Source organism: Perissodus microlepis, chromosome 14 (assembly GCF_051167445.1).
Source record: "Perissodus microlepis isolate ML-2025 ecotype Zambia chromosome 14, ASM5116744v1, whole genome shotgun sequence".
NCBI classification, from domain to species: domain Eukaryota; kingdom Metazoa; phylum Chordata; class Actinopteri; order Cichliformes; family Cichlidae; genus Perissodus; species Perissodus microlepis.
In genome coordinates, this window is record NC_140474.1 from 6,309,063 (window position 1) to 6,588,006 (window position 278,944).

Here is a 278,944-nt window from a genome sequence, read left to right on the forward strand (position 1 = left end):
TCCCATTACACATCAGAAGCAAAGTTACAAATGAAAGCAAAAACATAAAAGCAAACTGTTACATGAGCAAGACAGCCAAGGAGGTGAAGGCTTGCAGACTTAGCAGTCTGGATGTTGGATGAGAGGTTGCGGGTTTGGTGGTTGGAGATAGATGTGGATGAGATGATAAACTTTGCCTGTTCTATTTTTAAAATAATTACTTAAAATGTGTTTCTTAAAGCTTTCAGCTTTGAGGTCGGTTTCACAGTGAGCGCTCTGTTTCTATACAGTCTTAAATTTAGCGCAACTAATCCCACAAGTTATCCACTTTTTATAACTTTTTTCCATAAAAATGTAATTATTTAAAGCTGTTAGTTTTGGTGTTCATGAAAAAAACTGAAACAATCAAACAATCAAAGAGTGAATGTAATAAAAGCCAATACTAAGATGCTAGTTTTGAAGCAACGTCTCACACAGGAGAGCAATTTTAAATGAATTTACTTTGAAGTCCGTGTTAGACTTAATTAATGTATTTTTTTTTCTGTACAGTTTTAACAACAATGATGAGACTGTTTACATAAAAGCTTTTACAATTTGTTGATTGATAGGTTTGTAGCATAAACCTATTCGCTGGAACGTTAAGGACAATTCAACTACACAGCAAAAAGCATTAAACACCAAGTAGGCAAAGTTCTTTGTGTTACTCATGCATGAGGGAGAGAACCCCAGTCACTCTCGTCCGCTCCCCCATAACACTGCTCTTTTATTGAGGTTACATGAATATACATAGGTTCATTAACATATGACGTCTACATACAAACAAAGAGTACCTTGCCTGTGCGTTGTGTAAGTATGTGTGTGTGTGTGTGTGGGGGGGCGGGGTCAGAGTGTGACCCCATAAATGACTTCCCTAAACCTGCTAGTCTGGAAGTCCAGCAGTTCATCTAAACAAAAGGCACTTAGCCTAAAACAGATATAGATACGTTTATCCTACCATAAAACAATAAGACAAGGTACGACCTCTCCCATGCTCCCAGAATGTGGGTGTGAAAGCCAGAGCACTCTGGAATGCACACAAAGCCTTTGCAGACTATTAAGGATCACACATCCTATCACTACACAAGCGATTGTACACCTCTAAGCATATATGGTTAAATATTTCTAAGCATAAATGACAATAAACAATACAAATCTAACATTGATAGGTGTGTAGTTTTTTTTTAAGTAATTATTGGTTAAAATCAGTAGTAATCTTTATTGGATAGAGAAAAAAAATCAAATTAATACAAGAAAAAATAACTCACTAAAGAAAAGGAATACATGACCGAAAAAACACAAATTGCAATTGTGTTGAGGTAAAAGATTTACATGTGATGGTCTTGTGTTCTACATCAGTGAGGTACTAGCAAACTAACTGTAAAATAAACATCTAATCACTGTTTCACAAGAAGCTGATGAAGACATCCTTGTTCGAGTGCTTCAACCAGACTATAACTCTGTCTGAACAAATTCATTTTTTTTAACGAGGTGTGGCCATGATATGGTATCTGCGGGGCACATTAGTAAAACTGCTTTTTTCAGTAATGAGGTTTATACTGTCAGGGCCTCCAGCACAGGAAAAAGTGAAATCCTGCAGCAATGATACTATAAAGATAAAAAGCTCCGTACGGGCCAGAGACTCGCCAACACAGTTTCTCTTCCCTGTAGAGATACACAAAGGACTCTGATTAAAAATAATTGCTTTTCACTGTAAATATCAAGATATTTGGAAAAAAATTATTCTTTTGCATGATTGAACATGCAAAAGAACTGGATGATCAATAACTGTGTGTTGACTCTTTACCTGCAGAGAATGGCATGAATGCAGGACTTTTCTTAAAGTTGCCATTATTGTCCAAGAAGTGCTGGGGATTGAAGGACCTGGGAGTGGCCCATTGCTTTTCCTCTTTTAGCACAGAGTGCAACAGCGGAATAATTACAGTGTCCTATTCAAAACATATATCTTGTTAGTGTTGCTGCTTTCAACATTATTCTCTGACTTGATATACAATAGATTCTGTAATACACATGAGATCTTGGAATTGAAAATACCTTTGGGATTGTATAACCCCTGAAGGATATGTCATTCAGTGTGTAGTGAGGGATGCTGAGAGGGAGATGGTCAAAAAAACGTTGCACTTCATGGATGACAGCAAGTGAAAAAGGGAGGGACTTCCTGTCCTCCATCCTGGGACAACGGCCTTTTCCAATAACAGTGTCAATCTCTTGCTGCATTTTCTCTGGACACAGCAAAGCAGAAACTATTACCACTCTGATCTGTTTTTACGTCGACCAAGGGACGTATTCCTAACCATAATGTATTAGTATTGAATGTATTATAAAGTAAATTCACAGTCTTACCTTGTTTTGGGGGGTATTTAATAAGCACGCTAAGAGCATATCTCAGGGTGGAGCTGGTGGTCTGTGTTCCAGCCAGAAACAGAGTCATTATTGTAGAGACCAAATTGTCATAGTGGAACTCAGTTGTGGAAATCTCCTTTTCCTGAGAGAAGAAAGTTGTCATTGTTTTTCTGTGCTTCTCTGTACTTCAATCTGTCTCTCTTTATATTTTTTCTCTTTCTGTCTGTGTGAGTGTATATTTGTGTGTGCATCTAGATCCGTTCTGGCTTCTAGCCCTTTGTTTCTGCACACCTGAGGTGAATAATCTCATCTGTTTGTCATCAGTTATTATCTTACCGTGATATCTTACTTTAATAGACTTGACCCGTGTTCAGTGTCAATGTTCCCTCTAAGCAGCGCACGTGCGCAATTGCGCACTGCTGGCACGGTCTCTGCGCACAGAAATTCTGCGTTGCGCACAAAAAAATCTAACCTGAATTGAAATTAAAATTAATACTTTAACAATTCTGTTTTGCAGTGTTAGTCAGTAAGTGACTGGCTGCTCCCATATGGGAACGATGCCACCTTATCCCATAGTCCAGCCAATAATGCGTATATGCGCAGCCAATCAACGTTGTTGACAGGCTATGACAGCGTCCTTATGTGCCGACCCCGGTGTTTTAGCTGGCAAAGCGGCGTGGCTGATGTGGAGTGAAGCCACGTTAATGACAACGTGTACAACCATTGGAGATGTGAGTGTGGCAGGATGAATGTTATTCCTCGGTTCAACCCACTTTCAGCCTGGCGCATTAGGGGCGCTAGTATAAATAGTGGCCATTTGTGTTACGGCCCGGGGCCTTGGAGGGAGTGAGACTGCCTTTTTGTTTATGCAAATCCAAGTGTGCTAGGACTCGTGGAGGATTGGCTGCTGGGAGTGCTGTGCCAGCCTTCTTTTATGCAGATCTCAGTGTGCCAGACCTCGCGGACGATTGGCTGCCTGGAGATCCCATGACCACTCCAAGACCAATTGACTGGCTGATTGTCTGCACCTGGGAGTATAAAAGGCTGAAGATCCTTCACACTATGGGGAACTGCTGCTCTGAAGTGACATGCAGTGGCCTCCTCATTTCCTCACACTTGAATGTTGTTTGTTGAAACTGTTTGCTGTGTTGCTCTTTGTTTGCTAAACCAGCTGAACTTAGTTTCATTAGAGTTTTGTGATGCTGGCTTGCCTTAGTTAACCCTTAGCTTTTATTTTGTGTGCTGCCAGCTTGCCTTAGTTAACCCTTAGCTTTTATTTTGTGTGCTGCCAGCTTGCCTTAGTTAACCTTTAGCTTTTACTCTTGACTGTTTTTTCTTTATGTAATAATTGTTTGCCCAGTGGTCTGTTGAACAGCCCTGTTGGTTTTCTGTTCAAAGTTTGAGATTAAAACCTTTTTCTTTACTCAGTTTTGTGTTGGGGGCTTGTGTATGTTACTCCTTCCCTGACGCCTAGCAGAGGGGGTCGTAACTTTTGAGGTTTGTTTCCCCTTTGTCTGGTTATACAATACAATACAATCTTTATTTATAGAGCACATTTAAAAACCAGCAGTATACCAAAGTGCTTAACATAAAAGACAGAAAAGTAACATGTGTATTATAAGGCCTCAGCAAAGTAGCAAATATACTCACAGGTCATTGCCACTAATACACAGGGGTAGCATAAAATGCATATCAAGTAAAAACATTGTAAAAGCACAAGCCATAAAAGATATGTATAAAGACAAATAGAGTAAATCTAAGAGTCAAGTACAGGCATTGACAAGCAGGAAAAGCGAGATTAAACAAATAGGTTTTTAACCGTGATTTAAAAGATTAGATAGAATCGGACGCCCGGATCGCAATAGGAAGGTTATTCCACAACTCTGGTGCAGTCAAGGCAAATGCACAGTCACCTCTAGATTTTAGCCGAGATCTAGGCTGCACCAAGAGTAACTGAGTAGATGATCTTAGTGCTCTGGCGGGAACATACGATTTAAGGAGTTTGCTAAAGTAGCTCGGTGCTGTGTTGTTGGTAATTTTAAACGTAAGCAACAGTATTTTAAATTGGATGCGGTATTTAATGGGTAGCCAATGCAGGTCAGCTAGAACATGGTTATATGTGATTATTCCCAGCTCTGCTCTCCTCCTGTGTATCATTCCCTCATTATCCCTGTCTTTTTAAGCCCTGTGTCTTCCTCTGTTTGTTGCTGGTTTGTCTGTGTTTCTTCCTCTGCATTTTCTGTGTTCCAGAGTCCATGTCCATTGCCTCTGATTTTTAAGTTCAGGCTCTGATCTCAGGATCACAAGGTTTAAAACTAGTAATAAACACTATTAAATTTCAGTTCTTTGTATTCTTTTAACAGCAAAGAAAGACTAGGCTCAAAGTGGTCAAAGCTCAAAAAATGATCTTTATTTTACATTCCCGGGAACGGAGACTGAGCAGAGAGACATCAGCTCAAGTCTGAAGCAGCAGCAGGCAGTCTGGTTATTTATATACTTCCTCTAGACGTCACGCACACTTTAAGTTTCAATCAAACACTCTACTTAGTTTCACTTTCTGTCTGCCACGCTTCCTGTTCTCTGCACAACGCGTGCAGTCTCTTGTCATTACTCTGTGACTTTTGGCACACATTCTAACTCACAGGGGCGTTTTCCTACACTGGCCTCTATAAAACAATATAAACAGAAAATAAGCACTAACAATATATATTTATTTCATAACAGTTTCCCCCTTTTCATTTCTCTCCTGAGAAATGAACTAATTCCTGATTTATTCCATTAACTTTACTTCCATGTGAGAATAATAGCTAAAGTATAACAAAAGAAATCATGCCAAAAAATAAAACCTTTCCATTGCCCAAGCATGTATGTCATCCATCCCCTCAACGGGTTGTATATTTTCAATGTTCCCTTATTATTGTGGCATAATTACTTCTATTCACAACAAATAAATCAAACAAATAAATCAAGCTCTACGACAACACCTCGCATTTACGCCGGGCTGTGAGCTGTCCTTCCTTTAGGTACTACACCCCCTTTTGACCCATTGTTTGAATCCCACTTTAAACCCACTCCTGACTTCCCTCAATCCTCACTGTAAAATCTAATCAGACATAATTAGCTTTTCCTAATAAAAAGTCCTAAAACACACACACACAAAGTAACTCCACCAGAGTGCCTATTTCGAGTCACTTTTGCCGGTCCAAGCCCGGTGTAACAACAGAACCCAGGGCCCCTCTCGATAGGGTGTTACAAATGAGTACTCTGAGTTTCTCCAAAATTACCAGTTTCCTCCCTCTATCTCGAAAAGGAGAAACCAGCCACCCTTTGAAGAAATGTCATTTTTGGTGCTTGTTTCCACAATGTTTTTTTTTTTCAGTCACTACCCAGAGCTCATGACATCACATGAGCTCTGGGTAGTGGTCTATGGTTAATCTGGTTAATCTATGTCCCTCGCATGATGTGAGGGACATAGATTAACCAGTAAATCAAGTAAATCAAAGGCCTTACTTTTATGCTCGGCTCTCTTCACCATCTGGATATCATTTACATTACTGCAACTATCACCAATCCATCTGTCAATCTCCCATGTCCCTCTCCTCTCACTTGGGAATAAAACTGAGATACTTAAAGCTAACCACTAGCAGCACTTGGGTGCACTTTTCCAGCTGAGAACCTTGACCTTAAACTTGGAAGCGCTAATTCTCATTTCCACTACTTCACACTTGGCTACAAACCATCGCAGTTCAAGTTGAAGGTCACCACTTGATGTAACCAACAGAACCACATAATCTGTAAAGGTCAGGGAGATCGTGAGACCCCCAAAGTGGAATCCTTCCATCACTTTGCTACACCTAGAAATTCTGTCCATAAAAAACCTAAAAACAAAAAAAACCCAGAATCAGTCACCTCATGATCCCTAAGTAATTCTCGCACAATCTACCAAGGGACTTGGCTGAATGTCTTTTCCAAGTCTACAAAGCACTGCTCAGTGGTTGGGAAAAATCACATGCACCCTCAAATAACATTGGTAGGGTAAAGAGGCGGTACAGTTTTCCATGACGAGGACAAAAGCTGCATCGTTCCTCCTGAATCCAAGGTTCAACTTACAGACACTCTCCTCTCCAGTACCCTTCCGAGAGAGACTGAGAATCCCCTTATAGTTGGAACATACTAACCAGCTCCCCTCCTCTCAGAGGAGAAACATCTACCTCGTTTGCCACTTTAGCCTAGATCTCGATTAGGCTTTACATCCAGTACCTGAAGGAACTCGGGCTGAATTCCTGAGGGGCCTTGCCGCGGAATTGTTGAAATACCCCCTTAAAGCTTCTGTTTCCTCAAGAGAAGACATGTCAGTGAGATTGAGGAGATCCTCGAAGTATGCCTGCCTCAACCACTCAATATTTTTGGTTACCGTCTGCAACAATCTACTATGTATACTATATTAGTATAGCACCACTCAGTGTTGCCAACTTAGCGACTTTTTTTCTACAAAGCAACTAGCAACAAATCTGGCAACTTTTTGTGGTGTTATTGGAGACTTATGACGACTTTTTGACGTGAAAGCACGTATCGCTCTTGCACTCAACAAGCAGCGGGTGCTGTTGTGGGCACCTCACCCGTGCCAAAATGCTTACAGGCGGCACATAGTCCTCACGCAGCAGTCGCCCCCAGCTGATGTCAGAGCTGGCGATATTCACCGCAATGCGTGCAAACTGCAAATGAGCGAAGCAGCTGCTGCACCCCCCCTGGACTGTAACGCAGGGCAGGAGCAGCGGTAAATGTACATTTTTCTTTGTCTAAAATAAATCAATGCACTAAAATTCATCATTCCCATCGTTGTAATGAGGTTTGCAATGCTTCCACGATGTTATTTTTCTCTCCTACAGCGTCTGTTACAATTACATACGCAGAACCAATTATGCAAATTAGGCAATGATGATATTTAGCTACTTCTACTGTACTTTTAGGACAGCCAATAGCGATTTTCCTTACTGGGGAGTTGGCAACACTGGCACCACTTTCCTCTCCTTAGTGAGCTGATGATGTGTGAGAATTGCTTTGTGGCTGACTGAAAGTCTTGCACCATGATCTCACTTAACTCCCACACAAGTTTTTTCTTCAGCTACTGCTGGTGCTATACTCTGCGAGCAGCCAAAGGTCAACACAATGGCTGTGTCCCAATTCAGGGTCTGCATCCTTCGGAGGCCACATTTAAAGGCCGATTACATCACAGTGACGCAACAAAGGCTGTCCCAATTCAAAAGTTGCTCCAAATGCGGCCGACAAATGCGTCTTTCATTTTTCCGAATTTGAAGGATGGGTCAGGTGTATCCTTCGTGGCCCAACCTATCCCAGAATTCATAGCGTGTATGTGGGTGTGGATAATTTTTTCGGAAAAAAAAAACAGTGGATGGCTGAAGCGGGGCAGCAGAAGAGTAAACTTTTAAAAGTAAGTACTGAATATTATGTCACTTATTTATGTGCAAATGTTTGATAACAAAGAACATTAAAACATTACTTTTGGCCACATGCAAAGTTCTGTGATATTAGTGATGTTAGTACTTTCAGTGTCAACTTGGTTTTGAAGCCTTTACTTTAAAGCCTTTACTTTGGTGGTGCTTGGGCTCCCTGTAGTGGTACGCGGGAATTAATATAAATAATAATAAATAATATACCATCATGGAGGTATGTAAAGACGACACAAGAGCTCCTGAGGGTATTCTGGGAGCCGGAGTCAACCAGAAAACTGCTCCCCAAGCGTGAGTCCTCAATGAAGAACAGCCTTTAGTTATCGCCATCAGTCACGCTACAGAGCACTGGTGGGCTCGTTTCCCTGGGCCTTAAAACTGCAAGGTGACAGACAGCGCCGTACTACGGGGCCAAACACTGATGGTAAAAACACAGCACTTTACCGCGGTGCCATGATCCCAGCCACCATCGATGAGTCGCAGGCCACCGGGAGAATTGGTGCAGGCGGGGGAGATGCCGTCGGTGAGTTGGGAACTATCTATGCCGAAGCTCCTGGTAGACAGGAGAATGCGATCCACTTCTGCAAGTGAGCAGTAATCCTTCGCAGCCAGCAGCGGAGAGTTGGCAAGGCCAGCTCGCACTGTTGGAAGAAGACGTGAGTGAAGAGGAATCCGCCATCATCTGTTCCTAGCAAGGACAGCGTGCTCTCCGTGAGCTCAAGAGCGGTACCATCACCCAGGCCCCAGAGAGAGAGGAGTTTCTTGGCCCACTCTGCGTCGGAGGGGGAGTAGTTCAGCTCAGCACCTTGAGAGCGGTGTGTTTCCCTTGGGTGGGGGGATCCCAGAGGATGGTCATCACACGGCGGGTGGACAGCAGATCCAGTGAGGTCACCACATGATGGTATTTTGAGTTGTCGGCTGAACCGCCACGAAGAGCAAACTGAGCTTCGACGTGCACGAAGCATGAAGGAGGGTCGTGAAGCCAAAGATCCGGCAGCTTAACCACCACAGCAAAAATAAAAACGTACAGCTCTGCTATCACTTCTGACATAAATGAAGACAGAAAACTACACAGCAGTGGCGTTTATAGGGTTACTGAAGTTGGGCTAGCTGGTATATAATGATGAGCTGTGTGATGGCTAGCTACACAGCTATGGGTAGCATAACATAAACACATTGAAGCTGGAGGATGAACGCTAACTTTTTTTCCACTCGATAAAAGTTAATGTGAGGGTTAGATGGCAGGATCCTGTAAACGGACCAAACTTCAGTGAGGAGAACAACTGAGATAATCCATCCACAATGCGAGGTTAGTCATTAATATACTGCTGCGTGGGCTGGGTTGTAGTTACATCATAAGGTTTTAAAAACTTAGCTTTAAAATGAATAGTGGTGATCAGAGATGGGCAGTAATGCATTACTTGTAACGCGTTACTGTAATCTGATTACTTAAAGTAAGGAGATTACTATCGCAAAAACGGTAATTCGATTACTGTTACTTTCCCGTAGGAACGCTGCGTTACTGCGTTACTAAAACCGTGATTTTTTGCGAGAATGTCTCATGACAGTGACGTAAGCGAGTGCGACGTTCGTGACAACAGCTGTGTGCAGACAACAATGGATAATATATCAAGTGTGGGAGAGAGTATGAGCGTGCAGCGTTTAAAGCGTGGAAGTACTGACCTTACTTTGAGTTTGATTCCATAAAAAGTGACAAAAATATTAGCGTCCGTTGTGCGTGGGAAGAAAACGCAACGACGTAATGGGAAATTCACAGAGAATTTCGCGGATTCTTCAACTGACTGCTGCGGCACACCTGCACCAGGGTAAACCTCCGCCTACCCCACTCCTGCTTTACAGGTGAAAATAGAGCAACAGGACTGCTAGTCTTTGATTTTATTTATTTTCTGCTGTGTTTTACTTGCATCTATTTGAAAGACTGAATGTAAACACATGTGCTGGAATGTGCAGAAAATAGGTTTAAATGTTAAACTAATTTCTTCAAGTCAGAGAATGTTGCATATAATTTAATTTTTGCTTGATGCATAAAGTTAAAAGATTAAAACTGATAACACAAGTTTTAAAAAAAGAGACTTTTCCATTTGATTACATTTTGTATGATGGATTATGCAGAAAAAGTAGAATTGGGCTGAAAGATCTATCGCTTTATCACCTATTCAGGTTGTAAATCGTGTTTTTAAAAAGTAACTAAGTAACTAAGTAATTAATTACTTTTGAAAATAAGTAATTAGTAAAGTAACGGGATTACTTTTTTGGGGAAGTAATCAGTAATTAGTTACTGATTACTTTTTTCAAGTAACTTGACCAACACTGGTGGTGATAAAAACCGAGAGAGGCCGACAGTGATCACTGACTTTTTGGGAGGTCTTGTTCAGACTAAATAGAACAAGATGCACAAGAATTAAAACATCTTAAAAGCACAAAGCTTTAATAAATGCAGAGTATTTTGGACCCGGAAGCAGGATTCACCACGTCATCACTTAAAGACCGGATATCCCACCTGCTGTGAATGTTTTAATCCAGCACAGTTGTTATTATTATGACTCGTCACATTCTGTTTATGACAGTTAAAATAAATAACATTCATATAAGAATTCAAATTGTCTTGTGTAAACTGTATATGGTGTTAAATAGGCATATACTACTGTACTACAGTACTTCAAGAGCCATATATTTTATGAGATGGTCATTTTTATGGAAAGTTTGAGAACCACTGCTTTAAAATATATATCAATAGTTGATCTTAATCGTACAGTGAATTTGATGATTTAATGGATAGTTAAAGCCAGTAAACCCAGTAATATACAGTAATATACCAACAAACACAACAAGAAACACACAACAAACACTTCACCAAGATGCCGCACTCATTGTTATGGGAGATTTTAACAGAGTGAATCTCAAACGGACATTTCACAACCTTCACCAGCACATCAACTGCCCCACCTGGGGCACTAGGACATTAGACCACTGCTACACCCCGTTCAAGAACTGTTACAAGGCTCAGCCCCTGCCGGCATTTGGAAAATTGGACCATGCCGCCATCCTCCTCATGCCTGCTTACAAACAAAGGCTAAAGCAACAACCACCAATCAGGAGGGAGGTTGCTCGCTGGACGGACCAATCAGTGACCACGCTGCAGGACGCACTGGATGACGCAGACTGGGACATGTTTCGGCGCAGCTCTGATGACATCAACATGTTTACGGAAGTGGTTGTGGGATTTATCGGGAAACTAGCGGACGACACAGCAGAAAGATCCATCATCCGAAAGTTTCCCAACCAGAAGCCGTGGGTGGATAAAAACATCCGCGACGCTCTGAGATCATGCACCGCTGCCTACAATGAAGGGCTCGTCTCCGGTAATATGGACCTATACAAGGCTGCGTCTTACAACGTGCGCAGTGCGGTCAGAAAGGCATAGCGGAGCTACGGGGAAAAACTAGAGTCACAGCTACGACAGTGTGACTCTAGGAGCCTGTGGAAAGGACTGCGGACAATAACGGACTATAAACGACCAGCTTCTTCAATGATGAATGCCGACGCTTCACTGGCTGATGAGCTGAACACATTTTACACTCGCTTTGACACCGCAGCAATTAAAACAACAAACGGCTGCGCGTGCTTGGAGTGCACCAGTGAAGACAATGCATTCATCATCACAGAGCATGCCGTGAGGAACACCTTCAGGAGGGTGAACACCAGGAAGGCAGCAGGACCAGATGCAATCCCTGGCCGGGTCCTGAGAGCCTGCGCTGACCAGCTAGCACCGGTGTTCACGGAGATCTTCAACCTTTCACTGGCCCAAGCAGTGGTTCCCACGTGCTTCAAACAGTCCATCATTGTCCCTGTTCCAAAGAAACAACATCCCGCTTGCCACAATGACTACCGTCCAGTAGCACTGACTTCAATTGTAATGAAGTGTTTTGAAAGACTGATGAGAGATCACATCACTTCTTCACTTCTTGCCACCATCGACTCACTTCAGTTTGCTTACCGGACTAATCGTTCCACAGACGATCCCATATCTCACCTGCTCCACACATCCCTGAGTCACCTGGACACTGGCAAAGGGAATTATGTTAGGATGCTGTTCGTGGACTACAGTTCAGCATTCAACACAATAATTCCCTCTAAGCTTTTCACCAAGTTGACGGATCTAGGACTCAGCTCATCACTGTGTCAGTGGATCCTCAACTTCCTCACAGACAGACCCCAATCAGTGAGGGTGGGAAAACAAGTCTCCCCCTCCATCTCACTCAGCACTGGAGTGCCTCAGGGCTGTGTTTTAAGCCCCCTGCTGTACTCACTGTACACTTATGACTGTGTAGCCACATCAGACACCACCTCCATTGTCAAGTTTGCTGACGACACTGTTGTTGTGGGCCTGATCTCCAACAACATCGAGACGGCCTACCTGGAGGAGATTAGGAACCTGGAGACCTGGTGCCAGGAGAATAATCTCCTCCTAAACATCAGCAAGACTTAGGAGCTGATTGTGGACTTCACTACAAAGCAGGCGAGGAATTACAAGCCCCTCATCATCAGTGGCACGCCAGTGGAGAGAGTGGACAGTTTCCGATACCTGGGTGTCCACATCACTCAGGACCTGTCATGGTCCTGTCACATCAACACCCTGGTTAAGAAAGCCCGTCAGCATCTCTTCTTCCTCAGAAGACTTAGAGACTTCCATCTGCCACTGAAGGTGCTCAAGAACTTCTACTCCTGCACCATCGAGAGCATCCTGACGGGAAACATCTGCACCTGGTTTGGGAACACCACCAAGCAGGACAGACGAGATCTGCAAAGCATGGTGCGCTCAGCCGAACGCAACATTCAATCAGAGCTCCCTGACCTGCTGTCCATCTACACCAAGCGGTGCAAGACCAAAGCTAGGAAGATTATGATGGACCTCTCCCATCCCAACAATGGACTCTTCTCACTGTTGAGGTCTGGGAAGCGCTTCCGCTCCCTTAAGGCCAAAACAGAGAGAATGAGGAGGAGCTTCTTCCCCCAGGCTATTCGGGCCCTGAACCAGGTGTAGGACTGGACTCTCCCACACACATCACGTCACTATAAAACTGGACTCTCACACACATCACATCACCACACGCACTCTGGTTTTTCTTCATGCACACTTCCTATAATTTATAATCTCTTTCTGCTATTTGCACATTTTTTTACTGTAAATTTCTAAGTTAAATCTGTAAATTTTGTATAACCTGTAAATTGTAAATACTGTAAAACCACTGTAATTTTATGGTCGGGCATTGCATTGCACAGCTACAAGCATTTCACCTCATGTCATACTGTGTATGGTTGTGTGTGTGACAAATAAAATTTGAATTTGAATTTGAACTCTGAACTGTTGTTAAGCACATAAGTGCAAACAACTGTAAGTGCACAGTCCCCAACCGGAAGGGGCAGGGAAACAACTCACTTGTCCACCAGTGAAACTTCCAATGTGCAGGCGAAAAACTGAGAAGATACAAGTATACTGATTGGAACTCCAGATTGAAACCGAGTCCAGACCCTCAAAAGGAGTTTGGTTCCAGAGCCTGTGCAATGTGTTGAAATAAGCCTAACCACATCTAGCTGGGGGTCTTTTAATTTAACATCATGCTCCTTACCCACTAGAAAGATAATGTTCCTTGTCCCAAAACCCTTCTTCATAGGGATTATCTGAATCAGTTTTCATTTGGTCCCTTACCCAGGACAAGTTTGCCTTAGGAGACCCTGTCACAAACAAATTCCTCCAACAACATACAAACCTTTCCATCACAAGAAAGTGACAATTCACAGAGGAGTGTTTAAAATCATTCATAGCAAGATTAGGAAATTTTTCCTATATGGAAAAGAAATAGTAAAAACTTATATGTGATTACTCATGAAAGTGGCCACTTTCATGAGTAAATCATATAAGGCTTACATGATTTACTCATGAAAGTGGCCACTTTCTCATTACTTTCATATATTGTTTTAGTAAGTATCCAAAACATACAAGTTTCATTATATAATTTTTCAAGGGATCTTATATCTGTTTTCACTCTTATATGCTTTTCATACAAGTTTCACACAGGACAGATACAAACTATAAGATTTATATATATCTTTTCCATATGGGTTAGCACTTTAGATTATATTAATTGCCTAGATTAATAAACACAGTATTTGTAGTTTTGAGCTTTCTTTGATAAATTATGCTTAAGTTTTCCAACCTGGTTCATTTGAATAAGGAAGGAGTCTATGTAGTCTCGTGGGGAGCTGAGGTCCAATGTGTCTTTGTGTTCTTGGATCTTCATCTTGATAAACTTTCTCACTTCTTCATACTCTGCAAAACTTTTTTGATGGGGGCCTGGAAGATGGTCCATGAGTTTCGGAAAGAGGTTGTACATCTGTTGTAAAGAAACATAGCAACATACATTCTTGTGAAGAGACAATGATACATCTACTGTGTTTGGATCATTTTTACAGTATGATTTTCAAAAGACGTATATACTCTTATACAAAATATGAAAACCAAATTAAAAAGCATTTCTATTTAATTTTTAATTTACCTGACCCACAGGGCTGCTGTTAACGTTTTCTATTTGAAAAAATATGGTAAGAAGGCGTAAGAACTGCTTGTCTTCATAGCTGAACCGTTGACCAAAAACCAGGCAGCAGATCACGTTAGACACAGTACAGCTCAATAAGAATGTGGGGTCAAATGGTGCACCTGCAAGAGAAGGGGAATCATCTGTCTAATTAACTAAGGACTTCAGTTTAGTTATGACATGCCCACACTTCCAACTTTCCCACTGTTTAGTCAGTTTTTTAAAGAGATTTGAAGAGTATGTTTGTTGGCACATGGCTTTCCCAAATAACAGTTTTCATGCATTTGAATGTGTTTTCTGAGATCAGTTGTTGTGCATCCTGATGTGTTAACAACCGGAAGCTCACAAAAACGCTGTTTTAGTAGATCATATTGTGTTTTTTGGGTGGCTGTGGTGGGTGTCAATTCAGTACTGGAAAATAATAGGTTAGTGGCATTAGCCCACTGTGGTATGCTTCTATCTTGCTAAACTTAAGACTGATTATTTTCAATTAGTGTTATAGTGTCCTGTAATGTTTAGGGCATGTGAAATGACCTTTCAGCACCTGAAACTATACCTTTTAATTTATGTATGTGAGCCCTCATATGTTCACTCTCTTCTTGGATCCATTCTTCCATCCCCTTGCGTCCCATCCCAAAGTCTCTTAGAGTGGTCAGTGTGAAGCGTCGCAGCTGACGCCAGCGTTCCCTGTTACTGCTCCCTAAACCTGAAAGATTAAACCACTTACCAAAGTAATGGAAGAGAAGCCATGCTGATTCATGAAAGAATTAAAGCACTCGGAAACAAAATCACTTGTGCCTTGACAAAGACAACATATTTGAGTGATCACGCTTTACCATATTTCTTGTTAGGGTTGTGTAGAAATGGAGTTGGTGCTCTGCCTGTGAAGTCATCTGCTTGATCCACCAAGGCTTCTTTCACAGCATCATATCCTACCAGAACTACTGTCCGCTGCCAGCCTAGGTATACTGTCATCACTGGCCCATAGGTTTCACTGAACTAAAGATATGTAAAATGATTTATAATAAACTAATAATAATAAACTTTATTTATAAAGCACACTAAAAAACCAAGGGTATACCGAGGTGCTTGATAAAAAATAAAATAGGAAAAATGAGATGGGAGGGAAAAGAGAAAGGACCTGGCACGCATATATTATAAAACCTTGACAATTATAATATATAAAATAGTTAACAAGCATAACGGATAAAAATGTACCAACGCACACCAAATGTTAACTAGGTGAAAAAGCAAGATTAAATAAATAAGTCTTCAGCCGTGATTTAAACAGTGGCATAGAGTCAGATGCCCGGATATCAACAGGAAGATTGTTCCATAAGACTGGGGCAGCTACAGCACGACAGCACGGTCACCGCGAGATTTATTTGAATCATTTAAATTAAATGAATCATTTATTTAAATGAACATTCAGCTTAAGTTTTGTCAAAATGCCAACATGCTGTTAAAGTTAAATTTGGTGTGTTTATAAAAAGTGTGAATTGTCCCCTGAATTTACGAGAAAAAATATTGTACAACTTAAAAAACCGCACAAATACTTAAAAAAGTGAACTCTTACCTTAACAAAGCTTTTAAAAGGTGCTTTTTTGTCTATCTGTAGAAGGTTTCCTATGAGAGGAAGTGCAGTGGGTCCTGGAGGCAAATGCCAGTTCCTTTTGTGTTTTATATTAAACATCCACAGCAGAACTAAGATTAAACCTGCCAAGATCACAGTTGCACAAGATTCCATCCTCCTCTATATAATATAAAAACTATAAAATAATGAAAAAAATACAAGACAGCAGCAAGTCAAGGAAGTAGAAGCAATAAGAAATTTCAATAAGACTCAGGGTTATGAGAACTATGAAGTTCACACTACAGCTACACAAATAAAGCAACAGAGAGCCCTGTTGGAAGAAGAACTCAAAGACAATATAAATTGGGATTAAGACTGCAAAGTCTAACTAAGAGCAAAACTATACTAATAGAACAGGATAAATCAAATTGTAATAAAAACAGAACTTAATATGCCAGCAACCCAAAAGCCTGGCTCCAAGACCCAGGACAGTCACACACATATATATATAGGAGATCTGTTTATATTTAACAGGGAGTTTGCGTAAGCATGGAATAGGACACTGGTGAGCTTACTGATTAACCACTCTTCTTAGTTAACCTTTAATTTATTATGTTTTTTAGAATTTTTTTAAAACTGTCAAATGTTTTATTGCGGCTCCAAAACCAACAGCAGCGGCAGGCTAGACGACACACAACAATAAACACATTAAATGCACTTCTGAGCTATTTGTTCTTGCAATTATTTTTGATAGGTCTTTATCAATTGAGTTCTGTCTTGCTGGGGGTCACAGACTTCTGCAAAAACTGTCTAATAGGGGGCGACCGTGGCTCAGGGAGTTGGGAAGCGCATCTATAACCGGTTCGATCCCCGGGCTCTCTGTCCAGGTCGTTGTGTCCTTGGGCAAGACACTTTACCCTACCGCCTACTGGCGGCGCGATATGGCAGCCTCGCTTCTGTCAGTCTGCCCCAGGGCACCTGTGGCTACAACTGTAGCTTGCCTCCACCAGTGTGTGAATGTGAGAGTGAATGAATAGTGGCATTGTAAAGCGCTTTAGGTGCCTTGAAAAGCGCTATATAAATCCAATCCATTATTATTATTGTTATAATAGAGCTCTGGGTTGGTTTAGGGTGGTATACTGCAAGAAAAATGCGCAGCGAGAAGCTCCATAGCTCTGACTATGTGTGTGCATAATAACTAATATGAGCAAATGTGTGCACATCTGAGTGTGTGTGTCCTATATCTGTGTGCGCTGTGAGGCTGTTGTAAATGTGTTGTCTTTAAACGCATGTGTGTGCGTGATCATGCAGATTGAGCATGTAGAAATAGAGGGTGTTGTTTGTGGATAGGGTAGGGAAGCAGGTGATCGACGCAGTGATAGAAAACAGAAGCAAAGAAACCAAAGAGCAGGGTGAGCGACAAGAGAGAGAGAGGAAAAAAGGAATAAAAACGGAAACATTCAAATTAAGGCATTGGCGGAGAGTGATGGTGAAGTTACACTGAATTAGCAAACTGATATTACAAAGTTAAACAAAAGTTGATACAAGAGAGTGTGAGTGAAGAAAATAGTGTAGCGGATTGTTATCTGGTGTGCGGTCAATACAGCCACGGAGTGGTGCCGGGGTCGCGGTAGAGCTGTCCGTCCACATAGAGCCAGTCCACGTGCTCTGGGCCTTCTTCATTACTAGGTCGTGGAAGCACCGGTCGATGAAATCTTGGAATAAGTGTACTTGGAATACTTTAAGTTTTTTTTTTTTAATTTAGGAATACTTTAACTTTTAAAGCGTTTTTTATATTCTATGCTACCATTTGCTTTTTTTTCCTCCAAATCTCCGGCGTCTGACGTCACCTACAGCATAATTCGCTTAGCTTCTCCCGTCACTTCCATCACTTACCGTCTCACTTCCCCCCTCCTCTCACTTCCCTCCTCTATATTATTTTGAGCACAATGTTTCCTTGTTTATCTAAAAACAAATGAATTAAACTGTGTTTATATTGATATCCAATGAGTTCAACCCTTTGTGCATTGTGCAACTGAAAGAGACGTAAATACTAATTTAGTTTTTCTAAAGTGGGTTTGACCTGCAGCTCAGTAAAGCACCCCTCCAACAGCCAAACCCATCTGTTCTCTGATTGGATAGTGAAATTTGTGATTGACATGACATTGACCAATCAGCTGAAAGGAAGAAAAATCAGGTCAAAATTCGTACTCGTAAGTTGAAACTTGAGTGCAGAGTTTCACTCTTATTTTTTTGCTTTGTATCTGCAACCAGACCTTAACAAAAAGAATTTGTAATTTGTGTAAATATTTTTACACACGCAAATCTTCTTTACACACACAAATCTTTTTTACGCACACACAAATTCTTTTTACACACACAAATCTTTTTTATGCACACACAAAGTCTTATCTACAGATGCACAAACATACGCATTCTGACTTACAACAACAACAAGATTAGGGATGGTGTACATGAGAATCGGACGTCCACTTGGAGCAACTGCATTTCTGCTTCTGCGCATTATGTGGGTGTTCCACAAATGTGCAACTTGCTGCAGCTCTTCCTGTTAAATATTAACAATTTTAAAAAAAATCTCACGAGAGCACATTTATAGAAAGTGTGCGAGTCTCCTCAAATTATGAGAAAAAATATTGTACAACTTAAAAAACAGCACAATATTTAAAAAAGTGAACTCTTACCTTAACAAAGCTTTTAAAAGGTGCTTTTTTGTCTATCTGTAGAAGGTTTCCTATGAGAGGAAGTGCAGTGGGTCCTGGAGGCAAATGCCAGTTCCTTTTGTGTTTTATATTAAACATCCACAGCAGAACTAAGATTAAACCTGCAGAGATCACAGTTGCACAAGATTCCATCCTGCTCTATATAATATAAAAACTATAAAATAATACACAAAAATACAGCAGCAAGTCAAGGAACTAGAAGCAAAAAGAAATTTCAACAAGACTCAGGGTTATGAGAACTATGAAGTTCACACTACAGCTACACAAATAAAGCAACAGAGAGCCCTGTTGGAAGAAGAACTCAAAGACAATATAAATTGGGATTAAGACTGCAAAGTCTAACTAAGAGCAAAACTATACTAATAGCACAGGATAAATCAAACTGTAATAAAAACAGAACTTAATATGCCAGCAACCCAAAAGCCTGGCTCCAAGACCCAGGACAGTCACACATATATATATAGGAGATCTGTTTATATTTAACAGGGAGTTTGTGTAAGCATGGAATATGACACTGGTGAGCTTACTGATTAACCACTCTTCTTAGTTAACCTTTAATATATTATGTTTTTTAGAATTTTTTTAAAACTGTCAAATGTTTTATTGTGGCTCCAAAACCAACAGCAGCGGCAGGCTAGACGACACACAACAATAAACACATTAAATGCACTTCTGAGCTATTTGTTCTTGCAATCATTTTTGATAGGTCTTTATCAATTGAGTTCTGTCTTGCTGGGGGTCACAGACTTCTGCAAAAACTGTCTAATAGAGCTCTGGGTTGGTTTAGGGTGGTATACTGCAAGAAAAATGCGCAGCGAGAAGCTCCATAGCTCTGACTATGTGTGTGCATAATAACTAATATGAGCAAATGTGTGCACATCTGAGTGTGTGTGTCCTATATCTGTGTGCGCTGTGAGGCTGTTGTAAATGTGTTGTCTTTAAACGCATGTGTGTGCGTGATCATGCAGATTGAGCATGTAGAAATAGAGGGTGTTGTTTGTGGATAGGGTAGGGAAGCAGGTGATCGACGCAGTGATAGAAAACAGAAGCAAAGAAACCAAAGAGCAGGGTGAGCGACAAGAGAGAGAGAGGAAAAAAGGAATAAAAACGGAAACATTCAAATTAAGGCATTGGCGGAGAGTGACGGTGAAGTTACACTGAATTAGCAAACTGATATTACAAAGTTAAACAAAAGTTGATACAAGAGAGTGTGAGTGAAGAAAATAGTGTAGCGGATTGTTATCTGGTGTGCGGTCAATACAGCCACGGAGTGGTGCCGGGGTCGCGGTAGAGCTGTCCGTCCACATAGAGCCAGTCCACGTGCTCTGGGCCTTCTTCATTACTAGGTCGTGGAAGCACCGGTCGATGAAATCTTGGAATAAGTGTACTTGGAATACTTTAAGTTTTTTTTTTTTAATTTAGGAATACTTTAACTTTTAAAGCGTTTTTTATATTCTATGCTACCATTTGCTTTTTTTTCCTCCAAATCTCCGGCGTCTGACGTCACCTACAGCATAATTCGCTTAGCTTCTCCCGTCACTTCCATCACTTACCGTCTCACTTCCCTCCTCCTCTCACTTCCCTCCTCCTCTCACTTCCCTCCTCCTCTCACTTCCCTCCTCTATATTATTTTGAGCACAATGTTTCCTTGTTTATCTAAAAACAAATGGATTAAACTGTGTTTATATTGATATCCAATGAGTTCAACCCTTTGTGCATTGTGCAACTGAAAGAGACGTAAATACTAATTTAGTTTTTCTAAAGTGGGTTTGACCTGCAGCTCAGTAAAGCACCCCTCCGACAGCCAAACCCATCTGTTCTCTGATTGGATAGTGAAATTTGTGATTGACATGACATTGACCAATCAGCTGAAAGGAAGAAAAATCAGGTCAAAATTCGTACTCGTAAGTTGAAACTTGAGTGCAGAGTTTCACTCTTATTTTTTTGCTTTGTATCTGTAACCAGACCTTAACAAAAAGAATTTGTAATTTGTGTAAATATTTTTACACACGCAAATCTTCTTTACACACACAAATCTTTTTTACGCACACACAAATTCTTTTTACACACACAAATCTTTTTTATGCACACACAAATTCTTATCTACAGATGCACAAACATACGCATTCTAACTTACAACAACAACAAGATTAGGGATGGTGTACATGAGAATCGGACGTCCACTTGGAGCAACTGCATTTCTGCTTCTGCGCATTATGTGGGTGTTCCACAAATGTGCAACTTGCTGCAGCTCTTCCTGTTAAATATTAACAATTTTAAAAAAAATCTCACGAGAGCACATTTATAGAAAGTGTGCGAGTCTCCTCAAAATATGAGAAAAAATATTGTACAACTTAAAAAACAGCACAATATTTAAAAAAGTGAACTCTTACCTTAACAAAGCTTTTAAAAGGTGCTTTTTTGTCTATCTGTAGAAGGTTTCCTATGAGAGGAAGTGCAGTGGGTCCTGGAGGCAAATGCCAGTTCCTTTTGTGTTTTATATTAAACATCCACAGCAGAACTAAGATTAAACCTGCAGAGATCACAGTTGCACAAGATTCCATCCTGCTCTATATAATATAAAAACTATAAAATAATACACAAAAATACAGCAGCAAGTCAAGGAACTAGAAGCAAAAAGAAATTTCAACAAGACTCAGGGTTATGAGAACTATGAAGTTCACACTACAGCTACACAAATAAAGCAACAGAGAGCCCTGTTGGAAGAAGAACTCAAAGACAATATAAATTGGGATTAAGACTGCAAAGTCTAACTAAGAGTAAAACTATACTAATAGCACAGGATAAATCAAACTGTAATAAAAACAGAACTTAATATGCCAGCAACCCAAAAGCCTGGCTCCAAGACCCAGGACAGTCACACACATATATATATAGGAGATCTGTTTATATTTAACAGGGAGTTTGTGTAAGCATGGAATATGACACTGGTGAGCTTACTGATTAACCACTCTTCTTAGTTAACCTTTAATATATTATGTTTTTTAGAATTTTTTTAAAACTGTCAAATGTTTTATTGTGGCTCCAAAACCAACAGCAGCGGCAGGCTAGACGACACACAACAATAAACACATTAAATGCACTTCTGAGCTATTTGTTCTTGCAATCATTTTTGATAGGTCTTTATCAATTGAGTTCTGTCTTGCTGGGGGTCACAGACTTCTGCAAAAACTGTCTAATAGAGCTCTGGGTTGGTTTAGGGTGGTATACTGCAAGAAAATTCTTATCTACAGATGCTGATACTGATACTTTTCCAATAACAGTGTCAATCTCTTGCTGCATTTTCTCTGGACACAGCAAAGCAGAAACTATTACCACTCTGATCTGTTTTTACGTCCACCAAGGGACGTATTCCTAACCATAATGTTTTAATATTGTATGTATTGTAAAGTAAATTCACAGTCTTACCTTGTTTTGGGGGGTATTTAATAAGCACGCTAAGAGCATATCTCAGGGTGGAGCTGGTGCTTTGTGTTCCAGCCAGAAACAGGGTCATTATTGTAGAGACCAAATTGTCATAGTGGAACTCAGTTGTGGAAATCTCCTTTTCCTGAAAGAAGAAAGTTGTCATTGTTTTTCTGTGCTTCTCTGTACTTCGATGTGTCTCTCTTTATATTTTTTCTCTTTCTGTCTGTGTGAGTGTATATTTGTGTGTAGATGCGTTCTGGCTTCTAGCCAAAGGTTCCTGCACACCTGAGGTGAATAATCTCATCTGTTTGTCATCAGTTATTATCTTACCATTACATCTTACTTTAATAGACTCAAATTTGTTCATATAAATGGAGAGTCCTCTTCGCACATTAAGGTTAATTATGGAGTTCCACTGGGTTCAGTGCTAGGCCCAACTCTGTTTACATTATACATGCTTCCCTTAGGGAGTATCATCAAAAGGCATAGCATACAGTTTCACTGCTATGCAGATGACACCCAGCTTTATCTATCCATGAGCCCAGATAACACACACCAATTAGTTAAACTGCTGGAATGTCTTAAAAACATAAAGACCTGGACGACCTCGAATTTTCTGCTTGAAAATTAAGATAAAACTGAGGTTATTGTATTTGGCCCTGAAAATCTTAAGAAATATGGTAACGACATTCTTACTCTGCTTGCATTACCTTGGCCTCCAGTAACATTGTGAAGAACATTGGAGTGATTTTTGACCAGGATATATCCTTCAATGCATATATTAAACACATTTGTAGGACTGCTTTCTTCCTGTCAGGGTTCCTGGGTCGTTGACCCAGTGATTTCAGTTTGTTCATGTTAAGTTTAGTTCGCCACATTAATGTTCTCACTTCCTGTTTTTTCCCCATGTCAGCTTGTCTCTTGTGTCATTAGTCAGATTATGTTCAGCCCTGTACTCACCTGTTTCCAATCATTGTCATCATTCAACCTGTGTATTTAAGTTCCTCGGTTTCACCAGTTCTTTGTCGTGTCATTGATGTTAATGTCGTCTCTCCGTATGTATGTTCAGTTAGTCAGCCAGCCATTCATCCAGTCTTTCAGCCAGCCAGCCAACCAGTCAGTCCTTCGTTCCTGCCCTGTTCATCCACGATTCATAATAAACCATCTTCAGTTCTTCACTATCCACGAGTCCTGCGTTTGGGTCACTTCCTCGCCTCCACACACGACACTCCTGACACTTCCATTTGCACAGTATCTCTAAAATTAGAAATATCTTGCCCCAGACTGATACCAGACTAGAAAGAGAGCATTTTCTCTAGTGATGGTAAATTTGATTCTTTTTACTGAATCGAGCTTGAATGAGTCACTCACCAAAGTGAATCGGGTTTTTTGAGTCATTTGAGTCACTGAGTCAGTTGACCAGAGAGTGCAAAAAATGTACATTTTCACTCAAACTTAATTTGTTTCTCTTTTCATGTAAATCCTACTGCTAAGATGAATGATTCTAAAAAAAAACCAACTATTTTATAGAGCAAAAAAGAGCAAAAACATTTCTAAAATTAAGCAATTTCCTATCAAAATTGCTTAATAAACATTTATTTTGTTTATTTGTCTTTTATTAGTATTTTCCTTAAATGGGTCAAATATATATTTTCTCATCTAAATGTACACTGAGCTGTGAGGCAGGGGGCGGTAATGCGCCTTAACATTGGTTGCCAACCAAGAAGAAGAAGAAGCTGTGAGCCAGGAGGGAGGGGGTGAGCGAGTCCTGAGTGATTCGCTTACATTTAGGATTCAGCACAGGAGGGAGGGGGTTAGTGAGTGAGTGAGTGATTCGTTCGCTCTATGATTCAGCACAGGAGGGAGGGGATGAGCAAGTCCTAAGTGATTCGCTTACGCTTATGATTCAGCACAGGAGGGAGGGGGTTAGTGAGTGAGTGAGTGATTCGTTCGCTCTATGATTCAGCACAGGAGGGAGGGGGTGAGCAAGTCCTAAGTGACTCGCTTATGCTTACGATTCAGCACAGGAAGGGAGGGGGTGAGTAGCTCAAATGTGCTGTTAGCATGTTAGCAGAGCGATGCTACTGTGAACCGAGGAGCTATTTTCTTGATGTGAGCTTCTACTCAGGGTTTTTTCTTCCAGTTCAGAGCAGAAATGCTTTTGTTAAGAAACTGGCTGTTGTTTCCCCCCCCCCCAATTTTAATTATAAGCTAGATATATTTCTACTAATGGAATTAGTTTGCTAACAGCAACAGGGATGAGTCAGTGAGTCAGTTGGGCTTGTGAATCATGATTCACGAGTCAGTAAAGTGATTCTCAAGTATTGAACGATTCGTTCACGAATCGAACATCACTAATTTTCTCCTACCATATTATTTATTTGGTTTCAGTTGATGTTGGATAGTTTGTCATTGCTCAACAAACTTTATTAATGTCACTTATTTTTCTTTTGTGTTATTGGAACTAATCGTCACTAAAGTGGAGTCAAATTTATAATTGGCCTGCTTGCATGTGGTTTATTGTCATATAGTCAATTTTAATACACATTTCAGATCACAAGCATCAAAAAGGGAGTATCAATAGTAAGTAACAACAGGAACTCAGGGCCCCTTTCAATAGAACGTGGGACGGGTGTTACAAATGAGTACTCTGAGTTTCTCCAAAATTACCGGATTCCTCCCTCTATCTCGAAAAGGAGAAACCAGCCACCCTTTGAAGAAATGTCATTTTTGGTGCTTGTTTCCACAATGTTTTTTTTTTTCAGTCACTACCCAGAGCTCATGACGTCACATGAGCTCTGGGTAGTGGTCTATGGTTAATCTGGTTAATCTATGTCCCTCGCATGATGTGAGGGACATAGATTAACCAGTAAATCAAGTAAATCAAAGGCCTTACTTTTATGCTCAGCTCTCTCTTCACCATCTGGATATCATTTACATTACTGCAACTATCACCAATCCATCTGTCAATCTCCCATGTCCCTCTCCTCTCACTTGGGAATAAAACCCTGAGATACTTAAAGCTAACCACTAGCAGCACTTGGGTGCACTTTTCCAGCTGAGAACCTTGACCTTAAACTTGGAAGCGCTAATTCTCATTTCCACCACTTCACACTTGGCTACAAACCATTCCAGTTCAAGTTGAAGGTCACCACTTGATGTAACCAACAGAACCACATAATCTGCAAAAGACAGGGAGATCGTGACACCCCCAAAGTGGAATCCTTCCACCACTTTGCTACACCTAGAAATTCTGTCCATTAAAAAAAACAAAAAAAACAAAACAGAATCAGTCACCTTATGATCCCTAAGCAATTCTCGCACAATCTACCAAGGGACTTGGCTGAATGTCTTTTCCAAGTCTACAAAGCACTGCTCAGTGGTTGGGCAAAATCACATGCACCCTCAAATATCCTTGGTAGGATAAAGAAGCGGTCCAGTTTTCCATGACGAGGACAAAAGCTGCATCGTTCCTCCTGAATCCAAGGTTCAACTTACAGACACTCTCCTCTCCAGTACCCTTCCGAGAGAGACTGAGAATCCCCTTATAGTTGGAACATACTAACCAGCTCCCCTCCTCTCAGAGGAGAAACATCTACCTCGTTTGCCATTGGATCTCGATTAGGCTTTACATCCAGTACCTGAAGGAACTCGGGCTGAATTCCTGAGGGGCCTTGCCGAGGAATTGTTGAAATACCCCCTTAAAGCTTCTGTTTCCTCAAGAGAAGACATGTCAGTGAGATTGAGGAGATCCTCGAAGTATGCCTGCCTCAACCACTCAATATTTTTGGTTACCGTCTGCAACAATCTACTATGTATACTATATTAGTATAGCACCACTCAGTGTTGCCAACTTAGCGACTTTGTCGCTATATTTAGCGAGTTTTCAGACCCCCTTTAGCGCCTTTTTTTCTAAAAAGCAACTAGCAACAAATCCGGCGACTTTTTGTGGTGTTATTGGAGACTTATGATGACTTTTTGACGTGAAAGCACGTATCGCTCTTGCACTCAACAAGCAGTGGGTGCTGTCGTGGGCACCTCATCCGTGCCAAAATGCTTACAGGCGGCACATAGTCCTCACGCAGCAGTCGCCCCCAGCTGATGTCAGAGCAGGCGATATTCACCCCAATGCGTGCAAACTGCAAACGAGCGAAGCAGCTGCTGCACCCCCCCGGACTGTAACGCAAGGCGGGAGCAGCGGTAAATGTACATTTTTCTTTGTCTAAAATAAATCAGTGCACTAAAATTCATCATTCCCATCGTTGTAACGAGGTTTGCAATGCTGGGAGGCTCTGTCCATTTTGATTGTTAATAGTTATTTAAAAAATATTCTTCTTTTACTGTTACTTTTAAAAACAGTTAAAAACACACAAACCAAAAAAGTAACTCCGCCAGAGTGCCTATTTCAGGTCACTTTTGCCGGTCCAAAGTCCAGATAAAGGAGGAGGGTTGGAATTACTGAAAACTATAATTAGTAAGAGAAATTGAATTTGTAGTTCTAAATATATTCTAAATGCTTTTAGGGTGTTTTTTATGCCTCTACCACGATGTTATTTTTCTCTCCTACAGCGTCTGTTACAATTACATACGCAGGACCAATTATGCAAATTAGGCAATGATGATATTTAGCTACTTCTACTGTACTTTTAGGACAGCCAATAGCGATTTTCCTTACTGGGGAGTTGGCAACACTGGCACCACTTTCCTCTCCTTAGTGAGCTGATGATGTGTGAGAATTGCTTTGTGGCTGACTGAAAGTCTTGCACCATGATCTCACTTAACTCCCACACAAGTTTTTTCTTCAGCTACTGTTGGTGCTATACTCTGCGTGCAGCCGAAGGTCAACACAATGGCTGTGTCCCAATTCAGGGTCTGCATCCTTCGGAGGCCACATTTAAAGGCCGATTACATCACAGTGACGCAACAAAGGCTGTCCCAATTCAAAAGTTGCTCCAAATGCGGCCGACAAATGCGTCTTTCATTTTTCCGAATTTGAAGGATGGGTCAGGTGTATCCTTCGTGGCCCAACCTATCCCAGAATTCATAGCGTGTATGTGGGTGTGGATAATTTTTTCGGAAAAAAAAAACCAGTGGATGGCTGAAGCGGGGCAGCAGAAGAGTAAACTTTTAAAAGTAAGTACTGAATATTATGTCACTTATTTATGTGCAAATGTTTGATAACAAAGAACATTAAAATATTACTTTTGGCCACATGCAAAGTTCTGTGATATTAGTGATGTTAGTACTTTCAGTGTCAACTTGGTTTTGAAGCCTTTACTTTAAAGCCTTTACTTTGGTGGTGCTTGGGCTCCCTGTAGTGGTACGCGGGAATTAACATAAATAATAATAAATAATATACCATCATGGAGGTATGTAAAGACGACACAATTCAATTCAATTCAATTCAATTTTATTTATATAGCGCCAAATCACAACAAAAGTCGCCTCAAGGCGCTTCATAGATACAGAGAAGAACCCAACAATCATATGACCCCCTATGAGCAAGCACTTTGGCGACAGTGGGAAGGAAAAACTCCCTTTTAACAGGAAGAAACCTCCGGCAGAACCAGGCTCAGGGAGGGGCGGCCATCTGCTGCGACCGGTTGGGGTGAGAGAAGGAAGACAGGATAAAAGACATGCTGTGGAAGAGAGACAGAGGTTAATAACAGATATGATTCAATGCAGAGAGGTCTATTAATGCATAGTGAGTGAGAAAGGTGACTGGAAAGGAAAAACTCAATGCATCATGGGAATCCCCCGGCAGCCTACGTCTATTGCAGCATAACTAAGGGAGGATTCAGGGTCACCTGGTCCAGCCCTAACTATATGCTATAGCAAAAAGGAAAGTTTTAAGCCTAATCTTAAAAGTAGAGATAGTGTCTGTCTCCCAAATCCAAACTGGAAGCTGGTTCCACAGAAGAGGGGCCTGAAAACTGAAGGCTCTGCCTCCCATTCTACTTTTAAATACTCTAGGAACAACAAGTAGGCCTGCAGAGCGAGAGCGAAGTGCTCTAATAGGGTGATATGGTACTACAAGGTCATTAAGATAAGATGGGGCCTGATTATTTAAGACCTTGTATGTGAGGAGCAGGATTTTGAATTCAATTCTGGACTTAACAGGAAGCCAATGAAGGGAAGCCAAAACAGGAGAAATATGCTCTCTCTTTCTAGTCCCTGTCAGTACTCTTGCTGCAGCATTTTGGATTAGCTGAAGGCTTTTCAGTGAGTTTTTTGGACATCCTGATAATAATGAATTACAGTAGTCCAACCTGGAAGTAATAAATGCATGAACTAGTTTTTCAGCGTCACTCTGAGACAGGATATTTCTAATTTTAGAGATGTTGCGCAAATGGAAGAAAGCAGTCTTACATATTTGTTTAATATGTGCGTTGAAGGACATGTCCTGGTCAAAAATGACTCCAAGGTTCCTCACAGCGTTACTGGAGGCCAAGGTAATGCCATCCAGAGTATGAATCTGGTTAGATACCATATTTCTAAGATTTTCAGGGCCGAGTACAATAACCTCAGTTTTACCTGAATTAAGAAGCAGAAAGTTAGCGGCCATCCAGGTCTTTATGTCTTTAAGACATTCCTGCAGTTTAACTAATTGGTGTGTGTTATCTGGCTTCATGGACAGATAGAGCTGGGTGTCATCTGCATAGCAGTGAAAATGTATGCTATGTCTTCTAATGATGCTGCCTAAGGGAAGCATGTATAATGTAAACAGAATTGGTCCTAGCACTGAACCCTGTGGAACTCCATAATTAACCTCAGTGCGTGAAGAGGACTCTCCATTTACATGCACAAATTGGAGTCTATTAGATAGATATGATACAAACCACTGCAGTGCAGTACCTGTAATACCTACAGCATGTTCTAATCGCTCTAATAGGATATTATGGTCAACAGTATTGAACGCTGCACTGAGGTCTAGCAGGACAAGCACAGAGATGAGTCCACTGTCAGAGGCCATAAGAAGATCATTTGTAACCTTCACTAAAGCTGTTTCTGTGCTGTGATGAGCTCTGAAACCTGACTGAAACTCATCAAATAAACCATTCCTCTGCAGATGATCTGTTAGCTGTTTGACAACTACTCTTTCAAGGATTTTTGATATGAAAGGAAGGTTAGAGATTGGCCTATAATTAGCTAAGACTGCTGGGTCTAGAGATGGCTTTTTGAGTAAAGGTTTAACTACAGCCAGCTTGAAGGCCTGTGGTACATAGCCGATTATTAGAGATAGGTTGATCATATTTAAGATCGAAGAATTAATTAATAGCAGGACTTCTTTGAGCAGTTTTGTAGGAATGGGGTCTAAAAGACACGTTGATGGTTTGGAGGAAGTAATTATTGAAGTTAACTCAGAAAGATCAATTGGAGAAAAAGAGTCTAACTTAACATCAATGGTACTAAGAGTAGCTGTAGATAATATTACATCTGTGGGATGATTACTGGTAATTTTTTCTCTAATGATAAAAATTTTATTTGTGAAGAAGTTCATGAAGTCATTACTAGTTAACGTTAAAGGGATGGTTGGCTCAACAGAGCTCTGACTGTTTGTCAGCCTGGCTACAGTGCTGAAGAGAAACCTGGGGTTGTTCTTATTTTCTTCAATCAGTGATGAATAGTAAGATGTTCTGGCTTTGCGGAGGGCTTTCTTATAAAGCAGCAAACTATTTCTCCAGGCTAAATGATGATCCTCTAAATTTGTGACACGCCATTTCCTCTCCAGATTACGAGTCATCTGCTTTAGGGTACGTGTTTGAGAATTATACCACGGAGTCAGGTACTTCTGATTAGAGACCTTAGTTTTCACTGGAGCTACAGTATCCAGAGTCGTACGTAGTGAGGAGGTGAAATTATTAACAAGATAATCGACCTCTGTTGGGGTAGCGTTCAGATAGCTGCTCTGCTCTGTGTTTATACAGGGCATTGAAGATGATAACAGTGGGTGGATTATATTCTTAAACTTAGTTACAGCGCTTTCAGAAAGACATCTACTTTGATAAAATCTACTCTCCACCGCTGTGTAATCAATTATTGTAAATGTAAATGTTATCAGGAAATGATCAGACAGGAGAGGGTTTTCAGGAAACACTGTTAAATGTTCAGTTTCTATGCCATATGTTAAAACAAGATCTAGAGTGTGATTAAAGTGGTGGGTGGGTTCTTTTACATTTTGAGAGAAGCCAATTGAGTCTAATAACAGACTAAATGCCATGTTGAGGCTGTCATTTTTAGCATCTACATGGATGTTAAAATCACCCACAATAATTATTTTATTTGAGCTCAGAACTAAATTAGATATAAAGTCTGAGAAATCAGACAGAAACTCTGTGTAAGGCCCAGGTGGACGATAGATGATAACAAGTAAAACTGGTTTCTGAGTTTCACAGCTGGGGTGGACAATGTTAAGCATCAGGCTTTCAAATGAATTAAAAGTCTGTCTTGGTCTTTCATTAATTAATAGGCTGGTGTGAAAAATTGCTGCCACACCGCCCCCTCGGCCTGTGCTTCAAGGTTTCTGGTAGTTAGAATGACTCGGGGGTGTTGATTCATTTAAACTAACATAATCATCCTGCTGCAACCAGGTTTCTGTAAGGCAGAGTAAATCAATTTGTTGATCAATTATTAAATCATGTACTAACAGAGACTTGGAGGAGAGAGACCTAATATTTAATAATCCACATTTCACTGTTTTACTCTTTGGTTCAGATGTGGATACTGTACTGTTCTTTCTTTGTAATTGTTTATGTTTAAGTTGTTTGTTGCTGGTTTTTAGTTTGTTTTTTGTCTTTTTGGAAGCTGACACAGTCTCTATGGAGATGGGTTTTTGGGGGGGTAGCAGGAGGAGAGAAGCTGCAGAGAGGCGTGTAAGACTGCAACTCTGCTTCCTGGTCCCAACTCTGGATAGTCATATTTTGGGGGGTTTAATAAATTTGTCCATATTTCTAGAAATGAGAGCTGCTCCATCCAAAGTGGGATGGATGCCGTCTCTCCTAACAAGACCAGGTTTCCTCCAGAAGGTTTGCCAATTATCTATGAAGCCCACATCGTTTCTGGGACACCACTCAGACAGCCAGCAATTTAAGGAGAACATGCGGCTAAACATGTCACTCCTGGTCTGATTGGGGAGGGGACCAGAGAAAACTACAGAGTCCGACATTGTTTTAGCAAAGTTGCACATCGATTCAATATTGATTTTAGTGACCTCCGATTGGCGTAACCGGGTGTCATTACTGCCGACGTGAATTATGATTTTACTGAATTTACGTTTACCCTTAGCCAGCAGTTTTAAATTTCCTTCAATGTCGCCTGCTCTGGCCCCTGGAAGACAATTGACTATGGTTGCCGGTGTCTCTAGCTTCACATGTCTGAGAACAGAATCACCAATTACCAGAGTTTGACCCCCGGCGGGTGTGTCACTGAGTGGGGAAAAACGGTTAGACACATGAACGGGTTGGTGGTGTACCTGGGGCTTCTGTTTAGGACTATGCTTCCTCCTCACCGTGACCCAGCCGCCCTCTTTCCCCAGCTGCTTGGGGTCTGCCGGGGAACAGCTAGCGGGGCCTACGCTATCTTCGGCTGCACCAGCTACAGGGGCCTGGCTAGCTACGGGTGAACGAAGGGTGCGAAGCCGAGTCTCCAATTCAGTAATCCTGGCCTCCAGAGCTGCAAATATGCTACATTTGTTACAGATATCATTACTGCTAAAGGAGGCCGAGGAGTAACTAAACATCTGACACAATGAGCAAGAAAGTGCAGGAGGGACAGGTGAAGTAGCCATGGTGCTAACGAGTCGGCTACGAGCTAAGCTAAGCTACCGAAACAGTACAGAGACAGTGAGTGAATACTTTGGCTATAAATTAGGTAGTGAGTACACAGAAAGTGTGCTTCGGATGAAGCACGTGAAGATTATACTATGAAAGAAGAATGTATTTAAAAGTTGTTAATTAAATTGCTAAGCAAATAAGCTACTCAGAAACACCACTGTGTTTGAGCAGGAACAGGAAGTGATACTCTACCGCAGAGCGAGCGAACACCAAGAACAGCCTTTCCTTATCGCCAGCGATCACGGCCGCTACAGAGCACTGGTGGGCTCGTTTCCCTGGGCCTTAAAACTGCAAGGTGGCAGACAGCGCCGTACTACGGGGCCAAACACTGATGGTAAAAACACAGCACTTTACCGTGGTGCCGTGATCCCAGCCACCATCGATGAGTCGCAGGCCACCGGGAGAATTGGTGCAGGCGGGGGAGATGCCGTCGGTGAGTTGGGAACTATCTATGTCGAAGCTCCTGGTAGACAGGAGAATGCGATCCGCTTCTGCCAGTGAGCAGTAATCCTTCGCAGCCAGCAGTGGAGAGTTGGCAAGGCCAGCTCGCACTGTTGGAGGAAGACGTGAGTGAAGAGGAATCCGCCATCATCTGTTCCTAGCAAGGACAGCGTGCTCTCCGTGAGCTCAAGAGCGGTACCATCACCCAGGCCTGAGAGAGAGAGGAGTTTCTTGGCCCACTCTGCGTCGGAGAGGGAGTAGCTCAGCTCAGCACCTCGAGAACGGTGTATTTCCCTTGGGTGGGGGGATCCCGGAGGATGGTCATCACACGGCGGGTGGACAGCAGATCCAGTGAGGTCACCACATGATGGTATTTCGTGTTGTCGGCTGAAACGCCACGAAGAGCAAACTGAGCTTCGACGTGCACGAAGCATGAAGGAGGGTCGTGAAGCCAAAAATCCGGCAGCTTAACCACCACAGCAAAAATAAAAACGTACAGCTCTGCTATCACTTCTGACATAAATGAAGACAGAAAACTACACAGCAGTGGCGTTTATAGGGTTACTGAAGTTGGGCTAGCTGGTATATAATGATGTGCTGTGTGATGGCTAGCTACACAGCTATGGGTAGCATAACATTGAAGCTGGAGGACGAACGCTAACTTTCTTTCCACTCGATAAAAGTTAATGTGAGGGTTAGATGGCAGGATCCTGTAAACGGACCAAACTTCAGTGAGGAGAACAACTGAGATAATCCATCCACAATGCGAGGTTAGTCATTAATATACTGCTGCGTGGGCTGGGTTGTAGTTACATCATAAGGTTTTAAAAACTTAGCTTTAAAATGAATAGTGGTGATAAAAACCGAGAGAGGCCGACAGTGATCACTGACTTTTTGGGAGGTCTTGTTCAGACTAAATAGAACAAGATGCACAAGAATTAAAACATCTTAAAAGCACAAAGCTTTAATAAATGCAGAGTATTTTGGACCCGGAAGCAGGATTCACCACGTCATCACTTAAAGACCAGATATCCCACCAGCTGTGAATGTTTTAATGCAGCACAGTTGTTATTATTATGACTCGTCACATTCTGTTTATGACAGTTAAAATAAATAACATTCATATAAGAATTCAAATTGTCTTGTGTAAACTGTATATGGTGTTAAATAGGCATATACTACTGTACTACGGTACTTCAAGAGCCATATATTTTATGAGATGGTCATTTTTATGGAAAGTTTGAGAACCACTGCTTTAAAATATATGCCATTCAATAGTTGATCTTAATCTTACAGTGAATTTGATGATTTAATGGATAGTTAAAGTCAGTAATATACCAACAAACACAACAAGCTGAAAGTGTGTGAATGTTCCTCGGTTTTCAGTCCCGAATATCGCAGCACAAGCAGGATTCACTGCTTATTATCTGAATCAGTTTTCATTTGGTCCCTTAGCCAGGACAAGTTTGCCTTAGGAGACCCTGTCACAAACAAATTCCTCCAACAACATGCAAACCTTTCCATCACAAGAAGGTGACAATTCACAGAGGAGTGTTTAAAATCATTCATAGCAAGATAAGAAAACGATTTTTAGCACTTTAGATTATATTAATTGCCTACATCAATAAACACAGTATTTGTAGTTTTGAGCTTTCTTTGATAAATTATGCTTAAGTTTTCCAACCTGGTTGATTCGAATAAGGAAGGAGTCTATGTAGTCTCGTGGGGAGCTGGGGTCCAATGTGTCTTTGTGTTCTTGGATCTTCATCTTGATAAACTTTCTCACTTCTTCATACTCTGCAAAAATTTTTTGATGGGGGCCAGGAAGATGGTCCATGAGTTTCGGAAAGAGGTTGTACATCTGTTGTAAAGAAGCATAGCAACATACATTCTTGTGAAGAGACAATGATACATCTACTGTGTTTGGATCATTTTTACAGTATGGTTTTCAAAAGACGTATATACTCTTATACAAAATATGAAAACCAAATTAAAAAGCATTTCTATTTAATCTTTAATTTTGCTCCCACTTTCAGTTACCTGACCCACGGGGCTGCTGTTAACCTTTTCTATATGAGAAAGTATGGTAAGGAGGCGCAAGAACTGCTTGTCTTCATAGATGAACCGTTGACCAAAAACCAGGCAGCAGATCACGTTAGACACAGTACAGCTCAATAAGAATGTGGGGTTAAATGGTGCACCTGCAAGAGAAGGGGAATCATCTGTCAAATTAACTAAGGACTTCACTTTAGTTATGACATGCCCACACTTCCAACTTTCCCACTGGTAGGTCAGTTTTTTAAAGAGATTTAAAGAGTATGTTTGTTGGCACATGGCTTTCCCAAATAACAGTTTTCATTAGTGATGCGCGAATCATAAACGAATCATTCAATACTCGAGAATCACTTTACTGACTCGTGAATCATGATTCACAAGCCCAACTGACTCACTGACTCATCGCTGTTGCTCTTAGCAAACTAATTTCATTAGTAGAAATATATCTAGCTTATAATTAAAATTGTGGGGGAAAACAACAGCCAGCTTCTTAACAAAAACATTTCTGCTCTGAACAGGAAGAAAAAACCCTGAGTAGAAGCTCACATCAAGACAATAGGGCTTTGGAGCGTGATGTCACGAGGGTGGGCGTGGAAAGGATTTTGGCCTGATGCTCCAAGCGAAAAAGGAGCGAAGGCACACACAACAGCCATGGTTTGTACTTGCTGTGTGGTCGGCTGCAATGTTCAATCGCACGACCGGCAAGGGAATAAGCTTAAAAAGGGTTTGTCTTTTTATTCTTTCCCAAACTGGAAGCAACAGGAGGGAGCTTATATGGCGGACCTTACAAAACGAAGGCGTCTAGCCTGAATAGCAGCCGTGAGACGAGCTGTCTTGTCATCGTCGTTCCAACACAGTGTGTCTGTTTTGATTTGTGGACCCGGAAAAGGGCTCCAAAGCCCTATAGCTCCTGGGTTCACAGTAGCATCGCTCTGCTAACATGCTAACAGCACATTTTAGCTACTCACCCCCTCCTTCCTGTGGTGAATCGTAGTGTAAGCGAATCACTCAGGACTCACTAATCCCCTCCCTCCGGTGCTGAATCATAGCATGAACGAATCACTCAGGACTCACTAACCCCCTCCCTCCTGTGCTGAATTATAGCGCGAACGAATCACTCAGGACTCACTAACCCCCTCCCTCCTGTGCTGAATCATAGCGCGAACGAATCACTCAGGACTCACTAACCCCCTCCTTCCTGTGCTGAATTATAGCGCAAACAAATCACTCAGGACTCACTAACCCCCTCCCTCCTGTGCTGAATCGTAGCATAAACGAATCACTCACTCACTCGCCCCCTCCCTCCTGGCTCACAGCTTCTTCTTCTTGGTTGGCAACCAATGTTAAGGCGCATTACGGTTCCCTGGCTCACAGCTCAGTGGACATTTAGATGAGAAAATATATATTTGACACATTTGAGGAAAATACTAATAAAATAAAATAAAAATAAATAAAATAAATGTTCCCTTTAGAAATTTTTTTTTCTTTTTTGCTCCATAAAAATAGTTGTTTTTCTTTTTCAATCACTCATCTTAACAGTAGGATATACATGAAAAGAGAAACAAATTAAGTTTGAGTGAAAATGTAACTTTTTTGCACTCTCTGGTCAACTGACTCAGTGACTCAAATGACTCAAAAAACCCGATTCACTTTGGTGAGTGACTCATTCAAACTCGATTCAGTAGAATCAAATTTACCATCACTAGTTTTCATGCATTTGAATGTGTTTTCTGAGATCCGTTGTTGTGCATCCTGTTGTGTTAACAACCCGAAGCTCACAAAAACACCATTTTAGTAGATCATATTGGGTTTTTTGGGTGGCTGTGGTGGGTGTCAATTCAGTATTGGAAAATAATGGGTTAGTGGGATTAGCCCACTGTGGTATGCTTCTATCTTGCTAAACTTAAGACTGATTATTTTCCATTAGTGTTATAATGTCCTGTAATGTTTAGGGCACTTGATAGTCTAGGATGATGTGTCAGTGAGTTTCTTTCTTTAGGACATTCTATCGGCAGAGAGTGTTTACACTTGGGGTACCCAGAGTTGCAGTTAAATATAGGTATATGGGTGTGGTCACCAGGGGTGATAGTGCTCCATATAGTGATGTATTTATTTTCACATATCAGCATTTAAATTTTTTATGTAATATAAATTTAGGTAGATAGGCTGTGCATAGTAAACTTATTTTCATTTATCAGCATTTTTTTTTAATGTTACATAAATATAGGTATACAGCTTCATGTGAAATGGCCTTTCATCAACTATACCTTTTAATTTATGTATGTGAGCCCTCATATGTTCACTCTCTTCTTGGATCCATTCTTCCATCCCCTTGCGTCCCATCCCAAAGTCTCTTAGAGTGGTCTGTGTGAAGCGTCGCAGCTGACGCCAGCGTTCCCCGTTACCGCTCCCTATACCTGAAAGGTTAAACCACTTACCAAAGTAATGGAAGAGAAGCCATGCTGATTCATGAAATAATTAAACACTAGGAAACAAAATAACTTGTGCCTTGACAAAGCCAACATATTTAAGTGATCACGCTTTACCATATTTCTTGTTAGGGTTGTGTAGAAATGGAGTTGGGGCTCTGCCTGTGAAGTCATCTGCTTGATCCACCAAGGCTTCTTTCACAGCATCATATCCTACCAGAACTACTGTCCGCTGCCAGCCTAGGTATACTGTCATCACTGGCCCATAGGTTTCACTGAACTAAAGATAGGTAAAATGATTTATTTAAATCATTTAAATTAAATAAATCATTTATTTAAATGCGCATTCATCTTAAGTTTTGTCTAAATGCCAACATGCTGTTAAAGTTAAATTTGGTGTGTTTATAGAAAGTGTGCGAGTGTCCTCAAATTATGAGAAAAAATATTGTACAACTTAAAAAACAGCACAATATTTAAAAAAGTGAACTCTTACCTTAACAAAGCTTTTAAAAGGTGCTTTTTTGTCTATCTGTAGAAGGTTTCCTATGAGAGGAAGTGCAGTGGGTCCTGGAGGCAAATGCCAGTTCCTTCTGTGTTTTATATTAAACATCCACAGCAGAACTAAGATTAAACCTGCAGAGATCACAGTTGCACAAGATTCCATCCTGCTCTATATAATATAAAAACTATAAAATAATACACAAAAATACAGCAGCAAGTCAAGGAACTAGAAGCAAAAAGAAATTTCAACAAGACTCAGGGTTATGAGAACTATGAAGTTCACACTACAGCTACACAAATAAAGCAACAGAGAGCCCTGTTGGAAGAAGAACTCAAAGACAATATAAATTGGGATTAAGACTGCAAAGTCTAACTAAGAGTAAAACTATACTAATAGCACAGGATAAATCAAACTGTAATAAAAACAGAACTTAATATGCCAGCAACCCAAAAGCCTGGCTCCAAGACCCAGGACAGTCACACACATATATATATAGGAGATCTGTTTATATTTAACAGGGAGTTTGTGTAAGCATGGAATATGACACTGGTGAGCTTACTGATTAACCACTCTTCTTAGTTAACCTTTAATATATTATGTTTTTTAGAATTTTTTTAAAACTGTCAAATGTTTTATTGTGGCTCCAAAACCAACAGCAGCGGCAGGCTAGACGACACACAACAATAAACACATTAAATGCACTTCTGAGCTATTTGTTCTTGCAATCATTTTTGATAGGTCTTTATCAATTGAGTTCTGTCTTGCTGGGGGTCACAGACTTCTGCAAAAACTGTCTAATAGAGCTCTGGGTTGGTTTAGGGTGGTATACTGCAAGAAAAATGCGCAGCGAGAAGCTCCATAGCTCTGACTATGTGTGTGCATAATAACTAATATGAGCAAATGTGTGCACATCTGAGTGTGTGTGTCCTATATCTGTGTGCGCTGTGAGGCTGTTGTAAATGTGTTGTCTTTAAACGCATGTGTGTGCGTGATCATGCAGATTGAGCATGTAGAAATAGAGGGTGTTGTTTGTGGATAGGGTAGGGAAGCAGGTGATCGACGCAGTGATAGAAAACAGAAGCAAAGAAACCAAAGAGCAGGGTGAGCGACAAGAGAGAGAGAGGAAAAAAGGAATAAAAACGGAAACATTCAAATTAAGGCATTGGCGGAGAGTGACGGTGACGTTACACTGAATTAGCAAACTGATATTACAAAGTTAAACAAAAGTTGATACAAGAGAGTGTGAGTGAAGAAAATAGTGTAGCGGATTGTTATCTGGTGTGCGGTCAATACAGCCACGGAGTGGTGCCGGGGTCGCGGTAGAGCTGTCCGTCCACATAGAGCCAGTCCACGTGCTCTGGGCCTTCTTCATTACTAGGTCGTGGAAGCACCGGTCGATGAAATCTTGGAATAAGTGTACTTGGAATACTTTAAGTTTTTTTTTTTAAATTTAGGAATACTTTAACTTTTAAAGCGTTTTTTATATTCTATGCTACCATTTGCTTTTTTTTCCTCCAAATCTCCAGCGTCTGATGTCACCTACAGCATAATTCGCTTAGCTTCTCCCGTCACTTCCATCACTTACCGTCTCATTTCCCTCCTCCTCTCACTTCCCTCCTCTATATTATTTTGAGCACGTTTCCTTGTTTATCTAAAAACAAATGAATTAAACTGTGTTTATATTGATATCCAATGAGTTCAACCCTTTGTGCATTGTGCAACTGAAAGAGACGTAAATACTAATTTAGTTTTTCTAAAGTGGGTTTGACCTGCAGCTCAGTAAAGCACCCCTCCGACAGCCAAACCCATCTGTTCTCTGATTGGATAGTGAAATTTGTGATTGACATGACATTGACCAATCAGCTGAAAGGAAGAAAAATCAGGTCAAAATTCGTACTCGTAAGTTGAAACTTGAGTGCAGAGTTTCACTCTTATTTTTTTGCTTTGTATCTGTAACCAGACCTTAACAAAAAGAATTTGTAATTTGTGTAAATATTTTTACACACGCAAATCTTTTTTACACACACAAATCTTTTTTATGCACACACAAATTCTTATCTACAGATGCACAAACATACGCATTCTGATTTACAACAACAACAAGATTAGGGATGGTGTACATGAGAATCGGACGTCCACTTGGAGCAACTGCATTTCTGCTTCTGCGCATTATGTGGGTGTTCCACAAATGTGCAACTTGCTGCAGCTCTTCCTGTTAAATATTAACAATTTTAAAAAAAATCTCACGAGAGCACATTTCTTTTGGCTCAACATGTTGACCAAAAGCACCACACAGTATCAGTCAGAAAAACAGAGTTTATCAAAAATACTCAACAACAAGTATAACAGTATATTGTGGAAAACTGAAAGTAATTACTGAACGTGACTTTTTAAAAAAAGTGTGATTTTATGTTTCTGGCCAGTGAAATATGCATTTTTTTCATATCCTGAACATAATGGTAATAAGCCTGGTTTATGTGCATGGTGGGTGTTAAAGCGAACTTTTTCTCTCTCTGTGTCTCTCTTTCTCTCTAACACACAGACACACACACACACTGACTCAATAAAAGAATGTAAATGTGGTTACATACCTCGATGACGTTCAGGCATGTGAACAATATGAGTTGTCCAAAAAACATCCAGAAAAACAGTCATTGTCTTTTAGTTCCTGGAAACGATTTATCCAGTGCTGACTCTCATAAAGGCTCACCAGCCTTGAATATGCTGATTGTGATTGCTGGACCCAGTAATAAAACCGTTTCGATCCATAATCCAATGCAAGAATCTTTGCATCTCTGCCATTATGACCCAAAACAGAGCGAATCCTGGCAGGTGTGCCCATCTTCTTTTCTACTTTTGCTATGAAATATCCAGCAATGACTTTGGGATCATTGTTTGTTGAATAGGCTTGAAGCCAAATCGTGTTTTGGCTTCATGTTTGGCTTAATGTTTTAAGACAAACGAATATATCATGTTCAAACAATAAAAGATATGTTGTAATGTGAAAACTTTATTGTTCAAACAATATAATGATAATGATTTGTTGATAGGTGTAAAGCCATTTAGAGTAGTTATTGATTAATAATAGTAGTAATATTTATTGCCTGTAGAGGAAAAACTAATTAATAATAATTATTAATTAATACAATTAATACAAGAAACAATAACTCATTTTTTTTTAAAAAGAAACAAAAAAACAATACATGACAAAAAACAGAAAGCACAGTTATGATGAGATGAAAGATTTACATGTAATGGTCTTGTGTTCTACATCAGTGAGGTACTAGCAAACTACTGACCCTGAACGCATCAGAAACACACTGTGATCATTTAGGTAGTCTGCATGGAATTGACTTGGCCTCAAGCAAGTTAGAGACATAGTTGGTGCTTCCAACCGTCCACTTTCCTTTCCACTTAGCGTTACAAGGTGCTGGGTCCTTACCAGCTGTCAAAGGGAAAGAGAGAGGATAACCTCAGACTCTCTTTGCAGGGTTCACGTGTTTTCACCCCAAAGAATTTTGTGGCGTAGTTAAAAATGTGCTATATTGTCCCAAAAGAGGTCAAAATAATCTCTGCAGAAAACCAGCTGCGTTAACACTGTGCTACACTTGTGGAAACTGAATACATCATTGGAGTGAATGTTATTAAAGCAAATACTAAGATTTTAATTTTGAAACTACATTTCAGACAGGAGAGCAATTTTTAATTCATTCACGTTAATCCTTGTATTTTTTTTGTTTTCTACAGTTTCAACAGTGATGATGAGTATTTATATAAAAGTCTTTATGATTTGTTGAGAGGTGTAAAGCCATTTATAGCAGTTATTTGTTCAAGATAGTAGTAATATTTATTGCCTGTAGAGAAAAACAGTCCATTAAACAACTCATAAAAAAAAAGAATAAATGACAAAAAACAGAAAACACAGTTATGATGAGATGAAAGATTTACATGAAATGGTTGTGTGTTCTACATCAGTGAGGTACTAGCAAACTAACTGTAAAATAAACATCAAATCACTGTTTCACAAGAAGCTGATGAAGACATCCTTGTTCGAGTGCTTGAAAACAGACTATAACTCTGTCTGAACAAATCATCTTTTTAACGAGGTGTGGCCATGATATGGTATCTGCAGGGCACATTAATAAAACTGCTGTTTTCAGGAATGAGGTTTATACTGTCAGGGCCTCCAGCACAGGAAAAAGTGAAATCCTGCAGCAATGATACTATAAAGATAAAAAGCTCCATACGGGCCAGAGACTCGCCAACACAGTTTCTCTTCCCTGTAGAGATACACAAAGGACTCTGATTAAAAATAATTGCTTTTCACTGTAAATATCAAGATATTTGGAAAAAAATTATGTCAACATGCAAAAGAACTGGATGATCAATAACTGTGTGTTGACTCTTTACCTGCAGAGAATGGCATGAATGCAGGACTTTTCTTAAAGTTGCCATTATTGTCCAAGAAGTGCTGGGGATTGAAGGACCTGGGAGTGGCCCATTGCTTTTCCTCTTTTAGCACAGAGTGCAACAGCGGAATAATTACAGTGTCCTATTCAAAACACATATCTTGTTAGTGTTGCTGCTTTCAACATTATTCTCTGACTTGATATACAATAGATTCTGTAATACACATGAGATCTTGGAATTGAAAATACCTTTGGGATTGTATAACCCCTGAAGGATATGTCATTCAGTGTGTAGTGAGGGAGGCTGAGAGGCACAATGTCAAGAAAACGCTGCACTTCATGGATGACAGCAAGTGAAAAAGGGAGGGACTTCCTGTCCTCCATCCTGGGACAACGGCCTTTTCCAATAACAGTGTCAATCTCTTGCTGCATTTTCTCTGGACACAGCAAAGCAGAAACTATTACCACTCTGATCTGTTTTTACATCCACCAAGGGACGTATTCCTAACTACAATCTTTTAATATTGTATGTATTGTAAAGTAAATTCACAGTCTTACCTTGTTTTGGGGGGTATTTAATCAGCACGCTAAGAGCATATCTCAGGGTGGAGCTGGTGCTTTGTGTTCCAGCCAGAAACAGAGTCATTATTGTAGAGACCAAATTGTCATAGTGGAACTCAGTTGTGGAAATCTCCTTTTCCTGAAAGAAGAAAGTTGTCATTGTTTTTCTGTGCTTCTCTGTACTTCGATGTGTCTCTCTTTATATTTTTTCTCTTTCTGTCTGTGTGAGTGTATATTTGTGTGTAGATCCGTTCTGGCTTCTAGCCAAAGGTTCCTGCACACCTGAGGTGAATAATCTCATCTGTTTGTCATCAGTTATTATCTTACCATTACATCTTACTTTAATAGACTCAAATTTGTTCATATAAATGGAGAGTCCTCTTCGCACATTAAGGTTAATTATGGAGTTCCACTGGGTTCAGTGCTAGGCCCAACTCTGTTTACATTATACATGCTTCCCTTAGGGAGTATCATCAAAAGGCATAGCATACAGTTTCACTGCTATGCAGATGACACCCAGCTTTATCTATCCATGAGCCCAGATAACACACACCAATTAGTTAAACTGCTGGAATGTCTTAAAAACATAAAGACCTGGACGACCTCGAATTTTCTGCTTGAAAATTAAGATAAAACTGAGGTTATTGTATTTGGCCCTGAAAATCTTAAGAAATATGGTAACAACATTCTTACTCTGCTTGCATTACCTTGGCCTCCAGTAACACTGTGAAGAACATTGGAGTCATTTTTGACCAGGATATATCCTTCAATGCATATATTAAACACATTTGTAGGACTGCTTTCTTCCTGTCAGGGTTCCTGGGTTGTTGACCCAGTGATTTCAGTTTGTTCATGTTAAGTTTAGTTCGCCACATTAATGTTCTCACTTCCTGTTTTTTCCCTGTGTCAGCTTGTCTCTTGTGTCATTAGTCAGATTATGTTCAGCCCTGTACTCACCTGTTTCCAATCATTGTCATCATTCAACCTGTGTATTTAAGTTCCTCGGTTTCACCAGTTCTTTGTCGTGTCATTGATGTTAATGTCGTCTCTCCATATGTATGTTCAGTTAGTCAGCCAGCCTGCCCTGTTCATCCACGATTCATAATAAACCATCTTCAGTTCTTCACTATCCACGAGTCCTGCGTTTGGGTCACTTCCTCGCCTCCACACACGACACTCCTGACACTTCCATTTGCGCAGTATCTCTAAAATTAGAAATATCTTGCCCCAGACTGATACCAGACTAGAAAGAGAGAGCATTTTCTCTAGTGATGGTAAATTTGATTCTTTTTACTGAATCGAGTTTGAATGAGTCACTCACCAAAGTGAATCGGGTTTTTTGAGTCATTTGAGTCACTGAGTCAGTTGACCAGAGAGTGCAAAAAATGTACATTTTCACTCAAACTTAATTTGTTTCTCTTTTCATGTAAATCCTACTGCTAAGATGAATGATTCTAAAAAAAAAAACAACTATTTTATAGAGCAAAAAAGAGCAAAAACATTTCTAAAATTAAGCAATTTCCTATCAAAATTGCTTAATAAACATTTATTTTGTTTATTTGTCTTTTATTAGTATTTTCCTTAAATGGGTCAAATATATATTTTCTCATCTAAATGTACACTGAGCTGTGAGGCAGGGGGCGGTAATGCGCCTTAACATTGGTTGCCAACCAAGAAGAAGAAGAAGCTGTGAGCCAGGAGGGAGGGGGTGAGCGAGTCCTGAGTGATTCCCTTACGTTTAGGATTCAGCACAGGAGGGAGGGGGTTAGTGAGTCCTGAGTGATTCGTTTGCTCTATGATTCAGCACAGGAGGGAGGGGGTTAGTGAGTCCTGAGTGATTCGCTTACGCTTACGATTCAGCACAGGAGGGAGGGGGTTAGTGAGTGAGTGAGTGAGTGAGTGAGTGATTCGTTCGCTCTATGATTCAGCACAGGAGGGAGGGGGTGAGCAAGTCCTAAGTGATTCGCTTATGCTTACGATTCAGCACAGGAAGGGAGGGGGTGAGTAGCTCAAATGTGCTGTTAGCATGTTAGCAGAGCGATGCTACTGTGAACCGAGGAGCTATTTTCTTGATGTGAGCTTCTACTCAGGGTTTTTTCTTCCAGTTCAGAGCAGAAATGCTTTTGTTAAGAAACTGGCTGTTGTCCCCCCCCCCCCAATTTTAATTATAAGCTAGATATATTTCTACTAATGGAATTAGTTTGCTAACAGCAACAGGGATGAGTCAGTGAGTCAGTTGGGCTTGTGAATCATGATTCACGAGTCAGTAAAGTGATTCTTGAGTATTGAACGATTCGTTCACGAATTGAACATCACTAATTTTCTCCTACCATATTATTTATTTGGTTTCAGTTGATGTTGGATAGTTTGTCATTGCTCAACAAACTTTATTAATGTCACTTATTTTTCTTTTGTGTTATTGGAACTAATCGTCACTAAAGTGGAGTCAAATTTATAATTGGCCTGCTTGCATGTGGTTTATTGTCATATAGTCAATTTTAATACACATTTCAGATCACAAGCATCAAAAAGGGAGTATCAATAGTAAGTAACAACAGGAACTCAGGGCCCCTTTCAATAGAACGTGGGACGGGTGTTACAAATGAGTACTCTGAGTTTCTCCAAAATTACCGGATTCCTCCCTCTATCTCGAAAAGGAGAAACCAGCCACCCTTTGAAGAAATGTCATTTTTGGTGCTTGTTTCCACAATGTTTTTTTTTTTCAGTCACTACCCAGAGCTCATGAGCTCTGGGCAGTGGTCTATGGTTAATCTGGTTAATCTATGTCCCTCGCATGATGTGAGGGACATAGATTAACCAGTAAATCAAGTAAATCAAAGGCCTTACTTTTATGCTCAGCTCTCTCTTCACCATCTGGATATCATTTACATTACTGCAACTATCACCAATCCATCTGTCAATCTCCCATGTCCCTCTCCTCTCACTTGGGAATAAAACCCTGAGATACTTAAAGCTAACCACTAGCAGCATTTGGGTGCACTTTTCCAGCTGAGAACCTTGACCTTAAACTTGGAAGCGCTAATTCTCATTTCCACCACTTCACACTTGGCTACAAACCATTCCAGTTCAAGTTGAAGGTCACCACTTGATGTAACCAACAGAACCACATAATCTGCAAAAGACAGGGAGATCGTGACACCCCCAAAGTGGAATCCTTCCACCACTTTGCTACACCTAGAAATTCTGTCCATAAAAAAAACAAAAAAAACAAAACAGAATCAGTCACCTTATGATCCCTAAGCAATTCTCGCACAATCTACCAAGGGACTTGGCTGAATGTCTTTTCCAAGTCTACAAAGCACTGCTCAGTGGTTGGGCAAAATCACATGCACCCTCAAATATCCTTGGTAGGATAAAGAAGCGGTCCAGTTTTCCATGACGAGGACAAAAGCTGCATCGTTCCTCCTGAATCCAAGGTTCAACTTACAGACACTCTCCTCTCCAGTACCCTTCCGAGAGAGACTGAGAATCCCCTTATAGTTGGAACATACTAACCAGCTCCCCTCCTCTCAGAGGAGAAACATCTACCTCGTTTGCCACTGGATCTCGATTAGGCTTTACATCCAGTACCTGAAGGAACTCGGGCTGAATTCCTGAGGGGCCTTGCCGAGGAATTGTTGAAATACCCCCTTAAAGCTTCTGTTTCCTCAAGAGAAGACATGTCAGTGAGATTGAGGAGATCCTAGTAAAAGTATGCCTGCCTCAACCACTCAATATTTTTGGTTACCGTCTGCAACAATCTACTATGTATACTATATTAGTATAGCACCACTCAGTGTTGCCAACTTAGCGACTTTGTCGCTATATTTAGCGAGTTTTCAGACCCCCTTTAGCGCCTTTTTTTCTAAAAAGCAACTAGCAACAAATCCGGCGACTTTTTGTGGTGTTATTGGAGACTTATGATGACTTTTTGACGTGAAAGCACGTATCGCTTTTGCACTCAACAAGCAGCGGGTGCTGTGGTGGGCACCTCATCCGTGCCAAAATGCTTACAGGCGGCACATAGTCCTCACGCAGCAGTCGCCCCCCAGCTGATGTCAGAGCAGGCGATATTCACCCCAATGCGTGCAAACTGCAAACGAGCGAAGCAGCTGCTGCACCCCCCCCCGGACTGTAACGCAAGGCGGGAGCAGCGGTAAATGTACATTTTTCTTTGTCTAAAATAAATCAGTGCACTAAAATTCATCATTCCCATCGTTGTAACGAGGTTTGCAATGCTGGGAGGCTCTGTCCATTTTGATTGTTAATAGTTATTTAAAAAATATTCTTCTTTTACTGTTACTTTTAAAAACAGTTAAAAACACACAAACCAAAAAAGTAACTCCGCCAGAGTGCCTATTTCAGGTCACTTTTGCCGGTCCAAAGTCCAGATAAAGGAGGAGGGTTGGAATTACTGAAAACTATAATTAGTAAGAGAAATTGAATTTGTAGTTCTAAATATATTCTAAATACTTTTAGGGTGTTTTTTTATGCCTCTACCACGATGTTATTTTTCTCTCCTACAGCGTCTGTTACAATTACATACGCAGGACCAATTATGCAAATTAGGCAATGATGATATTTAGCTACTTCTACTGTACTTTTAGGACAGCCAATAGCAATTTTCCTTACTGGGGAGTTGGCAACACTGGCACCACTTTCCTCTCCTTAGTGAGCTGATGATGTGTGAGAATTGCTTTGTGGCTGACTGAAAGTCTTGCACCATGATCTCACTTAACTCCCACACAAGTTTTTTCTTCAGCTACTGTTGGTGCTATACTCTGCGTGCAGCCGAAGGTCAACACAATGGCTGTGTCCCAATTCAGGGTCTGCATCCTTCGGAGGCCACATTTAAAGGCCGATTACATCACAGTGACGCAACAAAGGCTGTCCCAATTCAAAAGTTGCTCCAAATGCGGCCGACAAATGCGTCTTTCATTTTTCCGAATTTGAAGGATGGGTCAGGTGTATCCTTCGTGGCCCAACCTATCCCAGAATTCATAGCGTGTATGTGGGTGTGGATAATTTTTTCGGAAAAAAAAAACAGTGGATGGCTGAAGCGGGGCAGCAGAAGAGTAAACTTTTAAAAGTAAGTACTGAATATTATGTCACTTATTTATGTGCAAATGTTTGATAACAAAGAACATTAAAACATTACTTTTGGCCACATGCAAAGTTCTGTGATATTAGTGATGTTAGTACTTTCAGTGTCAACTTGGTTTTGAAGCCTTTACTTTAAAGCCTTTACTTTGGTGGTGCTTGGGCTCCCTGTAGTGGTACGCGGGAATTAACATAAATAATAATAAATAATATACCATCATGGAGGTATGTAAAGACGACACAAGAACAGCCTTTCCTTATCGCCAGCAGTCACGGCCGCTACAGAGCACTGGTGGGCTCGTTTCCCTGGGCCTTAAAACTGCAAGGTGGCAGACAGCGCCGTACTACGGGGCCAAACACTGATGGTAAAAACACAGCACTTTACCGTGGTGCCGTGATCCCAGCCACCATCGATGAGTCGCAGGCCACCGGGAGAATTGGTGCAGGCGGGGGAGATGCCGTCGGTGAGTTGGGAACTATCTATGTCGAAGCTCCTGGTAGACAGGAGAATGCGATCCGCTTCTGCCAGTGAGCAGTAATCCTTCGCAGCCAGCAGTGGAGAGTTGGCAAGGCCAGCTCGCACTGTTGGAGGAAGACGTGAGTGAAGAGGAATCCGCCATCATCTGTTCCTAGCAAGGACAGCGTGCTCTCCGTGAGCTCAAGAGCGGTACCATCACCCAGGCCTGAGAGAGAGAGGAGTTTCTTGGCCCACTCTGCGTCGGAGAGGGAGTAGCTCAGCTCAGCACCTTGAGAGCGGTGTATTTCCCTTGGGTGGGGGGATCCCGGAGGATGGTCATCACACGGCGGGTGGACAGCAGATCCAGTGAGGTCACCACATGATGGTATTTCGTGTTGTCGGCTGAAACGCCACGAAGAGCAAACTGAGCTTCGACGTGCACGAAGCATGAAGGAGGGTCGTGAAGCCAAAAATCCGGCAGCTTAACCACCACAGCAAAAATAAAAACGTACAGCTCTGCTATCACTTCTGACATAAATGAAGACAGAAAACTACACAGCAGTGGCGTTTATAGGGTTACTGAAGTTGGGCTAGCTGGTATATAATGATGTGCTGTGTGATGGCTAGCTCCACAGCTATGGGTAGCATAACATTGAAGCTGGAGGATGAACGCTAACTTTCTTTCCACTCGATAAAAGTTAATGTGAGGGTTAGATGGCAGGATCCTGTAAACGGACCAAACTTCAGTGAGGAGAACAACTGAGATAATCCATCCACAATGCGAGGTTAGTCATTAATATACTGCTGCGTGGGCTGGGTTGTAGTTACATCATAAGGTTTTAAAAACTTAGCTTTAAAATGAATAGTGGTGATAAAAACCGAGAGAGGCCGACAGTGATCACTGACTTTTTGGGAGGTCTTGTTCAGACTAAATAGAACAAGATGCACAAGAATTAAAACATCTTAAAAGCACAAAGCTTTAATAAATGCAGAGTATTTTGGACCCGGAAGCAGGATTCACCACGTCATCACTTAAAGACCAGATATCCCACCAGCTGTGAATGTTTTAATGCAGCACAGTTGTTATTATTATGACTCGTCACATTCTGTTTATGACAGTTAAAATAAATAACATTCATATAAGAATTCAAATTGTCTTGTGTAAACTGTATATGGTGTTAAATAGGCCTATACTACTGTACTACGGTACTTCAAGAGCCATATATTTTATGAGATGGTCATTTTTATGGAAAGTTTGAGAACCACGCTTTAAAATATATGGCCTGCATTTGTATAGTAAATGGCCTGCATTTGTATAGCGCTTTTCTAGTCCCTAAGGACCCCAAAGCGCTTCACACTACATTCAGTCATTCACCCATTCACACACAGGCAATGGCAAGCTACATTGTAGCCACAGCTGCCCTGGGGCGCACTGACAGAGGCCAGGCTGCCGGACACTGGCGCCACCGGGCCCTCTGACCACCACCAGTAGGCAAACATGGGGTTAGATGCCATTCAATAGTTGATCTTAATCTTACGGTGAATTTGATGATTTAATGGATAGTTAAAGTCAGTAATATACCAACAAACACAACAAGCTGAAAGTGTGTGAATGTTCCTCGGTTTTCAGTCCCGAATATCGCAGCACAAGCAGGATTCACTGCTTATTATCTGAATCAGTTTTTATTTGGTCCCTTAGCCAGGACAAGTTTGCCTTAGGAGACCCTGTCACAAACAAATTCCTCCAACAACATGCAAACCTTTCCATCACAAGAAGGTGACAATTCACAGAGGAGTGTTTAAAATCATTCATAGCAAGATAAGAAAACGATTTTTAGCACTTTAGATTATATTAATTGCCTACATCAATAAACACAGTATTTGTAGTTTTGAGCTTTCTTTGATAAATTATGCTTAAGTTTTCCAACCTGGTTGATTCGAATAAGGAAGGAGTCTATGTAGTCTCGTGGGGAGCTGGGGTCCAATGTGTCTTTGTGTTCTTGGATCTTCATCTTGATAAACTTTCTCACTTCTTCATACTCTGCAAAAATTTTTTGATGGGGGCCTGGAAGATGGTCCATGAGTTTCGGAAAGATGTTGTACATCTGTTGTAAAGAAGCATAGCAACATACATTCTTGTGAAGAGACAATGATACATCTACTGTGTTTGGATCATTTTTACAGTATGGTTTTCAAAAGACGTATATACTCTTATACAAAATATGAAAATCAAATTAAAAAGCATTTCTATTTAATCTTTAATTTTGCTCCCACTTTCAGTTACCTGACCCACGGGGCTGCTGTTAACCTTTTCTATATGAGAAAGTATGGTAAGGAGGCGCAAGAACTGCTTGTCTTCATAGATGAACCGTTGACCAAAAACCAGGCAGCAGATCACGTTAGACACAGTACAGCTCAATAAGAATGTGGGGTCAAATGGTGCACCTGCAAGAGAAGGGGAATCATCTGTCAAATTAACTAAGGACTTCACTTTAGTTATGACATGCCCACACTTCCAACTTTCCCACTGGTAGGTCAGTTTTTTAAAGAGATTTAAAGAGTATGTTTGTTGGCACATGGCTTTCCCAAATAACAGTTTTCATTAGTGATGCGCGAATCATAAACGAATCATTCAATACTCGAGAATCACTTTACTGACTCGTGAATCATGATTCACAAGCCCAACTGACTCACTGACTCATCGCTGTTGCTCTTAGCAAACTAATTTCATTAGTAGAAATATATCTAGCTTATAATTAAAATTGTGGGGGAAAACAACAGCCAGCTTCTTAACAAAAACATTTCTGCTCTGAACAGGAAGAAAAAACCCTGAGTAGAAGCTCACATCAAGACAATAGGGCTTTGGAGCGTGATGTCACGAGGGTGGGCGTGGAAAGGATTTTGGCCTGATGCTCCAAGCGAAAAAGGAGCGAAGGCACACACAACAGCCATGGTTTGTACTTGCTGTGTGGTCGGCTGCAATGTTCAATCGCACGACCGGCAAGGGAATAAGCTTAAAAAGGGTTTGTCTTTTTATTCTTTCCCAACCTGGAAGCAACATGAGGGAGCTTATATGGCGGACCTTACAAAACGAAGGCATCTAGCCTGAATAGCAGCCGTGAGACGAGCTGATATCCAGTTCACTTCCATCTCCAGATATCTGTTGGTGTGCTCCAGACATTTTCACTCCGGTAAGTTTTATATATGTTTATATCACTCTTTATAGCTTAATAATATTATCGTTGGTGTCCTCGGAGGTTATAGAAATTGCGATCAAACATAGAATTGAGTGACTGTGCAGACATGCGTACTATGTAACGATTCGCTAATTCTTTCACACAACTGTGGGGAAGCCTGCCTATGAAATGGATCAAACAAATCCAGACTGGGTGCCAACGTTACACATGGGGCACTCCGAAATCCGAACGTGAGGGTTAGAGTTAGGGTTAACAAGATGCGTGAAGATATCGGGTAAGGACAGTGGTGGTAAGTCGCCTGGGTCTTTTCTCCACTGCCGTATTTCATATGGGTCCACATCTCCGATGCACTCTATTTTTTTCAAGTACCGCTGCTTCGCCTCTGGACGCAATCGGTCTCTATACCGTCCGTTTTCTTTTGAGCTGCTTTTAAGCATGTTTCTTGTCGTTGTCGTTCCAAGACAGTGTGTCTGTTTTGATTTGTAGACCCAGAAAATGGTGCCGCGCTCCCACAATACATTGCGGCGTGACGTCCGCTCCAAAGCCCTATAGCTCCTGGGTTCACAGTAGCATCGCTCTGCTAACATGCTAACAGCACATTTTAGCTACTCACCCCCTCCCTTCCTGTGCTGAATCGTAGCGTAAGCGAATCACTCAGGACTCACTAACCCCCTCCCTCCTGTACTGAATCATAGCGCGAACGAATCACTCAGGACTCACTAACCCCCTCCCTCCTGTGCTGAATTATAGCGCGAACGAATCACTCAGGACTCACTAACCCCCTCCCTCCTGTGCTGAATTATAGCGCGAACGAATCACTCAGGACTCACTAACCCCCTCCCTCCTGTGCTGAATCATAGCATGAACGAATCACTCAGGACTCACTAACCCCCTCCTTCCTGTGCTGAATTATAGCGCAAACAAATCACTCAGGACTCACTAACCCCCTCCCTCCTGTGCTGAATCGTAGCATAAACGAATCACTCACTCCCTCGCCCCCTCCCTCCTGGCTCACAGCTTCTTCTTCTTGGTTGGCAACCAATGTTAAGGCGCATTACGGTTCCCTGGCTCACAGCTCAGTGGACATTTAGATGAGAAAATATATATTTGACACATTTGAGGAAAATACTAATAAAATAAAATAAAAATAAATAAAATAAATGTTCCCTTTAGAAATTTTTTTTGTTCTTTTTTGCTCCATAAAAATAGTTGTTTTTCTTTTTCAATCACTCATCTTAACAGTAGGATATACATGAAAAGAGAAACAAATTAAGTTTGAGTGAAAATGTAAATTTTTTGCACTCTCTGGTCAACTGACTCAGTGACTCAAATGACTCAAAAAACCCGATTCACTTGTGTGAGTGACTCATTCAAACTCGATTCAGTAGAATCAAATTTACCATCACTAGTTTTCATGCATTTGAATGTGTTTTCTGAGATCCGTTGTTGTGCATCCTGTTGTGTTAACAACCTGAAGCTCACAAAAACACCATTTTAGTAGATCATATTGGGTTTTTTGGGTGGCTGTGGTGGGTGTCAATTCAGTATTGGAAAATAATGGGTTAGTGGGATTAGCCCACTGTGGTATGCTTCTATCTTGCTAAACTTAAGACTGATTATTTTTCCATTAGTGTTATAATGTCCTGTAATGTTCAGGGCACTTGATAGTCTAGGATGATGTGTCAGTGAGTTTCTTTCTTTAGGACATTCTCACGGCAGAGAGTGTGTACACTTGGGGTACCCAGAGTTGCAGTTAAATATAGGTATATGGGTGTGGTCACTAGGGGTGATAGTGCTCCATATAGTGATGTATTTATTTTCACGTATCAGCATTTAAATATTTTATGAAATATAAATTTAGGTAGATAGGCTGTGCATAGTAAACTTATTTTCATTTATCAGCATTTTTTTTAATATGTTATATAAATACATGTATACAGCTTCATGTGAAATGACCTTTCAGCAACTATACCTTTTAATTTATGTATGTGAGCCCTCATATGTTCACTCTCTTCTTGGATCCATTCTTCCATCCCCTTGCGTCCCATCCCAAAGTCTCTTAGAGTGGTCAGTGTGAAGCGTCGCAGCTGACGCCAGCGTTCCCCGTTACCGCTCCCTATACCTGAAAGGTTAAACCACTTACCAATGTAATGGAAGAGAAGCCATGCTGATTCATGAAAGAATTAAACACTAGGAAACAAAATCACTTCGCCTTGACAAAGACAACATATTTGAGTGATCATGCTTTACCATATTTCTTGTTAGGGTTGTGTAGAAATGGAGTTGGGGCTCTGCCTGTGAAGTCATCTGCTTGATCCACCAAGGCTTCTTTCACAGCATCATATCCTACCAGAACTACTGTCCGCTGCCAGCCTAGGTATACTGTCATCACTGGCCCATAGGTTTCACTGAACTAAAGATAGGTAAAATGATTTATTTAAATCATTTAAATTAAATGAATCATTTATTTAAATGAGCATTCATCTGAAGTTTTGTCTAAATGCCAACATGCTGTTAAAGTTTGGTGTGTTTATAGAAAGTGTGCGAGTCTCCTCAAATTACGAGAAAAAATATTGTACAACTTAAAAAACAGCACAATATTTTAAAAAGTGAACTCTTACCTTAACAAAGCTTTTAAAAGGTGCTTTTTTGTCTATCTGTAGAAGGTTTCCTATGAGAGGAAGTGCAGTGGGTCCTGGAGGCAAATGCCAGTTCCTTTTGTGTTTTATATTAAACATCCACAGCAGAACTAAGATTAAACCTGCCAAGATCACAGTTGCACAAGATTCCATCCTGCTCTATATAATATAAAAAGTATAAAATAATGAAAAAAATACAAGACAGCAGCAAGTCAAGGAACTAGAAGCAAAAAGAAATTTCAACAAGACTCAGTGTTATGAGAACTATGAAGTTCACACTACAGCTACACAAATAAAGCTACAGAGAGCCCTGTTGAAAGAAGAACTCAAAGACAATATAACATTGGGATTAAGACTGCAAAGTCTAACTAAGAGTAAAACTAGCTGCACGGCCCAAGGCTGGAGCAGAACAAATACTCCCTGATAACGACTGTGTGATGACTATTCTTCCCATCCCATGCAAGGCCACCTGGGTTGGCTGGAAGACTGTTTACTTAGCCTGATAGGTGAAGGACACTGTCTCAGCTGAACTATGGACACGCACACACATACACTTACACTGATAAGCACTCACACATCCCCCCTCCCCTTCCAACGCCTTCGATGCTTGTTGCCTCCTGGGAACACGAGGCGGGTCTGGGCCCGCGCTGGTGAGTCGACGCAGTGGCAGGATGGCTGCTGTGTTGCCTGGGATTACTCCTTTCCCCTACCCAACCCTGTTGCTGGTCACGTGCTCTATAATGTTGTACTGTGGACATTTATGTGCTTTTTTGTGCAGAGGAGTTTTTTTGTTTCCTGTTCTCATGCTGTCCTCCTGTAGCCCAGCATGAGTAGAGGTCTCTTTTTTTCCTCTTGTACTTTTCCCATTGTAGTGTACATTTCAGTGTTTTTTTCTGTAATGCAACCGTTCTCTGACTTGTATCCCCATGTGATGTCTGTGTTGTGTGTGTAAGGTCGGGGGGCGGGTTCATTTCACTGCAGTTTACTGCATGTGGCGAATAAAAGTTGATTGATTGATTGATTGATTGATTGATTGATTGAACTATACTAACAGAACAGGATAAATCAAACTGTAATAAAAACAGAACTTAATATGCCAGCAATCCAAAAGCCTGGCTCCAAGACCCAGGACAGTCACACATATATATATAGTCACTGTTCTTTAGGAGATCTGTTTATATTTAACAGGGAGTGTGCATAAGCATGGAATATGACACTGGTGAGCTTCCTGATTAACCATTCTTCTTACTTAACCTTCAATTTATTATGTTTTTTAGAATTTTTTTTAAAACTGTGAAACATTTTATTGCGGCTCCAAAACCAACAGCAGCGGCAGGCTAGATGACACACAACAATAAACACATTAAATGCACTTCTGAGCTATTTGTTCTTGCAATCATTTTTGATAGGTCTTTATCAATTGAGTTCTGTCTTGCTCGGGGTCACAGACTTCTGCAAAAGCTGTCTAATAGAGCTCTGGGTTGGTTTAGAGTGGTATACTGCAAGATGCTATAGATGCAGCAGCAGCAAAAGTTACAGTGGACACACTGGTATCTTTATTAATATCACACTCAAGTGACTGCGTTTTATCTTCCCATTGCACTGATGGGTGGACAGTTCTCAAGTGCCTGTGCAAGTTGTTTGTGGAGGCCCAGAGGCCTGAGGGCACCCCACCCCACCCCCCGGAAGGGGCCAAGATGGGCCACAGGCGCCAGGCCCCGCCAATCGGCCACCAGGAGTGACTCAGTACATACATAAGCGTCCAGCCCGAGCCCCAGACGCCAAGAACCACCAACACACCAACGTCTGAGGGCATCAGCCACTGGCAGGGAGTGTGATGAGGGGAGATAGGTCTCCATACCTCGGAGAGCCTGAGATATTCCCAGAGAGGTGGAGTCTAAGACCCAAGCTGACATACAGACATAGACGAACAGGCGCACGCAGACACAAACGTGCATACCCACCCCCATATACACAACCAAATACTCGGCACTCACCCGACGTGGAGACAGACACAAACAGACACTGTACACACATTCACACTCCCCAAACATACTCTATATCCCAGGTCCGGGTACCCCTGCCCCCAGAGGGGCAAACCATACCCGGACCCAGGAGATGTAACCCTTCTCTCTGGGGTGGAGGAAAGCAGACCGCCTCCTTATCTGCAGTAGCTGGGAGGCCCCGCATCCCAGACCCCAATCCGACGGCCAGCACCTCCTCCCAGTCCCCCTGCCCCGACGGTTAACAGAACGGGGGTGAGTGAAGACCCCAAACCCTCCCTCCGCCTGCTCATATGTAGTGTTGCTGTGTGTTGTTCTAAAGTGCATTTAAAACACAGGAGGACATGGTGCTTCCTGCCAGAGAGCAGCACGGCTCCTCCCGAAAACTCAGTGTCTAAATGCATTTAAAATTGAGGGTAGGGCACCAGCGCCCAGTCCGGGGCAGCCCACCTGACCCCACCGCAGAGAAAACTGCACCCACCCCATCATCCAATCTTCTCCCAGACTACACAAGACAAAAGACACCCAGGCTGAGTCATTCTCCACCTCTCCAATATCTCTCCCCCACCTGCAGAGTGTGCTCCTGTAGAGAGGAGACCTCCTGCAAAGATGTAACAGCCTCCCCACCAGTTAGAGAGCCCTCCAGTTGGGCCGATGCACTAGAGGTCCCCCGTTCCGGGGCTGAGCCCCCATGCACTCACCCGCCCACCACCCCGGCGACACAACAACCGGTACCCAAGGCCCAGCCAGAGCCCCAGCCCGGGGGCGGAGCACCCCCAGACCCCCAAGCCTCCACGCCCGTCCCGGACCCACCCAGGGGCAGCCAGACTACCAGGCCAGTAACCAACGTCTGCCAGCACAGACCCTCCCCCATCTCTGCTGTACGCAGCCACAAGGAAAACACCATCTAAGAGCCACCAGAGCCCCTAACCAGGTCATGGCCACAACCCCCGCATTAGGCCCTCCAGGGAAAACATCCCTAGGGAATCCCTAGACGCCCTAAGGCCGTCCCTACCCCCATATCAACCACAATAGTGAAGGCAGGACCAAACCATGACCCCCCCCACCCCCACTAGGTGATGAAGCCGATCAAAGGAGCCCAGAGGGATTGATCAAATGTGATGGCAGAGGCTGTATCAAGACTAATGTGATCTATTAGATAGTTTTTATATTGGTTAGAATTAAGATTATTTTTTATTTTTCCAGTTAATGAGGACCGTTTTCTTGGCAATGCATAGGGCCGTAAAAACAATGTGGGCTGTGTTTATTTCTGTAATGACCTCATCCAAGTTGCCCAGCAAGCATACTAAAGGGGAGGCTGGAATGTTACATTTCAGACACTTTGATAAGTCTTCACATATCTCGCCCCAAAGCTTCTGAACTGGTGGTCAGAACCAAAGAGCGTGGATATAATTGTCCGGTGTATTTGCTGTGCAGTGTGAGCAGTTGTTGGAAGACGTATAGCCCATCTTGAACATCCTATGACCAGTATAGTGCACTCTGTGTAATATTTTGTATTGTATTAATTGCAAACTGGGATTTCTGATCCATTGAAAGGTTTTTAAGAATATCTGAGACCAAAGGTTTTGGTCTAAGCTGATCGATAAATCCACTTCCCATTTTGCAATAAGAAGGGATATTGATTCATCTATATTGGAAAGTGTTCTGTATATTTTAGACAGGTAATTTGGGGGGTTTTAGATTAAAAAATTGTACCACAATTGGTGGTGTTTGTAATTCAGCTTCACTGGGATTAAATTTCTTTTTTACTATGGATTTAATTTGTTGATATTCCGAAAATCTTTTCTTGTTGATCCCATATTGTATAACTAGTCTGTCAAACGAAATAAAGTCTGTTCCTTCCAATATATGTTAGTAGTAATATACCTATACTTTTTTTTGCCCCCCCCCCCCCCCCCCCCCCCCCACACACACACATCCCTTTCCCCCCGCCCCGAGGGCATTTTCCCCCCTCCCCTATCCCCCTCCGCGTCCATGTGCGGGTGCACGTGCGCGAGAACGGACTTTTTGCTCGTGCATGGGGGTCCTGGGATCATATGAGTTTACATGTGTTTAATAGCGTGTTATTTAATGGAACCATTATGTGTTTTAATTAAACTCTTTTTAAAGGATTGTATAGGTCTCAGAGTTCTGTTATTTAGACATAGATGATTTAATTTAACTACTTTAGGGGTATTTTAACTAGTTAGGAGCCTTTTGCATTTTCTTCAGTGCTATTTAGGAGCAAACAGAGGGCCGAAAAATAACAGGCATCCCTTTAGAAATAAACAGTGATACTTCTAAAAACCGTGTATTCCCACACAGCATTTAATTTAGCTAGTTTAGGAAGATCAAATAACAGGTATCGCTTTAGAAATAAACTGTGATACTTCTAAAAGCAGTGTATTCCCACACAGCATTTAATTTAGATAGTTTAGGAAGATTTCACTTTTCTAATAGTTTCACAGGCCAATAGTTTTAAATAGAGCACCACAAACAACATGTATTCTTTTAGAAATAAACTGTGATACTTCTAAAAAACACATATTCACACATAGTCACACTCTGTAACAGTTAGACAGAGGGGGTGCAGTTAGGCTCCCAACAGTCTGTAAAAAAGGTATGACCCAACAAAGAAGCTCCCTTATCAAGAGCATCCCAGCCCAAAGGTGTTTCTTCACAAACAGTTAATTCCCACACTCTGTAACAGTTAGACAGAGGGGGTTGCAGTTAGCCCCCATCAGTCAGTGAGTTCTGTTATTTAGACATAGATGATTTAATTTAACTACTTTAGGAGTATTTTAACTAGTTAGGAGCCTTTTGCATTTTCTTCAGTGCTATTTAGGAGCAAACAGAGGGCCGCAAATAACAGGTATCCCTTTAGAAATAAACAGTGATACTTCTAAAAGCAGTGTATTCCCACACAGCATTTAATTTAGCTAGTTTAGGAAGATTTCACATTTCTAATAGTTTCACAGGCTAATAGTTTTTAAATAGAGCACCACAAACAACATGTATCCCTTTAGAAATAAACGGTGATACTTCTAAAAGTACATATTCACACTAGCGCTGTATCAACCCCAATGCAGCTTTAATGCAACTAGTCTTATAATTATCTACTAGTCTGCAACAGTTAGACTCGATGATCACACATAGATGATTTAACTATTTTAGGGGCATTTCACTTTTCTAAAAGTTTCACAGGCCAATAGTTTTAAATAGAGCACCGCAAACAACATGTATTCTTTTAGAAATAAACTGTGATACTTCTAAAAAACACATATTCACACCTAGTCACACTCTGTAACAGTTAGACAGAGGGGGTGCAGTTAGGCTCCCAACAGTCTGTAAAAAGGTATTACGCAACAAAAGAGGCTCCCTTATCAAGAGCATCCCAGCCCAAAGGTGTTTCTTCACAAACAGTTAATTCCCACACTCTGTAACAGTTAGACAGAGGGGGTTGCAGTTAGGCTCCCAACAGTCATGAAGAAAACAAAAGAGGCTCCCTTATCAAGAGTATCCCAGCACCCATCCCAACTGTAGTGCCATACATTCCACATTTTTAATTACAAACAGTTCCATTATCTTATCTTATCATGTCAGAGGTCAACAGAAACCATGTCCAACAGAGTCTCCAAAGGCTTTCCACCTTTCTTCCTTACATCGTGCTCTTTTATCTCTACATCTCAGAAGTCAACTGAAAGTAGCCCCACCTATATAAAAACACCCTAATCAGACACCTTGTATTCTTCCACACTACTTCACAACTGCCGCAAGGTATATCGTTTTAACTTTTTATTTTTTCACCTGAATGTGCGTTGGAGCCGACTTTGCTACCCGCACAGAGCGTTTCTGACAGTCAGGCTCTGCTTATACAATAGAGAAAAGCAACAATACAGAGTGTTTCTCTGCTCCAAGAAATCCGAGGGCCTTTCACAAGGTAAGCATGTCTGTTATACCCAGGGCATAAATGTCTGTATGGCGGTGTTGATTATTCAAACCCTGTTTAAAATGTGACACATATGTTGTCCGAAAACAATTCCTCTAAATTTGCAAAGTTACTGATTTAAAAAATATATATTTTCGAATTTTTAGTTGCATGTCAAACATATGATAGACTCTTGAGCATATTTATATAGCTAAATTCACAATGGTATAACCGTGCTAAATAAAAGAGGCCCAAGCACCAAAGCACTCTAATCCACTCCGCTAAACTGTATGTTGATAAGTACATGAAGCGTACCTCTACAGCTGAAAACAGTTTGTATCCGCACTCTGAGGGTCTGCTGAATTGTTTTTAATACGGCACTTTTTGACAAACAGCAGATGATGAAATCCTCTTTATTGTAGAAACTGTCCCTAAGCTATTGTTGCTCATACTTACTGAGGTCCCTAGCTACTTCCTTACTATGTCAGTAAACTTTTTTGAAAAGGAAGCTGTTGTAGATTTAAAGAAACGTCTTAATTGAAGCAAAGGCAAAAAAAACTGGAATGAATTTTATGTGACCGTTCATATTAAAGCCAACAACAAGTGAAAATCCAAAAACGGCTCCAATCCTTTGTATTAATGATCTCCCCCCTCTCTCTCTCTCTCTCTCTCTCTGTGTGTGAGTGTGTGTGTGTGTGTGTGTGTGTGTGTGTGTGTGTGTGTGTGAGTGCCCTCACAGAAGGAAGGTCACAGCAGGAGCTTTTCTCAAACGCATTACCAATCAGTTTTTTACAAGAAGTGTAGCTCATACAATGGTATAAATGTATTCTTTGCGATACTTTATAAATATGAAACTAAAGATTTTGAGTTCGTGCACATTGTGAAGCAAGAATCTAAATATTTGTGTCACAATGATTTCTATAAAAGCATGTTGTTTATGGGGATAATGCAACAAATCTTTTGCGCGTCCTATTAATGATCAATGATAATTGAAGAGGAACCCTGGCTCAGGACATTTTCATGACAAGTGACAGCGCAGACAACTACTAATGAGAGAACCTGTTTTATCATCATAAAGACTGTGATATGAAGCATCGTTAAAGTGTCACTTCAGTAATGTTGACTCATGTTTTTAATAACGACTTTAAAACACTAAACTCTAATTTCTGTGGTTATTTTAAGTTTACAGAATATAACATGTGGTAAGACGACGAGTTTTACTTCTCACTGTCCGTGTTATGTGTATCTATTTATCATGTATGCTACTTTGCTCTGTGGACTGTAAAATGTTTCATTGTGTTCATGAAATAAACCAGACTTTCACTGTGTGCATCTTTTACTGTTTTTCTGCTTTTGTTCACTCCAAGTTTGACAAAACCTACAGATATCCAGAGTTAACTCACTAACAATGTGGAGCAGTCACAGTGTATTTAGCTGCTTTTTCCCTGAACACAACCAACTGAGAGAAACGCCTGTAGTCCTCACTTTGGTCATTTGAACGCTGAAGGAGATTTGTTCCATAGACACCTTATACTAGTGTTTCCTGCACTACTATGTTCTATTTAAATCCAGATTCCTTTTATAGTTTGCAGTGAAATTTGTTAAACCATTGCTTAATGGGACAGAAGTACAAGTCACTCTTTACTAACACATTTGTAGATGAGTTTATTGCTGAACAACACAGCTAGCAGTCTCACACACTCTTTAGGTTTTTCAAGTTATGTGTGTAAGGGTTTAGTCTATCAAACCTTACCCTTTTCTCCCCAGTATCACAACAGTATGACTCCCAAAGTACGGCTCAGTAAACAACCAATGATTCTAAAGTCAGAACAGAAAGATACAGTTGGAAGATGAATGATTGCGTTTTTATGATGCGTAGTAAAATGACCCCCTCTTCTTCTTCTCTGTGTTGTTGTTGTTGTTCTTCGTGTGTGTGTGTGTGTGTGTGTGTGCCTTAGAAGTCAAATAATACATTAGCCATACTTAAAAAAACATCTGAATTTCATTTAGAACTGAGATTCTAAGTTGTAAGCAGAAATCTTATGCACAGCCAGAAACATGTTTCCCCACTTTCACAATGCTGAGGTGACAAATCCACAACCCCCAACAAATGGTTTGTTACACGCGGGTGTGAAGGGCAAGCTTTACTTACACAGCCTCACACACAGTAGATTTTTAAAGTTTTTGGGTACAGGGTTTAGCCACAGATGTAACTTCTACTTTTGATAAAGATCACTCCATCTGTTTATTTCTTAAGAAATTAAGCATCTTTATTAAGCTCTTATTTATAAATGTCTACACAATAATAGACACCGTGTGCTCTGTGACATTATAGTCTTCTACTTCTGCTTCCATTGGTTTGCATTTTAAACTCCCAGCCTTTCAGTTTGTTATGAACGACTTATATTTCTAACATTTTGTGATATAAAAGTGAACCATGCGACTTTTTTTATTTTCTGTTTGATGGAATGACTTAAGACACGAGTTATTTAAACAATTCTAAATGACAGTGTGATGGCCATAGTACTTTATGTGGGCCAAATGTGTTAAGGATAATGTTTATCAATGTAAAATTGCAAAGAACTTGTGGATAGAATATAACATTTTGTAAACGGGTACCTCAGAAGCTGTACTGGCAGATCTATGTATGTAAGGTAAAACTTTCCAAAGTACTTCCACTTAAGTAACTAAACACATAAAGTCACCCTTACCAATAATCCACTGCTCCTTGAAAAAGTAGCACAAACAGACAACTGACTGAGCGATGATAAGTAGAGCTACCCGAGGCCGATACTCAAGCAGAAGAAAATAAAAGTTGTTGTTTTTGTGGCTCGAAAATTAAAGAAAGTATGTTTAATAATTCAACAAGACCCGCACCTTCAACACATGTACATTCAATTTTGGAACAGGCTCAACATTGCTGTTGTTCAATAGTTTTTACCCGTTCGAAAAAGTCATTTTACGGCTTTAATGTTTCCAGCTGATAAGGAGAATGAGTGCATTTCAAGTGAGCGTCCAAAGGCTTTAAACATCTGCTTTGTCTGTAACGACAGTATCAAACTACAGAGTATTGTTTTTACTAAAATTCAACATTTTCAGATGAAAATTTGGCTGCTTTTTGTTTTTTTCACTGTAACACCCACCTCAATGCCATTTTTAGGATATTCTTGGTGATCCCACCTTTTTCATATTTATGCTTTTGGCACTGAGGGTATCTAATACGCATGTTGTCACTGTGTTTTTGTACTACCAGCTGTGAGGGCTCTGCTTTTGCTTTGAGCAGTCTGTTTTTATTTTGTCTCGTGACTGTGTGTTTTTTTTCAAACGAGATCCTCGTCAGTTTGATTTTGTTACCACAAACTTTGTGTGAAGTTCACAACAGAGGTAAAGAGATTTAAACACCCCAGTTTAAGGAGGCTGGCAGGGGTTGGACCACCTGCACAGGACAGGTGAAGCAGAGAGTGTCCGGGGAGATGTGCAACAGAAGCAGAGGGAACATTTTACAAGATGATAAATGGCAGATTTAGGTGATTAAGGATTTGTTGACAAGATTAAAAGACACGTCCGTCAGAGTTCAACAACATTACAGTTTGATTAAATAAAAAGTTTTTAAACTACACAAGGGTCATTTTCTCCTCTGATAGTAAGCATATTAAACATGTCAAGAAAGAAAGAGTATAAAGAAAAATAGTAAATGTGTGTCTAATTAAACTCTTCCTGTGAACCTTATATCATCCTTTAATATGTTTGGTGTTACAAACTTGAAGAAGCACAGAAAAGATCATCAGACATTAATCTAATCAGTTTTCATTCATTCATATTGAAAAGTTGAAATCTTCCCTGCTAGACCCAAGTGCAGCGTTTAACACCGTTGGCCATAACATTTTATTACAGCTATTATTAAATGGAGAGTCCTCTTCACACACTGAGGTTAATTATGAAGTTCCACAGGCTTCTGTGCAAAGAGCAGTTTTGTTTACATTATACGTGCTTTAGAAGGCATAGCATAGCATACATTTTCACTGCTATGCATATGATACCCACCTTTATTGGTTAAACTGCCGGGATGTCTTAGACACATAATGAGCTTTAATTTTCTGCTTCTAAGTTCAGATAGAACTGAGGTTATTGTAACGGGGCGTAAAAATCTTAGAAACACTGTGGCTAACAAGATCCTTACTCTGGATGGCATCGTCTTGAGCCGCCTGTTGTAGTGATTTGGTACATTATAAGTAAAATTGAAACATACAATCCCATAGCACAACATCAACATTTATTTATATACGAAAATAAAAATGCTTTTTCAGAAAAGAATTGTAACTTGTAACAATTCATCACCGATTACGTGGGTACATTTTTTTTTTAATGCACTAAATGTAGAATACATTGTTTGGTAAAATGCTGGTTACACGTTCTAAGAATGAAAAAATCAGTCTTTCAGAGAAAGAATTAGCAGCCACCTTTGTAACACTCTGCGACCAACCGTAGCTGTCTGATTTTCACCATGTCCAACCCTACCAGTTTGGTGTATGCCTCGGCGATGGCGTCAAAGACTTTCCTTTCCGATTTCAGTTCGTGCAAGAGTTTCCGCCACCATGCAGACTTTGACGTCGTCCATTTTGATGTGGCGAGCAATCAGCAGCCGTTGAATGGATGGAATGAAACGAGGGGTGAGGAGTCTTTTTCTGATGCCGTAATAATTTTCAGCGTAAAAGTCATCCTCCAACACTCGCGCACACTCGTGCTGTTTCTGGCGGGGTTGATCGGACATACAACCGTTGCATTTGTCAGTGAGGTACTTGTTGATTACTAGGTTGACAAGATGATACACCGCGGTTTTCACGGTATCGATGAACAAAGAAGATGCCCAACCGTCAAGCTCGTCCGCTTGCTGCTGCTTTTCCAAGGGGCGATAGTAACCGGGCGTGTCAGGTAATATTGTACCCTCGTCCGCAGAACTTTCCCCCTCCTCCGCAGGGTGGCGCAGGGCTGTAGAGGCCATACTTCTCTCTGTTTTTGAGCTAAAAAAAAAAGGTTTGAAGGAATGAGACGGCGGTCTTCTTTTTAAAATAACAGAAGGGGGCGTGATCTGGAAGTGGGTTGATCTTAAAGGGTGCGGGTAGGAGTGGCAGCAATTTTCAAAAACCGTAGAGTTGGCCACTGTGTCTCTAGCAGCTGCAACTTTGGAAAAGAACAGTAATTCCCATCTGTTGGGCTTGAAATTCTCCATGAAAATGGCATCTTCCAGCCCTTCTGCTCAATCAACCATCAGAGTGACAGAACTTGGTACATATTTGGTACTTGGTACCAGGGATACTGAGCAATCTTTAGTCTCTGAAGATCCAGCCACGAACCCTACATTTGAAGATTGGAGTGAAGACGCACCGTATTCACCAGTGTCAGAGTGGAGCACACCCCCCTCACCACCACAACTGTGGACTATGGACACTGACAACGAGGAAGATTTTTTGTATTTCGGCGACTCTCCCGACATTGATGAGGTAGACCGGACATGGCCACCCTTCCAAGGCCCTGAGGGATTACCGGAACCGCTATGGGATAATGATGAGGACTTACCCTCGTAGAGTTGGCCACTGTGTCTCTAGCAGCTGCAACTTTGGAAAAGAACGGTAATTCCCATCTGTTGGGCTTGAAATTCTCCATGAAAATGGTATCTTCCAGCCCTTCTGCTCAATCAACCATCAGAGTGACAGAACTTGGTACATATTTGGTACTTGGTACCAGGGATACTGAGCAATCTTTAGTCTCTGAAGATCCAGCCACGAACCCTACATTTGAAGATTGGAGTGAAGACGCACCGTATTCACCAGTGTCAGAGTGGAGCACACCCCCCTCATCACCACAACTGTGGACTATGGACACTGACAACGAGGAAGATTTTTTGTATTTCGGCGACTCTCCCGACATTGATGAGGTAGACCGGGCATCGCCACCCTTCCAAGGCCCTGAGAGATTACCGGAACCGCTATGGGTTAATGATGAGGACTTACCCTATGTACCCACGTAATCGGTGATGAATTGTTACAAGTTACAATTCTTTTCTGAAAAAGCATTTTTATTTTCGTATATAAATAAATGTTGATGTTGTGCTATGGGATTGTATGTTTCAATTTTACTTATAATGTACCAAATCACTACAACAGGCGGCTCAAGACGATGCCATCCAGAGTAAGGATCTTGTTAGCCACAGTGTTTCTAAGATTTTTACGCCCCGTTACAATAACCTCAGTTCTATCTGAACTTAGAAGCAGAAAATTAAAGCTCATTATGTGTCTAAGACATCCCGGCAGTTTAACCAATAAAGGTGGGTATCATATGCATAGCAGTGAAAATGTATGCTATGCTATGCCTTCTAAAGCACGTATAATGTAAACAAAACTGCTCTTTGCACAGAAGCCTGTGGAACTTCATAATTAACCTCAGTGTGTGAAGAGGACTCTCCATTTAATAATAGCTGTAATAAAATGTTATGGCCAACGGTGTTAAACGCTGCACTTGGGTCTAGCAGGGAAGATTTCAACTTTTCAATATGAATGAATGAAAACTGATTAGATTAATGTCTGATGATCTTTTCTGTGCTTCTTCAAGTTTGTAACACCAAACATATTAAAGGATGATATAAGGTTCACAGGAAGAGTTTAATTAGACACACATTTACTATTTTTCTTTATACTCTTTCTTTCTTGACATGTTTAATATGCTTACTATCAGAGGAGAAAATGACCCTTGTGTAGTTTAAAAACTTTTTATTTAATCAAACTGTAATGTTGTTGAACTCTGACGGACGTGTCTTTTAATCTTGTCAACAAATCCTTAATCACCTAAATCTGCCATTTATCATCTTGTAAAATGTTCCCTCTGCTTCTGTTGCACATCTCCCCGGACACTCTCTGCTTCACCTGTCCTGTGCAGGTGGTCCAACCCCTGCCAGCCTCCTTAAACTGGGGTGTTTAAATCTCTTTACCTCTGTTGTGAACTTCACACAAAGTTTGTGGTAACAAAATCAAACTGACGAGGATCTCGTTTGAAAAAAAACACACAGTCACGAGACAAAATAAAAACAGACTGCTCAAAGCAAAAGCAGAGCCCTCACAGCTGGTAGTACAAAAACACAGTGACAACATGCGTATTAGATACCCTCAGTGCCAAAAGCATAAATATGAAAAAGGTGGGATCACCAAGAATATCCTAAAAATGGCATTGAGGTGGGTGTTACAGTGAAAAAAACAAAAAGCAGCCAAATTTTCATCTGAAAATGTTGAATTTTAGTAAAAATAATACTCTGTAGTTTGATACTGTCGTTACAGACAAAGCAGATGTTTAAAGCCTTTGGACGCTCACTTGAAATGCACTCATTCTCCTTATCAGCTGGAAACATTAAAGCCGTAAAATGACTTTTTCGAACGGGTAAAAACTATTGAACAACAGCAATGTTGAGCCTGTTCCAAAATTGAATGTACATGTGTTGAAGGTGCGGGTCTTGTTGAATTATTAAACATACTTTCTTTAATTTTCGAGCCACAAAAACAACAACTTTTATTTTCTTCTGCTTGAGTATCGGCCTCGGGTAGCTCTACTTATCATCGCTCAGTCAGTTGTCTGTTTGTGCTACTTTTTCAAGGAGCAGTGGATTATTGGTAAGGGTGACTTTATGTGTTTAGTTACTTAAGTGGAAGTACTTTGGAAAGTTTTACCTTACATACATAGATCTGCCAGTACAGCTTCTGAGGTACCCGTTTACAAAATGTTATATTCTATCCACAAGTTCTTTGCAATTTTACATTGATAAACATTATCCTTAACACATTTGGCCCACATAAAGTACTATGGCCATCACACTGTCATTTAGAATTGTTTAAATAACTCGTGTCTTAAGTCATTCCATCAAACAGAAAATAAAAAAAGTCGCATGGTTCACTTTTATATCACAAAATGTTAGAAATATAAGTCGTTCATAACAAACTGAAAGGCTGGGAGTTTAAAATGCAAACCAATGGAAGCAGAAGTAGAAGACTATAATGTCACAGAGCACACGGTGTCTATTATTGTGTAGACATTTATAAATAAGAGCTTAATAAAGATGCTTAATTTCTTAAGAAATAAACAGATGGAGTGATCTTTATCAAAAGTAGAAGTTACATCTGTGGCTAAACCCTGTACCCAAAAACTTTAAAAATCTACTGTGTGTGAGGCTGTGTAAGTAAAGCTTGCCCTTCACACCCGCGTGTAACAAACCATTTGTTGGGGGTTGTGGATTTGTCACCTCAGCATTGTGAAAGTGGGGAAACATGTTTCTGGCTGTGCATAAGATTTCTGCTTACAACTTAGAATCTCAGTTCTAAATGAAATTCAGATGTTTTTTTAAGTATGGCTAATGTATTATTTGACTTCTAAGGCACACACACACACACACACACACACGAAGAACAACAACAACAACACAGAGAAGAAGAAGAGGGGGTCATTTTACTACGCATCATAAAAACGCAATCATTCATCTTCCAACTGTATCTTTCTGTTCTGACTTTAGAATCATTGGTTGTTTACTGAGCCGTACTTTGGGAGTCATACTGTTGTGATACTGGGGAGAAAAGGGTAAGGTTTGATAGACTAAACCCTTACACACATAACTTGAAAAACCTAAAGAGTGTGTGAGACTGCTAGCTGTGTTGTTCAGCAATAAACTCATCTACAAATGTGTTAGTAAAGAGTGACTTGTACTTCTGTCCCATTAAGCAATGGTTTAACAAATTTCACTGCAAACTATAAAAGGAATCTGGATTTAAATAGAACATAGTAGTGCAGGAAACACTAGTATAAGGTGTCTATGGAACAAATCTCCTTCAGCGTTCAAATGACCAAAGTGAGGACTACAGGCGTTTCTCTCAGTTGGTTGTGTTCAGGGAAAAAGCAGCTAAATACACTGTGACTGCTCCACATTGTTAGTGAGTTAACTCTGGATATCTGTAGGTTTTGTCAAACTTGGAGTGAACAAAAGCAGAAAAACAGTAAAAGATGCACACAGTGAAAGTCTGGTTTATTTCATGAACACAATGAAACATTTTACAGTCCACAGAGCAAAGTAGCATACATGATAAATAGATACACATAACACGGACAGTGAGAAGTAAAACTCGTCGTCTTACCACATGTTATATTCTGTAAACTTAAAATAACCACAGAAATTAGAGTTTAGTGTTTTAAAGTCGTTATTAAAAACATGAGTCAACATTACTGAAGTGACACTTTAACGATGCTTCATATCACAGTCTTTATGATGATAAAACAGGTTCTCTCATTAGTAGTTGTCTGCGCTGTCACTTGTCATGAAAATGTCCTGAGCCAGGGTTCCTCTTCAATTATCATTGATCATTAATAGGACGCGCAAAAGATTTGTTGCATTATCCCCATAAACAACATGCTTTTATAGAAATCATTGTGACACAAATATTTAGATTCTTGCTTCACAATGTGCACAAACTCAAAATCTTTAGTTTCATATTTATAAAGTATCGCAAAGAATACATTTATACCATTGTATGAGCTACACTTCTTGTAAAAAACTGATTGGTAATGCGTTTGAGAAAAGCTCCTGCTGTGACCTTCCTTCTGTGAGGGCACTCACACACACACACACACACACACACACACACACTCACACACAGAGAGAGAGAGAGAGAGAGAGAGGGGGGAGATCATTAATACAAAGGATTGGAGCCGTTTTTGGATTTTCACTTGTTGTTGGCTTTAATATGAACGGTCACATAAAATTCATTCCAGTTTTTTTTGCCTTTGCTTCAATTAAGATGTTTCTTTAAATCTACAACAGCTTCCTTTTCAAAAAAGTTTACTGACATAGTAAGGAAGTAGCTAGGGACCTCAGTAAGTATGAGCAACAATAGCTTAGGGACAGTTTCTACAATAAAGAGGATTTCATCATCTGCTGTTTGTCAAAAAGTGCCGTATTAAAAACAATTCAGCAGACCCTCAGAGTGCGGATACAAACTGTTTTCAGCTGTAGAGGTACGCTTCATGTACTTATCAACATACAGTTTAGCGGAGTGGATTAGAGTGCTTTGGTGCTTGGGCCTCTTTTATTTAGCACGGTTATACCATTGTGAATTTAGCTATATAAATATGCTCAAGAGTCTATCATATGTTTGACATGCAACTAAAAATTCGAAAATATATATTTTTTAAATCAGTAACTTTGCAAATTTAGAGGAATTGTTTTCGGACAACATATGTGTCACATTTTAAACAGGGTTTGAATAATCAACACCGCCATACAGACATTTATGCCCTGGGTATAACAGACATGCTTACCTTGTGAAAGGCCCTCGGATTTCTTGGAGCAGAGAAACACTCTGTATTGTTGCTTTTCTCTATTGTATAAGCAGAGCCTGACTGTCAGAAACGCTCTGTGCGGGTAGCAAAGTCGGCTCCAACGCACATTCAGGTGAAAAAATAAAAAGTTAAAACGATATACCTTGCGGCAGTTGTGAAGTAGTGTGGAAGAATACAAGGTGTCTGATTAGGGTGTTTTTATATAGGTGGGGCTACTTTCAGTTGACTTCTGAGATGTAGAGATAAAAGAGCACGATGTAAGGAAGAAAGGTGGAAAGCCTTTGGAGACTCTGTTGGACATGGTTTCTGTTGACCTCTGACATGATAAGATAAGATAATGGAACTGTTTGTAATTAAAAATGTGGAATGTATGGCACTACAGTTGGGATGGGTGCTGGGATACTCTTGATAAGGGAGCCTCTTTTGTTTTCTTCATGACTGTTGGGAGCCTAACTGCAACCCCCTCTGTCTAACTGTTACAGAGTGTGGGAATTAACTGTTTGTGAAGAAACACCTTTGGGCTGGGATGCTCTTGATAAGGGAGCCTCTTTTGTTGCGTAATACCTTTTTACAGACTGTTGGGAGCCTAACTGCACCCCCTCTGTCTAACTGTTACAGAGTGTGACTAGGTGTGAATATGTGTTTTTTAGAAGTATCACAGTTTATTTCTAAAAGAATACATGTTGTTTGCGGTGCTCTATTTAAAACTATTGGCCTGTGAAACTTTTAGAAAAGTGAAATGCCCCTAAAATAGTTAAATCATCTATGTGTGATCATCGAGTCTAACTGTTGCAGACTAGTAGATAATTATAAGACTAGTTGCATTAAAGCTGCATTGGGGTTGATACAGCGCTAGTGTGAATATGTACTTTTAGAAGTATCACCGTTTATTTCTAAAGGGATACATGTTGTTTGTGGTGCTCTATTTAAAAACTATTAGCCTGTGAAACTATTAGAAATGTGAAATCTTCCTAAACTAGCTAAATTAAATGCTGTGTGGGAATACACTGCTTTGAGAAGTATCACTGTTTATTTCTAAAGGGATACCTGTTATTTGCGGCCCTCTGTTTGCTCCTAAATAGCACTGAAGAAAATGCAAAAGGCTCCTAACTAGTTAAAATACTCCTAAAGTAGTTAAATTAAATCATCTATGTCTAAATAACAGAACTCACTGACTGATGGGGGCTAACTGCAACCCCCTCTGTCTAACTGTTACAGAGTGTGGGAATTAACTGTTTGTGAAGAAACACCTTTGGGCTGGGATGCTCTTGATAAGGGAGCTTCTTTGTTGGGTCATACCTTTTTTACAGACTGTTGGGAGCCTAACTGCACCCCCCTCTGTCTAACTGTTACAGAGTGTGACTATGAGTGAATATGTGTTTTTTAGAAGTATCACAGTTTATTTCTAAAAGAATACATGTTGTTTGCGGTGCTCTATTTAAAACTATTGGCCTGTGAAACTATTAGAAAAGTGAAATCTTCCTAAACTATCTAAATTAAATGCTGTGTGGGAATACACTGCTTTTAGAAGTATCACAGTTTATTTCTAAAGCGATACCTGTTATTTGATCTTCCTAAACTAGCTAAATTAAATGCTGTGTGGGAATACACAGTTTTTAGAAGTATCACTGTTTATTTCTAAAGGGATACCTGTTATTTGCGGCCCTCTGTTTGCTCCTAAATAGCACTGAAGAAAATGCAAAAGGCTCCTAACTAGTTAAAATACCCCTGAAGTAGTTAAATTAAATCATCTATGTCTAAATAACAGAACTCTGAGACCTATACAATCCTTTAAAAAGAGTTTAATTAAAACACATAATGGTTTCATTAAATAACACGCTATTAAACACATGTAAACTCATATGACCCCAGGACCCCCATGCACGAGCAAAAAGTCCGTTCTCGCGCACGTGCACCCGCACATGGACGCGGAGGGGGATAGGGGAGGGGGGAAAATGCCCTCGGGGTGGGGGGAGAGGGATGTGTGTGTGTGTGTGTGTGTGTGTGTGTGTGTGTGTGTGGGTGGGGGGGGGGGCAAAAAAAAGTATAGGTATATTACTACTTATGTTCCAAGTATTTAATTCCTTTATAACTCCAATCTGGCAAGTTGATCATATTATTGTTTTGTAATATGTCCGGATTGTTCCAGATAGGTGTACGTTTGCATGGGATTAATGAAGACTGTTATTTTTAGAAACTCCCACCATGCTGTTAGAGAAGAGCTGATGTTGACGCTTTTAAAGCATTCATGTTGTTTGATGTTTGAGCTGATAAATGGTAGGTCTGAAATTTCTAGATTATTACATAGTGCCTGTTCTACATCTATCCAGGGTTCATCTAAGAAGGTGTGTTTTAACCATCTAGAGATGAACTATTGGCTAAAAAGTAGTGATTAAAGTTAGGCAGATCTAGTCCTCCTTTATCCTTGGTCCTTTGTAATGTTTTTAAGCTGATACGCGGGGGGTTATCTTTCCAAAGGAATTTAGAAATATACGAGTCTAGAGATCTGAACCAATCTTGTTATGGCTTACTTGGGATCATTGAAAATAAATAGGTTTTTTTTGGCAAGACCATCATTTTTATAGCGGCAACCCTTCCCATGAGTGATATGGGTAGAGATTTCCATCTAGCCAGATTGCCTTCTACTGTCTTTAAAAGTGGGATGTGGTTTAATTGAGTTAATTCTGCAAGCTTAGGAGAGATATTGATATCTAAATATTTAATATTTCCAGATTGCAATAGGGCAGATGAAGAATTATGGAAGTAGCAATTAATCGGAAGAACTGTAGGTTGTGACCAGTTAATTGAATAATCTCAGACTCTTGAGAAAGAGTTTATCAATGCAATTACCCCAGAGAGATTGGTTTGTGAGTTTTGGAGAAAAAGTAACACATCATCCGCATAAAGGCTGATTTTATGTTCTACTTTTATGCCCTTAATTGTTGTAGCCTGTCTAATTGCTGCTGCTAGAGGCTCAATAAAAATTGCAAACAGTGAAGGGGAGAGTGGGCATCCCTGCCCGGTGCCCCTTAGGTGACAGAAGTTGGTGGATGTTTGGTCATTTGTTCTGACACAAGCTGTTGGGGAATTATATAATATTTTTAACCAGCTCACGAAAGAGTTTCTAAAACCAAATTTGTGTAAAGTTGCAAATAGAAATTTCCAGTTAACTCTGTCAAACGCCTTTTCTGCATCAAGAGACAATATTATGGTTTCAATATTTTTACTGCATGAGTAGTCTATTAAATTAAGTAGTCTACGTGTATTTGTTGATGAGTGCCTACCTTTTATGAAACCAGTTTGGTCAGGATGAATTAAAAGGGTTTTTTTTTTCTAATCTAATCTCTTTGAGAGAGCTTTGCAGATTATTTTAAGGTCTACATTAATAAAGGATATTGGATGATAGCTTGAAGGAAATACAGGGTCTTTGCCTGGTTTTAGTAGGAGACTAATAATTGCAGAGTTCATATTTGGTGGTAGTCTGCCATTTTCTTTGATTTCCTGCAACATTCTGTGAAAAATAGGTGCTAGAATCGTCCAGAATTCTTTGTAAAATTCTGCTGGAAAGCCGTCTGGACCTGGAGCCTTATTATTGGGCATACTTATCAGGGCTTCCAGGAGTTCACCTGGCATCAGTGGCGAATCCAGTGCCATTGCTTGGGTATCTAATAATTTTGGAAGACTTATGTTGTTGAGAAACTGATCAAATTCATTTTTAGATGGGTTTATTTGTGGTGTATATAAAGTTTCATAGAAATCCCTAAAAATTTTGTTTATTTTTTAAGGTCATATATTGTATTCCCAGATAAATCTTTAACAGCACATATGGTTGTTTTTTCTTTATTGATTTTTAACTGGTTAGCTAGAAATTGTCCGGATCTGTTACCATGTTCAAAATGTTGGAGGCGAAGTCTTTGTACTAAGAATTGAGTCGTTTTATTAATAATTTCATTTAATTCTAGTTTTGTTTTGCGTATTTTGTTCAATATTTCTTGATCTTGGTGGGACATATAGGCTTTTTCTAAGGATTTGATGTTTTTTTCTAATTCCTGAATATTTTTGTTTTCTTCTTTCTTCTTATGTGATGAGAAAGAAATTATTTTACCTCTCATCACAGCTTTCCCTGCTTCCCAGAGGACAGATGCTGATGTTCCAGGAATCATTATAGCCTAAATAAAGAGTCCATTCTTTTTTAAAGTATTTGATAAACTCTTCATCTTTGAGTAGTGATGTATTAAATCTCCAGTTTTTACTTGGCGTAGTGTTATTCTTGTGTATTAGTGTTAAAGATACAGGAGCATGATCGCTGACAGTTATAGGGTGAATCTCAGTGTCTGAGATGTCACTCAGCAGTGAGCTGCTGACTAGGAGATAATACAGACAAGAGTAGGAGTGATGAATGTGAAAAGAAAGTATATTCCTTACTGTTGGGGTGAAGGGAGCGCCATGTATCGCAAAGACCAAAGTCGCTCATATACTGTTTGATTATATTTGTGGACTGCCAGTTGCGCTGAGTTCCTGCTGTACTGAGCCTATCCATTTCTTCATTTAGCCCCAGGTTGAGGTCGCCTCCAAGAACAAGTGTGCAACCTAGGTGTTCAGAGAGTGCACTGAAAAATCCGTAGAAAAATGAGAGGTCATCAACATTTGGACCATAAAAACTTACAATACATAGCTTTTGATTAAGTATAGATAGTTTAACGATTAGGAATCTGCCCTCTGGATCTATAACTGTGTCGAATATTGTGAAATTAATATTTTTATGTATTAAAATTGCTACTCCTCATTGTCTAGACCAGGGGTCGGCAACCTGCGGCTCCGGAGCCGCATGCGGCTTTTTAGTCCTTTTACCTCCACGTGGTTTGGGAAAATAAATTATTTTTTTAAGTAATTAGCTGAAGTGTATTTTATTTATGTTAGTTCTTTTTTAACTTGTAGTTCTAAATTGGAAGATTACTGTGATATTGAAATATAAATATAAAATTATATTCTATTAGTTTTTGATCGCTCAAAATAAGCGTCACACTTGCAGAAGCCGATATACCCGTGGAAACGCCATGCATTTATCGAGACTTTCAACCCCAGGTAGGCTAATTATGGATCTTCGGATCCACATTATGTCAGCAGCTATTCTCCACCGTGAACCACGTTAAAAACAAACACCGCTCACGCCTCACAGATGAAAGCTTACAGTCCTGCATAAAGATGACAGATCCGATTTGCAGACGCTGTGCGCAGAGGTTCAGGAGCAGAAGTCCCATTGTAAACATATCACGGCAGACCCGACGATGTTTGCATGAACATGCTTTTCAGCATCTCTTTATTGAGCACTTTTCACACACGGTTGCTGTACGTATACAGCCGGTGTTAAAGCTCACAGCCCGACACACCAACACAACAGCATAGATAGCACAGACGTTAAGGCGGCGAGGCGTGATTGCGGGTGCCGCTCAGGTGCGCTGCAGGCCACGCCCCGCCACACACATTAACCAGGTAAAATACATATTTAGGCAGAATTTTGCAAATATCTATTTTTCATTTTTCAGCAGCATAGTGCTTTTTTTCCAATTATTTTTTTAAAAGTCAGGTCAAGGCTCCAAAAGCCCAAAGGCGATATAAGGGTGGCGGCTCACAACAGTTTTTGTTTGCTACATGCGGGTCGAGTATCCAAAAATTGTACTCAAGTAAGGGTAACATTACTTTAAAATATTATTACTCAAGTAAAAGTTAAAAGTAGTTGTCAAAAAAGTTACTCAAGTAAGAGTAAAAAAGTACTTGGCGAAAAGACTACTCAAGTAGCGAGTAACTGTTTGAAATGTCCGATTTATTTTTTAAATAAATGTTATCAGACAAACAAAAATAAATAAATATACAAATTTTTGTATTTTCAAAAGGAATATATGTAAAAACATCAACAAAATAAGGCACAACAATTCTAATTTCCAGATTTCAGTTTTTCACAACATAAAGCTTTTTTCACCAATACCTACAGTAAATAATATAAATATATAAACAGTGCAAACAATTTCCAGTGACAAGATATGCTGTAAACTTTATATTCATTTTTGCTCCAAATGGCACAGCAGCCTCAGAGAAAACATTAGAACGAGGCATCTTCAACATATGTACATACAAGGGAGCTCAGTTTACCATAAATTGTATGGGTGTGCATTTATTTCTGCATATTTAGCAAAAATGTGCCCTTTCTTCACTCAGTGAGGTGATGGTTAAGCTTCAGCAGCAGTTTGCTCTAAAGGTTCTTTCTGTGAAGCTGTAACTGTTTGGCAGTGAACAGGAGTCCTGCATGACTAAGAAGTCCTTCACAAGCTCCAGATGCAGGAAGAGCTGTATTGACTTTGATCGACAGCTTCTTGATGTGAGGAAAGCCATGCAATAGATCCACACCTCCAGTGAATGGACATGAAAGGTACCTCTCCAGCTCCCCTGCTTCTGGCTTTCCTGACCCAATGGATCCATCATCTTCGTCAAATAGGCCGCTGTTTGTGCTGGCCTCATCGAGCACTGAGTCTAGGTGATGTCTGATGAAGTGGAGACCTGTGGAAAGATGTAAGGTTTTCAAAAGAATTAGGTCTGGTCATTATAGCGCTGTATACACTGCCAAGCTGCAGATGTTTGTTTGGAGCTAGCCTCCAAAAGCTGGGCATACACTGTGCAATTTTTGGCCCATTTTGAGCCGATTTTTCAGTCGCACAACCGTTTTGGGGATCGGCCCGTGTTTTGCCTTAATCGCATGTGCATCGTGTAGTATACATGGGGAAACGAAAAGCAGTTAACACCTCACGACCAGCTCCCAATCATCAATCGTATGGTCGCAAGATAATCAAACCTGTTTGAAATCCTGTCACCCCGCAACGCAGCCTCTCACACTGTGCACACACAAACACAGAAATTAAAGTGAAAAGGTGGAGCAGCACGGCAGTGCATGATCTGGACACAAGAGATGGAGGCACAACTTGTAGGATGAGGCATGCTCATCCGAATACGTAAGCATGGAGCTGCCACCCAGGCAAAAGAAAAATAGAGCTATATCATGTTAGAACGTGAAAAGTTTATTGTTCTACCAATATACTTTTCTCGTTCGTACAATATAATATTTATATTACAATAACGTGATATTATATTGTTCAAATGTGAAAGGTATATTGTTAGAACAATATACTTTTCATGTTATGACGTGATATAGCTTACCGTTTCCTCAGGTTACACGAATTGAGTTGTTTCACGCTGAAAAGTTGGTTTGTTTTGGCTCTCACTGAAGACACCGACACTGAAGACATAGCTGTTCTTTTGTACTGCTTTTAAGCTAAACATTCTTTGTATGTGAGGAAAATGCTGATCATCCTCTTCAGCTCTAGAGTAGACTCTGCCATGTTTTCATGTTTCTTCTTTCCGTGTGTCCACTACTTTGAAACGCTTGGGCTGCTCTGCCCGCCACAGTTTCAAACTGGTCATGTGACTGCATGGCCACATCTCATTGGTAAAAAAGTACCGGAAACTCCACTGGCGGCATGTTATCTAATGTGTTAAACTTTTTTTTTTTTTTTAAAGTAACGAGTTGAATTTTGCAAATGTAGCAGAGTAAAAGTAGTCAAAGGAGCTTGCAAAGAAAAGCGTCTGGACTTCTTTAAGTTACTTGAAGACGTTTCACCTCTCATCCGAGAAGCTTCTTCAGTTCTAAGGTCAAATGGTGGAGAGTCCCAGATATAAACCTAGTGGGAGTATCCCCCCACAGAGGGACAAAAGGACCCCCTGATGATCCTCTAATCGCCTGAGCCAAGGTGTGAAACTGGGTGTGGGTCCCAATCAGCCAGAGTTTCGGGTGTGTTCATTGTGAAACCTGGCCCCACGTTATCATGCGAATTCCTGAGGTCAGATGGCCCAGGATGTGAGTGGGCGTTAAGGCGTCTGGGAAGGGATCTCAAAACTGGATTATAGATGGCAGAGAGTTGGTGTCGTAAACCCCCGCCTCTGTTCAAAGATGGTCGCTCACAGTGGACATAGATGGCTTCTTTCACTCCTCTTTCAAACCATCTGTCCTCTCTGTCCAAAATGTGAGCCACCTCCACAGGACAAGACTCAGCAGTCCATCTGCATCTTAAGGATAAAGGACACTCTTTCGAGGATGCCAATGTTCACATTTTGGACAGAGAGGACAGATGGTTTGAAAGAGGAGTGAAAGAAGCCATCTATGTCCACTGTGAGCGACCATCTTTGAACAGAGGCGGGGGTTTACGACACCAACTCTCTGCCATCTATAATCCAGTTTTGAGATCCTTTCCCAGACGCCTTAACGCCCACTCACATCCTGGACCATCTGACCTCAGGAATTCGCATGATAAGGTGGGGCCAGGTTTCACAATGAACACACCTGAAACTCTGGCTGATTGGGACCCACACCCAGTTTCACACCTTGGCTCAGGCGATTAGAGGATCATCAGGGGGTCCTTTTGTCCCTCTGTGGGGGGATACTCCCACTAGGTTTATATCTGGGACTCTCCACCATTTGACCTTAGAACTGAAGAAGCTTCTCGGATGAGAGGTGAAACTTCTTCAAGTAACTTAAAGAAGTCCAGACGCTTTTCTTTGCAAGCTCCTTTGACTACGATGACCTGGATGACTGAGAACCTTCACAGACACAGAGTAAAAGTACCGTTTCTTCTTCATAAATGTACTCAAGTAAAAGTAAAAAGTATCGTGCAAAAAAGGTACTTTAAAAGTACATTTTTTTCAAAAACTTACTCAAGTAAATGTAACGGAGTAAATGTAACTCGTTACTACCCACCTCTGGCTACATGGATCATTTTAGTTCAGCTGGGTGTCTTTCCTTTTGTTATATTTCTTTAAGAGTTCAAAATGTGTTAATTACATAAATAAAATGCAATTTTCTCTGTAGCACTTCATGGATTTAAGCAACACACCTTAGTTGTTTACACAAAGCATAAAGGTAAAAAAAAAAACAACAAACAATATATACACAGTGTTATCTTCATTTTAGATGTCAAAAAGTTTTTGCGGCTCCCAGTGATTTATTTTGCGTGTAAATCGCGTCCAAATGGCTCTTTGGGTGCTAAAGGTTGCTGACCCCTGGTCTAGACTTATAACAGGCTGAAAACACATTAGGAAACTCAGGTGTTTTAAGTTCAATCAAACCTGTGACAGGCCTGTGAGTCTCTTGTAATAAAACAACGTCTGCCTGTAGGTTTTTAAGTTGGTTAAATATTTTTAACCTTTTTCTCTGGAGCCAGCTCCATGCACATTCCATGTGACAAACCTTAGTGCGCCCATAGTTCTGTGTGTATGGCGAATGATGTACGCTGTGTGTCTCGCTTAGACGGGTGAGGAAAATGGAAACACATCATTTGTTTGTAAATAAAGACAAGAAAAATGCGCGGCGAAAAGCTCCATAGCTCTGACTATGTGTGTGCATAATAACTAATATGAGCAAATGTGTGCACATCTGAGTGTGTGTTTCCTATATCTGTGTGCGCTGTGAGGCTGTTGTAAATGTGTTGCCTTTAAACGCATGTGTGTGCGTGATCATGCAGAGTGAGCATGTAGAAATAGAGGGTGTTGTTTGTGGATAGGGTAGGGAAGCAGGTGATCGACGCAGTGATAGAAAAGAGAAGCAAAGAAACCAAAGAGCAGGGTGAGCGACAAGAGAGAGAGAGGAAAAAAGGAATAAAAACGGAAACATTCAAATTAAGGCATTTTGTTTACAAAGTTAAACAAAAGTTAATACAAGAGAGTGTGAGTGAAGAAAATAGTGTAGCAGATTGTTATCTGGTGTGCGGTCAACACAGCCACGGAGTGGTGTCAGGGTCGCGGTAGAGCTGTCCGTCCACGTAGAGCCAGTCCACAGCGATGACAGCCCGGCAGCCTTTCTGGATAAAGCTACGTCAGACTGGGAACAGGACCTTGCGTCGTTCCAGCATCTCTCTGGGGAACTGGTCGTTCGCGCTGAAATCCGTTCCTTTCAGCTCTCTGCCGCGACTCTTCACCTGCTCCTTCTGCTTGAAGTGGCCGAATTTGTCCACAATAGGCCGTGGTCTCCCGCTTCCTGTCTTCAGAACCCCGATGCAATGCACCCTTTCAAACCCTATGTTTTTCACTGTGTCCTCCGGCAGCTTCAGGTGGGGTTCAATGAAGCTTCTCATGGTTGTTTCCGGGTCCTCTCCGGCAGACTCTGGAATACCAGAAAACACAAGATTATCTCTCATGCTAGGGGCTTGTAGATCGATAATGGTCTCTTTTATTTTTTTATTTTCTATGTTTAACTGGGTCACATTATCGGTTAGAGATTTGACCAAGTCCCGTAACGTGGCGTTTTCCGCAGCAAGTGTTTCCACCTGCTGCTGGCTGAACTCCAGGGATTCCTTCAGAGATTTAAACTCCCGGTGTAAGATCTCCACCAGGGACAACCTCGCATCAAAACTGGGCAATCGCTTATCGATTGACTCCAGGATGTCCATAATGTCTTTGCCGGCAGGCAATGTTGTGCCGGGGGAGTATGCCGGGCGACATCTTTAATATGACGGCGTCTCAACTTTGACCGGGGAAGACGCGCTCTGGGCCTTCTTCATTACTAGGTCGTGGAAGCACCGGTCGATGAAATCTTGGAGAGCGTCTAAACACTCCTCGTTGTCCTCAGGGTGTTGGAGATAGTTGGACAAATGTGGTTAGTTAAATGACAATTGATTAGTGTATTTGGAATACTTTAAGTTTTTTTTTTTAATTTAGGAATGCTTTAACTTTTAAAGCGTTTTTTATATTCTATGCTACCATTTGCTTTTTTTTCCTCCAAATCTCCGGCGTCTGATGTCACCTACAGCATAATTCGCTTAGCTTCTCCCATCACTTCCATCACTTACCGTCTCACTTCCCTCCTCCTCTCACTTCCCTCCTCTATATTATTTTGAGCACAATGTTTCCTTATTTATCTAAAAACAAATGAATTAAACTGTGTTTATAGTATAAGTATTTATTGTCATTGTCAGAGAACAATGAAATTGCGTTTGGAGCTTCCGTACAACCCATAAATACAATAATGAAGAAAATAATAAATACCCCTTAAAACCCAAGTGTAAATATTGATATCCAATGAGTTCAACCCTTTGTGCATTGTGCAACTGAAAGAGACGTAAATACTAATTTAGTTTTTCTAAAGTGGGTTTGAACTGCAGCTCAGTAAAGCACCCCTCCGACAGCCAAACCCATCTGTTCTCTGATTGGATAGTGAAATTTGTGATTGACATTGACCAATCAGCTGAAAGGAAGAAAAATCAGGTCAAAATTCGTACTCGTAAGTTGAAACTTGAGTGCAGAGTTTCACTCTTATTTTTTTGCTTTGTATCTGTAACCAGACCTTAACAAAAAGAATTTGTAATTTGTGTAAATATTTTTACACACGCAAATCTTCTTTACACACACAAATCTTTTTTACGCACACACAAATTCTTTTTACACACACAAATCTTTTTTATGCACACACAAATTCTTATCTACAGATGCACAAACATACGCATTCTGACTTACAACAACAACAAGATTAGGGATGGTGTACATGAGAATCGGACGTCCACTTGGAGCAACTGCATTTCTGCTTCTGCGCATTATGTGGGTGTTCCACAAATGTGCAACTTGCTGCAGCTCTTCCTGTTAAATATTAACAATTTTAAAAAAATCTCACGAGAGCACATTTCTTTTGGCTCAACATGTTGACCAAAAGCACCACACAGTATCAGTCAGAAAAACAGAGTTTATCAAAAATACTCAACAAGTATAACAGTATATTGTGGAAAATTGAAAGTAATTACTGAACGTGACTTTTTTTAAACAGTGTGATTTTATGTTTCTGGCCAGTGAAATATGCATTTTTTTCATATCCTGAACATAATGGTAATAAGCCTGGTTTATGTGCATGGTGGGTGTTAAAGCGAACTTTTTCTCTCTCTGTGTCTCTCTTTCTCTCTAACACACAGACACACACACACACTGACTCAATAAAAGAATGTAAATGTGGTTACATACCTCGATGACGTTCAGGCATGTGAACAATATGAGTTGCTTGTCCAAAAAACATCCAGAAAAACAGTCATTGTCTTTTAATTCCTGGAAACGATTTATCCAGTGCTGACTCTCATAAAGGCTCACCAGCCTTGAATACGCTGATTGTGATTGCTGGACCCAGTAATAAAACTGTTTCGATCCATAATCCAATGCAAGAATCTTTACATCTCTGCCATTATGACCCAAAACAGAGCGAATCCTGGCAGGTGTGCCCATCTTCTTTTCTACTTTTGCTATGAAATATCCAGCAATGACTTTGGGATCATTGTTTGTTGAATAGGCTTGAAGCCAAATCGTGTTTTGGCTTCATGTTTGGCTTAATGTTTTAAGGCAAGCGAATATATCATGTTCAAACAATAAAAGATATGTTGTAATGTGAAAAGTTTATTGTTCAAACAATATAATGATAATGATAATGATGATAATGATTTGTTGATAGGTGTAAAGCCATTTACAGTAGTTATTGATTAATAATAGTAGTAATATTTATTGCCTGTAGAGGAAAAATTAATTAATAATAATTATTAATTAATTCAATTAATACAAGAAACAATAACTCATTTAAAAAAAAAAAAAAAAAAAAAAAAAAAAACAATACATGACAAAAAACAGAAAGCACAGTTATGACGAGATGAAAGATTTACATGTAATGGTCTTGTGTTCTACATCAGTGAGGTACTAGCAAACTACTGACCCTGAACGCATCAGAAACACACTGTGATCATTTAGGTAGTCTGCATGGAATTGACTTGGCCTCAAGCAAGTTAGAGACATAGTTGGTGCTTCCAACCGTCCACTTTCCTTTCCACTTAGCGTTACAAGATGCTGGGTCCTTACCAGCTGTCAAAGGGAAAGAGAGAGGATAACCTCGGGCTCTCTTTGCAGGGTTCACGTGTGTTCACCCCAAAGAATTTTGTGGCGTAGTTAAAAATGTGCTATATTGTCCCAAAAGAAGTCAAAATAATCTCTGCAGAAAACCAGCTGCGTTAACACAGTGCTACACTTGTGAAAACTGAATACATCATTGGAGTGAATGTTATTAAAGAAATACTAAGATTTTGAAGCAACATTTCAGACAGGAGAGCAATTTCTAATTACTTCATGTTGAAGACCTTGTATTTTTTTGTTTTCTACAGTTTTAACAGCGATGATGAGACTGAGTGTTTACATAAAAGACTTTATGGTTTGTTGATAGGTGTAAAGCCATTTTGGTAGTTATTTGTTCAAGATAGTAGTAATATTTATTGCATATAGAAAAAAAACAGACCAATTAATATGAGAAACAATAACTCATTAAAAAAAGAGTTACAGAAAACACAGTCATGACGAGATGAAAGATTTGCATGTAATGGTTGTGTGTTCTACATCAGCAAGGTACGAGCAAACTAACTGTTAAATAAACATCAAATCACTGTTGCACAAGAAGCTGATGAAGACTTCATCATCTTGTTCAACGAGGTGTGGCCATGATATGGTATCTACAGGGCACATTAAGAAAACTGCTGTATTCGGGAATGAGATTTATACTGTCAGGGCCTCCAGGACAGGAAAAAGTGAAATCCTGCAGCAATGATACTATGAAAATAAAAAGTTCCATACGGGCCAGAGACTCGCCAACACAGTTTCTCTTCCCTGTAGAGATACACAAAGGACTCTGATTAAAAATAATTGCAGGGCTCTAGACTAACTTTTTGTCACGGTTGCACTTGTTTTCTAAGGTGCGCCAGCACAAAAGTTAGGTGCACCCAAATTTTTCAACCACATTGCTTACCACCACAATTTTACATATTCACTTTTTTTTCGGGGGGGGGGGCAGCTGTCCATACAGACAGTATTGATTTGTAAATGACAATCTTGTCAACACAAAGTTCTTTATTTGGAACACAGTTCTACAAGAAACATAAGTGACTGAAAAAGTGCTTGTGCTTTAAGTGCCTCACTGGGCTGAAATTGAAACTTAATACATCTCAAGATATATTAAAGAAAAGGAAATCTTAATTAAAAGGACCTCAAAGTGTCTGATAAGGCTTCAAACTGAACATCTCAATATCTGAACATCTAAACAGCTTGATATCTTATAGACTATCCTCCACTGCAGTCACATGCCCCTCAGATGGCCAACTCCTGTAATTTGGCCTTTTTCCCCATTTTTTTCTTGTGTGTTCGGGATGGCACCTATAAACTTCACATACGCGACATCATTACTGTATGTAGGGTTTACATTCAAGCCATTTTTCTTGTGAAGAATTATTTCGGACTTACAATAGGCATATTGTAACATTACATGGGCAATGTTAAACTTAATCATCATCTCGGCCTCCTCTGGTGACCTGTTTGCTGCAAACGTATATGGCTCATTATCTTATGCCATCTCCAGACCAGTGTTAGACACAACCTGAGAGCTTGATGGCTCCGTGTCATAGCTCTGGCTACGGACGGATCAGGCCTTAAGGAAAAAGTTATCAATCGTTCTTTTCATCTTTTATCATTACCCACAGCTATATCTACTTCTATCGGGCCTAGGCTACTCACACCTCTTTATTCGCCTGCACTTTCAAAGGTACACACACGCAGGCCTACAGAAATATGTGGACCATGGCTAATCAGAGAGGTCTCTAAACGGTTTAGACCATGATATGGGCATAGTGTGTGTCTGTTGTTGACCACACGGAGACTTTCAGAGTTGTAGGGACATTTTCTTTTACTCGAATGGCTGGTCACACCGGTGCGACCTAGGATTTTTTTAGTCACACCATTGAGAAATTAGGTTGCATGTGTGTCCAAACTGGTCACATTCTAGAGCCCTGAATTGCTTTTCACTGTAAATATCAAGATATTTGGAAAAAAAAAAAAAATTACGTCAACATGCAAAAGAACTGGATGATCAATAACTGTGTGTTGACTCTTTACCTGCAGAGAATGGCATGAATGCAGGACTTTTCTTAAAGTTGCCATTATTGTCCAAGAAGTGCTGGGGATTGAAGGACCTGGGAGTGGCCCATTGCTTTTCCTCTTTTAGCACAGAGTGCAACAGTGGAATAATTACAGTGTCCTATTCAAAACATATATCTTGTTAGTGTTGCTGCTTTCAACATTATTCTCTGACTTGATATACAATAGATTCTGTAATACACATGAGATCTTGGAATTGAAAATACCTTTGGGATTGTATAACCCCTGAAGGATATGTCATTCAGTGTGTAGTGAGGGAGGCTGAGAGGGATAAGGTCAAGAAAACGCTGCACTTCATGGATGACAGCAAGTGAAAAATGGAGGGACTTCCTGTCCTCCATCCTGGGACAACGGCCTTTTCCAATAACAGTGTCAATTTCTTGCTGCATTTTCTCTGGACACAGCAAAGCAGAAATGATTACCACTCTGATCTGTTTTTACGCCCACCAAGGGACGTATTCCTAACCATAATGTATTAGGGCTCGTAAAGTAAATTCAAGGTCTTGTTTTGTAAACTTACCCTGTATTTTGGGGTATTTAATCAGCACGCTAAGAGCATATCTCAGGGTGGAGCTGGTGCTTTGTGTTCCAGCCAGAAACAGAGTCATTATTGTAGAGACCAAATTGTCATAGTGGAACTCAGTTGTGGAAATCTCCTTTTCCTGAGAGAAGAAAGTTGCCATTGTTCTTAGAATCAGAGAATCAGAATATCTTTATCGTCATTTTAACAAGTACAACAAAATAAATGCAGTCCCTGCCTTGTCAAGCAAAGTTTAAAATATAATTACAAATGAAATATAAAAAAAGAGGCAGAAGACTGTATTCAGTAATAATTAATAGAACCTTATTGCACATAAGCACTGTTGCACAGGATGTCACAGGATGTCATCCATTGCACAGTATTTGTCAGGCTAATTGTAGGTGATTACCTGTAATTCAGTACCCTAACAGCTGCAGGGTAGATGTTGCTATTTAGTCTATTAGTCTTTGTTCTGATGCTTTTATATCTATTGCCTGATGGGAGCAGTTCAAACAGGTTATGACAACTGAACAACTGAACATCTCACTGGTTAAGCTAGATCCACCCATTCCTGCCAAAGCCTTAAACGATGAAGGTTTTGCCCACATCAATCATTGCACTGCGCCCGTCGCATTACTAATTTTACACGGAGAGACTCTCAACTTTTTCACATTTCATTCTCCAGATACACCACTCATCCTAGGTTTTCCTTGTTTGGAGGTTCACAATCCTCTCTTAGATTGGTCCAGCCAATCATTCAGCCATCTTCCTCCCCGATAGGGGCCAGGTTCTTTTTCGTTGGCAAAAAGGATGGCTGTCTCCGGCCATGTATTGATTTTTGCAGCTTAAATCACATTACAGTTAAGAATAAATAACCTTTACACCTCATCAGCTCCGCGGTTGAACCACTCCAAAGTGCCACGGTCTTCACCAAACTCAACCTTCTAAACCCATATCATCTGGTTCAGATCAAACATGGGGACAAATGGAAGACAGCTTTTGAACACACACCTGGGACACTTCAAATATCTGGTCATGCCATTTGGTTTAACTAATGCTCCAACATTATGTCCCCACAGCATGTTGCTTTGAGGCTGGCTGAAAATCTGCTCCATGGTCTCCCTAAACTCCCGCACGTTTTTTCTTTAGCTACTGCTGGTGCTACACTCTGCTGGTAGCCAAAAGTCCATACAGTTGCTTAGGCAATGTAGGTGCAGGACACAGCTAAATTAAGAATATAATTTTTAGCACTTTAGATTTTATTAATTACCTACATTAATAAACACAGTAGTTGTAGTTTTGAGCTTTCTTTTATATGTTATGCTTAAGTTTTCCAACCTGGTTGATTCGAATAAGGAAGGAGTCTATGTAGTCTCGTGGGGAGCTGGGGTCCAATGTGTCTTTGTGTTCTTGGATCTTCATCTTGATAAACTTTCTCACCTCTTCATACTCTGCAAAAACTTTGTGGTGGGGGCCAGGAAGATGGTCCATGAGTTTCGGAAAGAGGTTGTACATCTGTTGTAAGGAAGCATAGCACCATACATTCTTGTAAAGCATGTACTGTGTTTGGATAATTTTTCCAGTATGATTTTCAAAAGATGCAGGACAGGTTCTGATGTATATATTCTTAATCAAACTATGAAAACCAAATTTAAAAGCATTTAATTTTTAATTCTGCTCCCACTTTCAGTTACCTGACCCACAGGGCTGCTATTAAGCTTTCCTATATGAGAAAGTATGGTAAGGAGGCGCAAGAACTGCTTGTCTTCATGGCTGAAACGTTGACCAAAAACCAGGCAGCAGATCACGTTAGACACAGTACGGCCCAATGAGAATGTGGGGTCAAATGGTGCACCTGCAAGAGAAGAGGAATCATCTGTCAAATTAACTAAGGACTTCACTTTAGTTATGACATGCCCACACTTCCGACTTTCCCACTGTTTAGTCTGCGCTTCTCCGTTTCAAACTATTACAAGTTTGAATCTTTTTAAAAGTTGATTAGCCAGGACCAAAGCATATGTTTGTTGGCACACGGCTTTCCAGAAAATGGTGTTTTCATGCATTTGACTATGATTTCTGATATCAGTTGTGCATCCTGATGTGTTAACAACCTGAAGCTCACAAAAACTCTCTGTTTTAGCAGGTCATATTGTTTTTTTGGTGGTGGTGGTAGTGGATGTCAATTCAGTAGTGGAGAATATTGGGTTAGTGGGATTAGCCTACTGTAATATGCTTCTGTTTTTCCAAAGTGAAGACTGATTATTTTCCGTTAGTATTGTAGTGTCCTGTTATGTTCATGGACAGCTTATTGTGTTTCCTTTTTGGTTATCTGGCATGATGTGTCAGTGACTTTAACACTGGTCCTTGTCTCTTTCTTTAGAGCGTTCTCATGGCAAAGAGTGTGCATATTTGGGACAACCAGAGTTGTAGATGAAAATCGGTTCATGGGTGTGGTCACTAGGGATGATAGTGTTCCATATAGTGTTTTATATATCAAAATATATATGTATTTGTTAGGGGTGCAACGATACACAAAATTCATGGTTCGGTTCGGTTCAATACTTTGGTGTCACAGTTCGATATTTTTTCGATACAAAAAAATGTTCATGCTTTTTTAATTTGTCATTTATTAAAATTATAAATATATATTTTAACTCAAACGTACAGTTTTTAAATTTAATGTTGCTGAAACAACAAAGGGATAAAATAATAAATCTATCTGATCGAGAAATCACTCATCTTTGGAAAAGAGAGTTTATTACAGAGAAATGGCTCTTTCCAAAATAAAAGCTATACTATACGCCAGCGGTCCCCAACCTTTTTTGCGCAAGGGACCGGTTCATGCCCGACAATATTTTCACGGACCGGCCTTTAAGGTGTCGCGGATAAATACAACAAAATAAAACTAGTACCGGTACCGACAAAAAGAAGATTTATTCATAACACATGTGAAAAGAGCAAGGAAAACCGAGTTAACGATAAAAACGATAACAAAATAACGCTGAAAACCGATAAAAACCCTGAAAACCATACATTTCACACCTGAGCCTCAACTCTCGCGGCCCGGTACCAAACGACTCACGGACCGGTACCGGTCCGAGGCCCGGGGGTTGGGGACCGCTGCTATACGCTTCTTCTGGGGTATACTCTCAGCAGCACATTAAACATATCAGGTCCCCATAAGGAGAATCATGTGCTAACGGCTATCTAAATGACTCGGGTAAAGTTTGTAGCATGCGTGCTTGTTGTTTTTGTCTGCTTCCACTTGTCTTTGCACTAGGGTGATGTCGGCGTAAATGTGCAGTCATATTCATTTTGTTCCCACTAGTGCTGTCAGCATTAATATGAAATGACGTTAACGCCACAACACGGCAAATCTCCGTTAACGAACTACCGTGAATCGCCCCGTGCGTGGGGCTGGACGGCGTCAACACGTTAACGAGCAAACTGCGCTAACGCAGTAGTTCCCACCCATGTAATTGAGCATTGCGTGGCACATCCGACATACTGTTTTACTTTTGTCCATGACGCGCTTACCTTCAGGGTCATACTTCACATGAAGACCAAAATAGTTCCAAAGGCCAGATCTGAATGAGGGTGGGGGAGGTTCAATTTGCCATGTTGCAACGAGCTTAGCTTCTGTCTTGCTAGCTTGCGCTGCGCTCAGTGGATCTGCGCTCCACAGTGCAGCCTAGGCGGAGTAGTCGAACGCAGATCCACTGAGCTCTCAACACAGACAGCATCATCAGAAGAAAAGTTGATAAAATAAATTAAAAATTTTGTATTGTTCGATACATATGCGTACTGAACCGAAAGCACTGTATCGAACGGTTCAATATCGATACGAGTATCGTTGCACCCCTAGTATTTGTTTTCACTTATCAGCATTTTAAGTTTTTTAATATGTTATATAAATATAGGTACTATGCTGTGCATAGTAAACATAGCTTGGCATATTGCACAGTAGCCCTTTTCACATCAGCTGAAACTATACCTTTTAATTTATGTATGTGAGCCCTCATATGTTCACTCTCTTCTTGGATCCATTCTTCCATCCCCTTGCGTCCCATCCCAAAGTCTCTTAGAGTGGTCAGCGTGAAGCGTCGCAGCTGACGCCAGCGTTCCCCGTTACTGCTCCCTAAACCTGAAAGATTAAACCACTTACCAAAGTAATGGAAGAGAAGCCATGCTGATTCATGAAAGAATTAAAGCACTCGGAAACAAAATCACTTGTGCCTTGACAAAGACAACATATTTGAGTGATCACGCTTTACCATATTTCTTGTTAGGGTTGTGTAGAAATGGAGTCGGTGCTCTGCCTGTGAAGTCATCTGCTTGATCCACCAAGCCTTCTTTCACAGCATCATATCCTACCAGAACTACTGTCCGCTGCCAGCCTAGGTATACTGTCATCACTGGCCCATAGGTTTCACTGAACTAAAGATATGTGAATTGTTTAAATGATAAACATTCATCTGAAGTTTGAAAAGTTTGAAAAATTATTGTACAACTTAAAAAGCCGCACAAATATTTAAAAAAGTGAACTCTTACCTTAACAAAGCTTTTAAAAGGTGCTTTTTTGTCTATCTGTAGAAGGTTTCCTATGAGAGGAAGTGCAGTGGGTCCTGGAGGCAAATGCCAGTTCCTTTTGTGTTTTATATTAAACATCCACAGCAGAGCTAAGATTAAACCTGCCAAGATGACAGTTGCACAAGATTCCATCCTGATCTATATAATCTAAAAACTATAAAATAATACACAAAAATACAGCAGCAAGTCAAGGAACTAGAAGCAAAAATAAATTTCAACAAGACTCAGTGTTATGAGAACTATGAAGTTCACACTACAACTACACAAATAAAGCAACATAGAACCCTGTTGGAAGAAGAACTCAAAGACAATATAATTTGGGATTAAGACTGCAAAGTCTAACTAAGAGTAAAACTATACTAACAGAAAAGGATAAATCAAAATGAAACGGTAATAAAAATAGAAATTAGATGTCAACAACCCAAAAGCTTGGCTTCAAGACCCAGGACAGTCACATATATATATAGTCACTGTTCTTTAAAAGATGTGTTTATGTTTAACCGGGAGTTTGCGTAAGCATGGAATATGATACTGGTGGGCTTACTGATTAACCACTCTTCTTAGTTAACCTTCAATTTATTATGTTTTTTTGTTGTGAAACATTTTTTTTATTCGGCTTGGACATTATGGACAAAAACATTAAATATACTTTATGTTTTCTGACGGTTGATGTACTAGAACAGCCAAGTGGGTGACCCCTTGCCATTTTAAAACCCCTTCATCTCATACTTCATGACTTTTCTCAAAATGAGCTTATTCATCAAAAGCTGAATTTTAGAGTGTGTGGCATCAAAAGAAAAAACTACATTTCATTTCTACCCCATATATTATTAGTTTATTATAGTTATTTGTTCAAGATAGTAGTAATATTTATTGCATATAGAAAAAAAAACAGACCAATTAATATGAGAAACAATAACTCATTAAAAAAAAGAGTTACAGAAAACACAGTCATGACGAGATGAAAGATTTGCATGTAATGGTTGTGTGTTCTACATCAGCAAGGTACGAGCAAACTAACTGTTAAATAAACATCAAATCACTGTTGCACAAGAAGCTGATGAAGACTTCATCATCTTGTTCAACGAGGTGTGGCCATGATATGGTATCTACAGGGCACATTAAGAAAACTGCTGTATTCGGGAATGAGATTTATACTGTCAGGGCCTCCAGGACAGGAAAAAGTGAAATCCTGCAGCAATGATACTATGAAAATAAAAAGTTCCATACGGGCCAGAGACTCGCCAACACAGTTTCTCTTCCCTGTAGAGATACACAAAGGACTCTGATTAAAAATAATTGCAGGGCTCTAGACTAACTTTTTGTCACGGTTGCACTTGTTTTCTAAGGTGCGCCAGCACAAAAGTTAGGTGCACCCAAATTTTTCAACCACATTGCTTACCACCACAATTTTACATATTCACTTTTTTTCGGGGGGGGGGGGGGCAGCTGTCCATACAGACAGTATTGATTTGTAAATGACAATCTTGTCAACACAAAGTTCTTTATTTGGAGCACAGTTCTACAAGAAACATAAGTGACTGAAAAAGTGCTTGTGCTTTAAGTGCCTCACTGGGCTGAAATTGAAACTTAATACATCTCAAGATATATTAAAGAAAAGGAAATCTTAATTAAAAGGACCTCAAAGTGTCTGATAAGGCTTCAAACTGAACATCTCAATATCTGAACATCTAAACAGCTTGATATCTTATAGACTATCCTCCACTGCAGTCACATGCCCCTCAGATGGCCAACTCCTCTAATTTGGCCTTTTTCCTGTTTTTTTCTTGTGTGTTCGGGATGGCACCTATAAACTTCACATACGCGACATCATTACTGTATGTAGGGTTTACATTCAAGCCATTTTTCTTGTGAAGAATTATTTCGGACTTACAATAGGCATATTGTAACATTACATAGGCAATGTTAAACTTAATCATCATCTCAGCCTCCTCTGGTGACCTGTTTGCTGCAAACGTATATGGCTCATTATCTTATGCCATCTCCAGACCAGTGTTAGACACAACCTGAGAGGTTGATGGCTCCGTGTCATAGCTCTGGCTACGGACGGATCAGGCCTTAAGGAAAAAGTTATCAATCGTTCTTTTCATCTTTTGTCATTACCCACAGCTATATCTACTTCTATCGGGCCTAGGCTACTCACACCTCTCTATTCGCCTGCACTTTCAAAGGTACACACACGCAGGCCTACAGAAATATGTGGACCACGGCTAATCAGAGAGGTCTCTAAATGGTTTAGACCATGATATGAGCATAGTGTGTGTCTGTTGTTGACCACACGGAGACTTTCAGAGTTGTAGGGACATTTTCTTTTACTCGAATGGCTGGTCACACCGGTGCGACCTAGGATTTTTTTAGTCACACCATTGAGAAATTAGGTTGCATGTGTGTCCAAACTGGTCACATTCTAGAGCCCTGAATTGCTTTTCACTGTAAATATCAAGATATTTGGAAAAAAAAAAAATTACGTCAACATGCAAAAGAACTGGATGATCAATAACTGTGTGTTCACTCTTTACCTGCAGAGAATGGCATGAATGCAGGACTTTTCTTAAAGTTGCCATTATTGTCCAAGAAGTGCTGGGGATTGAAGGACCTGGGAGTGGCCCATTGCTTTTCCTCTTTTAGCACAGAGTGCAACAGTGGAATAATTACAGTGTCCTATTCAAAACATATATCTTGTTAGTGTTGCTGCTTTCAACATTATTCTCTGACTTGATATACAATAGATTCTGTAATACACATGAGATCTTGGAATTGAAAATACCTTTGGGATTGTATAACCCCTGAAGGATATGTCATTCAGTGTGTAGTGAGGGAGGCTGAGAGGGATAAGGTCAAGAAAACGCTGCACTTCATGGATGACAGCAAGTGAAAAATGGAGGGACTTCCTGTCCTCCATCCTGGGACAACGGCCTTTTCCAATAACAGTGTCAATTTCTTGCTGCATTTTCTCTGGACACAGCAAAGCAGAAACTATTACCACTCTGATCTGTTTTTACGCCCACCAAGGGACGTATTCCTAACTATAATGTATTAGGGCTCGTAAAGTAAATTCAAGGTCTTGTTTTGTAAACTTACCCTGTATTTTGGGGTATTTAATCAGCACGCTAAGAGCATATCTCAGGGTGGAGCTGGTGCTTTGTGTTCCAGCCAGAAACAGAGTCATTATTGTAGAGACCAAATTGTCATAGTGGAACTCAGTTGTGGAAATCTCCTTTTCCTGAGAGAAGAAAGTTGCCATTGTTCTTAGAATCAGAGAATCAGAATATCTTTATCGTCATTTTAACAAGTACAACAAAATAAATGCAGTCCCTGCCTTGTCAAGCAAAGTTTAAAATATAATTACAAATGAAATATAAAAAAAGAGGCAGAAGACTGTATTCAGTAATAATTAATAGAACCTTATTGCACATAAGCACTGTTGCACAGGATGTCACAGGATGTCATCCATTGCACAGTATTTGTCAGGCTAATTGTAGGTGATTACCTGTAATTCAGTACCCTAACAGCTGCAGGGTAGATGTTGCTATTTAGTCTATTAGTCTTTGTTCTGATGCTTTTATATCTATTGCCTGATGGGAGCAGTTCAAACAGGTTATGACAACTGAACAACTGAACATCTCACTGGTTAAGCTAGATCCACCCATTCCTGCCAAAGCCTTAAACGATGAAGGTTTTGCCCACATCAATCATTGCACTGCGCCCGTCGCATTACTAATTTTACACGGAGAGACTCTCAACTTTTTCACATTTCATTCTCCAGATACACCACTCATCCTAGGTTTTCCTTGTTTGGAGGTTCACAATCCTCTCTTAGATTGGTCCAGCCAATCATTCAGCCATCTTCCTCCCCGATAGGGGCCAGGTTCTTTTTCGTTGGCAAAAAGGATGGCTGTCTCCGGCCATGTATTGATTTTTGCAGCTTAAATCACATTACAGTTAAGAATAAATAACCTTTACACCTCATCAGCTCCGCGGTTGAACCACTCCAAAGTGCCACGGTCTTCACCAAACTCAACCTTCTAAACCCATATCATCTGGTTCAGATCAAACATGGGGACAAGTGGAAGACAGCTTTTGAACACACACCTGGGACACTTCAAATATCTGGTCATGCCATTTGGTTTAACTAATGCTCCAACATTATGTCCCCACAGCATGTTGCTTTGAGGCTGGCTGAAAATCTGCTCCATGGTCTCCCTAAACTCCCGCACGTTTTTTCTTTAGCTACTGCTGGTGCTACACTCTGCTGGTAGCCAAAAGTCCATACAGTTGCTTAGGCAATGTAGGTGCAGGACACAGCTAAATTAAGAATATAATTTTTAGCACTTTAGATTTTATTAATTACCTACATTAATAAACACAGTAGTTGTAGTTTTGAGCTTTCTTTTATATGTTATGCTTAAGTTTTCCAACCTGGTTGATTCGAATAAGGAAGGAGTCTATGTAGTCTCGTGGGGAGCTGGGGTCCAATGTGTCTTTGTGTTCTTGGATCTTCATCTTGATAAACTTTCTCACCTCTTCATACTCTGCAAAAACTTTGTGGTGGGGGCCAGGAAGATGGTCCATGAGTTTCGGAAAGAGGTTGTACATCTGTTGTAAGGAAGCATAGCACCATACATTCTTGTAAAGCATGTACTGTGTTTGGATAATTTTTCCAGTATGATTTTCAAAAGATCCAGGACAGGTTCTGATGTATATATTCTTAATCAAACTATGAAAACCAAATTTAAAAGCATTTAATTTTTAATTCTGCTCCCACTTTCAGTTACCTGACCCACAGGGCTGCTATTAAGCTTTCCTATATGAGAAAGTATGGTAAGGAGGCGCAAGAACTGCTTGTCTTCATGGCTGAAACGTTGACCAAAAACCAGGCAGCAGATCACGTTAGACACAGTACGGCCCAATGAGAATGTGGGGTCAAATGGTGCACCTGCAAGAGAAGAGGAATCATCTGTCAAATTAACTAAGGACTTCACTTTAGTTATGACATGCCCACACTTCCGACTTTCCCACTGTTTAGTCTGCGCTTCTCCGTTTCAAACTATTACAAGTTTGAATCTTTTTAAAAGTTGATTAGCCAGGACCAAAGCATATGTTTGTTGGCACACGGCTTTCCAGAAAATGGTGTTTTCATGCATTTGACTATGATTTCTGATATCAGTTGTGCATCCTGATGTGTTAACAACCTGAAGCTCACAAAAACTCTCTGTTTTAGCAGGTCATATTGTTTTTTTGGTGGTGGTGGTAGTGGATGTCAATTCAGTAGTGGAGAATATTGGGTTAGTGGGATTAGCCTACTGTAATATGCTTCTGTTTTTCCAAAGTGAAGACTGATTATTTTCCGTTAGTATTGTAGTGTCCTGTTATGTTCATGGACAGCTTATTGTGTTTCCGTTTTGGTTATCTGGCATGATGTGTCAGTGACTTTAACACTGGTCCTTGTCTCTTTCTTTAGAGCATTCTCATGGCAAACGACTCACGGACCGGTACCGGTCCGAGGCCCGGGGGTTGGGGACCGCTGCTATACGCTTCTTCTGGGGTATACTCTCAGCAGCACATTAAACATATCAGGTCCCCATAAGGAGAGTCATGTGCTAACAGCTGTCTAAATGACTCGGGTAAAGTTTGTAGCATGCGTGCTTGTTGTTTTTGTCTGCTTCCACTTGTCTTTGCACTAGGGTGATGTCGGTGTAAATGTGCAGTCATATTCATTTTGTTCCCACTAGCGCTGTCAGCATTAATATGAAATTACGTTAACACCACAACACGGCAAATCTCCGTTAACGAGCTACCGCGAATCGCCCCGTGCGTGGGGCTGGACAGCGTCAACACGTTAACGAGCAAACTGCGCTAACGCAGTAGTTCCCACCCATGTAATTGAGCATTGCGTGGCACATCCGACATACTGTTTTACTTTTGTCCATGACGCGCTTACCTTCAGGGTCATACTTCACATGAAGACCAAAATAGTTCCAAAGGCCAGATCTGAATGAGGGTGGGGGAGGTTCAATTTGCCATGTTGCAACGAGCTTAGCTTCTGTCTTGCTAGCTTGCGCTGCGCACAGTGGATCTGCGCTCGACAGTGCAGCCTAGGCGGAGTAGTCGAACGCAGATCCACTGAGCTCTCAACACAGACAGCATCGTCAGAAGAAAAGTTGATAAAATAAATAAAAAATGTTGTATTGTTCGATAGACATGCACCCCTAGTATTTGTTTTCACTTACCAGCATTTCAATTTTTTAATATGTTATATACATATAGGTACCATGCTGTGCATAGTAAACATAGCTTGGCATATTGCACAGTAGCCCTTTTCACATCAGCTGAAACTATACCTTTTAATTTATGTATGTGAGCCCTCATATGTTCACTCTCTTCTTGGATCCATTCTTCCATCCCCTTGCATCCCATCCCAAAGTCTCTTAGAGTGGTCAGTGTGAAGCGTCGCAGCTGACGCCAGCGTTCCCCGTTACTGCTCCCTAAACCTGAAAGATTAAACCACTTACCAAAGTAATGGAAGAGAAGCCATGCTGATTCATGAAAGAATTAAAGCACTCGGAAACAAAATCACTTGTGCCTTGACAAAGACAACATATTTGAGTGATCACGCTTTACCATATTTCTTGTTAGGGTTGTGTAGAAATGGAGTCGGTGCTCTGCCTGTGAAGTCATCTGCTTGATCCACCAAGGCTTCTTTCACAGCATCATATCCTACCAGAACTACTGTCCGCTGCCAGCCTAGGTATACTGTCATCACTGGCCCATAGGTTTCACTGAACTAATAAAAATTATTTGTTTTAATGATAAGCATTGAGCTTTTTATGAGTTTTATGCAAAAACACACTGCAGTAATTGCACACCCTTAAAAAAGTATTCTGATTCTGAAATGTTAAGATGCTGTTAAATTTAGTCTGTTTGAAGACAGTTATTACTCTCCTCATATTACAAAATATACTATTGTAAACTTACCTTTAAAAGGCTTTTAAAGGGTGCTTTTTTGTCTATCTGTATAAGGTTTCCTATGAAAGAAAGTGCAGTGGGTCCTGGAGGTAGACGCCTGTTTGTTTTGTTTTTTACATTAAATATCCACAGTAGAGCTAAGATTAGCCCTGCCAAGATCAAAGTTGTAGAAAATTCCATGATGCTCTATAAACTTTCTTATCTTAACTGTTATTATGTTGTCACTTGACAAGAAATAGTTTCAAATGCCAGACTCAAAGGCAAACAACTGAACTAACCCAGAAAATACGTCAGTCTAGATGCAAAAGTAAACAGAAAATGAACACTAACAGGGCACACACAAGGTAAATAAACAGACACTCTGACAAAGTTTGTAAAGACAATGACTTTCTTAACAATAATAATACATTTTAATTTAAAAAAAGCACCTTTCAAAACACTCAAGGACACTGTACACAGCAGAATAGAGACAAGAAAAACAACAACAGGCATAACAATTTACAAAATTATAAACATAAAACAGAGCAAATTTAAAATAGCAGAATGGAGAAGCTCATGTCGAGTAGGCTATTGTGAACGGGTGAGTTTTGAGTCTAGATTTAAAAAGAGAGAGGGAGGTGATATTTCTTATATGAGGGGAAAGGGAATTGCAGAGTTGAGGAGCAGAGCAGCAAAAAGCCCTTTGCCCCATGGTGGCTAGCTGGGGGGAAGGGACAGATAATAAGCTCTGTAATAGGAGACTGTGAGCTATGTGATGTAAGGATTCCCAACTTCCTCTCTTTTCTGAAGATTGGTATTTTTTTTAAAAAAACTGTTAAGATTAGCTAAATGTCATTTTTTGCTTATTAACATAAATGTTTGTAAACCAGTTTTGCTGAAACTGTTTTTGTGTGAGAACACAATGCAAACCGTATGTAAGGTTCTAGAATGATTATAGGAACAAAATACCTGATCCCTGTGAAGCAAGAGAAGTTAGCAAAGCAAGTTTGCCTAGGAAATAGCAGCTGCCTGGGTGATGTGTAAGTAAGATCAAGAAAACTTTCTGAGAAAACTTGCTAAAAATGCAAATCAAACACAAATCCCCAAAAAGCCTTCAGTTGATCCAAGATGCTCTTGGAATCATCCCTTAGTTATGCCGCAATACGCATAGTCTAATGGGGGCTTCCCATGATCCACTGAGCATTTCTTCTTCACTCACCTTTTTTACTCACTTTGTGTTTACACACCACTCTGCATTTAATCATTAGTCATTATTAATCCCCGGCTTTCTTCCACAGTGTGTCTTTCATCCTGCCTGCCTCCTTCAACCTCAGCCTTCAACCTGGCTGTTCCTTGATTAGCCTGTTTTTTTTTTTCCTGTCAAAAGGTAGTTTTTCCTTCCACTGTCAATTGCTTGCTCATAGAGAATCTTTTGATTGTGGGGGTTTTCTCTGTATTATTGTAGGGTCTTTAGCCTTACAACATAAAGGACCTTGAGGTGATTGTTGTTTTGATTTGTCATCCATCCATCCATCCATCCATCCATTCGCTTCCGTTTATCCTTTCCAGGGTTGCGGGGACGCTGGAGCCTATCCCAGCTGTCATAGGGCGAGAGGCGGGGTACACCCTGGACAGGTTGCCAGTCTGTCGCAGGGCTAACACATAGAGGCACAGACAACCATTCGCACTCACATTCACGCACAGATTCACACCTATGGGCAATTTAGATTAATCAATTAACCTGTCCCCACTAACTGCATGTTTTTGGACTGTGGGGGGAAGCCGGAGTACCCAGAGGGAACTTCAATGATAGAAATGTAATGACATTGCTATTTTAGCTGTTACTCAAACTGTTTTTGTCTTTTCAGTCAGATTTATATCTACAAGAAATGGTACAACTTGTTCCTTTCAGTGTGGGTAACTCTAACAGGAAAAAGTTGTACTTTACTGTTTGTCCTGGCTGTCAAACAGTAAAGTAATGCCAAGCAGTAAGACTTTGGGTATTTTAAAGCAGTCATAATATAATTTTAAAAAAGTGATGTTATGATAAAAAAAATGAATGGATGTCTTGACTATAATAATCTGCTTGATACACACATTAAGCATGTGCATTTTCAGGTTATGCATATCCCCTCTTGTACAGATTTGCTTCAAAATCCCTCCTCCCCAGACCTTGGCCTATGTCTTCACTGCTGCAGTTTGTTTGTTCTAGAGAGACAAACACAAAGTCATGTTGACAAAAGGATTTAATGTGTTAACCTTTAAACTGCATTCCATGTATGATTACACTGTGCACACAGGTGAAAGGGTAATTTCCAAAAGCAGGGCAGAAGACACTGAGAGAAATGTGGACGAGAAAGAAAACATTCAGTGAGATCATCTTTTCTCAAATTTATGACACAAATCCAAATCTGAAAAAAAAAAGAAAAGAAAAAAAATACCCAATTTCCTTCTGGATCAACCTTCAGGATCAATAAAGTTTATTGAATTGAACTGAAATCTGAGACTAATATGTTCTTATAAATGTCTGTGTGACTGGAATCAGACTGCTGACCCAGTTAATATCAAGTCATCATGGCATGGAAAAAGTGATACAACACAGACAGTGTTTACAGGAGTCGGGCTTATTTATGATTAACCTGAGGAGCATTGGCATAAAGCCAGGAAGCACACCTTTATTAATTGCTAAATTAGTCCTACAGATTACCCAACAGCTGATTAGTAAATAACAACATACTTATATTACAAACATCAATATAAGGAATTTGAAAGCCCTGTCAACTAAAAAGCAAATCCTCCACAGTCAAATGCATCAAAGTCGGAGTCTCCTTCGAAGTCGAAGCTGTTAAAGTGTGGGGAATCGACATCCTGGCTGCAGGCATGGAAGGAGCCCCCAGCAGAAAGCTCAGAGAAGCCCCCTGTGCCGTGGGCAATTTCTGGGGGTCTTGTGGCAAGGGGAGAGGAAGGGGAGCAGGAATTGAGGTAGCCCAAAGCAGAGGAGGCTGCTGCCCCTCCCATCAGTAAGCATACTGCCCTCACTGCCCGGGCATCACTGCTGTTGCCATGGCGAAGACAGTCGGACACACGGTGAGGTGGTGCCACAGAAACACTACGCAGAGGCTGCCGTGACACATTTGCTGTAAAAGATGTAAATGTTGTTAAATTCACAAATTTATGTGTAGTTTGGCTTATTTACCAGCCAGACAGCATATATTATACTAACTGGCTACTATAATACTATTATACTACTACTGGCAATAGTGTATATGTGTGTACTAGACTTAGTATTCATAAACTACTTAAATTAAATGGGACACAGTAGAAATACAATTAAGCTATATTTTTCATTACTCAAAATTAGATCAAAACACGATTAACCCCAACTCTGCCTCTGTGTGCTCTTTGTTATGGCTTTGGATGTGCTTTAGGACACCATCTGTCATGCTCAAAACAACGGAGCACTAAATTATAAAGGAAAAAAGAGAAACATGAATTGTCCAAATGCATCACATTTAGCAAATTAAATTAGTCAGAGCTTCAGTAATTAAGATGCAGTTGTAACTGTAATAAAGCAACAGGTGTGTAATGTGATAATGTGTAGTTTTAGGCATAAATGCTTCAGAAATGTGTATTGTCAAATTTCTGAATGTGCTTCCCATTTGTTTTATTCACAAATCATTTTATATCCATTAGTTCATTAATTAACCAGATTAGAGTTTTTGCTCATTTGTCTTGTTTTTTCTGTTTTGTGAAATTAATCAGCACCCTTCTTCAATCTACTGTCAAGTAATTACAAATGGCCTAAGAGCTGACCTTGGTTTTGCCCTCTCTCTCTGAAGGAGCCTCCCCGTTCAGTGACCCTAGTCAAAGGAGGGGTGCCCTCACCAACCCTTGGTGACCCGGGGTCTTTATCACTGGCAGAGTCGGGCAGGGGGTCTCTATCTGTGATGCAGGGAGTGAGGCTGCGTTGTCTCTGGAGTGTCAGGGGTGACATGACACCCTAGCAAATTGGAAAAAGTAAACGTTATTATATGACAGAAATAAACAGTCTACAATTGGAACAGGAATCTAACAAATTAGCAGTGAGAAACATAGAGAACACAATTTGTTTTAATATTAAATAAAACAGTGCTACCTAACTCACCTCTCTCACTTTCCTGATGACCTTCAGCCAGAGCCTGTGAGAGATAATGACATGTCATGATGTTTGAAACAGATCCAAAGTTTTATTTTTTATTTTTTCAACAGCACAGGAGAGGGTTTACTGTCAGCCTGATAATCACGTGCAGTAAAATTATTTGGTACCAAGTAGAGCAAAGGAAACCTAGATTTCAGAATGTATGTGTGTGTAAATATGCCACCATGTGCAAAACAACTGATAGTGAATGGGTAAAGGACATCTGAACTCCAGAGGGAAGGAGATAAAGAGAGAGCGAGAGACCTACGTGCAGTCGTCTGGGTTGTCTGAGAGCAGCAGCAGGAACTTGTTCTGTGGCAGGATAAGAGCAAAGCAGCAGTCCCTCCTGCCCCCTGGAGGCAACTTGGGCAGGTCAAGTATTTCTCGTCCCTCTGCAATTGACTCACAGCTGCTATGTAGTGCTACCACTTGGTCTGGAGGGGACTCTGCATCCCGGCACACCAGCAGGTTACCCTCTATGGTCAGCACAAGGTACTTCTCCTTCCACTGCTTAAACATGAAGCCGCCTCCAGAAAGAAGAAAAAGAAAACAGTACAAGTAGGCTCATAAATAGGAGATGAATCAAAAAGTGCCAGAACAGCCAAAACAAGCTGAACAGGAGGTCCTTCTGACTAATCAGACAAACAAGTCCCAGAAAAACAACTGTAAAAAAATAACTGTAGCAAAAGCACAGAGAAAATGTTATGTTATGTTCTGCCATTCATCATATCATCTGATGTTGTTTTTTCTGAGGCTTTTCAGTCTGGTGCTGTTTAGTCAGAATGGATGAGTGACGTGTTGTTTGTTTGGTTGTATGCTTTTACTTTCACTAACTTAACTGAAAGTTTCACAAACAAATAACACAACTGTTTAATGAGCAGGTTCTTTGAGAGAAATGTTCTATTTTTGTCAGTTTCAGTGATATAATTGGATACTTATTGTAGTGACATAAACACAACTATAACAATGTCCAATAAATTGTTTGGGGGGGTTTTAAGAGCACAAACAGCAGCCTCAAAATCACACTGATCAAAAATTACAACAGTCAGAGAAAGTCACAGGATCAACTTATGAAAACAACAACAACAATACCAATAATAATACAAAAATAATGATACCTTGTCCTTGAAACAAGGCAGATCCATAATATCAAAAATCAATAGAAACAGCTTGAGTCAAATGTAATGCGTTTTTGTATTAAAAAGAAACTGAAATATTCTCATTTTTGGAACAATGAGTTTTCAGGACAGGACACACACGACGGTGTTAGACTGCAGACAGTAGAAGGTGAGCACATGTTGACAGACAAGATCTGCTTTATTTCTCCATACAGCGGATTAAAGCAGGTGGATTTGCAAGCGAGCAAGAGAGGGGGGATATAGGAATTTTTGATTGATTGTTTGTTATTATGGCGTCTACTATACCTGGGAATACTAATATGACAAGAACTACATTAATTTGACTGCAGATTTCAACCTTTAGATTAATATCCCTAAATTTTATTAGCGCTATTAGTCTGCATAAGTCAAGAGAGGAAGAAAAACATTTGAAGTACCAAAATAGCTACTTAACTGTTATCAACTGTGACGCCACTCTGAAATGAAAACAAGGGCAATAAAAAACAGATGTAATATAAGTAAAGAGAGGCGCTGGCCAAGAGCCGGTTCATGACTTGGCTTGAAAATCATACTGGCTGGCTCTTAGGCTGACATTGCTCATGTAAGAGTTGGATTGGTGTTCTGAGACAGTGTTGTTTTCCACCGATTGTGAAGTCAGCAGCCATATAAGCTATACTGGCTTTAAAAGAATAAACACTAAGAATTTATTACACCTTGGAGAAAATAAGCATAAGACAATCAGAAAATCTAAATTAAAGACATAGTTTGGTTATATTTGACAGCAAAGCAACTGAGATCTTCAAAAGGCCTATATAGTTACTAACTTTGGCCTAATTTGCAGAATGAGCACAAAAGGATGCAGTAAACAAAATCAGACCAAAGCATTCACATAAAACTTTACATGACGACTGCAGAGGGGTTACTGTGGATAAAAGGATAGAAGCAGGCCTACCATATTTTTTGAGGAAGCCTCGATGAACACCTGCTGTGCTCATGTCTGTGGTCATCACAGCAACAGGAACTGAAATGAAAGGCAGAGCACTGATGCTGAAAAATAGGGTAAGAGAAAGAGGGAGAGGGAGAAGCGGGAGAGAGAATAATCCCCACTATTTAGGCCTTCCCTCTTTAAACCCATGCTGTTGTGAGTGGAATTGGAGCCATGCCTGGTTATGCACATATAAACATCATATGAGCATAAGAGGCCCAAATAATCATCACAGCAAAGCATAAATCCCACCAAAAAGATGATTTATGGTTTATACTGCAACCATTACCAGATGTCATGTTGGACACCCTCCCTGAGCAACACACACACACACACGCTTCAATTACCAGTTCCACACAGAAAATATGAGAGGTGCATAATTGCTTATCATTAAACTGGTAAACCTGTCAAACCTGTATCTTAGCGCATCCCTGCGCCCTTGGATGGCTTCTGAACAAGGGCTCGGATCACCTCCTGCTCAGAGAGATTAAAACAGAGGGATTATTATTCTTGCACAGCTGGAAGCCTGTTGTTGCACTGCTGTGGATAGGCCCAACCAAGATTTTAATCTGTTCAAACCTGGGATATGTGGCCCCATCCAAGTAACCACCTCTAAGATATTACATGTCTTTCATCATCATATATCCAAGTGAGATTAAATGCTATTCACTGTGACATTCTGGGTTTGCTAATCGCTGTTAGAATGACGTTACGTAACAGGAGGGATCTTAGAGAGACGCTCTCATGCTTTGATGAAACTGGTCTTCAATAAATGGGTTGTAAGGTGGTGGTAGTTTGAAAGATGTGGGGGCTAAATACAGGAAGCAGATTTCAGCAAGCAATTTGAAAATAAATGGGCAAAAATATTTACACACCTTCAGTGTACATTGTATATTCATATATTGCACCTTTAACACCTTGAATACATGAGGCTTAAATCTTTGACCTCTGGTTTAGTGTTCTGCCTACAGTAATGTGTAACATGCCACATGGGATCACCAACATGCCAAAGCATTTGTTTGAAATTGTTACTGCAGCCCTTGATGGGTGTCTCTAGGTTTTTGTTCACAGACATATCTGTCTCTGTTTAAAGTTTATGACAAGCAGAGCTATTGAGGAGTTAGTCAAAGCCAGGAGATGACATAAAATCAGATAATCCCACTGGAAATTTTATTTTCCCATCAGACAGATCAGTCCTCCCTTTGAACTCTATGTGTGACAGAAAAACAGGATCTTACACTGTAGCACATAGATATCATTTGCTTTGCTGTCTGTTGCTAATTCAGTGTTTCTATCACTGGCTAATTTCACCAGTGAGCTGAAAATAAAACAGCAGAAAGCTCTCATTGCAAGGTTTAATCTTGTTGCACATCTCTCCAAGCAAAGAACAAACATGAAGTAATAATATCTGGTGTTTTTGGCCTGGTTTAGTCAACTTTACAATAAAAACTGACATCAGTACTGATAGAAGAATGTTAATTAAACTGTGCTTTCAAATTATTTGGGAGTGTAGAAAAAAAATCATCATATTAAGTATTGAGTTTAAAATCTTTTACACTCTATGGCTGAAGTAAACTTTCACCGTCTGCTTTTTGTTGAGTCCGTCTGTCTTCAGTCTGATGGAATGCAGCTCAATTTGATTTAAATCAGGGGATTGACTCTACTATTTGAGGACATCGCCTTTTCACCCTGTTAAGCTTTTGTGTTGTTTTTGCACTATGTTAGGCATTGCTGCCCTGCTCAAATTAAATGTTTTCCCAATAGGTTTTGTACATTTGGCTGAATCTGAGCTCACACTCTTGTATAGCTCAGATTTATCAGCAAATGCCGGTGTTAGATCCATTGGCAGCTATACTCAAGTCATAACAAAAACACCAACGTGTTTGACCGATGAGGAGGTCAGTTTGGGTCAGGAGCCTAAGCTGACCACCTTTAAATGATCTTCAGTTAGGTTTATTCAGAGAATTTCTCAAGACTGATTGTTCTTCCATGAATTCAGTTGCAGTTTGAACAAAATCACCAGCAGGGGGCATAAGAGCCTTCAACTTCAGGCAGTCAGTCACTACAGTCTATTTTAATGAATCATCAGGGTTGAGTGGAGCAGTTTGGCTGTCAAGTCTGCAGTAAGGAGAAGGAAAAAGAAGAGGCCCTCAGCTCATTATCCGCACCACCGGGGGGATGTGTAGCTGGGAGAGTAGCAGGAAGGTGTTTCTCATGTCTTCCAGCCAATAGACACTCTTCTTCGAGACAAGTTGTTTTGTTAATAAGCATTTGAGATCATCAGGGATATGAGCCCAGCACTAGCCTACTACTCTGTGAGTAGCTGGGGCCCATATAGTTTGTTTTGCCGGTTAAAGTGTTTTATAACCTAGACCATTCGCTTTTAATTCTGTTAATCCACTTGAGCTTCGTGTAAAGGTCTTTAAATCTTTGGGTCTTGGTGTGTAATGAATCAGATTTTAGCGTGACTTGAACCTAAACACTCCTTGAGTCCTAGACCTGATGCCCCTCCCCCTTTATATCCAAACATTCACTCCTTCCAGGTCCAACTAGCCACGAAACTTTGTGTTTTGGAGTTGAACACCCCGCTTTCTTATGCAGGACCACCCTCTGCGACCCTCTTCCCTCCCTCCACTTTGTGCTTCTATCAGGGAGCAGTGAGAGCACCATTGCTCAGGCCCCGATTGAAAGGAGAGCATATACAATGGGGTCTTTCTCAGTGGCTCTCTGTCTCCATTAAAAACCCTGGGAACACAACTGTCCGCAGAGCTACTCTTAAAGGGGCAGTCGGACTGAGTTCTTCAGAACCTGAGTTCCAGCCCCTCTCATTGTTTTCAGAGAAGAAGAAAAAAACAGAAATATACACAGCAGATCAATTCATTCATGAATGATATGAGAACCCTGCAGGGACTTCTCTCACGCAGCAAGAAGCATTTCCTCACGCACACACAGAACACACTTCAGACATCGCGATCTACAACAGTAACTTAGATGTAAATCAAGGAAAGCCGCAGTTATTTAGACTACAGCTGAGAGTGCTTCAAATTGTTATGACTGAATCCGGATTTTCAAACAAATTCCCAGACATCGTGATGGTGACTCTGTTTGTGTAGAATGGAGGAAATGCAAACAAAAATAGTTTGAATATTTTTCTGTAATGCGTTAATGCATTTTTGCTGACATCACGTTTGCTTTTGACTGGTTGGAATAACAAATCGACATGTTCAAATGTTTTAAACAGCAGCAAGATAATGAAGAATTAATAACAAAACCTGCTAAACCTGGATATGGTATTTTAATAGTAGTACTTTTAAACATTTATATGTTTTAATTATTATAAAACAGTATACAGAAAAACAATAGATGTGGATAAGCAATTAACTTTGACAGCGCGATTAAAAAATATATTTTTTTCTTAGGAAAAAAAGAAAAAAGTTTATTATTAAAAAGGCAGGTCTGTAACATTATGTTTTCTTATTATATGTACATGATGCTGTCATGTTGCACACACTGAAATGCACAGGCTTGTGTTTTAAACAGTGTTTCAAGCGCGAAACGGTTGATTTACGGAGACATTTACAACTTCTGGGCATCCCTGTGTAATTAAAAAGCGAATGGGAGATTGGGCCGAGACAATCAGCATGCCGCAGAGTTTCTCACATCCTTTGAGAAAAGGAGGGAGACTGTGGAGAAGGAGGAGGAGGATGAGGAGGAGGGTGGAAAGAACTTGAGTTGAGGAATTTGAATCGTGTTTGAAAGGGGGAGAGGGATAAGAAAGCCAGGGGAATGTCTGGAGTCGCAGGGAACCCGTAGGCAGGATAGAGACTTTGGACAACCGGCTGCAGGAAAGACTGGTTTAAAAATACGCTCTTGGTCGCTAGAAATATACTCTCGTTTGGACAGGGAAAGTTTAGAGCGTCGTTTGCTGTGCGGTTTTTCATGGTAGATGAAAGTTTTTGATGGAGACAGCCCTGCTCCGTTTGAAACCAACCAAAGCAACAGGATAAGGGAAACTCAAGAGTTTGTGGCAATTCAGAGACTTTTTTAACCGCATGTTTCATAAAATGGGGAACTGAAACGCGAGGATTCGCTTTGTTTGGGTCTTGATTTGTGGATACTCAACATTTTCAGCACCTGCCAAGTCAGAGAAATTTTTTCTTTTTCTTTAGAGCAAAACGTAACTTTGAATCTCTGAGCTGCTGCGATGCGGTAATGGAGTCTGGTGATGTTTCCAGGATGACTCTTCTCCTCATGAAGCTCTTTTTCCGAGGTCATTTGTTTTCGAGAGAAAGTATGAATTTGTCTAAATGGTCGTTTGTGATTCTCACCGTCATGTTTTCGGTTTGGATACCAACATCTGCAGATTCGCTGACAGGTAAGGTTTAACTGAAACGGGGCGCTTTTTTATTTACCCAATATGCCTGTTAGTTGTGTGCAGGGGGAAACATCGTAAAGAGCAATTAGCACAGTCAGCTCTCTGCCTCGTTAACTCAATTTGTTTTTCGCTAACCACAGCAGCAGGGGCGTTCAACATCTGGCCAACATAAAAAAAACGTTATCAAAAGCAATAAAGAATAACTGCTCAAGAGCAATGTTTCTGAAATCAGGTGATCAATGTTTATTCATGCTGGGAGTTCAAGCGAACAAGATTTGGAATTTGATAGATGTGAAAGGTGGGCATTTAATGTAAATATCTTGAGACAAGGGTGAATCGTAATCAGCAAAGAGAATGTTTGCTGAACGCCAAAGATGAAAGATGAAAGCCAAATTTCTGCTTTCTTAAGAAAATAGTCTTTCTACACTATACAGAATCATTTCAAAAGTATGTTAATGATCTTTTAAAACAAACTTTACTGACAAAAAAAAGACTGTTTGGGAACTTTCAATTGCACCCAGTTGATGAAAACAGTATCCCTACAGGGACGTCCACCTGTCAGCTTATGTGTTTTGACAATTGCAGTCACTCTGTCTCTTGGGCAGCTGCCCTCAGTATATGTATGACTAGCAGGCAGGGAGATTACTAGACACTGAAGGTGAAGAATGGAGAATTTTATTCGGATGTCTCAGTTCCTATTTGGATGTGAGAATGTGAAGGATGAGGAGGGGTTCAGGGGGCCAAATGCTTTGATTTGTGAGTCAGAGCTTGTCTGACTCAGACTCCAATCCAATGATGGATGGGGTACGAGGGCAAGAGTAGAGAGTTTGGAGGGGAGGTGGCAAAATGTGTAGTGATGAATCCAATGAATGGCATGAAAAGGAGAAAGGGCAAAGGCGCGGCAGTGAATGGATTCCACACTGTTAAAAATGCAGGAGGATAAAGCAGGGAGTGAGAGGAGGATAAATGCTTAAGACTGTGTCAGACATTTTTGGTATGTGCACAACCAATGACATTTAACATCTGAGCATTCTCACAGAGTGGAGAGTAGGAGTAGAGGCAGGGTGGAAAGAAAAGATCAGGGAAAAAGTGGGGGACCTGAAGGGAATTCGGGGAACAATAGGGAGGCGATGAAGTAGTTAGGCACCAATGAATCAGTGGAGACAGGCCACACACAAACAGAGACACACAGTTTGTCTGTAGCCTCCCCTCTCTGTCTGTCTGCAATCTTGTAAAATGTTTACAAGGTTATTATTATATGAATTCAGCAAAAAAGATACAGAGAGAGAAAATGAGGCTTTTTTGGTTCAATGCACTGGAGGGGGAGGAGGGCAAAGCCAGGGTCATGTAGAATATTGAAAGAGCTCAGCCAAGCTTAAAAAATAAAGGGATGAATGACTTTTAATGCCAGAAAACACACAGAGACAAAGAGGTGGGGAAGCACACACTCTGTTAAGACATGTTATAGTTAGAGTAAAATAAGTACTGCAAAAAGGTGCATTTTAAATCTGTTTTTGGTTGTTGAATTATGAGCATTTATGTGTTATAGTGAAATGGGTCTTTGGGGTCTTTGTAAAGGGTCAAAGGTTGAAAGGTGACCATGAAATAGACGAGGAGGGCGTGTTGACAAGCTTGAGAAAATCTTGCTTTTTCATTCTTGCTCTGAAAACCAAGTTTGCTCATCCTCAAATGATTTATGTTTTCTTTATCTACAAGGAGTTGCCTTGGCTTGGTTGGTTGAGTGGATGCTTTGCATTTTTATGTGATGCTGCGAAAGAAAGAAAAGAATTCTTGTATCACAAATCTGTGCACATCTTATGTGCACTTGCCAGTTTGATGGTTTAAAGAAAATCTGGGTTTTTAAGTTACGTATTCTAATTCATTATCATTGAAAGTTTCAGAAGGTAAAAAAAAAAAGAATGATCCTCCGTTTTCAACATTTTTCTGACATCAGACATCTATAGGCTGCAGGTCTGTGAATACTGTTATGAAGAAGCTGTGATTATAATTACGTTTAGTTTGTGTTGGGCTCTCAGTTCTCAGACATTGTTTAAGCAACATAGGCAACCTTCCTCTAACAAGAAGCCTTTGTCTCAGTATCAGTGCTGCCCTTCTCAGGTCAGCCTCACTATCAGTAGGAGCACAAGATAACCAGAGTCTTTCAAAAGCTCGGGTTATCATATCCTGGCAACTGCAAAAGTAAGCCTGTCACAAGCAATAAATATTTATCAGACAGAACCAAATGAAGACTTTAGTGCTGGACATATTAGCTGATTGATTAATAGGACAACGGCAATTCTGTTTATGATTTAATGTTCCAGACATTTATTAAACCAAAATTTGCTACTTGCTGCTTGTGGATTGTGGAGATTTACTACTTTTCTGTGTTTTGTGTCACTGTGATTTAAATATCTTTGGGTTTTGAATTGTTGTTTGGACTATTTCACCTTAATCTATGGGAGTTTGTCTTAGGCATTTTCTTTATTTTTGTTTTATATTGGATAGATGACATGATTAATGTAGTTAATCTAATTATGTGAATTAAACTACTGAAAGGTGTCATGCGTATGCATGCAGAACAATCACAGTTGAGTCAGGACCACTTTAGCCCAAAAAAGAGTGAACCTTTCATTTCTAGTAATGACTGTTTGTGATAGAAAAATTATGTCCTATGAAAGAAACAGCAAGACAAACATGTACAGCTCAAAGCAAGCATCAACAAAGTGACAACATACATCACATTAAGGTCAAGCAAAAGATGAAATGAAGGCACTTGGGGTCACGGTGGGTTGCAAAGCAGCTTGCAGGAGCAGGACATGGTGTTGCCTGTATGATATCTGCCTGAAGAATGCACAGAAGGGTACCATCTGAGCCAGCAGTAGGTTTTTTGGGCTGGACTGAGATCAGCTGTTATCAGTTGATGTAACAAGACTGCAGACAAAGCTAAACATTGTCTGAAGTAATGCTACGCTCAGTTTGTAGCTGCACAGATTCTATAGAAAAGAGAAGAGCGGGAAAATCTTGTTCTTTGAAGATACATTTTCAGTTTTTGGACTGCAAAAAATTTGCATTTGAAAAATGCTAACCTGTTCTTCTGCTTCTTTCCTCTCTCAAAGATTTGGAGTTTGTAAAGAGTCCCACTACTGTCATCTCTTCACTGGGCAAACCTGTTACATTGCAGTGCAAATTGAATGGTAAAGGGAGTGAGGACGTGGAGTCCCCTGATGTGATCTGGCTGAAAGATGGTGTGCCACTGGAGCATGCAGAAAATAATCAATACCAAGTTCTCACTGGCAGCAACAGTAGGACTATCATAAGCACACTCAGGTAGGATGCAGTTTTGACTGCTAACATGTGGAAGTTTCTTTTCGTTTTAAGATTTAAGGATTATGTATTGTGAAGCAGTCACACCTGGTCTAAAAATGTGTTTATTTCCTGTTCTTCCACCCCGTCTTGTTTCTAGCTCAAACAGGGCTGTTGCTGGATTATGTCACCATGTTGGCTTCCACTCTCAGTAGAGAAACAGAGAAATCAATTCTCAAAGAAATTATGCAATCTGAGCTAGTTGTTGAAATTATCCAAGGAAAATCACATTTGTCTAATCTGCTGTAACTTGAAATATTTTATTCAGGCATGACTGAATGTTAAATTTAGAAAGAAAGTAAACATCAGCTCCCTGTATTACCAGTTTGCTTTGACATTTTCTGCTCTTTACAAAACCTTTGAAAATATTCCTCTTTATATACATAACAGAATTGAGAAAGTCCAGCTCCCTGACATGGGCTACTACAAATGCGCTGTTCTATCAGGAAGCAATGAGACCTTTTCTGGTGAGGGTGGTATTCAGCTGGAAGGTGAGTTATTAAACAACCACAGCTACAGAAGTCTATAGATTTGGATTGTTTAAAGGAGTGGAGACCCTGACTCAGCTAAGTCTTTCTCAGGCCTTCCTCATTTTTCTTTGGAGCCCTACCACATGACTGTCGTGGCGAATGTCTCCTTCAGCCTTCACTGTGCAGCCCACGGGCCTCCTGAACCAGTCAGGGTCATCTGGCTACAGGATGGCCATCCTCTGAATTTTTTGACGGATCCAGTGGCCCTCTCACCCTCAACCCTCAACCTCACAGGTATCATGTTTTACTCAGTCAAGCACAGCAACCTAGTTAGTCCAGTTTAAACAAACAGATTTCTCAAATCCTCATTTTGCACTGACAGTGAAATGGACAGGAGAAAATAAAAACAATAACAAATGATCAAGTTACAAAAAGTTTTTAAAAAAAGAAAGAAAAAAAATTCTCCCCAAACTTGACATGTTGGCAAGAGAAGTGGGTCCTCACATTTTAAAAACTGAGAAGATTAATTACTTAAATGATTAATGAGTTACAAATGTTAATTTCTGCAGGTAAAAAAATAATAATATGGGAATTAAATATTAGACGAGTAAAAAGTCCTCCTTCAAGAGGTTGTGGTTCAGAGTTGAGTTCTTGAATCTAATCTATTTAGACTGGTTATTATGACCTGCTTCAAAAACTGCATAGCAACTATCTCCTGTGTTTGAAAGACTTTCAAATCCTCCTTTCATGGCCAAAACAATGCTACCGAATAACCACCCTCCCCAGAGAGAGCCAGGCTGGCACATTGCCAGTGAATCCATTGAGGACATGCCTTGTGGTTTTGTGGGTAAAAAGGAGCAGCAAGCACAGAAAGGACAATTGGGAAATTGGGAGATGGAAAATTGATGTGCAGAGGACATAAGGAGATAAAAGAAAGAAGGAGATAAAGGAGGGGGATTCTGTTGCTGCTTGAATGCAAACTACAGATGCCTGCCAGCTAGCCTACCAGTGGTAGGCTGAAAAACAGAGGAGGCTGAGTCAGAAGGAAAAAGGGAGGAGTAAGCAGCGGTTGAAGTTCAGTTGAAGGCTCTGGTTTGACTCATCGGAGCAGGCTGCATGGTGTTGACTAGGACCCGATTGATGGTAACCTACACTCACAACTCTGGTATGGACAGCTGGCCTGGCAGACCACAGATCCAAACCAAGGCAAACACAAATAATCTTTCAAGGAGCCCATAAAGAGAAATGGAATGAAGTACATTCCAACCAGCAAGAAACCAAGAGCCATACATGTGTGGCTTCATGATTTGAGAAGTCCTCATAAACTGTTCTTCTTTCTTCTTTTTCTTTTTTTATTGTGTCTTGGGCAAAAAAATCTATTCATCAAAATAAATTTCTGTTGCATATTTGGTTTACTCCCCTGCTAAAGTCAACGCTTTCAACTTCATTATCAGTTTCATTTCTCCTTCAGTTCTAAACCATTTTGGTTATTCATGGACCATTAAAGTATTCACAATCCCAGTTCCTTTTAAGAAAGTTGAGAAATCTAATACTATTACTTTGTTCACAGAAAATGTTAGTCTAGCAAAAAAAAAAGTACCAAAGCCACGCACTGCCTTTCCCAGCTGACACTGTTGGTCAATACTGCACGGATCATGAGGTTCCTCCTAGTAACAGATAATGACATTTCCAGCTGTTAAAGGATGTTGTTTTGTGGTTTTCTGATGAGGAAGGAAGGAGACACGAGCAAGTGGCGCAATCTGGCTTGATGAGCAGTTCACTGTCGCACACAGCCAGTGGTCAGCCCACGCTCCCCTCCCTCCTTTTCCCCTCTCACAACCCCTCACTACAGCCAGCGAGGATCGTACCCCCTGTTCTTTTTCCGGCCACGGCACAATGGGGGCATGGTGCCGTCGGCGCAGGACAAACACACTGCATGATTCTGTCACTCTCAGCTTGTGGCTTATTGACAATGTTGGGGTGTTAGATAACAGTGATAAACTTGAATGTCACATGTTTCACTGTCTGTCTGTGTGTGTAGGCCTGTGTTGCATTACAAAATGCTCAATGTGTGAGCACGCTGTGAGTCACTTTGTCAGAGGACTCATTCTCTGCTGAATGTCAGTGTGTCATACTTGTTTTCCCCCTTCACGGGAGCCCCAGCTCCTCTTGAAGGCAGCAGCTCAGCATATTACACCTAGACTTCAGCTAGGCTGCACTCTTTGTTCTCCAGCCTACAAAGCAAAAAGCATTCGCAACTCCTGAAACTTTTGCTTTATCATGAAGCTGCAGTTTTGAAAAAACCAAACCTCAAATTACGTCAAATAGCAGTTAAAACCAGAATGTTTTTTGTTTTTTTTTTTGATGATCGTGTGGAAAATAATAATGGTTATAGTAGCCAATTGAGAAAAAAATTATTTAATCAAAACTACATCCAAGTCCTAAAAATATTATGATTTATACCAGAATAAGCACATTTTTGATGCCTTTCAACCTGAATATCAGCAAATCTCCACCTACGCTTTATATGGCTTTTTATTGGCTTGATCAAACTTAATATTATAGTAACTGATATTCTATCATTGAAATTCATACTACACTTTTTTTATCCTGCTCTTTCTTCCTCTCTTTTATTTGTGTTAGTACACAGCTTTGGTCAGCTCTCGTTGCTTAAACATGTGCAACAAGTAAACCTGATTTCTGCATGTATTTACTCACATTAAGATTCATTGTTCACAATGGAATAAAGTTAATTTCTTGAAATGTTTAGATAAGGTATAAAAGTTTAACACTGTCTTGTCTTGCCAAAGCTGAAGCAGCTGCACATTTTTTCACTTTTTTACACCACAAATCAAAATGTAAAATCTGTAAGTCTTTCCTGGATTAACAACCATTACACTCTCAGGAAGAAGCACCCTACTACCTAATACTACTGACAAACAGAGGATGTTACTGAATGGAAACTTTTACCCTCGTGCTATTCTCACTCTAGTTATATTTTTCTCACATTGACATCACATGCAACTCAGCATACTGAAGTGTTTCCTCCTCACAGCTGCATGTTTCATTTCTCTGTCCAGGCCTGAACAGGACCAGCACCTTCTCTTGTGAGGCCCAAAACCGTAAGGGTGTGGCCAGCTCCCGATCTGGTACCATCACTGGTAGGTGTCAGCCCATGCAAGCAGTGTCACTTCAGCCATTGCTAGTTTATCTGCATATGATTATGTTTACATCTTTAATTTTGGGGGTTGTTTTTGTTGTTTAGTTCTCCCCAACAAACCTCAGGATGTGAGAGCTGTAGAGATCACTCAGTCCGCACTTCATTTATCGTGGGAACCTGGTTTCGGAGGTACCTACCAGATAGTCAACTGTTCTGTTCAGGTGAGAAAAACTAGACGTAAATGTGGGAGATGTGAATAGCACAACTAGCTCAGAACCCTAGCTGGAATAACCACAGCAGCTGTTTGTTGTTTCTACCTGTTAACAATTGATCGTTGACTCCTCTGTTTGCTAATTCTCTAGTTCAGAGCCTTTTGCTAGCCTAGTTTTAAAGAAAAGAGATTTTGCTTTTCTTTTCTTGCCATAACTCATCCTCTACCCCTCCCTGCTTTATTCATGTACCAGTGGGTCATGTTTCACTCTGGGGAAGTGGCCTCTTGGACTTATGTAGGGACGCTCCCTCCCTCTCTTTCTTTCTGTAAGTGTCTCTCTGCCACTATCATGCTTTGAGGCCGTTATAGCTCATAGCTGAGAGGAGGAAAATTTTCTCCTGGAGAAGGGAACACTGCAGCACCACCCCTAAACGTCTGGTTCTAATAAAGCTGCCCCTCATACCTCTTGATACTATTGCCCCCTCCCTTCCTCCATCTCTCTCTAACCCATTTACCCTTGTAGGGGAAAAAGAAAAGGGGCCTACTTCAGGAGAATGGGGCAAAAAGCTGAATTTAACGGTAGTTTGTGTAGTGAAGAGAAACATGAAAAGGCAGTGGTTTAGAGAGGTGAAAGAAGGGAAGAAAGAAGGAAAGAAAGGCGTGGAGAAAGTTGTTAAAAGAAAACAGGAAAAGTCAGTGACAGCAGGTATTGTGGGTCTGAGCCATACAAGGGGGAATGCATGCTGGAGTGTGACTCAGGGCTGAGTTGTACTATTAGATTAAACACACTTGTTTTGCAGGCTGGACGGTGATTCATCGAGCTTTTACAAACCCACACACATTCATACAGTTCTCCTCATTCATGCAACTGAAGACATCCTCAGATGTCTAACTCATGCCATAAGGAAAAAGACTTAAGCTTCCTATAGCACATGACCTCTGACTGCTCATGTTTTTTTTTTTGTGCTAATTCTCTAGTTCAGAGCCTTTTGCTAGCCTAGTTTTAAATGAAAAAGATTTTGCTTTTCTTTTCTTGCCATAACTCATCTTCTACCCCTTTCTGCTTTATATGGTAAAACAGTACACATCAGCACCTGCTACAAACATCTGTTTGTGTGGCTGCTCATTTTTAGGCATATTATTTATGTTTTTAACTCTACCTGTGAACTCCACCCATCTCAAGCAAGTTTGTTGATAATGAACAATGCTGCAGAATAATGACCTAGACCAGCAACTTTAATGTGGTTATAAAATTGCTGCAGAGAAGCTTTTGTTTTCTAGTGTTCCTCTTTAAATGTGTTTACCATAAAGACTTTGCAGAGACAGCAGGTTTCTGCCTGTGATGTCTGGTTGGCGGGTTCTGCTTTTAGCCTACCTTGCTGAGTTTGGCTTTTGTTCAGAGCAGCAAAGGAACATTTTACAGCATTGTTAAAAATTAACACTTAATGACCCCTCCACCAGCAGCAGCAACAAATAATAGCTTAAGAAACTGCAGACAAGAATTCAGTTTTTTCCATTTTGTCTGCACAACCAATTCGCCTGTCTGTGAAGAAATTTAAACAAACAAGCAAAGCACAGAGATGCATACAGAAATTCCTTGATTTGTTAAAGAGATTGGCATGGCTCAAAGGGATTTTCTATTTTCTCCTTATATCGTTTTCAGTCATTGTTTGGACTCAAAAACAGCACATCATCTTCTTGTTTGCACGTAAACCAGTAAATCTGATTAATAGGAACCACTGTTTACAAAGTATACAAAGTATAATGTTTATCATCTTAATGTTCCAGGCAAAACATTCAGGAGAGTCCATCATAGCAGGCCCACATCAGCTGATCCATAATCAGACTGTGTCCATGCCACGATCCTCACACATCATCAAAGACCTGGAGCCTCACACCCTCTATGCTGTCAGAGTGGCCTGCCATAGCAGCCAAGGCCCATCTGATTGGTCTCCCTGGGTGGAGCTACGTACCAAAGAAGGAGGTTAGTTTTGCAGAGTTGTTTGTTTTCACCAAGGATGTCTTGTCCGGATGTGCGCATCTTTTTATGTCGCTGTGTGTGAGATTATTTCTTCATAAGTATTTCAAGGTCAAGGCTCTGTGAACTGTAACCAGACCAGGACAGAATCTACACAGTAACAAAAACACCACTGAGTTGCTTTTTATGGTGTTTTTGTTCTGTAGTAAGGGTCATTTTTCTATAAGTGCATTTCAAACAAATGCCAGCGGGATACTTTTACTGCTAAATGTGCAAGTGCATGAAGCAAGTATATGCTAACAGAATGATGCCCTCAGTCACACTGAACATGTGTTAGTGTTGTTTTCTCAGCTAAGCCTATTCAATGGGACTAAAACAGTAATAATAAAGATGATGGCTTCACAGGGCCTAGCTGTTCTGTTCCAGGATGACAAAGTAGATTAAAGCCCAATTCATAGGTCTGGAACTCTGACTTAAGTCTAATTCACTTATTAGGTCTGCATATCTGATACTATGTTATGTTTAAGATGTAGTTAATATACTCCAGCTGTGTTTCATTGCTGTCTTATGCTTTGGGCATAAGTCACTTTGACTGTTTTCTGTCTTGTCTAGAATTCAAGCTGGCAAAAGTTCCTCAGCAGCACTGCACTTACATTTTTACTGACTGAGTGTTTTAGCCCCACGACCCCTTTTTTCTGGATCTATTTTAAGGTGGATGTAATTCCCTGCAGAATCTTTTGAATTATTTTCAACTTGGATCATTATAAGTCAAGACTTTCTGAACTCTGAATTCTGAACTCTGATAACATGGAGTTAGGGAATTAGTTTACAGTGCACCATTAGTCATAATATTCCTTACTGTGCCCCTTTTCCTTAGTCTGTGTTTATGAAGGTTACCAGATGTGAGTGACTGTACCCTTGTGAACCCAGCTTTAAATATAAACTCTTGAAGTAGAAGGCTGACTGGCGCTGAAGGGACAGAAAAGGCTGTGATGGGGAAAAGGAAGGTAGATGCTAAATTCTCCTGAAAGGCTTCAGTTAGGATTGCAGCACTCTGTCCAAACTCTAATGCTAGCCTGTGTTTGAGTTTAGACTGAGGTGGGATTTTCCATGCCAGCTCATGCTTTCTGTATCCCTGGATAAATAGGAATGGAGAGAGGAGACATGCCACAGGAGCAGTGATTGGGGGTTTCCATGAGGGAAGCTGCTTGTAATCTGTAAACACAGTATTTCTCATTTTCTCATAAATGGAAGACGCAAAAGGGAAGCAGTCCTCGAACTAGCAGAATTTTCAATTCTTTTTTTTGAGCTAAAGCAATCTTCATTTCGTTTCACAGGAAAAAAAATGACAACATATGAAACATAACATTTAGCTTTTGAGAAAAATAGTTCAAGAGGCATTAAGGGTAAACTGAGTTAGAGAATAATAGAGAGAGTTTGGCTGTTTACAGCACAGCAATATTTTCCACATTTTCCATGTGCTTCATTGCTGAAGTCTCTGACAAACTCCCACAAGGTTTTTCTCTTGAGCCTGAAGTCTTCTGTAGCTTTCTGCCTCCTTAAATCCTTCATAAATTGTGTATATATGCTGAACTCTCTCTCCCTTTATGTCTCGTGTCCTTCATCTGGTTCCTCCAGATGAACTGGGCTTGCTTTTACTCATTTATCTTTCAGCCAGTGTTTTCTACCTCATCCAACAAACATTGCTGAGGATGTGATTTCCTGCATCCCTGAACAAGCTGAACAAGTTTTTCTGAATCCAGTTTTTCAGCTTGACTCCTTCATCTTTCATTTCTCCCCCCCTTTTTTTAACCTCAGTTGACTTATGATTTTCCTTTCCAGAACACAGAGCGAGGCACTGTGGGAAAAAGGGGAAAAGTGGTGGTGGTGGTGAGAGTAGGGAAGGACTGGATGGAAGAGCAGAAAAAAAATGGGAGAAGGGGGTGCTTTGAGTAAACACTCATCTAGCTATTTTCCCAGTCTACTTTTTTCCCAGGAGGACAAGGGGGTAGGGCTGGTCAGAGGGAGAGGAAGCGAGTCGACCCATGTCACCCCGCTAATCCTAACGCTGCGATGAGATGAGATTTTACATTTATTGCATTTCTTTACATACCACAAGTCTATTTTATTTGTCTGAAAAGAACCCCAGAATAAAAAAAAATCACAAACACACAGACAGAATAAACAAAGAATCAGTTACTAAGAAACTAAATGGCTGTTAATGGAGTCCTGATTCTCTGTACACACCTTGCATAACGTCAGTCTGTACCCCCAAAGAGACGTAATAAACAGTCACAGAACAGCCCGATTCACTGTCCCAATGGAAGTGAGTCATGATGACATACCCCAATGTGCACACGTGTCACGTTTAATCCTGCTTAATACTATTGCCAACAAAAATGCATTCTCAAGCATTAAGTGACTCTTTTTCCCAGACAGACAGCAGTCGGTTGTGCTGTTAAATTGAAAGAAGGTGGATAGCCTTAAAAGTTAAGACATTTTTGATGACACTAACATTTGTGTTGCACATGTTTCCTGTGTAGAGCTTTCCTAGTTCTCATGCATGGGAACCAGTCAGTTTCTGGCTTAAGGATGACCTTTTTCCATACATATGTTCAACCACATAAAGGGCCTACAACCTGTAAGAATGGAAAAAAGAATAAAGAATGAGGAAAGAGTCACATCCCTGCTTTCAAACAACTTTTCAAAATCTTCCAAATCTGATCATTTGACACTTTCTTCACCCCAACAGGATGTGAAACAGTAAGTCTGCTGTGGATTCAAATCTGAACCTTTGCTGTAGTGAACTAATTGTGGCTCAAGAGTTTCTTTCTCAATCTCTTGCCAAGTCAGGGCTTGCTTTCCATTCTTTCAGAAGAATAAAAAACATGAGGCATTTTTGAAAAAGCACAAATAAACATCTCATTTCCTTTTTTGAAGTTTGCAAATCTAATTATTTTTGTCCAAGGGAAACGCTTTTTTTTTTCATCCTACATTTTACATCAACATGTCTGTTCACTTGAACTCGCCACTCCATGAACAAAGAACGGCATTAAAACAGGGCGAGCAATGAAGGAGAAGAAAACTTGGAAAGAAGACGATGGAATTGTGTTGGATAGAAGTCAGGGAAAGAGAGAAAATGAGAAGGAGAGTAAAAGAGTATGGGCAACAAAGAGGTGGAGAACGCAGAGAGAGAAAGTCCGACAGATGATTAAGCAAATGCGGAGCCGAACTGCTGGAACAAACTTGACTTGCTTTTGTTGCCGCTGGCAGGAAGAATAAGGACCACATGTGGAAACAATCACCCGCCAAATGCTTCCTGATAACATCATCCATAGGGCTGGGCTGTGTTTCCCAAACGCACGGTGACTTAGCTCATGCGTGGGTGTGTGTGGGTGTCCAGCTTGTTTGTGTGACTTTGGGAGCATACCAAGAGTGAGAAGCAAACACAAAGTAAGCTTAAAACACTAACACAGGAAATAAGCCTTCACTTCTTCTTATTGAAAGTTTTCTTGGTTTTCTGTCCTAAACAGTGCATCAGTCACATATGCGCGCGCACACACACACTAGACACACAGTGCATAAATTCCTCACACTATTTCTAGCATGTTATTCAGCTAGATTTTCTCTCCAGTGGGTATTTTGGTAGCCAGATGCCTTTTTTCCCCTCTCTTCTCCTGAATGCCAAAAACAAAGCCAGATAAATATGAATAAAACAATAACAGGAATGGCCAACAGAAAGGGAACTGCATTAAGTGAAGTAGACACAGGACTTTACTGAACCATAATGACAAAGAAAGACCCGAGCAGCTTCTGAACTTGACTAATCACCCCTGTCTGCGGTGCCCTCAGATGCCTTTTTGTCCTAATAAAGCCAAATTCTCCACATTCTTTGACATCTTCTCCCTCCAGCTGCTAGAGTTATCCACACCCTAGAGGCTCTAAGCTGTCAAAACAACACATGCCTGGCTAACTCCAGTCCGCCGGACACAGGCCACTTAGCACACAGTTAAAGTACTGATGGTACACTTACAATAATTATAAATAAAAATTGTTATGATTGTTTCCATGAGTCATTACAGGTTGTGTGAAAGACACAAGTTAAGTGGACAGGTGCTCCCAGATGCACTGATTAATTCCACCTACCAGTGGGCAAGGTAACACAGAGGGATAAACAGGAAAACTGAGCAATCCTAGTCTGCAGGAGGGAGAGAGAAAACTGAGATGCTTCAGAGCTTTGTTGTTGTTTTTCTTTTTCAGTGCCTGAAAATCCACCAGCTAATGTGACTGCTAAGTTAAATGGGACAGAGGTACTAGTAATGTGGGAGGAGCCACCAGGAAAACTAAATGGGCAGCTGCAGGGTTACATGGTGGAGTACAGCACACCTGCTACTCAGCAGGTGAGGAACACATTCACAGTCAACAAAGTTGCTAAATTTACAAATGCATGGAGAAAATGTCCATTTTTCTTAATAATGACAGACCGATTTTTTCTTTCAGGTTGTCGTCGTCGATACTGGATTGGGCACTGAGTTCGCAATCAATCTGTCTGTCCCCCTGTCCAATGTCTCTTTCCGAGTGTGTGCCTATACAGGGGCGGGTCAAGGACCCTGGGCACCCATTCAGACTCTGACACTCAACGTTCCTGGTGAGTAACAAAATCGTAATTTATTGCAACAGGTGTGATTAACGTATTATTCTTATAAAGCAATGATTTCGTTTGATGAAATTGTGGTTGCTAAAATATACTTGATATGATCTGTTATAAAAAGTCAAAATATTAACACGTGCTCTCTATTTATTACACCAGCAGAAATGGGTGAATTTAGAGGTGAGCAATGACTGGATTTATGTACACATACAAACATTCTTCTGTCACCTCTCTGAGTAGCACACAATGACAGTGATAGTGGAAGTGAGCTCATGTTTTTTTTCTCCATAACTGGACTACTTCTTCTTAGTCTGTTTCACTGTGTATTTTGAGAAAAAAGGGAACGAAGAGAAAAAAAAGAGAAGATGATCTCACAGAGAAGGGAAAGGGGAAGAGGGGTATGGGGCTGAATGAGGAGAAGAATCATAAATATTTATAACTGGCAGGAGCAGTGAGCATCTCTGTTTGCTTTGTCTAACAGAGCTAGACAGACAGTTCAAACAACAAAATGGCAAATGAAAGGAGAAAAACAAGCAAGCAAAGTCGTGGAGGATGAGTATGAAAAGAAAGAGAAGTTGTAAACACTGGGTACAGATTGTGAGTGTTCAGCAGTAGATTGTGGCAGTGACTGGAGAGTAAATTTCAGTGTGGGAAACGGCACAGCAAAGTATTTCTAGAGTGAAGAAAATGACTATATTTTTAGGAAAAGAAGGACTTTTTGATTTAGCTTAAAGAGTTTGCTTTGTCACTTTCTTCACTTGATTCATACCATTATTCCCAACAATTCAGCATGTATATTTTAGCATGCTTTTTGTCATCTAGCTGATATAACTTACAAAAATCATGTCTTCTTTCTTCTTTGATAAAATAACTTAATTACTGCTTTAAACTCCTAAATCCCCACTCCAAATTACAAGACCTACACTACTAAACGCTCATCTGTCTCCATCCACACCCTTTCCTTCAGGTCCATCATCGCCCCCAGCCTTTTCCTGGCACTGGTTTTATGTGGTGATGGCCATTACCGGTGCTGTGTCCATAGCTGTGTTCCTGGCTGTTTACGTGGCCAAGCTGCGGCGCAAGGAGACGCGCTTTGGGTGCGTAGGGTGTTACTGCTCCTTGTGGCTGGAAGGGAGGGACTCAGTGACTGTGCCAAACCAAAAAGTTTCAATTTTTTCTGGGTCTCAGCCTGCTTGCCTCACTTGCACACTTCTAAAGCATTTATATAAAGCAATAACATTTGTTTTGAAAGACTAAAAATAGCTTCATGAAATGTAGCCCAAATCCATCTTTTCACTTTTGTTCACTGGTGTGACCTGACTTTGTGTTTTGCTCTGTTTCTTGTGATGTATCCTTTCACAGAGAGGCGTTTGAACCCATGATGGAGAGTGGAGAGCTGGTGGTCAGGTACCGAGCTCGCCGCTCGTACAGCCGTAGGACTACAGAAGCAACATGTGAGTTCCTCTGTAGCCTGCCATGTTTGGCAGAAAGCTGATACTCTGTATTTGCATCCAACTGTCCTTTTGGCAGAAATAGGTACTCTTTATTAACAGCATGCCCAAACATGCCCTTAAAGAAAGAGACATAATAGGAACCAGCAGTTCTGTGGAAGAAAAGCGTCACACAATTACAGCTCTATTCTCATTATTTCAAAGCAAGAAAAACATCTTTAGTTTGTTTTGGTTGATCAAAGCCAGAAATGCACTGACAGTTAATTCATTTCCCACAGTAATAATAGCCCTGGAGAGTTCAGTCAGCTGACATATACCATAGCAACAGTGAGCATGTTATATTACATAAGACAGTCTTTTAATAGGCCTATTAATTAGATGTGCAGAAAATGTAGTAATGAAGTTATGGCCTGTGCAATGAAGCATGAACATCAAAATTAAACTAGACTCTTCAGATAAGCAAATTAAAGTTACATTTAACGTGATACTGGAGATGTTAAAAACAAGTTAAAATAACCACTCCACATTTCCAAATTGGGAAAAGGCATGTGGTGTTGGGAAATAAAGTAACAGTGCCATTTAACTCAAACTGGTAGTATCATAGAAGCAGTAGTTTGTGTGCTTTCCCAGCCAGCAGTCCCTGCGAGTCCTCGTGATTTGATATACCTGTCTTGCCACTGTAACCAGTACACACAGTATTTTAGTCCTCGTGTTCAAGTCTCAGCTTGCAATAGCCGCAAAGAGGCCAGGAGTAAGATAAAACTGCAGGGAAAAGAGAGAAAAAAACTATTCAGTGAGTAAAATAAGAGGGGCCAAGATACAGAGATGAAGAGATATTATAGACTCAGAGTGAATGAAGAAAGTTGCACTGGGTAAAAGGGAAAGGATCAGATTGGAGAGATTTGGACAGAATTAAAGCTGTGGACACTGACCGGTAATTTCAGCCAGTTCTCAGAGTGGAGTCAAACCCCGAAGTTCTAGATGTTAGAAGCCTTGGCTAATAGCTGGTCATGCCAGCATGTGTTGGAACATGCCTGAAGACCGAGTAGATTGTTGTCCAATGCATGACAGATTGATGGTGTAGCAGCAGCTGGACGGGATCTCTGAGCATGTTGTAGCCTTGTCACATCCTGGCCCAGATGTGAAAACAGAGCTAAAATGTGTAGCGCAGTCAGCTTACCACTATTGCTCAATGACAGCCAGCTGTGGAGTGAGTATTTAAACCAGCCTAATCCTCTGACCTTGTGTCCCTCAACCCAACCTGGTCTCTGCAGGATCACATAGACTTATAGAAAAGGGTAATAAACAAAACTGGGGTCACATATTCCCAACAGAGCTTTTTTTAAAGATTTTTTTTTTTTTTAAGAATATTGCACTTTTTTTGCATTGTAATTGAAGCACTTTTACTTTCAGTATGTTATATTATTTATTAGGTCCTGGTAACATTTTGATTCACTTTTAATGGTTTTGTTTTGTCTTTTAGACATAAAACTATGTTAGACTTGCAACAAACACATGTACCTGAAAAAGTGCATAAAAAAAGATAATGTATTATCTGAATGCAACTTCAAATAATGTTACTAACAAACTGATTAAAATTGGAAAGACTAATGCTCATTTTGGGGGAGTTTTACAAGTAAACACTTTGTTTTTGGCTTAGTGTCATGCATTGCGGTTTTGGGAAAGCTAGCGAGGCTGTTTGGCAAAATCAGGCTGTTATTCTCTCATTTCTGTGTTGTTAATTAAATTGCTTCAGGCAGCTAAGCAACATTAACATTCTTTTTCTCCCCTTTCTTCAGTGAACAGCTTGGGCATCAGCGACGAGCTGAAGCAGAAGCTCCAAGATGTGATGGTGGACAGACATAAATTAACCCTGGGAAAGACCTTGGGAGAAGGTAGTGCTCGGTGTTTTGTTATTTTTTTTAATATATATATATTTAATCACAGGCTTTGTTAACACTTCTTTATCAAAATTGGTACATGTTTATAGACTTGTCTGCCATAGCACCAATGCAGGTTTCTACTTATCTCCTGTCAGACAAATATGTTATATATTTGTATAGTAAAACGTTTTGCTGTTTAATAGCTGTATAAACTGTTTACAGTTGAGAAATTAATGAGTGGTGATTTTCAATTGCTTTTTAAACTACGTTTTTCTGTCTTCAGGGGAGTTTGGCTCTGTGATGGAAGGGCTGCTGACTCAAGAAGAGTTTGTTCTCAAAGTCGCTGTCAAGACTATGAAAAGTGAGTAGACAGTAAAAGTACTCAGCAATCACTACAATGAATCCCTTCATCTCTGGAACACAGGGCATTTGATAAGCAGCCTCTTGGGTCAAAAATTTACAAGTGTTCAGGGCAAAAATCTCAGTTTTCATCAGAAAACGGACAAAGTCAGCTTTTAGAAAATATTGGCAGAAGAGAAAGTTTTACCCCATATAATTTTTTTTAGATATTTTTTTTCAAAACTAAATTATGGAGGGACTCTAGTTGAGAAATTTAAACAACCTCAGTGGTTAAAAATGCTGACATGCATGAACTCACAGTTAAATAAATCCAGGGAGTCAAAAGGCCTTCTCAAATAGTTTATTTCTTATTCTTGCAAACTGTCAACCTTTTGGTTTTAGTGCCATGCATTACCTACTGAGTAACATATGGGTGAAGTGGCTTCACCTCTGTACCTTCTTCTCCCCAGTTGCTATATGCACACGCTCAGAGATGGAAGATTTTCTCCGAGAGGCTGCCTGCATGAAAGAGTTCGACCACCCCAATGTTATGAGGCTCCTTGGTGAGTTGGCATTTTTGCTGCTTGGCATGTCAAAAGTTGGCAATTTCGAATTGCAAAAGGTTGTGTTTTTTCTAATTTACACTTAATGATACATAGCCATTTAGGTTTTGAAATTTCTGTCTGCATCCAACTGAAAACGCTGGAGGCATTTGTTGCTCAATGCAGCTGTTTTTTTAGGACGATCCACAAAACTCACAAATAAATGTTAACAATATACTGTGTATTCTGTGTAAGAGCCAAAGAAAACAGAGCCATAGAATAAAACCTTTGTGTTGTAGTTATTGTGTGTTGTTTCTTCATAGATGAAGACACTTATTAAAATACACAGTCAAGACTTTGGGGATTAAAAGTAAAATGACGTTAATTTCTGAATAGACAGAACAGGCATGAAGTCTCTGTGCATACTAAGCTCTTTTTGTGTTTTGTTTTTTTTTTTAATAGGTGTGTGTCTACAGACTGTGGAGAGTGAAGGATATCCCTCCCCTGTGGTCATTCTGCCGTATATGAAACATGGAGATCTGCACAGTTATCTGCTATATTCAAGGCTGGGAGACTGTCCTGTGGTTAGTCTGATTACAGCAAACAAATGCACAAAATCAGCAACAGACATGCACACTCACAGTCACCTATGCATATGCACACATACAGTCCCACACAGTTTAACAGCTTAATAGGTTTGGAGTTTACAAGTTCACATGTCTGTCAGCTAAATGGGTTCCAAAGTTCAACAGAGATTCAAAGATCTCTTAAACAAGTCTCCACCCATACTTTTTCCGGCAACACGTAGAGTCAGAGATTATGGAAACACAAGTCTTTATTTGAAGTGTTTACGTATTAATACTTATTTTGTTTTTTTTGTTTTGGTTTTTTAAACTGACTTACGCAGTAAGTCCCTGAAGAGCGAAGTTGGGTAACACAAGCCTAATCAAAACAAGATCCATACACAGTATTGAAACATCCATGCACAGTTTCCAAGAACACAGTGGAGCTGAACTCTATTGTTTCCACATGAGGAGTATCTGGAGCAAAGGAGTGCTCCACTCAGACTTGAAACACGATGGGCTCTGGTGCCCTCTATTGCACAGAAAATACACGTCAGCTTTGTTAGACAAAGAACAAAAACAAAACTTATTTCTCTCTGTATTATCCTGCAGTACCTCCCATCTCAAATGCTGGTTAAGTTCATGACCGATATTGCCAGGGGAATGGAATACCTCAGCAACAAGAACTTCATCCACAGAGACCTCGCTGCCCGCAACTGCATGTAAGCAAAATCTCTGCTTCTGCATTTTGCTCTTTCACTTCCTGTGGGTGTTCTCGTTTGCTCTTTCTCTTTCCTTTTTTTTTCATCCAACATACAATGGTTGGAGAAGATCTCGGTAAAGAAGTAAAGCAAGAACTACAGACTATGCTTAATATTAAACATGACTATTAGATGTCAGTTTTAGGCATTAGTCTCTTTTTTGCTAGAATAAAAGACTAATGATGCAAGCAAGCCTTGCAATCCACACTTTTAAGCTTAAATTTCAAAACTTATATTTTAACTACTGATTTTATCTACTGTTTTTTTTAATCAATTTTAAATCATGCTTTTTATTGTTTTTGTTTTTTAATGTCTCTGTAAAGCACTTTGAATCACCTTGTTGTTGAATTGTGCTATATAAATAAACTTGCCTTGCCTTGCCAGTTTATGAGGGTTATAAAACAAATGTTTTGGATGTTAAACCTAAATAAGACTGTCGATATGTAGATACTGTTCAATATATATAGGACCAACACAAGTGTAATAACTCTAGCTCATGTCTAAATGCTCTTTCGCAGGCTGAATGAGAATATGAATGTATGTGTGGCTGACTTTGGCCTCTCCAAGAAGATCTACAATGGAGACTACTACAGACAGGGCAGGATCTCCAAGATGCCTGTAAAATGGATCGCCATTGAAAGCTTAGCTGACCGCGTCTACACTACAAAGAGTGATGTGGTAAGTTTATCTTCTGTGTGTTTGTTACTGTGTGCCCTACAATACAGAGCAAAGGCATTCAGTATTAGAGAGGCTTGGGAACAGAAATACACCTTCTCAAAAAGTAACAATGTGTTTTGGGAATTAAAGCTTTGTAGTCAATTTTTTTTACAAGACCCGAAGTACTCAGAAACAAGTACTTTATACATTACTTAAGCATACCAGCTGGTCATGAAGACAAAATTATTTACCAAAATATCTGTAAATGTCAGTATAAATATGCATAAATATGTCCTGACCAACATCTGTGAGTGATATCAACTTTAGCAGCTGGTAAGCTAATGAAATATACAGTATTTTTAAGGGCCTAAGTGTCCATGCACATGTGCAGTTGTGTTTATACAGTGAAGCACTTAAAATGATCTGCATTCTTTAGTGCTTGTTCATAAAGCAGGATGTCCAAAAATCCAAGACAAACATGACTGTGATATTTTTCCATAGCCAGTGTTTGACCAGTGTAGACTCATGTTTCACTAATGTGTGACAAGGTGTGTAAAGTCTACAGGAATTCATGCTAAACCCTTCCTCGCCCTCTCTCTCTTTATTTCCCTGTACGCCTCTCCATCTTTCTCTTGCTCCCTCTTAGTGGTCATTTGGAGTCACCATGTGGGAAATCGCCACTCGGGGTCAGACGCCATACCCTGGGGTCGAAAATAGTGAGATTTATGATTATTTGAGACAAGGAAACCGTCTCAAGCAGCCTCCAGACTGTCTGGACAGCATGTGAGTATCCTTGACAAAAAACACTTTGCTGATAATGAAATCTTTTCCCTTTTCATTTCACTAGCTGGGCCCATGTCCTCATTTTAGGTTTGACAGCGTTTTAGTAGGTAAAAGTGAATGTTTTGACATGAATTGAGCTGCGGTTTGGGGAAGGCCTCGAAGGGGCCTGGCAGATCCCCATGCACTAAATGGAAATGAAGAAGTTAAAGAATTGAGAACAAGGAGGGAGGGAGGGTGGGGCATGTGAACGAGAACGAACAGCTTGCAGAACTGGGGGGAACCTATATAGATGACAACCGGAAGGAGCGTGTTTGGGGGCGTGGTCCTGCTCCAGAAATTCCGATACAAAATTAATCTCCAATAGAAGTACCCTGTTTCCATAAAGGCTACACGCTTAAAGACTTCTCCAGTCTTTCTGCTTTTACAGCAGTCACACTGACATTATACATAATTGCACAGAAAACTGAAGTGAGGAAAAAAGAGGATTTTAAACACGGAATGTATTAAAATATAAACCAAAATTTAACATGAGCCAAACGGACCTTTTAAGATCAAGGGGGAAATATAGAGCTAATTATTAGAAATTATCCGATATTTAAAAGTATTGAATACATACTCTTGTCCAGGAAAATAAATTACATAGAAATGCAGAACTGTTTATTTCTATAAAAACATTTGGTCACCATGGGATATTAAATGTCACTGTTCACTGTTATCATGCTAACAGTACATTCTCCACTAACATTCTTTTGTCTCCTCCAGCTATTCCCTGATGTTCTCCTGCTGGCTGCTGAGCCCAAAAGATCGTCCATCATTCGAGTCACTACGCTGTGAGCTCGAAAAAGCCCTTGAGGATCTGCCAGACCCACAAGATCCAGATGAGATTCTATATGTGAACATGGACGAGTCCTCCATGGAGCTCGGAGCCGTTGGTGGTCGTGACCCCACTGGACGCTCATCCCCTCTCTGCTTGAAAGGCCTGGAGTCTGTGACCACAGTGGAGGTCCACCACCCCAACCGTTATGTCCTCTGTCCACAGCACGAAACCAACCGAACCCTTTCTGACTCCATGGAGAGCCTGGACATGCCAGTATCATCCTCCACAGCCACATTGCCTCTACAGTCATCATGCCACTCCACTCCCAATCGCACTCCAACTGTTGAGCTGCTCGAGGACAGGAATGGATCCAAGAAAATGCCCTGGCAGTGACAGACTCACTGCCTAAAAATGACAAGACTGGTCACTGCCAAAGTGTGCTATCCCAGTACAAGTACAAAGAACAAAATCCAGCCCGTCGCTGATTCTTTCTAACAGCAAGAAGAAACCTTATGTGGCTCTCTATATATAGTTTGCACAGACATACTCATAAACAAGCAGCCAAATTCATTCCAAGGACATGAAGGACTGATATTTTATTTTCAACCCCTTTCTTATAAGATGATGGGTTGAAAAAACGCCTTATAAGCCAACCTAGTCTTATGAAGTTTTATTACACTATCCAGAGCCAAGTGAGTGTAAAATTTCATTTGCTGTAGCAGCTGGGTACACCCTTACCAATAAGAGGGTGAAGAGGTCTACATTACATGTTACAATGCCACACACACTGCAGCAGAATCAGTGAAATGAATTCCCTTTTGCTTTAGCTGTAACATACCATTTCTGTTTAACTACCTGAATGCAAAAGAGTAATTAAGCTAAAAAAATAAAATAAATAAACCTCTTTGTAAAACCAGCTCAGACACTGCCAGACTAAACCCAAAAGCTTGAACTTTACAGTGAGTCAGCACTTGTATGGAGGACCTGTCACGCCCAAGGAAACATTTTTTGAAGCAGAAAGTCCACTCATTCTTGGAACAAAGAAGCAGCAGAGCCTGTTTTACACGAGGTGAATTATCTGATCAGAAAACTTGTTGTTTTTAAGGTTATGTTAATACCTACAGTAAGAAAGTTTATGAAGAGGTTCAGAATGCCTTGCTTGATTGCCTTAACTTGACCCTATTTTTCATTATCTTACAAATTGTCAAAAGTGTCAAAATATGAACTTCATGGAGGAGGTTGTGCATGATGCTCAATCTCCTCCATGGAGTGCAGCCAACAGTTGCACAGTGTTAGCTGCACTCCATCTAATGATTTATTCCCAATATACATCTTTAAAAAAATAAATAAATAAATTGCAAATAAAAGTAAAGGTACTTCATTAAAAAACATAGTAATAATACAGGATTTGCATCGGAGCCCGGTGTGCCGCTGTAACAAAGTCTTGTATCTTCCCCAGGGTTTTTACTGTTGGTTGTGCATCAAGTACACTGAGCGATTCATAGTGTGAACAAAGCAAGTCTTTCCTCACTGACTGTTGTTACATGTGCATGTCCTGATTCACGTATGTATATATCTTTGCTATAACTCAGGAATCTGAGGATTTTCAAGAGGGACAGACGTACTAGTCAAATCAGGAGGACAGAGATGATTCAAGGTACAGGTGGATGGATGTAGGAAACGAATCCATTATCCATGACAATTGATGGGATAAACTCTTTACCTTTACTTTTTTATGTCAAGCACAGTGTTATTACACTTTTTTAAAAAAAAAATGCTGATTTTTGTATTTCTACAACTTGCACTAATGTTTTTGTATCTGTGTGTGTTTATAATGTGTGTATCTTTTTGTTTGGGGTTTTTTGTTGTATTTCAGTTATTTCCTATTCTTAGTAGCAGAAAACAAACCTGAGAGAACATGACACATTTGCAGTATTTTCTGTTGATAGGAAGAGTCTGGGAGACTGGAAAACATCACTAACCACGTCATGTGACATCATCCTGCCACTTGTTTGGTGCTGTACATAGCAGAATCCAAGAGAAAGACACAGCAGTATGCACTTATTTTTTATGTATTTGCATTAGTTTATAATTTTGTCATTGGAATGGCCTTGACAATAATCTGGCACACATTTCAGGATGAGAAAAAATGTCAGTGAGGCGCTGTGTTCCTTAGTTGTATACATCAAAGGTACTTGTATATAAAATAGTATGTTATACTAGTAGCATTATGGAAATTTCTTGTTAAAAGTGTACATTTCTTGTAATAGCTTTGGTACTGTAGACTCAGTGGGAGTACCACATTGTTTCTGAACCACAAACAGTGGTGCTGAGGCTGAGGTACTGGTTTAAATTTCCATGTTCAGATGCTATACCACTTTGAATGCACATATGTCTCCTGTTTTATATCTGTGTCTTTGGAGTATTTTGGTCCAAAAATGAGCTTCCAACTGTATTCCAGCAAAAACTGAAACTCCATCTTACATTCAAAGCCTTAAATTTTATGATTTTACCAAGTGCCTTCACAGAGCCAGTATTTTGCATTACAGTGCATGTGTGTGTCGACTGCGATTTTTCCTGTTGTGTTTTTTTGAATTGGGAGAAAATTGTACTATAACTGCCTTATATTGTCACTGTAATGATTTGTAAACAAATTTTTATACAGTATATACACTATTTTGCATAAGAAATAAATCAGTTAATTCATGAATGATTCATGATTTATTAATTCAGTTAACATGGTATAAACAATACAGCAGATACTGAGGTGACATTTGATCTTATTGAGATATCTGATCTCAAAGCAGGTAAGAAACTGAGATAAGCAACTCTGTGGATGAGATATTTTTGAAATATGTTATTTAAACAAATAACATTTTTTGAAAGAGGCACAAAATTATTTATTTTTTTAGTGTGTGGTATCAGAAGTGGATGTAGGAGATCTGCACATCGCCTTCTATCTCCAGCATGTCGATCTCATTGAAGGACTGCCAGCGATGGAAAAAGTCAAACAGGTGCTGCCCGTTCACAAAGACCTTAAACCTCTGGTTTCCACAACGGATTGACATCTGAGGGACAGAGAGAAAACTTTTGAATGCTGACACACAAAGTTTTCTAGAATTTGCCAAAATCACATTAAAATTTGCTTCTAAAATTCATTGTAAGGACTTGATATTATGACTGCATGACAAATGTTACTTACATCAAAGTACTGGCCCTCAATAAATGGATTCATGCTCATTTCTCTCTCCTCCTGGCCCCAGTTTCCTCCAATCATACTGTTTCTTACAACAATTCCTTCCCTGAATCTCGGATGGATGTGGAAAGCGATATCTCGAGATCTGCTCACCAAAAACTTGATGCTTAATCTGAAACACACATCCATGAGCGTTAAACATTCATGTTAGCACTTTAGTACTGCACTAGAGATTTCGGCAAGTAGTCTTAAAATCACACACTTGTGTGCTCCATAGGGAACCATGCCTCTGATGACGATGGTCCTCTTAGGGAACATCCCTCCTGGGATGATGTTGGAGTAGGGCACAGGCTTAAATACAAAAGGAGATATCTTATATGAGTATTACAGTATTACACAGTAACACAGGTGGCCTTATAAGAGGTGTACAAAACCTGTTGATGGTGTCCTAAAGGTTACAGTCTGGTGTCTGGGATGGGACTGAAGTCTTGTTTGACAAATTCAATGATTGTCAAACTTTCTTTGTTATGCATCATTTCAGAAACCAACAAAGGTTCAAGCTTCACAACCCACATGCTTTTCTTAGTCATAATAATAGAAAAGGTAAAATTGAACATTTTCATTAAACAAAGTTCAGCATGTGAGCTCATCTTGTTTATGTTCTCTAAACCAGCGGTCCCCAACCCCCGGGCCTCGGACCGGTACCGGTCCGTGAGTCGTTTGTTACCGGGGCTCAGGTGTGAAATGTATGGTTTTCAGGGTTTTTATCGGTTTTCAGCGTTATTTTGTTATCGTTTTATCGTTAACTCGGTTTTCCTGGGTCTTTTCACGTGTGTTATGAATAAATCTTTTTTTCGGTACTGGTACTAGTTTTATTTTGTTGTATTTATCCGCGACACCTTAAAGGCCGGTCCGTGAAAATATTGTCGGGCATAAACCGGTCCGTGGCGCAAAAAAGGTTGGGGACCGCTGCTCTAAACAATCGATCTTCATTTGACTAAATTCACCTCATATTTTCAGATTTAATCTTTCAATATAATACCCGTGGAGTCAGTGACTGGACTGAAAGTTGAGTGTTATGCAAATTTTACTTACAGGGTTGTAGACTGGCTGCCCACTCATACCCTGATTAGTAGATAGAAAATATGAGTAGGTTTAGCAAATGTAAATATATATGAACTGTGTATAAAAAGAACATGTCGATTTTTGTGCATTGTTCTCACCGGCAGATTTGAGCCTGGAAAGGCGCCCTTAAATAATAATAATAATGATATTAATAATAATAAAAAGAAAAAGAAATACAAAAACAAAATGAAAATGAAAGATAAATAAAACTTAAATTAGGATTTTTGTCATAAAAATTCAGCTTGCACAGATTATTTAAGTTATAACATAATTCAATACCCCCATTCCACCTCCCATGCCTCCTGGATATCCATCCTGGAAAGAATCAATCAGAAGTTTTAAAATTACTTTATTCTGTTACATACGTGTGACCTACATTTTATAATATAGCAAATGTAAATCTGAGGAATGAAAGTATTTTTTACCCCCATGTCACCTCCTGGATATCCTCCTGGCTGAAATGTTCAAACATGTTTGTTTAATGATGTGTATACTAGCATGTTATTTGAAAACTTACAGTGGCCTTGTCAAAAGCAAATATACAATATTCAGTATACTTACTCCCATTCCTCCTCCCATGCCACCTGGGTAACCTCCCTGGAAGTCAAAAGAAACACAGTGCAGTTCAAATGTGCAGACTTCCTCTCACTACAGCTCCAGTAATATTTAAAGAATCTGAATGTAAAACATGCTTCAGTAAAAGTAACATACCCCCATGCCACCTCCTGGATATCCTCCTGGCTGAAAAGTTCAAATATGTATGTTTTACCATTTGCGTACTAATGTGGCACTTGAAAAATTACAGTGATCTTATCAAAAACAAATGTTCAGTTACTCAGTACACTTACTCCCATTCCTCCTCCCATGCCACCTGGGTAACCTCCCTGGATGTCAAAAGAAACACAGTGCAGTTCAAATGTGCAGACTTCCTCTCACTACAGCTCCAGTAATATTTAAAGAATCTGAATGTAAAACATGCTTCAGTAAAAGTAACATACCCCCATGGCACCTCCTGGATATCCTCCTGGCTGAAAAGTTCAAATATGTATGTTTTACCATTTGCGTACTAATGTGGCAATTGAAAAATTACTCATCAAAAGCAAATGTACAATTACTCAGTACACTTACTCCCATTCCTCCTCCCATGCCCCCTGGGTAACCTCCCTGGATGTCAAAAGAAGCACGGTGCAGTTCAAATTAAATATATGCACACTTTATCTCACTACAGTAATATTTAAAGAAACAGAATGCAAAACACATCTCAGCAAAAGTAACATACCCCCATGCCACCTCCTGGATATCCTCCCTGTTGAAAAGCAGGGAATGACTGTAATCATGAAAAAGCTGTGGTAAATTAATTTGTATCATTTTGATATTACATATATATACTCACTCCCATTCCTCCTCCCATTCCACCCTAAAAATATCAAATAGGGAAAAAATTAATTAAAAACAAAATCTTCACAAAGTAAGTGCTGTTGACCATAATAATGATTAAACACAGAAGATTGTGTTGTTTGAAATACAAGGAGAAATCTGGCATATTGATAGAAACATACTTATTCATTCATACAAACATATTTATTCATCTGCTAATTTCACATTTGTAAAGAGATGACTTTTAAACCCAGCAAAACATGAAAGAAAAGATTTTTCTGAATATGATGCAACATGTACTGTTTTAATTATTCCCATTCCTTCATGATACCTATGCATGCCCTATTGGGTGTAACAGTGTTTATGTGGTATTATTCCACTTGCCACAAATGTCAGTGTAATGGGGAAACAGCGCCCCCTCTCGGTGTGGCTGGTTAGGTGAGGCTGGCTGCAGTAATCGCTGCCAGTCTGCCGTAGCCATACGAGAGGTGAGTTGTATTGTTTCGCACACAATGTAGCTAAGTAGTACAGACACATAAAACATGTTTGATTAACTGATGGGCACCGAGTGTAATAAGTGCTTAGTGGACACATGTCCAACACCAGTTTTATGTACTTTTCATTTGTTTATTATTGTGTAAAACTGTATGCTAAAGCGGAATGCTAATGGGATGTTCTGCCGTAGTGTGCTGTGCGAGTGGTGTGTGGCGAGCCCTTTGCACTGATACAACACCGTTGTTTCCATTCAGGAAATAAAACGGCAACGATCGATCAGAGACTCTTTGTCTTCTTAAAAACACAACACAACGCAGAGTCGAGGAGTCTGTATGGGCCGAACTGTTGCAACGTGGTGAAGCAGAAACCGGTTACATGGGCACATAAGCAGAAATCGCTAGCCAACAGCTGCCAGACTTGTTAAATGTAAGCTTTTGATAATTTTGGCTTAATTTATTTTCCCCAGCAAAGCCCGAAGCATCAATGCGGAAGATTCACAGAGCTGAGGACTCACCCCAATAAAATTAATCATCTGGATGGAAACATCTCCTGCAATCTGCAGCCCACGAACTTGCTCCATAGGGATGCGGTGTTGAAAAGTATGGAAATCAATCCCATTTACTTTAATCTGCAACAGAATAATGTCATATTGGTGTTGCATTAAAGTAAAAGAAGCATAAATGGTAATAATATAACTGACTGACTATAACTAATACCTTATAATTATATTATAGTGAGCATAAACCATTTATTGAGTCTTTACTTACAGGATAAAGTAAACGAGAAATGGTTTGCATTGTCTGTACAACAGTTTGTCCTGACCTGATAGCCCTGAAAATTAACAATGACGACCATTTCAAAATGCTCTCCTTTTCGAAAAGGCATCCTGTGAATCTTCTCCTCTAATCCCCAGGATCCATTCTGACAGGTGTTGAAGACCACCTTGTCCCAGCCATCAAATCGAGGGTTGAAGTGTAGGGCAATGTCGCTGGATTCATATTCTCCGCAAATCAGGTTGATAAAGAACCTGCCAATGAAAAGAAAGAAAGAAAAAATAATAAAATTACTGCTGTCAGCGTTAATCTCGTTAAAATGATGTTCACTTCATAACTGCATTAAATCTCCGTTAACGAGTTGCCGCGGATCGCCCGTGCCTGGGGCTGGATGGTTTCACCGTATTAGCGCGGTTAGCACGTTAACGCGTTGACGCTGTCCAGCCCCTTATAACTAATGATAACCACCTTGAGAATGGACAAAATATATTTAACAGCTATTAACTATAATAAATATCTTGCAAAGTGTACAGTGTCACAAGTTTATGTCTTCCACTCACCTGGTGATGTGCTTAGGAATGGTCCCCTGGATATAGATGGACATCCCTTCCCTCAGCCCTCCATAAATAGGCCCTAGATAGGGTATGTTCTGTGCCATGGACAAAATATTAAATAACTATAACACAGCAACACTGTGTTGTATGCAAGGCTATGAAGTACACTTACAAATGTCAGTCATGTTATGATTAAATCAGCTAAATCAAATTACTTTGCAGTGCTTAATTACAGTACTCTAGTAAATATTAATCAGGCATTTCCAAACGATTTGGTTTGTACCAAATGTTGTTTTATTTGTTTCAGTGAAATCATTTTTGAAGCCAACAGAGGCTCAGCATTTCAATATTTAATACAAAAGCCTGGGCAGTATGGACAGCATTGTGAATCTATCTAGTGTTTATCTCATTTCGCAACAGTTCTTACTCTCCCAGTTTGGCCTCTCTCTGTGTGTGTTACTGGGCATGACAAAACACATTCAGTTCATACATTATATACACTGTCCTCCGTAATGCTGGGACGAATACACAATTTTTGTACTTTTGACTCTGTATACACCACAATGGACAAGTCTTAAATATGATCAGCCTGTCTCTGTTAAGATGCCATGTACACAGGTCTTTAAGGTGGCCGTGATTAAACCATTACTTAAAAAGACATTACCTTACCTAGCACGTGTCCAAATCACAGACAAACAGTATCCCAAATTCTTCATTTTTAGTTCACAAACACTTCGTATAATGACTCCTGAAATGTTGGAGCTTTTAGCTCTTTATACAGTAAAGTTACAGGAGGATACAAATAATAATCGGTCAGTTATCTGCCAGTTTATTGAAATAATCCCATCCGATAACACGTGAGAACAATAAATACATAATTTTCTGTTGTAACATTCAAACTGAACGGTAATTTAATGACACTCACTTTTCAAGTTTTCACTAAAAAAGCTCATTTCTTCCATGTCTAATTGGTTCTAATTCGGGCGTAATCAATTGGATCCACTCTCCCTGCCCAGTGAATCCTCCCAATGCAAGGGAAACAAATTCTGTCGGGCATACCTACCTTGGCACAACACTTGTCTCCACAAACGAGGGGCTTGAAATACCCTAGAAATCACAAGTAAGTCTGCCATCTGAGAGCAAAGGGATCTATTTGGTTGATATGGTACCTTGTAGGTGAAGAGAAGGATTTTAAATTGCTACTATCAGAGAAATATGGTCTCTCTTTCCAGTCCCTCTCAGCAACTAATATTTCCATACTGCTTAAATAAAAGCAAGGATTACTATTCATCTCTGATTCACTTTGAGTGACTGTTTCTCCCCGTCTATATCCACCCGTGCCTGTCCCTGAGCCTGGTTCTGCTGGAAGTTTATCCCTGTTAAAAAGAAGTTTATCCTTCCCAAGTGCTTGATCACAGAGGGCTATCTGATTGTTGAGGCCTGGCTGGGCGACAGCTGTCATGATTTGGCACTATAACAAATACAACTGAATTGAATTTAGCTATATATCCAGGCCTACACTTCATTATCTGTCAGATTGTTAGTCTATCCTTCTACTAGTAACCGTGACCAGTACTATGGTCAAATAGAACTTTGTTTACTTATCCTGTTCTAAGCATTGTAACCTTTCCTAATCTCGTGCCTTCATAAATGTCCCCCACTTTAAATGTGTCATTCTTTGGGAACCACTGGAGAAAACTGAATAACTAAAATGAAGATCGAACTAAAAATACTAAGTCATTTTTGATTCCTCTGAACTGCTTTGTGGTGCCACTTTTTTGGTTTCTCCTTACAAAAACAGCCGACCTTCCATTGTGATATTATCTTAATTCTTTAACAAAGTATGTTCAGTGATTGCAGTTTTCAGTTCATAAATTTGCAAAATCCTGTAATGGTAATGAAACTATGAGAACCTAAGGACAATTTATTACATCTTCTCAGCATAAAATTCACACAGTGTCACAGGCTCAAATATTATCGTTATTAACAGAACAAAAACAATGACGCTTTTTTAAGACCTAATAGAAAAAACATATTTTTGTGGGTAGCAGTGCTTGCAGATACTTACCGGGCTATAGATTGGCTGATAGCCAGGAGGAGAAACAAACATGGCTGCAGTCAGTAAGATGGGCGAGCAGAACAAAGCAGAAGAATAACTCCCTGTGATCAAGCACTAATACCACCCAGATGCCTTATTTTATACAAGCAGTGAGGGAGGAGTAGATCAGGGTACTACACCCAGCCCTGCATCACTGTGTTTGTTTTGTAAGAACCTGATTCGAATAACCTTTGCCCCAGCAGAGGAGTGGCACTTGAGTGAAAAAAAAAAAAAACGAGAATGCGTTTGTGTGCAGCTATGCAAGGAAAAACCAAAATGATTGAGCAATGAGTATCCATTCTACAGGATGGTGATTCATTCTATTTTTCAAGTCTTCGTGGTAGACCTGATTAAATTTATACTCAATACATAACGTAAAAGGCTTTTTTTATAGAGTGCTTTGTAGTTATGTGTGCAAAAAGTCTTTTTAAATAAAGTAGAGATCTATGTAGGAAGAAATTACCTCTGCTACACGCAGAAACCAGCTATTCCCTGATGTTCTCCTGCTGGCTGCTGAGCCCAAAAGATCGTCCATCATTCGAGTCACTGCGCTGTGAGCTCGAAAAAGCCCTTGAGGATCTGCCAGACCCACAAGATCCAGATGAGATTCTATATGTGAACATGGACGAGTCCTCCATGGAGCTCGGAGCCGTTGGTGGTCGTGACCCCACTGGACGCCCATCCCCTCTCTGCTTGAAAGGCCTGGAGTCTGTGACCACAGTGGAGGTCCACCACCCCAACCGTTATGTCCTCTGTCCACAGCACGAAACCAACCGAACCCTTTCGGACTCCATGGAGAGCCTGGACATGCCAGTATCATCCTCCACAGCCACATTGCCTCTACAGTCATCATGACACTCCACTCCCAATTGCACTCCAACTGTTGAGCTGCTCGAGGACAGGAATGGATCCAAGAAAATGCCCTGGCAGTGACAGACTCTTAAAAATGACAAGACTGGTCATTGCCAAAGTGTGCTATCCCAGTACAAGTACAAAGAACAAAATCCAGCCCGTCGCTGATTCTTTCTAACAGCAAGAAGAAACCTTATGTGGCTCTCTATATATAGTTTGCACAGACATACTCATAAACAAGCAGCCAAATTAATTCCAAGGACGTGAAGGACTGATATTTTATTTTCAACCCCTTTCTTATAAGATGACGGGTTGAAAAAACACCTTATAAGCCAACCTTGTCTTATGAAGTTTTATTACACTATCCAGAGCCAAGTGAGTGTAAAATTTCATTTGCTGTAGCAGTTGGGGACACTCTTATCAATAAGAGGGTGAAGAGATCTAGATTCCATGCTACATGCATGGGATCACACACACTGCAGCAGAATCAGAGAAATGAATTCCTAACAAACACACCATTTCTGTTCAACCACCTGAATTCAAAAGAGTAATTAAGCTAAAAAAAATAAAATAAAATAAAAATCTTCATAAAAACAGCTCAGACACTGCCAGACTAAACCTGAAAGCTTGAACTTTACAGTGAGTCAGCACCTGTATGGAGGACCTGTCACACCCAAGGAAACAATTATATAAGAATAAACTTCATTCATTCTTGGAATAAAGAAGCAGCAGAGCCTGTTTTACACAAGGTGAATTATCTGATCAGAAAACTTGTTGTTTTTAAGGTTATGTTAATACCTACAATAAGAAAGTTTATGAAGAGGTTAAGAATGCCTAGCTTAGTTGCCTTAACTTGACCCTATTTTTCGTTAGCCTTAAAATTGTCAGAAGTGTCAAAACACGAACTTCATGGAGGAGGTTGTGCATCTGTTGGCTTTCCATCTAAAGACGTATTCCCAATATACATCTTTAAAAATAAATAAATAAATTGCAGTTCAAGTACACTGAGCGAGTCATAGTGTTAAGAAAGCAAGTCTTTCCTCACTGACAGTTGTTACATGTGCATGTCCTGATTCACGTAATGTATACATCTTTGCTATAACTTAGGAGTCTGAGGATTTTCTACAGGGACAGCGTTTGGCGCTGTACATAGCAGAATCCAAGAGAAAGACACAACAGTATGCACTTATTTTTTATGTATTTACTTTAGTTTATCATTTTGTCATTGGAATGGCCTTGACAGTAATCTGGCACACATTTCAAGATAACAAAAAATGTCAGTGAGGCGCTGTGTTTCTTAGTTGTATACATCAAAGGTACTTGTATATAAAACTATATAAAATAGTATGTTATATGTAACCCACATAAAATGATTTCTTACCGCTTTAAGAAATGATAGAGGTGAGGAAAGATGGACAGCCTACCAAACCAATCAGAATACAAAGCTTTCAGTTTGTTTCGACCAATAGGAAAGTAGGCTGCCGCTGTGTGTCCCGCCCATCTCCCTGTGTCCGCTTCTAGGCATGTGTAGTCGTGTGCTGGGGGGAGGAAAAGAGTGCTGTGCTGCAGTGTTTTGTTTGCTGAGACACTGAAGTTTTTGAGTTGGAAAAAGTACTAGATATAAGTTTGCAACAAATTCTGCTGCACATAAGTTCACTGGTTATCAGCAATGTTCCATATTGAAAATAGTGGCAGTGAGTAAACAGTCGGATGCTACAGTTTTCCGGTGACTTTATAGAGCACTGTGTGGAGCTAAACTGTTAGCCTTGTTAACTCTAATTTGTTATCAACTGCCTGAAAGTTCATCTCATTCTGCTTCCAGGAGTGAGGTAACACTTAAAGTACAACTTATGTTTATTTGTATTCACAATGAGACATCATATTACTGTCATTAAAGAGTAAAAAACGTGCCCTGTTATGTCATTTAGAGCCCCGCATGTTTGAGTAGCTCAAATGTGCTGTTAGCATGTTAGCACAGCGATGCTACTGTGAACTGATGAGCTATTGTCTTGATGTGAGGTTTCTACTCATGGTTTTTTCATCCAGTCCAGAGCAGAAATGTTTTTGTTAAGAAACTGGTTGTTGTTGTTTTTTCCACAATTTTAATTATAAGCGAGATATATTTCTACTAATGAAATTAGTTTGCTTCAGTAACAGGGATGAGTCAGTCAACGAGTCAGTTGGGCTTGTGAATCATGATTCACGAGTCAGTAAAGTGATTCTCAAGTATTGAACGATTCGTTCATGATTCGCACATCACTATGAGAGACACCATACCATTGTCTTCGAGCATGATGCACTGAGATCGGTGAGCACATATTGTGTATGCCTCAGTTAATTTTTGTCTGTTTGTTCAAATCAAAAGTTATTTGAACAACTTATTGTTGTATAACTGAATTCATCTGAATTATTTTGATTAATAATTGTTGCATATGCAATAACTTTATTTAATTTGCTTGGTAAGTTTTAAAGTTTTCCTATTGTTTTTGGAAAAGTGCTTATTTTGCAATTTACAAAAAAGTGTTTTGACAATACATTGCGGTAATGGATAGGTTGTATAAGAGAAATGGGGTTTTGTTTTTGCAAATTTGAGTATTTTAATTGCAAATTGATGTCTAATATGATCTCAACACAAGCCTAAGTTGTGGATTATAGCTAGAACAGCATAATTAGTATTTGAATTACTCTTCTGAGACTGAGATTTCCTTCTTTTCCACCTGATGATCTGCTGCACCTTGCGGTGTAATGGTAAATGGTCTGTATTTGTATAGCGCTTTTCTAGTCCCTAGGGACCCCAAACACAACCAGTCATCCACCCATTCACACACACATTCACACACTGGTGATGGCAAGCTACATTGTAGCCACAGCCACCCTGGCAGTGACAGAGGCGAGGCTGCCGGACACTGGCTGGACCACCACCAGTAGGCAACAGGTGAAGTGTCTTGCCCAAGGACCGAGACTGTCTAAGCCGGGGCTGGAACCGGCAACCTTCCGATTACAAGTCGAACTCCCACCTCTTGAGCCACGATCGCCCCACGTGTGGGTGTGGTAGGCTTGTATCACTCACACTTTCACACTCAGGTGGTTATATGTAAGACCACTGACTGAAATTTTCTCATCCCTAATTTCTTTCGCACTCTGGGAATTTTTGGACTATAACCCTTGGACAAGTTTTATTTAGGACTCTGAATAATAAGCTGCTGTGTAGAACATTTTCCACATGTGAATGGTGTGTAAGATCTTCATTTGAATGGACATTGAATTTGAGTCATCTGTTTTCTGTAAAAGTTAAGGAGTCAGTTACCAGGGTGCACCCAACATTGAGAGCTAAAAGCTAACACTTGGCCAGGGGGCTATATTAGTAGTTTTATGTGGTTTTACTTTTCTTTAATTTTTTGTAATTTTCTTTTCCACAATTCTGTAAAGTGCCTTAACCCTGTGGTTGTCAGAACTTATGGTTTGGTTCACTAAAGCAGACTGGTTCTTTCCAGTCACGTTCCTGTCTATGTCTCATTTAAACACACCCCCGTGCTCCTATAGTCGAACCTATTGGCCCATTAATATAAACTATTCAGACTTGGTGGTCCATCTGCATCTAAAGGACAAAGGTCACTCTTTCGAGGATGCCAATGTTCACATTTTGGTCAGAGAGGACAGATGGTTTGAAAGAGGAGTAAAAGAAGCCATTTACGTCCACTGTGAGCGACCATCTTTGAACAGAGACAGTGGTTTACAACACCAACTGTCTGCCATCTATAATCCAGTTTTGAGATCCCTTCCCAGACGCCTTAACGCCCACTCACATCCTGGGCCATCTGACCTCAGGAAATCACATGATAGGGTGGGGCTAGGTTTCACAATGAGCTCACCTGAAACCTTGGCTGATTGTGATCCACACCCATTTTCACACCTTGGCTCATGTGATTAGGTAGAGGATCATTAGGGGGTCCATTGTCCCTCTCGGTGGGTTACTCCCACAGAGCTTAAATCTGGGACTCTCCACCATTTGACTTTGAACTGAAGAAGCTTTGCATAAGAAATAAATCAGTTAATTCATGAATGATTCATGATTTATTAATTCAGTTAACTGGATATAAACAATACAGCAGATACTGAGGTGACATTTGATCTTATTGAGATATCTGATCTCAAAGCAGGTAAGAAACTGAGATAAGCAACTCTGTGGATGACATAGTTTTGAAAGTTGCACAAAATTATTTATTTTTGGGGGGGGGTATCAGAAATGGATGTAGGAGATCTGCACATCGCCTTCTATGTCCAGCATGTCGATCTCATTGAAGGACTGCCAGCGATGGGAAAAGTCAAACAGGTGCTGCCCGTTCACAAACACCTTAAACCTCTGGTTTCCACAACGGATTGACATCTGAGGGACAGAGAGAAAACTTTTGAATGCTGACACACAAAGTTTTCTAGAATTTGCCAAAATCACATTAAAATTTGCTTCTAAAATTCATCATAAGGACTTGATATTACGACTGCATAACTGATGTTACTTACATCAAAGTACTGGCCCTCAATAAATGGATTCATGCTCATTTCTCTCTCCTCCTGGCCCCAGTTTCCTCCAATCATACTGTTTCTTACAACAATTCCTTCCCTCACTCTGGGATTCATGTGGAAAGCAATGTCTCGAGATCTGCTCACCAAAAAGTTGATCCTTAATCTGAAACACACATCCATGAGTGTTAAACATTCATGTTAGCACTTTAGTACTGCACTAGAGATTTCGGCAAGTAGTCTTAAAATCGCACACCTGTCTGCTCCATAGGGAACCATGCCTCTGATGACGATGGTCCTCTTAGGGAACATCCCTCCTGGGATGATGTTGGAGTAGGGCACAGGCTTAAAAACAAAATGAGATATCTTATATGAGTATTACAGTATTACACAGTAACACAGGTAGCCTTATAAGAGGTGTACAAAACCTGTTGATGGTGTCCTAAAGGTTACAGTCTGGTGTCTAATGGGACTGAAGTCTTGTTTGACAAATTCAATGATTGTCAAACTTTCTTTGTTATGCATCATTTCAGAAACCAACAAAAGTTCAAGCCTCACAACCCACATGCTTTTCTTAGTCACAATAATAGAAAAGGTAAAATTGAACATTTTCATTAAACAAAGTTCAGCATGTGAGCTCATCTTGTTTATGTTCTCTAAACAATCGATCTTCATTTGACTAAAATCACCTCATAGTTTCAGATTAATCTTTCAATATAATACCCGTGGAGTCAGTGACTGGACTGAAAGTTGAGTGTTATGCAAATTTTACTTACAGGGTTGTAGACTGGCTGCCCACTCATACCCTGATTAGTAGATAGAAAATATGAGTAGGTTTAGCAAATGTAAATATATATGAACTGTGTATAAAAAGAACATGTCGATTTTTGTGCATTGTTCTCACCGGCAGATTTGAGCCTGGAAAGGCGCCCTTAAATAATAATAATAATGATATTAATAATAATAAAAAGAAATACAAAAACAAAATGAAAATGAAAGATAAATAAAACTTAAATTAAGATTTTTGTCATAAAAATTCAGCTTGCACAGATTATTTAAGTTATAACATAATTCAATACCCCCATTCCACCTCCCATGCCTCCTGGATATCCATCCTGCAAGGAATCAATCAGAAGTTTTAAAATTACTTTATTCTGTTACATACGTGTGACCTACATTTTATAATATAGCAAATGTAAATCTGAGGAATGAAAGTATTTTTTACCCCCATGTCACCTCCTGGATATCCTCCTGGCTGAAATATTCAAACATGTTTGTTTAATGATGTGTGTACTAGCATGTTATTTGAAAACTTACAGTGGCCTTGTCAAAAGCAAATATACAATATTCAGTATACTTACTCCCATTCCTCCTCCCATGCCACCTGGGTAACCTCCCTGGAAGTCAAAAGAAACACAGTGCAGTTCAAATGTGCAGACTTCCTCTCACTACAGCTCCAGTAATATTTAAAGAATCTGAATGTAAAACATGCTTCAGTAAAAGTAACATACCCCCATGCCACCTCCTGGATATCCTCCTGGCTGAAAAGTTCAAATATGTATGTTTTACCATTTGCGTACTAATGTGGCAATTGAAAAATTACTTATCAAAAACAAATGTACAATTACTCAGTACACTTACTCCCATTCCTCCTCCCATGCCCCCTGGGTAACCTCCCTGGATGTCAAAAGAAGCACGGTGCAGTTCAAATTAAATATATGCACACTTTATCTCACTACAGTAATATTTAAAGAAACAGAATGCAAAACACATCTCAGCAAAAGTAACATACCCCCATGCCACCTCCTGGATATCCTCCCTGTTGAAAAGCAGGGAATGACTGTAATCATGAAAAAGCTGTGGTAAATTAATTTGTATCATTTTGATATTACATATATATACTCACTCCCATTCCTCCTCCCATTCCACCCTAAAAGGATCAAATAGGGAAAAAATGTTTTAAAAACAAATTCTTCACAAAGTAAGTGCTGTTGACCATAATAATGATTAAACACAGAAGATTGTGTTGTTTGAAATACAAGGAGAAATCTGGCATATTGATAGAAACATACTTATTCATTCATTCATACAAACATATTTATTCATCTGCTAATTTCACATTTGTAAAGAGATGACTTTTAAACCCCGCAAAACATGAAAGAAAAATGATTTTTCTGAATATGATGCAACATGTTCTGTTTTAATTATTCCCTTTCCTTCATGATACCTATGCATGCCCTATTGGGCACATAAGCAGAAATCGTTAGCCAACAGCTGCCAGACTTGTTAAATCAAAACTTTTGATAATTTTGACTTAATTTATTTTCCCCAGCAAAGCCCGAAGCATCAATGCAGAAGATTCACAGAGCTGAGGACTCACCCCAATAAAATTAATCGTCTGGATGGAAACATCTCCTGCAATCTGCAGCCCACGAACTTGCTCCATAGGGATGCGGTGTTGAAAAGTATGGAAATCAATCCCATTTACTTTAATCTGCAACAGAATAATGTCATATTTGTGTTGGATTAAATCAATAAAAGAAGCATAAATGGTAATAATATAACTGATCACATACTGACTATAACTAATACCTTACAATTATATTATAGTGAGAATAAACCATTTATTGAGTCTTCAGTTACAGCTTTTACATGAATAGATTTTTACATTTTTACATACATAGAATTTGTTTTCATTGTCTGTACAACAGTTTGTCCTGACCTGGTAGCCCTGCAAAGTAACGATGATGACCATTTCAAAATGCTCTCCCTTTCTAAAAGGCATTTTGTGAATCTTGTCCTCTGACCCCCAGGATCCATTCTGACAGGTGTTGAAGACCACCTTGTCCCTGCCATCAAATCGAGGGTTGAAGTGTAGGGCAATGTCGCTGGATTCAGATTCTCCACAAATCAGGTTGATAAAGAACCTGCCAATGAAAAGAAAGAAAGAAAGAAAGAAAGAAAGAAAGAAAGAAAGAAAGAAAGAAAGCAGATAAGATTAGGAAACTTGCTGTAACTGTTGTAAAAAAAAAAAAAAAGAGCTTAATATGTTGACACAGTGAGGCATGTGCAGTTTTTACTCTGCCCGTTAATGGACTATGATCCTGAATCACTGCTGCCTCTTGGATATAAATGATAAATCATAACTACAGATAACCACCTTGGGAACAGACAGTTTAACAGCTATTGACTATAACAAATTTTCTGTAAAGTGTATAGGGTCACGAGTTTATTTCTTCCCCTCACCTGGTGATGTGCTTGGGAATGGTCCCCTGGATATAGATGGATGTTCCTTCCCTCAGCCCTCCATTAATAGGCCCTAGATAGGGTATGTCCTGTGCCAGGGACAAAATATTAAGTAACTGTAACACAGCAACAGCACTTCATAGTCCAAATGTCAGTCATATTATGATTAAATCAAGTTACAAATTACTTTGCAGTGATTAATTACAGTACTCTAGTGTTATTTTGAACTATCATAATATATTTGTATATATTATTAGTGTAGTTACTAGTTAAATGTCAAATTAGGATTTAATGTAGAATTATATTTGATGCATGTAAAATATTAATCAGGCTTTTCTATTTGGTTTGTACCAAATCTGTAAATGTATTATTTGTTTCAATGAAGCCAAAAGAGGCCCAGCATTTCAATATTTATACAAAGGCCTGGGCAGTATGGACAGCATTGTGAATCTATCTAGTGTTTATCTTATTTCGCAACAGTTCTTACTCTCTCAGTTTGGCCTCTCTCTCTGTTACTGGGCATGGCAAAACACACACAGTTCATGTATTATATACACTGTCTTCCATAATGCTTTGGAAAAATACATAATTTTTGTATTTTTACCTCAGTATACACCACAGTGGACAAGTCTTAAATATGATTAATCAATCTATTAACAAGTCATGTTCAACAAAAGGGCTGAAACAGGTGACCCTGAACTCTCCCTTAGTTATGGTGCAATAGGCCTATTCTGCTGGGGACTTTCCATTATGCACTGCGCGTTTCTTTCTTTGTGTGTTTATGCACAACTTTAAATGTTATCGTTAGTCATTATTAATCTATGACTCACTTCCAGTTAATGTTCTGCCCTGTCTTTGTCCCCTCACCCATAAACAGTCGTGGTGGATGGGTGCCTGAGCCTGGTTCTGCTGGAGGTTTATTCCTCTTAAAAGGGAGTTTTTCCTCCCCAAGTGCTTGATCACAGGGGGCTATCTGATTATTGGGGTCTGGCCGGGGCTTGAAGCGACAGCTGTCGTGATTTAGAACTATATAAAAACAAATGAATTGAATTTAGCTGTATATCCTGACCTATACTTCCTTATGGGTCAGATTGTTTAGTCTATCCTTCTACTAAGAACCGTGACCAGTACTATGGTCAATTAGAACGTTGTTTAATTACTCCTGTTCTAAGTGTTATAAACTTTCCTAATCTCATGCCTTCATTAATGTCCCTCACTTAAAACGTGTCATTCTTTGGGAACCAATGGAAAAAACTGAATAACTAAAAAGAAGATCCAACTAAAAATACGTCTTTGCTATCATTTTGTGGTGTCACTTTTTTGGTTTCTCCTTACAAAAACAGCCGACCTTCCACTGTGATATTATCTGAATTTTCTAACAAAGTATGTGATTGCACTTTTGAGTTAATACATTTGCAAAATCCTGTAATGGTAATGGAACTATGAGAACCTAAGGACAATTTATTACATCTTCTTAGCATAAAATTCACACAGTGCCACAGGCTCAAATATTATCGTTATTAACAGAACAAAAAAAAATGACGCTTGTTTAAGACCTAATAGAAAAAAACATATATTTTTGTGGGTATCAGTGCGTGCAGATACTTACCGGGCTATAGATTGGCTGATAGCCAGGAGGAGCAACAAACATGGCTGCAGTCAGTAAGATGGGCGAGCAGAACAAAACAGGAGAACTTCACCGAACACTAATACCACCCAGATGCCTTATTTTATACAAGCAGTGAGGGAGGGGTAGAACAGGGTACCACACCCAGCCCTGCATCACTGTGTTTACTTTGGAGTAACGTGATGCAAATAACCTTTGCCCCTGCCGAGGAGTGGCACTTGAAAGAAAAAGACTGAGAATGCATTTGTGTGCAGCTGTGCAAGGAAAAACCAAAATGATGAAGCAATCAGTATCCATTCTACAGGGTGGTGATTCATTCTGTTTTTCAGCTCTTTATGGTAGACCTGATTAAATTCATACTCAATACATGATGTACAATGATGTTTTTTATAGAGCATTTTGTAGTTATGTGTGCAACAGAACTCTTTTGAAATAGAGCTGTATGTATGAATAAATTACCTCTGGTACACACAGAAACCTGATATCATAAAACAGAACTGTAGAGGTGTGTACTCTAAGTATGATTCATTAAATATCCAAACAAGCCTATCTGCTAAAGGCAAACAGAAGCACAAGTAATCCTTATCTCCCACTCAGGTAACCTCATAAATGTACGCATACATACTACATGGAGGCGTTAGCTTAATCCAGCAAGTGCTTTGTAAAGTAAACACACTGAATGGTTGTGTGGTTGAATGTAGACCCACACAAATTCATTCAAAGAACAAAACTGTCACAGTAATTCATGGGTGTGTCCTGCTTAACTAAGAACTTTTCATATTTGGTTTTTAAAGTTTTTAAAGACACCATCAAACCTATAAAATCTTTCATTTAATAAAATATAAACTCTAGCTTTTGCCACTTCAATGTGTAATTGCAAAATGAAAATCAGTGTTATCGCCCAAATGAAATGCATGAAGACTGCCTGGCTCATCTTACTGGAGAACAACCTTGTGAGACCAAATATGAATGGAATTTGTAACTTCTAAATACAAGGTAACATGAAGAACAAATCTGGGGAGAGCTTGCACGGAAATAAGGAGACATCTTCACGTTCTCCTTAAAATAGTCTGTTTATTCTGTATTGAAACACAGGGTTCAGTCAGAGGACACTCAGTCAAGTGGAAAGTAGTGATCTCTATTCAGTTCCATAACATCAACTGCTTCTGATACAGCTACAGCGGCAAATGCACACTTCAGAGTCATCAGCAACCAAAATACTGCTCTGTATTTGACATATAATAACATTAAATACAAGATGGAGAGTAAATGAGTTTTTATGTGTTCAGGAGGAGGCATAGTGAGACAGAACGGTCTGAGATCAATGCATCACACATGACTTTTTTAAATTGAGAAAATAATTCATATGTTGAATTCCTAAAAATACTGATCATAAAAACCTAACTAGCAAAAACAAAAGCTAACTTTCTCTTCTGACTGCAAACTGGGCATATAAACCTGTGTAAGACCATTTCTCTTCACCACTGAGGATGTCACAAACAGGACACACGTGTCCAACAAAGTAGCAAGGGTCATTTAAATCCCTCAAAGCCCCAAATAAAAATAAATATATGTATCTATGGTTTAAGTAAAATATGTCTTTTCATCAAAAAGCGTCCAGGCAGCCTAGTCATTCCTCAGTTATACAGATGACGCTTTGGCCAAAGTGTATACGTTAGATACATTCATTACTTATTTTAATGCACTGACAAAAACTTATTTGTGCATAAAGTGTCATAAAACAGACTGTTGGCCAGAAATACAGACGGGCTAAAACGGTCGTCTTCAGAAGATCTGATCTGCATATAAAGAATAAATAACCTTGGCATCCTCTTATAGTGTATGTGTGTGTACATCATCGATATCTTATATGGCACGGAAACACCAGCAGAGATTGGGCACCACATACATTCAGGGATGCATTGTAAGACTTAAGAGTGCCAAGTAGGTTTGTCTGTACAGCTGATTCACACCGGTACATGCCACGTACTGATGTCAGTGCGTTTTTTTATTTTGGCAAGTCAGTTCAGAAGTTTCTATTCACGATTGCTTCTCCGAAGACAAGCTTTGAGAGAAAAAGAGTGAGAGGCGGCCGAATATCTTTACTGCCCTCTCAAGGATCTCAGAAAAATGACTGCGAGCTGCTTTTATTGCAGAAACACCAACAGTCAGACATGTAATACCAGTCAGCAGCAGCCATGTACAAAAAAAAATATCCTAATTTTACAAATAATATAAATAAAATATCTCAAAGAAAAGTGTTGGAACTAAAAATCTAAACGAGATTGCTGAAGCAGTGGCTTTGCTATAGGCACTAAAACGTTTACAGCAGTAGCGACGAAAGAGCCCCATTTGAAAAGACACAACTGATATGCAAGGCAAACTATGTATATTTCACAAAAAGGCCATGTAGTGTAGTCATAGCAGAATAAAAAGGCCCCTGGCTTCTTGTATCTTCTTATGCCTCTCGGTTATTAGTCTCCCTTTCTTAAATAAGCTCCAACAACATTCTGCTGCAGGTGGTACAACAGTGCAGTCAAAGTGTGCATAGCTTTAACAGAGGAGAGAACTGTGCAGGCAAAGGACAAAACTAAGACATAGATATGTTTGATCTTAAAATTTCATATCTTTCTCTCTCCTCTCTTTCTCCATTGGATGCAGAGTAAAGATGCATGACTTTATCCAAGCTGGTCCTCATACTGCTTCCTGAAGCAGTCTCCAGCAGGGAAGAAGTCCCAGCATCGTTCCTGGTACATCTTCCACACATATGACTCCTGAAAAATGGTGCAACGTTGGTGAATACCGACTTTCAAAATTAACGATTCCAAAAAATACTAAGGAGGCCTGCACCTTTGTTTTTGAAACGTCAATATTTGTCTCAAATCAATCCCTATATTTACTCACCTGTCCTGTGTGTTCTGTTTCATCTTTATTGATTAAATACATCAAGAAGAACCTGAAACAGAAACACAAATTAGACTTGACAGAAGTCAAGATCATTAGCATTAAGGGGTTAAACATGATTTTCAGATTAATACAGATATTTATACAATTAGCACAAATATCTGCTGATTTTCTATTTTAAATAACAGAGTATTATGTTTAATGGCGTGAAAGTCACATCTGTGTTTGTAATACCACTCACATGTAATTGGCTAAGTTATGCTCTTCTAAAGTGTGTGTCTCAAAGCCATGCGGCGTCGTATCAAAGTAGTCACTCCCTATTCCACAGATGAAACACTTTGTCTAAAGGGAGAAAGGAAACTTTATGAGAAACAAAATCGTGTCTAGTAGTTGAAAGAGAGATGTAGGTTGTTTAAAATTAAGCCTTACCTCCATGTCCTCTCTGACTTGCTCCTGCTGGTCTCTCAGCTCTCCAAATGCATCAATGATCAAACCTGAGAGACAGACAAATACCCTTTTTACCCTTTTCTAATTTTTGTAAAACAGAAATATCTTCTTCACTTGTGATACTGCACAAATAGCTAAATGCTACATTTTTCAGTGTTAAAACTGGCTGTAAATGCCATTTTCTGTTTAGACTTATGCTTACAGCCATTTGTATACAGTTTGCAGTGAAATTGCAGCGCCCTGTGTCATGATACGGTGTCCACAAATAACACAAAATTACCCTGGATGATAGCCAGCAGGATGACAATAACGAAGAAGAAGAATGTAATGTCAAAGACAACGCGGTAAAGCTCGTATTCATCACCAGCTGGGTCCTCAATTTCATCTCCTATGCCACCGCCAGCTCGCACACCAACGTACATGTGGAACAGGTAACACTGCAGGAGGGGGTAAAGTCAGAGGTCAGTTTAGATAGCATCACAACTCATAGTAAAGCCGACCTCCAAAAAATCATGCTGGGTGTGTCCTGAAGTGGGTTTTTTTTGCTTTGTTGTTTATTTGGGGGGGGGGGGTTGCCCTTCACTCACAGTCATCATGTCATCACACTTCATGTCCGGCTCATCCTCGTCTTCACTCATGTTGTAGAACTTGCGGAAGAAGTTAAAGGCCACCACAGTGTACAGGTACACCACCACGGCCAGCAAACCCACTGTCATCACCAGCTGCAGCGAAAGGAAGGAAAACAAAGGATCTAATGTAAAAAAAACAAAAAACAAAAAAACAAAACAGGTCAACTGAAAGCCTGATTACGTATCTTTAGCAAAAGTGTAACCTGTTTGCCGTTGTGGGTGACGGAGGACAAAATCGTGCGCAGGGTTTTCACGCCCATTGCAATGTCAACAAGATGAGCAGCAAAGAAGAAGTTGTTGTAGTGCCCAAGCAGAGACATCAACATGTACCAAACCAGGTAGAGGAAAGTCTAAAAGATATTTAAAAAATGCATCAGGAAGACCGCATTCAAAGCAGATTTGCTTAATGTTTTAATTACATAAAAACTTTCTTTTACTCACATTATCAGTGAAGACCACACCATTCTTCCAGATCTGGTATTTGATGTCAATAGATGTTATCCTGCACAACAACAGACACATTTGCCCTTATGCCTTTTTTAAATATATCTCTGTAAATTATATTGATTCATGTAATGCGTGAGCTTACCAGCTGAACATTGAGGTGTCAGGTTCAGGCTTTTTTCCATGGCTCATGGCGCTGACATCAAGAGAAGCCAAGTCCATACCAAGCAGCTCCGCAATTCTCTCTCTGCCATAAATGTCCCCATATTTATCCAGAACCTGGACATCACATACAGATGTTGAGTTGACCGTCGTACTTCAATATATAACTGCAAAAATGTGGCTGACAAAAAAAGACAAAAAACTCTTACCTTTCTTTTCACAAACTTGTCCCAGTAATTGTTGGGGAAGGTTCTGCACAATGATACAAACATTAGCTACAGTGTGCTCAGTTTATCTTATTTATTTGAAGCTCTGGAGCCTCACACATTTCCTTTCCAGTTTTGCACAGATGAATATCTTCCTGACCTAAAAATCTGTTTGTTCTCTTTTTCTTTCCTTATTTTCTCATTGCCCAACCGTCTTTCACTCTTTATCAGCTCCTCATCATCTCTCCTTGCTCTCTGTCTTCTATCAGTGATACTGTGATTTTACTGCACAACCATGCTTTGAAAAAGAGAAAATACCCAGTGAGTGACAGTTCTCTGGGCAAGAGTGCCTTGTTGTACCAACCTGGTACTAGCAGGTTCTACGTAATAAAGTATCACGAATGATACTGAAACATGGGTCTTACGGAGTGTTGAGCACCAGTCTGTCCCACTGGCCCTTGATGTCATCGTCCTCAGGCTGCTCAGTGACATAGAGGCCATCGAACTCCAGCTTTCTGGCCAGTTCTTTCTCTCTTTTGAAGATAACCAGAGGGACCTTACAAAGGTGGAGATGGAGCAGAAGATATACCGCATGAAACCTATGAAAACACACCCCTAAAACTTTTTTGGAGTAAAGAAAAGCAAATCTCTCACACACCTTCAGGCAGTTGTAGCCAATGATACAGAGGAAGGAGATGATGGTGTGAACAATACCAAAGAAAGCCATTGCTGGTTCCATGTAGCCAGTGCTCTCTTCCAAAAAGTAGTACAAAGGGCCTTCTTCATCATCATCTTCCCCTCCGTCATCTAATCCTGATCCGTCTTCCTCAGCACCGGAGCCTTCAAAAATCCCAGAACCCTCAAAGAGACCAGAACCCTCAAACTCCTCCTCACCTGGAGGCGTGTCAGACACCTAGATAGTCATAAAAAACAGCAGTCCTCAGGGTCTTGCTAAAGCTTCTAAGAATATTTTTACTAAAAATCTGAAAAAAATATTTAAGACACGACCACAAATATTAGTTGGTGCTGATGTATAAATGTGAATATGCTTATTTTTATGCATGTAAGACTCCAGAACTAACAGATTCTAATAAATGAATTTGTAATGCACAGTGCTACGTCCCAGGTGTCATGACATCAAATTATTTAGTCAAAACAGACCTTGTAGAAGAGCAGGATGAAATTGAGAGCGAAGGCAATGAACAGGGCCAAGAAACGTAAGTTGTAGAAGTTGCGAGAAAGGTAGTTCTGGAAAGAAATAAAGAAATTAGCAATAATGCTGTGATAAATGCTGATAAATGCACATGCTGATAAGGTGTGAGTTACTAATCACAAAAGTATACTAGGAGTCATTTTAAAAATGTTCTATGTATGAAACTAATCTCTAGTACACCAGCTGAACATATCAGACTCATTTTCTAGTATTCATCATGGCAGTTAAAATACATGCAACAACGTGCTGAGAGAAAAAGCTGCTCACCATGAATTTAATCCTCTGAACCTCCAGCTCATTCCACAGTTTAAAGCCCTCCTTATCAGATTTCTTGTCCTTCTTCACTTTGGTCTTCACACTTATCTCTTCTTGTTCCTCAGGCTCTTCCTCCTTTACCTCGGGTTCAGGCTCTGCCTTCTCTGCTTTCTCTGTTTTCTCACCATTCTCGGTGCTTGGAAAGACACAAAGAAATTTAAGTTTGGGAAAACAAAAATAGCTTTAGACTTCTGGCACTGTTTAAAATGTGATTAAAAACTCAATACCTACAAGGGTGTACGCTATGTATGTGAACAACTAACAAAACTGTGCAGAGTTACAACTGTTTTTTAATCAATAACATCTGGAAATTGTTTCTAATTGCACACATGATAGTGAATTCAGTGAATTCAAAATATATTATGTTTAATCTCAAGGACACATTTTAAGCAGATCCTGCTTATTTTTGACATCAGACTACAACAGGCAAACGTCTTACTCTGCTTTCTCGGTCTCCTGAGGAGCCTCTTCTTCGTGTTCAACCTTTTCTTCAGCTCCTTGTCCTCCTACTGCAGCAGCCAGCTGTTTAAATTAGTTTACAATTAATTAACCAGTTACTAAAGAGTGTACATATTAACAAACAACTACGAGAGAGAACAACCCACCAGTTTCCTCTTCAACAGTGGAGTGCCCTCAGGAGTCGGAGGTTCTTCTGGTGTTGTCTCTCCCATGTCTCCAAGTCCCCCAGGAGTATTAAAGCCAGGCAACCGTCCACCTTCTCTGTCCTCACCATCCTCTTCTTCCTCCTCTCCACCCACGGCATCTATGAGGTCTGCCACTCCATCTGCATCTTGGACTTCCCTAGCACCCGGTTCAGGCGGTAGGTCCCCATGAACTTCATCTTGGGTGGGATCGGGCATGCTGGCCAGGATCTCTGTGACTGTTATCTTCTTGGCACCCTCTACTAAGCCTCCACCAAACAGTGCCTTCCATATTAGTGTGAAGAAACCCTTGCATATACTATAGACAAAAATCAGGATGCCCATCAAAACAGTGTAGACGAATGTAACCAGGCCGATAATCATGTCCTTTACCGTCATTTTTCGAAGTTTGCGGTATCGACGCCGGAGGTTACGGAAGGTGAACATGTTAAAGAAGTTAACCACGCTCTTCAGAAACTCTGCAAAGGCAGAAGCCGACTCCGGAGCTTCACCCTCACCATTTCCTTCATCTCCTTCTCCAGACTCTCCTTCATCTCCTCCACCTTCCTCTTCGTCTTCATCATCTTCTTCTTCTGCGCCATCTCCCTCTGGCTCAGAGATAGATGCAGCAATGTTCATCTCAAAAATGGTGTCCTCACAGAAGTTCACAAACATCTCCATTTTCTCACTCTCGCCACCCTCGTTGACCACATCAAAGATGAACTGCCGCTTGGACTCTCTGACTTGAGGCATCTCCCACTGATTGCGGTTCTCCTCACTGATTTCAAAGTAAATGCGTTCGATCTTCCTGCTGGCTCCCATGATCTCGATACGGCCAAGGAAAGGGCGGAAATAGTTAAGCACGCTCTCTGCTTGTTCCAGGAAGTTCTGAAGGCGAGTGTCATGGGGTACATGCTCTGACAGGTTTGTGAGCAGAACAGCAATATTGAAACCGATGTCTTTTGCTGGCTCCTGGAAACGATCAGCAAACTCCTCAAAGTTGATCATTTCATTCTCATCAGCCTCTGAGCACGAGAGGAGGAACTGGATTTCAGACGGAGAGTATTGCTTCTGACTGTCCATGGCCTTGGAGAAGTCCTTCTTTGAAATAAGACCACGTGGATCAGTCACATAATCACGGAACGCATCAGATGCCACTATATCTTTCAGCTTGAGGAACATGTCGAAGAACTTAAGGATCATCTCCACATTGCTGGAGGACTCCACCAACATGTCAACCATTTGCCTGGCAATGGTACCATTCACCACATTGCCTGATAGCAGTACAAGCAGAGATGAGATAAGGACAATATAGAATGTATCTGACAGAAAGAAGCAGACATGATCTGATAGTGAGGAGTATCTTACCTTCAAGCAGTGACAGAAGCATCACTACCATGTCCTTCTGCAGATCTAAAAGCTCCTTCAAGAGACCAATTTGACTGGAGTCCTTCGATGGAGCCAAAACGTATATACCAGAACACAAAGACACAGCGGAGAGACAAGCTTTTTAAAGTGTATTGACTAAAAAACAGCCATTTTATGTATACATTACAGTTTAAACTGAACATAATTTGCTTTTTTTTTTAAACGTAAGTGAAAGGCACTACCTCAGAGTGTGATCTACTCCAAAAATGATCCTGGGGGTGCATTTTTGAATAAAGAATATGCATTTTTATATAATAAATTGTACACTGAATGTGATAGGACGTGAGACAGAAACACAGGAAAGGGGAGGGAAGAAAATGGCTCTTCTAACAGCCTTAATTTGAAAAAGAGACTGCAGGATGGAAGACAGCCATATTTGCAGACGCTAATCTTATCACTCCTGAAGGCCTGCACCAGCTGATATGACAAACTTCAAATGTTTATCATAGGTCATAGTGGCTGTCAGGCTGGTGGAGATCTAGAGGAAAAGGATGTCATGCAAGCCAGCAAAAACTGCTTGCGAAATCAGAGTTGTACCGTTTTAAACAGCTTATCATCTACAGCAAATGAAACAGCTAAATGAAGAGAGACAATACAACACGTTAAGGCTTTAAGGAGTAAAGTGAAATGAATCCCTCAAAGAAGAAATAATTAATTCAATCACAATACTTTCGGAGACACTTACCTTACAAAGTGTAATTACAGTTTGGTGTGTAATAATCATCGAGGTCTAAATCTAGCACAACTAAGTGAATAACTGTAACTTTGGCTTCTTTAACAGTTGAGACCTAAAATCTACACCATTAAAAAAAACGCAAAGACAAAATATGAAGTGCTGCAGAGAAAATACACAAAGAGGCACATGTAGATGGTGCAGGCTATTAAGCAACTTATTAAAGAAAGTATTAAGCATGAGGGCTTTAAAAAGGCGTGAGGGGCTTTAAATGAGATGGATTTGGTGTGAAAACACAGATTCTTACGCTGTTTCGCTGTCCAGGATCGGGGTGCATCTAACAGAGTTACACATGAAAATAAAACTGTTTTACATTAACATTTTTACTTTGTTTTTGGATTGTCTCAGCATGAATACTATCTAATGTTTTGTCAGGCAACAGCCTCCATTTCAATAACCAAGACAGCATATATTGTTCTGGAAGTTTTTTTGGCATAGAACTTCCGAACAAAACTTTTTTTAATGTATGTGTTTTGTTTTATCTAAACCTGCCTAAACAAAGTAGTTGTACAAAAGTAATTTTCAGGAGAGTCATATGACATAGAAAAAATGCCTTTTAATCAGTGGTGTCAGTAGCAATAAAACAGCCACACAAAATTAGATTAGTAAACACTGCAGCTTCTTACAAACCAAAACAAATGAATGACAGTAGACATGTGTTATTGAAAGCAAACACCCAAAGCACAATCAAATAGCACTGGTAGTTTAACTTTATCATACAAAAATGTAAAGTAGGAAAATAGAAGTAATAGAAAGGAATAACTGTATATTTTTTTCAAGTTGTTTCTGCCAACTTTAATGAAATTCATATTATTCATCAGGTTAGCTGATTTATTTGGGGAATTCTAATTCCACATTAGACTGAGTGACAATAATTAGCTTTGCTAATGTATTAGCCATAATTTCTGCAACTCTGAAAATGTTTTCATATTTCTCTGGGTGGAAATCTAAAATGTCAAACAAAGTTGTTGAATCGATGAACATAGCTAATAAACGTGTAGGTACAAGACAAATACTGTATGCATGAAGGAAGATGATCTTGCATTTCTAATTTAAATTTGGTTACAATCTAACTAAAACATAAAGACAGTTAGACTTAATATATAGACAGATTACTTTACCAGGGACAAAATTTGCGAGGTTTAAATATCCCTTCATATTTATCAGACAGTTAAATATCAAAAGACTCATCAAAGTGGCAGAAACAATATGACTAAAAAGGGAGGAAACGGTTAAGATTTTTTCTAAAGTTGATTAAACCTGAGAGTAATCAAACAAATACATACTTTTCTCTGTAGGAACCATGAGAGAGACAGTTTATATAATTAGCATAACAAAAAAGACAAATCGACAACTATTTTTATAAACAAGTACGTTTAGATTATTATAGAAAATAGTTGGGGGGGGGTTGGATTCTAAATGGAAATTATTCCTGACACCGGGAAATAAAAACTAAAAAAGAAAAAGATTGAAAATTAATGAATTGAATGGCATGTTCCTTACCTGAGCAAGTTTCATCATCATGTGAGCAAAGACATGTAGAAAACCCACAACAGCGTCCCACAATCTGCTGTGGGTCAGAGATTGTTGGTTCCCAGTACAGGGACCCTGAAAGTTAACACACACATCGGCAAATAAAGATAATATTCATGTGCGCTTACAAATTTGGAAGACATATTTTTTTCTTTGTAACCAAACCAAATATTTCAAAAATTCTAAAAAGTCTGATTTTGGGAACAAAACTGTGTTTTGAAAAATGCATATCCTAAGCAGGAATACAAAACCTGTAGAATTTCTTCTAAAAAGTCAATTTACTCTGTAATGTACAAAGTTTAGATCTGAAGGGGTTCTCCACTTAACCACTGTCTGGAGGGACGTGGCAGTAGACCCATATTTGGAATATCCCCTAGAAATCTTATCTTCCACTAAGATTTCTTATCATTCATGCAGCAACATTTTTACCTGGATGTACTCAGTCAGGCTGTTGAAGACCTGCTTGGCCACAGTTATTGCTTTGGAGAAATTCCTCTTGCCAGGCTCATCAATTATGTCTTTTCCTGAGTAGTACCAGTAAAAGTCACTAATGGACTCCTGCATGCAGGAACAGGAGGAAGAACATGATGTTAGCAAGGGTTCTGGATGACTTGTTTAACTCTCAAAAAACTTAAAAATATCAGAAGCTAACTGTAATATCTAATTTTTATGATATACTGGACTCATATTAAGACTCTTGTCTTTTTGAGCTCCCAGAAGTCATTAATAAGAAACATTTCAAAAGCTTCATTGTATATAAGGTGCTTAATCCTCAGTCTTGCCAAAATCAGGGTAAGTACTGTATATCTGACTGACCTGGAGTCGAAGAAGGTAGTCCACAGTGCAGATGATGACATTTATAGTAGTTGTGCTGCCTGTCTGAGTTCTTAAGTAGTTCTGAAAATCTGAGGATGAAAGGAAAAGAAAATTACCTGAACTGTCAAAATTAAAGAAGTCTACTTTTAAAAATTCAGACAGACGATAATGCACCAGGTGCATCAAGTGCTGATTTTCATCTTTAATTCAAGAAGTTTTATAAAAATTTTGCATTAACTGATTAGGAATTACACAGTTCTATATACAGTGTCCCGTGGGGAGACCCAAACAGACGTGAAGAAGATCTGTCTAGAGCAAAATAAAGGCCACCAGAATGATGTGGACCCAGCTGAAGAGAACAGCCCAAAACAGAGTCCCTTGGCGTGGTGTTGTTGTGGCCCTATGCTCCACCAGGAGTCTACAGGCTTGATTGTCACGGGTTGCCGGGGCAAGCTGTGTGTGAATTATTAACGGACCCAAGATGCAGACTGCTTAAGTTGTGAGCGAGCTTTATTAACAAAAGGGTAAAACAAACAGGGACGAGGTGGACGAAAACCAAAACTTAAGAGTAACCTAAACTGGGAAAAGCTAAGCAAAAACAAACCTGAAACCTTGAAACATGAACCAGAGATGCAGGGAGAACAACGCAGGGAGAATGCACAGGAAAATGGAGGGGAACAACACAAAACGAACCAGCAACTACTACGACAGACGACACGACTTAAATACACTCAGAGAAACACAGGGAGATTACACACAGGTGGGGGACACAGCTGGGAGTGATTAACGTGACGAGCAAACTGAAAACACTCACATAAGACGCAGATCTTCACAATAAAACAGGAAACACATACACGTTATGACACAACACACAAACTTAACACAGACTGGGGGACGCAGAACATAGGAACATGAAACGTGAAAAAAGGAGAGTACAGAAACCCAGAATAAACTAAACCACAGAATAATAATAAACTAAAACATGAACACGGAGTCACAGACTCCGGACCATGACATGATGATATACAGTGTCCCATTTTCAGAGCCTCAATCAAAATTAATTTCAGGAAAATTAAGTAAAAACAATATCTCAAATTGATTTAAAGCTTTGAAGCTTTTCACTGTAATTTATATAAGAGGCCCAGTGAGATGTTAGTGCAAGTGATGGAGGCCATCATAAAGTTTAAAAACCAAAATAAACCCATCAGAGAGATGACAAAAAAACTTTAGGAGTGTCCAAATCACTCTTAAAAAGAATGAATGCAAAAGTGCACAACGAATCAATTATATCAGTGGTTAATAAAAACTGCTTCACAACTTCTAACCAATCTTTGACACATATATATGGAGAGAGAGAGACAGGGGGAAACTCAACAAACTGGTCAGGAGGGCCAGCTCTGTCCTGGACTGTCCGCTGAAGTCCATCGAGCAGGTTGGGGAGGAGAGGACGTTGTCTAAGCTAACATCCATCATGGCCAACACCTCCCACCCCCTGCGTGAGACTGTACAAGCACTGAGCAGCTCGTTCAGCAGTAGACTTTTACACCCGCAGTGTAGGAAGGAGCGCTACCGCAGGTCATTCTTACCAGCAGCTGTCAGACTCTATAATGCAGCTTAACATCCTGTTGGTCATCTTACTCACCAGCTTGTTTGTTTACTGTACATTTTATACATAACTCTGTAGATTTGATACATATCCCTGTCCATTTTATAGATATCTCCGTTCAATGTTCACCTTGTGTCTTCCTTTTATATTTTATTTTTCCTTGCTGTAAGAGCTCTGTAACACCGAAATGTCTCCTCCATGGGATAATAAAGGTTTATTCTATTCCATTCTATTCTATATTCCCCACTCATATTCAGCCGAAAGCAATCAGACCGTGCTTCACAATGCACATGGATAATGACTCCAAGTATGCTGAAAATTTCATTTATGAAATACAAAACTTAATGCAGAAAGTCTAAAAACAAGGTGGCATCACTCTGGCTCATGGAAGATCACTAAATACAGCCGTGGTGTTTGGTGAATAGACTTGTTTTATTTAGTACAGCAATGACTTACCATTATTGTGGCCCTCACAAAGAAGTTGAAGGAAGCGGAAGAGGTCACATGTAAATTCATCGTCTGCCATCACTTTCTCATCTAGGATGAATAACAAAAGGCATGCTAATTAATCTGTGCGAAAGCAGGTTTCTGCAGTCCCAGGACAGAGTACACATGAACTGCTTTTATTCTGTTAGAATATAGTGGTAAACACAAGATTATGTATATTAGGAGTAAAGGTTGACGCTACAGAGGAAGTAAAAGAAAATGCTAGGGTACCTTTAGCTCACGTTTCTTTAACATTTTAATGTTCTTTTGCAAAACTTGAATTGTATCCTTTTTTACTTGATCTACTTGACTTCACCTTACAGAAGTTGTAGATAAAGATTCAGACCAGTTTTCTTTCTATATAGTTTATATATGTATATATATGTATGTATGTATATGTATGTATGTATGTATGTATGTGTGTATATATATATATATAACAAATTATAAACAAAGAAAAGGGAAAAATGCACCAGGAGATCAAAATATCCAATCATTTTGTCTTCGTACAAGAAAATATAAAAACAAATAATTATTTAATTGGAAATTGGAATTTTTAATTAGTTAATTGGAAACACTAAATTGCCCATAGGCGTGAATGCAGGAGTGAACGTGAGTGCGATTGGTTGTCTCTGTCTTAGCCCTGTGACAGACTGGCGACCTGTCCAGGATTCTACCCTGCCTCTCACCCTAAGACAGCTGGGATAGGCTCCAGCACCCCCTGCAACCCTGAAAAGGATAAGCGGAAGCGAATAGATGGATGGAAATGATTTTTTCAAATGACCAGTTATAGAAAGATTATAGAATTTATTATTCAGGCCAGTTTACCTTCATTAAGCGCACTCATCAAATAGTTAAATATTGTAAACCAACTTTATATTGTTTATCTACACATTTAACACTGCTGGATTTAGATTTTATTAGCATTAAAAGTTAAACAGTAAGCACAAATGTTATTTATAGGAATAGTTCATTAGTGGACATTATTTAAAATGACATTATTTAATGTTTGTGAAATTGAGATTCATGTTTGAACTTGAAGAGCCTGTGACTGTGATGGAAGGTGCACACATGTGTATTGCAAACGAGCTCAACATTTTTTAACACAAAAACATCTGCACAACTCAGATGAACAAGAAGTGTCAGCCACATCACACTGTAGTGGACAATGAAAGTACACATAAAAATCACAAAATAACAGAAAAATACTGCTGAAAAAACAGGACATGGATACTGATGGTAAACACATAAACACAGATATAACTTCCACGGCACACCATCATGCAGTACAGATCTACTGAACTCTGTAAACTCCTGTTAGCTATCAGCTTGGATGTTGGGGGAAAATCAGGGGGGAATGCAGGAAAATGCACTTTAATAACCACTTTTGTCAATATTTTTGAAGGAACTGAGAAGACTTTCATAATTTCTTTGCAATAGAATCTAACCTAAACATTGCACTTTGCTACATATACTGCAAAAATATCAATTTCACAGTTCTCTAATAGCATGCTATCAGGTAAAAACAGTTTATTTCCAAAAGATGCACAAGCATGCTTCGATTTAATCATGAATGAACAACAACAAATCATAACAAAGCCATGAGGGGGATGCCAGGTTTTTCTTAAAACAACAGTCATGGACACATGCCTCGGGAGAAATATGTTATCATTGTGACTCATGTTAAATATTCCCATAGGTATACCAAGCAAAGAGGTAGCAATAAAGTCAGAAGGCTACCAGAACAAAATACATTAAAGGTATATGATGCAGCAACAGTATGGCGTTATTTTTGTGCCACTATTCTGAGAGCACGTAAAAAAAGTTTGCAGGTGCAAGTGTTGTATTTTGAGGAGAAATTTATTTTGAGTGAAGAAAAGCTGAATTTGAGTGAACAAAATTCATTCCTGTGTGCAAAAAATGTATTTCCGTGTTTGCTATTATCCACACACACACACACACACACACACACACACACACACACACACACACACACACACACACACACACACACAACAGCAGCCCCTCTCGCTCAGTTTTTGCATTTGCGCTCGCTCGCAATGTGTTGCTCGCGCTCTCAACATTTCTGCCCGTGTGCGCCCAACTCTTTCTGTACACTGTTATATTTGTGCCACAAAACCAGCCAATCACAGACTTGGATGCAAAAAAATCTGATTGGCTGTTCTGGTCTCCAATCAGCTCGAAATGACGAAATGCAATATCCCAGAATCCATTTCGTCCAAAACTCAAACGAGGCAGTGGCGGAAGAACACAGAGTGGCGGTGTAATGTCCTCTGCCTCTAACGCCTTGCTAGAGTCGACATTCAGACTAAACTCCTCTTCAAAATGACCACGCAGACAAGAGGGTTTGACTTCACTCCCTTTACTTAGGCCATTTGAAGTAGGGTAAAACTGAGAAATAACATGAAATGCTCTTAGAAATCATAGATGAGGACAAATACACAATAACAGTACAAATGACTTGTTTAGCCAAAAGCGTTAGCGAATCCTCTCTTTACAAACATTTCTATTAAGTAAACACTGCAATCACATTTCTTCAAGTAGATTTGTTCATTAGTAAGGATGAAACAGAATTACATACCGACAATGCCCTTAAAGACCATCTTAAGGGAGACAATTGCCACTACAGCAGAGAACAGGAGAACAGGAGAAGTCTTTTCCCCAAACAATAGCATGCACTTTCTGATGACATCATAGAACAGAGACAGATTTGCGCATGTTACACCAGGTCATGCCAGAAGGGGGCACTAAAGAGTAACTTTCTCAGGGAAAATCTATTTAAACAGAACACGGTTACATGGTGACAGAACACTCCCCGTCTGAAACTCAGCAGGTTTCACCTACTAATATGACAAGGTCAAACACATTTCAGTCATCTGGAGGAATGAGCAAGATCATCTCATTCACGGGTCGGACGTAAAGCTTTGGTCCCTCTTTCTTAATGACCTTCACTTGCACTTTGCGCACCCTTCCATCTTTACTGGGATACACATCGACGATAATACCTAAGGGCCAGTCGTTCCTACTGCACTGACTGTCCTTAAGAAGCACCACACTTCCTTGCTTAAGGTTTGGCCGGTCAGAAGTCCACTTTGTTCGACACTGTAGTGTTGACAGATACTGTTTCCGCCACCTGTCCCAAAATGTGTTAGACAAGCTTTGGACCCTGCGCCACTGTTGCTTCAATAGGTCTTTATGTCCAAAATCTCCTTCTGGTACTGGGCATGGACCTACTTTCTGAGTAAGCAATGAAGCCGGTGTAAGAATGAAAGGATCTGTAGGATCATTTGACACAGGCACCAGTGGTCGACTGTTCACTATGGCTGAGACCTCAGCCATGAATGTTGTGAGTACCTCATGTGTGAGTTTGGAGAAGCCCATCTGAAGAAGCATCGAGTCCAGGATACGACGTGTGATGCCGATCATCCTTTCCCATGCTCCTCCCATATGAGAGGAATGTGGTGTGTTGAAGGTCCACGTACATCCGTGTTCTGACAGAAACCTCTCCATGGCTTTCCCATCAAGATTTGAGGGAATCCCCATATCTTTGCAAGCTCTGGTGAAATTAGTGCCCTGGTCGGAGCGTATGTTTTTCAAAGGTCCTCGAATCGCCATAAACCTTCTGAATGCGTTTATGAAACTGGAGGAATCCAATGACTCAATTACCTCAATGTGTATAGCTCTGACACACAGACAGGTAAAGAGGACAGCCCACCTCTTACTGTCAGCGTGGCCTCCTCTCGTGCGACGGGCTGATACAGACCAGGGCCCAAACACATCAATGCCGACGTTGCTAAAAGGTGGTTCCATGCTGAGCCTGTCTGGTGGCAAGTCTGCCATCTTTTGAACTTCACACCTCCCTCTCAGCCTTCGACAAGTGACACACTCAAAAACGAGTCTACTAATGCATCTCCTGCCACCAACGATCCAGTAACCTGCAGATCGGACAGCTCCTTCAGTGAAGAGACGTCCTTGGTGACGTACCTGCTCATGAAAGTGACGCACTATGAGAGTGGTTACGTGATGCCGTCCAGGCAGAACCAGTGGCCGTTTTTCGTGGAACCCTATTTTTGCCTCAATGAGACGACCCCCAATCCTTAATAGCCCGTCTGAGTCAATGAAAGGATCCAGGGCAACAAGTGAGCTGCTCTTGGGAATGTTGGCGTTTGATGCAAGATACTCCAGTTCTTTTCTATAGACCTCTTGTTGAACTGTTTTGATAATGACTAGCTTACTCTGTTCAAGAATATCCCCGGTTGGGGGTGTGCTGCACTGATGCCAACCCTCACATTTTTGAGCGACACACTCCTTTCCTTTTTTGAAGCTCTGAACAATGTGAATAAGGGTACCAAGAGCCCTTATGAGGGAACTCCAGCATGAGAAGCGATTGAACCGCCCAGAGCCAAGATGTTTGAGGACTGTGACCGACAGTGTTGTGACTTGAGGCCTGATTTCACTGTCTTGATCTGGTTCCAAAAGGTCAAACCTCTGTACCACAGGTGACGCCCCTTCAGGTCGAGACAAGAATGCCGGTCCAGAGAACCATATTGTGTTCTCAAGGTGGTCTGCTGTGATAGACCGTGTGGCAATGTCTGCGGGATTGTCTTCTGTGCAGACATATCGCCACTGCTGTGGCATTGTGCTTCGTCTGATCCTCTGGACTCGATTGCTCACGTATACATAAAATCTTCTTTTCTCATTGTAGATATATCCGAGCACCACCTTACTGTCTGTGTAGTAGGTGACTGCGTCAAATACAATGTCTATTTCGGAGGTGATGACCTCAGACAGAGTTACTGCCATGACTGCTGCACAAAGCTCCAACCGAGGTATAGTATGCTCTGGACGTGGGGCCAGTTTGGCTTTACTTGCAACCAATCTAGTGCAGCATCCCCCATCTGCATCCACAGTCTTCAAGTAGGCAACAGCAGCTACTGCTTTCTCTGAGGCATCTGAAAAGACACAGAGTTCTGTTAACTTGACAGTAGGTGGTGACATGTTTGAGTACGGTCGGGGGATCCTCAGATGTCTTAACTCCTGCAGAGAATCTCTCCAACTTTCCCACACCTTTTTCTTTTCTGCTGGCAATGGAGTGTCACAGTCTGAAGATTGTGAGGCTAGTTCTCGAAGCAGCAGTTTTCCTTGAATTGTCACAGGGGAAACGAATCCTAGAGGATCGTACAGGCTGTTCACCGTTGAGAGAACTCCTCGTTGAGTGAATGGCTTTCTCTCGTCCTGGACACGGTAAGTAAAACAGTCTGAATCCAAGTCCCAGTACAGCCCAAGGCTACGCTGCATTGGTAGAGTGTCAGCAGTAAGGTCCAAATCCTTCAGGTCTGTGGCATGATCTTCACTGGGAAAGGCCTTCATGACCTCCTTGCTGTTCGAAGCCAGCTTATGCAGCCTAAGGTTAGAGCAAGCCAGCATTTTTTGAGTTCTTTTGAGCAGATCAATAGCTGCATCTGCTGTGGGCAAGGACTTTAACCCGTCATCTACGTAAAAGTCACGAGTGACAAACTGTTCTGCATCCTCCCCATACTCCTTCCGGCCTTCCTGTGCTGCACGTCTAAGACAGTAGATAGCCACAGCCGGAGAAGGACTATTTCCAAAGACATGCACGTTCATACGGAACTCCATGATCTCTTTCTCTGGGTTGTTCTCTTTAAACCAGAGGAACCTGAGGAAGTTCCGGTCTTCAGGTCGCACCATGAAACAATGAAACATCTGTTGTACATCTACAGTGAAGGCGATCTGTTCTTTCCGAAACCGAAGGAGGACTCCTACCAGGGTGTTGTTGAGGTCTGGTCCCGTTTGGAGTACTTGGTTCAGAGACAAACCTTTGTGCTGGGCACTGGAGTCGAAGACGACTCTTATTTGAGAGGGCTTCTTGGGATGGTAAACCCCAAAACAAGGCAGGTACCAATGCTCCTCATTAGGCTTCAGAGGTGGGGCTTCTTCAGCGTGCCCATTCTGAAAGATCTTTGCCATGAACGAGACAAACTCTTCTTTCATTTTAGGCTTCCTTCTGAAAGACCGTTGTAAAGATTTGAGACGTTCAAGTACTTGCTCGTGGTTATGAGGGAGCCTTGGTCGTGGAGATCTGAAAGGCAGGGGAGCCACCCACCTGTTTTCTTGGTCCTTGTAAACCTCTTGCTCCATGATGTGGATGAACTGTCCGTCCTCGATTGAAGGAGCTTCTTTGTCATCGTCCTTTGTTGTCTGGAACACATTACAGTCTAAAGTGGCCTGTTTCTCGCTGGCAAGGGGATGTTTGCATGTCAGGGGAAATGAAGGGGACCCACCACTACTATATTTCTCTTTTACAGAGTACTTGTTTGGGCATGGCTGAAAGATAGAAGGATGTCCATTTTTCAGTACGTTAGTGTAGCAAGAGCTGATAACAGTAGGTCTGTGGACATCTCCAATGCACACATCTCCCAAAATAACCCAACCCAGGTCCAACTTCTGGGCATAGGGTGCATTGTGTGGGCCATTCACTTGTCTTCTGACCTTATGAACCCTAATGATATCTCTGCCTAACAAGAGCAGAATGGAAGCTTGGGAGTCCAGCTTTGGAATGTGTTTTGCAAGGGCCTTCAAATGACCGTGGTTTAATGCTACCTCTGGTGTTGGTATTTCTGCACGGTTATTTGGGATCTCGTTGCATTCAATCAGTGGCGGCAAAGAGAGTGTGACACTGCCGTTGATGGATTCGATCACAAAGCCATGTGCTTGTCTGCCTTCTGTCTCTTGTGTTCCAGCACATGTCTTCAGTGTATGGTGAAGGAGACCCTGAAATGTTGAATAAGTCGAAAAACTCGGTACGTGCAAGTGATCTGTTACTCTGATCATCTAATATTGTGTATACCGTAACTGCAGCATCAGGGCAACCAGTTGGGTACACCCTGGTTAGACATATTTTTGAGCAGGAACGCCCTGCGGAATAGTTTCCGCAGACCTCAGTACATGCTGTGGAAACATCAGCTTCATTCAGGTTGGAGTTTCCCTCCCCGCCCTGATCTGGTGCGAATTGTGCTGTGTTGGTGGACCATTGAACAAATCCAGGGTGGAGGGCTGCAATGTGGCTCTTGCTCCCACACTCTGAGCAGGAGATGTCATCTTCACAATTCCTTGCCAAATGTGTGGCTCTACAGCACCTGTAACATATTCCGTGCCTTTTTAAGAGTGCTTTCCTTTCTTCTATTGGCTTCTCTCTAAACCCACGACACCTGGGTAAGGGGTGGGGTTTATTGTGTAGCGGGCAGCGCTCTGCTGGATCATCTCTAGTGGATGACTCGCTTCCAGATTGGGTGCCAAACGATGCAGTCCTTGTACCGTTGGAAGGGGGCAGAGGATCCGGAGAGACCCTCGTTTTAAAAACTGCCACAGCTTTGTGACCTTCGGCTTTAGACGATTGCTTAGCGCCTGATAACTCACTGCTGAATGCTGTCTGTGTGAGGCCAGGGTCGTTGCGCATCCGTGCTTCCCGACACACAAAGTCCACAAAGACGCCGAATGGGGGATAGGGAGCCCCGCGATCTTCTTTGTACTTAAAGCCTAGAGAAAGCCATTTTTCCTGGAGATAAAATGGCAGCTTCTGCACCACAGGGGTAACACCACGAGGGGTATCCAGATAACTAAGCCCAAGCAGGTCACCATCTTCTTTGACAGCCTGTATTTCCGACAGCAAGTCTCCCAGCTCTCTTAGCTTACGACCGACTCTGTTTGGAATCTTGGGAAAGTTGTCTAATCTTTTCAAAAAGGCACCCTCGATGACCTCTGGTGCACCATAGCATTCATTGAGCCTATCCCACATAGCTCTCAGTCCGTTTGCTGGTTGGTTCGCATACACAGATCGTATTCGTCTAGCATGTTCAGCTGAGTCCTTACCTAGCCATTTCACAAGGAGGTCAAGCTGTTCGCTTGGTGAGAGGTTGAGGCCTCTGATGGCATTCATAAATGATGCTTTCCAGGCTCTATAGCATTCGGGACGGTCGTTGAAGTGAAGGAGCCCTGTAGACACCAGTTCACGTCGAGCCATAAATCTAACAAGGTCTGACATGTTCTGCTCCATTTCTAGTGGAGTGTACAGTGGACCCCTTTCCTGGCATGTGGTCTCCTGTGGGTGGCTGGAGTTGTCTGGGGTTGTGATATAGGCGGTGCCGGTGTAGCCACTGTCCAGAGGCTGTCGTGCATAATTGACCGTTGGTTCTTGTTTAGGGGTGTAGGTCTCACTTTGGTCAGCTTTGCCTGGGAAATGATCCTTTAGATTTGGTATTATGGGTGTGGTTTGTGTTTGGATGTGTGGTGCCGCAACTGGCTTGAGGCTTGGTCGAAAATGTACATCAGATCCTGGCGTAAAGATCTTAGGGTAGGAGTCTATGGTCGGTGAATGCTGAGGGAGTTTCATCTCCGTGTTATCATTGGAGGTTTCTAGAATGGGCGTGGTTTGGCTGCCATGTGTGGCACCCTTCACATATTCCCTTGTGCGCGTTACTGGGTCATCAGCAGGAACATCTATTTCACTAAGACCCTCGCTATTATCTTGAATCACTGCAGCCTCCAAAACTTCTGCTTTTGCTTCTGCAGCTGCAGCCTTTTTTTCCATGCGTACTTTATCCAATGACGCTTCAAGACGCATTTTTCGAAGCTGCATAGAAGCTTCCAGTTCTGCTTGCTGCAACTTCAGATCATTCTCCTTATCCACAAATGCTGCTTCAGCCTTAGCCGCCTCAGCTTCTGCACGTGCTTGTGCGGCGGCTGCCTTACTTGCAGCTGAACTCCTGGAATGCCTGGAGGAGCCAGATATATTAGATCTGGTTTTCATTGATGCGCTGGTTCTCTGTGACATGTTGCTGTCGATTGGATTTTTCCAACATCTGCAGCTGAATCTTAGAGCTGAGCTGTTTCTGGAGGATAGCTCTACTTGCTGTCCAGTTCCTCACGAGACTGGTCTTTGAGAGGCTGTCGTTTTACTGTAATGTCCTCTGCCTCTAACGCCTTGCTAGAGTCGACATTCAGACTAAACTCCTCTTCAAAATGACCACGCAGACAAGAGGGTTTGACTTCACTCCCTTTACTTAGGCCATTTGAAGTAGGGTAAAACTGAGAAATAACATGAAATGCTCTTAGAAATCATAGATGAGGACAAATACACAATAACAGTACAAATGACTTGTTTAGCCAAAAGCGTTAGCGAATCCTCTCTTTACAAACATTTCTATTAAGTAAACACTGCAATCACATTTCTTCAAGTAGATTTGTTCATTAGTAAGGATGAAACAGAATTACATACCGACAATGCCCTTAAAGACCATCTTAAGGGAGACAATTGCCACTACAGCAGAGAACAGGAGAACAGGAGAAGTCTTTTCCCCAAACAATAGCATGCACTTTCTGATGACATCATAGAACAGAGACAGATTTGCGCATGTTACACCAGGTCATGCCAGAAGGGGGCACTAAAGAGTAACTTTCTCAGGGAAAATCTATTTAAACAGAACACGGTTACATGGTGACAGAACAGGCGGAGTTTGAAATATTACTCTTTCTGGGTCACAAAATAAACTTTTAAGATATTTTCATGCGAGAATGGTGCTGTGCAAACTTCAAATATCTGCTCGATTTATCAAGACATCACATATTTGCATAAGTGCTCTAACGTTTTCGGAGATGCCTGTTACCCACCAGCTGACTGCATAGCTGGACTGGAACCGGCCATTGGGCATACCGGACATTTGCCCGGTGGGCCGATGATGATTTTTCATTTTTATGTTTGTTTGTTTTTGTAACGGTATAAACAATGAAAGGTGGTGGATTTGCCAATTCGTCATGATCAACTCTGGGCTGGACCAATTACAACACATCCGTATTGAGGGAAAAAGGAACGCGATTAGTCCCGTACTTCAGCTAGAATGAAAAAAAGGCACAAAGCTGTATGTTATTCTGTCTTTACGCTGTCAGCTGCCTCTTCTCCCCTCATTCTCTCCCCTCCCTCTCCTGTTGCTACTTCAATCATGAAACTGATCAATGATCAGCTGATCGTCTCTCTTGTTTGTTTATCTCCCACTTTGCACCAGAAACAGGAAACCAGCGGATGTTGCGCTAAACAACAACAGCAGCACGTTCAAGCTTGATAAGCTGTTGTTATAATTTATTTAAAATTAATTTCTAGTATCAGCTGATGTTTGCTGGAGCCACAGCTGTAAAAGCTGCTGGTCATGATATCGGTTTGGATATGTGGTGAGAGGGAAACATGAAGGTGATACAAATCATACATATATACCAACAAGACAGTGTACATCACTGTCACAACAGCGTTTGTTTTAGTTCAAAGGCTTTATGGTTTTTCCTATAATACCTGGTGGTGTAGTCGGTGATTTTTTTGTCAGTTCAGCCTTATCAGAATCAGAATCAGAATACTTTATTGATCCCTGGGGGATAAAGTATTCTGATTCTGATTCTGATAAGGATTCTGATTATATATTATGTTTAACCCGAGTGACCACCTGGTCAGCTGGTGGGTAACAGGCATCTCCGAAAACGTTAGAGCAGTTATGCAAATATGTGATGTCTTGATGAATCGAGCAGATATTTGAAGTTTACACAGCACCATTCTCGCATGAAAATATCTTAAAAGTTTATTTTGTGACCCAGAAAGAGTAATATTTCAAACTCCGCCACTCTGTGTTCCTCCGCCACTGCCTCGATTGAGTTTTGGACAAAATGGATTCTGGGATATTGCATTTCGTCATTTCGAGCTGATTGGAGACCAGAACAGCCAATCAGATTTTTTTGCATCCAAGTCTGTGATTGGCTGGTTTTGTGGCACAAATATAACGGTGTAGAGAAAGAGTTGAGCGCGCACGGGCAGAAATGTTGAGAGCGCGAGCAACACATTGCGAGCGAGCGCAAATGGTGTTTTTTACTGGTGTTGTTTTAAAATGGTTTATGTCGTATCTATCTGAGAGATCCTTTACTGTCTGTATAAATCATGTGCTGTCGGAAACATCAGTTCTGCCTTCTGGGGTACCTCAAGGATCTGTTTTAGGTCCTATTCTCTTTTTGCTGTATATACTCCCTCTAGGCCACATTATCAGACGTTACAATAATATTTCTTATCATCTCTATGCTGATGACATTCAGTTGTACTGTTCTTTCAAAGCTTCTGAGTTGTATAAATTGTCTTGTTTAAATAATTGTCTGTCAGAAATCAAACAATGGTTAAATGACAATTTCCTTCAGTTAAATGCAGATAAAACAGAAACTTTGATTATTGCACCTGATCACATGCTCTCAGAAATTAGGTAGCATATCAGTTTTTTAGACCCTTCATTTCAGTCGAGTCTCAGAAACTTAGGTGTTATATTTGACAGTTCAATGTCTCTTGAGAAACACTCTAAACAACTTGTCCGGAACTGTTTTTATCATCTAAGAAACATTTCTAAACTCAGACTACTGGTGTCAAAGGCAGAACTTGAGATGATTATTCATGCTTTTATCTCTTCTCGTTTGGATTATTGTAACGGTCTTTTTACGTGTCTCAACAAATCAGCTCTGGATCGCCTTCAGTCTACAGAATGCAGCGGCAAGACTTATAACTGGTACAAACAAGAGGTCACACATTACTCCAGTTTTGGCTTCTCTTCATTGGTTGCCTGTAAATTTTAGGGTTCATTTTAAAATTTTAGTTGTAACTTTTAGAGCTCTGCACGGTGAAGCTCCCCAGTATATCTCTGACCTGTTGAAACCTCGTGCTTCATCCCGAGCACTTAGGTCTTCAGGTCAGAGGCTACTGGTGGTCCCACGTACTAGGTTTAAAACACGTGGGGATCGGGCTTTTCAGGCACTGGCACCTAGGCTGTGGAACTCTCTGCCGTTGTCTTTACGCTGTCTAGACTCTACTGACTCCTTTAAAAAGCAGCTGAAGACATTTTTATACAAACAGGCTTTTAATTAATTTTAACTTGTATGTCTGATCTTATTGTAAAGCACTTTGTGATTTTTATCTGTGAAATGTGCTATATAAATAAATTTTACTTACTTACTTACTTACTTACTTACAAATGCAAAAACTGAGCGACAGGGGCTGCTGTTGTGTGTGTGTATGGATAATAGCAAACACGGAAATACATTTTTTGCACGCAGCAATGAATTTTGTTCACTCAAATTCAGCTTTTCTTCGCTCAAAATAAATTTCTCCTCAAAATACAACACTTGCACCTGCAAACTTTTTTTACGTGCTCTCAGAATAGTGGCACAAAAATAACGCCATACAACAGCTGGAACTTTAAAAAGACTTCATTACTTGTTTCTTACCAGATTGAACTATCACATCATATCATATGCTGTGCACAAGCAGAGAAGAAATGATGTACAAAAATATGTACAAATAGACGCTATAACAGGGAGATACTCAAGGACTGAGATTCTACTGAGCTGCCTTTGGACTGCCTTGTTGAGCTTTTTTAACAACAAGCACAGTAAAACATTATGACCTGATATTTCATAAACAACGCTACGATACCGATGAAGTAAAGCAAATCAAAATGGAAATGATCAGAGGTTAACCTGGCCATTTACGTAGTTTGTGAAGATCAGCCCGGAACGGGAGACGCAAACAAACTACATTTAAACTATGGAAATAAGAGCGACGCAGAGCATAAAAAGTTCCTACGCTTTAGCTTCAAGCACAATTTGTGAATGAAATACAAAGAAATAGGAAGATAAGACGATTACATTTCATTCCCATTGATCTATACTGAGACAGAGATTGATGGAGTTACAGTAGATCTGTCATAAAACACTCAAGAAGGAAAATTAAACTTCACAGCCACTTCAAAAAGAAAAATAAACTTGGATACAATGAAAAAATATATCAACATATTGTAATCTACCACTGACCAAATGACTCTAAAGCTTAATTTTACTGGGCTCTTGAGTGTGAAATGAAATGCATATTAAGTTCACAGCAAGGAAAAGGCTAGTCAAAAGAAGAAGAGCTACAAGGGACAGAAAGGACAGAAAGGAGGGGGAGAAAGAAAGAAAAATATATGACAGCAAAGTTTCATTTACCACGTTCTAGCTTCTTATCTTTGAACCGCGAGAGCAGCAAATTGATGCGTAGGAAGGACATAGGCATGAGGAGTAAAGAGTTGAAACGGGCAAAGTGAACAAGATGTAGGGAAGAGAAAAACAAAGAGACGGAGTGAGTCCAGAATTCTCATGACTGTCAGCGAATGATAAACAGTTTCATACATTAATAGTCAAAATGCTGCGACTAACACACATGTGTCATGACTCCTTGACTCTGGACACATGAAAAGATATCTGTACCAGGCATACACATACAGGCACACACAAATGCACAGAATAAAGACTGGCACTAAGAAAATATTATATTATATCACAAAACAAAGGAGGAGAACAAAGATGCAGATGTTTGTATGCATTGCATGTTGAGTTTGTGAGTGACCATTAAAAGCTGTCGACCATACTCACTGGTGCCTTCTTCTGAAACCATCCCAAGTCCCTCAGCCTTGTTCTGTCTCTCAAAAGCGTTCAAGTCCAAAACACTGTTAACAGCAAACATTTAATCAGCTTAAAAAGTACAAAAACTTGTATATCCCCTCCAACGGCAAGCAGAAGTATAACATCGACGTAACCATAAATATATTACAGACCTGCAGGTTTGCATCAGAGACTGAATGCTAAGGAAGAACCCCACATCCTTTTTATCCTTCAGATAGTCCAGCATCCTCTGCACACAGATGACAAGAGCATGATGACAACAACGCTCTAATGAAGATGTCAAGATGTAGATAGGCAGTAAAATAAATTTTGTTTCTTAAATCTTTTTAGCCTATAGACATAAATATATCATACTCATGAAGGCTCTTTACCTGCTGTACATCACTGTTGCCTCCATTGAGGATGGAGATTCCCAGTTTGAGTGTAGAAGAAACCATGGCTCCAGGTTCACCTGAAACAAGCAGATACCGCTCGTACAACAACTTGACCCAACCATGAATAGCGAAGCTGGATTCTCTTTGCCAAGATAACAACAGATAAAATGGTAGGAAAGGTTGCCTACAGTTTTTTATAGCAGGGGAGTCGAATAAGAGGGAGAATGAGCTGTGCTGCCTCTACAGCATAAAATGAAGTGGGTGCGATGGGTTGTCCATGACGGACAGCAGTTTATTCAGTGAGCTCCTAGCCCCCAAAATTTACACTTCCTACTCCCACTACTTTTTTATAAACAGGTTCATCTAACACAGCTAACGCTTGGTTCATAATTTTCAGACAAGTGTGTGTGTGTGTGTGTGTGTGTGTGTGTGTGTGTGTGTGTGTGTGTGTGTGTGTGTGTGTGTGTGTAAGAGTGTGCTACTATGTGTCTGTGTGCAGATCTAATGTGCAGCAGCTACCTTTACAGGCGCTGATCATTTGCAGCACCATCTCTGCAGCACCACGGTTGTGCAGACGGGACTGCTGGTACAAGAGCCTCTGTTTCTCCATCTCCTTTTCCTGTGCAGCAGAGTAGCAAGAAAACAGCTGTAACCCTGTCAACAGAGACTGCACTGCCCCCCGCACTTACACATACACACACACACATGTACAGGCACACATACACTAAAAACACACACATCCTGATAATCTTATTCTAATTATAATTTGCTATTGTATTTGCTATACCATTGGTCCTGATGTCATCCAGAGTTGCTGGTTAATAATTTGTGTTATATGTAAGTAACACAACTTTTTACACTTTCATTTAATTTATCACCTATGAAACAACTTCTCTTAATCTTTCTTTGTGTTAAGCTCAGTTAAGTGAGCAGATTCTCACTGTTTCCATCAGATAGTGGCCAATTTGTTTCAGCTAAACTATTCTTTTCAAGTGTTGAATGAACTTGTAAAAAAAAACAAACTGTTTTAGTGTTAATGCTCGGGACTCTTGAAGACATACAATTCTCTTCCAATGTATTAGTGTTGGAGACAGTTATTCCAGTTTATGATATCTAACACAGGTGCAAACATTCAATTGCAGCAATCATTTCATCCCAGATTGTAACACACACTTCACATATTCTTCTTAGGAAGCAACATCAGTTGCTGGAGTAAAACAACATGCAACCCCTGCTTCCAACAGAACAGCTTAGGGTTGTTCTACTTCACAGCCTAAACTTATATTTTATGCTACCTGGAGTAGCCTGTCTGTATGTGACGCTTGTCTGCTTTTTAGATAAACTATAAGACCCTAAACTGAAACTGAGGAAAAGTTGCTTGCTTGACTAAATATTTTCGACATTTAGAGTTTTGACTTGTCACGATATGAAAATAAAAAAGACTGTTCTATTCAAGAACTTTGAAATATTTACTCTGAAAAAGGCTGATTGGTTATGAACACCATTTAGTTATACAGCAGCAGTCTTTGTCAAATTGTCAAATCACTCATCACCCTTCAGATTTATTTGAATTAGATTAATAAAGGTATGTGATGATATTTTAAAACTACTGAACACTAGACAAACAAATGAGTCTGCACATCTGCAGACACTGCATACTGTTTAATATAACATATTAAGATTAAAGTGAATAAAAAAACACACAAACTTTAATTCTGCGTGACGCAGTATTCTAACTCACGCTATTCAGACTATGCTGCACTATACTTCTCTTTTTTATATTATTCTGTGGTACAGTACAAATTCTATAATAATAGCAGGTAATGAACAACCATCCTGTTGACAAAAGAGGTTACATTTGACCCACCCACTGCACATCATGCACAGACCCCCACCCAAAGCACCCAAACCTCTACCTAACCCTCCCTCCGCCCCCCTCCCTCGTGAGCCTGAAGTGTTTTAAAAACATGAATGCACTTTTCTCTGGTTACAGAGATTCCGCTCAGCATAAGAGTATGAATAGAAAGAATGGAAAGAAACTGTGTGTGTATGAATGAATGTCTCTGTGAATGTAGCTGTTGTAGCGTATGCTCGCATGAGTGTGTTTGGGCTTGGGGCGGTATATGTATGGCTGACTGTGCAGGCTTTTACTGTATTCTTGGTGAGCACAGAGAGGGAAACTTGTTAGCGCTGTCCAATTCAAAGGAAAGACAAACAAAAATCAATTAGTTGTCAGATGTTAGAACTCTAGTTTTCAGGTGAGTCTATATGGGTGAACACAGTCAAATTAGCAGGTGATTACATGAGTTGTGAGTCAGAAAAGGGTGGTACATGTCTAGAAGACACTGACCACAAACTCTGAGACTTGCACAGGGGACCTGTTAGGGATCCTGTGCTATGGCTTAATTAATCGCCATTATCTGTTTCTTACTAAATTAAGTCTAAAAGGGGCAACATCACAATTTACGTATCAGGTTTCAAAAGGAACAGAAATTCTGAAATCACCATAGCTGCAACATCACAGTGTCGAAACACCTTGGGCTTGGAAACTGTGATTCTGAAATTTTAATAGCTAGTACAGACTCACTTGTCTGTCTTCACCTGGGTTTTATTTTGAATTCTTTAGCTGCCGTCATCTCTACACTCGAGTCATGCAATTTAGAAAAAAAAAACAAAACAAAAAAACATTCTTTCAGAATATTGATCCCGACTGGTGTGCAGAGTCCAGGAAAGGCATGCACAGGTCAGTCCACCACAACAGGAAATAGACACGTGGTGTGAGTTAACGAAAGGAAGACAGAAAGGGAAAAAAAGAGAAATGTAGCAAGAGTGGGGTGGGGGGGATGTGCCGAGTGTGATGTCATGGTGTAGTCACTCAGTGCGTGGGGAGCTGCTTCTCCGCTGACTCCCCTGCCTCCCTTCCCCTGGTCCCCCCATACCATCTCTGTCTGTCGCACCTCAAAGGATGGCTCCTCCCCCTCCTGTTCTCCCCCTTCGTCCTCCTCACCAATGTGGCAGCTCTGAAGGCAGCAGACAGAATGTCAGTGAATTATTCTCTTCTGAAGTTCAGCTTTAAGATCTATTCCCATTGGTGTTTTACAGGTCTTACCTTTGCCATAATATCAGCATATGACATATAGAGATGGTCAACATCAAGTTTACTGTAATGAAATACCACAGAGCAGGAATCAGTAAGTGTCACTGAGGAACAGGTCAGAGAACTGACGCAGAGGAAGAAAGACGCTCTTACAGCTTTTCTGTAAGAGCTGTGCGGCTGAAATGAAGAATCAGCTGATGAAGGGGGTCAGGCTTCGTCTCAGTCTCCTCTTCCTCTTCCTCCTCTTCTTCCATGGTTTTCTAATCGTTAATAGATAGGATAAAACATGACAGACCCTTTGTATAAAGAATAGACAATATGCCAGTAATGAAACATTAATGAAAGTGTAACTTACTGATAAGTCATCAATCATCTTGTCTTCAAATGAGTAACCCTCGGTTTCTAACCAGTTGCGTTTGTATGCATCCAAGAACATGTTGGTTACCCTGTGCCTGCAAACAATGAAAGATCACTGACAATTAGGGATAATTAAGATAATTAGGTATAATGCCTCATAAAACCTTTTGATTTTATTGTCGATCATGTTTTGAATAAGTATGTTGTTAATCATTACGTGGTGATGTTGTACAGAGGCGTCATCCTGAAACAGGCCACCACAGCTCTGCGACGCTGTTTAGACAGCAGCTTGTGCCAAACCATTTTCTTTGACTTGAAGGGATGTTCAGTCTAATGTACAAAAAATAAATAATTATCTTGGAAAATGTCTCTCTTTTCTTAAGCTCTGCATTGCCTGCTGGGTTATAGTCATAGGATCAGAGATAAGGACTTTTTAAACGGAGAGCCAGTTCCAGACCTTCTTTTATTGAGGATGCCTGGTTGTACTCACCACTTCAATGTGGTAAAGGACAGCAGACACCTCTTGTACTCTCTTCACCACCTTCTCCGGATCATCGGCATCTTCTGCTTTTCCAGACATCTCTTTATAAAGAGACATCTGCCAGCGCATTGCTGGGTCCTCCACCTAAAATATAACACGTCAATGTGTTTAATGAACAGAATGAATAGATTTATACAGGAATGTGTTTATTATCTTCTTTCAGTTAGTAAAGAAATAAAAAGTCTGCCTACCTTGCCTTGCAGATGCAGGTTGTTGTGCAAGAATTCCCTCACCTCTTCATCTGTGTCTTTCTACGAGTTAAAGAAACCAAGATTTGGAGGACATTTATAATCCTATAGTTTAGTAATTAACAGCATGCAGCCTCTAAACAAATTTGGGAATGAAAAACGTAACAGAGTTATATGACTGTGGAAAAATTATTATTATATATATAGAGAGAGATAAAATCATTTCTACCCATTTTGTGTCAAAATGTATGCTAACAAAGAAGCAACGCTTTTGCACTATAGAAATTTAAAGCGCTCAATTCAACAAATTAATCTATGAAGCAAGTTTTGCCCAAAGCAATCACATTAATAAGCACAAGTACCAGTGAGTATCTGATCTTGGCAAGGTTGATGAGTTCCTGGTCTGCAGGAGAGCACATATTGAGGCCGATGGGAAGCATCTTCTTTAGCGCTGCTACAATTAGGGAGGTCTGCACAGAGTAGCGGTCCCCCCGTCGCTTCTTCTTGGTACGCTCCTGCTCTGAGCTGCCAGACTACAGAGAGATTAAACTGATTGAACACTTTCTATTCCATGAAGCAACTATATGGCACCAATAAAAAATCCCTTTTCAGAAAATGGTTTGTGGCATTTAAGGCTTTGGAGAATATTTAACAACTAAACAACATATTTTCTTCCATCAACTTTTCATGTCATGTCATGTGCTTCATTGCTGCACCAGCAACAGGTGTTACACACAATGCAGCTTCACTGTTAGTACTGCAGTGGCTGGACAGGGCACATCCTGTCCATTGGACATCACAGAGAACAGCACATGGGGTCAGCTCCATCGCCGTGGAGCTCTTCTCACACACTCCTATCCAGAGGCTGACAATGCTCATTACTGTCTGTTGTCTGGCCTCACAGCACCCTCTCTGCCCTTATTGTGCATGCTTGGTGTTGGTGTGTGTGGGTAGAAAGAACTCTATGGGCTTTGAGAGTCATTGTGATGATCAGGAAACAGAAGCTCACTACAGTAATGCCCATCTGATAGCCCAGGAGAAGAGGTTCTACTTGCACCAACCACGTAAAACATCAAACAGTGATTAGGTTTATTTAACAATTTAATGGTGTCAATGAACATGACATGAAGTAACGAGTCCAGTTAGTAAATATGATGACAGTATTCTGGTGATGTAGTGAGAGCTAGCTTAATTTCCTGCAAAAGATCCAGCGACTGACATTTGCTACTGGTGGACCGAGCAACAGCAGGGAATGGACTTTTGGTTTAAACAGCTACTGAAAAGAGAAGAGTCCCCCAGCGCAGGAATCTCTGACACAAAAGCTGAAAAAAAACCCAAGCATCAGTGACACAAGTAACATCACAGTAGCACGGGCTCCATAACTGTATCCAACAAGGATCATCAAAAGGCAAACTATTTACTGGTCAAAGAAAAACAGGGTGATGGTACTCGGCTGCAGGAGTGCACACAACAAATTATATACGTTACTGCTCTGCCGAGCACCATGAAACCTTTCACGCTACTGTGATCTACAGCAAAGAGCTTTCATCAAGCTGCTCCAGACCCCTACTCACACATATACAGACACACATAAAAGCATATGTTTGCGACCAGAGATGGGCAGTAACGCGTTACTTGTAACTTGTAACGCGTTACTTGTAACGCGTTACTGTAATCCGATTACTTTTTTCAAATAACGAGTAAAGTGAGGGATTACTATTGCAAAAACGGTAATTAGATTACCGTTACTTTCCCGTAGGAACGCTGCGTTACTGCGTTACTAAAACCGTGATTTTTTTGCAAGAATGTCTCATGACAGTGACGTAAGCAAGTGCGACATTCGTGACAACAGCTGTGTGCAGATCAACAATGGATCGAGTGCGGGAGAGAGTATGAGCGTGCAGCGTTTAAAGCGTGGAAGTACTGACCTTACTTTAAGTTTGATTCCATAAAAAGTGACAAAAACATTAGTGTCCGTTGTGCGTGGGAAGAAAACTTCTTTTTACAGCGAAAAAAAACCCCTAAACTTCCAAGCAAGCACCGAGTGCGCTATGACGTAATGGGAAACTCACAGAGAAACTCGCGGATTCTTCCACTGACCGCTGCGGCTCACCTGCACCAGGGTAAACCTCCGCCTACCCAACTCCTGCTTTACAGGTGAAAATAGAGCAAAAGGCCCGCTAGTCTTTGACTTTATTTATTTTCTGCTGTGTTTTACTTGCATCTATTTGAAAGACTGAGTGTAAACACAAAAAAAAAAAAAATTATGTGCTGGAATGTGCAGAAAATAGGTTTAAATAGGTTTAAAACAAATTTCTTCCAGTCAGAGAATGTTGCATATAATTAAATTTTTGCTTGATGCATAAAGTTAAAAGATTAAAACTAATAAAACAAGTTTTAAAAAGGGACTTTTCCATTTGATTACATTTTGTATGATGGATTGTAGAAAAAGTAGAATTGGGCTGAAAGATCTATCGCTTTATTACCTATTCAGGTTGTAAATCGTGTTTTTAAAAAGTAACTAAGTAACTAAGTAATTAATTACTTTTGAAAATAAGTAATCAGTAAAGTAACGGGATTACTTTTTTGGGGAAGTAATCAGTAATTAGTTACTGATTACTTTTTTCAAGTAACTTGACCAACACTGTTTGCGACACATTCACACTCACATTCTTTACTCCTAAAAAACATCACTAATATATTTGTGTATAATATAATCTCACACTTTATTCATTCACTCATAGATGTGTAGTGAAGTCTCTCCTAAGAGGAAAAACCCTGTGTGTGTGTGTGTGTTTGTGTGTCTGTATACGTGTGAATATTGGGATCTGTCTATTAGCAGTTGATGAAATGCCTCCGCAAACTCAGGGTGCCATGCGATCAGCACAGCTCTCGTGCACAAACACGGTCTAACCTCTCCATCTCCGGCCTAGTGGCCCAGCGTCCAACCCCGACACAGGATATATATGGAGAAAAAACAGTTAGCAACAATCTTACTACTACACTATATACTGCCACTTACACAGACCTGGAAAAAAAGGATATTAATATTTATGTAACAGCCCATCAGTCTTCTTGTAGAAACTTATTTGTGAAATGACTGAAATGAACACCTACAGAATAATCATAAAGCTACAGCAGCTTAAAGAAAAACAATGAAATAACAGCTGAGAAAACACCAAGAAGGGCTTCCTGTTACTTTTCTCTGCTTGTAATGGGTGGTGTTAGTGAAACATTAATTATTAGAGTTTAGTTTCTTAATGTGTTATGACTCAAGATATGGAAGTAGGTGAATCAAACATCTAGAGAACAGGCAATGTTTTACTTTTACATTTCCTTTGCTCTCAGATAGTACCTTGCTCATCTTGCTCTTACTGTCAGCAGTCAGGAAGGACATGTTGTTGATCTCATTCATCACCACGAAGTTCTGCTCCTCCCTCTTGAAGTTCTGCAATATATAACACAATAAAGATGCTAAACGAGAGACGGAATAAATGCATACATATATGAAAATGTCAGAAAACAGAAGACTTACGTGGGATTTGGACCAGAAAATGAAGACCTCGCCCACCATCCTGAAAAGCTCCTCTGCATCTGGGTCTGGACAAGTCAGCCACCTTGCCCTACAGACACATGCAGCAATAGATAGTTCTTAAATGTGAATCATGACCAGCAAACAAAAGGCTGAAATGAAAGTGGAGCTTTCTTTTAAAACCTTGAATTATTGTTCCTGTTGAGTTTCCTGTTCTACTGTTCAGATTTTGAATTTATTATTTCTTGTAGGTTTAGTTCCCTGGTTCCATCCTTCTGCCTCAATAACAACATTGTGCCTCATTGCAAGACAAAAAAGCGTCATATTATGCTCCCCTAAATTTCAAATTTCAATAAAAAAAAGAAAACTGAAGCAGAAATGTGTTTCATATAAAGGTGCTGCTAATCTCAGCTACCTGTTGTTGTCCACGTAGCGAATGAGCAAAGGGTAGAGAGCGTACAAGTCCCGACAGAGTACAGCAAACTCATCTCGAATGGTCCCGTTTTCACTGTCCACCTCTGTTTTGCCCTCCATGCGCAGATGATCCTCCTCTGCCACCACCTTTGCTGCACGCTTCTTCAGCTTTTCCATGGTTGGGATAAAGTGGGATTTAAGCATCTCTGGTTTAGCCCTGCTGACAATGGGCTGAGCGAACACTGGACAAGGCACAAAACATTTGCCAGTCATCTCCAAATAATAGTTGTGTAACATGTGAAAATGTAGTTGTTTACACATCATGATATGCTGCAATACTATAGCTGGCTGTCACGTGACATTATTTTGGCTTATTGTAAATCCTCTGGTCACTAACCTGCTAATCTTTTCATCCAAGAGGCTTCATCTATACCCAGGTTGTTAACCACAATCTTCATGATGCTACCCAGCAGCTGGTTGAGTTGCTCGGAGGTGACAGCGGTGCAGAGCTGGCCGTCCTGCTCGGGGAAGTTCTCTGGGCCTCTCTCCCACCAGCGCGGGAGATAGTTGCACAGCATGGGCAAGGTGATCTCAATCACATGGGGCATTTCTGTGTAGCGAGCTCCAGACTCAGCCAGGTCATGGATCTCTTTCATCAGAATCTCCAGTTCTGGGATGTCAGGACACAGCTCTTCTACTTGATTGGGAAGACCAAGAACTAAGCAGGGAGAGAAAAGACGAGTGAAATCACATGAAAAATAACTCAGCATGAACACTATCTAATAGTTTGAAGCATGTAAAATGAATCATAAAGGTGAAAGAAGACAGCAAAACTCACTCGCTCTCTCTCTAGGAGTCTTGGTCGTGTAAACAGAAAATGAGTTGAATTCATTTAGCACTGGTTCAAGAAAGGCTACCGGCATAGCAGCTGCTAAGTGGGCCAAACACTCGCCAAGAGCTGGTCGCTGTCTGCAAAGGAAGGAAAAAACACGCATACTCATAAGATGTCTGTATGAAATAACACATGCAAAATCAACCTTTGAAAGAATACATGCACATAAAGAAAAATAAATGTTTCTTGTTATGATATCTGATATATAATGAAAAAAGTAAAACTAGTTCCAGGCTTTTTTTAGACCATGTCTCTACTCACTTCTCCACATGTGGAGTCTTCACAGTGCCCAAAGAGTAGATGCTGCACATTAGACGATAGCAGGATATCTGCAAGTCGTCCACTGAGAATGTCGAGAAGAGACTTCATTAGCTCTGAGTTGGTCCAGAGTAACAAGTCATTAATGGTTAATTTAAAGGACAAAAGCATTCTACTTACTCATGACATCATCACCAAACTGGTGTTGGGCAATGTGGTCAAACAGTGAAGTGAGGACTGGCAGCAGGGCAGTGGTGGTGTAGTTGATATTCTGTGCGACACCCTTAACCTGTAAACAACACACAAATACAGATTTCAGTTCACAAGAAAAACATGAACACATTTGTTTAGTGAGCAAAAAAAAAAAGAAAACCCTCTCTGACCTGGTTTCGACTGGACACCTTGCCCAGTTTCAGATTTTCAACCATCTTCTCAATGTCATCCGCAGCACTCTCAAAGAACTGACGCAGGCCAGCTTTCACAATCTCAGGGCCTGATTTCATAACAGTCCTTAAAGAATACACAGAGAAAAAGTTTTTCTAAAAATCTCAGACAGTTTGTTTCTATTTTCTCTTTGCTTGTGGAGCAATAGGGATGTTTTATGGGTATATTGTGATCTACCTGGCATCCAGTGATCGTGAGAGAATGTGCAGGCAGTTTACCACTGCAGGGGCATCCGTTCCTGAAAACATAACAAAAAAGGTGCATTGTCAGTGCTATCCTTCAGCTCTACAAGAGCCCAAATTACTGCAAATGCCACAATTAGCTCTAAACCTTGTATACAGTTTGTTGGGAAACATTGAGCAAACTCACAATTACATTACAACGGTAAAGTCTGAATCTTCTGAATCACAAATGTTAAATACATAGCTGAAACAACAATAATTATTATTTAAGAAAAGAGCATAAAAAAGTTGCTAAAAAACAGTTTCTTAAGTGCAATGCCACCATCACAGAGTTTTATTTAGGCACGTTTAAAGTGGAAGATCATATTGTGCTGGTGAGACAAGCTCACCTGTCCACTGGCCATGTAACAATGACAGTCTACTTAAGACATATGGTGGTGAAGGGGAGTAAAATGACAACAAAGCATTCATTGTCTCATATAAGCCAGGATGATAACACACGACAAAGCTGCAGTACAGTACCAGTGGATATCTGACGCCGTCACAGACATTCATGCTAACTTTGTGGATACCTTTTAAATCAAAGAAACTACAGCAAACATTAAAGCCAAGCAAAAGCTGAGCTAAAGACAGAGAAGAGAAGAACTGGTAAGTTCGGAGGAGGTAACGATGATTTATTAGTTTGATTAGTATGTAAAGTAAAGGTAGGGAGGAGGAAGAAGCAAAAAAATAAAACGCTGTAATAAAGAGAAATTACACAGGAAAACAAATACAGAGATGGTGACAGGGCATGACATCATGCAATTTCCTTACCAAAAAGAGATACTCTGTGCCTCACCAAAGCAGCCAACTTACAGAAGATACTGAGGTAGGAGGAGAAAAGAGGAAGGGAGAGAGGAAGGGAGTATAGTAAGGGGAAACAAGGCAGGAAAAATGTTTGAAGTACACATAAAGCAAAAGGAAAGTAAAGGAGATCATGGATATCACACAACAGGAGAAAGATGGAGGGACATGGAAGGAGAGGACAGATACTATCACACTGTCCGAGAGGGAAAGGAAATGGCAATTTTTTCAGGACACATAATTCAAGGTAAGATTGATTTTTTTAAAAATATATGGTTTTATGACACACACCTCGCAATCATCTCCTTCTCTTTATTTGAGGAATGTCCTCCACTGCCCAATACTTTGGCAGGAGTGGAGAGAAAGTACAGGCAGTGGTTCTTGAAGTACTGATTTACCAGCGGCAAGAGGATCTATAAAAAAGAACCCAGCATAAAATATCCAATTATAAATAGTATCTGCTTAGTAAAGCTACAGAATAAAAGGCGTTTCTTAAAATTACAAATTGTGGTAATTTTTTCAGTCCCTACAAACTTCAGCACAGGATTTTGTTACAACTATCATCCTCTGACATCCACGGAAAAAAAGTACGACGAATAAAGAAGCTCACCTTGGCAAAGAATTTGATTTCTTGTTCGTGTGGTGACTTTTCCACTCTACCGCTGCTAACTACAGCCTCTGTTAGAAAAAGTAAAAATACAAAATAATAATTAAACCCCTTCTGACTTTAGTTCTGGTCTAAACAGCAGTGCACACAGTATAAGTACAAGAATCATCTATGTGTTCAATCACAGTACCAAGATGAGCGATGAATTCCTGGGCAATGTCCATCCATTTAAGAAGCTTCTGAAGGAAGCCATAAGCAAAACGCTTTTCAATGGAGGAGATGTCCTGTTCCATATCCTTTAGACCTCTAGGAGTGGAAAAAAAAGATGGAGGAAATATGAAAGGAGTTGAAAGAGAAAAACGGATAGCTCTAATATTAAACTCTGAGAGCTCTAGCTTACCTCGTCACAGCGTATCCATTAAGCTGGAGGAACTTGAGCAGGTCCTGGGCTTTCTCCCTGTCTCTGGCCTTCTCCTTAGCCGTCAATGTGTCATAAGGCACAAGCAAAGGATGAGTACCACCACCTAGCAAGGGCACAAGTCATTTTTTAAATCAACATATCATTAAAAAGAAAACTCCCAGTTTACTGTAATAAAAACTACTCTTGCCTTTGGACTGTAGCTCCAACTTCTTCTTCCTGCCCCAGGTGTTGTGATAGTTTTCTGCTAGCTGTTCAGCCATAGACTATGTGGAAAGAAAAAATAATAATTATTCTACCTAGTTCTTCAAAGGTATGTGAGCAACTTGTGTGATCTATAAATGCTGGGGAAAATCTGACCAGAAGAGACATACTTGCAGCTCTCTGGAGAGGGCCATTCCTGAGATGTCTACTGGCTGAGGGCTGTATCCGTGACTCGGATCATAAGTGGCCTGAAGACAATTAAAAAAAAGATCTTGTGTGTAACAGTGTCCATGTGAAGTTTTTACTCAGTTTCTCAGTAAAAGAGAAACTCCATTGTTTCCCCAATTTAATTAGGCCAAGAGAAAATTCATTTTGCATGATCCACGAATGTTCTGTTTTTACACTTATGTAAGAACCTTGCATTCCTATATGGACTTTTACCTGAGCAGTTTGAGAGATTTTGCGCGTGGCGGTGGTGGCGGCGGCCTTTTTCTCGACTTCTCCTTCTCCATCCCTTGCTTTCTCTATGGTCCACTCCCATGCTAGCATAGCTTTGATGGATTCTTTAATGGGCCAACGATAGATCTCCTTGTCCTGAGAAAAGGAGGTAGAGGGCTTTACAATTAACAACGAAGCTATACTATGAATGCCCATAACAATAATCATGCAAAAATAGTCAAAAGGTCCATGGGTAATGAGTACTAATTAAGAAGACCTGGCATCCTCATATTTAATGGAACGCAGGGTTACTACAAAATGTTAGATACGATTAAGTGTTCAGAATTTCAAGCTTCAGACTAAAACAAGTGAAAAATCATTACCTTTTCAGAGAATGTTTTGTATGGCCGGAGCATCGGGTGAGTCTTAGCATTCTCATCTAGCACCTCTCCATACGTCCAGTTGTTCTGAATCTGAAAAATGATTTAAGCAATTATTACAAGCAATACTTTAAAAAACATTATTGCTTACATTATTCCCTTATTACTGACCTTTTCAAAAGCCCATTTATCATGAGTGTGTTCTGCATACTTGTTGATGAAAGGATCCAGTCTCTCTGGGATGATAGTGCTGAAAATTTAGTCATATTTACTGTTATTCAAATAATCTAATATCTAAACTTAACTTCAGAATGCCACTATGACTTTATAGAAATTACAGTGTAGTTTCATGTAAGATGTTTATATGTGCCTTTTCAGTTACATTCATAACTGCACTTGAAGATTTGAGCAACACTTAAACACACACACCACACTCCACAGGATGGAGTATATATACATATATATGTATATATATATATATATATATATATATATATATATATATATATACACATATACATATATATACATATATATATATATATATACACACATATACATATATATACATATATATATATAAAAAACACCCATCTCGCCCCTGCGGGCGGTTTATCCTTCAAGCTCGGGTCCTCTACCAGAGGCCTGGGAGCTTAAGGGTCCTGCGCAGTATCTTAGCTGTTCCTAGGACTGCGCTCTTCTGGACAGAGATCTCCGATGTTGTTCCTGGGATCTGCTGGAGCCACTCGCCTAGCTTGGGAGTCACCGCACCTAGTGCTCCGATTACCACGGGGACCACCGTCACCTTCACCCTCCACATCCTCTCGAGCTCTTCTCTGAGCCCTTGGTATTTCTCCAGCTTCTCGTGTTCCTTCTTCCTGATATTGCTGTCATTCGGAACCGCTACATCGATCACTACGGCCGTCTTCTTCTGTTTGTCTACCACCACTATGTCCGGTTGGTTAGCCACCACCATTTTGTCCGTCTGTATCTGAAAGTCCCACAGGATCTTAGCTCGGTCATTCTCCACCACCCTTGGGGGCATCTCCCATTTTGACCTCAGGACTTCCAGGTTATACTCGGCACAGATGTTCCTGTACACTATGCCGGCCACTTGGTTATGGCGTTCCATGTATGCCTTGCCTGCTAACATCTTGCACCCTGCTGTTATGTGCTGGATTGTCTCTGGAGCATCTTTACACAGCCTGCACCTGGGGTCTTGCCTGGTGTGATAGACCCCAGCCTCTATGGATCTTGTACTCAGAGCTTGTTCTTGTGCTGCCATGATTAGTGCCTCTGTGCTGTCTTTCAGTCCAGCTTTGTCCAGCCACTGGTAGGATTTCTGGATGTCAGCCACCTCCTCTATCTGCCGGTGGTACATACCGTGCAGGGCCCTGTCCTTCCATGATGGTTCCTCGTCTCCCTCCTCTTTCTTGGGTTTCTGCTGCCTGAGGTATTCACTGAGCACTCGGTCAGTTGGGGCCATCTTCCCAATGTATTCTTGGATGTTCGTTGTCTCATCCTGGACTGTGGTGCTGACACTCACCAGTCCCCGGCCCCCTTCCTTCCGCTTAGCGTACAGCCTCAGGGTGCTGGACTTGGGGTGAAACCCTCCATGCATGGTAAGGAGCTTTCTTGTCTTTATGTCAGTGGCTTCTATCTCCTCCTTTGGCCAGCCTATTACCCCAGCAGGGTACCTGATCACGGGCAGGGCGTAGGTGTTGATGGCCTGGATCTTGTTCTTACCGTTCAGCTGACTCCTCAGGACTTGCCTGACCCTCTGCAGGTACTTGGTGGTTGCAGCCTTTCTAGCGGCCTCTTCATGGTTCCCATTCGCCTGCGGGATCCCCAGGTACTTGTAACTGTCCTCCATGTCTGCAATGTTGCCTTCTGGTAGTTCAATCCCCTCAGTTCTGACTACCTTCCCTCTCTTCGTTACCATTCGACTACACTTCTCCAGTCCGAACGACATTCCAATGTCATTGCTGTATAGCCTGGTAGTGTGGATCAGTGAATCGATGTCTCGTTCACTCTTGGCATACAGCTTGATGTCATCCATGTACAGGAGGTGGCTGACAACTGCTCCGTTCCGTAGTCGGTATCCGTAGCCAGTCTTGTTAATGATCTCACTGAGGGGGTTCAGGCCTATGCAGAACAGCAGTGGGGACAGAGCATCTCCTTGGTAGATCCCGCACGTGATGGTGACTTGTGCTATGGGCTTGGAGTTGGCCTCTAGTGTTGTACGCCACATCCCCATTGAGTTCCTGATGAAGGCTCTTAGGGTCCTGTTGATCTTGTACAATTCTAAGCATTCCAGGATCCAGCTGTGGGGCATTGAGTCATAGGCCTTCTTGTAATCAATCCAGGCAGTGCACAGGTTGGTCAGTCTGGTCTTGCAGTCTCGGCTGACTGTTCTGTCTACCAGTAGCTGGTGTTTTGCACCTCTGGTATTCTTGCCAATCCCTTTCTGTGCCCCACTCATGTATTGACCCATGTGCCTGTTCATCTTAGCCGATATGATGCCTGACAGGAGCTTCCATGTAGTACTGAGGCAGGTTATTGGTCGGTAGTTGGATGGGACCGGTCCCTTCTTGGGGTCCTTGGGGATCAGGACCGTTCGACCTTCGGTTAGCCATTCCGGGTGTCTCTCGTTAACTAGCAGCTGGTTCATTTGTGCTGCCAGACGCTCGTGGAGTGCAGTCAGCTTCTTCAGCCAGTAGGCGTGAACCATGTCGGGCCCTATATATATATATATATATATATATATATATATATATATATATATATATATATATATATATATATACATATGTATATTTTACTGCTGAGTGACTGTCTGCTGCTCGTCAAATACATTATATTGCAATGTTGACCCTTATGGAGTGCCAGGACTGACATAATGAATTAATTAAATACACCATTAAAAAATTAATTAATTGTGGCAATAATTGATTAAAATTGGAAATAAATAAATAATTAATTAAATGTGTCACAAATATTTATTTAATCGATTATTTCCCATTTAAATGAATTGTTTTCAATTATTGACACATTTAATTAATTATTTAATGGTGTATTTAATTCATTAATTAATTCATTATGGCAGTCCTGGCGTTCCATAGACCCTGTGCTAGCTTGCATATGACAAATAAAACTGAAACTGGAAACAATCTTTAAAAAATCTATTCAAATATGTAATTATAACTATCCATCACTGACAAGGTACACGTTGACTCTCTTCCAAAAGCAATAATGCACTAAAATAACATCAAACAGTCTTTCTTTCAGTTCTCACTTGGTGGTCTCTACTGGTTTTGGATCAAAGTTGCCTTCAGCATCCACAGAGGCCTTTTTCTCAGTGTGAGAGGAGTAGCTGGCATCCACATAGTCAGGGGGGATGGCTCCAGCTATAGCACAGAGGCAGGGCATGGCAATCTTGAAGAGCTCTGCATCAAATTTCTAGAATTTAAATTCATATTAGAGAAGCCAAGTTAGTAATTCCTTAACTTAAACAATCTGCACTTATGGAAGGTTAACAACATCTCCCACCTTGTGTGCCAACGATTCGAAGATTCCCCAAAAGAGTTTTCGAGAAAGATGCAGCTCCTCCTCAGAAGTCACCCCAAAGTTCGCCCATCCATTTGGCAAGCAGTAGTACTTCCAACAGCGCTCATAGTGATTGGTCAGCAGCTGAAGCAATTCAATTAATATGTGATATAAAAATTAGATTACATAAACAAACAAACAGAACACTGTTATACAGAAGACTCACCTTGAGAGGCATCTTTGCATATTCATTGAGGATGGGTACGTCAAACACCAGCCGTCTAAGCAAATGCTGCAGCATAGAGGGTCGAAGGTATCTGTGGATATCACCGTAAGTTTAAAACTGTTTGAAAAGGCACGTTTCATCATTCACTTCAAAGTTTGTAATTTGTTGTGAATTTGCTGTTATCATTAGATCTTTCTTGTAAAAGAGATAATGTCTCAAAAACCTCCCCAGCCTGAATAAAGGTTAAACAAATAGAAAATAAAGGCTTCCTTTTCGGAGTTATTCAGCTTGCTTATTTAGCATTTGCTATACAGAGAGGGTTTTTTTAAATACTGACTTGCAGAGGGACATGAGACACTCCTCTATAACATCCCTCTGAGCCTTGGTAAGGGCTCGGCCACGAGACAGGCGATAAATTGTGTGGAGCATGGAGTCGATCATGATGGCCCGGTGGTCTGTTCCAGCAAACAATGGAGCACACTTTGTAAGAAGAGGGAGAACAGCCGAACAGAGGTAGCGGTTCAGAGCCAAGGCCATTTCAGTTGTGCTGAATGCCACCTAAAATCAGAGAAGACAAAAAACTGCTTATACTCACTGCATTACCTTAAAGACAGACCGATACATTAACTATATCAAAGGGAATCTATAGCAAATTACATCAATATGCAGACTTTGTACTGAAATCTAGAATTTACAGAAGGAAATTTTATCTGTTAGGTCTGTGCCTTTTTTTTCTCACCGTATCCAGAGAAGCTGCAGCTCTCATGTCAGGCAAGAAGCCAACCTCAAGCACATGAAGCAGGAAGTCCTGGTTATCAATACCGTACACTCTGTCAAGGAAGAGCACCATGGAGGCCTTGTGGTCTGGCACAAAACTGGCAGACATCTTGGGCTCAATAATCTGGCCATCTGTGGTTAGATAGGAAAAAAAACCTTATGAAGTAGGGCGCCACATTTTGTAAATTATTACAAAACATCCATATATCAGCACAACTTTTTATCCAACCTTTGCCATATGCTGGAATCTGCACAGGTAAGCTGATTACTCCCACCAGGTCCTCTATAGGCACCAGAGACCTCAGGATGGCCCTGATTCTTAGAGCTTCACCCTTACCCGCTTGGATCAGCTACAAATAAAAAAATTTAAGTTGTGCTATATGAAACTAACTCCTACAAATCAAACACCCACAGATCCACTCTTCCTGGAGGTTTGAGGGATAGAAATATGTTAAAAGCTGCTCTACTTACATGCATCTCTGGGGCACAGCGACCCAGCAGATCAATGAGAGCCGAGTAAAAGGACATGATGGCATTTCCCAGATGCACACGGTTCTCCTCGTGCTGTTCCTCACCACCAAACCTGCCAATCCAGATAATGTTATTTTCTATAAGAAAATTTGTTGTGCTGCTGTGAAACTACACAGTGATTTGTCTAAGCTGTTAGTTGGTGTTATTTTGTCAACAAAAATCTAATTCACTGCCACTGCGCCAGCCCTTACATGAAGCGCCTGTCTTTCTTAACAGTGGGCCCATCTCTTGCCGGATCCTCTGATATCTTGATGGCCTCCTCCATTGCGGCCAGCAGGCCATTACCACCCTCTCCTCTCAGGGCTGGGCCAAAGCACTCAGGGCGACGGATGAGCAGACGCACCACAACGGTGGCATTCTCTTCCACGCTTTCTCCTAAGGGGAGTAGGTTGTAGGAGGAGGTAAATATTAGTGGCGACTACTTACAAATCTCATCATTATATAATAATCAAAGCCAACCATTAACGAAGACAGCAAAGCGGAGGAAATCCAGGTATCTCTCTCCGCCACAAGGATTCCAGCCAATGTCAGGGTAGCCCTTAGACAAGAGCATTGGACACATCTGCAGTCCACAGCCTGCCAAGTATGTCACCACCTACCTCGTGTGAGTACCAAAAGGAGAGATTATCAGATAACAGTTCCACTATAGCCTTTTTTAAAAACATTTTTTCTCTCTAACCATTTCCAGTTCCTGCTCTTGTAAAGCCAAGGCCAGCTCGTTATTGTCAATACAGGAGGCTGCAGCCACATCCAGGGGTGTGGATCCACGCATGCCTACATAGGGATATAATCAGTGAGTTTATTCATTCATCACCTGGTATAAAGATTCCAGCACATTAAAATTCATTTAGAAACTTCTTACCTGCATGCTTCAGTGAGTTAAATTTTATTGTAATTGTTTCATGATTATTCAAAATAAAAAAGATTTAAAAATAAAATCTGTCCATAATAAGCCATACACAGAGTACGGTAAACAGTGTAACAGGGGACTCACCCAAGCCGATGCCGCTGTTCTGCAACAGGTAGCTCAGATGGTCAAACATAGAGCGCTGGTTCTGTCGGCTGATACGGCAGAAGTAACACAGGAAACGACAGCAGCTGGTCACCATTTGGGGGAATCGAATCTCCTGGGCAAGAAAAAAACAAACATTTTTCTCAGATGCATAATGTCTGATGTGTGCTGTGTTATAAATTGCAGGCCTGGAAAGCGAAAGACTTGAAGAAATCACAGTTACCTTCGAATCTCCTCCTCCACCTAACACATTGACCATCACTTCCATCACAGTCTCATGCATACCCAGAGCTCTCATCAGATTGGGGTGTTGGTAGAACACCTTGTTATTCATGATATTTCTGAAAAAAAAAAAAAACAGAAGCCATACATCAGTGTTACATTACTTAATAAAATAACATCACATGTTCTATTATTATAACTCAAAATGTAACAAACTAACTCTAAATTCCAAAGTATACACTATTTATCCCCCACACTAACCCAATGCTCTGGATCATAAGCCGCTCCTCTTCAGGACCCATCTGGACGATGAGCAGTGATCGGATCTGTCCCAAACACTCAAGTAATTCCATGGTGTCCTGAACGGACACGGCATTGATGGCATATGCTTTGGGCAGTGCTCGGATCAGCTCGCCAAGACCGTCGTACAGTCGGTGTAGAAGGCTGAACATCAGTCGCACCAGCTCAGGGTTCTGAACAAAAGACTCCTGAGCCCAGTGAATCATGGTGTGGGAGATCAGCTCCTGAAGGGTGCCTGGGTGAAATGAAGGAAGAGCGTGTTATAAACTCAATTTAACTCTTACCCTAAAGCTAAAAAGAAAATGCAGATCAGGTCCTTCAACTGTTTCACAGGTAATCTAAGTGTTAATCTTACTGGGTTTTGCTTCTTCCTCCACTTCTGGCTTTTCCTCCTCCTCCTTCTTCTTACGGAGGCTTTTAACCTTGTCTACCAGACTAACAAGTCTGCCCCTCAGTGAAGTGTCCACCTCCTCCTCCTCTGGTTCCTCCTCAATATGTATACCTATGGTTAAAATGTGACTACAGCATTAAACACCCATAAACAGCTTTTCACACCTGAAGAAATTCATAATTACACAAAAATGCTCACCACAGTGAAGCAAGAGGTCATTGTGGAATTCTGCCAGTGTTTCCCGCACGTCCTCAGGAACTGGAGAATCTTCATCCTCCAAGTGTTTGAAGTTCGTTAGCATAAGAACCTTAACAGAGAGCACATTATAGCAGCTATATCAGGATATTTTGTGTGTCTTTTGCTATAAATAGGGTTTGTTTTGTTGTCGTCTGAACAGCACATGGGAAACTTAACAGTTTATCATCAGATCTCAAGAACTAATAATTAATTCATCAAGTACATGGTTTGTACTTAATCATTAGAATTAATCTTTAAATCCTTAGATCTGATGATAAACTGTTAAGTTACACTGTTCTCAGTGTAAGTTCTTACTTTCCAAAGATGAATATCAACTAAGACATACCATCTAAATTAATTCAAACCTGGAGCCAATGAGACACATTCGTTTAGTGTGATAATATTAGTTATTACCTGGTCCTGTGGAGGCGAGCGGAACTCCCGGGTCTTGCGTGCAGTCTCAGCAGCTGACATGGTGAAAGCTCTCATTAGCTGGTTGTAACGGACACGTTGATTGCTCTTAACATCATGGACAAACTGGTCTGAGAATGCTACAATGGCTTCCACCCTGTGTCTCAGCTCGCAATCGCAGAAGTACTGCAGGAGTGTGCACATCTGAAAGAGAAAGTTGAGACAGGAACATAAGTTCTAATGCTTATAATTTAAAAAAACAATTTATGATATGAGATCCTCTGACACAATTATCCACATTGGTTGTAAAACTGTAAAGCAGTCAGAGTTTAAACATCACAATGACCTGCAGTTTGACAGACTCTGGCAGCGTCATCTGTAGCAGTCCTTCCTCCAGACCCTCGTCTTCCTCCTGTGCTTCTGCTTCTACTGCCTCTGACTCCTTCTCTTCCTCTGCTTTCTCTCCATCTACTTTTCCTCTCTTAGCCTCTTCTTTGTCCTTTTCCTCCTCTTCTCCTTCTTCCTTGGGCTCAGCCTCTTCCTCCTCACCCTCTCGTTTCTCCAGCTCTTTTAGCTCCTCCTCTTCCTCATCCCCAACCCCTTCATCCTCAAGCTCGTCTTCGGCTGCTTCTTCTGATTCCTCCTCCTTCTTTTCCTCAATTTCTCCTTCAGCAGCTCCGCCCTCTTCAGCTTCCTCCTCTTCCTTTCCACTGAAAACATTGGGATCGATCATCTTGAGAATGTGCTTGGTGTCATCATCATTGAAGATGCCCATAATAAGCAGTGTACTGATTAGCTTCAAGATTGGGACAAAGTGGAACTCTACACTGCCTCCTACTGGATCCCGCATGGCCTGGCTACCATCCAGCACAGCCTCTCGTAACATGTTAATCGCCTTTGTTTTCAGCTCCTACAGAAGCAAAATAACAAGTAAGTCAAGGTAGAAAACATTTAAGATTTTTGGTTTAATGCACCTTGTCTCCTGTTTCTTACCTGTAGAGGAAAGACAGGACTAATGGTGTACAAATCAGGGTCTGTGCCAACAAAGTTGATGGATGAGAAATGCAGCTTTGGCCGTAAGCAGGTAGTGAGACCAACACCAGGTAAGGAGTGGGCTTTTATTGCATCAGGATAGAGCTTGATGCTGAGGGTCTCTTCGGTCATGGGAACGATGAATTCCCTGTTGGTTCCCAAGCGTGCCCGTTTTGCTGATTCCAGATGAATGCTGATAAGCAGATCATAGAAGCCGCTGCGAAGAGGTCCAGGTAGGTAGGTGTTCTCAATAGCATAGAAAAGCTGGGATTCATCCACATGACTGCATAATGCATGAGCCACTCGGTTGTTCCCAAGTGCGCACACAGCACAGTAGAGCATGAGTGTATGATAGTGGAACTTCATCAGATCCTGACGCTCTGACAGCTCCAGGATATCAATACATCTGTGGAAAAAAGTCAACTTCATTGCATTGTATGCATCATATGATCATGACAAATCTTTTGTAATAACTATATGTTAATCGCTCTATATATTTACCTTCCCTTTCTTAAATCACACTCTCATGATAAAAAAATGTACTTTTTGGTTTTCAGCTCTCTTAATGCGGAAAAAAGAAAATAGCTTCTTCCTATGACATCTCTACATATATCGGGTATAACAAGTAACTGACATTTGCAATGATAAAGTTAAAAGATGTAGGGATTGCTGATCTGCTGCTATCTCAATTATTTATAGCAGGAATGTCATAAATGCTATATGAAAACTCTAAACTTAAGAGTTTTCTGCATCGACATTCTGTTTCTGACCTGTTCTCCTCTGGGATGTGCAGTGCCATCATGATGAGAGGTTCAACACACTCCACCATCCAGCCTAACCGCTCATTTACTTTGCCCACCTCTGGTTTGAGGAAGTGATTTGGCATACGACTCCAGATAACTGGAGTCAGCATCTGGACATCCAGCCTCGGGGGGCACTGAGGGACTGGATTGTTACGTTCACTGCGGAACATCGCAGCTGAGATAGGCATGATGTTCTGATATGAGAGATACAGTAGAGGTGAGTTTACTGTCATTTGAAGGAAAAAATAAATTCAACTAAATGGTAAATGGTAAATGGCCTGCATTTGTATAGCGCTTTTCTAGTCCATAGGACCCCAAAGCGCTTTACACTACATTCAGTCATTCACACATTCACACACACATTCACACACTGGCGATAGCAAGCTACATTGTAGCCACAGCTGCCCTGGGGCGCACTGACAAACTAGATTTGAAAAATACAGAAATTCAGATGTGAAGGTACAGGTAAAAAAAAAATAGTGGTTCATTTTATTAAAAACACCAAATATCATCATTAATAAATGATGGATAACATCTGGTCCAATATTAAAAGAGATAAGTAGGAGAATTACAATGCAAGATTGGACCGTGCTCCACTCCCAAAGACCACCAACGTGGGTCTGACTTACATTACCATACATTTCTAAATTGGTGACACTTTAAGAAAAAGCAGCTGCAAAAAAGAGTGAAAATCGTTCCATCTGACCTTGAGTTTGCCCAACTCTAGCTGCACCATGTTCTGACTGAACGGCTGAACGAAAACTGCAGGGAAGAGTTTGGTGTTCGGCTCCACCTGACAGAACATAGCGTTGTCACATAGTTCATCAGGATACATTTAAAGCAAAGAATAAAAAACACAGATAAATCTATTTGACCTTCCCTTACCTGGTAGAAAGTATTAATCTCCTTTCCATTTGCCGTAAAAGTCATTAGACCTGTTGCCAGATCAACAAGGCAGCCAATCACCATGTCCTCCTGGCTAAAGCGGGTCTGCTGATTGCTGACCAGGTCCCCTCCCCACACCATGTAACAATTACTGTGCTTCATGCTGCAAAGAATGAGCAAGAAACACAGCTGTAATGAAACTCACTCCAGTTAAACTCATCTGTCTCAACTGAAATACTGCAGCTGATCCAAATTCTTTACAGTAACTAACAAACCAAATAAAAGAAGTAGATGTAAGCAAAATAGAACCCTAACTAACTTTGAATTGTATTTTCTTTATTTTATTTTCTGTCATACACTGTGAATATGAATAGAGCTTCAAATAATGAGTTCAGCATATGTAAAAGCAACCTCATGATTGTATTTTGTACAAAATATGAGTTTTTTAAGAATAAGAAATTGACTTTTTGCAGCAGCCTGGCGAGGAGCAGCAAGTCATGCAAAAGTGGGCAATTAGCATGAGGGGGTCTTAAATAGACACGAGCTTAAACAGATAATGAACTGAGAGGCTGCATCTCAAAGTAAGAAAGATCCATAATTTTTTTTTCACTGTAAATCATGTAAAGCTGCTCTAATGAAGTCCCAGAACAAAAATATGGAGCTGGAAATAAGCTTGATGGGTCCCTTTATTCATTTAGGTGCAATGCCAAATTAATATGAAGGCATATTTAATTTGTAATTTCTTAGTGTTGTTTGTCTTTACTTCCACAGCATTTAAATAAACAAATCTAGCCTAAATGTCATTAGATTAAATTAAGATTAAATAAATAATACATAAAAAAATATATATTTATAAGTTTTCCTCAATGCTTGGCCAGCAATAATAAAAATTTATGCACGAAAAAAACTAACCTGTCATGTATGTTGCCTCTGTCATCTCCCACTGTGACAGTGACACTGCGGACCTTGGAGAGGTCAAAGTTTTGATCATACATGTGGTAATCAGGAGTGACCCAGCCAACCCAAACACCAGACGGCTCCTGCCCAGCAAAGATCCTCACAGAGTAGTAATACTAAAGACGGGGGGGGGGGGAAGAAGAAATCATATTATTTTATTATCTACAGATTACATGAAAACTTAAAGCCATCATTCAAATTGACAAAATCTCAGGTAATAATATGTGTAACTGTAGCAAATAATAATGTGAATCTCACAGTGGTGGTATTTTGGATGATCTCAGGATCATCTCTGTCATCAGGGACCACGTCTTCCACCAAACGTGGCACCGTTGGAGGAGCAGGAGGAGGGGCAAGAGGTGTCATGGCTGCCTTCTTGGCTTTGGAGAAAAATCTGTTTTACACGGAAGATAAATAACATTTGGAATTAGTGTTTTTTTTAAAGGCTTCTAACTGCTTTATAGTTTCAGTGGATTTCATTCTAAAAGAACAAGCCAAATATCACAACTTCAGTTATTGGTATGTAGCACAAATATTCGTAAAATCAAACAAAACAAATAAATAGAATAAAACAGAAGTTGATTGAGATTGTTCTGTTTAATTTATATTAAACCAGCAACCATAACAGTCCAGAATATTTTCATTATTTTGCAGTGACAAACTGACAAACTTACCCTTTTTTCTTTCCCTTTTCTGACATTGTGTCCTTCTCATTTTCCACGGAGATCTCCTTAGGCACAGAGGGGTCCTTCTTGTCCTCTTCCTGCTCCTTGCGACTGGCAGACTTTTTCAAAACTTCAAACTCTGAGTCAGGTTCTACCACTGCGACTTCCTCCTCAGGTATAGTAAGGGCACGGGTGAGAGGGGTGGTACCTGCCGGGATCTTAAAGGTCTCATGGAACTGCACAGGCATGCTGAGTCTAAGGAACATCATATCAGTGTTGGCATTCTGCGACCCAAACGTCTTGTGCGTCAGCTTCAGACAGGGGGGGCTGTCCACGGTCCCGTCAACACGGGAGACCTAGGAGACAAAAATAAAGAAATCACTCATTTTGAAGTTCTAACTTTATTAAACTTTACACATGTCTCTGAATAGTTACCTCAATATGGTTGTGATCAGCAGGCACAGGCCCAAACTGGGGCAAACTTTTACTGAACCACATGGTGATGTCTCGCTTCATATTGATGGCAAAAGGTTCAAATCCTTCCTGCAGGCCACAAATGGCAAAATAGCGCAGGCTGCTGACATTTTGACCAAGATTAATCCTTCCAACCTGAGATAGACCCAGGGTACACACTGGAATAAAACCTGATGGGTAGCATGAAAGGGAAGAAATTAGTTAATAGTTTTTTCAAGCTGCTGCTTATAATGCAAACTGGCAAAAAATAAAGCACCACTAACTTTTAGTTATTGGTGCTAATGCTGGTACTATAAAAAAACAGTTCTCACCATCCCCAATTTCAATATCTTTGAAAGCCATCTCTGAGCCTGAGTCACTGATCAACATTTCTCCATTGAGCGTGAACATGATGTTCATCTCAGTCAGGTCTATCATACAGCCAACGACATCACCAGACTGCCACTGGCGGCCAAATGGTTCATTGCCAATATGCCATCGCTGGGCCTGGAAGAGGTTACAACAAATAAAATATTACTTATTTCCACAAAAACAGAGACATCATTTCCACCAGCTACAGTGTGCTACAGTAACCTTTTTTAGCTACTGACTAATACATCTTGCCTCAGGTTTACGATACCTTGACCTTCTCCTAGCTATACAAAAATAATAAAGATAGTTTTTCTATTCCTACAACTTAAAGAACTTCCCTCCTCAAAATTCAATATTTCTAATAGTTTGAGATCCACGTCACCCATTCAAAAAGATGTGAATGATTTAGAAAACATTTACACAATATAATTTTTGATAGACCAAGTTAACAAGTCTAAATTCGATTTGTAATGTTACCCTAGTGACTAACCTTATTGCCATTAAAGACGTAGGCCAATTCATCTGCTCCCAGTTCAGTGTCAGAGTGGACATTAGGACGTGCCCAGCCCACTCTCATCTCCCCCGTTGAGACTGCCTCAAACTCAAAGTACCACTTTCCTTGGGTGACAGCATACGACTTCTCTGCCCTGAAGATTCGCACCTTGTCCCCACGGGTGTTCTCAAGGCCATGGCCAGCTGCAGCGAAAGAGGGAAAACATGACAGATAAGAATAAGAAAGACAAAAATGCTGAACAAAAAAAAAGGTGGTGTAAAAAAGCTACTGTGCATTTAATCAGCGAACACATGAGGAAAGATGACTTACTGCTCTCCTGATCTGGAGGCTCAATGTTGTAGCCATAGCCAATGAGTGTACGGACAGCGTTGTTAACACTGTCTCGGTTGGTTTTCTTAGTTCTCTCATCCAGCAGGTTGTAAGGTACCAGACGAGGGTTACGCTTATTAACAATGTCCTGAAAAGTGTACAAAATGCAGCTTTATATAGAAAATAAAAAAATATGCAATGCATGTGATTGTAAGTGATTGATTGTGTACTTTAAGACGGACAATCCACCAATAAATAAAAGATCCACTAAGGATTGGGAAATCATCACCTGGACAATGCTGTAGGTCCATCCTTGCCGTACTCGGTCCCTCGCCCAAACATTATGCCCATTTTCTGCCAGTTTTTCTACAAGCTGATTCTGGTTTGGTGTCAGCTTGACATGGTTGAGATCAAGCGGGGCAGGCTTGTATCCGTTGCTCATCACATAGCTAACAGAAAGATATGGTTACATTTAGATCTGCATAGTTAAAGTATAAAATTATGACGAAACAATAAGAAATATCTTTTGTTTTCATACGTCTTGGGAAGCTTGATTTTCTTTAGATTCTCCTCCGCTTTCTCATCACCCATACCAACATGGCAACCCAGTGCTAGGAGAGTCCTGTGGGATAATAAAGTAAAGACACAAGTTCACCAATAATGGGACATAAACGTTTTCCTCTGACCTTTAAATCTCTCAAATCTAACCTGCTACTCACTTGAGAGTCTCAGCAGACATCTGCAGATTGTAGTTCTTCTCTGGTTCAGGCAGACTTTGGAAGTCCACCAGACAGGGGTGGAGTTTCTTGTTGTCATCCCTAAACTGGAGGGAAAAATCATAGTTTTTTACCCACAGTGGTAAATATATTATATATGTATATGTTAGTTCATGCTTTTTTTTGCTTGTATAAAGCATTTTGAAGCAAAGGTAACATTTTGAAGCATTTCTAACAGTCATATTAACTTTTAACAGTTAAAAGCTCTAAACCACTTAAAGCTCATGTTGTCAAACCGCTAATCTCGTATAGTTGCATTTGTTCTGCAGTGCTGACACCATACTCACAATCCCGTAGGTCCAGCCCTGCTCAATACGAGTGATAGCCCAGAGTTCGTGAATATTCTCTGCCAGTTTTTCTCGGATACGTTCCAAGTGGGGTGGCAAGACAATCTATAAAGCAAAGGAAAGTCAGAAAACGAAAAGAAACAAAGACATCGAATACTGATTTTAGCTGAGGGGATTTTACCTGAATTGTGTCCACAGGGCAGGGGGTGAAAGATGTGTGAGTGAGGGACAGAGTAGGACCCAGAAGATTGCGCACACCATTAAAGTCATGCTTGTACTCCTTGATATGTTCAATACGCATCCTCTCTCTAGGCAACAAAGCCTCGTAGCATGGCGCATAACCAGGCGGGGGCATGAATTTAAAGTCCCCATGGCGACCACCGAGGAGGAACCGAGCCCTAAGGGGACAAAAACCAAGTGAGTCCAAGTCTTTATCTATACGACAGAGGTTTATATACTACTAAACTCCTTTATGACAATGGTTCATTGATCTTTAGAAAACTCATAATAAAGAAAAAATTGATTTTATTTCTGTGCCAGTTCCTGAGCCTGTGTTTCCCTTCTTGTACTCATCAGTCAATGATGCATAAGCCCCATCTCAGCACTCTAAAGATTTATTACAGACAAATCCTGTAAGAGCTTTTAAGTGACAGGACTCTGAAGATTTTAAAGCTATTATTTGGGAGATTAGACAATAATCTAAAGAAATAAAAGAAAAATAATAATTATTAAAAATATAAAACTGGAGAAATTCTGAAATATAGTGCAATAATAATTCTTTTGCTACTTCCCCATTGTATATTATTACACCAATAGTCCAATAATTGAAATTAAATTACAATTTAAAAGGTGACAAACTCATGAAAAACCATTAAATTAGCTTCTGCTTGCATAATTGCATTGCATCAACATGTATCACATTAATTTGCTGGTGTACTAGACCATTAATCAACAAAATACAAGTAAATAGTGAAACAGAGGATTATGCTTTATTTGTATGTTAAACTTACTTGACCCCAGCAGAAAAGCTAATGACGGGAAAGAAGAGGCCATCAACATTAAAGTTTTCAAACATTCCCTGAACTGGGTGGCCATTAATACGGAAGGAGATACTGGGCACACTGAGATCCAGACAGCAGCTTACAACATCATCGGCAGCCAGTGTATGTGCACTGGGCGAAGCCACCTGCCGGGCCACAGTACCTGAATAGTAGAGCAGGTAGTGAAGATGTTGTATTGGTTACAAGAGATTGTAAATCTTCTTTTAAAGAATTTAAGGAAATCTTACCTGACCACAGATGCAGTCCATCAAAGCCATATGAGTAGAGGTCATCTCCCACACCATTACCACCCCAGCCTTCTCCTCCTCCAGGATAGGGGCTATAACCTTCAGTCAAAGCCCAGCCTACCCGCAGGTGACTCGCCTGTGCTGTCACAAAGGCTTCGACGTGGTCTACCATCACCTCATAGTACCACTTCTTATACTGTGTTGACCCCTCACATGTACCCAAGAAGATGTTGGGCCTTACACTGAGTACAGAGGAGAAAGTACATTAGCATTAACTTTTATAGACAACAAAACTAACAACGTGGAAATATTGCAAAACAATGTATATTTGGACACTTGTGCACCTTTATTTCTGCAATATCCCAGAAACATTAGTGTTAATACTTGTGTCCTTTTATATTTATATTTATCTAATTGTATCTCTATTTCTACACTTCTTTTTATGCTATTCCTTTATTGTCTGTTGTATTTATGCTGCTATGATGACTCAGTTTCCCTCTGGGATTAATGAAGTTTCCCCGATTCTGATTTTGAAAACAACTTAACAGTAGTTCAAGTACCTGGTGACATAGTTTACAATGCTGGTCTGTAGCAAGAGGTCACGACCTGGAAGTAGATTTTCAGTGATGAGGTTCTGGTTGGACCTCACAGCTACACCATTACACACACAAAGAGAGCGCAAGACATCCAACACCTAAAGGTAGAAGCATAAACACTTTTATTAACTTAATTATCACTGGATTATCCGCTGGTTAAGATGACTAAAAACAGAACAGCAAGAACAAAAAGGATTTTTATGAGTCAGATTCATTCAGACATTCAGGACTGTCTTTACATTATGAGATAAACAGAAGAACTGCTGCCCATGACAGGAGAGAGACAGACACCAGCTAGCTACCACCAACAGGTAAAAATATATTTGCCTGGATTTTGTCTTTGCTTTCTACTTTTTTTTCTTCACCAGTTTATAGATCTTCTAACTGATGTGATGGGCCACCAATACCTCCTCCACAGGAGATACTGGTAAGAGGAGATAAACTAGTGTCTCCAAAGCACTTTAGCACTGATGTAAAATCAAGCAAACAGGCAGTCCTTCATGCACACACTAATTTCAAAAAGTGCACAGTGAGAAAGGATGTCGTGTCTGTGTGTCTACAGACATGCATCTAAATCTTGCATATTTTGATTACATCTGCAAATCCTGACAAGAAACAACAGCGAAACAGATTTAACGTGTTAATGGGAAAATATTCAAATATGAGTGCATATCATATGGAGCTAATTTATTTTCCCTTTCAGTTCCTGGCAGTGAAATATAGCCTACCTTATGGTTCCTTCCATGTTTGTCCAAGAGAGAGATGATGGATTTGATGTGGTTCTCCTGGATGATGTTCAGAACCTCGGGGCTTTCAATTAAGACACAGTACAGCACCTCAAGAATACCTAAAAAAAAGGAAAAGGGTTCACATACTGGTAATATTTAAATAATATACAGTCTTCAGGCTAGCTGCTGGCTGGCAGAGATTTGCGTCTTCAAAACTGCTGGGTTTTTATCTTGCAGTATAAAACAACTTGATGTGAATTTTTAACCAACTCCTGATCTAGACTGGATGTACTGAATGTAAGGAGACTTGTGTATTTCAGTTATATTGTACTGTATCAAAGGTGTTATTAATCTGAGGATTTTCTAAGTGGAAATAACAAACAACACCCTAGGGCTTAATGCATTAAGCTGTGCCAATTATAAACAGTAGATCCTGCCAAGCCAATTAGTCGAAACACTTGTAATTTGTGGGTGGTGGATGTACGACTGAATGAGTAAGGTGCATTCCAAACCTGAGGAGGCCTCCAGACGGTCCAGCTTGCTGACCAACCAGTCGAGATTGTCACAGAACAATGCACAATTTGATCGGTTACCCCTGATCAGAGAAGCTGTGCAGTGGAGACACAGAGACAAATCATTTTTTCTTTATTCAGCAGAGACCACATGTAATTTGCAGTTTGTGTTTTCAGAGGTCGTACCCAGCAGCTCATAAAGGAGGTTGACAATCTCCTTCCAGGACTCAGCAGCCTCCTCTCCCGCAAATTCAGAAAAGTGGGCAGCAGTGTTGTATACGTTCAGGCGGTCAATGCACTCCAGCACAATGGTTATCATTCCCTGGGGTTGAAAACAAAAACAAAAGGATCAGGATTCATAATAATAACCTGAGAGTTTAGGTCATGTTCACATCCATTTAAACTTATTTTGTATAAAAAAGAATATTCCCCTTTATTCTGAATATAACACTGAAATTATTTAGGTTTTCATGGCAGCATGCTGATTACCTCCTCCTGGAAGAGGTTCTGCTGGTTGCGGAGAGAGCGGAGCTTGGTCTGTTTCTCTTCGTGTTCCAGTTCCTCCTCAGGTGGGCGAAAGTAGAAGATGAGATCCTGAAGAGAGAGGATGACCGACTCCAGAGGAAGTGATCCTGTCCCTGGTGACTTGTTCTTCCCACTGAGGGAGTCCAATCCGCTGAAAGAACAAATAAAATTTAATAATATGTTTATATGACTGCATCCTGCTGCAAAAAAGAGTTTCCACTCATCCACATTTTGAAAACATATAAACTTACTTGATGAACTGCCTGAAGAGGCCTGTGGTGCTGTAAATCATACGAGCAGCCTGTGACTCTTCAGTCTGAGAGCGGGACACAGTCAAGGCATCGTCCATATGGCCCTCTTGGTGCAGAATAACCTGAAAACACAGACAACAAATTACCACATGACACTGCTATTATTTTCCATTGGTGGTACTTATGTAGGAAAAAAGATTTAAGAACCTTAAAAAGGTTTGCCATTATCAATATTTGCTTATTTTCACATTGAACATTAAAGCACACAGATGCAGGTAAACAATACTAAAATCTGACAAATGTCTGGACTGCAGACAAGCCAGCACCCTGACTCTTCTGCATTGATGGTGCTTTTCCAGATTACAAGCTGTGAATATGCAGTAAAGTAGCTCCATATCATCAAAGATCCAGCCTTTCTAACTGTGTGGTGATAACAAGAAATATCTTCCACAAGCTAAATTAATCCAGATGTGGAATCCAGGTTTTACAAGAATTTTCAATTTTGATTCGTCCACAGAATAGTCTACCACTTTACCCCAGTCCATTTTAAATGGCCCAGAGAAGATGGCAGTGTTTGTGGATCATGTTCACATGTAGCTTCTTCTTCGTATAATAGATCTTTAACCTGATTTCTGGAAATGTTCCTGAGCTGAGCCTATGCACTGATTTCTATGGCAGAATCATGTCTGTTTTTAATGCTGTGCTGCCCAAGGGCCCAAACATAACAGTCATCCAGTACTGATTTTTGGTTTTATCCAGTGTGCACAGATTTCTCCAAATTCTTGGGATCTTTTGATGATATTATGTACTGGGTGTTTGGTATGCAACAACCACAACTGAGAGCAGGAAGGCAGCCCAGGGGGTAATTAGCACTGCCCAAAACAATCATTGGCTGCCCTCTCCCACCCCTGGAGGCCATTGCTAGATCCTCCTGTCTAAGGAAAACCAGGGCCATCACAGGTGACCCCTTGCACCCCGCACTCCACCTGTTTGACATCACTGCCCTCTTGTTGACGCCTCAGGTCAATCAGGTCCCACACCTCTAGGCTCACAACAGTTGGTGTGGAGCACCCACAATTTCATTGCACATTTACAATGACAATAAATGGCTATTCTATTCTTTACATTCTATTCTGTGCTGAGGATGATGAAACATTCAATATATTCACAATTTTAAGTTTAGGAAAGTTTTTTTGCAGATTGGTCATTCTGTATCTCTGATACAGATGCTCTTTGACCTGTTGTCAGTTAACATCAGGTGCAAAATGTTAATTTAGCTGTTTCTTTTTCAAAGTAATTACTTTTCCAACCTTTTGTTTTCCACCTGCCAAATCTTTTGAGGCGTGCTGTTATCATCAAATTCAAAATGAGCTCATATTGTTCTTAAAATAACTAGACATTTGACATGTTTTCTGTGTTCTACTGTGAATGAAATATTTTTATATTTGCTAATTATCATGTTTTTATTAATCTTTTACACAGTGTGACAACTTTTTCAGAATTGGGTTTGTATCTCACTTTTATTCCCAGGATAGATCATTACCTTCCTTTTCATCATTCCCAAACGAGCAGCTTTAGCATCCAGGGCAGCATATGTGAGCCACAGGCCTGTAGACACATGCTGGACAAAGCACATGGACTCTCCATACTTAATCTCTGGAATGCCCATCCCCTCAACATCACGCTTCTGAGCCACCTCCACCTTCTCCTGCTCGGGGGGAGAAAAGGACAGTACGTGAGAAAAAAACTGAAGTCAATGAGAGAATAAATCACAGTATATTAACTATGACTATCCAAATGCACTGAGAAATTCAAATTAAAATGTTGACCTTTGAAGCACGGAAGCAGAAAGCAGACAGTTTGGTGTTCGCCTTCTCTGGATCGACCACCAAGAGGCCCTTTTCCTCATCAAGACACAGGTACCGGCCCGTCGTGATGTGGCGAATACGAAAAGACTGTCCCCACTTCATGTGGCTACCACTCCAACTGCACAAAGTTAAAGAAAAAAACTATAAAGAAGCCAACTAAACTGTTTCATTCACTACTATATTTTGATTTTTGTTGCTCTTTCTTATTCTTACCTTACCCAGCAATTCAACCAACTAATGTGTGTCACATGACTCCCTTGAGGAGATAATCACCTGATTCTGAGGGGTTCCAGCCTCCACAGGGATCGAGCCTGACTGCACACAGTACCGCCTTCATAATGAGCCATCCTGTGGCAGAGTGGGCGCACACATACAGTATGTACATGGTATCACACTAACAAGAAGTTATTCTACTAAGAGCAACTTAGCGTTCCTATATTCTCACCTGCGCTTTTCTTCTCCTTCCTCCGGTGTAGCGATGGCCAGACATTCGTCCATGTGGCCATGGAAAAGCCTGAGAACATGACCTCCTGTTAAATAACCTGTGTAAAGGAACAAACACCCAAAGCGATTCTGTGTTATGTTTATTTTTACGGGAACAGGGAAGAGACAGAGTTTTTTAAAGCAGGTTTGTACCCTCAGCTAGTTCACAGCCTGAACTAATTGGATTCATGTTCCAAAGAGTCTGCATGAAGGAAGCGTCCACCATGAGATCTCCACTGGCGTAGGACAGATGCTGGGGACAGAAGAGAAGAAGACGATTAAAAAAGACATACTGTGTATATGTCTCCATCATTGTGCAAAACAAGGAGCAGTCGTACCAGGTATCTCTCAGAGGACACACTGACAAGGATGAGGTCGTCACCCACCCTGACCTTTTCACCTTCTGACCTTTGTTTAGAAGCTGGATGAATAGTCCACCAACATGCCTCACCTTCAACAAGAGTAAGAAAAAAACAGCTATTTCCAAAAATATAACAGATAACTTGTGTTTGGTAACAACGTGCTGATACTGCACAATCACTGCTTATATCCTGTAGCCCAACAACAAAGTGGATATAAACTGCTGACTATTTTTGTCAATAGCTTTCATGTTGGCAATAACAATAGCACCAGAGAATAATGAGCTAATACCAGGCCTAAAATGTATTCTGCTGCATTTCCCTTACCGGTGGAATCCTCTTGTAAGCCTACATCGAAGGCCAGCTTGTCCGTGAGGGACCGAGATGTAGTCAAACAGCTCAGGTACTGGAGAGATTTTTATAGAGGACATGACTCCAACTAGAGCATTTGACGACATCTTATACAGGTTTACATTTATTTCTTGCTCATTTCTAGCCTTACCATGCCTGAGTGGTGGTGTCTCAAAAGGATGGCATGACCATACAGTAAAGTGCGATGACCTCCACCCTGGGACGACTGAGGTGAGAAATTATTAAAAAAAATACTTAACAAGCCAAATCAACACAAGTGACTGTATACTTTAACAAACACATTGACCTGATGGGGGGAAACAACGACATATTTTTAAAGGTTCAAAGGTCAGAAGAAAAGATTAGAGGCTGGTTGAAACTTTCAATAACTGAAAATGAATGTACTAAAGATCTTTAAGCTCTATTCAGTTAAGCCTGTCCTTTATATTGTCCATTATATGTAGCAACTTTTGTTGAATTCATTGATCCTGTATATGGTGCATAGACTTTTCAGTCAAAATAAACATCCTATTAGGATCAATAATATGTATCTTTTCTTTCAGATGTGTTCAATTTATGTAAACAATATGTCTAGTTTAGTCACAAGTTTATATTAACCAATAGTGACCTGCCCAATTTATTTATTTAAACCCTAATGTCAGTCACCATAGGTTATAGTCTCAAACACAAGCGCAACATTTAACATTTAGGGGTGCTGACAGGAAGATAAGACTAAACCTTTATTAAGGGTTTAGCACCCATAATTCACTGAGATGAGTTAGGGGCAGGTATGTCAAGTGTTAGGATGATGCTAACAGCTCTAAACTGCATTAGCATTAGCACGAGGCTTGGTTAGGACAGGTGTTGTGTTGGTGATTGTGTTGTGGGCCTTATCCCCAAGTGCGTGTGTTAAGAAGGAGCTAGGCCTGTCCGCAGCTCTGGGGTGTCCAATTTCTCCATCCATCCCTGACATGTTGGTGGGAACCTCTGCTGGGCTGCATGCCATTCTATTCTCATCCTCTTGTTCATCAGTAGGGAAGCCTGGCTCTTCCACATCTTTCAACTCCTGTGAAGCAGGAACTGTCTAGACTAGTCATAATGCAGCTAATAAAAGGCTTGAAATAGTTTCTCTTAAAGCTAGCTTAAGATCATTGCCTCAGCTGTATCAGCTTTCATTCTTATCAAAGATTCAACACTGGGTTTTTTTTCTTGATGTGCTAACTGATATTTTGATTGTATACTAATCAAAATGGCACATTGTAGTTAAATTGTGAAAAGCATACTTAACTGGTAATCATCTGGAAATGAAAGAAAAAAACCCAAAAACAACCAAAAGTTTCTCTTACAAAAACCTTCAAGGATCAGAATGCCTTAATAGTAAACATAAGTGTGTACGTTTATAGTGAATGAATCTTTTTCATCAATATGATAACATGTTGTGAATAAAAGGAGAACTGGGATGTGTTATAAAAATGGACCTGTTATGCTCATTTCCAGCTCTTCATTTTTATTGTTTGACTGCTAGAGTGGCCTCACACTGGGCTTTGGTTCAGCCCCTTTTCACCCACTGTTGTAGCTCCTCCACCTTTAAAGCCGCAGCTTTCTTCAGATTATCTGGGTGGTTTTAACAGCATGTGGATGGGGCTTATGTGCTCTTTGCGAGAAGTGTCTGTTTGACATGACCATATTAAGGATGTCTCCTCTTGCATCATACACATCTAAGTGTAGAAAAAACTCTGACAGACCAGATTCTGAGAATCCTGAGTGTTCAGTTTCCAGGGATTGTCTTTACATACGACCTTATTATTTGAATGTTTGGCCATTTTTAGTATGAGCATCCACAACTGAAGTATGAGGGGAAAAAAAGAAAAGCATAACAGGTCAATTTTTAAGACTCACAAAGAACAATGATCTAAAACAAATGAGCAACATCAAGCAAGGTAAAATAATAATTATGATGAATGGGCTGCGTTTTGCACAAAATGCAAATGAGTGACGCCTTGTAGCTATGTCTCATATTGTGGGATAGACTGAAGTTTAATTATTAGAAAAAAATGCTGTGCTCTATTCTTGCTTCAAAACTGTGGAAAAAAAATCTAATCTTTCCCTAAAACTTTACTTTTTTATATTTAACAGTGCCGTTTTTAATAGCTCAGCACAGAGACAGTGGACTTGAACTCCACCAGTTGCTAAAAGCTATACACAGGTGTTCATGACAATCACCTACTTATGGTGAGGGCTTAACTGATACAAACCGAGATGTGTAAATGATACAGCACTACGTATTTCATTCACTAGGACACCCACTTGCCAACATGACAGGAACAAGGACAGTTGCCAGGTTGGTTGGGACACACATTACAGGAAATAACACACGTTAACAGACATACCCATTTGTCCAAATCGACTGCCTGCTTTGCAAAGAGCAAGAAGGGAAGGGGAGCGGGTATCAGATGGCAAGTAACAAAATCATAATAAAATAAACACCAAAAATAAGTCCATTGATGGTGGTTATGTAGGCTGAAGGAATTTGGTTCATAATATCTCCAACTGTGAACTTTTTAAATTCATTTTGAAAGCTCCATCTGTGATGGAGCAGAAAAATACCACCTACATATTAAGACAGGACTGGCATGCGCTCCTAAACAGTCTGACCCACATAAACTGCAAATTTATTTCTCTCTGTCTAAAACAGAGACATGTCGAGGATCTCTCAGTCTCAGACTGGAAACAAAGTGTTCTGAACCAGGATGTTTTTAAGTACATACAGAACGATGTAGTCAACGGTTTCTTAATTCATATACTGTTAGAAACAGCCAACTTTGCAATAAGTTATGAGGTAAAAAATATTTATCCGTATTAATGTTAGCTGTTGTGCATCAAGTAAAACAGACTGGAAATTGTTAGAAGGTTGCTGCATCTATTTTTGTTGTTAAACTTGGCTGGGTACTTCTTGTTGACATGGTGGAAATAGAGTCAATTTCATATGCAGACTTTCAAAAGTGTTGTAGTTTTTCTTGCCATATAGGTTTGGCGGTAGTGGGAGACGACACAGAAAAGTTATGCTCAACAACTGCACACAACAAATTGCAAACACAATGACGTTAGCAATTCCAGCTGAATGTGACAACTTTTGTCTGGTGACAGTAAGATGGACAGTGACAGAGGCAGTAAAATTGCATACAGAATATACATATTTTTGCATTCAGAGAGACCTTGAAAATCTTCATAATTAAGTATATTTCTTTAGTGTGCCTTTCATAAGTCACATTCCTTTTAGCACTCCATGAATCTCTTACATTTATGAATCACCCTCTCAATATATTTCTATATATCTTCTACTAGTTTCATTATTTCTGGTTATGACCCCCACCTCGGTCATCTCCACGGTGTTGGCCAGCATCTCCTGCAGAGCACGGACTGAGAGAGACTGCTCCAGAATGAAGGAACATATGGCCAGGTCTGGGGGCACATTCTGCAAATACATAAACAATAGAGAGGTAAATTAAAGTTGTTCAAAAAACAAACAAGTAGATGTACAAGGGAAAGGGAGGAATGGGTAGCAGAATCTCACCTGAGCGTTGGATGTGGTTTCTAGGAAGCAGAGACGGTTCCCGAAGCCCTCGCAGGAGAGACACAGTTTAATCTGTTCCTTCAGGACGGAGGCAGTGCACTGCAGAACTACCTGGTCATCCTGCACTCAGTAAACAAACAAACAAACTGTTATCGATATTTCTTATTCACTGTTCTTTCAATTTTAGGATGCATCATTTTACATGACTTATTCAACTACAGTTTTCTCTTACATGTTTGTTGCAGTTGTGTTTGCCAGGTTGTTTTTTTAGGTATTTCTTTTTTATTAAAAAAATGTTTTCACTTGATATTGCAGGCATTCTGTTGTACAATACTGACCTCTTATTGACTGAACTGAAATTCTCTGCAAGAAGTGCAAAAAAGGAAAACTTGCCTACAGCACATTTCAAATAGACACTTGCTGTAGAGTACACAGTGACTGAAGTAAAAATGACTAGTACACTTAGAGAAAAACCCTCTGATTTAGTATGTTTATGACTTTACCACTAATTAATCTGTTGCTTTAAGTAGATAATCTATCACAGCGAATGCTAAACCTGCAATAATTTAAGTGCACTTTGAAGCTATGAAACTATTGCATGAATAAATAACAACTTTTCAAATCAATCTTAGTTTAAATCCATCACCACAACAATAACATGACTAAAATAGGTAGATCTTCTGTACACGTTGAGAAATTTGAATTGTGAATGTGTAAAGGATTAATTGGATATGAGCTTTCAGCAGAATTTAAACAGCTCCTTTTAGTGAGGTATGGCACAATATTTAGATGTGCCTCTATTCCATGGGCAGAATGCTAACAGTGAGTAATTTGTTTGCTCCTCGTCAATGCCTGGACGCTTCAGAGACTGTTGTAAATACAGCAATAAACACCCCCTCGCATGTGAACCTCACACCTGACACTCAAAATTCTCAGCTGTTTCTTCTACTCAGTCATTATGTAAGTGGCTCCATCATTTAACCTGAATACTATCCCCTCTACAGCTCTGGATGGATCCCTGACTTTTCTCCCCTCTCGTCTAACAAGTAATGAATCATTCTGTCTTCTCATTTCTTGAAGTGCTCACTGTCTCACCCTGGTGATTCTGCAGCTGTAATATGTAATGGCTTGCTGTTAGAAAAATAGCAGGGCCTTTGAAGCGAGGTCAAAGGCAGGAAAGGATTTTGCATATCTATGTTTATAGCTTAGCATATAACAGGAAAATGGAAAACGATGCAGAGCTGTGACCTCATAACATCTACTCATCTCTTATGCCCAGAGGCCTCGAGTGTTTCTTTGGCTGAAAAGTGACCCCTCTTCCTTTGGCTGAGCTATCATCTATCTCTCCCTCCTCAGCCTAGAAATGTCTTCTCTGTCCTTTCCTTGCTTTGCCTGCTCTGCACTTCAGAAAAGTGGAGCAATGTGTCCTCTCTCTTTCACTGCAGACATGAGCAACAGCACTCAATGCAAGTCAAGAGTTACTAAAACTGCACAGGACTCGCACAGTTTTTTTTAACCTGACTTTTAAACCTCAGAAGTATCAGGAAACAAAATTGGATTTGGAAGATTTTTTTGTCTCCCTTGTGAAACAACAATATCTACCTACACAGCACCAAGCTGAGATTCAGACCAGTACCTGCACGCACTACAATGACATGCATCTTTATCGACTCAGTATACCTGTTCTAAAGCCAGCATTACAGAGCGAGAATAAGGCTACAAGGTCTAAACAGCTCTAAGTCAGGGTTAAACTGTCTAAAGCGATCATGTTTTGAGGCCAGTGCACAAATACTCAAACCTCATTAAGCAGATAGGGCTGACCTAATAAGAGTCTGAAAGACTAAAGTTACTAAAGTGGTTTACTGTTGAGTGATCAGGTGACAACCATACACACTGTATGCCCTACAATTATACAGCAGTCCTGCTCATTGGCTTCTAATCTATTTCAACAGCCGCTGCCCCACATGGTAGACAAACACAGCTTCTACCTCTGCAGTCATGATCTAAAAAAAACAGGATTTTCTAGAGGACTGCAAGGACTAAAGTTTGTATAGAAAGAATACTTTTTTTGTTTTCTTTATCAGTTTTTCAATTTGTGTTATATTTTGTGTGTTAGTATTTTGTGAACGTGTTCTTGAAAGTGGTTGATGATGATTATTAGCTAATATTTGGGACTTTGGAACAGAATAAACACTAAAGCCCTGCCACACTGTGGAAAAGTCATTTGTGACACAGTGAAGATAAGAAACCAACTTTCCCCAACAAACCAATAGAAATGCTTCTTTAATGAATTGTACAGCTTTAAACAAAGAACCAACAGCACAAAGCACAAGACAGCTACCTGTCAAACTGGCTGGTGGAATGGAAAAACAGTCCTTGTGAGAACTTTGCTGGCACATGTTTAAACCAGTCATGCTGAATAACTGGTTTAAACCCTCCAATACACATTTATAATACTCCCAAGTCAAATGTATCAGCAGCTACGGGGCAGTGTCCTTCCAGAAGTCACACTGTGTGAATCACTTCCAATTTGACCACGTGAAAAGCTGACACACAAACCCACAGGCTTAGCTCACACAGTTATTAATAGAGGCAGCTTTAAGGATTTGGAAGATGTGCACCTGACAGTTAATTGTACACCAACCACAACTTCTGATTATTTGTTAATCTGTTGTGACCATATCTGATGGGACCAAGACAGCTAGGATTCACTGAGTGGAAGTCAGGATGTCAGGATGTCATGATTATTACTCATCTGACCCACTGAACTTATACCTGAGCCACGTAAAAACATAAAACACATTTAATGCCTCATGCAAATGCTGCTTGTAAGGCTACAGCCAAACCATGTTTGGACTTGGCAGCTGAAGTATCAGGATATGCGGATATTTGAGGTTAAAAGGAGAAGTTAAGACAAATGGAACGAAAATAGTAGACAGACAAACAAACCAACCAACTAGTGAGCATTAATAGCACCGACAGAAGTATGTATTGCACCAGAGATTTACAGCCACAAGCACAGATAGTGAAAGCAGACACCTTTGTATATTCTCTAGGGCCCTCTAATGGTGCACATGCAGACAGAGGGTAGCCAAGGATTCCCCAGAAAAGCAGGCATGGTGCCCGCGGCAGACAGGAAGCAAACAAGCAAACAGATGCAAAATGGTGAGTGATATTTGCTCCCTCTAATCCTTTCATGATCTTCTAAACTAAGAGATTAGCCACAATCAGGGAACCAGGTGTAATAGAACAGCTGTGAACAAAGCTGGGAAAAATATTGCTGTGGCCGCGGCGGTGCGTCACTGTTTGGTTTGTTTGGTTTGCGGACAGTGACTGTTTATAGAGGATGTTCTTAAATTACAGCTGGGGCAACAGCATTTTTGACACACCGCAGGTCCCCAAGTGAACGATATAGGCCTAGTTTATCTGGGATTTAACAGTTTATGGGTTATTTGGGACATCTTTACACCGGTATGTCCGATACAATGACGTCAACACTTGCAACAAAGTTATGTTACACTTCTAACTGCTGGTAAATTGACCATTTTCCACTAGCAGGTAATCAGCTTTAATTCAGCACAAAGGGACTGTGAGACAGGAACAAGTGGGTTTATAGACACGTTTATAAAAAACCTTCTTTTTATACTGAATTCTAGTCATATATTTAGAAATTACACTCATACACTCATCCAACTGAGTCAAGTGGTTTCTCACATCAGAATCAGCAGCTCAGCAGCAACAAACTAGTTCTGCCTTTTATGCTACACTGCTACATCCCTGCTACTGAAAACCTGTCCTTTAATCGAATCATTAGCAAACAGATAACATATTCATTCTTTCTTTATGGCTCTAGATTTCTGTCCAATGCTCCCATTTAGCGGTGCTGATGCAGGCCACCCCAGGCTATTGATTATATTCCTGTAGACATAAAAAGAGTGAGGGACAGCACATTACTCAATATGTGGGTGGAGGAGAGGAACAGTTCAATAAGCCAGAGGGGAGAATAGTGATGGGGTTTCCCTTTGAATACTGGGAGAGACCATGTAGGTGCACTGTCAGCATCCTTTGTCACAGCTGTCTAACAGAGGGGTAGTAGAACTCACAGGGTTTTAAATTAAATTAAAGCTTCCAAACATCCTTGTCCTGTTCTCCCTGACTTTTATTGCACATTTCACTCAAAGTTTAAAGTTTCACTCTTTATTCTCATTCTTTTATACAAAGTTTCATACTTTGTACAATACTACAATGAAATTGTAGTAGTATTTTTACACATCGGTGCTAAAGAAACACATATAAAACACAATAAATGACTGCCATGAATAGAGAATAATATATATATACTGTATGTGCAGAAAATCAAATATTCAATATGTATATTTATATTCTGATGTATAAGCAGTTATGTCTTGAAACTCTTCAATTTAGACTTAAAAAAGCATGAAATCTTTATTTTTCCAATATCTTCTCAGATCTGTGAAAGCTGAGGATGTGAAATCAATCATCGAGTCTGACAGCTGAGTGTTAGGCTACAGACAGTGCTCACCAGATAAAAACCCTATAATTTAACATAACACCTCTGAAACCATGTCATAGCATCAGTTGCACTTTTTTTCTGGGATTAACTGTAAGTGGGTTAAAAAATATATTTAAGTGCATTTTTTGGAAGTATCTGGATTTATGGGATTCTTCTCCACAACATAATATCATTAGGAGGTATCTGACCTAAATTCAATCTGTAGCATGTGAAACTGCAGCCGGAGACCTGCAAGCAGATTAATTAAGAACTTTCTTCAGCAGCAAGAATAAAAAAACACTCTATTAACAGATGGTATAGCCCCCACAGAGCCCTGATCTGAGTCATTGTGCACTTACATGAAGACACAGAACCAAATGAGAGTGGCCAAATCTACAGAAGAGCTGTGGCAAGTAATCCATTATGGTTTAGCTCATCCTACTTTGTACCTTCTTTGAAAAACTGTGTGAATTTTTGAAAAATGTTAAGCAGCATCTCAATTTGTCGTTAAACAGCTCAACGAAAGTTTCTTTTCTTTTTCTCTTACTGCTAATGGTACATATAACTCCTCTAACTAACTGTTAATACTTGTATGACACTCGATAGTGAAACGTCATGAACGTCATTCAACACTGATTGAAAAGATTCAGAGAAAGTCATGCACACCTTACAATATCTACTTAAATGCGAAGCTTCTTTCCCTTTCAGTTAGCACCACATTAGAGCAAATTTTAATCCTCCCTAGGTGAATTGGAAATACCAAAAAATGTTTCCATCTGCTAAAGTGAGAGGCTTCCTCCTCTGAGCTGTTTTTTGTATTTGCAGCATTAGAGAAAAGCCTATTGGCTGACAGTGGGATACTAAGCATTAAACCTATTTTTACACAACTGCAGAGTAAATATTAAAGGTCAGAAGAAAATGACAGGAAAAATAAGAAATTTCCTATTGATGCAGTGATCTAAGGAGTAATTACAATGCTGTAAATGTATGTGTCTGCTTTAGGTGAGATATCTAATGTGGAATGATGACTTGGTTTTGCAGATAGCTCATACAGAATGAAAGTTAGCTGAGATAGGCAAAGAACAAAGGCAGGGAAGCTGTTATGCTACATTAAACTATTGCAGATAAATCTTTCATAATAGACGGGACGCAATGTTGTGAACATTAAGAGCTATGTCTTTTATTCTTACTAATTTTCTCTAAGCTATTTGTTTCAATGTGCACTTCTCACCCGTTTTATTCTCTCTGTACTTTCATCCCTTTCCTTCTTTCTCCGTTACCTCTACCAACCCTGCTCTGGGCCTTCCCCTTCCACTCCACTCCTATTTTAGTTGGCTGCACCTGTCACTATCCCATTCCCTCCTTCTGCTGACCAGCAGATACTTGGAGGTCTTACTTGAAGAAAGAGCCAAAAGAGATTCTCTTGCTCACAGGCAAGATACTGAACACATAGGAAACTAGCAGACATCTTCTGCTACTGAAGAACATAAAGAAGAAGGAAAACAAACCTAAACTAATGTTACAAAAAAGCAGTTTATATTAGAGCTACTGGAGACGTTAGTTTAGACGACAGGCAGTAATTAATCATTGCAAATTCTATAAAAGCTTAGTGGGTTGCACATTTAGAAAACACAACTAATCTAAAGCTGTGTTAACTCTCAAATCCAGTGCTCAGGAAGATCTAAGTTGAATTTTAAATAAAAGTTTTGAAAGCCCACAGACACAGGCTTTATTTTCATCCAGGTTAGAAAAACAGCTACAAACTACCAGAAATGACACTAAACTGCCTCTGCCCTTGAAAGATGATAATCCTGGCAGACATTAGCAAATGAATGGAAAGCAATTTTATATAAATCAGTTATTTTAGCTGGCCTAAATCCATGTTCCATTCTTCAAAAAAGTTCATTTGCTTCAAGTCTATGCAAAATATTTTGCTGATCAGCAAGTCAATGTAAGACAGATGTGAAATTTTGAAGTTACATGCAGCATTAAGAGTCACGGCACAGCAACATGACATGACATGACAAGTGTTACATGTTAAAAATGAACATACAGCAAAATACCCCAAAATACAAGGACTGAAAAGACAAAAACACTAAACATTTGCACTCCATGCTTCTATGTTCCATTCATTTCTATAAGATATTCAATGACAGAATTAATGCGATCTATCACAATGACACTGGTTCTACAATGTTTTCATGTTAAAATGGGTTATATTGTTAAACTGTGATACAGTGCTAGACAATGATGACGTAACAACTCATAAATGCAGATTCAGGTTTGATGTGTGCGTTATGAATACAGTCTCTAGCAGCATGTGTCTGATTATTGAGTTTTATACCATGAACTAGAATATATCCATGACTGTATATGAATTATTAGGAGTGTTCGGTTTATTTGTTTACCAGCTACAGAACAGTAGAAGACATTATTTTTGTTTTTTGGTTAAATACAGGCTGTATGATAACAACTGGAATGAGGCATAGCAATGCCAAAACAAGTTGTGTTTGCCTTAAGTTTGTAAGTATTTATCTCTTTACAGTTTCCCTCACTTCACTTTGTTTGGACAATTTAAGTGTAAACAAACACACACAAGCATAACAAGACAGTTGTGTCACTTTGCAACGCTTGTACAGAACCCCCCACACCCCTATGTCTGTCTCGTGCCCAAGAGCAAAGCGGACCACCTGTTTATTGTGTAAACTGCTGTGACCAAAGCAGGCAGACTGACAGGTGCTGGGTGTGTGTGTGTGTGTGTGTGTGTGTGTGTGTGTGTGTGTGTGTGAGAGAGAGAGAGAGAGAGAGAGCAGCTTTATATGTGTTGCTATTCCAATGTGGACGTGGTTATCTCCTAGGCTCAGCACTTCTAAAGCGGTGTTTTGCTTGCACTCTCCCTATCCCCATTACCCCGTCTGTCATCTGCTGTCAGTACAATATCTGCTGCTACTGTAGCTCGCAGATGTGCTCAGTGTATGTGTGTGTTAAAAAAGAGAGAGAGAGATATCAAAGGAGAAGGGACAAAGTCGTTCAGGGTGAAATATGGAGACTCAGTATCTCAGTACAGTTATACAGGAACACCATCAAACAAAATATGTATCAACAGTTTTGGCCGTCTTCAGTCAGCCTCATCTCATCTGCAGATGAGTAAACCCCTCCCCCCTCCCCCCACGACCGCTGTAATAGGCTCCAAACATGACCCTGACTTGGATAAGCTGAGAAAAATAGATGGATGGATAAAAATGAAAAAACATCATTACAAACACTGGAGATGAAAATTATAAAGATAAAAACAAAGGCCTTGATTTTATAGTTACAATCTATTGTTTTAGAGGATTTCTTAACTCTCCCCTTTTACCCTTTTACCCAGCAAAATACCAATTCAGTGTTCACTGCAAACATAATTCAACAGCCCATAGTGTTCTGGTTTAAAGGCAATATTCAGGCCCGTATTGACCGTAAATGTCATAACTGTCAAAACAATGTACAGTGTCTCTGTTCGCTTGATGCACAGAGAAAGACACCCATGTCTACACACGTACACATACCACTTCTCCCAAAGGATGCTGGCAAATAGGACACTGGCTCCTCTGGTTTCTCCCTCCTGAACGTGTGCACTTATAGTGGCACACTATAAAAAGAAACTGCTGTTATAGACTGGAACTCGAATGCCCCTTAAACTCGCTTGCTTGTGTGCTTTAAATGGCAAATGTGGCATCGTGAAACAGTGACACAGCTTTTAGTTTCACCAACAGAGAAACAGCACCGCTGTCTGGGATCTTTCACGTTTATGTGAGACATCAGTGCAGGCTGTGGCTACCACTGAAGAGAAAAGAAAAGTCTGCTAGCTACTGCAAGTAAAGACAGTCTCTGCTCTGACAGTAAATGCGGGGGCTGAAGTGCTTGCACATTTTTTTAGGGGGCAGGCTGAGCACGAGATACCTGTAGTTCACCGAAGGGCATCCACTTTGTTTGAGTGGAGACCGATTTTAAATAACCTGCTACTGCAGAGCAGGTGGAAAGGCTAAGCTCACTTCTGAATGTACAACTATTCAAGCCACACTGCGATCAGTCACCGCTGTATGAGTCACAGGCCAGGGCTGTATTACAAGAACACCATAAACCAGAACCAAATAGAGAAGGACTGCTGAGTAATCTATAAGTGGCTTTTCGTAATGTAAAAACAGTCACTGGAGATGTGCTGAAGTGTTCCCCGTGTGCCACACTGAACAGCATTTACAATTTAACGGATCTCATCTTGTCTTCTTTTCCTCCCTCACTATTAAACATCCCCCACCCCTAACCCCCAAATCACTAAATGCAGCACTAAATGCATTGCCTTACGCTAAAACTCCCATGGCTTTTCTTGTTACTTGGAGGATTCCCAGCAGGGGTGAAAAACAATAGAGTAACAGAGAAAATGATAAAAACAAAGGGACCAATGAGATTACAATGCTTTTTCTTTCAGCTGCTTTAATAAACAAACAACAAAAGGTTTCAGTGATTTCCACAGGGGAGTAGGGAAGTCCAAATTATGACTTGTAGTCCCGATGATGGACATGAGGGGGTATTTGAACTTTATAAAATTAGGACCTTGAATAAAAGAGAAAAAAACACAGAGTGAAACCGGCAGTCAAGTTAACCGTAACTGCATATAACACATTACTTGTGAGTCCCAAATTTTTACTTCTATGACCTACAGGCGTTAGTAAGATATAACTTATGCTTTACTTGAACTAATATCTTAAACAGCTAGCTCATAACAAAAATAATTACCTGCATTTCTCTTAACTTTAAAGGTTGACTTTGCTCATTTGCCTGAAATTGTTTTACAGAAGTATTTTCTAGGTATGAGCCAAAACCCTGAGCTCAAAAGAAAGCCTTGACGTGCAGGCTATGAACCTTCATGTCTCATTACATAACGGCAAAAAGATTATATTGGACATAGCTACAATCTGCTGCCCAGCTGGTCCAGGTGAGTTAAAAACTCCTCTGTGCTCTCTCTTCATTTTCTTCACACCTCCCACTTCCAACATAACCAAGGGAACTACCCCAACAGAGTGAGACAGCTGACTCACACAATGCCTCCCATGTAATTAAAAGAGTAATAACCAGAAACATTTGGTGGATGCTTTAATCCAAAGGCCTAACAGCGCCATGAGCACCAACATTTTTAGTACTGTATTCCTGCAAAAAATGTCGACAGAACCTCTGACCCTGACACTGTTAGTGTCAAAGATAAACCCATTGAAGTCCACAAGACATTAATAATTCAAAGAGAGCTACACTATTTTATTTCTTTTGAAGTGTTGGTGTTCTATAGTTTCATCCTAACTGATCCTCTTGGACCAAATGACAAACCTGCTGAAGGCATTCAAAGTGTGGCTCGCAATTCATTTGTAAGTTTCTTAAGATAGAAAAAAACATTTTTTTGAGGTAGCAACAGCTGTGTTACTCTGTAATTCTTGTGGTTATTGTGAGCTGGCTTCACAAGCTTGAAATGAATCCTGTCCATCAATAATTTGCTTTTGTTTGTTCTGTATGCCTCTGTTTAGGCTCTTTTATACTTGTACTTGCACTTTTGTATTCACATCTAAACAGATTCAGTGTCAGTCAGGTAAACATTTCAGCAATGATAGCAATTACACAAACTAGCTGAAACACATTTCACTGCAGTGTTTTTGTTAAAGCTGTTTGCAAAGGCAAACTAAGTGAAACACTTTGATAGCTCACACAAGCGTCTGGAAACAGTCTGCTCAAAAGTCAGTATTACTTTACTGACACATAATATATGTGTCAGTGAAAATAATATACGATATCTAAATGAATTTTTCGAAGGAATTATTACGTTTCACACAGGCAAAGACCAATGCTTGATATAACGAGAAGAATTATGCAACAGCATTTGGTATAACAATAAGTTCCCTGCACTGAGCATTAATTGGGAGTTCAGGAAACATATTTTATCTCATTTATGATTGCAGGGGTTGGAGTTTATCCCAGCTGACATAAAGTAAAAGGAAAGGGGTTGGGAAACATTTTGCCCAGATCTCTTGTAGGTCCTAATATAAGTTGGTAAGTTTTAGGTTGCAGTGATAGAAGGAGTGTGGATTCAAATAAAAAACAGTGATCAATACAGACATCTAGACCAGTTTCATTGAGTGTTTTCTCACATACTGTGGTTATAAAGACCTATTTTGCCTTCTCAGCTGGTGCAGATGGTTCTGGGGGGTCTTGTCCTACAGGTTTTAAACTGTAAAGTGGCTATCGCAACACTCTGTCTGTTTGCGTCACTAAGGAAGATGTATAGCTTTTGGGCAGCTGTCCCCTGCAAACTCTGGCTAGCTTGTTGCTCTGCCTTCTCACCCCACTCTGACAGGCTCTACTTTCCTTAGATATAAATAGATAACGATGCTAACAGATGCACCAGCCCCTGTCTATCTATCTGTGCTCACACACACATATGCATACATACTCTGTTACCACCTATTCTTAAATCTAGAAGATTACGAAGATAATTTAAAAGAGATTATGCAAGACAATATGCGGTGCATTGTGGAAAGATCTAAATATGACTGAGTAATGTATTTCTGAGCTCTTACGAAACTGAAATAATCAATTATTAGGTTTAAAGAGATCAACTAATAAGCAGGTCATGGCACAATGAGGGCGGCGTAAAAATAGTCAACTATATACAGAAGCAGGACTTGGCTCTGCGAACTGCAACTACAAAATCTGAGTTTTAAAAAAATCCGATGCCAGGAGAGCAAAAGGGATACAAGTGAAGAAACCATTAGTCCAGGAAACACTGAAGGCGCCATGAAACTGATGATGGAATATAAGGACTGAGCTTCAGGTTGAAAGTTAAATCAAATGATTTTCCTACATAAAAAAAATAGTTTTGTTTCTCTTCTCACTTCTTTTCTTTAATAACTCATGACTTCACTCTTCATCCACAAATCTCTAGAACTCGTCTACAAACAGATGGGCAGGTTAGTCCTTCACAATAGGAAAGTAAGTAGGACTTACCGTTCGCAGGAACTGAATCTCCTCCTCTCCCTCTCCCCCTTCTGCCATCTTTCACCGAGGGTTATTCGCAGCTCCTCAGGAGAAAACAGAAAACCCTTCAGTTTTCTCCCGTCAGGATTTGGCTTTGCTATGTCCCTCCCTCTTTTAGTTTCCTCGTTCCTGTACCCCTCTTTCTCTTTCGCACTCTGCCTCAGTGTCTCTCACTCTCCGTGCTAGTGTGTGTGGGTGTACTGGAGGACAGCATGCGTCCTGTGCTCTCACGGTGTTGTGAGAGAGTGACAAGGAGGCAAGGCTCTCCCCGGCTTCTCTCTCCTCTTTGGATCGTATCCCCAACAGCAGATGAGAGTAGGAGGGATGGAGGGTGGATGAGGGAGGGGCAGGCACCTTGTTACACATTTACACCGTTCACATCCAGCCGTGGCGCCATGTTTGTAGAAGTGGGCCACTCCTTCACACAGGCTGCCCCCCTCCATCACCCTCCCCTTCTTCCACATGTCTGAGGCTATAAAAGGAAAGAGGGGTGAGGACTAGCCTTTGGGGAGCGTGCAATAAGAGCACACAAAAGCACACCTCAGCTCTTCAAAGTGAGTAAGTTACTGTAGCTGCTCTTCACAAGAAAACCCTTTGGGATAAATAGTGTATCAGTATATTAACATCAAACTAGATCTTCTGGGCCCAACATGAGCTATTTGGAAATTCAGATATCTGCATCACTTGACGAGCAGGTTGCATTAGTTCTTTGTTTTATGTTTGAAGTATTGCAAGTCACACTTACAAGAAATTTACTATATAATTTACCATATATGTCTCATTATTCATTTTAGTGCTGATTAATCTTTTAATCAAAATGAACTTATATACAACAACAGCTAAGTTAGACACCAAACATCTTTAGTCATAAAGCTCATCTGTGTGTTTTGATCAGAATTTGCAATTTGGAAGCTACTTTCGGCTGTTCCTTTATTGGTAAATGGCCTGTATTTGTATAGCGCTTTACTAGTCCCTAAGGACCCCAAAGCGCTTTACACATCCAGTCATCCACCCATTCACACACACATTCACACACTGGTGATGGCAAGCTACATTGTAGCCACAGCCACCCTGGGGCGCACTGACAGAGGCGAGGCTGCCGGACACTGGCGCCACCGGGCCCTCTGACCACCACGGGTGAAGTTGCCCAAGGACACAACGACCGAGACTGTCCAAGCCGGGGCTCGAACTGGCAACCTCCCGATTACAAGGCGACCTCCCAACTCTTGAGCCGCGATCCCCCCAAGAGCCACAATTGTGGCTCAAGAGGTCGCCACAGAGGTTAGCACTGCATGTTTGATCTGGCAGATTTTTATGCCAGATGATCTTCCTGACACAACCCTAAAGGACTTTGTAGCTCTACTCAAAATATTTAACTTGTTAGACAAATAACTAAACCACTACGGTTCATAACTTTCCCAACACAGTCCAACTTTGACTATACAAAAAAAACCTCTGACAAGACGCAATGTTTTCATTTCACTTTTTTTAAACGTGGCCTTGAAATGAAATGGCAGAAAACATAATATATACTTCATAGCCCACATTTATGCTGAGAAGTTGTGTCATCACATCGCTTGTGTTCTTTGAACAATAGTTGAAGAGAGAAAACTGATCTGTTACAAAGAACTGGTTTAGATTCTTGCCTGACATGCAGGTGTTGTTGAGTGACTCGTTGTTGATTCAGGATTATTATTTTCACCACTATACTACAGGAATTGTATATTTTATAACTCTCATCCTTGTCTAAGTAATCAAGTAATCTGTTGGCTCAAAGTACAGCTCAACTTACAGCTTGGCACTTTCAGTGTGGTGGACACCACTGAAGCTTTCTTACAGCCCAATCGATAACTGAACGAGACACTCTGCACAGATATTTTGTCTGGCTTTTAATTAGCTCTTTGATCTTTTACACTCTTCCATAAAATTACAGTTTTATGCTTCAGTGGTAAAGTAGCAACCTTCCTATTTCCCCTAAGAATAGTGATTCATTACCAGCCTATTATTTTTTATGTTTAATATCACTTTATTATCATTGGGTCCTGAACTGTTGACTGATCAGACTGGTTGAATTTAACAAGCAGTGTGAACAGTACTATAGGTGTAGAGACAATTGATATTTTTTATTTGTTTTAATTTTTAGATCTTATTTCAGGGATCTTATAATTCATTGAAAAGCAAAGAAATAGCAGTTTAGCTTGGAAAAAAATGCATTACATCTAGACACAATGTTGTCAGCTGGCTCTACTGTGAATCAACTATGTAGGCCTCCCAAAAATATTTTTTGCATGACACAAACTTGCCCTGGAAAAGCCATCTTTTCAGAAAATCAACAGTTGCTTTTGATTGAAACAGTGGATCTGCAGGAGCGTCCGTGTCACACCCCTCCTGACAGGCAGCAGGGATGCACCAGACAATAAATCTGGAAGTCTGAGTGCTGGGGGGGGGGGAGAAAAGCACATCACACTCTCACAGCAACGGTGACCAGCCTTCAGACACTGTGCTCATGCACACATCCCTACCTCCCCTGTCTCCATCTGGCATCCTTGAGCATGCTTTCTTTCTCATCCATCTCGCACTGCAACCGCAGCTGGCAGCGGAAAAGCTGTTTCAGGACGCTGCTCGCCGGGACACAACTCCTTTCAGCGGATAACGGAGAGCAGGAGGAAAAGAGGCGGTGAAGAAGGCGATACGCCACTGAGGCGGAACTAACATGAATTCTGGGAATATGAGTCTCGATTCAGAAGTAACCTGCTGACTCCCGTTTTCTGCCAACTCACGAATCGTGCTGGCTTTATGTGCAGTTGCTGCAGTACGCCTGAAGGAGGCAATATAATACAGAGAACTGATGGGAAAAGGCTTTACAGGTGTCTCTCAAGCTAAATAATTAATTAACGATATATATTAGAGGTCATGACAGTATTACAGTCAAAATAAGATAGGTGTTTAAAGGAATTGATTAATTAACTCAGATGGAGTTATTTTATTGTTTACCTGGTTCAAGCAAAGGGAGGAATCCCCTGCAAACATGTGATGTAATGAAACTTTCAGCTCTTCCACGTAACAGGACGGCTGCTCCGTAGACTGTAAGCATCACGTTTGGTGGTTTTGCTGCGAATTTTCAAAATATGTACTTTGCATACATAATAGATACAAAAAAAACATAGAAATATACGCAGTGGTTACGACAAAAGTCTTATGGAGGCTTTAAAACTCGCACTGGTTGTGCTGCAGGTAACGTGGGCGTGCCAGCGTGTTGAGTTATAGTAAAATGGCACTAGCTGTTCTTTTGTCCAATGTTCTTCACCAGCTGAGTGGCGCTTCCTGTTTTAAAGAAGCATTGCTTAAGATTACAGTAAGTTTACCACATTGTCCGGAAATGGCGTGTTGTGTCTTTCTGCAACATGTGCATGTACTCCCCTGGAGATCTTCAATAATCTAACTTCTCAGCGAAATCCAAGTGCATGTTAGGTGTTTTTGACTTGGCATGCAAGGTCTGCGGGAGCCCTGTGCATCTCTCTTTGCTTTTGAATGCCGTGTCGCCCACTCACTGTCTCTGCCAGCCACTCAGCTTCCTGCAGCAAAGAAGCCACCTCTGCAGACTTGGGGACATTAATGTCCCCTGTTTGGTTGCCTCTTCCTCTTGGGGTGTTAAAACAAGGATTCCTTTGAGCCTCCCTGTCCAGCTGCACAGCGACATTCACAAGCACAAACACTACCTCCCTGTGTAATCACTTGCTACCCTGAGAAATGACAGCGGCAGTTTAAAAAAAGAAGAAAAGGAGAAATCAGGAAGATAGACGTGATGTGGGGCACCCTGGAGATCCAGTGGGGAGACACGTGTCCGGTTTCAACAGTGTCACCAGGCCCTTGATGATTCCTCCTTAGTAACTTAATTCTTTTGCCAGGATTTGACAGTGACACAGAAAACTGTATCAGAAAGAGGCTTTAAGGTGTGGCCTATTTTTTTTTTCCTGTGTTGACACTTAAAAAGAACCCGAGAGTTCCCCTCTTGAAGTACACTGATGCTCATATGATTGCTCATCACTATCTCTCTCTAACTCTCCTCCTCCTTCCTCTATTGGTACTCCATTTGTGTTCACAATTCTAACTCTCTCTCTCTCACTCGCTCTCCCCTCCCCCTTGCACACGGCCACACACACACAAACACACACAAACACACACACAGAAACTGATGTGAGTTCCCCTATCTATCAGAGCCAGTTCCTCCATTTAAGATGCTGACTTGTTTATGTTGAGGGGACGAGTGAATGACTGTTGCGAGTTTTTGCACTCTACTTCGAGGCTTCTTTGGGGCATTTTGTCTTGGCATGTCTGCTTTGTTGCAGGAAACGGAGGCATGAGGTCTGCTTTGTTACTGATTTGTGGTTGACAGATAAAGCGAGAAGGAGGTTAACTCACTCATAGAGTCGTTTGATAAGCAGGACTTAGGCGCGGAGTTTAGTCGATGAGTGTAGGTGAGCAGCCTTCGACCTCGAGCAGCCCTCCCTGCTGTGCCTGCTCTTGCTGTCCAGTGCACAGTAACACATAGAGGACACAGAGGAGATAAAGGAGGAGCAAGGCCAACCATGGAGCTGTAGAGACGTGCTCAAATGCCTGTACGGATCACCAGTGGAGGAGGAGTGTTGCTGAGGAGAAGAACTCTGCAATGAACAAGAACAAAAGGTAATTAAATAAGAAAAAAGAGACAGGGCGTTAAAACTGAGAGTTCGCTGCTCGCAGAACCATTTGCACCTCAGTTTCTTAACAAGTGTAAGTCTAAGTATGTGTCAGCAGCAAGTGTTTTGAGTGCAGCAGTGATGTGTGAACATTGAGGTTGTAACTGAGATGTGGTGTGGTTTGTGCAAAGGTTCTTGACAAAGTCAAAGAGAAACAAGGACATTTATTTCTGCATCTAGTGTATGCCTCTTCTGCCATTTATTGTCATATTCAACACTGTGCACATAGAGGCTTTGGGTTAAAATAAAGGCTGCAGCTAATGTTTTGACCTGCATATCAGTGAAGACTATCAACTTCTCAAATTATTTGTGTGTACTGCACACAAGTGAGAGCCAACATTCAACAGTTGTGCGTGCCTGTGGAGAGCTGCCTGCTTGCCTTTCCATGGAAATGTGTTCTGCTTTTCTGTTCTGTCCAGTAATCTCCTTTTTCACGTCAGTGCAGTGACGTTTTTTGCATTCGATTTTAGATACAGCAGAGAACCTATATGTTTGTGTTTTCAGAGGCATTTTTTACTGCTGCAGTTGTGACCACAGATCTTATCAGATTACTTGGAATGAAAGGGTTGTATGTTAAACGTTGAGGTAGTCAAATGTGAGTTTTGTCCAATTAGTTACCTGAGTTTGAGGGTATGGAGTTTCCCCTTCAGTGGCAAGACTGTCTAGAACTATCACATAAGGTCAGCATTGTATTTTTATCAGTTATGCATATGAGTTTAACAATATGTAAGACAATAAATAACACATTCCTGAAATGTAGAAATCTTTGTAAAATCTCTAAAAAAAAAAAAAAAAAACCCAAAGAGAAGCATGGAAAAAACTCAACGTGGAACTAAATTGTAATAGTGGAAATTAGGGAAGTAAGTCACATTAGAATTATTGTTATAGGTTAAACATACATGTGTGTATACCAGAGAGAGAATTTCCAAAAATTGGAGAGAACATAGTGTAGTGCTTAGTTGAACAGGTACAGTACTGAGTAAAAGTCTTGAGCCACTCCTCATTTCTTGATAGTTTGCTTCCAAGCAGCCAGACTTTCTTGTAATTGTAAAGTGCTCTTGAACAGCGTCCTAAGGGTCTTTCAGTGTTTGGGTTTTTTATGGGGATATTGGCTGTCTTTTACCTGAACATTTTCAGGGGAATATTTTGTTCTGTTTTTTGTTATTGTTATTTCTTCATTAAGCCACTTAACACCAACCTATGAATCATTCAAGTATGAAAAAGGAACATAACCTAAGGAATGAATCCATTTTAATTTGTATATTTAGGCATTTTGCTATTAGCAGTCTGTCACCAAAAAAAGCACATCATTTATTCCTGTTTCTTTAGTTGAACTTTGACACACATAATATAGTATTTGTGTTTGATTCCCAAAGACCTAGTTAAAAATGGCATGGATTGCAATGCGTGCTTAGAAATTATGGCAAATGAAGGGCAAAAGACAAAGTACCAGGACTAGCAAACTATCTATAGCAGATAAACATTATCTAAATGTCAAGTCTGTAAGAAATAGGAAGAAGAATTTTCAAAGATGTGATACAGGACATGAGAAACACATCTGACCCTTCAGTCGATCAAGCTACTATCTGCTAAAGGTTCACCAGAAATGGTCTCAGTGGAAGATTGTCCTCAGTATTCACAGAGAAGGTCAGGAGAGAGGTACAACAGTCAGTGTCTATAGCCATCTGTAAAACACAGTGGCAGCTCTGTCATGGTGTGACGCTGCCTTTCTGGTAGTGTTGTTGGAGGTCTTGCTTTTGATTGAGCATCCAAAGCATCTGAATATCCGGTTTTTCATTTTTCAATGTGACAATGATCCCAAACACACTGCCAATTCATTAAAAACATACCTGGATTGAAAGCACATAACAGAACACTATAGGTCATGGACTGGCCTCCCCAGAGCTCAGAGCTCAACATTATTGAGGGAGCACTGGAAGATCTTGACAGAGAACAGAACAAAAGGCAGCCAGCATCCAAAAATGAACTTTGGATGCTCTTGAAGAGGCAACGTGACCTATTCCTGAGGACTATTTAAAGAAATTACAGGAAAGCTTGACTACTCATTATAATTGAAAAAACAGTGTTTCTATACTGTATCTCGATGCACACTTGAATGTTTTAATGAATGGCTGCCCCTAGCTCCCATTTTCCTAGCAAAATATAAAGAATTTGGGGATTTCTCAAGACTTTTGCACAGGACTATATGATTGCACTATATACAGTACTGAGGAGGGGAGGGGTCAATAGCTCCTTGCAGAAGATGCATCCTCTTGATGCAGAGGGAAACAAGAATATGGGTTGGGAGAGGGGAGAGCAGGGGAAAAGAGCAGTACACAAACAAGGCCTTCAAAGGGCCTGGGCTTCAATTAATCAATTAAGGAAAGAAAGAGAGGAATTTGCATATCCCCCCGCCAGTGTGAGAGCAGCAGCAAGGGGAGGGGGTTACTGGATCTTTAGCCAGGAGTCTCAACACAGATGGGAAAGAGAGTGAGGGGGATTTCCAGAGAGAAAAGGAGAAGCTGTTTCCTGAATGGAATGAATAGAACAAGGATGAAGGAAGAGGAAAAAAGTGAGCAAAGTAGGAGTTAGTGAGGAAAATGAGGAATGGAAGGTCTTCCTAAAAAAAGAGTCAGTGATGCAATGGAGCAGGATCCAAATTAATAAGTATGTCATGTCATGTCATGTGCACAAGGATTTTTTTTTTTTTTCAACACAAAGGTTGTTCCTATAGATGACATGCTAAATAAAGGGAGTGCTTTTTATGCAAGTTGCCCTATGCTTTGGAAAAAGTCAATGCAAATTCCCAAACAGTAACTGTGTTCTAATTTGCATCCATATCCACTACACTCTATTTTCAAATAGCTCTCTGTCATTGAAGGTGGTCAGTGTCACTACACAGAAAACATACCTTGACTGATGTTTTGTGTGTTACCTACTCAGCACTCGGGGGAAATTCCCTGAATAACGTTATGACATCAACAACATTTCCCCGTCAGCATTTCTGTTTGTAGTTGCCGTGTCTCACGTATGTGCAAGTGCTTTGACAGCAGGTGAATTCACTGAGAAAGGTGATATGTTGCAAAGGACATTGAGATTAGAAAACCACTCAGTTTTGTTTTTAAATGTACAAAATTAGTGTACATACTTCAATCCAAACACGTAAAAGAAATAACGGACTTGGAAACACTTGAGAACATAGAATAGATATTCTCATAATTTATTGAGACTGTTAAGGAATTAGGTGATTATTGGTTCATTTTCAATCTGGATCAGGTAATATGTTGTTCATACTTTTAAGTCAGTGTTATCTGCATAGTCAAAATCACAAATTGCATTGTTTTTTAATCGATGGACTTCACAGTCTCTACAGAATGTAACAGCTTAACTTAAAGCAAAGACTTTACCCAGCATGAGATTTAAGTTTCACAGTACACTTTTGCAGAAACCTAAAAGGAAGCTGAGTATAGATAAAATGACAGAGGCATCTTGATTTCACAAGCTTTCCCCTCCTTAAAATATATTTGTTGAAAATGGTGCATGCTGTGCTGTTAATGTTAGTGTTTTGAATTCAGTAGAGAGACTGTGTAATGAGGCAGAGGGGAGGAGCACAAGAGGCAGATCTTTGTTGCCCAGCAGGTTTCCAAACCAGTCACCTGGAGCCTGAGTACGAGGAAGAAGAGAGATGGAGTCTGGTTCATCACTGACATCCCCCTAATGTTTTGAGTCTAGATGTCTCTGAGAGTGAAATATGTTGCGTGATGACTAGATAGAACAGCACGTACAGGCAGCTTGTGGTATAAATAGATAAGTGAATGTCACCACATGTTCCTGTGTATCTATAAGTGTTCTGCCATTTTATATGTTTTTGAGTGTCTGGACAGTGGGTGCAGGTGTATGTTTAGTAATGCATAGACTATATGAGAATGTACCAATGTGGTGAGTGGGTTGGGGAAATAAGCTGAGTGCTTAGGTTAAAAGAAGGGGATGTAGGTCTGGTCATTCAGGGAACTTGTCACCAGTTCTCTGAACTCACAGTTGTTTCCTGGCAATTTCATCACATTATCTGCAGTATAGACTGACAGTTTCATATTGGTTACATACTACTCAGTGTTTGCTCAGATGCACGAATACAAAATGTCTTAAGTGCAACACAAAGCTTCACCACCTTTTAAAAAAAATGACAGACACTCTTAATGGGCAGGTTTGTTGCAAAATGTAGTTTCATTAATGTTTGGTAATTGTGGATCTAGACTTCTCTTAAGTCTCTTGCAAAACTGAGGTAACTATACCAGTTAAAATGTAGATGAAAAAGCAAAGAATACAAACCAATAAAAAAGTTAAGAATTTCACTGGTTATTGTGAAACACGGTCAGATATTGCACAACTGAGCCACTGATCTGAAGAGGAAGCATCAACATAATCATGAAACAGAAAACTGTTGTGTTTAAGCATAAAATGTAGTATCTCTCCCTTATCTTTGTTGTCTAAAAAGTTGTTTTTGTAACTCTACTCGCACTTAGCATCAGTCCAGCTTCAGCGTAAAGTATGCACAAAGGGATGGCCTGTATGCTATGACTAGGCTGGTTTCTCCTCAGTTGCAAACTTCCATTGAAGTCCAAAAAAGGGAAAATTTGCATCAGCGTTCTGCCACATCAGTAGCAGGACACCAGTCACCAGTGTATGATTACTAAAACAAATGGGTCTTGTGGTTACATACTGTATCTATAGGCTGCGAGGTGAATCAAAGAGAGATCTTCCGTTCTTGCCTAGTTTACTTGTGAGATGTGGTAAATCTATTTTGTTTTCGACAACAAGAAAGCATAATTTCAGCGTCTTATAAACACTGATGGGTGATGTATTTTTATACTAACAGCATCCAAATATGTTTTGATGTTTTACTTTTTTAGACTAATAGATTTTTTTTGTATCTTCAGTACCACTTATCAAAAACAAAAGGACTTATAGCAGTCACTATGCCTTATTTAATCTCTCATATTGTCTGTTCCAGATTTTCCGTGACATTAATAGGAGTTTAAAAATAAAAGTTGCTCTGGCCTATGTCACCATTAGCACCTGCGGTTAAAGAAAAAAAAAATTCCCATCAAAACTAATTCTTATAAAGTTTCTAAAAGCACGGGAGTAAAAATACAGTACAACATTTAAATGTGTGACACAACTGGCCACCTATCTAATGTCAGTAATGAAAAGTCCCCCACCACTTCAAGTCTTTTACTTATTTGACAAATTTAGAGAAACATCTGAGCTGTTGCGTGCAGTTCGTCTGCTTGTGCATGATGGCTCAGTCAGCAGCAGAGCTGTAGCAGAGCTTATCAGATGTGGGGAGCTGTGTTTCCTCTAATGCTGGCTCGAACTATCTCGTCACACATTGTTCTACTTTTTTAGGCTACTTATGCTCCCCTTTTCTCTCCCTCTCTCGCTCTCGCTTTCACTCTCTATCTGCCTTTCTGTCTGTCTCACTTTCTTAGGAAGTCCAATGTGGAGAGTCCTGGTGTGCTAAAGGGCAAAAAGCTGGTCCACCGGAGGAGGAATACATGTCCCAGTCCTCAGGACATCACCCGGGCCCTGCAGAGCCCCAGTTCTGCTCCCAGTGCCAGTGCTGCCAGCCTGGATGACCTCATACAGCGCTGCCTAAACTGCTTTGGTCAGTCTGTTTGCCATGTGGTTTTACACTTTAACAACAACAAGGTTATATAATTGAGGGATGAGGGAAAGTGTGGGGGGTGGGGGTGAGAGAAACTGACAGGGTGGGATGGAGAGAGACAAAGAGCAGTCTCATACAATCAAGCTTTGTTCTGTTGGGTTACAGAAGCCAGCCAGTCATTCCCATGCAATGTTAAACTATACAAATCTCTCTATCTCTATCTCTATCGCCTCCTCTGTTGGTGTATCAGTCAGTTCATTAAAATTACACAAATACATGTTTTGGTATCAAATGAAGATACGTTGCAGGTCCTTTTGGATATCAACTGTTAAAGGTCCTGAAATGTGACAGTAGAAAAACTCAAAATAATGATCTAGTTAACTGGCATAATATAAAGCTTTCCTAGGGAAATGTTAGGGTAAAATAAAACTAGGTAGTTTGGTTGTACTGAACCTTTAAATTATAATTAATATATATTTCTGTTGATAAAAACAGGCATACCTAGAGAAAGTCTGAAATCTCCACTCTACCTGAGCTGCTTGGTGTGACATAAACTCGTTGCCTATTGCACTGTTTGTTGTTTTTAATCACATTAATCCTCCTCCTGTGAATCCACTGCTCCGTTTTGCTTGCAGATTCAGAGGGCAAGACTTCCAGCCCAAGAGGGACCCAGTTGGTCCACATGACCCTGATGATGCACAGCTGGGTTGTGCCATCTGAGGCATTTGCCCAGAAACTTCTCACTCTATATCCTCCACTGCCACTCAGTGTAATACTCTGGTTCCACTGGTGCACTGCTCCCAATCACATGCCCATGTTAATTAATCAGATCAGGAAACAAGCATGGCTTTGTTTTGCACTCCATGTTTGCAAAGCAGATTTCAAGTATATATCCCTACTGTTTGGTATAATTTGCACAGTGTGTTTAGAGCCTTGACCATTATTCTTACTTATAAGGACTGTCCCTCCGACAAGAGAGGACTCAGGCGGACACAGATCCGCCACCTTGCCAGGTGAGTAAGGACACTCGAGACCGTTGAATGATGGAGTATGACGGAACTGGTTATCCTGCTCTATTTGCGAGTAGTAAACATGTTTTCTGTTTTGCTTTGTGGCAAGGCAGTGGATCAGCCAGTTCCCAGCGGTATTTGAGGTGGACCCCCACCTTGAACAGACCATGGGGGACCTGTGGGCACTGGTCCGGTCAGATGGAGAGGAGAAACACTCGCAGCTCATCGAGAACTCCTGCTTGTGAGTCATGTTTCTGTTTGATTTACCGTTGTACCCTGAAAAAACTGCATATATATAAATATGTCTAAAAACAGTTAAATATATATATATATATAAACAATAAACAATTCTATAAATAGAATGACGATTTTTGTCCTGTTGCCTTTCCTAGAAGCCCTCACCTGAACATATCACAGGCACCCTCACCTTCTGTGAAGAAGAGGAAGGTGTCTTTAATATTCGATCACATGGAGCCAGACGAGATGGCTGAGCATCTCAGCTACCTTGAGTTTAAGAACTTCTGTAATGTATCAGTAAGTTCACCAAACAACTTCTCACTATTTCTTAGGTTTTTCACCCGATGAGACACCATCATGTTGCCATGACTCACAGAGATGTTCCTAGTCCTGAAATAAGCACTCAGAGTTGATGAATATGCATAGACAAGTTTTACTTTTGGTATCATTATTAGTAGCAGTACATTATGTGGTTATGATAATTAGTTAGTCCTCTTGTAAAAATGTTATTATAGCCTAGTAGCAAAATTAATGGATAAATCATAAAATTATCTAAGATTCAAGCTAAAGCTCTTTAGTTAATCATTCTTTGTCAGCGTTTGAGTTTTTTTTGCTAAACAGTGTAGTTTAATGGCATCTTCATTCATTCTACACACAGCTGACCATGAAGTATGTTAAAGTAAAAATATTATACTGTAAAAATGTTAAGGGTTCACTGTATTTTTGACAGTTTAAATGGTGACACTTTCCATGAACATTGGTCATTTTGTTTTAATCACACTATCAGTAATATGTTATTTGTAAGAACAAGTTTTTCTGCCACATTGTGAGAAATCCTGTTGCATAACTTGCATTGTAGTTGATGGCATTTCTAACTTTCAATAGGAAGTGTGAACACTTTATGGGAAATGGTTTCAGTGTATCAATTTGCCTAATAGTACCTACATCTATAGTCCCTTTACAAAGTATTAGTAAATGGTGCCATACAGTTGATAGTGGTCACCATATCTGTTGGTTTTACTGACAGTCAGGCTCCCTCCAGATGTTCCAGATGGTTTGTGAAATTGCAAAGTTGTGCCACAACTTTTTCTTTTACTCTGAAGCCACAATCAGAAGATAAAATATTGCTTTATTTTTATGAGAAAATTATTCAAAATGTTAAAATTACGAATAACCTTTATTGCTTGAACTCTTTTCTAATCGGACAGTTCTTGGATTACCGCAGCTATGTAGTACGAGGTTCAGTCCGGGACAATCCTGCTTTGGAGCGTTCAGTGATGATGTGTAATGGGGTCTCCCAGTGGGTCCAGCTGATGATTCTTAGCAGACACACAGCCCAGCAGAGAGCCCAGGTCTTCACCAAGTTCATTCATGTGGCTCAGGTAAAGTACCTGGGGAGGCAACATCACAAAAACTGGAGTAAAGAGCTAAGACGCATTTTGGTTTGGCTGCCAGGAGGTCTACTGTTTCAGGTGCACTTTTTCTAATTTGCAGTTATTTCTTATGCTCTTTTCCATTTAGAAACTTCGATCTCTGCAAAACTTTAACACTCTCATGGCCGTAACTGGAGGCCTCTGTCACAGTTCAATCTCCCGCCTCAAAGACACTTCTAACCTGCTGCCTCCTGATGTCACTAAGGTATTTTAAATATTGCGTGTAATCATGAGTCAGTGTTAGTGCCTGTCACACCACAAGGGTGTAAACGTTTAGACATTGCTTTGCTTAATCATTGTAATGTCTGTTTCTTCACCTGCTAACCCAGTAAGTGGTGTTTCTGGTAATTCTTTATCTTTTGTTAGATATGGTGGCATTCAAAAACTGATTTTTGCATGTCATACACATCAACTAAACTTACTGTACGTATGAGGAAGAATGTTTTGGGGCGTAACATTAACTCAGAGAAGTGTTTGGTACACATCGCATTTTTACCTCTTGTTTTTCCTGTGTGGGACAACACCTTCAACTGCCCTCTTGGGGTTGCTTTGTCATATCCTGACAAGATTTTTATAGATTTTTACATTTTTAGCTGTATGGTCTCATCACAGCTAGCCAGCTGTTTCTAGACAAACTGGACAAACGTGTGCAAAGGTTTGCCATATCTTAGATTACTCTTAGACGATTCACTGTTTTCCATTTAAACAAACAAAAAAAAAGGCTTAATTAAATATTTTAAAAATATATATTTTTTAATCACTATTTGTCAATCTTTATTTTCTGTCAGGCTCTCAGTGAAATGACAGAGCTGCTCTCGTCGCGGAGTAATTACAGCAACTACCGTCGGGTTTACAATGAGTGCACCGGCTTCAAGGTTCCTATTTTGGGTGTCCATCTAAAGGATCTGATCTCGCTGAATGAGGCCTTGCCGGACTACATAGATGAGGAAAAAATCAACCTGAGCAAGCTGCAGCACCTCTATAGCAACATTAATGACCTCCTGGCCCTCCACAGCTGTACACCACCCTTTGAGGCCAACAAAGACCTGCTGCATCTGCTCACGGTACTAGAACAAGAAACAAGAAGGGGATTTTTACAAAGTTAGATAGCACGAAGTCACAAACACCTGAAATTCTGTTCTGTGTTAATGTTTCAGCTCTCCCTAGATTTATACTACACTGAGGATGAGATATATGAACTCTCATATGCCAAGGAACCCAAGAACCCCAAGGTTCAGGTCAGTAGAGCTGAAGTGAACTAAGCTCTTTGTAACGGTACGCAGGTTCACACTTACTTTAACCTCTTCTTATAAGCGGGTGGACATTTGCGCACTTTCTGTGGGTGTAACATGTTCTTCAAAACAAAAGCAGAGATGCAGTGCTTAAATACATCAAAGTTAGCCACATCAAAGCGCTGTACGTTAGGGAAGTGTATTATGTGGTGGGTGTGTGCTTTCTTGCTTGTCTGACAGTCTTCGTGTCTCATTGCTGCATCTGTTTGTCCACAGCCTGTAGCTCCAGTTAAACCCCCAGTAGTGGCAGAGTGGGGTTCAGGAGTCACCCCCAGGCTCGACCCCGACACCATATCTAAACACGTCAAACAGATGGTGGATGTGAGTATGTGACTTTGCAACAACCTGATGTCTCTCACTTCCTTATTACTTGGCAGCCTAAAGCAGAACTAGCAAACTGTTCCTTGACAAGTGGAACTGAATATCTGATCGTTTTGTTGCCCCCTGCAGTCCATAATGAAGAATTATGACCACAATCAGGATGGCTACATTTTGCTGGAGGAATTTGAAAAAATAGCAGCCAACTTCCCCTTCTCCTTCTGTACTCAAGAAACTGACAGGTGAGGAAGCTGCAGCTCACACGCGGGCCTCTCGTCATGACCTAAATGCAAATCAGAGAAAGGACAACTTACTTACATCTATGTTGCACTTTGGAAAATTTTCTGCCTAGGGAGGGACAAATCAGCCGTGAAGAAATCACCTCTTACTTCATGAGGGGAATGTCCGTATGTGCCAAGTTGGGGTACAACTTCAATGACGCGCATAACTTCCATGAAACCACATACAAACGACCAACATTCTGTGATATATGTAGAGGCTTTGTGAGTGTCATTAGCTTTGTTTGTTGTTTTTTGTTTGTTTCTTTTTTCTTGTTGTTTTGGGTTTTGTAGAAATTTAGTCAAATTGTAATTTGTCATATCTTGCAGCTATGGGGTGTCACCAAACAGGGCTACCACTGTAAAGGTAGGCTCAGAAACACAAAAATAAACCTCTACGATCAGAGATCTTAACCTTTTAATCAACTGTCAAGAGTAATCAGCTTGATCTGAGCAAGAATTTGCCCAATAGAATAAGACAGAGTTTAAGAGGACAATTCTCTGAACATGTGGCCTCTTGACATTTCATCTGCTATTGAAGTAATTTAGTTTGTAGCGCTAAAAGCATTACAAAATTACACGTCAACACTGAAATAGGCTATGTTGTTCCAGAAACAATGGTCTGATTACTCTGGATAATCCACAAAACGTTTTCTTAATCTGAGTAAACGAATCCTTAAAGTGGTAGTGCTTCAAAAGCTTAACATTTTCTCTGTCTTCCAGACTGTGGGATAAACTGCCACAGACACTGTAGAGATCTGGTGGGAATTGAGTGTTTGAAGAAACACAAAAACACGACCGGGTCCTGTCCATGCACCCCTGCACCTGATTTAAGAACCAAGGGCAACAGCTGGAGTGCGTCCTTTCTTCTTCATATACAGTCCGCAAAGCACACACTGTTTTCTGTCAGTAAAAAGTCTCTAAAATTATTATTATTATTATTATTTTTTTCTGGTCAGGTTCAGAAGAGGAGACCTTTGTTTTTCCCCCGAGTAATGAAACAGAGCACCATAAGGGTACATCTGACTGGAAAAGTAACACCAGTGAATCAGTACTGTCCGACCGCTCCACTCAGACGGATCCTGGAGTTTGGACACCTGAGAAGAAGGACAAAAAGGGAAACCACCTTCACTCTCGTCCATCACTGAGAAAGGTGAGAAATGGTGCAAGTTCCTGCAAAGTGATCATTCAGAAAGGAAGTGTTTCTTAACCTTTTCTTCTCTGTGATCCTGTTTATGTGTGAAAAATGCCATGATTACATAAAATAAGCAAATATCAATATCCCTCTGCATAATGAAATATTCCAGCAAGGATTCATTTAAGATTAAAAAGTTTGAGTTGCTACCAGACACAGTACAAAATGATAACTCAGTTAAGAATACTGTGAGCTTGGACTTCATATGTACAACTTTAAATGACTCCCTCTACTGTCGTTTTCATGCATGCTGTTATAAAACAGCAAAATAATCCTTTTTTGTGTCCAGCTTGTCCATCTGACTGCTGAGACTTTACTACCTCATATTTTAGGCACTACTTTCAGAGTTAAAGCATTACAAGTGCAGTTTAAAACACGTTGCAAGATTTTGTGAAATGAGAAAAAACAAACAGTGACTAGTTTCTTTATGATTAATTTGACATTTGTTTTCCAGGTCAGCACTCTACCACACAGAACCCGCTGCTCCATGCCTGTTTCCTTCCTGCAGGAGAAGATGGAGGAGCTGCATCTGTACAAAGACAAAAGCAGGGAGCCAGACTGAGCACTCATTTCCCCACATGGACAAAGCACAGACACAAACACATTTTTTGGACAAAGCTGTGTCTGACTCGTGTTGAACTGATACTATTTACTGGCCACTTATTTTAGAAGGCCAGCAAAGGACTCATTTGTGTTTCAAGCATGGTTGTGTGATGTTTTTCATTTGATCTTTGTCACTGCTATTTTATTGGTTATCCGGCTCAGAAACATGGATTTTCCTACTGAGGAACACCTCGTATTGTTTTGAACTGGTGCCTTGGTTTTCTGGTGCTAAACCACCTTACTTCCTAATTTATGCCAACCTATAGGCAGGCTTTTCCTGATCATACAATATATACACATGCAGGGTTGGAAATTAACACTAACCTCAACAAAACTGTGGTTAATTGTAACACTGGCAGCTATATGACAACTCGTCAATTTGGAAAGAATGGAAAACTATTTTAACTGTTATTTATTTGGCTGTTGATTGGATATTTGATATACAAACAGCTAATGTATCAATTTATCGCGTGTCAAAAAGTTATATTATTGAGTTTTACCTTAGCATCTGTTAGCCCAGTTGGTAGTAGAGTTTTGCACATCAAATTCTAAATGGCAATATTGAATTTCATGTTTTTTACTCAATTAAGCTGTCAGAAAAAGTTAGTGAAAAATCACAAAGTATTTGTTATTGAAACTGCATCATCTATATTGCCCACTTGAATAGCAAAAGGAGCTTGTTAAGCCTAATCGGCCATCATGACTACAGTTTAAAATGTTCATTTCCTTCCCAATGTTTTTGACTGCACATGCATATGGTCCAAACTTGGCATATGATTTTTAGCTAAACGCTTCCTTTTGTTTTGTCCATGATTTACAAATGTTGGGAAAAAAAGTCGAAAAACATATCAATGATTAATCAGACAGTATGTGTTGTGTCTGACTTCACTGAAGGGGAACAAAAGGACATTAACAATTACAGGCATATACAACTGCATTTATTGTATAAAGACAAGACAGTTTGCGTAACTGATCAAAATCTGATTTTCATTTTCAGGTAGAAAACAAATGGTTTGAAAAGAATAGGATTAAACTACAAGACAAAATGCGCAATCACAAAGGGATGAAAAAAAAAAAACAACCCTGCACATAGAACTAGTCAACAAGAGTGGCAAAATATTTTTCTCAATCAAAGACTGGATTAAATACTACAGCATCAACACCTATTTAAAAAACGTGTTTCATAATGCTTGGTGTCTATTGCAGTAAATAAAATGTAAAATCGGTAACTGAAAATTAAAAAGCAAGACAGGACAGGGTCATGGATGTAAAAAGCATGCATTTTGTTCTTCTCAAAGCAAGCAAAAGTATTCAGGGTTTGCTGTACTTTTCCTGCCTTCTTCACACTATGAAATGTACAATTACCTCTTCAATCTGTAGTAAATGTGGATTTCATACATCCACACTGAATGCATTATCAATAACATTCATTAAATGTCTTGATACCTATCATCTACCACTTCACGGTCACTGCTTAGAATAAGACTTAATTCAGTAAAAATAATGAAAAGACATCAAACTGTATGTAATTTAGGTGTACACTGATTGATGGCAAATGAAGGCTACTGTGTTAAATCAGATGGAGGATGTTATGGTTGGAGACACAATGTGGGACTGTACAAAAATCAATCTTCTGCAGTTATCAGAGGTGTTCAGGACACAGGTGGATGCAGGTACAGATGCAGGAAGGAAGCTACTGGGAACCAGAAGATGAGCCTTGGCTGCCTTGTCCAGGATAGCTGCCATACTGGCTGTAATATTGATTCCACTGGTTCTGATTCTGGTAGTACTGCTGCCACTGCTGAGCATACTGTAAATCAAAGCAAGAAGCATTTAGAGTTAAAAGTATGTTTACAAGTTTGAGATACTTCATCATCATTAAACCCTTTCCAAAGCCTTAAAGGTGGAGAAAGAAAGAAAGAAAGAAAAAGGCTGAACACTGTTTTTAAAGTTGTGAACTTTGTGATTCAGTTTTTCTACAGTGAAAACTTTGGATAAAACTTGGCCACCATCAGATCTATTACTACTAAAGTGAATTCATTAGGATTTCTGCCACTGGGCTCTATTAAAGTAACGGCCTGACTTCATAGGGCAAAAAATGGACGTTAGTGGTACCTGCTGATACTGCTGGTTGTAGTTCTGCTGTGGCTGCTGTGGTTGCTGTTGTGGTTGCTGCTGCTGGTGGTTGTACGTCTGACCAGTGGCAGGTGTCTGGCTGTAGCTCTGACTGTATCCTGGGTACTGACTGTAGTTGCTGTAGTAATTCTGGTTGTAGTTGCCCTGGTTGTACCCTTGATTGTAGCTCTGGCTGTAGCCCTGAGGGTGAAGAAGAATACAATGATATAATTTTTTCCTCCATTTTATAATTTATGGTGTTTTATCCATAAATGAATCATATTGAGTACCTGGTTGTATCCTCCTTTGTTGTAAGAGGGTGCGGTTCTGTAGCTTCCCCCTGACTGCTGACTGCGGTTATATCCACTTCGTGCATCAGAGCCTCCGTCACGGTAGCTGTTGCCCCACCTGTTCTGGTTATAGCTGCCACGATTGTAGCCTGTAAAACACAACAAAAAGATTAAATATCTACAGACATTTATTGAACAATTTTATTTTACAAAAATGCTGTGCCAATGTAAAAGTCAAAGGAAGAAAGCAGGTGCAACATTTGTTAAACTGAGATCATTAAGTGTTCAGGAAAAATATGTTAACCTTAAAGTTCCAACTTTCTAGTTTGAAATTATCAAAAAAATAAATATTTAAGAGTTCTTACCTCCTCTGTATCCACTGCCTCCATCCCCACTGCGGTTCTGGTAGCCACCACGAGCTCCATCACGGTTGTCATACCGCTGGAAACTACCACCTCCGCGGCCACGGAACCCACCAGACCTGTTATCGAAGCGTTTCTCAGGGGGTGGGCCAGCTTTGCGGCCCTCCTCATTGTACTGCTTCATCAACTTTTCAGCCTCGTCGCGCTGCAGCTCAACGTACGTCACTGCCTCCAGGAAGTCGCAAGGCTCAGGGAGAGTAAAGTTGGCTTCAAGAGTGGCAGTGATGACCACAGGAAAGAGACAGCCCATCCAACAAAAAAAAGGATGGGAGAGAGAGAAAGAGGGGGAGGGGGTTGTAGTGAAGACCAAAGCAGCCACACCACCGGAAGACAAAATGAAAACTAATTACTATTGTACAGGGGAAAAGTACATCAGAGAAACTAAGAGCAGATAATGAAGCAGATGGTAGGGTAAAGGGAACAAAAATTACCTCCAAGGGAACATGGAGGAAACATTTGTTTAAACAGACACAGGAGAGGAGGGAGACTTCAGTAAAGGTGGGGAGGGGGACAAAGGACAACTAAAAAGTTGGTGAGAAGAGGAAACAGCTCTGCAAACCAAGGACAGCTGATGTGAGAGTGTTACAAATTAACTTACAAAAACATATGCCATGTGTCATTTGGAAACATTTGTTTCATGGAAGCCAATTGCGCAGTATTGGTTCTACTATTACAAAGCCGAAATCTCAGTTTGCAGGGCATCAGAAATAAGCTGAATGGCAAGTGGTAGATACAGGGCAAAAATAAGAATCAGATTCATGTTGACTTTTTTAAAAAATATCCAGGTCTGATATCTGGCCAAAGGCTATGATGAGGGAAGGGGGGAGGGGGCATCTTCCAAGTTTGATTTTAGAGACAACACATAGAAAAAAAGTAAAAAAGTAGATCTGGTGTTTTATTTATTGTTTCCACAGCGTTCCTACCTTTCATTTCTAACACAGCATGATCGGGCACATCCTTCCCCTGCTCATTGGTTTGCTTTAATGTTCGTTCTTTTAAATCCTCGTCCGTGGGACAAATTACAATAGCCTTGCGTTGAAAACCTTCAAAAGGACGCATTTTTCGTCTCCTTGCTGATCCATAAACATTTGTCTAGCAATGGTGACAAGAAAGAAGTAGAAGCTTGTTTGTTATTGTTTATTTGTAATGGCTTTCCACTGGAAGGAAGCTGGAACCCTGCAATAATGAAGTGAGAGAGGTTTGGCTTGGACGTCAGTCTACGTTTTTACTCAGGTACTATTGGCCTCTCGTCACTCCACAGACTTACCTCACAGTCTGTGCATCCAGGTACCCAGTGACTGCTAAAGAAAGTTATTGTAAATAGAGGGACCCCGCGCTGACTAAACTTTCTGCTTTGTCAGACAACGCCAAGATGCGCGCACTCAATTATGAGTTCATTCAATGACTATGTGCTGATTGTAAATATGCTTCAAAAGCACTGCTACAATTACGCAGAGCAGCAACTGAGAGAAGATGTGAGTATTTTGTATTTACCTCAAACATTAAAGAACTTAAAATACGCATTAGATGAACAGTTACAATGACAATACCGAAGGGCAATAATATTACAGTTACCATTTCGATTGAATTGATTTTCAATTCAGTTAATTCTTCTTCTATTGCGATGTCGCGATTATAAATGTAGAGATAGTTTGCAGTAGTCACCAGGTGGAATAGCAAATACATAAATATTTCATAGCTTGCTCTGAACAACCTAATTTCATTATTATAAACTAAAATGTTAGATTGTTCTCCCATAATATTCCATAACACTGATCAGCAGGAACGACTCATGGTTACATTTTGCTTTGATGACAGTGCCAACTGTCAAATGTAGCCACACTATAAATCACATTTTTTTCATAATCCTTGCAGCCTGTGTAAGAACTCAAAACCGAATGAAAATCCTTCAAAAATCCTCGTTTCAAATCAGGACTACAGCTCAATAACAAACACTTAATAATTACGCTTTATCTAAATTAGGCTTATAGGTGACATTAAAACTGCCAAAGCACAACTATCAAACTACGCCATGCTATGACATTCAAATAGAAGACTTGCGGTTAGGACACTTTAAACAGCAAACAGCTCACAGTATTAACTTCAAACAATCTCTCTCTTCATCCAGCAGAACTCAGTGGGGTCTCCACTGACCAACAAACAACTAAGTAATGCCAGTGTCAGTTAAATTTGTAATGAATATGATCTCACAATTTAACAGCGAGACGCTTATACAAGTTCTTATTAGTAACCAATTTAGCTTTAAATATATGCCAAAAGCTAAATAATAAAAAAAAAAGAAAAAAGAAATAGGATTTCGGTTCCTTAATATATACACAAAGAAATCACATACCTCAAAGAAAACATTTCGTGTCTAAAGTGCCAACTTTACAACTTTTATCAAGTATAAACATGTCAGAAACGCACTATTTACCACAGCATGCTGCTTCAAAAACAGCTTGCTAGTCTCATGGGTCCCTCAGACTTACCTTTACTCACCTTTTCTTCATACGAGCTCTTGTCCCATTCCAGACAACACATATATAACCTACCTGCAAATACTCACAGTTTCCACAGAAAAGCCACAGTCCACCATCAGACCCACCTACCTTTTTCCCCACATTTCCTGAGCTCAAAGATCTGAAAATCTAAAAGGCTGTTAGTCAGTACTTACCTTAGGGGTCAATTTATTAAAAAACACACTCAAAAGTTCCATATATCTCACTTAAAAAATAGCTTTTAAAAAGCTATCAACTCTGTCTTATTAAATTAGCAACAGAAGGTGTTTTTCTTACTCACCAGTCAGAGCTTACTTGTTTCTCAACATCTTTACAAAGTCATGGTTTACTTGTACATTGTTGAAATTCACAAGACAAACAATACTGTATTATGACAGGGAATAGCAAGTGCAATATACTGCGGGATGAAAACATAACATATTCTGTCACTTATGAGAGCCATTAATCATTTTCGTTTACAATGCATGACAAGCAAGTGACAAGAGGGAGATCAATGCTTCTTCTACTCTATTATACACAGAGACCCCCTGAAAGATAAATAAATAGTCCATTAGAGAGAGAGTGATCATCAGGGCACATTGACTGACTGTGGTGAGTATTAAAGCAGAGTGTAACTGGAGGGGCAGTACCTGATCAAGGATGTAGTTGCGTCTCTTGCGGGCGGCGATCTCAATCAGCCGGTTCAGACACTGGGTGGCCTGCTGTATCAGAACATCCCAGCGCCCGGCGTAGTTCTTCTGGCGGCGCAGACCCATGACCTGGAGAAAAAGGAATACATTTTAAAATCTTTGTTTGAAAATAAATAAAGACTTTGAACAGAACCAAAATTCACAATGTTATGAAGAAAAAAAACCCCACAACAAACAAAACCAACCTTCATCTTGTCCATGATAGCATTTGTGCCCAGGATGTTGTACTTCTTGTCCGGGTTACTCTCTGCATGCTTTGAGGCCCAAGTGGTTTTTCCACAGGCAGGGAGGCCAACCATCATCAAAATCTGGGGGGAAAAACCCCCAAAACAAAACAAAACCTCTGATCATTGCTGCATCAATTTTTTATTTTGCTTACAATTAAATTTACAAATTGTGGCTAACTTCCAATTAACAGTCAAGCATTTAGTCTCCCCAAAACAACAACAGATTTGGGGCAAAAACCTCATGTACTGTATAGTACAATTTCACTGCTAACTTACCTCACATTCAGACTTGCTGGCAGGTCCTTTAGTACCTCTGATCTTGTCCTCCATCTCCAGATTGTGGATGAAGGTGTATCCCTCTTGTGGGGGGAAGTAAGGCTCTCGCTTCTGTCCAAAGTTGAACTCAACCGCACAATTCTTAACCAGGACGTGAGGGAACAGGGCACGGCCTGCCAAGGCTTCTTTGGTTGTCCGGAAAGCCACACCCAAATGCACTCCATTCTTAGAGAAGCCCATCTCCACCTCGTCACCACTGTCAAAGTCCTTAAAGTGACAAAGCAAAGAAAACGTCTCAACTTGTAAAATATGCAAAATGCGAGCATTATGATAAATTACTACCATAATTACTGAATAAAAACACAATAACTAAAATAAAGAATACATTATTAAAGAAATGTGTGAAATTCTTATGTGATAAGCTTTAGAGAAAATGAATCAATTACTTACAATGTAACAACCGATGACATCATTTTCGCCAAACTTCTCACCAAAGTCTGAAAATTTACAGTCAACGGATTTTTTTCCTGTTCCTCCATATCCAAAGGAAAATGGCTCCTCGCCTAAAACATTGCAGGATAAAAACAATTGTTTTATTAGTTGACCAAGCAAACATCATGTTGAGTATTGTGACAGATGCTTCACTCACCAAGCTGAGTGCTGCAGTGGTTGAGAGACCACCCAATTCTGACCACATGGGGATCAGGCTCACTGCTGGGGAGGTGCTTCACAGGAATTTCTTCATTGATCTTTAAAAAAAACAAAAAAGTCAAACACAATCAGAGTAAGATTTTTGTTTGCCTAATAAATATATGCGTGTGTGTGTGTGTGTGAACCAGAAGGATTACTTGACATTAGTTCAAAAACAAACAAAACAAAAACAAAAGAAAAGTTAACCAGAGCTTCTATAAAAATGGTGTTTTCAACTACATTGGTTTAAAGGCCAACAGGGTAATGCTATTCTTACATTTGACGATAATGCTTGTTAATAGTAAAGTTTCCCCATCCACTATATCAATAATTAACACAAAGTTTTCATGTATCAGTAACCATTACACAATACCAAATTGGTAGCATTTCATAAAATAGGTCTGACCTCATCAGCACGAATCATCTGTCTAGCTTTAAAACTACTAAGCCTTTAGAGAAACACATCGATTTACCTTCATCTCATAGCACACGCGTCCCTGGGTGACTCCATGAGTTGCTCGTGCCCCAGCCCAAAGGTAAGCAAAGCCTTCAATGGTCAGTGGATAACCACTGTAGCGGTCACGGGAAACTTTGAAGTGCAAATCACAATTGTCTGAAAACCAAAGAGTTAAGCACAAAGCATCAAACACTTCATCTATATAAGATGGTAGTCTACATCTCTGCAGCAATAGTGGGCGCTCATTATCACTGTAGATTAGAGCAGAGCATACATATATTTAAAATGTTACACGTAATCCATCAACAAAAGCATGTCGTGAATAAATGACTGTCTGCTACAACAGTCCAACTTCCCATAGTCTCTGATATTTATAAACAACCATAGACAGCACACTGACACTAGTTTTTTTTCACACACTATTTAATGTACCATACTTACATGTATCAATTGTAACAAGAGTGTCATCTATGTTCTCCTCTTCATCTTCAGCAGGAGGCTGAGGTGTTCGGGATCTGTACAATAACACCAGAGTATTTATTGTCATACACTTTGCCTTATTCATTCCGAGTGTAGACAGTTGTGTTAATTTAGAAAACCATGTAGAAGCCCACCTCTTCTCCTCACGGTGCTCATAATAGCTGTAGCCCCTGTTCTCCTCATACGGCCTCTTACGTCCATAGTGTCCACCTCTCTCACCTTCAGTTTTGACTTGCTCTGGCTGGCCCGCGGTATCTTGCCCATGCTGCTGTTCGTGCTGATTATCTTGTTGCCTTTCACCTGCACCCTCAGATTCATCTTCCATTTTGACCTCTACTTTAACTTCTATAATTAGACATGAACAAACGTAACACATTTTAGCATGAAAACAAGTTGTTGAATTTTTTCTACTAGGTATGAGAGCAGTTTGAGTGTTGGGTTTACATGTCTTTACTGTATTGCCAAAGTCCATGAGGAAAATTTTACACTACCTTTAGCATCATTTAGTTAAAGCAGATCACTGGGTCATTGTGCCACCTCTGCATGTCGGCAGTAAGTAGCAGTAAAACTTGAATCTCTGAAAAGTGTTTCTATTCTCAACCAGTGCCATCGGAGATTAATACAAGACTATAAAAATCAACTGAGTAATAAAAGTAATGAAAAATTACCTTGTCTGTTCTTTTCATTCTCCTCCTCTTCATTCTCTTCCTCCTCCTCCACTTCCTCCTTTGCTGCAGGCTTGGTCTCTTCCTCAGACATCATGTCAGTTTTCTGAATATCCTCATCTGCTGTGAAGTCAGGCACATTGTGACCCGAGTCTGAAGGAGTCTGACTTTCGTAGGGGTTACCTTCTGCCTCCTCTTCTTCATAGTAACCACCTGAATCTCGGCCCTCATCTTCATCTTGAGGGGCATCACCTTCAGCTTCATCACCACCACCATAGTCCTCAGCTGCTTCTGAATCTGGAAATGTAAATTTTTTAAACTTAGTTTAGGTGTTCTAAAGGTTGTAAAGTGAAAAGTTTGTTGACATTTCCCAACTTTGAAACTTACTTAAGTACAGTGAAGTGCTTAAAATGTAATATCAGCAAAGGGCAGAAACTGGATCAAAGTCCAAAACAACGTAATAAAACTAGTTTCATGGAAGTGAAATGTTTAATGAAATAATACTTTACCTTGCTGCTCTTGTGCATCCGTTTCATCTTCATTGTCTTGGTAGTCGTCACCGTATTCCTCTTCCTGCTGCTGATCCCCTTTATCCTCTTGCTCACCAGCATCAGCCTGAGCTTCAGCCTCCAGAGCGGCTTTCAGCCTCTCTACGAGGTCTGCCTTCAGGCCTCTGGTGTCCAGGCCACGGCGCTGGAGCTCTTCTTTTAACTCATTGACTTTCAGTTTCTTCACGTCAACACTCATTGTGATTTTGGATGTCTGCTCGGTGCTTCTTGTCTTTATTTGCTACAAAAATTGGGAGGAAATGTTCAGGTACTGCTAAAAACACTGCCTATAACTTTCAAATGTTATCTGCTGCGCGGCACCGTGCCCACAGCCAAATAGGCTGCGTTAGCCGTTTAACTAAGCTAGCGACGCTGGACAGATTCTGTAAGAATATACAGTGTTCCACTACACGTCTGTGAACCATTAAACTCGTGTTTTATTGCAGCCGTTACCAATATAACCCTTTGCAAGACAAAACTATTCCTAAAATAGATGCTAATGCTATTACTCATCTAAATATCTCGCTGAGCGCCTAACCTTCTTAGCCTAGCATTAGCTAACGCACCGACAGCCGCTGCAAGGGAAGAAACTTTAACTCAGACAATAAGCAAGCTGCGACCCATACTTTATGTCTGCATGCAAGTCCAGGAGAAAATGAACTGTGCAGTCCGCTTTAGTTTAGTACTAAAGCGGAATATATTAACAAAACAAGGTTGAGGCCTACCTCCTTTCACCCAAGTTGCGCGGGCAAGTCGTGTTAGAAGACTGAAAGAGTTGCTATCGCCCCCTGGCGCCACAAACTCAGAACCGGAAGTTAACCAGAGCCGCTTGGTTGAATTTATTATTCTACTGCAAATGTAAAACACTGGGGTGCACTTCTTTGAGCTACCAAATAGCGCGAGTTTACCATTAACTAATTTGTACCGTATAATCTTAGATGAAAAAAAAACAAAGTTCTGTATGATACGCGTTAAGCACTTGGAGCGTTCCAAAGCAGGAAGTGTTTAAGTTGACGTCATCTTGGGTACTGTAGTTTTACAGTAATGTGAAGACACGCGGGACATTATCCACTCTGGAGGTGCTTTCAGTTTTGTTCTCTTGTTTCGTATTAAACATGACAAAAACGCTATCAACAGCCAACATATCATTTTATTTCAATTTTTTTTCCAAATTGTCACCATATATCCAATTAAAAACCAGCAATTACAACATGGAATTTTATGGACAGTACAGGGGCAGATTCTCTCAAAAACTATCCAGTGATATGAGCTGGTTCTGTTTTTTGGTTTTTTATATTTTTTTCCATTAATAGTAACTCATAATTAGTATTAAAAAAATCATATAATTCAGTATTTCCAAAGTGATTAAGGTCTACGAGGATCACTGAATTGCAAAGAAAGGAATATGCTGAAGCTGTTAAAAATATATATGTATATATCAACTTTAAGGTCACCACTTTATTGTACTGTAAGTTTTTATATACACTCAGTCAACTTTACAATGAACATACAAGGTCAGCCAGTGAAATTCACTATGAATATCATAGCAATTCCTTTTTTTACAACTAGTTGCTCAGAACACGAGCAAACAATAGCACCCAAATCCGCATTGCAGTGATATACTTATATCAACCTCTTCCACCCAGCTCAAAGCTATGAGGCTGTACATGTACACCTGCACTCACTCCTTCATCCCACAACCCGACATTGTGCCTTGCTGTATAGCAAACAACTAAATTTGTTACTTTTTGGTGGGAACAGGAAATGACAGCATTTGCCTGTTGACCTCTCTCAGCTGCGCACTTAGAGTCTCTGTCGTTAGGGATAATTCTGCTAGTTGCGTCTGTAGGCTTATGAGGGTCTCGTTCAGCTCTTCCTCTTTACGGCGAGAGTTAGCCGCCTGCCTGCTGTACTCTAACACCATGCATCCACCACCAATGAGGAAGATGATTGACTCCCCCAGTAACTCGGCGCCCAGCTCTGCTGCCGCATCCTCGTTCAGCGGCTTAATGGTGGCTCCCCTGAAGCCCATGATCCGCATCTTTGTTCTCATCTCAATCCAGTGATAAACTGTTGGAACAAGGAGCATACAGTATATAAGGAAAGAGCTGTTAGACTTTGAATATGTTTGGGTCCTGTTCAATTTTTCATCAAAATGATCAGCTAATCTGGTCAAAGGTTGTGAATACAGGAGAAACTGCATTTATAGTTAAAGATGCATGTCATCATTGCACTATCATTTATTATAATCTTCTACCCAGCTGAGAAAGTAGCCTTAATACCATACTGAAATTGGGTTGAAATTGTTTTGTTTTTTTAGAATAAAACATGAAAACAGGACAACACTGCCCAAAACCACTGAATCAGTGGTGCTCTTGGTACATTACACAGAAATTAGGCAACCAGGTTCATTAAAACTGAAACATTCTTCCGCATATCTGTGGTCACCACATGACTTAGGATCCACATTTACTAGTTAATAATTCAAGAGACTCTCCAAGATTCAGCAGTCCATCAAGGAGACAAATTATCTTGATGTCAGTTATAAGTGGGAAAAGAATAAAGGCCCCTGCAAAGTGAGAAGTCTGTTAAACAGAATGCAAGAAGGCTGCCACGTAAAGATGAATCCCTTCACAGTCACTGGTGTCCTGTATAACAACTGAGAAGCCAAATCCCTCAGAGCCTTAGCTTACATAATATTTCTTGTCCATAACAAATTTTGTGTGTTGTCATTTTGCCCCTGCTCAGACTCCTCAAAAGCTGGTGTGTCCTCCATTTATACTTTCACCTTCTTGCTTCTGGCCCTCCTCCACCACCTGACAGTTCTAAGTATGACTACACCTTCACAGTTCGGAGTAAAATCCTTTCTGCTTCACTCAGCCATCATATATGAAGATAAGACCACCTTTAAATCTAATCAAACTTTAATTGCATTTTATCTACTCAGTCAACAAATAATACCGTGCCCTTTTTTCTGCAGCGCCTTTTCATAAAAGCTCGATTTGATGCATTAATTTACTTAAATTTGCTATCTTTAAAGAAAAACTGTGACTTCTTTTTAATTTGCACACAGTAACAAACACAACATGATATACACAGTAATCTTTACTTGGGAAGTATTTTGAATGACTAAACAATAGAGCTAAGTGTCCACTTAGCATATTTCTGTCTAATTAAAGTCAGTGTCACATTCTGAATAGGGCGTTAGGACAACAGTTGTCCTGCCGTGCCCTCATAGCAAAGGCTAATACAATCTGTTTCAATGACCGACAAGACCCGCCCTTTACGCCTGGCTGCTATTGGTCGAAGAAATATATCTTGAAAGATTATTGGATAACAGTCATTTCAGGTTCATTATCATTGGTTGTTGCGCCTCCCCATGCTTATCAACCGTCAGAGGTGACTGGACTGAACTCTAAACCTTTAGCAGCCGTTAGCTCAAATTACTCACTCTGTGCCGGCGGCAGGCAAATGTAAGTTTTAAAGAACTCGCTCCTCCGGGCTCCAGCTTTTATCCGGTTAGCCACAGGCTTGCTCATCTGCCTCACTCCGAGGTAGAGGAGCTTGGCGATAGGGAAGGCACCAACAACCATCTTGGCGGAAACGCTTCTCGATAGGGCGGAGTGCGTAGGTTACGTGATGACGTTAATGATTGACAAGCCCAGTCACAAATCCGACCACGTGTCCAAGTCTCGTGAACTGAAACGCCCTGATTTCCTTACTTATTTGGTCCCATCTTTCCCAATTTAAATAACATTATTGATGTTTGACATTAATTTTCTCTTTAAAAATGAACTGAATATGTAATTAATTAAGTTCATAAAATGAAAAACAATTTTTTTGCGTGCAATCATATTGCATTGGTACATGTTAGATTATTTCAATGCACAAGCATTATAAACTATAAACAAAAGTAAGGTACTATTTTATGGTTTTATTTTTTCTTAAAATGAGAGGCCTATAGGCCCAACAAATTAATACAGTTATATGTTTTTAAAAATACATAATTGTGTAAAACAATAGTCTATTATTATGCATGTAACACTGAACTGTACAGTTCATAAACTAAAAATAAACTAAAATCTATTCAAAAGTGAGGGTGTGAATTAAAAAATCGACAATTACCTGTCCGCAATTTACTAAATAATACGCAACTCCTCACTCACGGATTCACCTGGAACAGCTGTGGCAGGAACACCTGGCTCGGGTTACAGCAGTGAAGAAAGCCGAGGGGCTGGACTATCAGCCAAAATAACTCAACTCGGTACGCAGCTATGACTACATGTCTGGAGCCGCCGCCACAAGAGAGCGACTCAGGCTAATCCCAACTTCAGGAAGACAAGAAGGTTTGGACGCATTCTCTTCTCTTCAGTTTAGGACAAAAGGACAGGCTCTGATTTTTTGAGGTATGAACTTTTAATTTGTTCCGTAACGCAAGTTTGCCCGTCTTCATGGTCGAAAACTTTAAGTTGCGCGTTAAGATGGTGCCTGCATTACGGTTTTGTGCAACGTCGGATTAGTAGTCTGTTCGCAGCTCAACTGAAGTTGTGAAAACTCTTTTTCACAGCGTATCTCCTTTCATTTCTAGTTGATTGTGAGGTTTCTTCTATTTGAGGAAGAGCGTGTACTGTAATGAAAATCAGATGTTACCAACCGTGCCTGGCATGCCACTCTGTCCAAAACCACAAAGAAAAGCTGAAGTGCAAAAGCGAGCTGCTGGCTGGACATTGATGTGCAACCAGTAAAACAATCGTTTATTTACAGTTATGTATATATATAGTCTAATACAGCCATACAGCTATGTAGAAACACAATATCCAGGGTGGCTTTTCTATCAGTTTTGTGCTTTTATTCTTTTTATTTTTTGATGTGCATTATTATTGGATTGTTACTACACTGGGTCCTGGATGAAATGTATTAATTGTTGTTTTTAGTGTTAGGATAAGCAAGAAATTCATTCATAACATTTGGTGTTAGTATAACCACTGTTTCAGTCAATTTTACATCACAAATTCAAATGTGCCAATTTTTTGCTTAATTGAACTGCATGTTGGATCTATACACAACTCTAATTTACAAGCAAAGCAAACCTTCCTGTTGGAACAGGGACGAAATGGTATTTATCCAGCATGTGTGCTTTACATGGTTTCTCTATCAAAACAAGTTTGGCTGCATTTGTTGTACTTGCTGCAACCTGTTGCAAAAAATTGTTAAAACCAAGCAGAATTCAGCAATTTAAAAAAAAAAATGTGGTCGAATTCATGTATGTAGGCATATACCAGCTGATATTTACTTCTTGGTAGTGGCCCTGCTTTGCACCACAGCTTGAGAATGTTACAAAGCAGGCATTGGATGAATGGATCTGACATGTAACTAACCAGAAATGTCATATAGCACTGAGAGATTCCTGTGTCATATGCTGTGGAGAACAGTATTATGCTAGAAGTGAAATGAATTACCACCACAGAGACACGAGGCTATGCTAAAAAACAGTTGTCCACATTATGGGACAAAAGGAAGGAAAGTTATACTCTTGTTCTGGATTAGTAATCATCACCTCAGCATGTCTCTGGTCTATCCATAGTTTATGTGCTCTTGTGTCTGCAGTGACTGGCTTTTATCCCAAGCTTGAGAAGTATAATAGTCATGTATTGTGTAAAGTCTTTGGACGTGACAGTTGCTATCGTGAATAGAGCATATTAGTGTGAACTCTTGTTTGTGTAATTATGTAGGTTTGGCTTTCAGTGACTAACTAGGTCCGCTGTGCAGGTGAAAGCACTGTAAAAAAAACAAAAAACAGAATTCTTTGGGTGGGGTTTTTCCAACTCGTTATCTCACCGTTGTCCAAGTACATGCCATGTTTTAATCAGTGAGCCCTTTACGATTAGTCTAATGTCAGCATGGGTTCATAGTCAAATTTAACTAAACTTCTCATATAACTAGGTCAGCACAACGTCATAGCGGTTTTTGAAATTAGTTTTACAAGCCTTGACATGACCTTTCAAATAAACAGCTCAAGTGTTGCCGGTATCTGTTGATGCAATAATACTGATACTAATGATAGAGCCTATCAGTGCTCAGAATTCTGCAACACAGATTCCTGGTCATTCTCACAGTAATTACACAGCACCTCCCACATGTATCTGCATAATTATCCTTGGGGTTATTCTCCTTTCTCGCCATGTTTTCAAACATTCTTACTACATGAAACAGTGATGAGCCAGTGTAAACATTATGCTGGATGTTGGACTTTCGACTCTTGGTATTTAAAATCTTACTATGCAAGAGCAATTGAAAAAGCTTGAGTTGTTTTCCCCTGGAAGCTGACAAAGAAATCCTGTAGAGTAGTTCTGGAATATTGGCAGAAAGTTTTTATTTAGTTTGTGTTGCCTGTATGATGACTTACAGGTAATGTTTGCTTTTGGACTTTATGATAAACAAAAATGAAAAGCAGGCCACAAAGGGAAGTTGTATAAAGGGAATGCTTTATCATGCTGTTGCAAGTTTTCTGCCAGCACAAAGCCAAAGTTCTGGAGGAAGGATATGAAGGAGGGACTGACAATTGTGAAAGAGAACAGGCAGGAAATTAGTACCTAGATAGAAATATGTAGTTAGGATAAAACTAAAGAATTGGATGTGTAATCATGAACTTCTAGCGAAAGACTTAAAAGGAGTGGGAAAGGGAGAGACTGCTTGTAGTCTTGGTTAGACACACCCTAGCATTTTGCAAAGCTAATGATTATTGTCTTTAATCTCTAAATTTCCATTGTGTAGTTTCTCTCTGTTTTTCAGGGTGTCCTAACAGAATTTTAACATTTTGCACTGCCAGTAGTTTTGGGGACAGTAGTTTTGTCAAGTGCCATTTTATATTTTATTCCTGTGGCTTTTATGTTGGCTTCACCACTTGAAATAGCTAATTGTTGCTGTATTGTACTACATTCTAGTCTAAGCACTGGCAAGAAAATCAAAATGTGGTTTTCCAAGAAACTAACCATGACACAAAACCAGAAATAGATGACAGCACAGCTGCAGTAGCCACAAGCTGTCAGTTCACTTTAAACGTCTAGATGATTGATGTTTTTTCGCTTCCATATTTGCATATGCTTCTATCTTTATTTACTGTAGCACGTCTATTAAAATGTGGAACAATTGCCTCAAGAGATACTATATGTGATAACTGAAAGGATATTGGCTATATATCTCTGTCTTCACTTCTAAAAACTTTTTTTTTCTTTACACAGAGTTGTCTAGATTTTTTATTATTTTTTTTAGATTCATACACTTGCATAAAATAAAAGTGTTAAGTAAACAAAGGAAACCTATTGTGATTAAAAAGAAACAAACAAGGAGAAATAAATTAAAGAGATTATCTCAAAATAAACACTAAAATAGCACAAAAATAAAGGCAAATCCAGAATCTAAATGTTATTATGATAGGTATGTCATGGAAGATGATAGAACACAAAATAAAAGTAAAGTGAAAGGAGAGAAATAATTCGATATTGTCATTATATTAACTGCAGTAATGTGCTTTATTAGTTTGCAATAAACTAAGTTATAAGAAAAGTTAACATCATAAACACACCCAAAAGAGTAATTTAAATCATTTTAAAACACTGTTTAAAAAAACTGCTTATCGTTGCTTGTTTTCACTTCTAGTTGAGCAGCGTAGCCTGGCTTTTCTATGCAAATACAGTCTTGTTTACTTTGTCTTACTTGATCATTTTCAGTGTATATTTGTTGTTGATTTAGTGATGGATTTGTCCAGTGTATATTTTCTGTAACCTTGTAGAGCACTTAGGTCAGCGAAGGTTGTTCTATGTGGGCTAGAGAAATAAACTTTAACTTGACTTGACTTCTTACATGCATCTAAAAATAAATTACGTAACATCTAATTTTGATTCCGTTCTAGTTTTGGGGTTCCGGCAACACAAAGCCAAAATTGTCGGAATCAAGAGAAAATAGCAAAGGTGCCAAACGGCATGCAGAGTTTCACAGGAAGAAAAAGGGTGGGGTGAATAAAATCCTGGGCAGTAAAGAGAGAGTTCAGTGAATGAGTGATCAGCCTGACCTTTGTGAGTCACCAAGAGTGCAATCTCTTTTTGTGTGAGCTGCTGTTGACAGTGGTAAGCGTTCAAGTGTGTGAATGTGTGAGAATGTCTCACTGGGAGGAGTAAGGAATGTGAGCCTGCACCCAGGCCTGACTGAGATGTGACAAGTTCTTGCTACAAAGCATGACAAATAGCATGAATAACACTTCTCTGATTCTGCTGTAAATTTAGTATTGGTTACTTCATATAACCCTTGTTTGCTCTGGCCAGGGCTAATTTTCAGTTGGTATTCTAATTAATCAGAATTATGTAGAGCAGGGTGTGCATAACCAATGCTGGTTGAGATTGGTCCAGACAAGGTTTCTTTATGTACAAACACAACAATATTAAACAACCGGGGACTACGAAGCTCAATCTCACATCTCTCTTCATGACTAGTTGAAGTGGCTTGGCTCCTTTAAACCACTAAAAGAGAACCGAGGAACATTTCCAAAAATATTTTATATTTTTTCCTACACATTATGCGTATTAAATTCATTTTCATCGTCATGTACATGTGTAATCTGTGTCTAGTCTAACACAATAAAAATCAAAGTATCAGGAAACAGCATCTGAGTGAAAGTGAGGAGGTTCAATAAATCTGTCCTCTGTCACAACTTTTTCCCCCCATTATGCCTAAACTAGGGATGTCGCAATAAACTGAATATAGGACGGTAAGGACAGGTAAAACTGGGTGGTTTGCAGTATAGTGTTACAGTCTACAGTACTGTTGCACTGCCTGCAGGGCAAACTGGGTTCCATGGTCATAACTCTTGTAGGTCCTGGATAGCAGGAGAGACTTTTGCAACAGCAAAGATGTTGGTAGAAGTGTATTGAGCATTGAAATAAAAGCTGATTTTTATAATACTTCAAAATAAATGTCCAAACAAGTGCCCAGATGTTCTTTGGTAGGCTGCTGACTGACAGGACTTGCTTCTTGAAGGTGTCACTAATTTGGCACCTTACTACTGTAAACTAGTTTGAACAATGTTCTTTAGTAACATCAAATTTCACCTTCATTCTAGCTTTATACTAGCTATGGATTGGAAAGCAGCCATTGCGGCTCATGTAACATCTACTTGCCTACTGCAGAATGTAGTTGGCTAACTATACGAAGAACCGTAAACCACAAAGGAAATCTGCTGGAACTCACAATAGAAATTATTAGATAAGGGTGATAAGTTAAGCTTTCAACATGACAGAGTTACTTTTAGAAATGTCATGAACTAAAGGGTCTTCATAAGGTTTCTACTGCATGAACAATATTTACTGGACCTAAAGGCTGAAGATGCACTATAAATGTATGTTTTAAGTTTACTGAGAAACGTGCAGTGGTGACTCTCAGCTTTTTGTAGTGCATCCAAATGTATACACAAAAAAGCCTTTGCAAAGGCTTCTATGCAAAGTGGTTATTACTGCGCAGCTCAATGTTCGTATTTTTTTATTGGCTAAACTCATTAACAGAATGCATCGGTGTCTCTCTGGAGTGTTAGTATTACTAACTTGTCACACACTTGAAGCTGTGCTGCACCTGTCTGTCTGGCCTGTCTGTCTGAAACTGACACTCCAACATAAGTCATAAGTGATGTTAAGCTTGAGCACCTGGTATCTCAGATAACTTGGTTGAGTCAGTAGGTATGATGAACACCTGCAACCAGCACTTAAAAGGGCGCTCAAATGTCTATAATGTCATTATAAATGTTTGCAATTGTGCACTATGTCATATTTCTGTTTTTGAACTTTCAGTAATCAGGAAATTGTGGCTTGTTTAGACATGACGGGCATTTGGCTTATTTGGAAATTGCCTGAAGGCAATTTCAGCTTGCAGCTGAAAGGGAAGAGCCAAGCAAAGTAAATCTTGCATGAAACCTAACTTTCAAGGTTGATTTAAAGTGAATTAGGGTTCGAGGAAGTCTGTGTGTAGTTCAGTATTAGGAGAATCATTTCCTGTAAAATGTTAATTCTTCGAAAAAGATGATAAAAAGCTTGTGAGCTGATGGAAGTGTTTTGTTTTTTGGATTTTTTTTTTCTGTCCTAACAGGTGGCGTTTGTTTTCAGGAGCAAGTTATTGCTATCTAATGAGTCATGAGTTCTCAGACAAGCTTTGGGAGTGGCATGCTGTGTAAGTAATGTTTGACGTTTCCACTTGGCTCTGTGTATATTTGTACATGTGGGAATAATATCCTCTGCTAATTGCGTTTTGTACATTTGGGGTTTATATTCAGTCCAGACCATGAATGATGATCTGAGCGCATCACTCGCTACAGCAGACGAGTTATCCAAAGAGTTTAACTCCTTGCTGCAGGAGGCCTCCTCCAGCAATAACAACACAGAGTCTAAGTCACAGGTACTCACTCATACACACACATGTAGTACTAGTTTCCCTCTTTTAGCTGTTAATTTGCACTAGTTTATAATAGTTACATTTTGTAGTCCTTCAAAGTGTGCAACATGGGTGGAAATATCAGGGCAGTGGTTGATTTATTTGTTTTTTCCTTTCCTCTGTTTCTAAATTAAATTTGCCAGTGAGGGGGTTTCCTTGTCCTGATTTTTTGTAAATGTGTGAACACAGACCAAAATAAAAACTTTCATTCAAATTCACTTGCACTCTTTCAAACACACCCTTGTTCAGATGTAGTTGAATGCCAACAAAAACATGTTGACGTGTTTGTGTTTAAAACAAAACAAAACGCAGTGATATCCATATCTCTTTTTTCTGTAGGCCACCTCCAGTATCTCCAGAGAGCAGCCTCAGTCCAGTTGGTCTTCCAGCACTTCCACTACTAAACAGGCATCCGGTGGCAGCAGTAATGGATCCCCCAGCTCTTCAGCTTACTCCACAAGCTCAGCATCCTTCCGTCCCATTGACTCTGTCAGTTCTAACAATAATAATACCAGATCCTGCCCCGTATTCCCATCAAGCCCACTATCATCCCCAAAGCTCCAAAGAAGTGCACATGCTCCAGTCCGAGCTGGATCTGACATCGTCCACCATAGTTACAGCCATTCAGCTCAAAACATGAAGTATAATTCTTTGCCTCATTATGACAAGAGCCCACGAAGCTCAGTTAGCTCCACTGATAGAAGCCCTGCTCCAAACTCAAAGGCTGTTACTTTGGAATCTGCTTCAGCCCATTCCAATTTGCTCAGACCTTATGACAACAGCCAGATGCGTCCAAGGTCGCCTCGATTCGACAGAAGCCCTTCTCCATTGTCTGTCAATTATCCAATGTCCAGCACGCTTCCCAGAAATTTTAGCAGTTCCAGGCAACAAGGTAAGGTTTTCATTTTCAGGACACTTAAACTTAATTATCATGAAATTCATTTTACTTTATTACCTTTGTAGTAATTTTAATACATTTTATTAAGAAACTAGGTGAGCAACTACCCAACAAGTCAAATTAAATTACCTCAACATATCTGGATATAAGTCAGGATTTGAGATGTAACAATTCAAATATTGTCTGATTAAATAAAGGGGTGTGTTGGGTAGAGATGTCATTAAAGTGTGGCTGAACAAGTGCTTCTTAGTCAACAAGATAAAAAAAAAATAGATAGATAAATAGATAAAAAACAGACTCACTTTCTGAACATGAAAGCAAATCTAAAAGTAGACGTGTCACAGTGTTCTTTCAGTTATAAAAAACAAACTCATGAAAATGTTATAAAAAATAATACTGGTCCGTAAGCTTATTAACTTTCTAGCACACTTGCTCTATTTTTGTTTTTCCTTTGCTCATATTTTTGTTGCTTTATCTCCCACAATCTCAGACGAGGCTGTGCAATGGCAGAAGAGTCCTGGCAAGTGGAATGAGACAGATCTGGACATGTCTTATGAAAGGAAGCCTCACCACACTTATGACAGTTAGTGGTTTTATGACCATTTAAAGTGAATTTCTGGAATCAGTCTCTGCAAGTAATCTAAGCAAGTTTTTTTTGTTGTTGTTCTTTTTGTTTTTTAACCTTCCTGTTGCAGAGACAGAGTGGCTGCGGTCAACTATGCCAAATCCAAATTGGAAAGAATCCAACCTCGATGGCCCTTCTCCAGCTCCAAGCCCCATAAAAGTAAATAGTAATACTAGATGAAACTTGTTTGTATGGCTTTTGTGTATCTCAACGCTTTAATTCCAACGAATCTGCTTCCAGATTCCCTGCAGTTCATGAGAAACTTCTGATATGCAAATTACTCTATTTCCTTGTTTTTTCATAGATAAGAAAAAGTTGATCGCAACATTAGTGAACAGGATGCACCTTTCCTAAAAATCTTGATCTCAATTCAGAGCATGTTTTTTGTAATACTGCATTTTTTGTCTTCTGTGGGACAGAAAAATGTCCAGTTTATTGAAAAAGAAATGCAACACGAAAACCCCCCAAATTACTTCCTCCATTGAAATAAAAGGAAAAAAAGTGTCCCTTTTTTGTTTCTTCTGTTACAGGATCGTCTCTCTAATACTCTTCAGTTTTCCAGTGGATCCCTCCCCCGTAATGCACGTATTGCAGTACCACCATCTCAGTCTCACTCCCCTTACCAGTCTCAGCCCATCTCCCGTATTTCTATTCCTCCCAATTCAACTCAGTCCCGCCAGCATAAACCCATTCCTCTTTCTGTCATCATGCGCCTTCAAAATCCTTATTGGGGAGCAATGATAGCCCCCCAACCCAGAGTGGTTGGAGGACAAAGTGACATGTCACCTTACCAACCTGCTGTACCCGTCCCAAAGGAATTCTTCCAGCCTCCTGCAGTTCAGCCACAACTGAAGCCACCTGAGCTGTGGCAGCCAGCTCTATACAGTGACGGTAAAACACATTTTACATTAGCAAACACTTCCTCACTATGGTTTATGAATCTCTGTCTTATAAATGGTGGTTTTTATCCATGTTTGTAGTGCTGAACCCAGCGGATATAGATGCAGAGTTAGAGCGGTTGGTATCTGCTCAGCAGAACCCTGTAAATTTGGAGAATCCTGCCATATCAGAGGGTAGTGTAGAGACCGAGGGCACCAATCAGCAACCTCCTCGGCCCCTAAGCCCCACCACGCTGCAACCAGTCGTGGCGCCTGATGCCCAGAGCCATGTGACGCCTGTCATCGAGGAGGTCCTGCGCATCAGGGCAGAAATTCCCAGAGCCCTGAAGAGGAGGGGCTCTGTGAACCTTTCAAAGCCCCTGAAGAAGCCCTCGCATTACCAACCAAACCAGTACAAACATCTTATCAACAAGCTCTTTCGCAAGGAATACCATAACAAGGCGGACAAAGGTAGTGAGAGTAGCAGCTCATCAGATGGGGAGGACAGTGCTTTACCCCCTCCCCCTCCACCTAAGACACCCACTCTCATTAAAAATGACAAAGTAAGTATTTAGCAACAATAACAATTATAACAATAGCGTCTAATGTTTTAAAAGGTGGAATGCAATCTTCTGCAGCCAAGTGTTTGGCTTTATACAAACTGATATTCTGTTTTTTGTGCAGAATTACCGTTCAATTTTGCGCCTGCCTAATCGAAAGCGCAAAAATTCTGGCAGGCGGGCTCGGCTTAGCCCGCTGGTGCTTGTACTTGATGGAGCTTTAGCTGGAGACCTGGACACAGTGCAGAAAGCTGTCCAGGAGGTATGTATACTAGCTCTATCTCTCTATCGCTAGCTTAATTATGTTAAGAATTTAAAGAGAACTTCAGTTAGCAAAGTCCAGACATAAACTGTGCAGGCAGCAAGGTTTGGATGTATTTCAAGAAAATAGCATGATCTCCGAGGACTGCCCATAATAGTTATATTATTTTTTTTCCACTTCTTTAGCTTACATCAGCAGCCTAAATACAGTTTATTGGACTGCAACAGTGAAGTGACAGACTTCCTGCTCCAGTGCCGTATTTAGACATTAAGAAGTACTGAAAATTGTGAAAAAATGTTTTATGTTTAACTTTAGTTTTCTGAAGGAACACATGCTGAGTATGCGTTCTGTTTTTCAGCTCATCTCTGAGTCTTCCAGTCAGCACAATAGCTTCAACTCCTATTTTAGAAAGAAATGCTGACAGTCATGCTAAACGAATGTCAGAGTGGATAAACTGGTTACAACAGATGCAAATCTTATTTGTTTTATGTCTGCAATTTGTTTAAATGGGGGGTGGAAATGAATCACATTTTATCTGACAAATCTACTGTGTGTAAAATGCTTTTCCAAGATGAGTGATCCCAGCCAACCAAATGAAGAAGGCATCACTGCCCTTCATAATGCCGTCTGCTTTAGGCATCACGATATTGTGGACTTCCTGGTTCGGATTGGAGTTAATGTCAGTGCACCTGACAGCCATGGCTGGTAAATATTTGTTTACTGTTGTATACATCCTCTTTCTCTTATTTCATCTTATGTTTGCCTCCTGTAAAAGCCTTTGTGTAACTAGTTCATATAACTTATTTCAGAACACAACATTACTCCTTGTTTGCACAGCCATGTGGATAAAAGGTACAGCCTATTTCAGTTCAAAAGATTTACATATCAAGCCATAAAATTGGTCTTACATTTGGATAGATGAACATTACATGGCATAGTGTTATTATTTTTTTTAACCAAAACTCAACCAAAATGCAGAAGGAAAAATTAAATACAGCCTTAATATTTCCATAGGGCTTAAGAGGGTAAGTAGCACACAGGAGCTGCTGATCAAATACACTTGATTAACTGATCATCAATAAGTGTGACCACCTCTATAAAAGCAGAGGTTTTGGCAGTTTGCAGGTCTGGTGCATTCAGGTGCGTGCAAGCCCACTCCCCTGTGTGCACCAATGATCTCAGAGAAGCAATTATTGTTTCCTACTGTTCTGGAAAGGGTTATGAAGCTATTTCCAAACAAGATGAAATCCATCATTCTACTAGGAGAAAGATTATTCGCAAAAGGAAAACATTAAAGACAGCTGCCAGTAAATGTTCCAGTACATTCACCTCATTGTCAACGTTAAGACAAATTAAAATTGAGATATAAAAAAAGCACCATTCAAAATACACCAGTCCTCAGCCTGTTAAATGTTACATTTCATTCCTCAGCATGTTAAATGTTACAGTTCATGGCAGTACAATTGGACAAAGACTGAACAAGTATGATTGTTTTGAAGGGTTGCCAGGAGAAAGCCTGTTCTCTCTAAAAATAACATGGCAGCATGGCTTCGGTTTGAAAACCTGCATCTGAACAAATCACAAGGCCTCTGGAACAAAGGTTCTCATTTAGTAAGAATGCCTGCACACAAATTCATTCAAACATATCATGCCAAATCAGTCTTTTATACCAAATTGGTTCATAATTTATGAACACAGTTAGAACAAAGTGATGAAGGCCTAACTTTGGAAAGCTTTTTCAACTTTTCTGGCTTTCTCTTTGGGTGCAATTGTTTCCATTTTCAGTTGGCCCTGCTTTCTTGCCATAGATGCATAGACTTCTGTCTTACAACATCGACCACTTTTCTTATGTTTGATAAATTCCATATTCATTTTGTGTATACACATAACTTTTGCACGAAAGAAATGTATACTTGAACATTTTCAATGCCCATATTAGTAAATAGCTCTCTAAAGAATATCTTTAATATCTAAAAAATGTCTTTTTGGGCAGACATGCCCGAAGTGGAGATGCACTACCTCACATTTGGTGAAAACCAAACACAAACACCTCATACCAACTGTCAAACACAGTGATGGAGGGGTAATGTCTGGACTGGTTTTGCAGCTACAGGACCAGTGCGACATGTAGTTTTTGAGTATACTGTAAACTTCTTTATATACAAAAGTATTCTAGAATCAGATGTCTTTTTGACTAAACTTGGTCATCCGTCCTACAGGGCAAAGATTCTAAGCATACTGGTAAATCGACAACAGACTGGTTGAAAAAGAAAAGAATTAAGGCCTTGCACTGGCCACAGCCTCACTGAAATGCTGTGGTGGAACCGTAAGTGAACTGTGCACAAATGAATGCATGCAAAGCTCAATGAACTCAAGCAACGTTGCTAAAAAAAAAAGTGGGCCATAGTTCGACCATAATGACATGAGAGTCTGATAAAGTCATACAGAAAACGTTAACATGTAGTGTGCTTAACTTTTCTTTTTTTGCATTTTGGTTTTGTAAATATTTCCCTTTGGCTGTGCTGACAAGGATAAAGGTTTTTCAGTCTAAGTTATCATTTGATGAAGTTGATCTGAAGGCGTTGCAAAGGAATAGATGTTTTATTTTTTAATATAATGTTATATCCTGGTATCCAAAGCCCTGGAACTGGAAGACGGTGTACGGATATATCTATATCTATAAATACAACATAATAAAAGCTCTTTATGTGGCCCACAGGACTCCTCTTCATTGTGCAGCCTCTTGTAATGACCGTCCTCTTTGTGAGTTTTTGGTGAGGAGTGGGGCTGCCGTCATGGCCGTTACAGAAAGAGACAGAGCTACTGCCTCCCAGAAGTGTGACCCTTACGCTCCTGGATATGAGGAGTGTGAAACCTTCCTGAGGGGTGAGACAACAACTCCCACACGTAAACTGTACTATGAACTGTTTAATTAGTCAAATAGTACTTATAACGTATCATATGATATTTTCTACTGATGTAATCTGCTGCATGTTTAACCTCAATGTCAGTTGTTTTGTTAAATAGCATTCAGCCATTCACAGACATGTACAGAATATGTATATATATTGTATGTTGTAATATAAATAATAGTAAGAAAAATAATAATCATAATTAAATAGTTTTGTTCAAATTCTACTCCCAAAGAAATGTTAGGAGGACATATAAATGTTGTTCTTGTTACACAAGAGGGCACTTTGATTACAAGTTTTCTTTCTTTCTTTTTTAAAACTTTATTTTAAGAATACAGCGTAGGAACACTTTAAGGAGGCGTTTTAAAATAAAGCTATAGTGAACTATAATTTCTTTAATTATTATGAAATCAAAAGCAAATATAGTGACCTCTAGCCTCTCAATGAACACTATTCCAAACTACTGCTTTCTGGTACAGCAGTCTTTATATTTATATGTATCCTGTTTTCTTTCTTCAGCTGCGGAGGAGGCCATGGGGGTGGACAACAGCGGAGTGCTTTATGCTCTGTGGAGCTACCCAGCTCAGGCAGCAGATGAACTGAGCTTTAAAGACGGAGACATGGTCACCATCCTCCAGAAACCTGAGGGGTCAGACTGGTGGTGGGCCTCACTGTGTGGCAGGGAAGGCTTTGTTCCAAACAACTACTTTGGGGTAAGACACCACTTTCTAAATAAAGAAAACATCAATTCAGTCCTTTTCTCCTGATTTCATGATTTTCATTTTGCAACAAAACATGACTTTTAATTGTTTTCATGTTTGTTTGTTTTTCTTTTTCTAGCTTTTCCCGAAGGTTCGGCCGAAATCTCTGTGTTAAGTGGCATCCTGATTATCAGGTCTGGTCAAACTGATGCAGGGAATATTCTCAGATGCTTTATAGCTTCAGACTTTTAGTTGAACATACTGTGTCTGTACGGCCATAAAAAGACTGCAGACCTAAAAGATTTTTTGTGATCTGTCAGGGAAGGAGAGGCAAAGGTGAAGTCTCTATACTCCTTTTGGCTGTACTGGCAAGGATATATCTTTTTACGTTTGTACCGGCTTGGCTGTAGAATAATTATCTATGTTACAACTCTATAACAGATAGTCAAGTTTTGTTGTCTATCCAAATGTTACAAAGGGGTGAAGGTCCATGTTGTTCGGATTACTTAGGCTTCAGTCAAGGGTTCACCATACAATGAGTAAAAAGTTGGTAAGGTTACTAATCAGAATGCAAACACTGGCTTTTGATGTTCAGTCAACTTATCAGCAAAGTCATGGCAGGTGTGTGAAATCTTGTGACTGCTCAGTTTAGAAATGCTTTGCTTCAATCAAAGTAAAATCCAAGTTTCCATTCCTGGAAAAGTTTGCAGAAAGGAAGCACCACAGTAAAAGAGAGCAGTTAGCAGGGAATGTTTTACTTTACATAATATTTCAGAAATGTACTCAGATATCACAGTCTTTGCAAATAGTTTCTCAGATATTAGTACTAGTATTTAACTGTAACTTTTTCTGGCTGCAGTGGCTGTTAAATCCTAATAACAACAATATTCTTGAAATATGTGTGATTTTTGAATGTCAGGAGTTGTGTTCTCCTACCAGTACGGTGGTAGTAGGTTTACCATAGTATTTTCAACCTCAGTATTTTCTTTTTGCCTTCAGGTTTGTGTTGTATGTTTATGCTCACTAAATAAGTGTGTCTTTTTTGAAAGTGTTTTCTGGGTGGATGTGTTTGTGTGTGTACTCACAGTGGTGTAGTGCATGTGGTGACAAAAACTGGTTTTATTATATATTTTTTTTGTTTCCACACAAGTTTCACTTGTTACTAGGGCCCTCTGTGCATCTAACCTTTAGGTTTCTATGGAGCACATAGTGATCAAATTTTTGAATACTGAATAAAAAGATGAAAATCGTGTTTTTGTTTTTGCCTTTTCTTTAAAATGTGCTGTATTTGGAGTTTTGTTACTTGAAAATATCATTTTGAAATGTCCCTTACTGACCAACAGATGGCATTGTATTATTAAGTATTTCAACAGCTGCATGTTTTGCAAGCAAAAACTGTATATAGTAATATATGACAAAGCACCATTCAAGGCTGGTCTGCAGCATTATCCCACACTGTACATTATACATGGAAAAAGATCTGCTAATTTATTTTATTTCGTCTTATTTGAAGTTGCATTCATTTCCCTGATCTTTTTCAGTCTTTCTGCTTTTACACCACAGAGCACCCACAGGACTGCTGTGATATTTAATGAATCAGTTAACTGTATTCTTATGAATAAGTGTAATTACCGAAAAAGCTACACACATGATGAACAGGTTTTTTTTAATTAACTCTGATTTGCATCTTTTGATCTACAGACTATCTGCACTGATATTAACACCAACGCTTGTATTCTTCAACACAATCCCTGAGGACAATTACTGCCAACACTGATTGAAGCTGACTGCTGTTCTCTTTAAATGTTTCATGTTATGCAGATTATACAAACATGATAATAATGACATACAGTTAGTGGATATACAGCATCACTGTTAACTCTCTCACACACACACAGCTGTGATGAACTAATGCTGTGTGTCTGGTGAATAATTCAGGTGATTTAAGTGAACTGAAATGTCCAGTGGCCTGTGGCAGAATACATAATGTTTCACTGAAATAGATCTTCAACTCAGCTAGAAGGCCATGGTATAGAGCAGGAACACATGATGCAGTGAAAAATCATTTCGTCTTAAATTAAAAAACAAGAAGCTGTTTAAGTCAGCAACTCAATGAGGTAAGATGTTGTTGTAAGCTGTTTCACTCTTTTGGTTTCTAGAAAGATAAAATTGCAGCAAGCTGATGAGCAAGGTGAGCCATTTCATCAGTTTTCATCATCACGGTTTTGTTTTGTTCTTTGCATTTAAAATTGATACTGCTATTTTATAAATAATGAGTTCTTGTCACATAAACTAATAGTCCCCATCATTGTTAAACCCAGCACAGTTCAGTGTAGTAATTATAATCTGAAAGTTTGAACCTAATGGTTAAACACTGCCTTCCTCTGCAGCCAATGCTTTGGTTTACAAAGCACAACATTTTCTGCAGTAATTTCTGTTTCTGAAAAGTCTCAAAACCCTTATTTTTTATTTATTTATTTTTTTGCATATAATCACAAGTCTTCAGTCAAACCCATATCTTTTTGCAAGACCTGCACTGGTAAAAGAACCGCATCTGACGTTGTGAAGACTTCTTTGCAGAACAGTAATTCTCTTCAAGCAGAACTCATTTGCTGCCTCATTTAAACCCCATTATAACCACGATGGACCAAAATGAACTGTTAGTGCCGTGGCCTGCTGTCGGAGGAGTGTGGCACACCTGCACACACACATATAATGGTTTCAGACAAGCTGGCTTTCTCAGAGAGCATATTTCCCAATCGGTGTCTGGCAACACTACTTGACACAGCAGGCTGGCCCTTTACTGCTGCAGACATATAAGAATGTAATCACACAGAGAGAAAGTGAGCTTTACTGTCACAAAGTGAAGTAGAAAGCTGAAGGAAATCTACTAAAAATAGGGACAATAAATGTTAGAACTGGATGAAAAAATTAAATGAAGAGACATAAAAGGTGTAAAACGACACAGCAGGCAGTTTTCTGTTTGCGGAGAAATGTAGCGATTATCTATAAACCAACTAGCCATGAAAAATGTGATTCATACCCTGAGTGATTGAGAGTATGTTGAGTCAACAGATATAATCTAAAATCTGTTCTGATAATGTCCAAAAGAGAAAAAAATATATAGAATAAATTACTTTTACTTGTGAAACAAGTATAAAATCATTTATAAGAACACACATACCCACAAACACACAGTTTTCAACCAGAGCAACCAGTTGACCCAAAGGGCATCAATATTATATGTTTTTACCTTTGAGGTATTAATCAGATGCCCTTTTTTGTTAGTCTTTTGGGTGACTTAGGGCAGGAAAGCATCTTCAGCGTGAACTTGGGGAACGCTTTGCTTCATTATTTAAGAACAACAAATGAGTATACATTTGCTTTTCTAACACTACAGTGCAGCAACAAATATGCATATCTGTTTTTCAGCTATCAGAACTGTACTGATGTCTTCTCGTATTCTGTGAATATTATGTGTGACAGCCAGCAAACTGCATTCAAGGGACATCATGTTAGTGTCTGTTGGCATGTGGACTTGTTTGCATGCATGCACGCACATGTGCCTGTATTTCTGCATTCTTTCTCAATCAGACACTGAGGTGAGCAGACAGATCCATGCAAATATGTCCACTCCGCCTTTTTCTTTCATTCTTTCCCTACCACATCCATTCTTCCTGTGTTCCCACTCTGTGCTCCTGTGGAGTAATGAATAATAGAGGAGTGCTTGTCCTCCCTTGCTCCCCTAGTTAATCAGAGCTCGCCTGGCTGCCCTCTTCTCTGCCACTCCTCACTTTAATAAATCATTCAGGCCTTCAGGACGACAAGTACGTCAGAGGAGGCTATACGCAAGGGTTGCAGTGGTAAAAACCCTCTCTTACAACAACCTATATCTCCTTCGCTCCAAACCAGGAACAACCCTCTCTCACTATCGTCTCTCTTACCTATGTGTGTCCTTTATTTTTTCAGTCACCCCATCCCTTCTTTCACATTTTTTTTTAAATTTTTTATTTACAAGACAAGCAAGTCCTCTTTTCACTTTCTCTCTCCCACGGGGAAGCATTTCACTTAAGCTCTCACTCCAGCGAGGTCCAACCTAACACATATTGTTCTCATTCCTCATCTCTTTCCTCCTCCTTCTTCCTCCGTTCCCTTTGTCTGCCCTCACTGCCTGAGCATAAATATGAAGTGGTAATGCTGCATAAAGGGTCATAAATGTAATGGATAAAAAAACATCAATAAACAACAAGACAATCATGAATTGCGGGATGTGCAGTGAAAGTGTAATATCCCTTTTCATATTAAATATCCAATCATATGATGCAGTTGAGAAAACCTGATTTGGGAAGGTGCCTGTTGAACTCCATTAAAGGAAGAAGTTGAGTTAGTGAATATTTTCAGCCGCATTAGATCCTCAGATGTATTTTGATAAAAGAGTTGTTGGGACTCTTTATCAAAAAGACGGAAGGAAGGTGATGATCAGCTAGCAGAAGTGTGACTTAATGCTGAGAAAGAGCATTACAGATCTGATGTCTGCTTTGAGAGTGTTGATGGAGAAGTATAGAGAAGGTCACAGTTGCACTGTGTCTTTATGGATCTAGAGAAAACATATAATAGGGTGCCAAGAGAGGAACCGTGGTACTGTATGAGGGAGTGAGGAGTGGCAGAGAAGTAACTGAGGGTGATACAGAACATGTATGAGGGCAGCAAGACAGTGGTTGGGTGTGTACAAGTAACATATGGGATCAAAGATGGGAGTGGAATTACATCAGGGATCAGCTCTGAGACCCTTGTTGGTTGCAGTGGTGATGAGCAGACTGACAGGTGAGGTCAGTCAGAGAGGTAAGGCTGTGAGTGTTTGGACATGTGTAGAGGAGGGATAGTAGATTAACTGGATAGAGGATGTTGAAGATGGAGCTGCTAGGGAAGAGAAAAAAAGACAGAATGCAGAGAAAATTCATGGATGTAATGAAAGAAGACATGCAGAAGGTAGATGTGACAGAGGAGAATGCTGAGGATAGGATGAGATGGAGGCAGATGATTTTCTGTGGCCTCCCTAAGGAGACAAGCAAGAAGAAGAGTCAGGATAACATCACCAACTAGCCTGGAGCACACTCAGATTACATCCATTAATCCACTGGGATTGATTCTGCTATGAATACAACAAATAAAATAAGATGCTGCGTCAGTCAAACCTTAAGGCCTCTCCACTGCTTACCACCTTTCTGCAATGTATAGATGGAAATATAATAAAAACAAAACTGGAAAAGAAGTGGAGAGGTTGAATGTTATCGCTGTAAATAACACTACTGATGAGTGTATTTTGTTAGCCTGATGCTTTGACAAGAAGGTGCACTCAGGTGTTGGATCTGGTGCTCATTAAGGGGCATCAAGAACAAATGCCAGAATGGATTGGTGAGGGGAAAAAACATAAAATTCCACAAAGCTTCTGTTTGCCCCTTATATTTATCATTGTTCTGTCATTTTATATTTCTCAATTTTCCTCTTCCATCAGGATACACACAGAGCTTCTAGGTATCATGACTTTATGTGAACAATCTTTGCTTCTAACCCTGTCTCTTCTGGGTGTTCTCAGCCTCTTTTAGTCCTTTACAGACAGACTGTCTGAGCAACAATTATTCTTAATCTGACTCCATTAACCAAACACCCCCCATTCCCATCACTTCCTCGGCAGGAGGATATTAATCACTTTAATTGCCAGAAGACCTCAGACCTGAGGCTCCTGTCCAATCCCTCATCTTTCATCTTGTCTGTTTGGATGTTTCTGTCTTCGTCTGCTTTTATCTTTATTTGCTCTTCCTCTGTATTAACCCCACACCCACCACAACACACACACGCACACACACCTCCCCCTTTCCCATCATGATGTCACGTGCATGACAAAACAAAAAAGAAAAAGCTTTTTCTTTATTCAGCCTCCCCTCTCAAGTAAATCAATTACTCTTGAATTGCCACTTAAGCATTTATTTCATTACTTACCACAATTTCATTACACTAATAGAAATCCAGCCAAAATTCCCCAAAAGTTGTGTATATGTGCACATGTGCGCGCATGCAGGGATGAGTGTGTACTGAACATTTCTTGGCATGTGTGCATGCTCTGGTATTTATTTGCTGTCTGATCTGATTAGTGGCTCTTACACTGTCCCTTTCAAATGTTCATAATGAGGTGCTGTTTCAGTTCACTGCTAGGTTAATGAATAAAAGGAGGAAGATGTGGGAAAATTTGCTGCATCTGGGAAAATATATCACAGTGCACCACAGAAGATGAGAAACAGAGAAAGAGAGAGAGAGAGCGCCAAGCAGAGTTGTGTAATATCATTTTGTGTGGTGACCTCTGTTAAATAGTGCAGGCTTCCGTATTGCTGTGAAGCACTCTTCGGGAACTCTGCCCATGGCTGCCCACTGAGCCTACAGATGAAGTATGTGTTAATGACACATTTTGATATATTTGTAATTTTGTTCAACAAAGCACGATTGCTGTAGACTCGTCACAGAAATAGAAAGCCACAGGAATAATACTGTAAGGCACTAGGCATGGTGGAGCTTCAGGTGCACGTTCATATGTGTCTTTAATTGACAATGATCTTTTACCCTGGAGCAGCAGCCGATTGCACGGATACTGCAATTTTGTTTTTCCAAAATCTGTCCACAGATAGTCCAGCTGTCAGGCAAACACCCACAAAAGTGCTCAAAACCACCTTTGATATATTCCCCACTACAACTGCTAGATGTCTCTAAGACCACATTTTGCTGTGATGACACATGGACACACAAGCACTCATACAGAGACTCAAAAGGTGAACAATACCACCTATATTGGGAAACTCTATATCTAATACTGAAAAACATAAAGAAAGTTGTACACATATTTGGTCATAAAAATTGGGCTATGTACACTATTGCATACTGTTAACATTCATAAATAACTTCTGGGTCTTAATGAAATGAGATATCACACGCAATAAAAGGTTTAGCTTTAGGTTTGTCCCACATGTGTCTTTAAATAAACAACTACTTCAGAGTTAGTTTCATGGCTTAATAGGGGATTTTAAAAATGTCCTGTTCTACCTAATTGTTTGTATTACTCTATATTTTTCAGATGCATTTGGGACATAGAATCTAAGTCATCGTTTCCACTAAATATCTAATCATTCTGGTCTTAGACTGGTTTTGTTTATTGCATTTATTACATTTTGGTTACAGTAACACTGTTGAAAAAACTGGCAGCCAGGATAACACTCAGCTCTCTACTAATGGTTTTGCTACAGCTTCACCATTGAGATTCATACTTTGACATGCAAATAACTGTTATTCTCCGAGGGGCATTTTAGCATATTCAGGCTGCAGTGCCTGCATTTTCTCCTGAATAAAGGAGGAGTTCAAATTTTTTTTTAAAAAATTTGGGAAGTTGAGTGATGCACTGTAACAGTTAATGTCCCACTTGGCTGGATTTTATTGTTAATATGATGATTTTTACTTTTAAACTAGATCTTTTATATAACATTGACCCTGCATTAAAATGACTTTCTAATATAAGACTGTTTTGATAATAGACCTAAACCCATAAGGTCATGTTGCTAAGGTTTCAATAAGATTAAAAAGTGTAAAGTTGGACGAATTTTTCTTAAGATCTCACTGATACCAGAAATTCTAACTGTAATAAAGTGTGCTTTTTAATGTGTCAAAGGGGACAAAGAACTGGAGTGCACTGGCTTGACTTGAGAAACATGGAAATTGGGATGCATGCACATGTAGGCAGGGAGTTTAAATTTAACTGGCATAGGACTGATGATGACTTCGATCTTATATGGTCCAATGTAGCGTGGAGTAGGCTTGCAGAAGAGTGATTTGAGAAGGATGCCAGCAAGCCATACCTTTTGTCCTGGTACATACTTGGGAGCGGGTGTTTGAGGCATCTACCTCTACAACGAATGGTTTCGTGGTATCGGGGTGGACCAGAACGGGTGCAGAGGTGAATTGTTGTTTTGATTTAAGGAAGGCTGCTTTGGCTTCTGGGGACCAGATGAATAGAATCTTAGTGGAGGTGAGGTGAGTGGCGCAGCTACCTGGCTGTAACTCCGAATAAAATGTCGGTAGAAGTTTGCGAAACCGAGAAACAGGTGAAGGTGTTTCCATGATGTGGGAGTTGGCCCATGTCTTGCACCTACGAGGGAAGAGGATGGACGGATGATGCCGGCTGCCAATGACTTAAGAATATAGTTTTCCACTGCCTTCCTCCTGGGCCTAGAGAGGTTTTTAAATTCTGCTAGAGGGTAATGGGGCACTAGGAAGGAGCTCAATGGCGCTGTCATAAGGCCTGTGAGATCTAAGAAACAACACCTTGTCCTTACTAAAGATCTCCTGGAGGTCCTGATATTTGTTGGGAACTGAGGAAAGCACAGTGAGCCGCCGAACGCTAGAGAACACTGCAATAGAAAACCCCTGAACCGACTGAGTTCCCCTTAGAAGGGAGACTGCATTGAAAAACAAGGAGACTGCATTGAAAAACACCAGCATGATTTTCAGAGAAGAGGCAGTGGAAAATTCAGAATGAATCCCTCGGGAGCAGGGAGAGGAGTTGGCAATAAAAAACAAGGTGACCAATTGGAACCAGGAGCAAAATCAGACCTGAGCTCCAATACAGTAGCCAGAACATCCCCTTGTTTATCACTAATGGTTTTACATTGTTAGAAATTGTAAAGTCTGTTCGTGTTCGCCAAGAATCACCTCAGACTGAGGTAACTGAAGGCACCGGAAAATCATGGTAAATACAAAGAATAAACATGAAGACAAGAAGCAATGAGGCTTGGTTACCGCCATGAGGTAGCTGACGAACGCTGATTGCCGTCGATGGATAGCAGGTGAGCAGAACAGGTGAGAAACCAGAACTCTACTCACAAGACGGACGCAGGAAAACACAGGATGCCAGTGGAAAAAAATCAGACGCTCACCAGGATCATGACAAAATGCAT

The 278,944-nt window shown here is 40.2% G+C and overlaps 15 protein-coding genes and 1 non-coding gene across 26 annotated transcripts; 3 read left to right on the top strand and 13 right to left on the bottom strand.

Moving 5' to 3' along the window:
* Positions 1-536: 536 nt before the first annotated feature.
* On the bottom strand, positions 537-18,133 carry LOC146373313 (cytochrome P450 2F3-like). The gene is made up of 9 exons (XM_084951282.1): positions 16,044-18,133; positions 15,304-15,466; positions 15,024-15,173; positions 14,429-14,589; positions 14,090-14,266; positions 2,380-2,521; positions 2,071-2,258; positions 1,823-1,964; positions 537-1,680 (listed from the first exon to the last, which is right to left on the bottom strand). Exons 1-9 carry the CDS (start codon positions 16,212-16,214, stop codon positions 1,499-1,501), a joined length of 1,476 nt encoding a protein of 491 aa, XP_084807408.1. The 5' UTR covers positions 16,215-18,133; the 3' UTR covers positions 537-1,498.
* A 3,891-nt stretch (positions 18,134-22,024) lies between these two features.
* Positions 22,025-38,977, bottom strand: LOC146373314 (cytochrome P450 2A12-like; the record flags this gene model as incomplete). The annotated part of the gene is made up of 7 exons (XM_084951625.1): positions 37,462-38,977; positions 37,086-37,248; positions 36,807-36,956; positions 34,525-34,685; positions 34,169-34,345; positions 22,211-22,352; positions 22,025-22,089 (listed from the first exon to the last, which is right to left on the bottom strand). Coding segments are annotated over exons 1-7 (1,029 nt in total), but the record flags the coding sequence as incomplete, so codon positions are not given.
* On the bottom strand, positions 27,614-32,252 carry LOC146373315 (uncharacterized). The gene has a single exon (XM_084951290.1). The coding sequence runs from the start codon at positions 31,995-31,997 to the stop codon at positions 31,125-31,127; it is 873 nt and encodes a 290-aa protein (XP_084807416.1). The 5' UTR covers positions 31,998-32,252; the 3' UTR covers positions 27,614-31,124.
* A 2,399-nt stretch (positions 38,978-41,376) lies between the features above and the next one.
* Positions 41,377-54,095, bottom strand: LOC146373316 (cytochrome P450 2F5-like). Its single transcript, XM_084951291.1, has 9 exons — positions 53,816-54,095; positions 53,445-53,607; positions 53,167-53,316; positions 50,282-50,442; positions 49,926-50,102; positions 42,438-42,579; positions 42,129-42,316; positions 41,881-42,022; positions 41,377-41,750 (listed from the first exon to the last, which is right to left on the bottom strand). The coding sequence occupies exons 1-9, from the start codon at positions 53,984-53,986 to the stop codon at positions 41,569-41,571; spliced, it is 1,476 nt and encodes a 491-aa protein (XP_084807417.1). The 5' UTR covers positions 53,987-54,095; the 3' UTR covers positions 41,377-41,568.
* A 29,336-nt stretch (positions 54,096-83,431) lies between these two features.
* Positions 83,432-90,489, bottom strand: LOC146373317 (cytochrome P450 2F5-like). The gene is made up of 9 exons (XM_084951283.1): positions 90,243-90,489; positions 89,966-90,128; positions 89,686-89,835; positions 87,386-87,546; positions 87,030-87,206; positions 85,692-85,833; positions 85,378-85,565; positions 85,130-85,271; positions 83,432-83,851 (listed from the first exon to the last, which is right to left on the bottom strand). Exons 1-9 carry the CDS (start codon positions 90,411-90,413, stop codon positions 83,670-83,672), a joined length of 1,476 nt encoding a protein of 491 aa, XP_084807409.1. The 5' UTR covers positions 90,414-90,489; the 3' UTR covers positions 83,432-83,669.
* A 633-nt stretch (positions 90,490-91,122) lies between these two features.
* On the bottom strand, positions 91,123-97,531 carry LOC146373318 (cytochrome P450 2F3-like). The gene is made up of 9 exons (XM_084951284.1): positions 97,278-97,531; positions 96,924-97,086; positions 96,644-96,793; positions 95,078-95,238; positions 94,722-94,898; positions 93,384-93,525; positions 93,070-93,257; positions 92,822-92,963; positions 91,123-91,544 (listed from the first exon to the last, which is right to left on the bottom strand). The coding sequence occupies exons 1-9, from the start codon at positions 97,446-97,448 to the stop codon at positions 91,363-91,365; spliced, it is 1,476 nt and encodes a 491-aa protein (XP_084807410.1). The 5' UTR covers positions 97,449-97,531; the 3' UTR covers positions 91,123-91,362.
* Positions 97,532-99,475: 1,944 nt separating this feature from the next.
* LOC146373319 (uncharacterized) lies at positions 99,476-103,592 on the bottom strand. Of its 2 annotated transcripts, XM_084951997.1 has the most exons (6): positions 103,495-103,581; positions 102,997-103,018; positions 101,693-101,951; positions 101,392-101,425; positions 101,061-101,247; positions 99,476-100,384 (listed from the first exon to the last, which is right to left on the bottom strand). In XM_084951997.1, the coding sequence occupies exons 1-6, from the start codon at positions 103,495-103,497 to the stop codon at positions 100,029-100,031; spliced, it is 861 nt and encodes a 286-aa protein (XP_084808123.1). In that variant the 5' UTR covers positions 103,498-103,581; the 3' UTR covers positions 99,476-100,028. The 2 variants fall into 2 exon arrangements, with proteins under 2 accessions (XP_084808123.1, XP_084808122.1); XM_084951996.1 differs by lacking the exon at positions 102,997-103,018 and having other exon boundaries at positions 103,495-103,592.
* Positions 103,593-106,245: 2,653 nt separating this feature from the next.
* On the bottom strand, positions 106,246-106,315 carry LOC146373320 (small nucleolar RNA SNORA17). The gene has a single exon (XR_014802616.1). It is a non-coding gene; the product is annotated as a small nucleolar RNA SNORA17 (small nucleolar RNA).
* An 899-nt stretch (positions 106,316-107,214) lies between these two features.
* Positions 107,215-132,241, top strand: axl (AXL receptor tyrosine kinase). Of its 2 annotated transcripts, none has more exons than XM_084949842.1 (20): positions 107,215-107,902; positions 111,019-111,229; positions 111,656-111,756; positions 111,847-112,029; positions 114,816-114,896; positions 115,001-115,116; positions 116,895-117,090; positions 121,345-121,484; positions 121,585-121,732; positions 121,895-121,915; positions 122,703-122,832; positions 123,098-123,189; positions 124,986-125,081; positions 125,353-125,430; positions 125,879-125,971; positions 126,413-126,534; positions 127,126-127,235; positions 127,793-127,952; positions 128,578-128,714; positions 129,477-132,241. In XM_084949842.1, exons 1-20 carry the CDS (start codon positions 107,740-107,742, stop codon positions 129,922-129,924), a joined length of 2,826 nt encoding a protein of 941 aa, XP_084805968.1. In that variant the 5' UTR covers positions 107,215-107,739; the 3' UTR covers positions 129,925-132,241. The 2 variants fall into 2 exon arrangements, with proteins under 2 accessions (XP_084805968.1, XP_084805969.1); XM_084949843.1 differs by having other exon boundaries at positions 121,898-121,915.
* Positions 132,242-132,267: 26 nt separating this feature from the next.
* LOC146373322 (galectin-4-like) lies at positions 132,268-140,209 on the bottom strand. Its single transcript, XM_084949849.1, has 15 exons — positions 137,058-140,209; positions 136,547-136,751; positions 136,239-136,352; positions 135,246-135,269; positions 135,132-135,158; positions 134,701-134,736; positions 134,564-134,593; positions 134,414-134,449; positions 134,278-134,307; positions 134,132-134,167; positions 133,951-133,977; positions 133,823-133,852; positions 132,990-133,078; positions 132,734-132,899; positions 132,268-132,599 (listed from the first exon to the last, which is right to left on the bottom strand). The coding sequence occupies exons 1-15, from the start codon at positions 137,153-137,155 to the stop codon at positions 132,453-132,455; spliced, it is 1,095 nt and encodes a 364-aa protein (XP_084805975.1). The 5' UTR covers positions 137,156-140,209; the 3' UTR covers positions 132,268-132,452.
* A 4,028-nt stretch (positions 140,210-144,237) lies between these two features.
* On the bottom strand, positions 144,238-150,374 carry LOC146373323 (galectin-4-like). Its single transcript, XM_084949848.1, has 16 exons — positions 149,378-150,374; positions 147,769-147,857; positions 147,245-147,449; positions 146,903-147,016; positions 146,429-146,452; positions 146,315-146,341; positions 146,164-146,199; positions 146,034-146,063; positions 145,884-145,919; positions 145,748-145,777; positions 145,602-145,637; positions 145,427-145,453; positions 145,299-145,328; positions 144,779-144,867; positions 144,523-144,688; positions 144,238-144,388 (listed from the first exon to the last, which is right to left on the bottom strand). The coding sequence occupies exons 1-16, from the start codon at positions 149,417-149,419 to the stop codon at positions 144,242-144,244; spliced, it is 1,128 nt and encodes a 375-aa protein (XP_084805974.1). The 5' UTR covers positions 149,420-150,374; the 3' UTR covers positions 144,238-144,241.
* Positions 150,375-150,449: 75 nt separating this feature from the next.
* Positions 150,450-226,906, bottom strand: ryr1b (ryanodine receptor 1b (skeletal)). 8 transcript variants are annotated; one of them, XM_084949834.1, is made up of 108 exons: positions 226,462-226,906; positions 214,920-215,039; positions 214,719-214,820; positions 213,736-213,756; positions 211,497-211,571; positions 211,322-211,400; positions 210,974-211,086; positions 210,789-210,888; positions 210,598-210,694; positions 210,426-210,500; positions 210,114-210,270; positions 209,828-209,992; positions 208,285-208,406; positions 207,998-208,184; positions 207,695-207,830; positions 207,509-207,604; positions 206,997-207,115; positions 206,233-206,366; positions 205,673-205,914; positions 205,395-205,587; positions 204,566-204,782; positions 204,385-204,489; positions 204,041-204,144; positions 203,860-203,943; positions 203,611-203,770; positions 203,322-203,469; positions 202,989-203,194; positions 202,459-202,633; positions 202,109-202,317; positions 201,683-202,029; positions 201,267-201,402; positions 200,964-201,124; positions 200,052-200,214; positions 199,873-199,959; positions 199,134-199,360; positions 198,325-198,769; positions 197,678-198,241; positions 197,335-197,535; positions 196,882-196,990; positions 196,648-196,794; positions 196,254-196,527; positions 195,994-196,111; positions 195,753-195,885; positions 195,438-195,532; positions 195,218-195,353; positions 194,950-195,133; positions 194,699-194,810; positions 194,457-194,577; positions 194,190-194,359; positions 193,788-194,008; positions 193,451-193,541; positions 193,228-193,368; positions 192,974-193,137; positions 189,850-189,928; positions 189,682-189,771; positions 189,302-189,454; positions 189,031-189,108; positions 188,847-188,922; positions 188,639-188,762; positions 188,429-188,544; positions 188,242-188,309; positions 187,923-188,044; positions 187,602-187,651; positions 186,784-186,844; positions 186,546-186,672; positions 186,343-186,451; positions 186,166-186,247; positions 185,851-185,981; positions 185,410-185,730; positions 185,014-185,254; positions 184,602-184,689; positions 184,422-184,514; positions 181,429-181,599; positions 181,070-181,129; positions 180,828-180,962; positions 180,555-180,667; positions 180,336-180,432; positions 180,134-180,240; positions 179,993-180,044; positions 179,823-179,903; positions 177,403-177,502; positions 176,881-176,960; positions 176,662-176,738; positions 176,480-176,553; positions 176,054-176,071; positions 162,929-163,009; positions 160,867-160,955; positions 160,480-160,608; positions 160,021-160,125; positions 158,765-158,794; positions 157,967-157,996; positions 157,725-157,806; positions 156,321-157,630; positions 156,155-156,237; positions 155,668-155,851; positions 155,349-155,435; positions 154,846-155,100; positions 154,613-154,743; positions 154,191-154,233; positions 153,965-154,098; positions 153,817-153,877; positions 153,579-153,725; positions 153,334-153,468; positions 153,027-153,183; positions 152,729-152,793; positions 152,541-152,641; positions 152,300-152,351; positions 150,450-152,169 (listed from the first exon to the last, which is right to left on the bottom strand). In XM_084949834.1, exons 1-108 carry the CDS (start codon positions 226,507-226,509, stop codon positions 152,074-152,076), a joined length of 15,297 nt encoding a protein of 5,098 aa, XP_084805960.1. In that variant the 5' UTR covers positions 226,510-226,906; the 3' UTR covers positions 150,450-152,073. The 8 variants fall into 8 exon arrangements, with proteins under 8 accessions (XP_084805960.1, XP_084805963.1, XP_084805961.1 ...); XM_084949837.1 differs by lacking the exon at positions 213,736-213,756 and having other exon boundaries at positions 179,841-179,903; positions 226,462-226,905; XM_084949835.1 differs by lacking the exon at positions 213,736-213,756 and having other exon boundaries at positions 226,462-226,905.
* Positions 226,907-230,357: 3,451 nt separating this feature from the next.
* rasgrp4 (RAS guanyl releasing protein 4) lies at positions 230,358-244,359 on the top strand. Its single transcript, XM_084949851.1, has 17 exons — positions 230,358-231,177; positions 236,720-236,895; positions 237,531-237,642; positions 237,846-237,908; positions 238,015-238,146; positions 238,298-238,439; positions 239,351-239,524; positions 239,664-239,780; positions 240,364-240,639; positions 240,733-240,813; positions 241,084-241,188; positions 241,318-241,427; positions 241,538-241,688; positions 241,794-241,830; positions 242,187-242,318; positions 242,423-242,616; positions 243,113-244,359. The coding sequence occupies exons 1-17, from the start codon at positions 231,161-231,163 to the stop codon at positions 243,218-243,220; spliced, it is 2,127 nt and encodes a 708-aa protein (XP_084805977.1). The 5' UTR covers positions 230,358-231,160; the 3' UTR covers positions 243,221-244,359.
* hnrnpul1 (heterogeneous nuclear ribonucleoprotein U-like 1) lies at positions 244,183-253,486 on the bottom strand. The gene is made up of 16 exons (XM_084949844.1): positions 253,365-253,486; positions 252,601-252,880; positions 252,095-252,388; positions 251,561-251,771; positions 251,388-251,461; positions 250,963-251,102; positions 250,449-250,548; positions 250,250-250,362; positions 249,800-250,066; positions 249,482-249,604; positions 249,237-249,365; positions 247,012-247,180; positions 246,032-246,295; positions 245,667-245,815; positions 245,377-245,577; positions 244,183-245,071 (listed from the first exon to the last, which is right to left on the bottom strand). Exons 2-16 carry the CDS (start codon positions 252,836-252,838, stop codon positions 244,955-244,957), a joined length of 2,589 nt encoding a protein of 862 aa, XP_084805970.1. The 5' UTR covers positions 252,839-252,880; positions 253,365-253,486; the 3' UTR covers positions 244,183-244,954.
* Positions 253,487-253,771: 285 nt separating this feature from the next.
* On the bottom strand, positions 253,772-256,276 carry opa3 (outer mitochondrial membrane lipid metabolism regulator OPA3). The gene is made up of 2 exons (XM_084949850.1): positions 256,091-256,276; positions 253,772-254,709 (listed from the first exon to the last, which is right to left on the bottom strand). The coding sequence occupies exons 1-2, from the start codon at positions 256,230-256,232 to the stop codon at positions 254,381-254,383; spliced, it is 471 nt and encodes a 156-aa protein (XP_084805976.1). The 5' UTR covers positions 256,233-256,276; the 3' UTR covers positions 253,772-254,380.
* A 383-nt stretch (positions 256,277-256,659) lies between these two features.
* On the top strand, positions 256,660-271,198 carry ppp1r13l (protein phosphatase 1, regulatory subunit 13 like). 2 transcript variants are annotated; one of them, XM_084949846.1, is made up of 13 exons: positions 256,660-257,045; positions 262,771-262,851; positions 262,955-263,076; positions 263,452-264,004; positions 264,501-264,593; positions 264,706-264,794; positions 265,166-265,526; positions 265,616-266,076; positions 266,198-266,335; positions 266,907-267,040; positions 269,055-269,221; positions 269,767-269,960; positions 270,088-271,198. In XM_084949846.1, the coding sequence occupies exons 2-13, from the start codon at positions 262,815-262,817 to the stop codon at positions 270,121-270,123; spliced, it is 2,385 nt and encodes a 794-aa protein (XP_084805972.1). In that variant the 5' UTR covers positions 256,660-257,045; positions 262,771-262,814; the 3' UTR covers positions 270,124-271,198. The 2 variants fall into 2 exon arrangements, with proteins under 2 accessions (XP_084805972.1, XP_084805973.1); XM_084949847.1 differs by having other exon boundaries at positions 256,660-256,985.
* Positions 271,199-278,944: the final 7,746 nt, after the last annotated feature.

Bases quoted from the DNA above. Each gene is read 5' to 3' on its own strand.
- LOC146373313 (XM_084951282.1), bottom strand. From the start codon at position 16,214: ATGGAATCTTGTGCAACTGTGATCTTGGCAGGTTTAATCTTAGTTCTG. The intron at 14,590-15,023 runs GTATAGTTTCAG...CTTCTCTTGCAG, and splicing joins TCACATACATAAATTAAAAG to GTGCACCATTTGACCCCACA. The intron at 2,522-14,089 runs GTTGGAAAACTT...TTCTTCTCTCAG, and splicing joins TCCTTATTCAAATGAACCAG to GAAAAGGAGATTTCCACAAC.
- LOC146373315 (XM_084951290.1), bottom strand. From the start codon at position 31,997: ATGGCTACTTCACCTGTCCCTCCTGCACTTTCTTGCTCATTGTGTCAG.
- LOC146373316 (XM_084951291.1), bottom strand. From the start codon at position 53,986: ATGGAATCTTGTGCAACTGTGATCTTGGCAGGTTTAATCTTAGTTCTG. The intron at 50,103-50,281 runs GTAACTGAAAGT...TCTTTACAACAG, and splicing joins ACAGCAGCCCCGTGGGTCAG to ATGTACAACATCTTTCCGAA. The intron at 42,317-42,437 runs GTAAGACTGTGA...TGCTGTGTCCAG, and splicing joins TAAATACCCCCCAAAACAAG to AGAAAATGCAGCAAGAGATT.
- LOC146373317 (XM_084951283.1), bottom strand. From the start codon at position 90,413: ATGGAATCTTGTGCAACTGTCATCTTGGCAGGTTTAATCTTAGCTCTG. The intron at 90,129-90,242 runs GTAAGAGTTCAC...ACATATCTTTAG, and splicing joins CTTTTAAAAGCTTTGTTAAG to TTCAGTGAAACCTATGGGCC. The intron at 85,834-87,029 runs GTTGGAAAACTT...TTCTTCTCTCAG, and splicing joins TCCTTATTCGAATCAACCAG to GAAAAGGAGATTTCCACAAC.
- LOC146373318 (XM_084951284.1), bottom strand. From the start codon at position 97,448: ATGGAATTTTCTACAACTTTGATCTTGGCAGGGCTAATCTTAGCTCTA. The intron at 95,239-96,643 runs GTATAGTTTCAG...CTTCTCTTGCAG, and splicing joins TCACATACATAAATTAAAAG to GTGCACCATTTGACCCCACA. The intron at 93,526-94,721 runs GTTGGAAAACTT...TTCTTCTCTCAG, and splicing joins TCCTTATTCGAATCAACCAG to GAAAAGGAGATTTCCACAAC.
- LOC146373319 (XM_084951996.1), bottom strand. From the start codon at position 103,549: ATGACCACAGACATGAGCACAGCAGGTGTTCATCGAGGCTTCCTCAAA. The intron at 101,952-103,494 runs GTAGGCCTGCTT...TTCTTTCTGGAG, and splicing joins AGGCTTCCTCAAAAAATATG to GCGGCTTCATGTTTAAGCAG. The intron at 101,426-101,692 runs GTAGGTCTCTCG...TATCTCTCACAG, and splicing joins GACAACCCAGACGACTGCAC to GCTCTGGCTGAAGGTCATCA.
- axl (XM_084949842.1), top strand. From the start codon at position 107,740: ATGGAGTCTGGTGATGTTTCCAGGATGACTCTTCTCCTCATGAAGCTC. The intron at 115,117-116,894 runs GTGAGAAAAACT...TTAATGTTCCAG, and splicing joins TAGTCAACTGTTCTGTTCAG to GCAAAACATTCAGGAGAGTC. The intron at 123,190-124,985 runs GTGAGTTCCTCT...CCCTTTCTTCAG, and splicing joins TAGGACTACAGAAGCAACAT to TGAACAGCTTGGGCATCAGC.
- LOC146373322 (XM_084949849.1), bottom strand. From the start codon at position 137,155: ATGGCACAGAACATACCCTATCTAGGGCCTATTTATGGAGGGCTGAGG. The intron at 135,270-136,238 runs GTGAGTCCTCAG...TGATATTTTTAG, and splicing joins AGATGATTAATTTTATTGGG to GGTGGAATGGGAGGAGGAAT. The intron at 134,308-134,413 runs GTAAGTATACTG...TGAACATTTCAG, and splicing joins GCATGGGAGGAGGAATGGGA to CCAGGAGGATATCCAGGAGG.
- LOC146373323 (XM_084949848.1), bottom strand. From the start codon at position 149,419: ATGTTTGTTGCTCCTCCTGGCTATCAGCCAATCTATAGCCCG. The intron at 145,778-145,883 runs GTAAGTATACTG...TGAATATTTCAG, and splicing joins GCATGGGAGGAGGAATGGGA to CCAGGAGGATATCCAGGAGG. The intron at 144,389-144,522 runs GTAAGTAACATC...TCTGTCCCTCAG, and splicing joins TTGAGGGCCAGTACTTTGAT to ATGTCAATCCGTTGTGGAAA.
- ryr1b (XM_084949834.1), bottom strand. From the start codon at position 226,509: ATGGCAGAAGGGGGAGAGGGAGAGGAGGAGATTCAGTTCCTGCGAACG. The intron at 177,503-179,822 runs GTATGGGGGGAC...TCTGCTGCACAG, and splicing joins AGGTGCGACAGACAGAGATG to GAAAAGGAGATGGAGAAACA. The intron at 153,878-153,964 runs GTAAGCTCACGC...GTTGTTGTGCAG, and splicing joins GACACCTCAATGTTCAGCTG to GATAACATCTATTGACATCA.
- rasgrp4 (XM_084949851.1), top strand. The intron at 241,428-241,537 runs GTGAGGAAGCTG...TTTTCTGCCTAG, and splicing joins TGTACTCAAGAAACTGACAG to GGAGGGACAAATCAGCCGTG. The intron at 242,319-242,422 runs GTGCGTCCTTTC...TTTTCTGGTCAG, and splicing joins AACCAAGGGCAACAGCTGGA to GTTCAGAAGAGGAGACCTTT.
- hnrnpul1 (XM_084949844.1), bottom strand. From the start codon at position 252,838: ATGAGTGTTGACGTGAAGAAACTGAAAGTCAATGAGTTAAAAGAAGAG. The intron at 246,296-247,011 runs GTAGGAACGCTG...CCACTCTTGAAG, and splicing joins TGCTGTGTTAGAAATGAAAG to CCAACTTTACTCTCCCTGAG. The intron at 245,578-245,666 runs GTACTCAATATG...CTTCACCCTCAG, and splicing joins ACAAAGGAGGATACAACCAG to GGCTACAGCCAGAGCTACAA.
- opa3 (XM_084949850.1), bottom strand. From the start codon at position 256,232: ATGGTTGTTGGTGCCTTCCCTATCGCCAAGCTCCTCTACCTCGGAGTG. The intron at 254,710-256,090 runs GTGAGTAATTTG...TTGTTCCAACAG, and splicing joins TTGCCTGCCGCCGGCACAGA to TTTATCACTGGATTGAGATG.
- ppp1r13l (XM_084949846.1), top strand. From the start codon at position 262,815: ATGAGTTCTCAGACAAGCTTTGGGAGTGGCATGCTGT. The intron at 266,336-266,906 runs GTATGTATACTA...TGCTTTTCCAAG, and splicing joins TGCAGAAAGCTGTCCAGGAG to ATGAGTGATCCCAGCCAACC. The intron at 269,961-270,087 runs GTAAGACACCAC...TTCTTTTTCTAG, and splicing joins TTCCAAACAACTACTTTGGG to CTTTTCCCGAAGGTTCGGCC.